The sequence below is a fragment of the Nerophis ophidion genome, linkage group LG06, assembly GCF_033978795.1.
Source record: "Nerophis ophidion isolate RoL-2023_Sa linkage group LG06, RoL_Noph_v1.0, whole genome shotgun sequence".
Lineage (NCBI taxonomy): Eukaryota > Metazoa > Chordata > Actinopteri > Syngnathiformes > Syngnathidae > Nerophis > Nerophis ophidion.
In genome coordinates this window covers 64,613,112-64,852,413 of record NC_084616.1, presented here as the reverse complement: position 1 = coordinate 64,852,413, position 239,302 = coordinate 64,613,112, and the positions used below count along the sequence as shown (strand labels likewise).

At 40.5% G+C, this 239,302-nt stretch overlaps 3 protein-coding genes across 5 annotated transcripts; 1 reads left to right on the top strand and 2 right to left on the bottom strand.

The window, feature by feature from the left end:
* The first annotated feature begins 4,771 nt into the window (after positions 1-4,771).
* LOC133555106 (glycerol-3-phosphate dehydrogenase [NAD(+)], cytoplasmic) lies at positions 4,772-14,916 on the top strand. The gene is made up of 8 exons (XM_061904593.1): positions 4,772-4,940; positions 6,720-6,897; positions 9,228-9,368; positions 9,432-9,570; positions 12,574-12,686; positions 12,801-13,037; positions 13,109-13,215; positions 13,309-14,916. The coding sequence occupies exons 1-8, from the start codon at positions 4,897-4,899 to the stop codon at positions 13,403-13,405; spliced, it is 1,056 nt and encodes a 351-aa protein (XP_061760577.1). The 5' UTR covers positions 4,772-4,896; the 3' UTR covers positions 13,406-14,916.
* g6pd (glucose-6-phosphate dehydrogenase) lies at positions 14,353-29,932 on the bottom strand. 2 transcript variants are annotated; one of them, XM_061904591.1, is made up of 13 exons: positions 29,890-29,932; positions 21,887-22,008; positions 19,669-19,706; positions 19,465-19,573; positions 19,150-19,367; positions 18,825-18,983; positions 17,812-17,937; positions 17,553-17,646; positions 17,284-17,470; positions 16,974-17,209; positions 16,818-16,894; positions 15,271-15,363; positions 14,353-15,191 (listed from the first exon to the last, which is right to left on the bottom strand). In XM_061904591.1, the coding sequence occupies exons 1-13, from the start codon at positions 29,909-29,911 to the stop codon at positions 15,101-15,103; spliced, it is 1,572 nt and encodes a 523-aa protein (XP_061760575.1). In that variant the 5' UTR covers positions 29,912-29,932; the 3' UTR covers positions 14,353-15,100. The 2 variants fall into 2 exon arrangements, with proteins under 2 accessions (XP_061760575.1, XP_061760576.1); XM_061904592.1 differs by lacking the exon at positions 29,890-29,932 and adding an exon at positions 29,706-29,871.
* A 27,949-nt stretch (positions 29,933-57,881) lies between these two features.
* On the bottom strand, positions 57,882-230,279 carry LOC133555104 (adenylate cyclase type 6-like). Of its 2 annotated transcripts, none has more exons than XM_061904589.1 (23): positions 230,050-230,279; positions 166,388-166,605; positions 165,373-166,309; positions 105,206-105,355; positions 104,665-104,786; positions 98,580-98,691; positions 96,070-96,197; positions 95,832-95,990; positions 95,610-95,751; positions 88,247-88,375; positions 88,120-88,148; positions 87,909-88,056; positions 87,727-87,824; positions 74,790-74,994; positions 74,551-74,709; positions 66,675-66,850; positions 64,881-64,907; positions 64,762-64,791; positions 64,555-64,687; positions 62,491-62,754; positions 62,201-62,405; positions 62,003-62,127; positions 57,882-58,138 (listed from the first exon to the last, which is right to left on the bottom strand). In XM_061904589.1, the coding sequence occupies exons 2-23, from the start codon at positions 166,405-166,407 to the stop codon at positions 58,010-58,012; spliced, it is 3,627 nt and encodes a 1,208-aa protein (XP_061760573.1). In that variant the 5' UTR covers positions 166,408-166,605; positions 230,050-230,279; the 3' UTR covers positions 57,882-58,009. The 2 variants fall into 2 exon arrangements, with proteins under 2 accessions (XP_061760573.1, XP_061760574.1); XM_061904590.1 differs by lacking the exon at positions 230,050-230,279 and adding an exon at positions 176,899-177,230.
* Between the last annotated feature and the right edge of the window lie 9,023 nt (positions 230,280-239,302).

Sequence of the window (239,302 nt, the reverse complement as noted above, 5' to 3'; positions counted from 1 at the left end):
AGCCAAATATTTTAAAATGTATTTCCGTGAGAGCCATATAAGATTTTTAACACTGAATACAACTAAATGTCTGCATTTTTAAGTAAGACCAACATTTATAGAGTATATGTCACGAACTCGCATGGCAGCAGTAGTAGCGACCCATAGATGCAGGAACCAGGAGAGCGAGGCGCAGGTAAGATGCTTTTAATATCACCAACAGAGGAGAATGAAGCAGTCTTGCATGTACAGTTGTAAACAATAGTCAATCTTTGAGCCCTGAGGAACGCGCAAGATAAGCATAAATAGAAACATGCTGATTGGCAGCAGTTGAGGGGAAAAAAACACAGCGCTCAGTGGAACAAACAGGAAATGGAAACAAAATAAAAGCACTGATGGGAAGTAAATACGAAACAAAGTAGCAAAAACAGAAATGAAGTGAAAAATCTTCACATAATAAGTCTCTTATTCTTTTAATAACATTTTTATTCGGAAGCTCACCGATGATAAATAAAATCCTTCTTACTATTAATTGCTTCTTGAACAGGTGCGGTAGAAAACAGATTGATGGATTAAAATGTATGAGAATGTTTTATATTTCGAATGTAATTTTTAACACTGCGATTACCAGCGGAATTATTCATTACTTATCGTGTTAAGCAATGTCAGGTAAGATTTATCTGAGAACCAGATGCAGTCATCAAAAGAGCCACATCTGGCTCGAGAGCCATGGGTTCCCTACCCCTGCGATTGAATATACATTTAATAATAGCTGACGCTAACTATTCAAATCATTAACCACTTACATTGTTACATCATTACGCTTAAAATACAAATTTAGCACCCTCTAGACCAGTGGTTCTTAACCAGGGTTCGGTGAGTCGGCCTCAGGGGTTTGGCGGAGGTCAAAACACACCCGGCTCATTGTGTAAATACAAACTTCTCCCTATCAGCGTATTATGGATACCTCTAAACAATGTTCCCTCTAATGTTCCATCTGATTTACAGGTGTGTAATTAGCTTTGACTTCATGCACTGTGTTGGTTTTGTTCTTTGGACAAGGTGATGTTCATGCACGGTTAATTTTGTGCACCAGTAAAAAAAACATAACTTTGTGTTGAATTTGGAAAAAAAAAAAAAAAATCACTAAAGAAGGGTTTCGGTGAATGCACATATGAAACTAGTGGGGTTCGGTCGCTCCAACAAGGTTAAGAACCACTGCTCTAGACGTCTGTGTAAATGTTGTAAAGTGCCCTTTTACAGGGAAACTGCGCTTTTAAAAAAAAGGGCATATTGTTCACAATCATGAAGTAAGACATGAAGACGGAGGTCTTTTCTAATTCATTCTAACTTGTAAAAAAACATAAATATAAGTGCGCTTACAATGGACTCAATGAGAGGTCCTCTACTCCGCCCATAAAGCCCTCTAAATAACTATCAAAAAAACGGCAACAATACCCCATTTACGTTTTGTGACTTGAATATTAACCAACTATTAGTAATATTGGTATTACAAGCACTAACGCAGACAAAACATTTATATTGGCCCTGTGATCACAGAGACATAACTAGCATGTGCTGCTATATCGATGTCATCAGTTGGTAAGCTGATTTCTCGCCTCGGAGCTTGTGAAAGTTAATTCTAGATCATAAATAATGCATCTCATCTTGATAGAAGGATGAGGACATTATCTGAAAAGTTGGTCAACTTTAGCATCCTAATTAGTATATATTTGTACCATGAATTGATTAACGTGGACCCCGACTTAAACAAATTGAAAAACTTATTCGGGTGTTACCATTTATTGGTCAATTGTACGGAATATGTACTGAACTGTGCAATATACTAATTAAAGTATCAATCAATCAAAAAAAAGTTATTTGAAAGTAGGGCTGGGCGATATATCGATATATACGATATATCGCGGGTTTGTCTCTGTGCGATATAGAAAATGACTATATCGTAATATTCGAGTATACGTTCTCACGCAGGACTTTAAGCTGCGGGCGTACACTTCAGGCTCTCCTCGCTCTTTCCTGTGTCTCCTCGCAGACAAGCAGGCGCACATTCTTACATACGTCACAAACTGTCACGTCACACGTCACTTACACGCCCTCGCAGGGCAGAGAGCTAGCGGCGTGGCTAATGTTAGCTGCTAACGTAGCCGTACGAGAGAAAGATGCTGCGGATCTGCTAACAAATGAAGGAAGACTTAATTCCCAAGAAAAACAGGAGGGTTTCCATCGTCTGGCGGTGGTTTGGCTTCAAGTGGGAATATGTCGAACAGACAACCGTAATTTGTCAAGTGTGGGGGGAAAGCGTTGCTCGAAAAAGTAGCATTACTGCTAATATGTAGCATCGTTTGTAAAGTCACTCGCTAGAAAATGAAGAGAATTTCATATCCGTAGTAACATACCACATAGTGAAGGATGAATACTATTTGATTTCCTATCATGCAGCTCATTTTTATTTGACACTTAAAATTTCTCTGACAATCTTGCAATTTATGTTTTGGAAATGACTTGAATGTTTGTGCCATTGCTTAATAACATTAATAAATACACTTTTGGTCAACTGACTTAGTTGTGATTTCCCTCTCTGCATGAAAGCTTTAAAGGCCTACTGAAACCCACTACTACCCACCACACAGTCTGATAGTTTATATATCAATGATGAAATATTAACATTGCAACACATACCAATACAGCCTTGTTAGTTTACTAAATTACAATTTTAAATTTCCCGGGAGTTTCTTCTTGAAAACGTTGCGTAATGATGACTTGTACGCGTGACGTCACGGGCTGTTATGAAATATGAGTGCTGCATACACACACACAGCTAAAAGTCGTCTGCTTTAACGGCATAATTACACAGTATTTTGTATTGCTGAATCTTTTGCAATTTGTTCAATTAATATTGGAGAAGTCACAGTGGAAAGATGGAGTTAGGAAGCTTTAGCCTTTAGCCACACAAACACACAGTGATTCCTTGTTTAAAATTCCTGGGGGTGAAACTTTTCTATGGATCAGAGCGCGGTCAAGCCAACATGGATCCCGACCAAATGTCAACCAGCAGGTTTCGGTGAGAAAATTGTGGTTGAAAAGTCAGTTCTTACCGGAGAAAAGCTGAGCTTGTGCCGTCCTTAGCTGCCGTCGACTCCCCTGAGACACTGCGCGTCAACACACCCGTGGAGACACCCTTCCGACTATCAGGTACTATTTAACTCACTAAAACACTAGCAACACAATAGAAAGATAAGGGATTTCCCAGAATTATCCTAGCAAATGTCTCCAAAAACATCGGAATCCGTCCCAATGCAATCGCGTTTTTTGTTTTTTTTAACTTATTTTTTCTTGTCCATCGCTATCAATATCCTCAAACACAAATCTTTTATCCTCGCTGAAATTAATGGGGGAATTGTCGTTTTCTCGGTCCGAATAGCACTTTTTGTTGGAGGCTCCCATTAAAAATAATGTGAATATGTGAAGAGCCCCCACACGTGTGACGTCATCGTCTGCGACTTCCGGTAGAGCAGGGGTAGGGAACCTATGGCTCTAGAGCCAGATGTGGCTCTTTTGATGACTGCATCTGGCTCTCAGATAAATCTTAGCTGACATTGCTTAACACGATAAGTAATGAATAACTTGTTCAAAATATAAAACATTCTCATGCATTTTAATCCATCCATCCGGTTTCTACCGCACCTGTTCAAGAAGTCGCATTAATGGTAAGAAGTATTTTATTTATTGTTGTTTAGCTTCAGAATAACAATGTTATTAAAAAAGAACAAGAGACTTATTATACTCTGGTCTTACTTAAAAATGCACGCATTTAGTTGTATTCAGTCTTAAAAAAACTATTATATGGCTCTCCCGGAAATACTTTAAAAAATATTTGGCTTGTAGGGGGGCTTCACGGTGGCAGAGGGGTTAGTGCGTCTGCCTCACAATACGAAGGTCCTGCAGTCCTGGGTTCAAATCCAGGCTCGGGATCTTTCTGTGTGGAGTTTGCATGTTCTCCCCATGAATGCGTGGGTTCCCTCCGGGTACTCCGGCTTCCTCCCACTTCCAAAGACATGCACCTGGGGATAGGTTGATTGGCAACACTAAATTGGCCCTAATGTGTGAATGTGAGTGTGAATGTTGTCTATTTGTGTTGGTCCTGCGATGAGGTGGCGACTTGTCCAGGGTGTACCCCGCCTTCCGCCCGATTGTAGCTGAGATAGGCGCCAGCGCTCCCCGCAACCCCGAACGTGAATAAGCGGCAGAAAATGGATGGATGGATGGCTTGTATGGCTCTCTCAGCCAAAAATGGTTCCCGACCCCTGCGATCGAGGCAGGGCTTTTCTCTTAGCACCGAAAGTTGCAAACTTTATCGTGGATGTTCTCTACTAAATCCTTTCAGCAAAAATATGGCAATATGGCGAAATGATCAAGCATGACACATAGAATGGACCTGCTATCCCCGTTTAAATAAGAAAATCTCATTTCAGTAGGCTTTTAAAAGTATCATATATTAATGCAGTATGAGAAGAATGTTTTAATGTATACACATAGACTCATCATACTGCTGTGATTATATGCATCAAGTGTTCATTCAAGGCCAAGGCAAAATATCTTAATATATATCGTATATTGCGATACAGCCCTATTTGAAAGAGACAAAATAGCGCATTGCAATACGATAAGAGAAGCAGAAGTTGTTCTGGTAAATTGATATGCAAGAGAGAGTCCGAGTAACTTTAGTCCCACTAACCTCATGTCAGCAGGATGAATGAGTGACCAGGCTGACGATGGGCGGGCTGCAGTCTCCCATCATGCAGGCCAATAACAGGACGGAGTTGCTTGGCAGGCAGCTGCTGGACTGTTGCGTAAGCTGACTGCAAGTCCACTCACTTATCGATTTGTCTCCTCACGATGGCAGCTGCGAAGAAAGTGTGCATCATCGGATCTGGAAATTGGTAAGTAGTGTCTGTGCTATAAATGCGACAACGTGGCGAGAAAGGAGCTGTTGGACGGAGCTAACTTATAATGTGTGCAGCATTGCTAGGTCGGCTAGCATCTTAGCATCGCAGAGAAAACGGCTAGCTTACCAACTGCTTTTTTTTTTATTTGTTTTCGCGCTATGTTTGTTGCCTTTGCTTTGCTAGGCAAGCTTTATTAATATTATTTACTATATAATATGCGTTGGTGAAAAAAGACATGTTTTTCATTTCTCATACTATAAACGTGAACAGTGCCGTTATTCGCCTTCGGTGGTTTGACGGCGCCTCTTTAATTACTTTTCGTAGTCTTTCTAAATTTGATAGTTGACGTGCCAAACTATGTCAGTACGTCATAGTCTTCTTGTATGTTATTATATGTTGACATTTGCCACAATTTGCCGGTAAATATTAACTCTTACTCAGATACTTGGACCGGAAGACGTGATATTTTACATCAGGACATCCGGTTTTCAAATTAAAAGGACAATATGTAGGGCAACTATCACTGTAGTTTATAGCAGTGGTCCCCAACCACCGGGCCGTGGCCCGATTGGTACCGGGCCGCAGAAGAATTTTTTATTAATTTTTATTTAAAAAAAAAAGTTTTTATTTTTTTTATTTATTAAATCAACATAAAAAACACAATATAAACTTACAATTAGTGCACCAACCACAAAAACCTCCCTTTTTCATGATAAAAACCTCCCTTTTTCATGACAAAGAAAAAAAAAAAGGACACCCCCCCTCCCCCCTACCCGGGCCGCGGGACAAATTATTAAGCGTTGACCGGTCCGCGGATACAAAAAAGTTGGGGACCACTGGTTTATAGGGGTGTGGGGAAAAATCGATTTGAATACGATTCGCGATTCTCACGTTGTGCAATTCAGAATCGATTCTCATTTATAAAAAATCTATTTAAATTTTTTTTTTTTTTTATCAATCCAACAAACCACTACACAGCAATAGCATAACAATGCAATCCAATTCCAAAACCAAACCTGACCCAGCAACACACAGAACTGCAGTAAAAAGAGAGAAGACACAAACACGACACAAAACAAACCAAAAGTAGTGAAACAAAAATGAATATTATCAACAACAGTATCAACATTAGTTATAATTTCAGCATAGCAGTGATTAAAAATCCCTCATTGATATTATCATTAGACATTTATAAAAATAAAAATAAAAAATAATAATATTGTCACAGTGGCTTACACTTGCATCGCATCGCATAAGCTTGACAACACACTGTGTCCAACGTTTTCACAAAGATAAAATAAGTCTTATTTTTGGTTCGTTTAATACTTGAAACAAAGTTATATTATTGCAATCAGTTGATAAAACATTGTCCTTTACAATTATAGAAAACTTTTTTTTTTTTTAACTACTACTTTGCTAGCATGTCAGCAGACTGGGGTAGATCCTGCTGAAATCCTATGTATTGAATGAATACAGAATCGTTATGAATCGGAAAAATATCGTTTTTTAAATCGAGAATCGCGTTGAATCGAAAAAAATCGATATATAATCCAATCGCGACCCCAAGAATCGATATTGAATCGAATCGTGGGACACCCAAAGATTCACAGCCCTATGTGTATATATATATATATATATATATAACATCATTATAAATTGTATGACTTTTTAACACTTCAAACAAAATACCATGTGTGATTCTTTTTACAGCAAGTGTGTCTAATCTAGCACATTGTTATATTCAAACACTAATTACAACTATTAACAACACAGGGGCTCTGCCATTGCCAAGATAGTGGGTTCCAATGCCGCTCACAATTCCAAATTTGACAACAAAGTAAAAATGTGGGTGTTTGAGGAGATGGTGAACGGGCGCAAACTGACTGAAATAATCAACAGTGACCATGAGAATGTCAAGTACCTTCCCGGACACAAACTACCTGCAAATGTGGTAAGAACATGTTGCTTTCTCACACCTCACCTCAGCTGTTCAGACTCCGTTTGTCAATTAGCCCTTTCTGCTTGAGCATGACAGCTTTTTGCTTTTTACTTTTTACCTGCATATTTTCCTTTATGTGCAAAGTTGTCTGTTGCATGTGTTAAAAGGGAACTGTACTTTTTTGGAATGTTGCTTATCATTTACAATACTTATGTAAGAGAAGAAGTCGTGTTTCTCTTTTTTTTGCATTTTAAATATTAAGTGCAATCAAGTGTCCGCTTATAAGGGAGCCGAAGGGAGTCCCTCTCTTCTGCCTATAAAGTTCTTAAAATACATCCAAACATCTCCATTAGGGTTTTATATACATGATGTAAGTATATATATATATAAGTAAATGATAAATGGGTTGTACTTGTATAGCGCTGTTCTACCTTCAAGGTACTCAAAGCGCTTTGACACTACTTCCAAATTTACCCATTCTCACACACTGATGGAGGGAGCTGCCATGCAAGGCGCTAACCAGCACCCATCAGGAGCAAGGGTGAAGTGTCTTGCTCAGGACACAACGGACGTGACGAGGTTGGTACTAGGTGGGGATTGAACCAGGAACCCTCGGGTTGCGCACAGCCACCCCTCCACGCCGAGCCAACAAAGATAATAAAACATCACTTACTGTACATTGTCTGCTGTCAAGTATGAGCATTTATGATAACATTTATTATTTACGAATTCTGATAATTTTAAGCATACGCGGCTCATTAATTTCAAAAACACTTCGCAACATTCTCTTTTTTCCCCGCTGCATCCCTGATTACGAGCCAACAAAGATAATAAAACATCACTTACTGTACATTGTCTGCTGTCATTTGGATGCCAACAGCTGGGATGTTCATAGATTCCTATTTAGATGCAAAATGTCTATAATCCTCACAAAGAAACGGGTGGGGGTGGAGAACAAGTGTCTTTTTGTGTCATCCTCGCCAGTTTTGAGTCTTACATGGCTGTCAAAGTGTACCGACTTGTCGGAATACCTACTCAGACGTCTCATATCCAGGTGAGATGCATGATTTATGATCTAGAATAAACTTACAGGGCGCAAGGAAGCGAGAAAGCAGCAGACCACTCGATGATGTAAACTTAGGCACACAGGACGTGTTCACGGCGCCGCTATGAATAGTTTGTCTGCGTAAGCGCTTGTAATACTTGGTCAATATGCAAATCACGAAATGTAAATGGATTAATACAACTGTGCAATGTCTGCTTTCATTAGGATGCTGACTGATAGTTTCGCTATATCCCCATTTTAGATGAGAATTACTGTTCATAATCCTCACAAAGAAAAGGGGGGTGGGAACAAGTGTCTTTTCGTGTCGTCCTCGCCAGTTGCGGGTCTTGCATGGCTGTCAAAGTGTACCGACTTCTCGGAATACCTACTCAGACGTCTCATATCCAGGTGAGATGCATGATTTATGATCTAGAATAAACTTACAGGGCGCAAGGAAGCGAGAAAGCAGCAGACCACTCGATGATGTAAACTTAGGCACACAGGAAGTAATCACGGCGCCACTATGAATAGTTTGTCTGCGTTAGCGCTTGTAATAATTGGTTAATATTCAAATCACGAAATGTAAATGGATTAATACAACTGTGCAATATCTGCTGTCATTAGGATGCTGACTGATAGTTTTGCTATATCCCCATTTTAGATGAAAATTACTGTTCATAATCCTCACAAAGAAAAGGGGGGTGGAACCAAGAATCTTTTCGTGTCGTTCTCGCCATTGCCAGGTTTAAATGGCCTGTAAAAGTGTACAAACATGTCAGATTACATTATCATCCTTCTTCTATCCAGGTGAGATGCATGATATATGATTTACAAAAAAGTTTGACGAGCTAAGGAAGCAAGGAAAAAGCTTACAACTCAATGTAAACATAGGCACACAGGCTAATGATCACGGTGCTGCTATAAATAGTTTGTGCATTAGCGCGTATAATATCACTAATACTTGGTTAATATTCAAGACACAAAATGTAAAAGGAGTATTGTTGGCGCTTTTTGGATGTTTTTTATTGGGTTTTAAGGGTTAAATAGAGGACCTCCCATTGGTTCTGCTGTAATCTGATTTTTAATCAGAGAGAGAATGCATTAAAAAAACACATCCGTCGTCACGTCTTTCTTTATGATTGTGAACGATAGGCAACGTTCAGTTCCCCTTTAATGAATATTGCTTTGAACTTCTTCTTTTGTTGTTGGATGAGGTGTTAAACTGTCAAGAAGAAAGGTAGCAGTGCTTTTGGATCTTGATAAAGGAATAATAAACCTTGTCATAATTTCTCCCCAGCTGGCCGTACCAGACCTGGTAGAAGCATCCAGTGATGCAGACATTCTGGTGTTTGTCATCCCACACCAGTTTATTGGCAGAGTGTGTGACACCATGAAGGGAAAAATAAAGAAGGATGCGCTGGGGATTTCCCTTATCAAGGTTGGAATTGCATTGGGATATTTATTATTTTCTGTTAACTTTTTCCCCCCGATGTGTTAACAGGGTGTTGACGAGGGCCCTGATGGCCTCAAACTCATTTCTGATGTGATCCAAGAGAAGCTGGGCATTGCTATGAGTGTGCTGATGGGAGCAAACATTGCCAATGAAGTTGCTGATGAAAAATTTTGTGAGACCACCATTGGTTAGTCGTAATTTTGTGCATTTTCTCAAATTAATGTGATAAATGTAGCCCTATTGGGCTACCAGATAATATATTGTAGCTATCAGCACTGGTCTGTATGTCACAAATACACCATTACCGTTCAGTGACACTCTTAGGGCTCTTGTAGTCCATTTGAATTACGTTTAAAATCGCTTTTAGGATCAATCGGGAGGAGCTCAGGGTAAAGCCGCTGCTCCTCCAGATTGAGTGGAGCCAGATGAGGTAGTTCGAACATCTGGTCAGGACACAGTGAACACATTAGAGCAGGGGTCCTCACATTTCTGCAGGCGAGCTACTTTTCAATAGACCAAGTCGAGGAGATCTACCGCATTCATATTTATAATTTATATTTATTTATGCCAGGGCCCCCCGCGACCCCAAAAGGGAATAAGCAGTAGGAAATGGATGGATGGATGGATGAAAGGGACATTTTTGTTAACAAGTTGATGTTTAATGATAATACAAGCATGTTTACCACATATAGATTCCTTTCTTTCATGAAGACAAGGATATAAGTTGGTGTATTACCTGATTCTGATGACTTGCATTGATTGGAATCAGTCAGTGGTGCAGCCAACGTCATCTCACAAGATCCTCGAATGCCGAGATTGTCAAACAACTGACGAAAGTGAAGTCTTGGTGAAGATTCATGATTGCTCATTTTTATGTATATTTTGGTAATGCCTGGCTTGAGATCGACTGACACACCCTAAGCGATCGACCGGTAGCCCGCGATCGACGTAATGCCCACCCCTGCATTAGAGACTATGGGCCTGATTCACTAAAGGATTGCGTGTACTAAAATGCGTGCAACCCAAGTAGCACAAGCAAAGCTGATCTACTCAACATGTGCAAAGTGGGCAGAATAAGGCGCACAATCCGTTTTGCGTCTTTATTCATTTCCAAAATACATGCTAATTATCAAAACACCCACAATGTTGTGAGGATAAGATGCAAATATAATTATTACATGCTATATGACTATCAACTCACACATTGTTTTGCAAGCACTATATTGCGTTTTATTTAGCATTTTTCAAGACATGCAAAATTGTTCCACACACAACAGCAGCTTCAGCGCTGCACAGACGAGAATCCTCCATCCTACATGTGTCAACATTTTGGACGGTCAGAAATAAAAATTAAACAAATTGTCTATTCCAGTGTTTTTTAATGTAGGAGTCCATTGTTGGGCCGCAGCGCCCCCTAGAGGGCCACCCAAAAAAACTTTCTAAGCTGTGGTCCATAGATGTCTCAGTGGTACTTGCTCAGCTGTAATACACTTTTCTACCACTTGTGGCAGTTATAACCATATCCATTTCCTACCGCTTGTCCACCTTGGGGTCGCAGGAATTGCTGGAGCCTATCCCAGCTGCCCTCGGGCAAAACACCCTGGATAAGTCGCCACCTCATTTAAACAGAGTGCAAAAAATATGGCTTAAGTGTTGAAACTGTATTTCCATTTGCACTTAAATTGCATAGACAGTTTAGTTAAACATATTTACTGTTAATTTAGTTGCTACAAGCACAACATCATTGTATGTACCAAATATTTATTTTTAATCAGTTATGTATAAGTTCCATCTAATACCGTATATTTGGTTAGCACTTATTTTTCCAATCAGCCTTCTAATCAAGTTATGGTTTGAGTTTATTCCAAATTTGCATACAGTCACAGTATGATAAATCATATTTCTAGTTTTCATCACGTCAGAAAAGGAGTAGAAAGAAATGGAGCTCATTTAATACAACCCATTTTCTATTGCATAGCAGTTACGAACACATTTGTTCACTTCCTGTTCTTAATTTGTAACACAATTCAAATCCATAGGTAATAATGTCAAATAGTTAAATTGTAAACCACATTGATAAGATAATCAAACATTTCTATAAAGTTTAAAATGGTTAAATATTCTTATTTTGTACTTTACAAACTGAGTTTGAACAGTTTTTAAACTAGATCATATTAGTAATTTGTATTAAACAAACAAGGAGATGATAAACAAAATTAATTTTTTCCAAAAATAGTAGTTATCCTTGTCTGTTACCAGGTCTGCCATGATGAAGTTGTTTTAGAGGGCTTTGAAGGCTATAACGGCGACTCCCATTAGCCACATCTTCCAAGCCTTTCTTTAAAATCATTATGATTGTGAACTATAGGCAAATTCCAGGAAAAAGTACAGCTCCCCTTTTAAAGGCTTATTCAAACAAATTCAATTGATGCATTTTGGTGTCATTTAATATTTTTTAAATGGAAGTTTTTTACACATTCTAATACATTCTATTTCTTGTATGAAAAAAAAATGTCAAGTGTGCATTTTTTTGGGCATATTGAGCGGAGTAAGTAAAGCCTCTCTCCAATGAGCACACCTTTGGCGGTAAAAACATATCTAATAAAAATTGTGTCAATGTAGATGCTGCTAAAATGCTTCTAATATCCCTATAAAGTGGTACATGTCTGCTCCATGTTAAAAAAGATAGAAATATGCCAAAGTTAGGATAGAGCCTGATAAAAAATTAGTGAAGTGATTTAAGTTTTGAAAGTAGAAAAAATTGACATCAGTTTCAAACCTGTTTTTTTTATATATTTATGGCAAATAAAAAAATAACACAAAATATGCAAAATTTTCCACCAAATATTTTAAGCACAATATTTTATGTGAAGTAAATTTAACCTTAAAAATGTCAATTTAATAACATTATTTTATAAGCAATTTTTATTTTTTGTTTTCTTGCTTGTTTAGGTTCCCAAGAATCTTGCTTCCTCTCTATGGGGTGAATGTTAATACTGCATTCTTAGTTTTATATGTAAAATTCAACATAAGACAGTTTTCTTATTTAAAACCACAATATAGTAAATTTTCAGATTCACAGTTTGGGATTATAACTGTCTGAAGTTGATTAAAACAAAAATAAAAACATTAAAAAAAGATCTTCATTGAGTATGTTTTGCCTGTCTTAAGATATTTTTTATTCTTGCAGGATGCAAGAATAAAAACCACGGGGCTCTTTTAAAAGAACTCATGCAAACCAACAACTTCCGTGTAACTGTAGTGGAAGAGCATGACGTGGTGGAAATCTGTGGCGCTTTAAAGGTAAACAGAGGTTTAGAGTGAAAATGTTGTTGGTCATTTGACTTTGGGTTCTTGTGTTTTTTGTGACATTTTAAGAGTGCATTTAAATAAAGTGAACGTACCTTTTCTTCTCAGAACATTGTTGCCGTGGGGGCAGGTTTCTGTGATGGTCTGGGTTTCGGCGATAACACAAAAGCAGCAGTGATCCGGTTAGGTTTGATGGAGATGATCGCGTTTGCTCGCATTTTCTGCACAGCCGGACCAGTGTCCTCTGCAACCTTTCTGGAAAGCTGTGGCGTGGCTGATCTCATTACAACCTGCTACGGCGGCCGCAATCGCAAAGTAGCTGAAGCCTTTGTAAAGACAGGAAAGGTGAGAAGGAGGTTTGACGAAGTTTGTATCTTGCAGTTCTTGAGGTGTCGTTATCTTGTTTCTTGTGGCAGTCTATTGAGGAATTGGAGAAAGAGATGCTGAATGGTCAGAAGCTGCAAGGACCAGCGACTGCAGCTGAAGTCTATCTCATCCTCAAGCACAAAGACTTGGTTGACAAGTAAGTCAAGCTACAATGCACAACATATCTTAAGGTAACAAAAGGCACCAGTCATGTCATTTTCAACTCACTACAAACTGCATGTTCCTCTAGGTTCCCACTGTTCAATGCTGTGTATCACATTTGCTACAAGGCCCACCCAGTCACAGAGTTTATCAGCTGCTTGCAGAACCATCCAGAGCACATGTAAAACACAAAAAAACTGACCAAGTGCCTTCTACATGGAGAACGTTACCGCCTGTCATCCGTTACTCAGCAGCAGCCGACTAGTCACTCCACGGCTGTCATGCATTAGCGAGTGAGTGACTCCACGGAGATATTGCACGACTTTTGTGATTTTAGTCAACCACTTTGTCCTTAACTGTGTAAAGTGCGTCTTCATTTCATTTCATCATGCTGACTGACACTTGAAGGATCTGTTGTCTTTTTAAATTCCTCAATATTCACATGGCGTTCAAGCTAAACTTAAATGCAAAATGCATTACATAACACGATAATTTAATTTTAACCTCAAGGAGATGCAGCCTGTTTTAGTTATGCTGAGATTGCCCTTCACATGTTAATAGTCAAATGTTAGTGGGCCAACAAAACATGCATTCAAACTTTATGGACAAGCTCTAACTCAGCCTTCAATGGTGGAAAAAATATTTGTAATCTATTCTAATATTGTTGTCTATTACCAAATAATTTTGGATCAAAATGTAATATCCTGTTTGTCTTTGTAAGCTTTTAGTGTCTTAAATAACTTCCTGTCTGTACTGTATACCACTCATGCACGCAGAAATATTGACAAATGCAAGTGCCTTAGTATGCACGGTTGCTACATACAGTAAGTTTTGGCTTCTGCGTTTTGACAGACCAAAGACTTGCTTCTAAAATCTCCGTCCATTTATGAATATGACCGCCTAACAGCTTGTGTGTTGAAATGTTATGTCAACAGTTGTCTGTGAATAAACTGCCATCTAAGTTGAACAACTGCACCCAAGTGTGGAAATACTTCAAACACATCTGAAGAGGAAATTATTTTGGAATCATTTATTGTAGAACCAAAATAGATGTTTGAAGCCTTTTGGGGATTCATGTGGTTCACTTGCAAGATTGATGCTGATTAATATAATAATTTTCTGGTACCATAAATTATACGTAAGTAGTTTATTACATGGTAGTATTACTAGCATTACATGTGGATAACAGTAGTAAACAATTGGTCGTTACAAAAAGACATTCAGTGGTAACATGTCTCGACCTGATGTCTTTTTTATGTCCCAGATATGGAATGAACTTTAACTTGAATAAACCTGTAAAATGTCAACAAAAAGGGAATGAGTCAGAGGGAGGAAACTAAAAAAAAGTCTTGGTTTTTTTAATCCTTGAGGACACTTAAGATTATTACAATACAAATGCTGAAACTGGCTGTCTTAAACTTAAGTGTTTATTTACAACAGCTACAATGTGCTTGGTCCCAGGCAGAAAAGGCAAGAAACAATACAAGTTCCACTAGAATAAATTGTAGTCAAAGCATTATAGTATTAGAATTATAATGGTAATGTTTGCTTGTGTACAACTGATAACTGATAAATGAGCTTGACAACTGATAAATGAGCGTGTAGAAGCTCATGAAAATGTAAAAAAAAAAAAAAAGCTTGATTTGCTTTGCTCAATTAAACTGACTGGGCCTCACAAATTAATAAATTATAAAAAGGTCATCCAAATACATGGTTCAATCAACTCGTGTCCGCTTGGTTTATTTCAACACCTGAGCATCTGATGTAACTCATAAAAATAACTTCTTTACCTGAGTAGATCACTACTGGGACATTGCTTATCCAGCGGCACCCCACAAACTATCCTACCTACCTGTATTCCTCCCTCCACTCACTACAACTCAAAGTTTATTGGGGTTGACCCATTTGTAAGTGCCTGCATAGCGGAATCCAACTCTCTTTACAAGCTCGTCAGCTTCTGCTGGGCCCCGACTAGAAAAAGAAGCAAAAAAAAACAAAAAATCTGTTCAGATCCAGATGTCGGGTACGAAAGTCAAACACTGTAACCTACCTTCCATATTTGTACGGAATAGGCTTTGGCTTCTCTTTGTCTATTTGGTGAAGTAGAGGTGTGAATATCCTCCAGGCCTCTTTCAGTTCATCACTGTAGATACATTACATTATTACCAATAAAAAAGTGAGCATTTAAAATGAATTCAAGTGGAAAAAGAGACAATGCTGTAGTCATGGTGCCATCTTCTGGCGAAATATACTAACTCTTGTGTCTAAACAAGGGGTCATAATTTTTTAAAACACAAATGGTGGTTCTTCAATTTTCGGTCAAAATTTAACATAGATTATGTTTTACAGACCGTTTTGTGAGGTCTCTTCATGTAAATAAGACCGTGTTGTGTGCAGTCTTATTCAAGTGCTTCCACTTTGCATCTTCTCCCCGTCAGCCATGTTGTAGGTTTTTGCGCTTTGATATAGGGCAGGGCGATATTGCCTTATTTTAATAACGCGATATTTTTAGGCCATATCGCAATGTACGATATATTTCTCGGTATTTTGCCTTAGCCTTGAATGAACGCTGGATACATATAATCACAGCAGTATGGTGATTCTATGTGTTTACATTAAAACATTTTTGTTCATACTGCACTAATATATGCTACTTTTAAACTTTCATGCAGAGAAGGAAATCACAACTAAGTCAATTTACCAAAACTATTTATTAGCTGGTGACTTTACAAATGATGCTACATATTAGCAGTAATGCTACTTTTGGTATCAACGCTTGTGCCCCACACTTGACAAATTAAAGTTGTCTATTCGACATATTCCCGCTTGAAGCCGAACCACCACCAGACGGACCTCGTGCTGTTTTTCTTGGGAATTAATTCTTCCTTCATTTGTTACAAGATTCGCACCTTCTGTCTCTCGCAACAACCCGCTAGCATCACAGCTAACGTTAGCCACGCAACTACCTCTCTGCTGGGCGAGGGCGTGTACGTATGTGACGTATGACGTGACAGTATGTGACGTATGGAAGAATGTGCGCCTGCTTGTCTGTGAGAAGGAGACGCAGGAAAGAGCGAGGAGAGCCTGTAGTGTAATGCCCGCAGCAAAAAACAACTGCGTGAGACTGTACTCGAATATTACGGTAGACATTTTCTATATCGCACAGAGAAAAACACGCGATTTATATCGTATATCGCCCAGCTCTACTTTGATATGAAATCTGACAGATATAAGTTAGAACTATACACTACTTTGTATTAGAAATGGAAACAGCAGAGGATTAATGTGCATGTACAAGCCAGTCTACTCCACAACAAAAGGATGAAGAAAAAGGAGCCAATTTTACTAGCGCAAAGTCCTTTGAGGTAAATCTCTACCATGTAAGGAGATATCTGATGGCTTCACACTTGGGAAAATTCCAAATGGCTCGTTTGGAGGAAAAATTAAGGAAGGCAAGATTGTTTAATTAAATTCTCTACTATGTCTCCATGGTTTGATTTCAAATTTTAAGGCCTTATGCAAATTCTAAATACACAAACAAGTACCAACAGGTGAGAAAAGATGGTTTTGCATAATAGGTCCTCTTTAAAAACAGACCTGCGTACAAAGTGCATCTGGCTTCCACAGAAGACATCCAAAATGAGACGCTCGTAAGCATCTGGGAGCTTCACATCCTGAAAATAAAATGGGACATTATGGTTTGAACGAAAAGTATTTTTTCGATAACGCGTAATGAAATAATTCAACGCATGCCTTATATCTGCTCTTGTAGGTGAGGTCCAGCTCAGTCTCCTCAGGGCAGAAGTACACACCAGGCTTCTTGCTCATCATCTTGGCATAGACTGCTTCATTAGGTTGCACACGGACCACCAGCTCATTGCGGTGACACTGATTTCCAAATATGTCCCCTGGGACATCTGTGAATTGCAGCCGCACCTCAGCCTTTCTCTCATTTAGAGCTTTTCCGCAGCGGAGGATGAAAGGAACGCCTGGGGAAATGGGGTTTATTCCAAATTAAATTAGAAGCTGTAGTTAGTGGTTGTGTAGGGCAACACAACTTTACCATCCCAGCGCTCATTGTGCACATAAAGCACAGCAGTGGCAAATGTGGCCTGAGTAGATCCTTCAGGAACCGTGGCATCATCAAGATAACCCAATTTGGCATCTCCTTCCCCCTCTTGGTCTCCCACATACTGGCCCAGCACCACATCTGACATTAACACTGGATTGATACATTTCAGCACTTTGACCTTTTAAGAAGAAATTGATTGTATGGTTAAAAACTAGAATTAGAACAAATGGTGAAATTTGTGCTGGAAAAAAATATTTTACCTTTTCATCCCTGACATCATCCGAGCTAGTGGAGGCTGGTTTCTCCATTGCAACCAGACACAGCAACTGGAGCAAATGGTTCTGCATGACGTCTCTATCATGGCAAAGAGAACAGGAGTTCAGGAGTAAGCAGTCTAACATGGGATCATAATAGTCATGATGAGAACTAATTATGTAGTTTAATCAAATATTTCCATCATCAGTGAATAGTCAACAGAACAAGTAATACAATAGGCTCTTTTTATACATAGGCTCTCACCGGATGATTCCAAAGTCATCAAAGTAGCCTCCTCTTCCCTGAGTGCCAAATGGTTCTTTAAATGTGAGAACCACACATGCCACACTGTCCCGGTTCCAGATTGGTCCAAAGATGCGGTTTCCAAACCTGCAACGGACATCACATGAGTGGTTCAGAAGCAGGAAGCAAAAAAAGCTCAGCTGTTCATGACAACAAGCATCTTTTGTTGAATGGCCTCTTTGGGGTATGTATGACATGGACAGGGAATTACAGTATCTAAACCACGAGCCAGTGAAAGAGAAGTCTTTCATTTATTGTCGCACGCATGGGTTCACAGTTACGGGTGAGCTAGAGCCTATCCCAACTGAGGCCAAAAGGGCTTTTCACCCAAAATCTGTATTCTTATGTTGGTGCTTATGTCATTATTGTGTATGTACATTGAGCTTCATATGTCTATGGGAAATCTCATTCATCCAGGTCATTGTATATCAGGGCATTTAATAGCAACTGGATTGTTCAGTTTGTTTTTAGCTTTATAATGGTACAAACCTAACCAAATCGGGATTTAATAACTTGTATTGATACAAACACAGATGGTTTGGTACAACTTCCTGACTTTATAGGTTACATACAGGATCAGGAGTGTCAAACTTGTTATTGTTGAGAGCCACATTGCAGTAATGCCTGCTTGTAACAGTCAATATGACATAAAATGTAAAACTGCCTCATATTATTACACAATACATTTGATGATAGATAACTTGCTTTGAAATCGTAATTATACAATCAATTGTTTTTGACAACCAAAATAATGCTTGACATATCTTGCATGATTAGATAAAATGATGCTGTGTGATACACACCTGTGCCCACAACCTGGTCAGATGAAAGGCAAAATGTTTAATACAAAATATCTGAACAGTCTTTCTGGAATTGATTTAAATGACCTTGATGAATAAAAATATTCACAGGCATTTTAATGACTTTTTTTTTTTTTTAATGTATGCATAAAAAAAACATTTCAAACATTTTACCTGAGCACCATAAGATTCTGCACCATTTCTTTGCCAAGGTAGTGATCAATACGATAAATCTGATCTTCAGTGAAGAGGGAAGAGAGGTGAGCAGACAGCTCCTCAGAGCTCTGAAGGTCTCGTCCAAATGGCTTCTCTACAATTATTCTGGTCCAGCCTCTAGAAAGAACAGATGAGATTATGAACAGATTATTACACCATACTATATGCAAGGAACACATCATGCAGCAAAATATGAAGGTAGCCACTCTGTCTCCTTGTTTACATGCAATTCAGTCATATAAAAGGGACACTGCAAGAACTGAGGAATGAAGTGTGCACTGACTTTTCACTCATGCAGTGGTTCCTTAAGTTCTTGGTAACACTGTGATAGACCGTGGGCGGCAGAGCCAGATAGAAGAGACGGTTTGCCTTAGATCCTTCGGGCAGAGTCAGAATGTGTTTATTGAGGTTGGAGAAGGAATCCCCGTCTGCGTAATTTCCACTTATGTACGAGTTCCTGCTGAAGAAGACAGACAACCGATCTGCTTCAGTGTCTGTCACCTAAACCAGGAGATGAGAACAAGCGCAATAAAAAACTACAGAAAAATAGAATCGTTTTTAACAAAAACAAATTGTACATTTGCTTGCTCTAAAATACCTTGAGATATGGCATGCAGGAAGTCCTGATAGCATCAACAGTCAGGTTGGACCGAGCAAAGCCAACAAAAAACGTGTTCTCTGGGAGGAGGCCGTCTCTGAACAGCCACCTGAAAGAGAAGTCAAAACATCTACTGTAGGTAGGAGGTCCATAGTGCAATAGTTTGACTAGTGAGGACCCTTCTTAGGTTGCAGGTTTATTTACCATAGAGTTGGGTAGATTTTCTTCTTGGCCAGATCTCCCTACAGGTCCATACACAAGTAGAATTTAAAATGCAATATATCAATCAATAAATCAATGTTTATTTATATAGCCCTAAATCACAAGTGTCTCAAAGGGCTGCACAAACCACAACGACATCCTTGGTAGAGCCCACATAAGGGCAAGGAAAAACTCACCCCAGTGGGACGTCAGTGACAGTGACAGTTCTATGTAACATGATTAACATCACCCTGCTTCTATTTCATTGTGCAGGCACGTGTGATTACTTCTTCAAAAACAATGATGCAAAATAGAGAAAGTTTTGAAAATGTTTTTGATTCTTAAAGGGAAACTGCTGAAGATGGACAAAATAATAGCACGTAACAATTTAGCAATAACCTACTAAGTGTGACATTTCCATTGTTAAAACTATAGCATGTCTAACTAATACAAATAATCACAAATACAGTACAACAAGCCATAACATTAGATACAGTGCACCTGCTCAATTGTATTGGATGATATTTAATACACGATCTGTATTACTTAAAAAAAAAATGTATAATGCTGACTTTTGACTGAATCATAATTTTTGGTCCACCTAATTTTACAAGTGCTTAGGTTTTCAGCAATGTATCATGCTCTGGCATGAAAAGTAATTTGTGGGAAAGAAACAAAAAACAAACCAGATATTCAAACAAACTTGGAAATCTAACTTCATTATTTCAGGCTTTTTTGATGGAATTATTTAACGGAAAACATATGTATTTCTAAAAATTAAGTTTGAAACTAGCTGGAAGGAAATGTCGGAAAGCATGCTTAACTTGTGTGACACGGCCCCTCTATCAGCCAGTGCACCAGCGTGAAAGAGAAATGCTGACAGCCAATGACATGGCAACAAAAGAACTCACCCAAGTGCAAACAGAGCAAGAGAAAAAACATACTGACATCCCCAAGGAGGAAATAAATACATACTAATGTTTGTAATGTGGAAACTGAAAAGGAAATTGCTTTCTTAAAATTAGTGGAAGGTTTTCCTACATACTCAAGTTTACTATATACAGCGTCATCCATCCATCTATTTTCTACCGCATGTCCCTTTTTGGGGTTACAGGGGGTGCTGGAGCCTATCTCAGCAGCATTCAGGCGGAAGGCGGGGTGCACCCTAGACAGTTAACTGGCGGCCCTCACAAAGACTTTTTACTGGTTAGCAAACAAGCAGCAAAATGGAGATTCCTCTTTAATCCAGCAGGTGGCACTTATACTAGTAAAGCTTGACTTTTTATCCATATTATCAAAGAGTTTAGTAAAAAAAAGTGTCTCCATTGGAAATATATTTGAGGCATCGAAAGGATCACCATGACAAACCTTAAATTGCTGCTTTTGAAACATTCACTGGCTGCGCAGTAATTGTTTGCAGAAGCTTGGTGAAATAATTTTCAACATTTCCTGAAATAAGGTCATGTGCAATTATTGCAATATTTTTGAATAGTGACAACACACTATACAGGCTTTGTCAAAAGCCTGTATAAAGGTTTCAAACTCACTCGGCACAAAGTTAAACATCTCCACAATTTGTGCTTGCATCACTGAGCATGCAAAATTATTTATTTGTTTCAATTAGGAGTTCAGGACATTTGATGCAAAATAAGAAGAACAAAAAAAATCGTAATGGGCCATCCTCACACATAAAACTGTTGACAAATCTGCGAATTTGATTTACAATGCTTAGTTGTGAACATTGCAGGGTTCGCTGTACTGTAAATTGCTTTCCTCCAGCTACCTGATATTTTTTCCAAAAGTCGTTTGTCAAAAGGCAGTGAAATGCACAACTACTATTTAGCTCTTACAGAATATGGTGACAGGCAGACCAATGGACAGTGATCTAGATATGTTGGCACATTCAAAGAGGATTACGGTGATATTGATGAATGGGATAATTTTGGTTCATATTTTTTCTATTTGAAGGCAGATTAAGTACATAATATTGATATTACCAGTAGCATGCAGCTTTAAAAGCAAAGGCTTTTTGAAAAAAAAAAACGGTACAGATTTTTACCTTAATTTACATCTTTTAATTTAGACTCTATAGTATTTTTCTTTGCTCCTATTTCATTGGAGACTACTCTGACAAAGCTGCTGTTTTTTGTGATGGATGGCATCCTAATCTCTTCATGGGCTGCAGTCTCTTTACAGTCCCCCCCCCCCCCCGAGTTCTCACCGAAGCTCCCATGATGATAAATATGTGTGTGTCGGATTGCCGGAACTCTTGATCATCATGCAGATCCTTCCTCAGCTCCCCAAACACCTCCGACCGTGATAGGGGAATGGTGCTCATTTTTTCTAAATGAAAAAAGCAGACAAAGCCATATATGAACATAAAATCCTGTTGCACAACTTAATAAATCAAACAGGACAAAAGCTGTCAAAAAAGACGGCAATGTAGGAAATATGTATGTTTACACAATTAAGCTAATACTTCTGAAACACACACTTCCTCAATGCAAATGTTTGGTTTAATAACAAACAATATAGGTGTAGTTTATGATCAACTTTTGTGCGTGACGACATACCCAAAACATGCATGTCCAGTATTTAGAGACTATACATTGTCCATATATGGTACTATAATTATGAACGTGTGAATGGTTGTGTGTCTGTACAGTCGTGCTCAAAAGTTTACATAAACTTGTAAAGAACATAATGTCATGGCTGTCTTGAGTTTCCAATAATTTCTATGAAAAAGGAGGATTACCTCCACATTCTTCAGGACAACCTAAAATCCATCAGCCCGGAGGTTGGGTCTTGGGCACAGTTGGGTGTTCCAACGGGACAATGACCCCAAACACACATCAAAATAGAATAGAAAAGAAAGTACTTTATTGATCCCTGGGGGAAATTTAGCACCACAGTTCGCTCACAATAAACAATAAACACTTGTTTTTTTTACAAGTGAATAATATAAATACAGTATTGTACAGCACTGGTGAATGAATGATAGGTGGTGGTCGGAGGGGCCGTAGGCGCAAACTGGCAGCCATGCTTCCATCAGTCTACCCCAGGGCAGCTGTGGCTACTGATGTAGCTTACCACCACCAGGTATGAATGAATGTTGAGTTCCCACTTCTCTGTGAGCGCTTTGAGTGTCTAGAAAAGCGCGATATAAATCTAAGTTATTATTATTATTCACATGTGAATAATATAAATACAGTCTATTATACATTCAAGTACAGTCAAAAGTGGTAAAGGAATAGCTCAATCAGGCTAGAATTAATGGCCTTCCCAAAGTCCTGACTGAAGAAACAAGTCCATGTCAGAAAACCAATAAATTTAGCTGAACTGCACCAATTTTGTCAAGAAGAGTGGTCAAAAATTCAACCAGAAGCTTGCGGATGACTACCAAAAGCGCCTTATTGCAGTGAAACTTGTCAAGGGACATGTAACCAAATATTAACATTGCCGTATGTATACTTTTGACCCAGCAGGTTTGGTCACATTTTCAGTAGACCCATAATAAATTCATAAAAGAACCAAACATCATGAATGTTTTTTGTGAAAAAAAATGTGTTCCAATCATCCATCCATTTCCTACCGCTTATTCCCTTCGGGGTCGCTGGAGCCTATCTCAGCTACAATCGGGCAGAAGGCGGTGTACATCCTGGACAAGTAGCCACCTCATCGCAGGGCCAACACAGATAGACAGACAACATTCACACTCACATTCACACACTAGGGCCAATTTAGTGTTGCCAATCAACCTATCCCCAGGTGCATGTCTTTGGTGGTGGAAGGAAGCCGGAGTACCCGAAGGGAACCAACGCATTCACGGGGAGGACACGCTCCAATCACTCCATCACAAAAAAATAACAGTTGTAGAAATTATTGGAAACTGAAGACAGCCATGACATGTTCTTTAGAAGCACATTCACGACTGTATGTGCCCTACATAGGCTTAGTCAACTGCGATAGGCCCCAGCCCATTCATGAGCCACATAAAAAAACAAGCGGTATACAAAACAATTATGCCAAAGAATGTACGCTCACAATTAGGGCTGGGCGATATATCGATATACATGATATATCGCGGGTTTGTCTCTGTGCGATGTAGAAAATGACTATATCGTGATATTCGAGTCTACGTTCTCACGCAGTTGCTTTTAGCTGCAGGCTCTTCTCACTCTTTCCTGTCTCTCCTTCTCACAGAGAGCAAGCGCACCTTCTTACATACGTCACATACTGTCACGTCATACGTCACATACGTATACGCCCTCGCGGAGCAGAAACGTAGCAGCATGAGTAACGTTAGCTGTGATGCTAGCAGAGCTGTGCGAGTGGTAATACGAGAGAAAGAAGGTGCGAATGAAGGACGAATTAATCCCCAAGAAAAACAGCAGGGAGTCCATCGTCTGGCGGTGGTTTGGCTTCAAGTGGGAATATGTCGAACAGACAACCGTAATAAGTCAAGCATGCGGCACAAGCGTTGCTATAAAATGTAGCATTACTGCTAATATGTAGCATCATTTGAAAAGTCACCTGCTACAGAATGAAGAGTGCTTACTTCGAATGTCAACATCTCCATTCGGTGCCACACACCCACACCATCAAAATGCCGAGGCAAACATTTCCACATCAACATCGTATGAAAAAAATATAATTTAATAACGTCTGTAGTAACCTACCACGTAGCGAAGGACGAACAATTTTTTATTTCCTATTATGAAGCTAATTTTTTTTTGACACTTAAAATGTCTCTGACAATCTTGCACATTCTGTTTTGGAAATGACATGAACGTTTGTGCCATTGCTTAAAAGGCCTACTGAATTGAGATGTTCCTTTTTAAACGGGGTTAGCAGGTCCATTCTATGTGTCATACTTGATCATTTCGCAATATTGCCATATTTTTGCCGAAACGATTGAGTAGAGAACATCGCTAACAGTAAAGCCCTGCCTTTACCGGAAGTCGCAGACGATGACGTCACCCGTTAATGGCTCCTCAGATCCTCACATTGTTTTTAATGGGAGCCTCCAACAAAAACAGCTATTCGGACCGAGAAAACGACAATTTCCCCATTAATTTGAGCGAGGATGAAAGATTTGTGTTTGAGGATATTGATAGCGACGGACTAGAAAAAAAAAAAAAAAAACGCGATTGCATTGGGACGGATTCAGATGTTTCCTTGTTTAAAATTCCCGGAGGTGAAGCTTTACTATGGATCAGAGCGGTCAAGCGAACATGGTTCCCGACCACTTGTCAACCGGCAGGTTTCGGTGAGAAAATTGTGGTAAAAAGTCGCCTCTTACCGGTGATCAGCTGAGCTTGCGCCGTCCATGCATCTGCCGTCGACTTCCCTCAGAGACTGGCGTCAAGACACCCGTGGACACACCCCTCCGACTATCAGGTACTATTTAATCTCACTAAAACACTAGCCACACAATAGAAAGATAAGGGATTTCCCAGAATTATCCCAGTAAATGTGTCTAAAAACATCTGAATCCGTCCCAATGCAATCGCCTTTACGCTATCAATATCATCATCGACAAATCTTTCATCCCTGCTCAAATTTGGGGAAATTGTCGTTTTCTCAGTCCGAATAGCTCTTGCTGCTGGAGGCTCCCATTATAAACAATGTGAGGACGTGAGGAGACCTCACCCTTGTGACGTCATCGTCTGCGACTTCCGGTAAAGGCAAGGCTTTTTTTATTAGCGACCAAAAGTTGCGAACTTTATCGTCGATGTTCTCTACAAAATCCTTTCAGCAAAAATATGGCAATATCGCGAAATGATCAAGTATGACACATAGAATGGACCTGCTGTCATTTCAGTAGGCCTTTAATGTAGAGACATAGCATCATCATACTGCTGTGATTGTATGCATTAAGTGTTCATTCAGGGCTAAGGCAAAATATCGAGATATTAAAAAATATCGCGATACAGCCTAAAAATATCGAGATATTAAAAAAAAAACATATCGCCCAGCCCTAATCACAATCACTTCCCTATTAAAGATGAGAAGTAAATATGTGGAAACAGTTGCTAAACAAGACGTATTTCAGCCAGTGCAATTCCACAGCATTGACTACAATAATTTTTTTAAAGAATTACCGTATTTCCTTGAATTGCCCCCAGGCATATAGTATACGCCTGCCTTGAATTACTGCCGGGTCAAACTCACTTCGCATAATAATTAGCGCATGCTTAGTATTACCGCCTGGTCAAACTCGTGACGTCACGAGTGACACTTCCCCTGTCATCATTTTCAAAATGGAGGAGGCTGATTTCAATACCGGTAATTTCAAGTCGCATAAAGGGAAGAAGATTAGGGGATATTCAGTAGGATTTAAAGTCCAAGCTATTGAATACCGGTATGCTAAAAAGAACAGTGAGCAGTATCCTTACATCACACACAAATTTTTACTGCATGCCTTTGGTAAGCGACCGGAATGAGAATCAGCACCTCCAAGTCCGAGTCCATGGTTCACGCCCGGAAAAGAGTGGAATGCTATCTCCGGGTTGGGGAGGAGTTCAAGTACCTAGGAGTCTTGTTCACGAGTGAGGGAAGAGTGGATCGTGAGATCGACAGGCGGATCGGTGCGGTGTCTTCAGTAATGCGGACGTTGTACCAATCCGTTGTGGTGAAGAAGGAGCTGAGCCGGAAGGCAAAGCTCTCAATTTACCGGTCAATCTACGTTCCCATCTTCACCTATGGTCATGAGCTTTGGGTCATTACTGAAAGGATAAGATCACGGGTACAAGCGGCCGAAATGAGTTTCCTCCGATGGGTGGGGGGGCTCTCCCTTAGAGATAGGGTGAGAAGCTCTGCCATCCGGGAGGAGCTCAAAGTAAAGCCGCTGCTCCTCCACATCAAGAGGAGCCAGATGACGTGGTTTGGGCATCTGGTCAGGATGCCACCCGAACACCTCCCTAGGGAGGTGTTTAGGGCACGTCCAACCGGTAGGAGGCCACGGGGAAGACCCAGGACACGTTGGGAAAACTATGTCTCCCGGCTGGCCTGGGAACGCCTCGGGATCCCCCGGGAAGAGCTGGACGAAGTGGCTGGGGAGAGGGAAGTCTGGGTTTCCCTGCTTAGGCTGCTGCCCCCGTGACCCGACCTCGGATAAGCGGAAGAAGATGAATGGATGGCCTTTGGTAAGTGCGGGAGTGAGAAGACGTTTTAAAATAATTAGCGCATGCTTACTTTTACCGCATGCCTTTGGTAAGCGCAGGAGTGAGAAGATGTTTTAAATTAATTAGCGCCCCAGCGGCAATTCAAGGAAATACGGTATGTAATTTAGGGCTCCTCAAACAAAACATGTACAGTGGGGCAAAAAAATATTTATTCAGCCACCGATTGTGCAAGTTCTCCCACTTAAAATGATGACAGAGGTCTGTAATTTTCATCATAGGTACACTTCAACTGTGAGAGACAGAATGTGAAAAAAAATCCAGGAATTCACATTGTAGGAATTTTAAAGAGTTTATTTGTAAGTTATGGTGGAAAATAAGTATTTGGTCAACTATTCAAAGCTCTCACTGATGGAAGGAGGTTTTGGCTCAAAATCTCACGATACATGGCCCCATTCATTCTTTCCTTAACACGGATCAATGGTCCTGTGCCCTTAGCAGAAAAACAGCCCACAAGCTTCACAGTAGGTGTGGTGTTCTTGGGATGCAACTCAGTATTCTTCTTCCTCCAAACACGACAAGTTGAGTTTATAGCAAAATGGATACATGGATGATACAGCAGAGGATTGGGAGAATGTCATGTGGTCAGATTAAACCAAAATAGAAGTTTTTGGTATAAACTCAACTCGTCGTGTTTGGAGGAAGAAGAATCATGCTTTGGGGCTGTTTTACTGCTAAGGCAGGGGTAGGGAACCTATGGCTCGCGAGCAAGATGTGGCTCTTTTGATGACTGCATCTGGCTCTCGGATAAATCTGAGCTGACATTGGTCAACATGATGATAAGTAATGAATAATTCCACTTGTAATAAGTGTTAAAAATAATGTTCAAATACATAAAACATTCTCATGCATTTTTAGTCCATCCATCTATTTACTACCACACCTGTTCAAGAAGTTGCGTTAAGAAGTTATTATTTATTATTGGTTAGCGTGGGGCTTCTTCAGACCACAAAGCACCGACATGAGAGCCCGTTTCAGGGTTACACTATTGTTTTATTTTTCAATAAGTCTCTCAGTTGATTTCCAGCAATTGTATTTTTGTCTTTCGTTCTCGCTCTGGCTCCAGCCTCAACCCCATCTCTCCACCTGGCTGCTGCTTATAACAGAGCGACAGGTGATTAGATAACAAGGCTCAGGTGGGCCATCTACGCAGCTCTCGCTGATTTCGAGGCCGGTCCTGGCACACCTCAGTTCGCTGTAGGCCCGCGGGCCACGCCCCCTCCACAGTTAGCTTCAGAATAACAATGTTATTACAAAGAATAAGAGACCTATTATACTCTAGAAATGTTGGTCTTACTTACCACAGTAGAAGCATTTAAGTCTCACCTTAAAACTCATTTGTAAACTCTAGCCTTTAAATAGACTCCCTTTTTAGACCAATTGATCTGCCGTTTCTTTTCTTTTTCTCCTATGTCCCACTCTCCCTTGTAGAGGGGGTCCGGTCCGATCCGGTGGCCATGTACTGCTCGCCTGTGTATCGGCTGGGGACATATCTGCGCTGCTGATCCGCTTCGCTTGGGATGGTTTCCTGCTGGCTCCGCTGTGAACGGGACTCTCGCTGCTGTGTTGGATCCGCTTTGGACTGGACTCTCGCGACTGTGTTGGATCCATTATGGATTGAACTTTCACAGTATTATGTTAGACCCGCTCGACATCCATTGCTTTCCTCCTCTCCAAGGTTCTCATAGTCATCATTGTCACCGACGTCCCACTGGGTCATTATTGTCACCGATGTCCCACTGGGTGTGAGTTTTCCTTGCCCTTATGTGGGCCTACCGAGGATGTCGTAGTGGTTTGTGCAGCACTTTGAGACACTAGTGATTTAGGGCTATATAAGTAAACATTAATTTATTGATTGATACTTAAAAATGCACGCGTTTAGTTGTGTCCAGTAAGAAAAAAATATTATATGGCTCTTACGGAAATACATTTTAAAATATTTAACACTAAATTGGCCCTAGTGTGTGAATGTGAGTGTGAATGTTGTCTATCTGTGTTGGCCCTGCGATGAGGTGGCGACTTGTCCAGGGTGTACCCCGCCTTCCGCCCGATTGTAGCTGAGATAGGCGCCAGCGCCCCCCGCGACCCCGTAAGGGACAAGCGGTAGAAAATGGATGGATGGATGGATAGCTTTTTGGCTCTCTCAGCCAAAAAGGTTCCCGACACCTGTGCTAAGGGGACAGGACGATTGATCCGTGTTAAGGAAAGAATGAACGGGGCCAGATTTTGAGCCAAAACCTCCTTCCATCAGTGAGAGCTTTGCATGGTTGACCATACACTTATTTTCCACCATAATTTACGAATAAATTCTTTAAAATTCCTACAATGTGAAATCCTGGATTTTTTTTTTTTTTACATTCTGTCTCTCTCAGTTGAAGTGTACCTATGATGAAAATTACAGACCTCTTATCATTTTAAGTGGGAGAACTTGCACAATCGCTGGCTGACTAAATACTTTTTTGCCCCACTGGGGTCAGACGTTCACTACGAGTTACGGAAATAGCCTGCGACAAAACTATAATTATATTAGTGAAATCCTCCACTAAATCCCCTATTTAGCAGCGGGGCTCACACGTTCCGCCAAACTGTGCACCTTAACACAACTTGGCGCGAATCGTGAAAAGCTAGCCTCTGAACCGATGTCCAGACTGAAACCGTCCGTGTAGTTAGTTAGTGGCGTGAAAAGCGTGTGTGGAATAAAGAAAAAGCGCGCTGTCATCATCAGCGCTTAGCTGCACGTGCTGTTATGACAACAGCCGCTTCCTCGTCCGAGCTAGCAAACAGCGCCTAGCTTAGCCACACGCTAATTAGAGTCGAACAGCAATTTTTTTACAAAAAAGAGCACTTCTTACTCACCCGTTTACCAGAGGACACGCCGGCTGTTAAAACGTGTACAACAACAACAAGGGGGCACTTTCTAGGGGAAAATACGCAAGAGAAACTCCACCGAGCCGAGGCGGTGCGAGCTCGGGGAGACAACTTCCTTGTTGCGGTGACAGCGCGACAATGTGAGATTTTATTGGAGAGGAGAGAAACTCACCAGCACTCGCCCGACTTCCCATCGCAGCGGGGTGTGACGTCACCACCGCGCCAGGGGGCGGAGCTCCACTCAACTCCTCCCTTCACCTCCTTGCCTCGCGCTGCGGTGATTGGTTGATTGATTGATAGATACTTTTATCAGTAGATTGCACAGTTCAGTACAGATTCAATACAATTGACCACTAAATGGTAACACCCGAAAAAGTTCTTCAACCTGTTTAAAGGGGAAGATTATCATAATTTCAGAAGGGTTAAAACCAATAAAAATCAGTTCCCAGTGGCTTTTTTTATTTTTTGAAGTTTTTTTCAAAATTTTACCCATCCCGGAATATCCCTACTGAAATGAGATGTTCTTAATTAAACGGGGATAGAAGGTCCATTCTATGTGTCATACTTGATCATCTTGGGGATGGCGTGGCGCAGTGGAAGAGTGGCCGTGCGCAACCCGAGGGTCACTGGTTCAAATCCCACCTAGTACCAACCTCGTCACGTCTGTTGTGTCCTGACCAAGACACTTCACCCTTGCTCCTGATGGGTGCTGGTTGGCGCCTTGCATGGCAGCTCCCTCCATCAGTGTGTGAATGTGTGTGTGAATGGGTAAAAGCGCTTTGAGTACCTTGAAGGTAGAAAAGCGCTATACAAGTACAACCCATTTATTTATTATTTATTCATCATTTCGCGATATTGCCTTATTTTTGCTGAAAGGATTTAGTAGAGAATATCCACGATAAAGTTCACGACTTTTGGTGCTGATAAAAAAAAGCCTTGACTTTACCGGAAGTCGCAGACGCTGACGTCGCAAGTGTGAGGGCTCCTCACATATTCACATTGATTTTAATGGGAGCCTTCTACAAAAAGTGCTATTCGGACCGAGAAAACGACAATTTCCCCAATTATTTGAGCGAAGATGAAAGATTCGTGTTTGAGGAAATTGATAGCGACGGACTAGAAAAAAAAAAGAATGAGTTAAAAAAAACGCGATTGCCTTGGGACGGATTCTGATGTTTTTAAACACATTTACTAGGATAATTCTGGGAAATCCCTTAGCTTTCTATTGTGTTGCTAGTGTTTTAGTGAGTTTAATATTACCTGATAGTCGGAAGGGTGTCTCCACGGGTGTCTTGGTGCCAAAGTGTTAGGGAAGTCGACGGCAGCTTCATGGACGGGCCAAGCTCAGCTTTTCTCCGGTAAGAAGCGACTTTTTAACCACAATTTTCTCACCGAAACCTGCTGATTGACATTTGGTCTGGATTCATGTTCGCTTGGCCGCGCTCTGATCCATAGTAAATTTTCACCTTCGGGAATTTTAAACAAGGAATCACCGTGTGTTTGTGTGGCTAAAGGCTAAAGCTTCCCAACTCCATCTTTCTACTGTGACTTCTCTAATATTAATTGAACAAATTGCAAAAGATTCAGCAACACAGATGTCCAAAATACTGTGCAATTATGCCGTTAAAGCAGACGTCTTTTAGCTGTGTGTGTGCGCAGCGCTCTTACTTCCTAAAAACGCATGACGTCTTGCGTACACGTCATCATTACACAACATTTTCAAGACGAAACTCCCGGGAAATTTGAAATTGTAATTTAGTAAACTAAAAAATCCGTATTGGCATGTGTTGCAATGTTAATATTTCATCATTGATATATAAACTATCAGACTGCGTGGTGGGTAGTAGTGGGTTTCAGTAGGCCTTTGAAGTGCCTGATTTTCGCTATCTGCGAAGCCAACGTCCGTTTTCCTGTGATGTCATCCAGTGATGCCTATACAAACAACATGGCGGATAACACAGCAAGATATAGCGACATTAGCTCGGATTAAGACTCGGATTTCAGCGGTTTAAGCGATTCAACAGATTACGCATGTATTGAAACGGATGGTTGGAGTATGGAGGCAGATAGCGAAAATGAAATTGAAGAAGAAACTGAAGCTATTGAGCGAATAGCTATTGACGCTATTCGGCCATGTCTGCCTTGGCATCGCCGGTAAAATGTGCAGACCAAACGATCAAATCTTTCGCATTGACACTGGAGCAACTTAAATCCGTCGATTGGTAAGTGTTTGTTTGGCATTAAATTTGGGAAACGCTGGATGCAAATACAGCTACAAATGTACATACAGCTAGCTTAAATAGCATGTTAGTATCGATTAGCTTGCAGTCATGCCGCGACCAAATATGTCTGATTAGCACATAAGTCAATAACATCAACAAAACTCACCTTTGTGATTTCGTTGACTTTATCGTTGGAAATGCATCTGCTTTGAATGTCGCAGGGTATCCATTTATCCCTGTGCCATGTCTGTCGTAGCATCGCCGGTAAAATGTGCAGAACAAAAGAGGGACTTTCGCATCGCTTGACACTGGAGCAACTGAAATCAGTCAATTCGTAAGTGTTTGTTTGGCATTAAATGTGGGTGGAGGTAAAAGCTGGATGCAAATATAGCTACAAATGAGGCATAACGATGCAATATGTACATACAGCTAGCCTAAATAGCATGTTAGCATCGATTAGCATGCCGTGCTAATCGATGCACCTTCTACGTAAATCAACTTGAATCCGTCCATTATCATGTTGTTACACCCTCCGACAACATACCGACGAGGCATGATGTCTCCAAGGTACCGGAAAACAGTCGAAAAAACGGAAAATAACTGAGCTGATTTGACTCGTTTGTAATGTGTTTGAGAAAAATGGCGTTGACTACCTAGGTGACGTCACGTTTTGACGTCATCGCTCCGAGAGCAAATAATAGAAAGGCGTTTAATTCGCCAAAATTCACCCATTTAGAGTTCAGAAACGGTTAAAAAAATAGATGGTCTTTTTTCTGCAACATCAAGGTATACATTGACGCTTACATGGGTCTGGTGATAATGTTCCCCTTTAAATGCCTACTGAAATGAGATTTTCTTATTTAAACGGGCATAGCAGGTCCATTCTATGTGTCATACTTGATCATTTCGCGATATTGCTATATTTTTGCTGAAAGGATTTAGTAGAGAACAACGACGATAAAGTTCGCAACTTTTGGTGCTGATAAAAAAAGCCTCGCCTTTACCGGAAGTCGCAGACGATGACGTCACAAGGGAGAGGGCTCCTCACGACCTCAAATTGTTTTTAATGGGAGCTGTCACGCCCAAATTTCTTCCCCCCTACAAAAACCCTGAGCCAGCCCTGTGAAGGAAATTTGTGAGGAACATGACAAGTGGACAGGTAGGTATTGCACAACAATGGCAAATGACATAAACTCAGAAATTAAAAACATAGTTACTTTATTTACGTATATGTTTTGTTTATGGGCATACCGTATTTCCTTGAATTGCCACCAGGGCACTAATTAATTTAAAACCTCTTCTAGGGCTGGGCGATATTGGCTTTTATTAATATCGCGATATTTTTATGCCATCCATCCATCCATTTTCTACCGCTTATTCCCCTTTGGGGTCGCGGGGGGCTCTGGCGCCTATCTCAGCTACAATTGGATGGAAGGCGGGGTACACTCTGGACAAGTCGCCACCTCATCGCAGGGCCAACACAGATAGACAGACAACATTCACACTCACATTCACACACTATGGCCAATTTAGTGTTGCCAATCAACCTATCCCCAGGTGCATGTCTTTGGAAGTGGGAGGAAGCCGGAGTACCCAGAGGGAACCCACGCAGTCACGGGGAGGATATTTTTATGCCATATTGCGATATACAATATATATTACGATATTTGGCCTTGGCCTTGAATGAACACCTGATGCATATAATCACAGCAGGATGATGATTCTATGAGTCGACATTAAAACATTCTTCTTCATACTGCATTAATATATGCTACTTTTAAACTTTCATGCAGAGAGGGAAATCACAACTAAGTCATTTGACCAAAACTGTATTTATTAAATACTCTTCATTCTCTCACGGGTGACTTTTTAAATGAAAGAACAAATTAATAGTGTTGCTACCTTTTTGTAGTAACACTTCTGCTGCATACTTTTCATATTGCTGTTGTCTGCTGAATATCTTCCCGCTTGAAGCCAAACCACTACCAGATGATGGATCCCCTGCTCTTTATTTTGGGCATTTATTGTTCTTCTTCCATTTGTGATCAGTTTCGCACCTTGACTCTCTTGTATTGTCACAAGCTCTGCACCGCTCGACCTGCCTCAGCTAATGTTAACCATGCTGCTACCTCTCTGGTCGGCGAGAGCGTATGACGCTAGACGCGCGACAGTATGTGACGCATGTAAGAAGGCGGGCTTGTTTTCCGTCTCTGCGAGAATGAGAGATGAGAAGGAGTGAGAAACGCCTGTTGTGTAATGCCTGCAGCTAAAAGCAACTCGACCTTGTTAGCCATGCTGCTACCTCTCTGGTTGGTGAGAGCATATGACGCTAGACGCTTGACAGTATGTGACGTATGTAACAAGGCGGGCTTGTTTTATGTCTCTGTGAGAAGGAGACAAGAAGGAGACGAGAAGGAGACGAGAAGGTGTGAGAAACGGCAGTAGTGTAATGCCCGCAGCTAAAAGCAACTGTGTGAGAACATATAATCGACTATTACGATATAGTCATTTTCTAATGTATCGTTTGTATCGATATATCACCCAGCCCTAACCTCTTCTCACTCCTGCACTTTCAAAAGGCATGCGGTAAAGGTAAGCATGCGCTAATTATTTTAAAACCTCTTCTCACTCCGGCACTTACCAAAGGAATGCAGTAGAAATTTGAGTGTGACGTAAGGATACCATCATGAAAAGAACATTTGATAAAAAAAAACGTTATTATGGTCTTACCTTTACTTATAAATGAAGTCCATGCCAGCTCCTTCTGATCAAAAGCAATCGATAACTTGTTTATAGAAGTCTTACTTATCTTTCTTCAGTTTTAAAAGTCTCTCTGTCTCGATGGAGATCTTCCTTTATTACCTCCTGCTCTGATTGAAAGTCCAGTTTAGAAAACTGCTATCAAGTACAACTCCCCCTCCCGTTCTGCTCCGTGGGTGATCTCTTTATCCCACCGCTGCCACCATGAAGTGTTATTATATAAATAATACACTGGGTATTTAGGACTGGAACATGCTTTATTTCAGCCCATTTGTTTACATAGCCAGTATAGGAGTGTTACATCCTAAAGGGTCCGTCGTGCAACCGCCGCGTCATATCCGTCCCAGCACATATCAAGTCACTCATTGTCATTTCTTCTGCAGCCAAGTAGTCGCGAGAAGGATCACTAGCGCCCTCTACCACCAGGAGCCGGGAGTCCTTTAATGACTCATATTTGACACACACAGCTACGATTTATTTATAAAACATAGCTGCTTACTGTTCTATTTAGCATACCGGTATTCAATAGCTTGGACCTTAAATCCTACTGAATAGCTCTTGATCTTCTTCCCTTTATGCGATTTCAAATTACAGGTTTTGAAATCAGCCTCCTCCATTTTGAAAATGATGACAGGGGAAGTGACACTCGTGACGTCACGAGTTTGACCCGGCGGTAATTCAAGGCAGGCGCATACTAAATGCCCTGCGGCAATTCAAGGAAATATGGTATACTTGGATTTTCTATTGATTTGCATACTTGCCAACTTTGAGACCTCCTAATTCGGGAGATTTGGTGGTAGCGGAGATGTATATTGCAGAGTCCCGGAAGAGTTAGTGCTGCAAGGGGTTCTGGGTATTTGTTCTAGGGCAGGGGTGGGCATTACGTTGATCGCGATCGACTGGTCGATCTCGGAGGGTGTGTCAGTCGATCTCAAGCCAGGCATTAAAAAATATACATAAGAATGAGCAATCATCAATCATACCAAGACTTCACTTTCGTCAGTTGTTTGACATTCTCGGCACCCGAAGATCTTGTGAGATGATGCTGGCTGCTGCGAGCTCATATTTAAGAAAAAAATCACTAACAGGGCGGACGCAGAGAAACACTTTTTATTTCTAGAGACTCCGTACCTACTGTCAAAACTCTAAAGACCGACTGCACAGTTCCTGTCTTCACCATAAAAGACCTGTTTCATCCTGCCTGTGCTAACAAAATAAGAGTCTCAGAAAGCTAGCGTGCACAAGCTAGCAAGCTACGGAGTTTGATGCCAATGTATTTCTCCCCCGCCCTCAGCGACTGCTTTCTCACCTGCTTGCCCACCCGCACACTCACTGACGTCACTCACCTGCTGCCAGACATTAAAGGGCCACACACATATGCTACTCTCATAACAAAGTGTTTAAAAACGAGTATGCAAGTTGGACAAATGAGATGCCAAATCCAACCACTTTCATGTGGTATTGGACAGAAAGGAGGACTTTTTTTTTCCTCCATTTGAAAATGCGGACGTTATCAGCACCACTGTCTAATTCCAATCAATGCAAGTCATCAGAATCAAATACACCAACTTATATTCTTGTCTTCATGAAAGAAAGGAATCTATGTGTGTTAAACATGCTTGTATTATCATTAAACACCATTAACTTGTTAACAAAAATGTCTCTTTCATAAATAAATAAATATAAATTATAAATAGGAATGAGGTAGATCTCCTCGACTTGGTCAATTGAAAAGTAGCTCGCCTGCAGAAAAAGTGTGAGCGCCCCTGTTCTAGGGGATGGCGTGGCGTGGTTGGTAGAGTGGCCGTGCCAGCAAACTTAGGGTTCCTGGTTAAATCCCCATCTTCTACCGTAGTCACATCCGTTGTGTCCTTGAGCAAGACACCTCACCCTTGCTCCTGATGGGTCCTGGTTAGCGCCTTGCATGGCAGCTCCCGCCATCAGTCTCTGAATGGGAAAAAAGTGGCACGGTGAAACAGAGTTATGCATGTGCTTCACAATACGGAGGTCCTGAGTAGTCCTGGGTTCAATCCCGGGCTCGGGATCTTTCTGTGTGGAGTTTGCATATTCTCCCCGTGACTGCATGGGTTCCCTCCGGGTACTCGGGCTTCCTCCCACTTCCAAAGACTTGCACCTGGGGATAGGTTGATTGGCAACACTGAATGGTCCCTAGTGTGTGAATGTGAGTGTGAATGTTGTCTGTCTATCTGTGTTGGCCCTGCGATGAGGTGGCGACTTGTCCAGGGTGTACGCCGCCTTCTGCCCGATTGTAGCTTAGATAGGCATCAGCGCCCTCCTCGTCCCCAAAGGGAATAAGCAGTAGAAAATGAATGGATAAGTACTCTCTGTAGTGAGAGGAGAACCTTGCAGAAGGACAACCATCTCTGCAGCAAACCAATCAGTCATTTATGGTAGAGTGGCCGGACAGAAGCTGTATCTTAGTAACATGTTTTGCAAAATGCACCTGAAATACTCTCAGACTATGAGAAACAACATCTTCTGATCTGATGAGACAAAGATCGAACTTTTTGGCATGAATGCCAGGCATCATGTTTTGAGGATCCCAGGCACCAAGCAGAATCAGAATCAGAAGTTTTTTATTGCCATTGTTTGAGAAAAGGTTCACAAAGTAGGAATTTTACTTGGTGCGATCGTGCAACATAAAACACATATAACACAGAATAGAATAACATGAGCTGTAACTGATCTTCAGATGTTATTGTTCTTGTGCCCGATGGCTGAGGGGTAAAACTGTTCAGGTGGCGGGAGGTGTGGGTCTCAAGCCTGAGGGGAGAGGGGAGAACAGTTTGTGTCCAGGGTGATAATAGTTCAGCTGTGATCCGACACACTACGGTGAAGCATGCATAGTGGTGGCAGCATCCTGCTGTGGGGATGTTTTCAGCGGCAGAGACTAGTCAAGTTAAAGGGAAAGATGAACGCAGCAATGTACAGAGACATCCTTAATACAAAAACAACAACACTTCCAATCCAACCTGGACAAAGCTTGAGAGTTGCTGCAAAAAAGAATGGGCAAAGAAGAATGGGCGAAACTGCCCAGAGATAAGTGTGGCAAGCTTGTGGCATCATAGTCTAAAAACATGAGGCTGTAATTTCTGCCAAAGGTGCTTCAAAAAAATATTGAGCAAAAGCTGATAAAATAATAATAATAATAATACATTTGACGCCAAAGGGAATAAGCAGTAGCGAATGTATGAATGGATAATAAATTTACACACAAAAAAAAAACTTTACACATTGTCATGATGGGGACTTGTTTGTAGAATGTTGAGGACAAAAATGAATTAATTCCATTTTGGAATAAGGTAGTAACATAACATTTGGAAAAAGTGAAGAATGGTGAAGACTTTTCCGATATTGTAGGTGCAGGAAAATTCTTTATAACATGGGCTATTTACCCACTTTGGTAATTGTACCCCGCCTTCCGCCCGATTGTAGCTGAGATAGGCGCCAGCACCCCCCGCGACCCCGAAAGGGAATAAGCGGTAGAAACTGGATGGATGGATGGATGGTAATTTTTAGCACGCGATAACCATTCCTGGGTCTAAATTGACTGTCAAAGTGAGCCAACTTCTCAGTTTATGTCCACATTTTTCCACTATCCGAGTGGGAGGCATGATTTATAATCTAGAATTAACCTTCAGGTCAGAGGCAAGAGAGCAGATACTGAGCTGATGATGTCAATACAGCAGTAGAAGGATCAATGCACTGCTAAATGTATGTCCTGGACATTAACACTTAGAATAACAAAATCTCTTATATTTGGCTAATATTTACTGTAGGTCTCAAAATGTAAATGCAGAATAGTTGGTTGTTTTTAGATGTTTTTTGGTGGTTTTAGTGGGCGGAATAGACGCAGTGACGTCATGGCTCCCATCTGGTCTATTATAAACGGAATTTTATTGGCCTTTATTTACAAGTTAGAATGCATAAAAAAAAAAAAAGACGTGTTTTATTGTGTCTCATTAGGATTGGGACTTATGGGAAAAATTTAAAAAAAGTGCAGTTCCCCCTTCAGGGTAAAGGATCATCTTGTAAGGACTTGGAACAAGGATTGGACCCAGATGCAGAGAGGAAGTTTCAAACAAGGCTTTTATTTTGAAATGACTTTTAACCTCCAGAGCAAAAAGTATTTTGCATAAAATAATTAACAAAAAAATCCGCGGAAATAATTCCGGAAAAAGGTCATTAAAAAATCACTCCAAAAAATAGGAGGAACAATCAACAAAAGAATGAACTTACAATAAAGTCGTATCTACTATAAAATAACATAAAGCGCTCCAACAGGAGGAAAAAACAAAAAGGCTATACATATATACACACACATATATATATACATATATATATATATATATATATATAGATATACACACACACACATATATATATATATATATATATATACACATATATACACACACACCTATATATATATATATATATATATATATATATATATATATATATATATATATATATATATACATATATATTAGGGACGGCGTGGAGCAGTGGAAGAGTGGCCGTGCGCAACCCAAGGGTCTCTGGTTCAATCCCCACCTAGTACCAACCTCGTCACGTCCGTTGTGTCCTGAGCAAGACACTTCACCCTGGCTCCTGATGGGTGCTGGTTAGCGCCTTGCATGGCAGCTCCCTCCATCAGTGTGTGAATGTGTGTGTGAATGGGTAAAATGTGGAAGTAGTATCAAAGCGCTTTGAGGAACGTTGAAGGTAGAAAAGCGCTATACAAGTGCAACCCATTTACCATTTTAAATATACACTAAATACGGATAAACAAAAAAATCACTCAATCTTATCGGAAAAAAAGGAATTTAGAAAATAACACAAAAACTCACCAATTAGGTTGGACGAAGGATAACAAAGGGCGCTCGAGGGAGGAAGATGGTAAGCTCAAAATGACAGCAATTGATTTCTCGAACCAAAGAAGAAAACCAGGAATAAAGCAAGACAAGGGTATTGACACGGACATGGGCACGGACGCTACTAAGACACGTAAGCCTGAGACGATCTGGCACAGAACAAGGGGAGGCATGAGCTTAAATAGAACATGAAGATAATGGGAAACAGGTGGAAACAATCAAGGGTCAGGGATGACGTCAGACTGGTGACACAAGAGGAAGGGCCCGTGATCTGAAACAAGAGGGATTGCTTTTCAAAGTAAAACATGTAAATCACAAGACAGAAAAACCAAGACAAGACATCTGCTTTTAGAATAAATTGCATGATTCATTTTTTTGCAATTAATCACATGAGTTAACTTGGGTTTTTTTTGTCTGCCCTCATTTTTTATATTTATGACGTAACTAATGTTAGTTAAAAACGCAATTTGTGCAACATGCAAAAGTAACAAAAACCATAAAGTAACTAATGGAAAAAATACTGACTCAGTCTCGGTCAGGTAAAGTTGATAATAAAATTGAACCGAGCGCTAAGTAGAACTTCCTGGAGCTCTGTCTGCTAATAGGATTTTCCAAAATCTACTAAGCAGCTTTTCGTAGAACTTTTGATGCAGACACGAGGGAATTATTAAGTTAAAGTTAAAGTACAAATGATTGTCACACACACACTAGGTGTGGTGAAATTTATCCTCTACATTTGACCCAGCCCCTTGTTCACCCCCTGAGAGGTGAGGGGAGCAGTGAGCAGCAGCGGTGGCTGCGCCCGGAATCATTTTTGGTGATTCAACCCCCAATTCCAACAAAACATTATGCGTTCATTTTAGGTGGTGATCCGTTTAGATAACCACCAGTGTTCTTAACCTTTAATAAGGTCAAGATGAATACATTAATTGGATGATTCGTTTGATTACATTTGTGTAACACAATCAACACATGTACAGGACCGTCTCAGAATATTGTGATATTGTGATAAAGTCCTTTATTTTCTGTAATGCAACTAAACACATGAAAATGTCATACATTTTGGATTCATTACACATCAACTGAAATATTGCAAGCCTTTTATTAATTTTAACATTGCTGATTATGGCATAAAGTTTAAGAAAACTCCAAAATCCTATCTCAAAACTTTAAAATATTCCCTCAGACAAAGTAAAAAAAAAAAAAAAAAAAATTATAACAGCAAAACAAAATCAAACATTTGAAAATGTCAATCTTCAACCATTGCTGACTTTGGGAACTTCACACTATATTTTAAGCAACTTGGATTTTGCTCCTCTCAAGCCTTCCTCCAGACTCTAGCGCCTTGACTTCCAAATGAAATAAAAAAACTGACTTTCGTCTGAAAACAGGACTCTGGACCATTCTGCTACTGTCCAGTGCTTCTTTTCCATAGTCCAAGTCAGACGTTGTCTTGATTTCAAGAGTGGCTTGACCATGGGAATACTACTATTGTAGCTGTATCTGTTGAAAAGCTCTATGGAGATGATGATTTCATTTTCCAGCATGATCTAGCACCTTCCCACAGTGCCAAAACCAGCAGTAACTGGTGTACTGACCATGGCATTACTGTCCACGATTGGCCTACCAACTCCCCTTACCTGAACCTCATAGAGAATCTGTGGGGTATTGTGAAGAAGAGGCTGAAAGACACTAGACCCAATAATGCAAATGAGCTAAAGGCCGCCATTGAAGCATCCTGGGCATCCATAACACCTCAGCAATGCCACAGGCTGATTGCCTCCATGTTACGCCGCATTGGTGCAGTAATCCGTGCAAAAAGGATTCCCAACCAAGTACTGAGTGCATTAATTGACATTTTCAAATGTTTCATTTTGTTTTACTGTTATAAATCTTTTTTTACAGACAGAATGTGGGAAAAAAAATCCAGGAATTCACATCGTAGGAATTTTAAATAATTTATTTGGAAATTAAGGTGGAAAATAAGTATTTGGTCAACCATTCAAAGCTCTCACTGATGGAAGGAGGTTTTGGCTCAAAATCTCACGATACATGGCCCCATTCATTCTTTTCTTAACACGGATCAATCGTCCTGTCCCCTTAGCAGAAAAACAGCCCCAAAGCATGATATTTCCACCCCCATGCTTCACAGTAGGTGTGGTGTTCTTGGGATGCAACTCAGTATTCTTCTTCCTCCAAACACGACAAATTGAGTTTATACCATAAAGTTCTATTTTGCTTTCATCTGACCACATGACATTCTCCCAATCCTCTGCTGTATCATCCATGTATCCATTTTGGTATAAACTCAACTCGTCGTGTTTGGAGGAAGAAGAATACTGAGTTGCATCCCAAGAACACCATACCTACTGTGAAGCATGGGGGTGGAAACATCATGCTTTGGGGCTGTTTTTCTGCTAAAGGGACAGGACGATTGATCCGTGTTAAGGAAAGAATGAATGGGGCCATGTATCGTGAGATTTTGAGCCAAAACTTCCTTCCATCAGTGAGTGCTTTGAATGGTTGACCAAATACTTATTTTCCACCATAATTTGCAAACAAATTCTTTAAAATTCCTACAATGTGAATTCCTGGATTCTTTTTTTTTCACATTCTGTCTCTCACAGTTGAAGTGTACCTATGATGAAAATTACAGACCTTTGTCATCATTTTAAGTGGGAGAACTTGCACAATCGGTGGCTGACTAAATACTTCTTTGCCCTACTGTGTATATATATATATAATATTCAGTTTTTTTGAGATAGGATTTTTGAGTTTTCTTAAGCTGTATGCCATAATCAGCAATATTGAAATGATAAAATGTTTGCAATATTTCAGTTGATGTGTAATGAATCCAAAATGTATGACATTTTCATGTTTTTAGTTTCATTACAGAAAATCAATCAATCAATCAATCAATCAATGTTTATTTATATAGCCCCAAATCAGAAATGTCTCAAAGGACTGCACAAATCATTACGACTACAACATCCTCAGAAGAACCCACAAAAGGGCAAGGAAAACTCACACCCAGTGGGCAGGGAGAATTCACATCCAGTGGGACGCCAGTGACAATGCTGACTATGAGAAACCTTGGAGAGGACCTCAGATGTGGGCAACCCCCCCCCATCTAGGGGACCGAAAGCAATGGATGTCGAGCGGGTCTAACATGATACTGTGAAAGTTCAATCCATAGTGGCTCCAAGACAGCCGCGAGAGTTCAGTTCAAGCGGATCCAACACAGCAGCGAGAGTCCCGTCCACAGGAGACCATCTCAAGCGGAGGCGGATCAGCAGCGTAGAGATGTCCCCAACCGATACAGGCGAGCGGTCCATCCTGGGTCCCGACGAGCGGTCCATCCTGGGTCTCGACTCTGGACAGCCAGTACTTCATCCATGGTCATCGGACCGGACCCCCTCCACAAGGGAGGGGGGGACATAGGAGAAAGAAAAGAAGCGGCAGATCAACTGGTTTAAAAAGGAGGTCTATTTAAAGGCTAGAGTATACAGATGAATTTTAAGGTGAGACTTAAATGCTTCTACTGAGGTAGCATCTCGAACTGTTACCGGGAGGGCATTCCAGAGTACTGGAGCCCGAACGGAAAACGCTCTATAGCCCGCAGACTTTTTTGGGGGCTCTAGGAATCACTAATAAGCCGGAGTCTTTTGAACGCAGATTTCTTGCCGGGACATATGGTACAATACAATCGGCAAGATAGGCTGGAGCTAGACCGTGAAGTATTTTATACGTAAATAGTAAAACCTTAAAGTCACATCTTAAGTGCAAAATAAAGGACTTTATCACAGTATTCAAATTTTCTGAGAGAGTCCTGTGAGAGTCCAGCAATTCCGCACACAGCACGGACATGCTTTCACAATTTGACATGGATGGCTCCAATTTGAATTAGGGGAATAAAATGAACAAATGTATCCCTGTATTAAAAATCTAACGCCGGATTTGCTTTTTAGCCTCCAGCAAGTGGCCATCACATGCATGGTGAGCCTGTAACCCACAGTATTATTCTGATGTTTATTCCTTTTGGAAACTGCAGAACAAGCTTGACAAGAAACTGAAGAGGAAATGGAGTGTTTCCTCATAGACTGTGTTGTAACACCAGAAGTTGAGTTAATGAAGTTGACTGTTGCTGTTGTTCAATGTGAAATCAAATCATCAACATCTCCTTCATGTAGAAAATGTAGTTGCACCATTTAATCACAATACTGATATGACATCATTGTTTAGGATCAAAGCCCATTATGACTATTAGCCTACGGTATATTAAGACATGTGTGTCTGCAGAAACGTTTACAATAAAAGTCACTTCTGTGAGTGGTGGATTAGCACATTGAGGCGGACGTTTAAGAAGAGGAGGTGTGTGTCTTCACTTCTGTGTGTTCAAATACAAAACCCCAAAACCAGTTGGACATGTTGTGTAATTCGGAAATAAAAACAGAATACAATGATTTGCAAATCCTTTTCAACGTATATTCAATAGAATAGACTGCAAAGACAAGATATTTAATGTTTGAAAAGAGAAACTATTTTTTTTTTTGCAACTAATCCTTAACTTAGAATTTAATGGCAGCAACACATTGCAAAAAAGTTGGCACAGGGGCATTTTTACCACTGTGTTGCATGGCCTTTCCTTTTAACGGCACTCAGTAAACCTTTGGGAGGCTGAGGAGACCAGTTTTTAATTTTTTTTCAGGTGGAATTCTTTCCCGTTCTTGCTTGATGTACAGCTTAAGTTGTTCAACAGTGTGGGTTCTCCTTTGTCGTATTTTTACGCTTCATAATGCACCACACATTTTTAATGGGAGACAGGTCTGGACTACAGGCAGGTCAGTCTAGTACCCGCACTCAAATGCAGAGGACAAATTTCACCACACCTAGCGTGTGTGGCAATCATTGGTACTTTAACTTAACTCTTTTTCTACGAAGCCACGCTGTTGTAGCACCTGCAGAATGTGGCTTGGCATTGTCTTGGTGAAATAAGCATGGGCGTCCATGAAAAAGACAGGTATGTTTGGATGACAACATATGTTGATCCAAAACCTGTATGGACCTTCCAGCATTAATGGTGCCTTCACAGATGTGTAAGTTACCCATGCTTTGGGCACTAATACACCCGCATACCATCACAGATGCTGGCTTTAGAGTTTTGCGCCTATAACAGTCCGGATGGTAGTTTTCCTCTTTGGTCTGGAGGACACAACGTCCACAGTTATCAAAAACAATAATCATTATTTATTATTATTATTTTCATTCTTGCTTGATGTACAGCTTAAGTTGTTCAACAGTCTTCTAGTCTTCATAACGCGCCACACATTTTCAATGGGAGACAGGTCTGGACTACAGGCAGGCCAGTCTAGTAGCTGCACTAATTTATTTTGAAGCCACGCTGTTGTAACACGTGGCTTGCCATTGTCTTGTCGAAATAAGCAGGGGCGTCCATGATAACATTGTGTAGATGGCAACATATGTTGCTCCAAAACCTGTATGTACCTTTCAGCATTAATGGTGCCTTCACAGATGTGTAAGTTATTCATGCCTTGGGCACTAATACACCCCCATACCATCACAGATGCTGGCTTTTGAACAATCCGGATGGTTCTCTTCCTCTTTGTTCCTGAGGACACGACGTCCACAGTTTCCAAAACCAATTTGAAATATGGACTCGTCAGACCAAAGAACACTTTCCACTTTCCATCAGTCCATCTTAGATGAGCTCGGGTGCAGCGAAGCCGGCTGCGTTTTTGGGTGTTGTTGATAAATGGCTTTCGCTTTACATAGTAGAGTTTTAACTTGCACTTACAGATGTAGTGACAAATTGTGGTTACTGACAGCGGCTTTCTGAAGTGTTCCTGAGCCGGTGTGGTGATATCCTTTGCACACTGATGTCGGTTTTGATGCAGTACTGCCTGAGGGATTTAAGGTCACGGGCATTTAATGTTGGTTTTCAGCCTCGCTGTTTACGTGAAGTTATTTCACCAGATTCTCTGAACCTTTTGATGATACTACAGACTGTAGATGGTGAAATCCCTAAAATCCTTGCAATAGCTGGTTGAGAAATGTTGTTCTTAAACAATTTGCTCACACATTTGTTGACAAAGTGGTGACCATCGCCCCTTCCGTGTTTGTGAATGACTGAGCATTTCATGGAAACAGCTTTTATACACAATCATGGCACCCACCTGTTCCCAATGAGCCTGTTCACCTATGGGAATTTACAAATCAGTGTTTGATGAGCCTTCCTCAACTTTCTCAGTCTTTTTTGCCACGTGTGCCATCTTTTTTTAAACATGTTGCAGGCATCAAATTCTAAATGAGCTAATATTTGCAAAAAATAACAACGTTTCTCAGTTTGAACGTTAACTATCTTGTCTCGCAGTCTATTCAGTGGAATATAGGTTAAAGAAGATTTGCAAATCATTGTACCGGTATTCTGTTTTTATTTGTCATCTACACAACGTGCCAACTTCTCTGGTTTTGGGTTTTGTAGTTTGTCACGTCCTTGCTGCCACACCGGTAAAACAGGTTGAGAAAATGCGCGCGCGCGCACGCACACACACACACACACACACACACACACACACACACACACACACACACACACACACGTCATTGCTTTTTGCGTTGCCTTTCCCCAAAACGTGCATAGTCTTTCCCTTTACTTCCTGTGCACAACCCAGCAATACTATTTAGTCATTTCCTGTTAATAAACACATTTGACCTCCATTTTGCCTGCTGTCAAAATAAGTATTTAACTTGCTCCAATGTTTATGTACGCAGCCCCCAGTGGAAAAAGTACTAAAGTCATCACTCGTTTATCACTATTAAATGGTTTCGGGCCTAATTGTGGTGAATGAATTTCCACTGAGTACAGGAATGATCAATTATATAAATCAAATATTTTCCTGGATGGAGCATACATTTTTTTTACATTTTAAATACGGTTTTCAACATTATAAGAGCCCTCTATACATGAAATGACACTTACATAGTCACCTTCACAATCATTTATTCCAATATTGTCACACTGCCTGAGGCTGGGCTAATCAGTGGCAAAGTATGCTCTGATTGGTTGAATTATTTTAGCAATTTTGGTGCTTAAAAATGCTTATTTTAGGCTAAAAATAGGTAAGCATATGCCTCTAAAAAATAATCTTTGATAGAGCAAATCTGCAAACTTGGAAGAGCGATAGTCGAGGGACGACTGTATATACACCACTGATATAGTTACTGTTGAAAGTAAATAAATAAATAAAAAATGCTTATTTTACATTTGACAAACAATTGTACAAAGCAATCGAAGATACACAATGTTGATTCACATTTAAAAAAAATACACAGAAAGGGCGTTTAGGAAGGTCATTGTCAAGTCAGCCTGCATGCCAAATACTGCAGGTGGATAATGCTGCCACCTGCAGGAATAATTGGAACGTGCATTCAAATTCTACTTGAAATATTGATGTCTCGTGAATATTTTTTGTTGCTAACAGTGCACGTTTTGCGTTAATGAGCACATGTAAAATGTCAAATAATGAAATGTTATTATGATGTTGTATATTTGATGGTTGTGTGATGGGTGATGAGCCAAGATGACGCCAACGAAGAATCGTTGAACAAAAAGCTTTATTTGTTTCAGCAGGCCTCAGACTGGAACTGCAGCTCCCAGGAGAAAGAGTACGGGCCTGATTACTTTTCCGTTGTCCTCTTGGACTACTGTCCTTAAATACCTTTTACACTCTTCGTGACTCTAGCCTTGGAACCGGCCCGTCTGGACGAAGCCCAATTTGTTGCTTGGCCAGTAAACCTATTTCCTCTGATGGGTGAGATTCGGGTGACCTCCGACACCTATACTCTACTCCTACTGATGGGGGCTTCCTACCAGATGTTGCTTATGTCTTTAAACTTCCTCTCAAAATCCAAACCTGCATTCCTGTAGGATTCCAATTTCCTAGGGGTAAGATCCACCACTCTCTGGAGAGCTAGTGATGGACATGTGCACTTTTGAAGCTATCTAAGGACATATTTCCTTAGTAGAATAGTCCTCTAAAGGATTCTGCGACCAAATACAAACACATGCTAGTTCTTCTTCCTCGAAACACGACAAGTTGAGTTTATACCAAAAGGGATACATGGATGATACAGCAGAGGATTGGGAGAATGTCATGTGGTCAGATGAAAGCAAAATAGAACTTTTTGGTATAAACTCAACTCGACGTGTTTGGAGGAAGAAGAATACTGAGTTGCATCCCAAGAACACAATACCTACTGTGAAGCATGGGGGTAGAAACATCATGCTTTGGGGCTGTTTTTCTGCTAAGGGGACAGGACGATTGATCCCTGTTAAGGAAAGAATGAATGGGGCCATGTATCGTGAGATTTTGAGCCAAAACCTCCTTCCATCAGTGAGAGCTTTGAATGGTTGACCAAATACTTATTTTCCACCATAATTTACGAATGAATTCTTTAAAATTCCGACAATGTGAATTCCCGGATTTTTTTTTCACATTCTGTCTCTCACAGTTGAAGTGTACCTATGATGAAAATTACAGACCTTTGTCATCATTTTAAGTGGGAGAACTTGCACAATCGGTGGCTGACTAAATACTTTTTTGCCCCACTGTATGAACAAATATTGTTAGGTAATACAAAGTTAAGTGTTGTCAGTCAAAACAACTTTGCAAAATCAGAGTCTCTGAGTCAGTTTCCTGTCTCTTTCTGTAAGACTGCCAACTATATCGTTGTTTTACATAATACATTTGTCCTAAAAAAAAAAGCGGTAGAAAATGGATGGAATGCATTTGTCCTATATTTCTGACATTAAGCTTTTGACATGCACGTCATTGATGTTAGGTAAACATTCCTGCCACATCATCAATCAATCAATCAATCAATGTTTACTTATATAGCCCTAAAACACTCGTGTCTCAAAGGGCTGCACAAACCACTACGACATCCTCGGTAGGCCCACATAAGGGCAAGGAAAACTCACACCCAGTGGGACGTCGGTGACAATGATGACTATGAGAACCTTGGAGAGGAGGAAAGCAATGGATGTCGAGCGGGTCTAACATGATACTGTGAAAGTTCAATCCATAATGGATCCAACACAGTCGCGAGAGTCCAGTCCAAAGCGGATCCAACACAGCAACGAGAGACCCGTTCACAGCGGAGCCAGCAGGAAACCATCCCAAGCGGAGGCTTGGGATCAGCAGCGCAGAGATGTCCCCAGCCGATACACAAAATGTGATGTCCTTGGCCCCTTCAAATACACTTTTAGGTCATTCTGCAGTGATCCAGACATTGGAAATGTGCCAAGCCCAGATAAATGGAGATTAAATCATGCAATTGACTTACTGTCATAACCCCTTACGGCACAGGTGCCCAACTAAAGGCTCTGGGGCCAGATATGTGGTCTACCAAGCCAGGAAATAATGTGTGCCAATCAAATATTTCATTATTCTTATGTGTTCCTCCTTGCCATTTTTGACAGATGTATCTACTGCATACAATGACATATCATCCGATCATGCAACACATATAAACATACTAATTGTTGCATTACTATTATATACTGTATTACAAAAACGTTTTTAATTCAAATGTATTTCTGGGCAGGCCAAAAGTCTGGACATACCTTCTCATTCACAACACAACCGACGGTCCCAAACCCATTCATAAATCAAGAAATTCCACTAATCAACCGTAATAAGTCACACCTGTGAAGTTAAACCCGTTTCAGGTGACTACCTCTTGAAGCTCATGGAAAGAATGCCAAGAGTGTGCAAAAGCCTTATTCAGAGCAAAGGGTGGCTATTTTGAAGAAACTAGAATACAAAACATGTTTTCAGTCATTTCCTTTTTTTTTTGTTAAGTACATAACTCCACGTGTGTTCATTCATAGTTTCGAATCCTTCAGTGACAATCTACAATGTAAATACCGCTTTTTTCGGAGTATAAGTCGCTCCGGAGTATAAGCTGCACCTGCCGAAAATGCGTAATAAAGAAGGAAAAAAAAACATATATAAGTCGCACTGGAGTATAAGTCGCATTTTTTGGGGGAAATGTATTTGATAAAATCCAACACCAAGAATAGACATTTGAAAGGCAATTTAAAATAAATAAAGAATAGTGAACAACAGGCTGAATAAGTGTACGTTATATGACGCATAAATAACCAACTGAGAAGGTGCCTGGTATGTAAACGTAACATATTATGGTAAGAGTCATTTATATATAAATATATACATTGTATATATTCGCAGATATGTTATATTTTACATTGCTATACCTAGTCTATTTATACCTGCACTGTCCTTTCCATCCTTACACTTTCCATCATTGTAACTAAGCTACTGTGTTGAACAATTTCCCTTGTGGATCATTAAAGTTTGTTTAAGTCTAAGTCTAAGTCTATAACATATAGAACAGGGGTGCCCATTACGTCGATCGCGAGCTACCAGTCGACCGCGGGGGGTGTGTCAGTCGATCTCCAGCCAGGCTTTAAAAAAAAAAATAGACCTAAAAATTTGTGATCATCAATCTTCACCAAGACGTCACTTAAATGACATTCACGGTACCGGAGGGTCTTGTGAGATGACGCTGGCTGCTGCAAGATCATTATTATTAAAAATGACCGAGAGGAAGGCGAGAAACACTTTTTATTTCAACAGACTCTCGCGCCGTACCTTCCGTCAAAACTCTAAAGGCCGACTGCACATTTCATATCTTCACAATAAAAGCCCTGCTTCATGCTGCCTGCGCTAACTAAATACAGAGTCTCGGAAAAACTGGCGTGCACAACCGATCCCTCAGAAAGCTTTCCGAGACTCTTATTTTGTTAGCGCAGGCAGCATGAAGCAGGGCTTTTATTGTGAAGATAGGAAATGTGCAGTCGGCCTTTAGAGTTTTGACGGAAGGGACGGCGCGAAAGTCTGTTGAAATAAAGAGTGTTTCTCGCCTTCCTCTCTGTCATTTTTTCATAATAATGAACTGGCAGCAGCCAGCGTCATCTCACAAGACCCTCGGGTGCCGTGAATGTCAATCAAGCAAGCTACGGAATTTGCCGCCAATGTTTTTCTTGTAAAGTGTATGGAAGCTGGATGAATTAGATGCCAAAAACCAACCACTTTCATGTGGTATCGTACAGAAAGGACAACTTTTTTTCTCCTCCATTTGAAAATGTGGGCGTTATCATCATTACTGTCAGATTCCAATCAATGCAAGTCATCAGAATCAGGTAATACACCAACTTATATTCTTGTCTTCGTGAAAGAAAGACAACTATATGTGTTACACATGCTTGTATTATCATTAAACACATTTAACTTGTTTCCAAAAATGTCTCTTTCATAAATATAAATGGTATATATAAATGAGGTAGATCCCCTCGAGTTGGTCAATTGAAAAGTAGCTCGCCTGCAGAAAAAGTGTGGGCACCCCTGATATAGAAGATGCCATACGTTTGTATACCAAACAATCTGTCACTCCTAATCGAAAAATTCCATGAAATCTTATACGTCTAGTCTCTTATGTGAATGAGCTAAATAATATTATTTGATATTTTACGGTAATGTGTTAATAAATTCACACATAAGTCGCTCCCGAGTATAAGTCGCAACCCCGGCCAAACAATGAAAAAAAACTGCGACTTATAGTCCGAAAAATACGGTAGTCATGAAAACAAGAAAATGCATTGAATGTCCAAAGTTTTGGCCTGTACTGTGTATGTATGTGTATATATACATATATATATACTGCAATGAGGTGGCGACTTAGTCCAGGGTGTACACCGCCTTCCGCCCGATTGTAGCTTTGATTGATTGATTGATACTTTTATTAGTAGATTGCACAGTACAGTACATATTCCGTACAATTGACCACTAAATGGTAACACCCGAATAAGTTTTTCAACTTAAGTCGGGGTCCACGTTAATCAATTCATGGTAATCAATTTATGGCTGAGATAGGCTCCAGTGCCCCCGCGACCCCGAAGTGAATAAGCGGTAGAAAATGTATTTATATATATATATATATATATATATATATATATATATGTGTGTGTGTGTGGGGAAAATCACAAGACTACTTCATCTCTACAGAACAGTTTCATGAGGGGTTCCCTCAATCATCAGGAGATTTCCTGATGATTGAGGGAACCCCTCATGAAACAGTTCTGTGGAGATAAAGTAGTCTTGTGATTTTTCCCACACATACATATTGCGCTCTACCATGGTATCGAGCACTATTCTCTGGATAATCCAATTAAGACATATCTATATATCTATATATATATATACATATATATATATATATATATACACACACAGTATATATATATGTATATATATATATATATATATGTATATAGTTGCGTACTATTGAATGACAAGGTTTGTCTTTTCTGTGAATATTTAACACAGGATTCTCAGGGCATTCAATCGATCGCAACTAGACTGCTCAGTTTATCTTTGAAGACGTTTCATCCAAGCAGGCCTCATCAGTTCATGCTCAAATTCTTAGATTGGTCTCGTCCAGTAATTCTCCAACTGTAGTATGCGTAAGCTCCATCTAGTGCTACGCCAAATAATCACTTGATTAAAGTACAGTGTGCTATTGTACAGTGTTCTATTCACAGGGTTACTGTTCAAACTGTCTGTTGCAGCGGTCAAATATATGAAATTTAATTGTTAAACTCCCTTTGTTGTTTGTGCACCTTGTGAGTTATTTTCATCACCATGGTTACTTGATTTTCACCTGCCGTGCACGCACACCTGTTACTCATCAGAGACTCTATTTAAGCCTATCTTTGTTCTCACTCGTTCTGCCTTCATTGCGTTTGCTGCATGCAACCTCTTCACGTGAGTTTCCTGCCTAGTCTCGAGTTTTTTGTCAAGTGTTTTGACTACGTAAGTTTTCCGTGCTAAGTGTTTTAGCCTTAGCTTCTACGTGCGACCGGCACGCATCCGCTTTTGTTTGTCGTATGATTTTTTTGAGTTACTGTAAACAAATAATTGCCTACCTCACGCCTTGGTCCGGAGCCGTCCGTTCTGCATTCCGGGAGAACTCTGGAATGCCCTCCCGGTAACAGTTTGAGATGCTACCGCAGTAGAAGCATTTAAGTCTCACCTTAAAACTCTTTCGCCTTTAAATAGACCTCCTTTTAGACCAGTTGATCTGCCGCTTCTTTTCTTTTTCTCCTCTGTCCCCCCCTCCCTTGTGGAGAGGGTCCGGTCCGATGACCATGGATGAAGTACTGGCTGTCCAGAGTCCAGACCCAGGATGGACAGCTCGTCGGGACCCAGGATGGACCGCTCGCCTGTGTTTCGGTTGGGGACATCTCTACGCTGCTGATCCGCCTCCGCTCGGGATGGTTTCCTGTGGACGGGACTCTCGCTGCTGTCTTGGATCCGCTTTGAACTGAACTCTCACGGCTGTGTTGGAGCCACTATGGATTGAACTTTCACAGTATCATGTTAGACCCGCTCGACATCCATTGCTTTCGGTCCCCTAGAGGGGGGGGGGGGGGTCCTTTCCAAGGTTTCTCATAGTCATCATTGTCACTGGCGTCCCACTGGGTGTGAGTTTTCCTTGCCCTTATGTGGGTTCTTCCGAGGATGTCATAGTCGTAGTGGTTTGTACAGTCCTTTGAGACATTTGTGATTTATAGCCATATAAATAAACATTGATTAATTGATTGAACAATCCCGCATAAAGATGCGACCCCCACGTGACAGGAGGATAAATATTTGGGACTTTGGCACCAGCATCTCGACTAGGTCTGACCAACTAGGTCTATGAGTATGAACTGATGAAGACTACTTGGATGAGAAGCTAAAAGTCTTCTCAGACAAACTGAACAGTTCAGTTCAGTTGAAAGTGCGATCGATTGAATGCTCTAAGACAGGGGTGCCCATAACATCGATCGCGATCGACTGGTCGATCTCGGAGCGTGTGTCAGTCGATCTCAAGCCAGGCATTAAAAAATAGACATAAAAATGAACAATCATCAATCATACCAAGACTTCACTTTCGTCAGTTGTGACATTCTCGGCACCCGAGGATCTTGTGAGATGATGCTGGCTGCTGCAAGCTCATATTTAAGAAAAAAACCACTAACAGGGCGGACGCAGAGAAACACTTTTTATTTCTAGAGACTCCGTACCTACTGTCAAAACTCTAAAGACCGACTGCACAGTTCCTGTCTTCACCATAAAATACCTGTTTCATCCTGCCTGTGCTAACAAAATAAGAGTCTCAGAAAGCTAGCGTGCACAAGCTAGCAAGCTACGGAGTTTGATGCCAATGTATTTCTCCCCCGCCCTCAGCGACCGCTTTCTCACTTGCTTGCCCACCCGCACACTCACTGACGTCACTCACCTGCTGCCAGACATTAAAGGGCCACACACATATGCTACTCTCATAACAAAGTGTTTAAAAACGAGTATGCAAGTTGGACAAATGAGATGCCAAATCCAACCACTTTCATGTGGTATTGGACAGAAAGGAGGACTTTTTTTTTCCTCCATTTGAAAATGCGGACGTTATCAGCACCACTGTCTAATTCCAATCAATGCAAGTCATCAGAATCAAATACACCAACTTATATTCTTGTCTTCATGAAAGAAAGGAATCTATGTGTGTTAAACATGCTTGTATTATCATTAAACACCATTAACTTGTTAACAAAAATGTCTCTTTCATAAATAAATAAATATAAATTATAAATAGGAATGAGGTAGATCTCCTCGACTTGGTCAATTGAAAAGTAGCTCGCCTGCAGAAAAAGTGTGAGCGCCCCTGCTCTAAGATGAGTGAGGACATCCACAGACACGTTTAACACAAGATAAATGGAAAAATAAACCGTGTTAATATGTACATTTTTGCAGCAGAAATAGAACACAGACAAGGATACTAGTCAGCCATCAATCTTTTTTTTAATTTTCGTTCTTCAAAGGGAAATTTTCTTTTTCTTTTTGTCATAGTCCTCAGCGCTTCTTCTCCTTTTTGCACTCGGAGCAAATACAAATGAAACAAAAACAAATACGGAAGGATTCATCAGGCCTGAGAAAAAATACTGTTTCAGTAGTTTGGAGGCAACCTTACTCTCCTGCTTTCCCTAAACATCTCAAGAGTTAACAATGAACACAAGTCCATGGGCAGCCAATGGAAATAGAATACATATAATGCACATTTTATAAAGGTGTCCATTCTATAAAGGAATCCCTCTTCATCTGTCACAGTTCATGTGATCTCCATTATATTGCTGTCCTCTGGTGCTTCTGCCACACCTGAGAGCAAACGTCAACACGAAGCAAGGACCAGTGAGCTGGCTTTGGTACGAACGTGATCAAGTGTTTGTCGCCGTCCAGTGTGGCAAAAGAGTCGAGTCGGTGCTTTAGTTTATGGCAAAAAAATGCGGACGAGATGAAATTGTTGACAAGCCCTTATTCCTTTCTTTCCTTCAGCTTAGTCCAGAGAGGGCCAACAGGCACAGTTCCTGTATTGTGTTGATATTTACTTAAGGCAACCAAACTCAGTCATCAGCGCAAATCTTTTGGAAAAAAATAAAACAAGAACTGAGGAAACGATTGTGAAAACTATATGTGCACCTTTCTCCTACCCTAGCTCTCAGCCACTCACCACATAGTGGTTTAATATCAGGAAACGTGACATCGCCGAAAAGCCTGACTGAGATTTACAATACTGCAGGAGTGTCGTAACTTAAAAAAGCACAGTGAATACTTCAAATGTATGTTTATTCCTATGCTTATGAGAGCGTTCACCTTCCGGCAGCGAAGTTATTATTGGCTGTGCACGATCGCGACAATATTATATTGTACAATAAGGACTGAACAGCAGACTTCATTAGCTGTGGTCCATCTGTCAGTACCAGTGAGCCTTCGCTTAACAAGAAAAGCGTGCTGGTCTTTGATCCTTTTGCACTGGAACGGACTCATCATAATAAGCATTATAATTAATCATAATAATAACACCAACATTAAGAATATACAAATGATGGATGCAGAAGTGGTAAAAAAAATACCCTTACGTTAAAAGAAAAAAAAAAAAAGAAAACCACAATCAGACATGCTTCAAAGCGGTTATGCTTAGCAAGAAAGCAGTTCGGCTGAAGAATTATAACCTCACAGTGAAAATAGTTATGCCCCTTCAGGATTACAAAGCACAGTATTCAGTCAAAACAAATATATATATATATATATATATATATATATATATATATATATATATATATATATATATATATATATGTATGTGTGTATATATATATATACACATTTGATATTTCATCTCTTCATCTCGTTCTTCTTCATAGAAGAATTAGGCTTTGCGATATCACTGCGCTGAAATCCAAAATCCCCTCTTCCCTAAACTTTCAAACTAAGTTCCTTCTATTTGCACCAAAAAAATACTTCTCTGAAAGGGGAAAGCAGTTGACATACTGTTACGGCTTCAACCAGTAAAGAATCAACCAATGTGTTGTCTTGAGCCCAACTGGAGCTACGTGTACTCCTCAGTGAATACAAATACAAAGCTCGATTTCAAATATAGCCTTCATCAAAACATCCGTAGTCGTCTTTAGTCATCTAAAAGTTGAGGACACTATCATAATCTAAAGTTAATGCTGCCACAGTGACAGACAAAAATAAATATATATATATATATATATTTATATATATATTTTTTACATATCTTATGAAAACAATGAAGCAGTCTTTACTGCCAGCAGCCGGGCAAGAAGACAGACGCTTTAGGCCTTAAAAACAGGCGGCGATCATTGCTGAGAACATATCACACATGTCTTGCCTTGCTTTTAGTATTTAGTCTTTGGTCAATATAGTCCTCATTTTATATATATATATATATATGTGTGTATATATATCTATATATATATACAGTGGGGCAAAAAAGTATTTAGTCAGCCACCGATTGTGCAAGTTCTCCCACTTAAAATGATGAGAGTGGTCTGTAATTTTCATCATAGGTACATTTCAACTGTGAGAGACAGAATGTGAAAAAAAATCCAGGAATTCACATTGTAGGAATTTTAAAGAATTTATTCGTAAATTATGGTGGAAAATAAGTATTTGGTAAACCATTCAAAGCTCTCACTGATGGAAGGAGGTTTTGGCTCAAAATCTCACGATACATGGCCCCATTCATTCTTTCCTTAACAGGGATCAATCGTCCTGTCCCCTTAGCAGAAAAACAGCCCCAAAGCATGATGTTTCCACCCCCATGCTTCACAGTAGGTATGGTGTTCTTGGGATGCAACTCAGTATTCTTCTTCCTCCAAACACGACGAGTTGAGTTTATACCAAAAAGTTCTATTCTGGTTTCATCTGACCACATGACATTCTCCCAATCCTCTGCTGTATCATCTATGTATCCATTTTGGTATAAACTCAACTCGTCATGTTTGGACAAAGAAGAATACTGAGTTGCATCCCAAGAACACCACACCTACTGTGAAGCATGGGGGTGGAAACATCATGCTTTGGGGCTGTTTTTCTGCTAAGGGGACAGGATGATTGATTCGTGTTAAGGAAAGAATGAATGGGGCCATGTATCGTAAGATTTTGAGCCAAAACCTCCTTCCATCAGTGAGAGCTTTGAATGGTTGACCAAATACTTATTTTCCACCATAATTTACAAATAAATTCTTTAAAATTCCTACAATGTGAATTCCTGGATTTTTTTTCACATTCTGTCACTCACAGTTGAAGTGTACCTATGATGAAAAATACAGACCTCTGTCATCATTTTAAGTGGGAGAACCTGCACAATTGGTGGCTGACTAAATACTTTTTTGCCTCATTGTATATATATTTATATATATATATATATATATATATATATATATATTGTATATATATATTCATGACACATGTGTAACACACTGGATATTTGTGCACATACTTATTAATGTCGTCACACTTAAAGTACCTTTTGCACATCCAAATAAATGATCTGGAAAAAAAATACCAGTACCTGTTCTCAATTCATGTAAAACAAAAACTAAGAATACCAAAGGAAAAGAAGGTAGCCTTATGTACAGCATTACATCTTCTTTTGACACAGGCTAAAAGGCGTTGATTTAAATAAACAGACTTTGCATCTTTCAAGAAGCCTGAGAGGGAGGCTAAATGTGAGAAAAACAGCTGTCCTTTTCACTTGCACCAAAATGGCTGTCAAATGAGAACATTTTCCTCACTTCAGGAACATAGTTCCTTTGAAAATATTAAACTTTCCCCTCACTTCCTTGCTCGGGATTCAAGTGATGGCGTTTATAGTTTTTTTTTTTTTTTTCTGCCATCTGCTCACCCCGTGAGTCTTCACTCAGTGGATGTCCCTGCAGGGGCCCCTGCTCTTGCCATGGCTGCTAACTGTTCGGCGGTCCGTCATTCAGGAAGTAGGTTGTCATTTCGCCTTTACCTTTGACCTTGACAACCCCGCGACACTCCAACACGTACCCTTTGTTTGCCAGCACCTGGTGGAGGTCTGTCGTCACCTGAGGGAAAGCAATGATACAGGTAGCTGAAATAAACTCACTTACAAATTGACAATGAAAACTAATAAAACCGACAAAAGGGCGCTATAAGATTCTGTATAGCAATATAAAAGTAGCTAGACCTGCACAAAGACCGGCCACCAGATTTTAATGCCTTTTAAATAAAGATGGTGACAAGTGCATGCACTTAAGACCTAGATTATTGCACATTTTTATTGCACTAAAAAAAATAAAATCCTTATGAAAACAAACAGTTCTTGTCCTACCAGTAGTTTCAAAGGAATACGTACTAATGTCATATTAACATCATTATGTTTTTCAAAATTATATTTATATATAAAGGGAAATCTAGAACCTGCACTGCAAAAACTGAAATCTAAGTAAGATGAAATATCTCAAATAAGGGTGATATATGCTTATTTTCTGTCTGATAATATAATTCTTCTCACTAAGCAGATTTTATGTTAGAGTCTTTTACTTGTTTTAAGGGTTTTGGTCCTAAATGATCTCAGTAAGATATTACAGCTTGTTGCTGAGATTTTATGACCTATATTGAGTAAAACATGCTTGAAACTAGAATATCAAGTGTTGCTAAGCTGTGTCATCAGTATAAAACTACTTTTTCAAAGTGATCAATTCTTATTTCAAGCATGAACAAAAAAATCATGACTTTGACACAATTGTGTCTCATAATTAAAACAGATGGCAGCCAAATGGACTTTGCTGTTTTATTTTCAATGAAACAATAGAACATACGTACTCATATAGTAGTACAGTTGTTATTAGTGAGAATATACTTATTTTAAGGTATTTTTGGGTTCATTGAGGTTAGCTAATTTTACATGTTTTGGAAGTTCTTGACAAGCCAATTTTTCTTGTTCTATTGGCAGATAATTTGCTTCGTTCAAATAAAATACCCCTCATTTTTGTATTTTTTATTCTTGTTTTGAACACTGACTTTTTGCAGTCCATGATAACTGCAATTTTCTTAGACTTTTGAATATTATTTGCACGTATGCATTTGTTTAATTGTCCTAGGTGTATTGCAACTGTCACAAGTATAAAACTACTTTTTTAAAGTAATAATTTTTTTAAGGATGACAAAAAAAATCATGATGCCGAAAGGATATCATTACGTCAAGATAATAGGACTACTTATGTCAAGATAATGGCATTTACTTAATTTAAGAATATTTTTTAACATATTGAGCAAAAAGGTCTAATTTTTTTTCTACCAAGAAAAGTGCACTTGTTATTAGTGAGAATATACTTATTTTAAGGTATTGTTGGGTTCATTGAAGTAAGCTAATTTTACTTGTTTTGGAAAGTCTTGACTAGCCGAAATTTCTTGTTCTATTGGCAGATATTTTTGCTTAGTTCAAGTAAAATACCCCTCATTTTTTTTTTTTCCCCTTGTTTTTGAACACAGACTTTTTGCAGTGTGGGGGATGTCATGTTTGTTCCATATGGCATCGTAATGGCGTGAGGTTTGCACTTAGGGCCCTATTCCCCTGTTGGCACTTAAGTGTTTTGTTTACACGTTTGAAATCAGTCGTATTCTGTTATCCAGCCTGTGGGCATGCCCACCACGCACAAGTGAGGTAAAAGTGCTTAAATAGGTGGTCCTTTTTTTTTTTACTAAGTAGTTAAGTAAATTATGTTTATATAGCGCTTTTTCTCTCGAGACTCAAAGCGCTTTACATAGTGAAACCCATTATCTAAATCTTTAAGCTTCCTTATGAACCAGTGTGGGTGGCACTGGAAGCAGGTGGGTAATGTGCACTACCTAAGGCAATTTACCAGCTTTATAGCTTACCAAAGATACCAAAAATATTTTGCCATATACTATATAGCTTACCAAAGATACCAACAATATTTCGCCGTATACTATATAGCTTACCAAAGATACACAAAATAATTTGACATATTTTTGAGCGTGTAATCTTCTATATTCTCAAAGAAACATCAACGTTTTGGTCTTGCTTGCTGGCATCCTTTATGGAACAACAGGCATCAACCTGCAGTCCACACATATCTCTTATGTGTGCCTGCCATCTACTCGTCACACTTATACTTACACCATGTAGTATAAAATAAAATGGTTTCATGGTCAGTAAGCACAAGCACAATTATTACATACATAAGGCGCACCAGGTTATAAGGCACACTGTCGATTTGTGAGAAAATCGATTTTAGGTGCGCTTTGTTGTCCGAAAAAGATCCATCCATCCATCCATCATCTTCCGCTTATCCGAGGTCGGGTCGCGGGGGCAGCAGCCTAAGCAGGGAAGGCCAGACTTCCCTCTCCTCAGCTACTTCGTCTAGCTCTTCCCGGGGGATCCCGAGGTGTTCCCATGCCAGCCGGGAGACATAGTCTTCCCAACATGTCCTGGGTCTTCCCCGTGGCCTTCTACCGGTTGGACGTGCCCTAAACACCTCCCTCGGGAGGTGTTCGGGTGGCATCCTGACCAGATGCCCGAGCCACCTCAACTGGCTCCTCTCGATGTGGAGGAGCAGCGGCTTTACTTTGAGCTCCTCCCGGATGGCAGAGCTTCTCACCCTATCTCTGAGGGAGAGCCCCGCCACACGGCGGAGAAATCTAATTTTGGCCGCTTGTACCCGTGATCTTGTCCTTTCGGTCATGACCCAAAGCTCATGACCATAGGTGAGGATGGGAACGTAGATCGACCGGTAAATTGATATCTTTGCCTTCCGGCTCAGCTCCTTCACCACAACGGATCGGTACAATGTCCGCATTACTGAAGACGCCGCACCGATCCGCCTGTCGATCTCACGATCCACTCTTCCCCCACTCATGAACAAGACTCCTAGGTACTTGAACTCCTCCAGTTGGGGCAGGGTCTCTTCCCCAACCCGGAGATGGCACTCCACCATTTTCCAGGGAAGAACCATGGACTCGGACTTGGAGGTGGTGATTCTCATTCCGGTAGCTTCACACTCGGCTGCGAACCGATCAAGTGAGAGCTGAAGATCCCGGCCAGATGAAGCCATCAGGACCACATCATCTGCAAAAAGCAGAAACCTAATCCCGCGGCCAACAAACCGGAACCCCTCAACACCTTAACTGCGTGTAGAAATTCTGTCCATAAAAGTTATGAACAGAATCGGTGGAGTCCAACCCTCACTGGAAACGTGTCCGACTTATTGCCAGCAATGCGGACCAAACTCTGACACTGATCATACAGGCAGCGGATCGCCACAATAAGACAGTCGGATACCCCATACTCTCTGAGCACTCCCCACAAGACTTCCCGAGGGACACGGTCGAATGCTTTCTCCAAGTCCACAAAGCACATGTAGACTGGTTGGGCAAACTCCCATGCACCTTCAAGAACCCTGCCGAGAGTATAGAGCTGGTCCACAGTTCCACAACCAGGACGAAAACCACACTGTTCCTCCTGAATCCGAGGTTCGACTATCTGGCGAAGCCTCCTCTCCAGTACACCTGAATAAACCGTACCGGGAAAGCTGAGAAGTGTGATACCACGGTAGTTGGAACACACCCTCCAGTTCCCCTTCTTAAAGAGAGGGACCAACACCCCGGTCTGCCAATCCAGAGGTACCGCCCCCGGACTTATACTCCAGTGCGACTTATATAGGTTGTTTTCCCTTCTTTATTATGCATTTTCGGCAAGTGCGACTTATACTCCGGAGCGGCTTATACTACGGAAAAATACGGTACAGAAATAAAATGGTTTCATGGTCAGTAAGCACAAGCACAAATATTACATACATAAGGCGCACCAGGTTATAAGGCACACTGTCGATTTGTGAGGAAATAGATTTTAGGTGCGCTTTGTTGTCCGGAAAATATGTTATTCTTATTGTTATGCTTCAACCTACCTGTATGCAGTCTGGTACACCTGTGCTGTCCATACGACTGGCCACATTAACTGTGTTTCCCCAAATGTCATACTGAGGCTTCCGGGCCCCAATGACCCCTGCGACCACTGGTCCAATGTTCAGGCCTAAACATTGAAGACAAAAGATTTTATCATTTTGCGTTTATTGCTAGTAATAAAAACATTGTAGTCCTATTACCAATCTTCATCTGGAAATTGTTGAAGGAATGCTCATTGATGTATTTCATCTGCTCCCTCAGTCTCATGGCATAGTCGGCCAACGCAGTAATGTGGGAGCGTCCCTCCTTGTCATAGGTGGAGTCATTGAGTCCTGAGGCGGCCATGTAAGTGGAGCCAATGGTCTTGATCTTCTCCAGCTGCCTGTACTTATCCTCGCTAATGATCTGACAATAAACAACAATAAAAACAATAAAGGTGGTGACACCTTCTATTCTTCTGGACATCTCAGTCTTGAAACTATTCCTATACCTCATCAAAGTCAGCGATTATCTCATTGAGCAGCCGCAGACACTCCACACCCTCATTGTTGGCCTCCAGTTCCACATAGAACTCTGAGAAATTACTGATGGAAGCAAACATAACCGCCACACACTCGCAGGACTGGTAGTACAGCTCATCATTACGTCGCTCACGTGCCAGGAAGTGAGCAGCGACATCTTTAGGCAGAATGTTATGGAGGAGGCGACGATTGTAGGCTTGTAGTTCCTCCATTTCCTCCTTTTCTTCAGTGGCCTGAGTGAGAGTTCTCCATTAGTTACACTATGTTTGATTGATTGATTGATTGAGACGTTTATTAATAGAATGCACAGTACAGTACATATTCCATAAAATTGACTACTAAATGGGAAAACCCAAATAAGTTTTTCAACTTGTTTAAGTCGGCATCCACGTTAATCAATTCATGGTAAATAAATGATAAATGGGTTGTACTTGTATAGCGCTTTTCTACCTTCAAGGTACTCAAAGCGCTTTGACACTACTTCCACATTTACCCATTCACACACACATTCACACACTGATAGAGGGAGCTGCCAGGCAAAGGCGCTAACCAGCACCCATCAGGAGCAAGGGTGAAGTGTCTTGTTCAGGACACAACGGACGTGACTAGGTGGGGATTGAAACAGGGACTCGGGTTGCGCACGGACACTCTCCCAACTGCGCCACCTAAAATACTTATGTTTTACCCAATTAGTTATGTTTCCCTCATCACAGCTGCTTAAGTTAATTCCAATCTTGCCAACGTGCTTTAGTCAAAATATCAAGTTAAGTCAAAAGCCTCGCCATTCAATCAGTGTAAAATTTTGGTAAAATATAAAATACTTTTTGGGAAAAATTACATTCATTTTTAAAATAACGCAGCTGTTTATTTACACAAATATTCACGGACTTGCTTCACTTTCCACATACTTTAGTATTAATATAATACAAGTTCTCCTCATTATGCAGTAAAAACCGCATTTTGTAGTTATCTGCAGCATTTTGTAGTAATATTCTTGAACGCATTTTGTACAAAACCCAAAACCAGTGAAGTTGGCTCGTTGTATACAGTGGGACGAAAAAGTATTTAGTCAGCCACCGATTGTGCAAGTTCTCCAACTTAAAATGATGACATAGGTCTGTAATTTTCATCATAGGTACACTTCAACTGTGAGAGGCAGAATGTGAAAAAAAATCCAGGAATTCCCATTGTAGGAATTTTAAAGAATTTATTTGTAAACTATGGTGGAAAATAAGAATTTGGTCAACCATTCAAAGCTCTCACTGATGGAAGGAGGTTTTGGCTCAATTGTCCTGTTCCCTTAGCAGAAAAACAGCCCCAAAGCATGATGTTTCCACCCCCATGCTTCACAGTAGGTATGGTGTACTTGGGATGCAACTCAGTATTGTTCTTCCTCCAAACACGACGAGTTGAGTTCATACCTAAAAGTTCTATTTTGGTTTCATCTGACTACATGACATTCTCCCAATCTTCTGCTGTATCATCCATGTATCCATTTTGGTATAAACTCAACTCGTCGTGTTTGGAGGAAGAAGAATACTGAGTTGCATCCCAAGAACACCAAACCTACTGTGAAGCATGGGGATGGAAACATCATGCTTTGGGGGACAGGACGATTGATCCGTGATAAGGAAAGAATGAATGGGGCCATGTATCGTGAGATTTTGAGCCAAAACCTCCTTCCATCAGTGAGAGCTTTGAATGGTTGACCAAATACTTATTTTCCACCATAATTTAGAAATAAATTATTTAAAATTCCTACAATATGAATTCCTGGATTTTTTTTCACATTCAGTCTCTCACATTTGAAGTGTACCTATGATGAAAATTACAGACCTCTGTCATCATTTTAAGTGGGAGAACTTGCACAATCGGTGGCTGACTAAATACTTTTTCGCCCCACTGTACATACTACTATTATGACAGTTTCCAGTTTTGTGGAGCAAATGACATGTCAGGTAAGTGCAATGAGCCATTGTGGCTGTATGTCATGCTGGGATTACAATGTCGCCCTCTAGTGGACGTATTGATACCTGTAATTTCCACAGGAAGTCCAGGCGTGCAGTCGATTCGACCTGCTGGGCGTGCAGGTACAGCGCCAGCACAAAGACTGTGAGGATCACTGGGGTCATGACCCTCAGGGACACTTTGGTCACAACAAATGGGCTGCAAAAAGGCAAACAGACTGCTTACAAAGGCTGAAAGTTAAAAAACATAAGGAGGAAATGTAGAAATCTTACCACTGGCTTGTAGTTTCATTGAAACTAGACCTAATTTATAAACATAAGACAAGAAAAATAATTATTGCAATAAAATAAAATAATAGTGAATTGATCAGTATTACAATTTTAACACTTACCACTGTATACTTGTTTCATTGAGATCACTACAATGAAAATAGAAGAAATTTTAAACAACATAAAACAAACCAATACTAAGTTATATTTTCAAAAAGTTCGGGTCCAGGAAAGTATGATAGAAAATGTTAAGGTGATGCTAATAGAACCACATAGGACAAGGGATGGGTATCCAATCTGGTACTTTTATGGCACTGACCGAATCCAGCCAGCACTATTGGGCCCCGATTCACGTAAAAAGCATATTACGGTACCTGGGTTGCGCGTGACATCACACCCGGTGGCAAACTAAGCCAGCTCCACACAATCTGACACTTGGCGATACCTCCAGCAGCACTCAGAGCGGACTCAGCCAAACTACCTCTAGGTAATGTTGCAATTTTTAATGCCACAAAGCAATTGATTCAAAAAACGCTCCAACCTAAGTTAAGTAAGCCTATATTTTTTTCAAAGAAAGCTGGATGCTAATATAAAAAGTTAAAGTACCAATGATTGTCACACACATACTAGATGTGGTGAAATTATTCTCTGCATTTGACCCATCACCCTTGATCACCCCCTGGGAGGTGAGGGGAGCAGTGGGCAGCAGCAGTGCCGCGCCCGGGAATCATTTATGGTGATTTAACCCCCAATTCCAACCCTTAATGCTAAGTGCCAAGCAGGGAGGTAATGGGTCCCATTTTTATAGTCTTTGGTATGACTCGGCCGGGATTTGAACTCACGACCTACCGATCTCAGGGCGGACACTCTAACCACATACACTAGGTTTGCTATTGACATGCTACTGATTAGCTTTATTTTACAAGGCGGTTTCAAGACCTCCAAGTTTGTTAATGAAAACTACAACTACAATGCACAATAAAAATCACAAAACTGGAGCGTGAAAATTAAAATACTTATATTATTAACCCTTTTTAGGGGACATCAAAAGACTAGATTTAGCAAGGACTGAACTGACAAGTCAACACACCATAAACTGTACACCACTACTGTCTAAAGTTTTTGACTCACAACTGTAATTGCCTTTTAAATGCTGAACTTAAAAATTTGACTCATATAGGTAATAATAAAACAATATACCTTATTTCCTTGAATTGCCGCAGGGCATATAGTATGCGCCTGCCTTGAATTACTGCCGGGTCAAACTCGCTTCCCAAAATAATTAGCACATGCTCAGACCTAGCGCCTGGTCAAACTTGTGACGTCACGAGTGACACTTCCCCTGTCATCATTTTGAAAATGGAGGAGGCTGATTTCAATCCCGGTAATTTGAAATCGCATAAAGGGAAGAGGATTAAGAGCTATTCAGTAGGATTTAAGGTCCAAACTTACATCACACACAAATTATTACTGCATACCTTTGGTAAGTGCCGGAGTGAGAAGAGGTTTGAAAATAATTAGCGCATGCTTACTTATACCGCATGCCTTTGGTAAACGCAGGAGTGAGAAGAGGTTTTAAATTAATTAGCGCCCCGGCAGCAATTCAAGCAAATACGGTACACCTGGCCAGCACTTATCATAATCAGCTCATTTTTAAATGTTGCAATAAATTATATTTTTTAAATCAAAAAACAATGATCTTTTATTAACACACACAAAAGTACCAAACATTTGCACCGTTGAGGACTGGTATATATTCCCACGCAACAAGAATGAGTACTGTATCGTTTCAAATGTGAACGGTACCTATACCTGCGTAGTAGCATGTCAAAAATGGGTATTGTTTGATGAAAGGGTAATCTATTGAGGGTCAATGGTGAGAGTGTATCCTCTACTTTTCATTGTGTCGCACTCACATGGCATTAGAGGTGACAAAGAGGTCTGCATTGTCGAACAGTGCTACTTGTGGCCACTCGACCAGCAGCAGGAAGGTGAACTGGATGAGCAGCATCAGGGCCAACTTCCCAATGCTGCTGATCTGCAGGAACACTGAGCAAGCCAGCAGCGTCAGCAGCACGCTGTAGCTGAAGTACTGCCACAAAACAGGAGAGCATCATCAACAATGCAAATATCATATTAGCCAAAGTGGTTCATGGAAGGCACACGATGGGAGTTAATTTGTATCTTTATTACCAGAGCTATTGTTGGAGACTGAATTAACGGAACTTAATTTAATGCCTTGGAATTTAGTGAACTATTTTTTGTGAATTTATTTGAATATAATGTGTGATCAAAATGTGTGTGTTACAAAAAAAAAGTGCCTTAAAATTTAAAAAAAAATTTGATTCATGATTCCGATAAATTACGACTGAAGCATATCATTTTTTTCAGAACCAGCCAAAGAGATGTCAAGTTTGCAGTCCAAAGATACCAGTCTTACCAAGCAAAACAGCTGTTTAGGCACACTCGGCCGGATTTTCCGACAGGCAAACGAGGCGGCTTTTTAGGGCGGCATTTGTTCAAGTGGGCTATGCGTACACTGAACCCCATCGGTCCATCCATCCATCAATTTTCTACAGCTTGTCCTTCTCGGGGTCACGGCCGTGACTGGAACCTATCCCAGCTATTCGGGTGAAAGGCGGTGTACACCCTGGACCTCATCACAGGACCAACAAATATAGACAACATTCACACTCACATTCACACACTAGGGACAATTTAGTGTTGCCAATTAACCTATCCCCAGGTGCATGTCTTTGGAGGTGGGAGGAAGCTGGAGTACCCGGAAGGAACCCATGCAGTCACGGAGAGAATATACAAACTCCACATAGAAACACCTCGAGTCTTGGGATTATTGGGGGGCACACGCACTAACCCCTGTTCCACCGCACTGGCCGCACACTGAACTCCATTGTAAAAATGTGTTTCTACATCAGTTGCTTGTTCTATTTTATTTTATGCTTAAATCTAGCATGTTCACATTGGTTAAATCTGTAGTTATCCATCCATCCATTTTCTACCGCTTATTCCCTTTCGGGGTCGCTGGCGCCTATCTCAGCTACAATCAAGCGGAAGGCGGCGTACACCCTGGACAAGTCGCCACCTCATCGCAGGGCCAACACAGATAGACAGACAACATTCGCACTCACATTCACACATTAGGGCCAATTTAGTGTTGCTAGTCAACCTATCCCCAGGTGCATGTTTTTGGAAGTGGGAGGAAGCCGGAGTACCCAGAGGGAACCCACGCATTCACGGGGAGAACATGCAAACTCCACACGGAAAGATCCCGAGCCTGGGATTGAACCCAAGACTACAGGACCTTCGTATTGTGAGGCAGACGGACTAACCCCTCTTCCACCGTGAAGCCCGTCTGTAGTTATGTTAACTTTAATTGTGCTATTATTGTGTCATTTTTTTGACAATTCTTTTGATTATGTTATAATTCTAATATTTGAATGATGATACATGAATGATGAATGTATTGTGGCAGTTGCGGATTTTGCCAATGTCGCGATTTGAGGAAACACTGCATTACTTTTCTAAACATGTCTTTGATAGATAGATAGATAGATAGATAGATAGATAGATAGATAGATAGATAGATAGATAGATAGATAGATAGATAGATAGATGGATAGTACTTTATTGATTCCTTCAGGAAAATTTAAATTCCAGCAGCAGTGTACAGAGTTGAGATCAATTTAAAAAAAGTAAAAAGTAAATAATGGGGGTTTAAATGGAAACAAAATAGAGAAATATCACACTAAGAATAAAAATAAAAAGCAACAATGGGAATAAAAATATAACAGTAAAATAAGAATATAACAAGAGAAACTAGGCAGTAGTGACCATGTTATGAAAACTTATTGCACTGTTATTGTTTTGCATATGGCGAACTGCCAACATGAGAATGTTAAACAGCAAATGCTTAAAAGTTTAATGGCTTTGTAAAAACACTGAGACAAAGTCTAGGTTCATAGTGAACCAATTTTTTCTTCAGAATTTCCAAATAATTTGAAGTGTTTTGCCAAAAAGGTTAGTTGTAATATGTACATTTTAATAATGTGCGTGGGGATAGATTTTCCTCCAAGCGGCCTCTGAGCTAAAATGAGTTTGACACCACTGATCTAGATGCAATCAGTACATATTTACAGCCACGGAGCCATGGAGAGGCTGCTACAGAGGAGGAGGTGATACTGTGTTCACTTGAACCCTCGCCGTGAAGAAACATGTATGTTTTTTTCAGTTAATTTATCAATAAATCTAACATAAATGTGATACTTGTATCACATTAGAAAAAAGTACTTTTGAGTACTTTAAAGTTACAATGCATGGATAGATGACATTCGTGCCGTTTTGTGTTTGACACTACAGACAGCAAGCAGCAGCATATTTGCTGTTGAGAGACGGACTCAACATGTCCGTCCAGGGGAGTGTTTATTTGTAACAGACTGTCGTAACAATTATTTTAATTAACATATATGCTCAACGGTAATGCATCTAAATCAGTGGTTCTTAACCTTGTTGGAGGTACCGAACCCCACCAGTTGCGAATGCGCATTAAATAAACCCTTCTTTAGCGAAAAAAAAAAAAAGAAGACATTTTCAAATTCAAGACAAAGTTATATGTTTTTTTTACTGGTGCACAAAATGAACCGTGCATGAACATCACCTTGTTCAAAGAACAAAACCAACACAGAGCATGAACTCACAACAAATTACACACCTGTAAATTTGTCATGTTCTGTGGTCACGTTTTGTTTAGGTTTAAGACTCTTTTTAGTTCCTGTTTACGCTCCATTGTTTTGTCACCATGTTGACCGATTAGTTCATCTGTACTCATTTGGATTCACGCACCTGATTTGTTTAGGACTCACGCACCTGTGTTTATCATGTCACTATTATTTAAGCTTATAGTTGCCAGGCAGTTGTTGTTGCGCCATGCTCTGTTCACTCTGGTTATGTATCGCTCTGCTCATTTCCTTAACAAGGTAGTTTTGTTTATTCATGTCACGTTTAGAGAGTCTTTTTTGTTTCATATCCACAGTTTTGCCTTTGTGGTAGTTTTTATTTTTTAGCCAAGTTTTTTCTCCGCCTTGTGCGTGCCTTTAGTGTGCACTTTTTTTATAGATAAATTAAAATATGTCTTTACCTTCACGCAATGTCCAGTCAACTTCCTTTGCATTCCGGGAAAACAAACCACACCATAGCCCCCGTTCTGACAAAATTAGTGGGGCTTCTGCGGTTGCCGTATACATAATACGCAGATAGGGAGAACATTCTATACACATGATGAGTCGGGTGTGTCCTGACCTCCGCGGCGGAGGCTCCACCGAACCCCTGAGACCAACTCATCGAACCCCTAGGGTTCGATCGAACCTAGTTTAAGAACCACTGATCTAAATCAACATCGGACTAATTTTGGCCATGATCATTTCAAAATCGACTTGTTCAGGGTGTACTCTACCTTCTGCCCGAATGCCCGTGACCTCAAGAGGGACAAGCAGTAGAAAATGAATGGATGGAGGTCATTTTTAAATGATCTCAAGGCATTCTGGCCTATTCATCAGAAATAGTTGTCTTATTTTGGCTGCATTAAAAAAAGTGCTAGTATTTTAATGCTAATTACAGCATGCTGCAAGACAAAATAATGGATATTAGCTTGCATGCTCATACTAAAGTAGCTTTTGAGTGCTGATGTATGGACTTTTAGCAAAAGACAAGTATAGTTACAATAACTCTATTACTGGAATAGGAAGTAAGAGATTATGCTGCATAATGGATTACGCTGTACATACTACAGTATATACTTTGATATATAATTACGGTATATCATTATATAAAGTTAAAGTACCAATGATTGTCACACACATACTAGGTGTGGTGAAATTTGTCCTCTGCATTTGACCAATCCCCTTGATCACCCCCTGGGAAGTGAGGGGAGCAGTGGGCAGCAGTGGGCAGCAGTGGGCAGCAGCGGTGCCGCGCCCGGGAATCATTTATGGTGATTGAACCCCCAATTCCAACCCTTAATGCTGAGTGCCAAGCAGGGAGGCAATTGGTCCCATTTTTATAGTCTTTGGTATGACTCAGCTGGGGTTTGAACTCAAAACCTACCGAGCTCAGGGCGGACACTCTACCCACTAGGCCACTGAGTAGGTTATGTACTGGTATATACTAGGTATATACTAAGTATATACTGTATACTCATTATATTTATATGGCACAATGAACATTCAAAACAGAGTTAAAATTGAAAACATTGGTCTTGTAATTTAACTAAGACAATACATAAATATTTCAAAGATCTTCTGTAATTGTGTTTAATCTTCTTACAGGATAATGAAGCAGTAGCAGCAGATTCAATGTTACAATCCAAAACCTTGAAGACACATCCCAAGCTTCAACAGATACCTGTGAATCTATCAAAGCTTCCCCTATTGATCCTGCTGACTGCCCCACACTGTTTGACTATTACGCTAAGAACTGAATTACATAGCCGAGGACCTTATAAGGTAAACCCATCCTCTCTAAAAGAGAGGATGGAAGAAGTTTCCATCAGCATGACGTCCAGAGACCTTTAGTGAAAAGAGAGAAAATTATAAGCACTTGGCTCATGTTTTACTCCAATCTTACCCCCGTGCCCCCCACCCCATTTTCGGGGGTGGGGGGCACCAAATGACCTGTACACACTACTGCAGACCATCCAATCTGATGTATGTGCTGGAATCCTTTTTAGGAACACTATAAAACATGGGTTTGCTGTGCATTATTGAATATAATTCCTAACCCCAAAAGGGACAAGCGGTAGAAATGGATGATTGATGGCTGGATGGAAGGATAAAAGCTAATCACACGATGAAACAAAAATTAACAGAATAATGACTGATAAAATACTAAAATGTAATGACCACCTCAAAAAGTGGAATGGAATGTTCCAGTTTTTCACTGAATAAGAAACCTAGAATGTACATAATATAAAGCCTGTGGGCCGGAGAGTGACCATCCATCCATCCATTTCCTACCGCTTATTCCCGATTGTAGCTGAGATAGGCACCAGTGCCCTCCGCGACAAGCGGTAAACAATAGATGGATGGGTGGATTTACAATATTAACTCTGAACAATAAAACCCAAAATATTAAAGGGCTACTGAAACCCACTACTACCGACCACACAGTCTGATAGTTTATACATCAATGATGAAATATTAACATTGCAACACATGCCAATACAGCCGGTTTAGTTTACTAAATTGCAATTTTAAATTTCCCGCGGAATTTCTTGTTGAAAACGTCTCGGACGCGTGACGTCACGGACAGTCAGGACATATTAGTGCAGCAACATGTCCGGCTAAAAGTCGTCTCTTTTCATTGCGCAATTAAACAGTATTCTGGACATCTGTGTTGCTGAATCTTTTGCAATTTGTTCAATTAATAATGGAGAAGTCAAAGTAGAAAGATGGAGTTGGGAAGCTTTAGCAACACAAAGACACGGTGATTCCTTGTTTAAAAATCCCGGAGGTGAAGCTTTACTATGGATCAGAGCGGTCAAGCGAACATGGTTCCCGACCACTCGTCAACCAGCAGGTTTCCGTGAGAAAACTGTGGTAAAAAGTCGCTTGAGCTTGCGCCGTCCATGCAGCTGACGTCGACTTCCCTCAGAGACTGACGTCAAGACACCGTGGACACACCCTTACGACTATCAGGTACTATTTAATCTCACTAAAACACTAGCAACACAATAGAAAGATAAGGGATTTCCCAGAATTATCCTAGTAAATGTGTCTAAAAACATCTGAGTCCGTCCCAATGCAATCGCCTTTTTTTTTTTTTAACTTTATTTTTTCTAGTCCTTCGCTTTTAATATTATCAACCACGAATCGTTCTTCCTCGCTCAAATTAATGGGGAAATTGTCGTTTTTTCGGTCCGAATAGTTCTTGTTGCTGAAGGCTCCCATTATAAACAATGTGAGGACGTGAGGAGCCCTCACACTTGTGACGTCATCGTCTGTGACTTCCGGTAGAGGCAAGGCTTTTTTATTAGCGACCAAAAGTTGTGAACTTTATCGTGGATGTTCCCTACTAAATCCTTTCAGCAAAAATATGGCAATATCGCAAAATGATCAAGTATGACACAGAGAATGGACCTGCTATCCCCGTTTCAATAAGAAAATCCCATTTCAATAGGCTTTTAAGAACATATGAACGCAACTTTTTACCTTCCACGGTACATCCTTGAGCAACATATTTTACAATCAAACAATACACAACTCAAATGCAACCAACATGGTACAAACACTCACATATCTGATACAATATGACTTTTCTGCGGAACTGTGTTGTAAAAATGTGCTTCCGCGTCTGTCCGTGGCTGCTCTGTAAACAAATCCGGCCCACTCTTCTGTGACTTCTCTGCATGGGGCAGCTATGACGGAGCCCCTATGATTACCGTAATAATCAGTATTTCACTCAAAAGCGCAAATTCCAATCATTGAAATAAAATACTTCCTACAGTTCAAGACTTAACGATAATTTAAAAAACTGTACTACACTACCTATTGCCGAATACAGTTGGGTTGGTAAAGGTTTAAAACATTTTTGGGGGGAAACGTGGGTGGATAGAAAAGCTTAAACGGGCCACATTATGCGCAGTGCTGCTGTAGTGTGTAGTGCTGCATAAACTGCCTCTTTGCTGCTTCGCAAGACCAGTGTCATGTGACTGCAAACAAGACACATTTTTAGTTTGTTGTGAAACACCATTGATTGCTTCAGTCTTGATTCTTGAGAATGAATCCACACATATTTCATTGAAATGAATCTTAAAACACTGTATCTTAAACTGAAATTTGAAACACAATCCAATCCAATCCACTTTATTTATATAGCACATTTAAACAATAACGTTTCCAAAGTGCTGCACAGCCATGTTAAAAACAATTGTAAAAAAAATAAAAAAAATAAATAAAATACAATTAAAAAAGAGTATATATCTACATATTATGCTCCACCAATGACTGAATGAAAACAAAAAATAAATAAATATAAAACCAATAAAAACAATATAAAAACAAATATGATTAAAAACTATTTTAAAGGGTAAAATCAATTAAAACAGTAAAATAGAAATCAAAGTGTATAAAAAACACAGAGGAAAACAGAGAACAGAGGACCACACAACTCACGTAGTGTTAAAAGCCAAAGAATAAAAGTGGGTCTTAAGACGAGGCTTAAAACACTCCACTGTGGAAGCAGTTTGAACATGGAGCGGCAGAGTGTTCCAGAGCTTAGGGCCGACCACAGAGAAGGCCCTGTCTCCCCTAGTCTTAAGTCTGGTCTTGGGCACCACGAGCTGGAACTGGCTCTCGGACCTCAGAGCGCGCGCAGGAATGTAAATTTGGATAAGGTCCGAGATATATTGAGGTGCCAGTCCATGTAAAGATTTAAAAACAAACAGCAATGTTTTAAAATCAATTCCAAAATGAACAGGGAGCCAGTGCAGACTCTGAAGAATTGGGGTTATATGCTGGCGTTTCCTGGCCCCTGTTAAAAGTCGTGCTGCCGCGTTCTGGACTAACTGCAACCGGGAGAGAGCTTTTTGGCTAATGCCAGCATAATACACAATTTGTATTCATTGAAATTGTCAGCGTAATTTGATGTAAAAGATTCCTTTCACAAAATTCAAACGCAAAAAAATAAGTTACAAAAATTCAGTGTCAAACAAACCTTTGGTAATAAAGACACAAATGAACCTCCGTAATCCATAAACCATGGACTCGCCACTTAACTCACCTCAGGAAAGGGACAAGAGGGACCTTCACTGGGACACATTTCTAGACCCCCTTCAACGGACACATTCAAGCTGCGGATCAAGCATGGCGTCACCAAGGCGGCGGACGTGTTGGACTTCTCCGCGACGCACTCCGGTAAGCTCTTGGTGTCACAGGCAAACTACGACCACGACAAGCATACAAATTATTCATCCTGGTATTTGTTCGTAAAGAGGAGGGTTACTTTTGTTTGGATCTTACCATGTTTACAAAGGCAGAGATGAAGACAAGGATAATAGTGAACACTCCGACAAGAGTGCTGTTGGTGCGAGACTGGACAATCTTCTTTGAAACGGTCTGCATTGCAGCTGGAAAGAGCTTGATGCAAGAGTATATGGCACAGATGAAAAGGATGTTGGCCAGGATGATGAAGATGCTGATGTAAATTCCCAGCATGACTGGAGTGCTGCAATAAAGATAGTTAGACAAACATTAAGACGGATTATTCTGCTTTTAGTTCAAACAACACACATAATGTTCTTTACTGGAAACTGTGGAGAGGACCAGGCATCCATCATAGGTGTAGAGCAGGGGTCCCCAAACTATGGCCAGATATATATATATATATATATATGTATATATATATATATATATATATATATATATATATATATATATATATGTGTATATATATATATATATATATATATATACTGTAAATATATATATATATATATATATATATATACTGTAAATATATATATATATATATATATATATATATATATACACACACACACACAGTGGGGCAAAAAAGTATTTAGTCAGCCACCGATTGTGCAAGTTCTCCCACTTAAAATGATGACAGAGGTATGTAATTTTCATCATAGGTACACTTCAACTGTGGGAGACAGAATGCGAAAATTGTAGGAATTTTAAAGAATTTATTTGTAAATTATGGTGGAAAATAAGTATTTGGTCAACCATTCAAAGCTCTCACTGATGGAAGGAGGTTTTGGCTCAAAATCTCACGATACATGGCTCCATTCATTCTTTCGTTAACATGGTTAATCGTCCTGTCCCCTTAGCAGAAAAACAGCCCCAAAGCATGATGTTTCCATCCCCATGCTTCACAGTAGGTGTGGTGTTCTTGGAATACAACTCAGTATTCTTCTTCCTCCAAACACGACGAGTTGAGTTTATACCAAAAAGTTCTATTTTGGTTTCATCTGACCACATGACATTCTCCCAATCCTCTGCTGTATCATCCATGTGCTCTCTGGCAAACATTAGACGGACCTGGACATGCACTGGCTCAAGCAGGGGGACACGTCTGGCACTGCAGGATTTGATTCCCTGTCGGCGTAGTGTGTTACTGATGGTAACCTTTGTTACTTTGGTCCCAGCTCTCTGGAGGTCATTCACCAGGTCCCCCCGTGTAGTTCTGGGATTTTTGCTCACCGTTCTCATGATCATTTTGACCCTACGGGATGAGCTCTTGCGTGGAGCTCCAGATCGAGGGAGATTATCAGTGGTCTTGTATGTCTTCCATTTTCTAATAATTGCTCCCACAGTTGATTTTTTCACACCAAGCTGCTTGCCTATTGTAGATTCACTTTTTCCAGTCTGGTGCAGGTCTACAATTATTTTCCTGGTGTCCTTCGACAGCTCTTTGGTCTTGGCCATAGTGGAGTTTGGAGTCTGACTGTTTGAGGCTGTGGACAGGTGTCTTTTATACAGATAACGAGTTCAAACAAGTGTCATTAATACAGGTAACGAGTGGAGGACTGAAGAGCTTCTTAAAGAAGAAGTTACAGGTCTGTGAGAGCCAGAGATCTTCCTTGTTTGAAGTGACCAAATACTTATTTTCGACCATAATTTACAAATACATTCTTTAAAGTTCCTACAATGTGAATTACTGGATTTTTTTTTCACATTCTGTCTCTCACAATTGAAGTGTACCTATGATGAAAATTACAGACCTTCGTCATCATTTTAAGTGGGAGACCTTCCACAATCGGTGGCTGACTAAATACTTTTTTGCCCCACTGTATATTTTATCGTGAAAACCACATGACTGCAAAGGGTTAGTAGTTAATCTTGGACTGCTTTTGTATGTGTCCACACACTTCCTATGACTACCTGAACAGCAGACGTTTTACTCTAGTAAATATATTTAGTAATTGAAAAAAAATAGAGACCTTTTAAAAATATATATGTATAGTCTGTTAAACCACGAATAGTAACGTAAGCAAGCCTGTGGTGTTCTTGTTGTATATTTTTGTTTGAAAAATTTTATTTTGAGCGAATATCAAATAGCCTTTTTAATTAACAAGATTCAATCAGAGTGAAGCTGATAATTTTAGAAAATACAAAACAATATTTGTTGGATTTACTGTGTAAAATCTTTAAATGACCCCCATGGGATTCAAACCTCTCCCATCATTCTGCAATCAACACAACTGACGCTGATGAGACTCCTGCCTTCATAAGCTAGCGCGTCCCGCGTCCCAGTGCCACAACGTAGCTACTTGTACATGTACAGTAAGTCTCTCGCTTCCTTGCTCATGTGCTTCCTCTCTCTTTGTGTTTACCCTCTGGTGTTCTCAATATTTCTTGTCCCGTGTCGTCATCCAGCAGCCCTTCGTCATCCCCTGGTTTTTAGATGTGTGCCTCGTCTCCCTGGATCCCATCTGGACTCTCTGCTGCCTTCCTACATCAGGTGTGCTCAATGTGTCTTGTCCTGTGTCGTCATCTAGCAGCCCTTCGTCATCCCCTGGTTTTTAGCGGTTTGCCTCGTCTCCCTGGATCCCTTCTGGAATCTCTGCTGCCTTCCTGGATCTCGACCTCACGCCTGACCCCAGACAACAACGCCTTGTTCCAGGCCCTGACCTCCTGCCTGTCCCTGGACCTCCGAGCCTGCTTTGCCATTTCTGGACTTTCGCACCGATCTCTACACGCACCTTCAACACCACCTGGTAACACTCCTCATATAATCGCTACACATAGTCACACCGTATACATTTGGATTAATCACACACTTCATTTATATATTTCAATAAACACGCTGCAAGCGAACGACGTTCCTACCTCCGTGCCGTCTCGTTCTCCTACTGTACTGTGACACAGGTTAACATAAGTTTAATTTTACCTTGTGTCATGACTCAGTCAATCAACAGGGGGCTTGTCTAAATGAAATTAAACAATGGATGTCCAGTAACTTTTCGCATCTTAACGCTAAGAAAAAGGAAAAGCTGATTATCGGTCCTGCTAGACACCAGCACTTATTTAATAATACTACCTTAACATTTAACAACCAAACAATTATACAAAGTGACTCGGTAAAGAATCTGGGTATTATCTTCAACCCAACTCTCTCCATTGAGTCCACATTAAGAATGTTACTAAAACAGCCTTCTGTAATCTCCGTAATATCGCTAGAATTCTTCCCCTTTTGTCCACCATCGATGCTGAAATCATTATTTGTGTGTTCGTTACGTCTCAGCTCGATGACTGATAATTTTCGGGTCTCCCCATGCCTAGCATTAAAAGATTACAGTTGGAACAAAATGCGGCTGCTAGACTTTTGACAGGAACAAGAAAGTTTGATCATATTACGCCTATACTGGCTCACCTGCACTGGATTCCTGTGCACTTAAGATGCAAATACAAGGTTTTACTACTTACGTATAAAATACTAAACGGTGGAGCATGCCGGATTACCCCTAAATCAATAGCGTTGGGAGAAAAGCCTTACTGTAATCAGATAACATTTTTCTGTAATACAGTAGTATGATGCATTACTGTTGATAGTGTCAGGAATCACAATATATCCACCACACCAAAAACATCTTGTTACTTGCAAAACTTTCCCTAGGAGGACCTAGACACAAATCAAACACACATTTTCCAGGCTTGCTTACAACATGTGACATAAACAAGAAGATATTGAGCAGACGACACGACAACGTCTAAAGTGCTGCCAACACTACATTCAATCTCTCAAAGCACCTGCGACGCCAACACGCTGATATGAAGTTAACGGCTGAGCCATGGTCCCTGAGGCTATTATTTTGCATGTAATCCAAAAGTAATGTAAATAGTAGTGTAGCTACTTAGCCATAACTATGTAAACTAAGGCGTTACTTTAAAAACTAAGTAGGTTGGAATGTGTAGTGTATTACTTTTGTTGAGTGACAACTACAACAATGTCTAAAGCAGTGGTTCTTAACTTGGGTTCGATCGAACCCTAGGAGTTCGGTGAGTCGGCCTCAGGGGTTCGGCAGAGGTCAAAACACACCCGACTCATCGTTTTAATAAAAACTTCTCCCTATCGGCGTATTACGGATGCGGCAACAGCAGAAGTCACACTGATTTGCAGGTGTGTACATTGTTGTGGGTTTATGCAGTCTAGTGTGAGTTTAGTGTCGTTTTTTTTCTTTGAACAAGGTGATGTTCATGCACGGTTCATTTTGTGTACCACTAAAAAAACATGGTAACACTTTAGTATGGGGGAAATATTCACCATTAATTATTGTTGCTTATTAAATTGCAAATTAGTAACATATTGGCTCTTAACTAGTCATTATTAAGTACTTATTAATGCCTTATTCGGCATAGCTTCAATATAACCCTAAACCTCTAACCCTGGCCCTAATCCTAACCCTAACCAAATAACTCTAAATTAAGTCTTTGTTACTTCGAATATGTTCCCGTAGTGTCCAAAAACCTCTAAATTAAGTCTTTGTTACTTAGAATATGTTGTCCATACTAAAGTGTTACCAAAAACACATAACTTTGTCTTGAATTTAAAAAAAAAACATTTTATTTGTCACTAAGAAGGGTTCGGTGAATGCGCATATGAAACTAATGGGGTTCGGTACCTCCAACAAGGTTGAGAGCCACTGGTCTAAAGATTATGAAATGTTAAGAAGGAAGGCGTCTGTGTATGCAAGCGCTCTTCTAATGACCATATTTGGGCATGATGCTTTTATGACCTCTTTGGTCATGCAAACACCACTCCATCTTTTGTTATATGTTTCTCAAAAAAAAATGTGTTGATGAAATATGTAGTCAATGAATACAATGCCGGTTGCTGTTGTGGGATGGGGTAAAAGTAGGCTATACCATACAGCAGTACGCATACCCCTGGGGGTACTTGCAGGTATGCCAAGAGGTACGTAGGATTTTTTTTTAAATATTCGAAAAAATAGCAACAATGCAAAAATCATTTATAAATATATGTATTGAATAATACTTCAACAAAATATGAATGTAAGTTCATAAACTGTGAAAAGAACTGCAACAATGCAATATTCAGTGTTGACAGCTACATTTTTTTTCACAAATATTGATGTTAAAGATTTCTTTTATTGTGAAGAAATGCTTAGAATCAACCACGAATGAGAAAAGCTTAATCTAAAATAATAAATATCCTTAGAAGGCTGTTAGATTCTCTTCTTTATAGATTTACACTTTACTAATGTCATTAACGTGAATATAGGGTTGTACACACATGTGTACTAAAAATGTGTGCACTGGGAAGGGGCGATGTGGTCTAAAATCCAAATATTGCAGCCTCCTGCAATAATGATATATATCATGGTATATTATTTGGTATGTAAATGATTGAGTCTTTTAATAATCATTTACTTACTCATATTTATGTATTTGGGGCTTCACGGTGGCAGAGGTGTTAGTGCGTCTACCTCACAATACGAAGGTCCTGATCTTTCTGTGCGGAGTTTGCATGTCCTCCCTGTGAATGCGTGGGTTCCCTCCGGGTACTCCGGTTTCCTCCCACTTCCAAAGATATGCACCTGGGATAGGTTGATTGGCAATACTAAATTGGCCCTAGTGTGTGAATGTGAGTGTGAATGTTATCTGTCTATCTGTGTTGGCCCTGCGATGAGGTGGCGACTTGTCCAGGGTGTATGCCGCCTTCCGCCCAATTGTAGCTGAGATAGGCACCAGCGACCCCCGCGACCACAAAGGGAATGAGCGGTATTTGCCTTTTTAATTCACTTTTGTGTTACTGCTTGAATAAAAAAATATATGCAATGATACAAAAAGGAGTAGGATTAAATAAGGTCTGCTTCCTCCTTTCCTTTTCAGGAATGCTGCTGGAAATGTAATGTATCATATTTCACTTGTATGCATGTTTGAAATAAACAAACACCTTAACCCCAATAAACTATTTCAAACTGGGTTACAAAGGCTCCGAATTTGCCTGCTGCAGTTACATAGTGCATAATTTCTATTTAAAAATCCATTTATCCATTCATTTCTACCGCTTCTCTGGGTCTTGGTTGGACTGGTGCCTATCCCACCTGCAATCGGGCGGAAGGAAGGGTAAAGCCTGGACAATTCACCACCTCATCGCAGAGCCGACATAGAAAGACAAAACAACATTCGCACACTTGGGTCATATTCAATGTCAGCCTATCCCCAGGTGCATTTTTTATTTTTCAAAACTACTATTACTCTACTTGCTAATTAACGGTTAATATTTGGTTACTTTCTGGTGTAACATGTTTTTATTTACACTTCTGTTAAAATGTAATAAGCACTTATTCTTCTGTTGTTTGGATACCTTACATTAGTTTTAAGCGATACTACAATTCAAAGTATCGATCCAATACCAAGTAGTTACAGTGGCAGTATTGGTTATACCAATGCTGATACTGAGCCTTCAAATATTCATGATCATTGAATGATTATAATTTCCAATTATAATCAGACAACACATGATGACTGTGTAACAATATCAATTAAATATTCAAATTATTTCCTAGAGGCACCCCAACGACCCCGAGAGAGACAAGTGCTAGAAAATGCATGGATGGATGGATGAAGTATTGGCTCTGATTTAACCCTTTGATTTCTGCACTTATTTCCTGAGTTTAGAAACAATAACAGAAACGATAAAAGCTTTGTAAATCATTAAACATATCTTTGTTTGTAGTCAAAAGATCTATCATAGCGGTTAAAATTCCTCGTCCGCCAGTGATGATATTTGTAGAATATAACAGTTGATTTGCCGCCTTGGAAGTGAGGATTGCTGACATTAAAGTGACTTAAGATTGCGCTGTGGAGTGATATCAGCTGATAGTTTGCTCGCGAGGACTTTACATTACATTGAGAACACGTTTGTTTGCTAGTCTCTGCAAGATTTTTGGGACACAGCTAGAATGTATTTAATTTTTACGATATAACGACAGTATTTAAAGCTTTATTGTCGGCCAAATGTACAAACCCCGTTTCCATATGAGTTGGGAAATTGTGTTAGATGTAAATATAAACGGAATACAATGATTTGCAAATCAATTTCACCCCATATTCAGTTGAATATGCTACAAAGACAACATATTTGATGTTCAAACTGATAAACATTTTTTTTTTTGCAAATTATTATTAACTTTAGAATTTGATGCCAGCAACCCGTGACAAAGAAGATGGGAAAGGTGGCAATAAATACTGATAAAGTTGAGGAATGCTTATCAAACACTTATATGGAACATCCCACAGGTGTGCAGGCTAATTGGGAACAGGTGGGTGCCATGATTGGGTATAAAAGCAGCTTCCATGAAATGCTAAGTAATTCAAAAACAAGGATGGGGCGAGGTACACCAATTTGTAAGCAAATTGTCGAACAGTTTTAGAAGAACATTTTTCAACGAGCTATTGCAAAGAATTTACGGCTTTTACCATCTACGGTCCGTAAAATCATCAAAAGGTTCAGAGAATCTGGAGAAATCACTGCACGTAAGCGATGATATTACGGACCTTTGATCCCTCAGGCAGCACTGCATCAAAAACCGACATCAGAGTGTGAAGGATATCATCACATGAGCTCAGGAACACTTCATAAAACCACTTTCAGTAACTACAGTTGGTTGCTACATCTGTAAGTGCAAGTTAAAACTCTGCTGTGCAAAGCAAGACCCATTCATGAACAACACCAAGGAACGCCGCTGGCTTCGCTGGGCCCGAGCTCATCTAAGATGGACTGATGCAAAGTTGAAAAATGTTCCGTGGTCTGACGAGTCCATATTTCAAATTATATTTGGAAACTGTGAACGTAGTGTCTTTCGGAACAAAGAGGAAAATAACCATCCGGATTGTTATAGGCGCAAAGTTCAAAAGCCAGCATCTGTAATGGTATGAGGGTGCATTAGTGCCCAAGGCATGGGTAACTTACACACCTGTGAAGGCACAATTAATGCTGAAAGGTCCATAAAGGTTTTGTAGCAACAGAAATACCGGACAATTCCACAAACTTTATGGCTGGCTCACATCGTGGTCACTCCGTGATCACGTACGACCGCCAGACACTTCTGGGTGTGGACATATCGGGCCGTTTTGGACTGATAGACGCGTGCGTGCTAAACATGCTAACTAGCATGGGAATACGTCGGCGGCTACATCCAGCAGCCTGTGAAGCAGGGGAGTCTAGTAGCAGCGGGGGCCGTCTACAGAGCAGACGCCAGCGGTGTGATCGGAAACGCGGATACCGAGCGGGGCTAAAAACAAAGCAGAAGGCTAATCCCCACAGATCACCACTTCCCTCCATCCCGAAGACGGATTTAGATGGAAAATGCGAGACTACTGGTCTGGGTAAGGAGTCAGTTAAATTAGAACAATTTTTTTCTGCTTTGAGTGTTTAAGAGTTGGACATGTGTTTTACTGAGGTGGCTAACTATGATGCGTGCAGTTTATCAAAGCAACAAACAAACAATCGGAAAATCCCCGTTACTGAGGTGGCTAACTATGATGCGTGCAGTTTATCAAAGCAACAAACAAACAATCGGAAAATCCCCGTTACTGAGGTGGCTAACCATGATGCGTGCAGTTTATCAAAGCAACAAACAAACAATCGGAAAATCCCCGTTACTGAGGTGGCTAACCATGATGTGTGCAGTTTATCAAAGCAACAAACAAACAAACGGAAAATTCCTGTCGTATCAATTCCTAGATATGGTCGTAACTATACTAAATGCACTGGGCATAATAAACACAACATTATTAATATTGCTACTACGGATAATTTGATCAAAAACTCTCTAAAACAGCCCACTACCTATAATATAGGTTTTTTAAACATAAGATCATTGTCTCCTAAAACGTTGTTAGTTAATGATATTATCAGAGACAACAATCTTAACGTCATCGGTCTCAGCGAAACCTGGCTTAAACCAAACTACTTTTTTGCGCTAAATGAGGCATGTCCTCCTAACTTTACACATGCGCATATTACCCGTCCGCTCAAAAGGGGTGGGGGGGTCGCACTAATATACAACGAAAACTTTAACCTTAGTCCTAACATAAATAATAAATATAAATCGTTTGAGGTGCTTACTATGAGGTCTGTCACACCGCTCCCTCTACACCTGGCTGTTATCTACCGCCCCCCAGGGCCCTATTCGGACTTTATCAATGAATTCTCAGAGTTCGTTGCTGATCTAGTGACACACGCCGATAATATAATCATAATGGAGGACTTTAATATCCATATGAATACCCCATCGGACCCACCGTGCGTAGCGCTCCAGACTGTAATTGATAGCTGTGGTCTCACACAAATAATAAATGAACCCACGCATCGCAACGGTAATAGACCTAGTGCTTGTCAGGGGCATCACCGTTTCCAAAGTTACGATACTCCCATATACTAAAGTATTGTCCGATCATTACCTTATAAAATTCGAGGTTCAGACGCATGTTCGTCAAACTAATAATAATAATAACTGCTATAGCAGTCGCAACATTAATACAGCCACAACGACAACTCTTGCTGACCTACTGCCCTCGGTAATGGCACCATTCCCAAAGTATGTGGGCTCTATTGATAACCTCACTAACAACTTTAACGACGCCCTGCGCGAAACCATTGATAACATAGCACCGCTAAAGTTAAAAAAGGCTCCAAAAAAGCGCACCCCGTGGTTTACAGAAGAAACTAGAGCTCAGAAATTATTATGTAGAAAGCTGGAACGCAAATGGCGCACGACTAAACTTGAGGTGCACCATCAAGCATGGAGTGATGGTTTAATAACTTATAAACGCATGCTTACCTTAGCTAAAGCTAAATATTACTCAAATCTCATCCACCGTAGTAAAAACGATCCTAAATTTTTGTTTAGTACGGTAGCATCACTAACCCAACAAGGGACTCCTTCCAGTAGCTCAACCCACTCAGCTGATGACTTTATGCAATTCTTTAGTAAGAAAATTGAAGTCATTAGAAAGGAGATTAAAGACAATGCGTCCCAGCTACAACGGGGTTCTATTAACACTGACACGATTGTATATACGGCGGATACTGCCCTCCAAAATAGTTTCTCTCGTTTTGAGGAAATAACATTAGAGGAATTGTTACAACGTGTAAATGGAATAAAACAGACAACATGTTTACTTGACCCTATTCCTGGGAAACTGATCAAGGAGCTCTTTGTATTATTAGGTCCATCAGTGCTAAATATTATAAACTTATCACTCTCCTCGGGCACTGTTCCCCTAGCATTCAAAAAAGCGGTTATTCATCCTCTTCTTAAAAGACCTAACCTCGATCCTGACCTCATGGTAAATTACCGACCGGTGTCTCACCTTCCCTTTATTTCAAAAATCCTTGAAAAAATTGTTGCGGAGCAGTTAAATGAACACTTAGCGTCCAACAATCTATGTGAAACCTTTCAATCCGGTTTCAGGGCAAATCACTCCACGGAGACAGCCCTCGCAAAAATGACAAATGATCTATTGCTAACGATGGATTCTGATGCGTCATCTATGTTGCTGCTCCTCGATCTTAGCGCTGCTTTCGATACCGTCGATCATAATATTTTATTAGAACGTATCAAAACACGAATTGGTATGTCAGACTTAGCCCTGTCTTGGTTTAACTCTTATCTTACTGATAGGATGCAGTGTGTCTCCCATAACAATGTGACCTCGGACTACGTTAAGGTAACGTGTGGAGTTCCCCAGGGTTCGGTCCTTGGCCCTGCACTCTTCAGCATCTACATGCTGCCGCTAGGTGACATCATACGCAAATACGGTATTAGCTTTCACTGTTATGCTGATGACACCCAACTCTACATGCCCCTAAAGCTGACCAACACGCCGGATTGTAGTCAGCTGGAGGCGTGTCTTAATGAAATTAAACAATGGATGTCCGCTAACTTTTTGCAACTCAACGCCAAAAAAACGGAAATGCTGATTATCGGTCCTGCTAGACACCGAACTCTATTTAATAATACAACTCTAACATTTGACAACCAAACAATTATACAAGGCGACACGGTAAAGAATCTGGGTATTATCTTCGACCCAACTCTCTCCTTTGAGGCACACATTAAAAGCGTTACTAAAACGGCCTTCTTTCATCTCCGTAACATCGCTAAAATTCGCTCCATTCTGTCCACTAAAGACGCTGAGATCATTATCCATGCGTTTGTTACGTCTCGCCTCGACTACTGTAACGTATTATTTTCGGGTCTCCCCATGTCTAGCATTAAAAGATTACAGTTGGTACAAAATGCGGCTGCTAGACTTTTGACAAGAACAAGAAAGTTTGATCACATTACGCCTGTACTGGCTCACCTGCACTGGCTTCCTGTGCACTTAAGATGTGACTTTAAGGTTTTACTACTTACGTATAAAATACTACACGGTCCAGCTCCATCCTATCTTGCCAATTGTATTGTACCATATGTCCCGGCAAGAAATCTGCGTTCAAAGGACTCCGGCTTATTAGTGATTCCCAAAGCCCAAAAAAAGTCTGCGGGCTATAGAGCATTTTCCGTTCGGGCTCCAGTACTCTGGAATACCCTCCCGGTAACAGTTCGCGATGCCACCTCAGTAGAAGCATTTAAGTCTCACCTTAAAACTCATTTGTATACTCTAGCCTTTAAATAGACTCCCTTTTTAGACCAGTTGATCTGCCGTTTCTTTTCTTTTTCTTCTATGTCCCACTCTCCCGTGTGGAGGGGGTCCGGTCCGATCCGGTGGCCATGTACTGCTCGCCTGTGTATCGGCTGGGGACATCTCTGCGCTGCTGGTCCGCCTCCGCTTGGGATGGTTTCCTGCTGGCTCCGCTGTGAACGGGACTCTCGCTGCTGTGTCTTGGATCCTCTTTGGACTGGACTCTCGCAACTGTGTTGTATCCATTGTGGATTGAACTTTCACAGTATCATGTTAGACCCGCTCGACATCCATTGCTTTCCTCCTCTCTAAGGTTCTCATAGTCATCATTGTCACCGACGTCCCACTGGGTCATTATTGTCACCAATGTCCCACTGGGTGTGAGTTTTCCTTGCCCTTATGTGGGCCTACCGAGGATGTCGTGGTGGTCTGTGCAGCCCTTTGAGACACTAGTGATTTAGGGCTATATAAGTAAACATTGATTGATTGATTGATATGTTGTCATCCAAGCAACGTTATCATGTATGTCCCTGCACTATTTCAGCAAGACAATGCCAAGCCATGTGTTACAACAGCGTGGTTTCCTGGTAAAAGAGTGCGGGTACTTTCCTGGCCCGCCTGCAGTCCAGACCTGTCTCCCATCGAAAATGTGTGGCGCATTATGAAGCGTAAAATAAGACAGCGGAGATCCCGGACTGTTGAACCACTAAAGCTCTACATAAATCAAGAATGAGAAAGAATTCCACTTTCAAAGCTTCAACAATTAGTTTCCTCAGTTCCTAAACGTTTTTTGAGTGTTGTTAAAAGAAAAGGTGATGTAACACAGTGGTGAACATGCCCTTTCCCAACTACTTTGGCACGTGTTGCAGCCATGAAATTGTAAATTAATTATTATTTGCAAAAAAATAAAATAAAGTTTGAGTTTGAACATCAAATATCTTGTCTTTGTTCATTCAATTGAATATGAGTTGAAAAGGATTTGCAAATCATTGTATTCCGTTTATATTTACATCCAACACAATTTCCCAACTCATACGGAAACGGGGTTTGTATATCATTCATAATGTATATCGTTTATAATGTGAAACCCTAGTGTGCACTAAAATCAAGAAATTGCAGAGTATAGTTTTAATTACAGCTAGTCTCTTGGCCTCTATTCCTGCTAGTCCTTTTGAATCCCAGGAGATTAAACATAGGTGCTAAATATCAGTACAGTCTTTTTTCAGAATGAGCCATTTGGCATACAGTACATAGTGGAGGATGTATGTCAGCTACTCACTGTGGAAAGATGACAATCTGTATGAAGGATATGAAGCAAAAAACTAGTAGAGTGCAAGCAACATAGCCTCCAAAACGATCATCCACTTTCTTGGAATACTGTAAAAGTGAACAAACAGAGTTATATTGGAGGGTGTGAGTATAAATGAGTGGGAAGTGATAATCAAAATAAAAGTGTCAAACCTTCTTCTCCAAGCCTGACGTCTGGAAGGTAAGCAGAAACTTTTTAACATGGTCTTTTCTTAGCTGGTCAATGCTGCGAGCATCGATGGCTCGTCCTAAGAATTCATCTACTTCATCCTCTGGGTTTATAGTTTCCTGAACGCCCCGGCTGAAAAAAAGAACATGAATTATAATCTTAGCAGTTTACACTTCTACTGTATATGACACTTACTTGTCTTTACTGGAGGTTTCATCAATGCCCTGAAGAAGACAGAGAACATCGCTCAAAAAACAACAACTTTCCAAAAGCATAGACAAGCATTGTCTATGCTAAAGTCAGCCGTTAGTGGAAAACTCACCATTTGTCTGAAGACTTTGGAGTCTTTTGTCCTAGCGAAAGTTCTGTCAGGGACCCAGCGTGGCATCAGTCCCTCATTGGAGTTGGCTCTGGTCCGCTGCATCTTCGCCATCATCGCCTTTTCTTCCTTCTGCTCACAGAGGGAAAACATAATGGCTTAACCAACTGTTCCCAAGCAGAGAAAACTGCAAGTGGCAAACGGCAGTGGAAGAGTAATTTTGCTATTTCTTATTTTACTCTAGCCATACGGGATCATTGGTTCAAGATCTAAAATACTTGGACATCGGCAAGGGAAGACTTACAATTAGGCAAACGCTGTCTACTAAAAAACGAGAACGTTTTTTTTTTTTTAATCTAAAACAATTATTTATTGGTCTTAATTTGTGCGCTTCAAAATATAGTAAAGGAAAATATGATGATTTTGGTAAGAGCGGAAAATTTGAGCATTTATGTACACGTACGAGAAAGTCTGCAACACAACAAGAGGATAGCCTGTTCCGCAGATTTCCCTGATCGTCAGGGAAACCTGCAAACTATGCTTGGAGGGATGATAAAGCCTCTTGTGTTTTTTCCTGACCTAACATATATTCCGCTCTACTCCGGTATTGAGCACTGTATAACGGCTGAACCACAGAAACCTCGACTATACAGTATATATATATATATATATATATATATATATATATATATATATATATCTTATAGATGGTTTGATTTCAAACTTTCAAGACTTATAAGTATGCCAAATACAAAAAAACTGGTGGAATAGGTTTCCTTTGCCGATCAGCTGCATTTAAGCCATACAATGCAAAGCGTCGGGCGCAGTGGTGTAAAGCACGTCGCCACTGGACTCTAGAGCAGTGGAGTGGCCTTCTCTGGTGTGATGGAGGTTGCCAGGAGAACGGTACATTTTGGACTGCATTGTGCCGAGTGTGAAATTTGGTGGAGGAGTAATTATGGTGTGTTTTTGTTTTTTTTCAGGGGTTGGGCTTGGCCCCTTAGTTCCAGTGAAAGGAACTTTGAATACTCCAGGATACCAAAGCATTTTGGACAATTCCAAGCTCCCAATCTTGTGGGAACAGTTTGGAGCGGGCACTTCAAGTTCATACGTGAGTCAAGGCAGGTTGCCACATTCTTTTGGCAATATATTGTATGAGTCAGTCTGCCCCACAACAGGAGGATAGCAAAATAAATAAGGAACTTATTGACTACACCTAATAGTATCGTCATTTATCTTTAGAAAAATGACAATTATGAAATTTATATCTTGAAGTCGTCACCACAATTTTTTTGTAGACACAATCAAAAAAAAAACTTGACAAACATTATATAGTCACCCGGTCACAACATTAGGACCTGTATACTCTCCGATCAGAGTGGATAAAAAAGCTACTTTTAGCATCTGTGCCACTGCATGTCGCACGATAGTGTTGTTATGCACATGCCTAAGTTAGATACAAATAATACTTCATCTTAGGTCTGGGCGATATATAGATATATACGATATATCGCGGGTTTGTCTCTGTGCGATATAGAAAATGACTATATCGTAATATTCGAGTATACGTTCTCACGCAGTTGCTTTTAGCTGCGGTCATAACACTTCAGGCTCTTCTCACTCTTTCCTGTCTTTCCTTCTCACAGACAAGCAGGGGCACATTCTTACATACGTCACATACTTATACGCCCTCACGGAGCACAGAGGTAGCAGACTGGGCTACGTTAGCTACTAACGTAGCCGTACGAGAGAATGAAGGTGCGGATCTGGTAACAAATGAAGGAAGACTTAATTCCCAATAAAAACAGCAGGTTTTCCATCGTCTGGTGGTGGTTCGGCTTCAAGTGGGAATATGTCGAACAGACAACCGTAATTTGTCAAGTGTGGGGCAATAGCGTTACTATAAAAAGTAGCATTACTGCTAATATGTAGCATCATTTGAAAAGTCACTCGCTAGAGAATGAAGAGAATTTCATAACCGTAGTAACATACCACATAGTGAAGGACGAATACTATTTGATTTCCTAATATGCAGCTCATTTTTATTTGACACTTAAAATTTCTCTGACAATCTTGCACTTTCTGTTTTGGAAATGACTTGAATGTTTATGCCATTGCTTAATAACTGTTTAATAAATACACTTTTGGTCAATTGACTTAGTTGTGATTTCCCTCTCTGCATGAACGTTTAAAAGTAGCATATATGAATGCAGTATGAAGAAGAATGTTTTAATGTCGACAGATAGAATCATCAAACTGCTGTGATTATATGCATCAAGTGTTCATTCAAGGCCAAGGCAAAATATCGTAATATATATCGTATATCGCCATATGGCCTAAAAATATTGCGATATTAACAAAAGGCAATATCGCCCAGCCCTACTTCATCCTACCTTTTTTCTGTCTTCTCATAGCCTGAAGCAGAGAGGGAGGAGCATGAAAGCCCACCAAATGATAAAGTATTGTAACCGAGGGTCTAGTAACAACAGTCTGTGGGTCTGATCTTTTTAAGGTCTGCAAGTATTAACACGTGCAAATTTGATAGCACACAAAAAGTGATCTATTAATCTTTTGCGCAGACGATTGGGTCTCTTAAGTAAGCAAAACAAGGAGCGCAATCCATTTAGCACGTCTGTCTTAATGAATATGCAGAATATGTGCTGATCCTCAGAACACACAAAAATAGTAGGAGAAAATCTAAATGTTATTAATTAGCATACGCAGTGTGATTTATCGGGACACTTAAACAGTTTGGAAACCATGGTATTATCATTGACAACCATGAGAAACAGTATTGGTCTAATGACTGATCCTTGAGGTAGTCCACAACTAATATCATGTAAGGCAGACTTCCAAATGTTAACTTCCACGAACTGTTTTCTGTCCTTCAGGTAACTTTTGACCCACTCATGAGCCACTGCTCTTGTTCCATATTTGTACAGTTCTGTCCAATAATAACTTATGAACGAGCGTATCAAACGCTTTCTGAAGAAAATCCTTACTAAATATGTTTTCTTAATATTGTTGTCTATCTAATGGAGTTGAAATTTATTCTACCATATCAATTATTGCTGTTGCTGCGGTATAGGGACAAAACACATATTTGTCTGGCAATTGACTATAGTATTCTTTTTTATGTTTTCTCATAAAACATATCTATTTGTTTTTATATTTTCTGAGTCATTTGTCCTTCATTTAAAAAAATGTTCTATACAAATTTTTTTTTTCTTGCACGCACTTTTTTTTAATGCCATTTGTCATTCAAGGTTTGTTCATCACATTTTTTTCTGCCATTGCCTCTAGTTTAGATTTTATTTACAGTTCTTCATACAGATGAATCAACTTTTTCATTAAGTTGCATGCATTATTCACATCATCTTTGTACACATCATCCCATTTTTGTTTATTTAAGTCTTCTCTCAAAGCGTTCAAGGCTTCTATTCATTTATTTCTTATAAAAATCTCTGGTGGTTGTTGCACTACAGTAATACATTGGTTCTCATAAACACAAAATACAGGAAGATGATCACTCACATCCTTCATCAAAATAAAATAATATTCTTTCATCATTCCTTGTGTTAGTAAAAATGTTGTCAATAACAGTTGCATTGTGTGTAGTAATTATTGTTGGTTTTGTTATCATAGGAAACAATCCTGTACTCTTCATGGTGTTCTTTGACCTATCAGTCACACACTTCCAGCTTTCACAATAATAGCGCTACGCATCATTCCCGGTGCATATGCGCAAATAAAATATTGTGATCGCTGTGAACGGGACTCTCGCTGCTGTGTTGGATCCGCTTTGGACTGGACTCTCGCGGCTGTGTTGGATCCATTATGGATTGAACTTTCACAGTATCATGTTAGACCCGCTCGACATCCATTGCTTTCGTCCTCTCCAAGGTTCTCATAGTCATCATTGTCACCAAGGTCCCACTGGGTCATCATTGTCACCGACGTCCCACTGGGTCATCATTGTCACCGACGTCCCACTGGGTCATCATTGTCACCGACGTCCCACTGGGTGTGAGTTTCCCTTTCCCTTATGTGGGCCTACCGAGGATGTCGTAGTGGTTTGTGTTGTGGTTTGTGCAGCCCTTTGAGACACTAGTGATTTAGGGCTATATAAGTAAACATTGATTGATTGATTGATTGATCTCCAAAAATGGCTTACACTTTATTAAATGTTGATTAATGTTCTTAACTTCCTATCAATTACAATGAACATGTTGAGATCACTCGCCAACTTTAATGTTGATGTTGATTTTTTGGAGAGCCCCAATGACTTGGTTTGCCTCGGGACCCCATGTGACTAAATACACCCCTAGACATAAAACCACATGCCCACATATGCGGTCCTGTCCAAGGTTTCTCATAGTCATGATTGTTACGGTCACCGACGTCCCACTGGGGTGAGTTTTTCCTTGCCCTTATGTGGGATCTACCAAGGATGTCGTTGTAGTTTGTGCAGCCCTTTGAGACACTTGTGATTTAGGGCTATATAAATAAACATTGATTGATTGATTGATTGATTGATTGATTGATTGATTGATTGATAGTGAAACAAAAATGAATATTATCAACAACAGTATCAATAATGGTTATATTTTCAGCATAGTAGTGATTAAAAATCCCTCATTGACATTATCATTAGACATTTATAAAAATAACGAACAATAGTGTCACAGTGGCTTACACTTGCATCGCATCCACATCCATCTCATAAGCTTGACAACACACTGTGTCCAATATTGTCACAAAGATAAAATAAGTCATATTTTTGGTTCGTTTAATAGCTAAAACAAATTTAAATTATTGCAATCAGTTGATAAAATATTGTCCTTTACAATTATAAACGCTTTTTACAAAAATCTACTATTCAGCAGACTGGGGTAGATCCTGCTGAAATCCTATGTATTGAATACATAGATATTCCTTTTAAATCGAGAAAAAATCGTTTTTGAATCGAGAATCGTGTTGAATTAAAAAGAAATCGATTTTGAATCAAATCGTGAACTCAAGAATCGATATTGAATCGAATCGTGGGACACCCAAAGATTCGCAGCCCTAGTATCTTCAATGTAATGTCCCAAATGTCCATCTTCTTACTGGCTTTATTTGACTAATTGGCTTAGTATAAAGACAAGAGCGTTTTCTCTAAAGGTTAAAAAAAGGCCTGGTAGGGATCTGTAATTGCCAACTATTGTCTGATAACATTGAGGCAAGTAGCAATATATGCAAACAGTGGTGTAGGCTGTAACAATAACAGGGCGGCAGATGACAATGAATGCAAAGGCCTTTAGTTAACTTGTGGTTCGACATTTAATTTTGATGAGTGCTTCAGTTAATCTACACAATAAAGTGTGTAGTACATAGAGGATGATGTAAGTCAGGGGTCACCAACCTTTTTGAAACCAAGAGTTACTTCTTGGGTACTGATTAATGCGAAGGGCTACCAGTTTGATACACACTTAAATAAATTGCCACAAATAGCCAATTTGCTCAATTTACCTTTTAATAAATAAATCTTTATATATATATATATATATATATATATATATATATACATTTTTACGACGGAATGACAGACAGAAATACCTTTAATTTATATATATATATATATATATATATATATATATATATATATAAAATTAAAGGTATTTCTTTAATTTATATATATATATATATATATATATATATATATATATATATATATATATATATAAATTAAAGGTATTTCTGTCTGTCATTCCGTCGTAAAAATGTTTTCCTTTTACGCAAGGTGTTTTGTAGAGAATACATGATGAAAAAAACACTTAATTGAACGGTTTAAAAGAGGAAAAAAAAGGAAAAAAATTTAAATTACATTTTGAAACAGTTTATCTTCAATTTCGACTCTTTAAAATTCAAAATTCAACCCAAAAAAAGAAGACAAAAACTAGCTAATTCGAATCTTTTTGAAAAAAATTTAAAAATAATTTATGGAACATCATTATTAATTTTTCCTGCTAAAGAATAATTTTAGAATTTTGATGACATATTTTAAGTAGGTTCAAAATCCAATCTGCATTTTGTTAGAATATATAACAAATTGGACCAAGCTATATTTCTAACAAAGACAAATCATTATTTATTCTAAATTTTCCAGAACAAAAATTTTAAAAGAAATTCAAAAGACTGAAATAAGATTTAAAAATTTGATTCTACAGATGTTCTAGATTTGCCAGAATATTTTTTTTTAAATTCTAATCATAATGGTTTGAAGAAATATTTCACAAATATTCTTCGTCGAAAAAACAGAAGCTAAAATGAAGAATTAAATTAAAATGTATTTATTATTATTTACAATAAAAAAACTAATTTACTTGAACATTGATTTAAATTGTCAGGAAAGAAGAGGAAGGAATTTAAAAGGTAAAAAGGTATTTGTGTTAAAAAATCCTAAAATCATTTTTAAGGTTGTATTTTTTCTCTAAAATTGTCTTTCTGAAAGTTATAAGAAGCAAAGTAAAAAAATAAATGAATTTATTTAAACAAGTGAAGACCAAGTCTTTAAAATATTTTCTTGGATTTTCAAATTCTATTTGAGTTTTGTCTATCTTATAATTAAAAATGTCGCGCAAAGCGAGACCAGCCTGCTAGTAAATAAATACAATTAAAAAAAATAGAGGTAGCTCACTGGTAAGTGCTGCTATTTGAGCTATTTTTAGAACAGGCCAGCGGGCGACTCATCTGGTCCTTACGGGCTACCTGGTGCCCGCGGGCACCGCGTTGGTGACCCATGATGTAAGATGACCACACTGTTTTATGTTATTATTCTGGGGGGCGGGAAGATAAAATAAATAGCAAATGTGAAAATATCACAAAACTTGTCCGCCTGTAAACGAGCAGGATCCTCACGAGTTCATGGGAAATTATGTGTGATGTTGCAAATAAATGATAAATGGGTTGTACTTGTATGGCGCTTTTCTACCTTCAAGGTACTCAAAGCGCTTTGACACTACTTCCACATTTACCCATTCACACACACACATTCACACACTGATGGAGGGAGCTGCCATGCAAGGCGCCAACCAGCACCCATTAGGAGCAAGGGTGAAGTGTCTTGCTCAGGACACAACGGACGTGACGAGGTTGGTTCTAGGTGGGATTTGAACCAATGAACCTCGGGTTGTGCACGGCCACTCTCCCACTGCGCCACGCCATCAATAAACAGCAGGACTTTCAATGGCAACAAAAATGTATCATTGCCTTTTCAAATTAAGTTCATTTCAAGCCTCGCCATAAACCGCATTGCATCATTTGTTGACCATGCATGACTTTTTATTTCATTCTTATTGAACTGTGTTTGCTTTAGTTCACTGACCCGCTTTTGGCTACATCCGAGGACCAAGAAGGTTTCAATGCTGTTATCCTTCAGATAGACATTTCTCTCCCCTCCAAAGCCAGGCTCCACTTCGTAGTCGCCATTGAGATACTGCAGAGTGGCCTTAGTGATGTGGATCCGCCTGGAGTGGAAAAATAATTCTATTACGCAGCAGAACTTGTGTTGTATTGCTTTTGGAAGGAAGCACTTTATTCTCCACACCCTGCTTTGCCTCCTGCCTCCATGTGATTGGCCAGTGTGACATCGTTAGACCAGACGTCAAACTGCCACTTCCTGAGTCCTAGGACCCCGCAGTGCACACGCCCACTGTGGATGCCAACGCGCATGTTGACATTGACACCTGTCACTTCACGCACTAGCCTGCAGACATAAAACCGTGATGGGTTCATGCTTTGTTCTCAAGCATTGACAAAAACCACACGCTATAAATTGTACTTACGAAATGGCCTCGATCATGTCCACGCCCATTTCCACACAGCAGTGGGCGTGGTCAGCTCGGGGTTCAGGTAGTCCAGACACACAGTAGTAACAATCACCCAAAATTTTAATACGTAGACAATGGTTCTCCTGCCGAAGAGAGGAAACATGTTATAAACTCATTCTAAGTGATTTTCAAACTAATAGTACGCGGACTGCATCTATTGGTACGCCGAAAAATAAAGTTAAAGTTAAAGTTAAAGTACCAATGATTGTCACACACACTCTTGGTGTGGCAAAATTATTCTCTGCATTTGACCAATCACCCTTGATCACCCCCTGGGAGGTGAGGGGAGCAGTGAGCAACAGCGTTGGCCGTGCTTGGGAATCATTTTGGTGATTTAACCCCCAATTCCAACCCTTGATGCTGAGTGCCAAGTAGGAAAGGAATGAGTCCCAGTTTTATAGTCTTTGGTATGACTCGGCCGGGATTTGAACTCGGGGCGGACACTCTAACCACTACGCCACCGAGTAGGTAAATAGCTTAGTTACATAATCAAACAGTGTTACTGTTCAAACTGCGTGTAATCTTACAGTGGCTAAATAGTAATTATACTCGTTACATGAAATCTCTGCCTTGTTTTTAGTTCAATTACTGTATTTTAATGTTGGTCATTATGGTGGTACTTGGATAGCCAAATGTACTTGATGAAAAAAACTTTGAGAACCACTGTTCTAAGCCGGGGCTTCACGGTGGAAGAGGGGTTAGTGCGTCTGCCTCACAATACGAAGGTCCTGCAGTCCTGGGTTCAAATCCAGGCTCGGGATCTTTCTGTGTGGAGTTTGCATGTTCTCCCCGTGAATGCGTGGGTTCCCTCCGGGTACTCCGGTTTCCTCCCACTTCCAAAGACATGCACCTGGGGATAGGTTGATTGGCAACACTAAATTGGCCCTAGTGTGTGAATGTGAGTGTGAAGTTGTCTGTGTTGGCCCTGCGATGAGGTGGCGACTTGTCCAGGGTGTACTCCGCCCTCCGCCTGATTGTAGCTGAGATAGGCGCCAGCACCCCCCGCGACCCCAAAAGGGAATAAGCGGTAGAAAATGGATGGATGGATGTTCTAAGCGTACCTTAGCAACTTCTTTTCTGCATCTGCATACAGTTGGTGCAATGAAAAATATGATTGTCTTAGCTTCAAAAACTTTTTTTAAAGCTCACATAGAAAGTTTCTTGCACCAGTGCTAATTTTGACAGCAAAATTTGATTTAGTTTTAGTCATAGTCTTTTGATTAAAATGTATTTTAGTTGTATTCATAATTTAGTTATTTAAATTGTTTTAGTTTTAGTCTAGTTTTAGTTGACGAAATATCATAAGATTATAGTCGACAAAAACTACAGTAGATTTAGTCGACTAAAGGGTAACATGTAAACTTTCCCTTCAATTTCTGAAAGTCAAAGCGGAAAAATCACCGATACAAGTCGTATTTTGATGAAAATCATGTCTCAAATGTAGTATTTCACGAGTAAGCCGTGTAGTAAACGGGATAACGTCGAGTGAGTTGTATGTTGTGGGAAATGCTTACCTGTGTGTGGATTTCGGGGTGATTCGACTGTAAATGTCGCTTCAAGTATGTTATGTTTTTCCCCGTAATCCTCGCGCTGTATTTCTTACACTTCGTCTTGTTATCTTTGACGTCAAATATAAAATGTCCCCATGTCCTCTCTCCTCTTCCTCCCCGGCGTTTACATGATGACTTCTGGAGCGCATTCCCGGGTCAGTCTCAAACGCAAACTACGTTTACGTAACTTCCTTACCACGTCGCTCTGATTGGTTCTCTTCCCAACTCCTCCCGCCTTTTCCTAACGAAATGAGTTCCAATTGGACCTCGTCTCTGGCAGACATTTTCGTCTCGTTTTTATTCGTTGACGAATATGTCAATCCACTCGTCATCGTCTTAGTCCACGTAAATTATTTTTTATTTAGTTATTGTCTCGTTTTAGTCAGAAAAAAAAAGGTTGTTGACGATAACTATGACGAAAAGTTTTCGTCAACAAAATTAACACCGTCTTGCACCTTTACAGCTACTTCCCCAACAGATTAATTGACAAAAACATAATGTGAGGGCTTCACGGTGGCAGAGGGGTTAGTGCGTCTGCCTCACAATACGAAGGTCCTGCAGTCTTGGGTTCAAATCCAGGCTCGGGATCTTTCTGTGTGGAGTTTGCATGTTCTCCCCGTGAATGCGTGGGTACCCTCCGGGTACTCCGGCTTCCTCCCACTTCCAAAGACATGCACCTGGGGATAGGTTGATTGGCAACACTAAATTGGCCCTAGTGTGTGAATGTGAGTGTGAATGTTGTCTGTCTATCTGTGTTGGCCCTGCGATGAGGTGGCGACTTGTCCAGGCTGTACCCCGCCTTCCGCCCGATTGTAGCTGAGATAGGCGCCAGCGCCCCCCGCGACCCCGAAAGGGAATAAGCGGTAGAAATGGATGGATGGATGGATGGATAATGTGAGAAGTTCCAGTCATTACCGAGGCCAGCTTGTCAAAACGGGCAAACAGTTCGTTGAGTGTCATGACCAGTTCTTGAGCCGTGCACTGGGAGGCCAAGCTGGTAAAACCCTCAATGTCGGCAAACAGAATACTGAAAAGGACACAAAAAGGAGTGTTATTGTTGATGATGGTCTCCAACATGTGAAGTAATCCACCTAATACGACATTTTAAAAAAGTAACATAGGTTCCTTTTTCACTGCAGATCGTGATTACTCAATTCAGACTTGGACCATTTTCTGCTATTGTCAAGTGGTCTATATTTGGTTCTGTATATAATGTCAATTCTTGTATTTGCTTGTACCATCTAAAGCAGTGGTTCTCAAATGGGGGTACTCGTACCCCTGGGGGTACTTGAAGGTATGCCAAGGGGTACATGAGAATTTTTTTTAAATATTCTAAAAATAGCAACAATTCAAAAATCCTTCATAAATATATTCATTGAATAATACTTCAACAAAATATGAATGTAAACTATGAAAAAAAATTCAACAATGCAATATTCAGTGTTGACAGCTAGATTTTTTGTGGACATGTTCCATAAATATTGATAAAGATACATTTTTTTGTGAAGAAATGTTTAGAATTAAGTTCATTAATCCTGATGGATCTCTATTACAATCCCCAAAGAGGGCACTTTAAGTTGATGATTACTTCTATGTGTAGAAATCTTTATTTATAATTGAATCACTATTTTTCAACAAGTTTTTAGTTATTTGTATATCTTTTTTCCAAATAGTTCAAGAAAGACCACTACAAATGAACAATATTTTGCTCTGTTATACAATTTAATAAATCAGAAAATGATGAGATAGTGCTGTATTTTACTTCTTTATCTCTTTTTTTCAACCAAAAATGCTTTGCTCTGATTAGGGGGTACTTGAATTAAAAAAATGTTCACAGGGGGTACATCACTGAAAAAAGGTTGAGAACAACTGATCTAAAGGCTGCGCCATTACCTAACATCATAGCGGTGCGATGTGGCTGAAACATGTTATATTTCACTCAATCTTGAAAAAAAAAAGTTTTTCAATAAAATAAGCCATTTTTATTCAATGCCATTTATCTTAAAGACAAATTCAAACCCTGAAAATTCCTTTCCAAATATGGACAAGGTCATAAAGGCTTTTTGATGCCTGTGTTCGCGCGGTTTTGCAGTCAGGCTATGTCGTGACATCACAGTGAGGTGGACGGACATATTTGGACATTATGTCAAGCTCTCAGCCTATGAAGTAACACAAAAAAGGTAGAATAAAGGAATATTTGTATTTAATTGTGAATGTTGTCTGTCTATCTGTGTTGGCCCTGCGATGAGGTGCCGACTTGTCCAGTGTGTACACCGCTTTCCGCCCGAATGCAGCTGGGATAGGCTCCAGCACGCCCAAGTGGGACACACGGTGAAAAATGGATGGATGTGGCATGTGCATCATACCACTGACAGGCAACATGCAGTGACTTTCATTTATTTTTTTTTATTTACAGTTGGGCAAAAAAGTATTTAGTCAGTCACCGATTGTGCAAGTTCTCCCACTTAAAATGATGAGAGAGGTCTGTAATTTTCATCATAGGTACACTTCAACTGTGAGAGACAGAATGTGAAACAAAAATCCAAGAATTCACGTTTTAGGAATTTTAAAGAATTTATTTGTAAATTATGGTGGAAAATAAGTATTTGGTCAACCATTCAAAGCTCTCATTGATGGATGGAGATTTTGGCTCAAAATCTCACGATACATGGCCCCATTCATTCTTTCCTTAACATGGATCAGTCGTCCTGTCCCCTTAGCAGAAAAACAGCCCCAAAGCATGATGTTGCCACCCCCATGCTTCACAGAAGGTATGGTGTTCTTGGGATGCAACTCAGTATTCTTTTTCCTCCAAACACGACGAGTTGAGTTTATACCAAAATGGATACATGGATGATACAGCAGAGGATTGGGAGAATGTCATGTGGTCAGATGAAACCAAAATAGAACTTTTTGGTATAAAACCTCCTTCCATCAGTGAGAGCTTTGACTGGTTGACCAAATACTTCCTTTCCACCATAATTAACAAATAAATTATTTAAAATTCCTACAATGAGAATTCCTAGATTTTTTTCCCATTCTGTCTCTCACAGTTGAAGTGTACCTATGATGAAAACTACAGACCTCTCTCATCATTTTAAGTGGGAGAACTTGCACAATCGGTGACTAACTAAATACTTTTTTGCCCAACTGTAAATAAAAAAAAAATAATCACGGATCAATCGTCCTGTCCCCCAAAGCATGATGTTTCCATCCCCATGCTTCACAGTAGGTATGGTGTTCTTGGGATGCAACTCAGTATTGTTCTTCCTCCAAACACGACGAGTTGAGTTTATACCAAAATGGATACATGGATGATACAGCAGAAGATTGGGAGAATGTCATGTAGTCAGATGAAACCAAAATAGAACTTTTAGGTATGAACTCAACTCGTCGTGTTTGGAGGAAGAACAATACTGAGTTGCATCCCAAGAACACCATACCTACTGTGAAGCATGGGGGTGGAAACATCATGCTTTGGGGCTGTTTTTCTGCTAAGGGAACAGGACAATTGAGCCAAAACCTCCTTCCATCAGTGAGAGCTTTGAATGGTTGACCAAATTCTTATTTTCCACCATAATTTACAAATAAATTCTTTAAAATTCCTACAATGGAAATTCCTGGATTTTTTTTTCACATTCTGTCTCTCACAGTTGAAGTGTACCTATGAGGAAAATTACAGACTTCTGTCATCATTTTAAGTGGGAGAACTTGCACAATCGGTGGCTGACTAAATATTTCTTTGCCCCACTGTATCTCCTTCATTGATGTGCATCTTTGATCGATAGACAATTATACCTCAATTATACAATTACATACCAATGCTCCAGAAGGAGGAGGATGAAGAAAAATCGTATATTTTCCTGCCCCCTTCAACACAATACGTAGTCTTACTTAATGGATATCATATAAACCAACAAATACACCCAAATATAATGAAAACAAGCAAAAAAACAGAAGTGCAAAACTTCATGAAGTATAAACCGAACAAAAAAAGTAACATACACCCCAGTGGATGATACAAAACAAATACAAGGCTATAAAAAAATAATTAAAATAATAAATATAAGGCAAAATGTAAACACTTATGGCTGTCCATATGATCTTACTGTTCTGTCTTTATATATGTTTGTCAATTGGAATATATTCGTATATTCCAAATTGAAAAAAATATGTTTTAAAGTTGTCATTGAATATTGCTGTTTGAAATGGCCTTTTCTTCTATGCTCTGTATTCTCAGAAGTGATGACAAACACATTTTTTGTAAATTTGCTGGTAATGTTTTACTTTTAGCCTTAAACATGACACATAATGTCTGTAGCTTTACTAGCGCCTGAAGTTTCAATAAATCAGAATTAATAAATAATGTGATAGTGTGTTCTAAGTAATCTACTTTATGAATAATCTTTATAGCTCTTTTCTGTAGTTGATACAATGCCTTTATGTTGCTCTTATATGTGTTCCCCCACACTTCCACACAGTAGCTGATATATGGCAATATAAGTGCACAATACAATATACACATTGTCCTATAATCTAACACATATTTTACCTTGTTTAATATAAAAATACTCTCGGACATCTTATTCCGTACATGTGCAATATGAGATTTCCATGTCAGACCGTCATCCAGTATCACTCTTAAAAATCTAAGTTCAGAAACCCTTTCAATATCAATTCCATCTATTGACAGTTTGATCGTTTCCTCCCTTTTCCTCTTACAAAAAGTCATAAACTCGTTTTTTTTTACATTTAATGATAATTCATTTACATCAAACTATCTCTTAAGTTTAAAAATGTCCTGTTCAATAATGTTTGATAACGCTTTTGAGTCATGTCCCGAACTATAAAAGTTGGTATCGCCCGCAAATAATACAAATTTCAATGACTTTGATACCTCCCATATATCATTAATACATAAAATAAACAAATTTGATGGTGCTCTTAGCAGCATTTTTATGCAGAATATGCATCGATCAGCAAGTCTGCAGGTGTAGCTAAGGTTGTGACCAGGTGAATCTATATCATGTTTATGAAGTTTGATGGTTTCAACAAAAACAGCGATGATGACTTCAAGATGGATATTTGTACATTTTAAAAAGATACATTTTGACACTTTAGGGGAGAGTGGCATGTGGCTTAATTGCAATCTGAGAACGCCTCCACAAAAAAACATCTTGAAGACAACTCAAAAAACGTGTTAAAGGCCTACTGAAATGAGATTTTCTTATTTAAACGGGGAAAAATAAATGGTTGTACTTGTATAGCGCTTTTCTACATTGAAGTTACTCAAAGGGCTTTGACACTACTTCCACATTTACCCATTCACACACACATTCACACACTGATGGAGGGAGCTGCCATGCAAGGCGCTAACCAGCACCCATCAGGAGCAAGGGTGAAGTGTCTTGCTCAGGACACAACGGACGTGACGAGGTTGGTACTCGGTGGGGATTGAACCAGGGACCCTCGGGTTGCGCACGGCCACTCTCCCCACTGCGCCACGCCGTCCATTCTATGTGTCATACTTGATCATTTTGCGATATTGCCATATTTTTGCTGAAAGGGTTTAGTAGAAAACATCGACGATAAAGTTCGCAACTTTTGGTCGCTGATAAAAAAAAGCCTTGCCTTTACCGGAAGTCGCAGACGATGACGTCACAAGGGTGAGGGCTCCTCACTTCCTCACATTGTTTATAACGGGAGCCTCCTGCAGCAAGAGCTATTCGGACCGAGAAAACGACAATTTCCCCATTAATTTGAGCGGGGATGGAAGATTCGTGGATGATGATATTGATAGCGAAGGACTAGAAAAAAAAAAAAGAAAAAAAAGGCGATTGCATTGGGACGGATTCAGATGTTTTTAGACATATGTACTAGGATACTTCTGGGAAATTCTTTATCTTTCTATTGTGTTGCTAGTGTTTTAGTGAGATTAAATAGTACCTGATAGTCAGAGGGGTGTGTCCACGGGTGTCTTGAGGCCAGTGTCTGAGGGAAGTCGACGGCAGCTGTATAGACAGCGCAAGCTAAGCTGGTATCCGGTGAGAGGCGACTTTTTACCACAATTTTCTCACCGAAACCTGCCGGTTGACAAGTGGTCGGGATCCATGTTCGCTTGACCGCTCTGATCCATAGTAAAGTTTCACTTCCGGGAATTTTAAACAAGGAAACACCGTGTGTTTGTGTGGCTAAAGGCTAAAGCTTCCCACCTCCATCTTTCTACTTAGACTTCTCCATTATTAATCGAACAAATTGCAAAAGATTCAGCAACACAGATGTCAAGAATACTGTTTAATTGCGCGATGAAAAGAGACGACTTTCAGCTGGAAACGGTGCTGCACTAATATGTCCCCTGCAACGCGAGACGTTACGCGCACGCGTCATCATTCCGCAACAAGAAACTCCGCGGGAAATTTAAAATTGTAATTTAGTAAACTAAACCGGCCGTATTGGCATGTGTTGCAATGTTAATATTTCATCATTGATATATAAACTATAAGACTGCGTGGTCGGTAGTAGTGGGTTTCAGTAGGCCTTCAAAAAAGTGACTGTGGTGCAAAAGGAAGGTTTTTAAAAGTAGATTTAAATCGTCAACATATAAAGACAGGGACCGGAATAGTTTCGATGCGACACATCCAATCAATGCGCAAAACAAACCTCAAATTCGAGAATGAAGAATCTGTGTCATTGAGGCAGCCACTCTTTGCACAGTTCTGTAATTGAATGTGTTCTGAGGTTCTTCCTCTTTAGGGAAGATCTTTTCTTGGCTGTTGGTGATTAAGTGGTCCCTCACGTGTGTTAATTAGGTTCCAGTCTGCCAAACCACTCCACCCTCTGTCTAACTGTATGCAGGCAACTATGTGTTGTGTGTGTGTGTGTGTGTGTGTGCGTGTAGATGTAGTTGTGGTGTGACACCGTTGTGTATCAATCATATTTCATAACAAAATTGCATAAAACTACAGCAGAATTCCTTCACCCACAGTGTGTACAGACTGACCTGACATTGTCATGTTTCTGGATATAGATCTTATGGAACATCATGTCTTCCTTCTTGGCATTGATTTCAGCCTTCATCTCCATGGCAACATGCCTTGGCAGCACCGAGAGCAACAGACGTTCCTGGGAAACACACAAGAATTTAAACAAAATGCAGATTGTTCGACAAGCTGCCTACCAATTACCTGTGGGTGTGTTACATATTGGACACTAATTACAAAGCTTCTATCTCTCATGGACACATGCTACATCCTGGTTCTTCTACATGCATCCTTTTCATGGCGAGCATAAATTGTAGATGTTCTGCACATATACCGTATTTCCTTGAATTGCCGCCGGGTTTATAGTATGCGCCTGCCTAGAATTACTGCCGGGTCAAACTTGTTTCGCAAAATAATTCCACAAAATCCTATCTTCCTGAAATTTTTGACATGGCTGCCAACTGGCATGCACCCTGAGTTGCACAGACGTGCGACGGACAGTTCATCGCTGCTTGGAGCTTTTTTTTTTTGTTTTGTTTGTTTTTATGTGCCTGACCCTACCTGTTGCTGATTCTCCCTCTGCAGATGTAGTCTGGCCTGGATGTATCCTCTGGTTTCCTGGAAGGCTTGTCTCTGAGAAACCTCAGCAGGGTAGTGGGTGCAGATTCCAATGATGTTGGTGCACAGGAAAATAAGGACATTTGCACTCACCTATAGAAAGAGAGAAAACAGTGCGTGATGGAGGGAAAATAGATCATAGCAAATCCTATTTGATGCCAGAATAAACATCAGGATCTAAGGATAACATGTAGAAGGGAAGTTGCGCTACAAAGGGGAACTGCACTTATTTTAGAATTTGAAATCATTCACAATCATTATGAAAGACATGACGACGGATTTCTTTTTTTTTAATGCATTATAAATATTAAATAAATGTAAATAATACAGCTGAACCCACAATAGAAGCTCCAGTATTTCACCCTTTGAAATCCAATGAACAACCATTGAAAAACTGCCAACAAAACTCCATTTACATTTTGTGACTTGAATATTAACAAAGTATTAGTGATATTGTTATTGTAAGCGCTAACACAGGCAAACTATTTTTATCCGCGCCATGATAACTATACCGAGTGTCCCTAAGATTACATCGAGTGGTCTGCTGCTTCCTCGCTTCCTTGCGCCCTGGAAGTTTATCGTAGATTATAAATCATTCATCTCACCTATGGATGTCCCGATCCAGGTTTTTGCACTTCCGATCCGATGCCGATATTGTTTTTGCACTTCCGAACCGATACCGATACTGGCCGATACTGGTCTATCCGAGCATGTATTAAAGTTTAAAGTTATTTAGCCTACTTAGTTGTCAGATTCATGTTGAAAAGGGTCTGAGTACTCTTGATAAACACTAGCCAGCTGAATTAGGTGACTTTGAATAATACACAATGGTTGGTATTCAAGGATAAACACAAAATAGAAAAAATTATACATGACAAACAGAAATGGCATCATTAAACAGTAAAAAAGTGAACAGTGTAAAGTGCAAATAATGCTGTAAACATTATTTTAAAAAAAAAACACAAACAACCTGAGTTGGATAACATTTCTATAACTCAACATCTATACTTGCTCTTAAACAAGTGTACACTTAAAAAAAATAAAAAATAAAAAAACTATCCACACACTCCTTTCAATTGTTTGGCCCAGTCAGGGGGGCAAACAATTGAAGTCCAAGCATAATGAGGAGATACTTTCTAACGAAGACGAGCACTTCAAGATGCTCAGGTGTCAGCCTGCTCCTGTGTTCATCAATGATGAGTGCGAAAAAGCCTCTCACTCTCAAGAGTCATTAAAATGTCTTACAACTTTAACACCACGCTTGACTTTATTGTGGCATGTTTTGCACTCCACCTCTTCATCTTTTTCGTTTTTTAGGGTAAAATAATCCCACACAGCTGACTTTTCTGCCGTAACTTTTAATTCACATGGCCGTCTTAACGGTTAGAACACAGACCTGTGGATGTGTCGAATGTGTGCTGGAAAATGCGGAACGGAGCGTAGGAAGCAGCAGAAGAGTGGAATGTATTATTTAAATGGCTGCGTTGAAAAACACGGACCGGATTATATAAAAAAACCTGGATCTGGATCGGCATTTCCCCATGTCTTGCATTTTTTGGCAAATATCGGCGGCGATCTGTTCCAAATATCGGATCGGTACAACCCTAATCTCACCTGGACAGAAGAACTCTGAGTAAGTATTCCGACAAGTTGGTACACTTTGACAGCCATTTAGGACCCGAAAATGGTCAGAATGACCAAAAAAGACCCTTGCCTGGTGTTTAGTGTTTGTTTTTAAGGGCTGTGTTGGCGGAATTGCGTGGCTTTTGATCAAATCTATTGAACATTTAGAATGTAAAAAAAAAAACACATCCATATTTCATAATGATTGTGGACAATGGGCAAAATTCCCCAAAAGAGCTGTTCCCCTTTAAAAATGGATTACTTGTAGTTCTTTTTAGGCTAACTTGACAAAAGATTTTTGTGTAAACTGCCTTTGTGATGAGTAACACCATTTACAGCAAGAGTCAGTCCAGGAAAAGGTTTTGACCCTGCATTCACACATACTCATGTATCAATGTTTCCAGTTGTTATGTTTGTGATTTTGTATTTTTACAAATTTTTTTAACAGTCATCCTAACCATTTTTTTGTGTTTCAACTGTTTTTTTTTTCTGTTTGTAGACTTTTCTGAGCCTGATGAGGGGGCGGAGGCAGTAATCACACCTGAAGCGGATCAGGGTAGTAGGGCTTCTTAAGCAGTGTGCTGCTTTTGTTTCTATTATCTGATCGCCCTGTCATTGTGCTCTCGGTCTCACAAGTATTATCTAATATATTGTTACTCTTGGCTTCTTAACCTCCTTGACTCTGTTTTTGCTTCTAGTCTTTTGTTGTATACTTTTATCTGGCTTCACACCGTGTCTTTTGTGACAGTGTTGTTTCGCTTTTGTTTTAGACTATTTACTGTTTATTCCCATCTTATTTTCCTCAGTTGTGTTTTGTATTTTTTCGCTTCACTTTCTGGAGATACTTTTTTGTTAATTTGCCTTGTCTGCTGCTGTGGAATAAACGATCATATTTTATGCAACCTATCTTCCTTGCATCTGAGGTTCTTGCCTCTGAGGAACCTTATTGACTTTGTGTACTTGGGACAGGCCACATTGAATAAGTAAAATAAGAAGATGAATGAAAAAACAGCCAACAAAACAGTCATACCGGCATGGTATATCTAAAACAACTGAAAAAAGGGTTTTATTGTTTAAAACATAATGGACGCAGACACAATTGTCAAATGTATTCCTGAAGTGTGACCTGGATATAAACTTCCCAGAGAGGAGCAACTTGTACCAAATATTAATAAGACCACTAGACTAGATCAGGTCTACAGTTGAAAGTGCAAACGGGAATTTCTTATCTCCTGTTTGCATGACAGCCCATCTCACACTTATGCTGTGAAAAAAGGTTTCACACTGACATCTCCTGGGTAGAAAAGGAAACGCACAAAGGCCAACAGCATGACACAAACACCAAAAAATAACACACTCATCCATCCACCCATCCATTTTCTACCGCTTGTTGCCTTTTAGTCCAACCACCTCCAAAAGTAGCTTACATTTTCTAATTGTTTATTTCACTGTTTGTAATGCCCTAGACCATTGGTGTCAAACTCTGGCCCGCGGGCCAAATTTGGCCCGCCCTTTAATTTAATTTGGCCCTTGAGGCAATATCAAATTAACATTACAGCTGGCCCGCCGGTAACAGCACATTCACCGCTAATACTCATACTTGCCAACCCTCCCGATTTTCCCGGGAGACACCCCAAGTTTAGTGCCCTTCCTGAAAATCTCCCTTTAGCGTCCTCTACTGCATGCCGTCATGTCCTCTTTTCCTCCATATAAACAGCGTGCTGTCCAAGTCACATAATATATGCGGCTTTCACACACACATACTTGGTCAACAGCCATACAGGTCACACTGAGGGTGGCCGTATAAACAACTTTAACAATGTTACAAATATGCGCCACACTGTGAACCCACACCAAACAAGAATGACAAAACACATTTCGGGAGAACACCCGCACCGTAACAAAACATAAACACAACAGAACTAATTCTTGCAGCACTAATTCTTTCGGAACGCTACAATATACACCCCCCGCTACCACCAACCCCCCCCCCCCACCTAATTTTTATATTATTTTCAAATTTATTAGCCTGTGGAAAAAGTTGATATTTACCTCAGAAGGCTGCAAATAGAAAAGAGGCATTAATTTTTAATATTTACATTTTATTTAATATACCACTGATGTTTTTTCATTTGTTTTTTGAAAGTTGATTTTGCACTATTACGTTATATAAGCTCTGCCTGTTCCATAGGAGGAAGCCCGAGTACCCGGAGGGAACCCACGCATTCACGGGGAGAACATGCAAACTCCATACAGAAAGATCCCGAGCCCGGGATTGAACTCAGGATTACTCAGGACCTTTGTATTGTGAGGCAGATGCACTAACCCCTGGTCCACCGTGCTGCCCTATTTAAACCTTGCTTGTTCAATACTCATTGAAAAACTTGTTTGGGTCCCTATTAAAAGGTTAATTTGTTCAACCTTGCCCCGCGGCTTTGTTCAGTTTTAAATTTTGGCCCACTCTGTATTTGAGTTTGACACCCCTGCCCTAGACATAGAGGTGTAACGGTACACAAAAATTTCGGTTCGGTACGTACCTCGGTTCAGAGGTCACGGTTCGGTTCATTTCCGGTACAGTAAGAAAACAACAAAATATACATTTTTTGATTATTCATTTAACAAATTTGCTAAATCTATCACCAAAAATATTTTTTTCTAAGTGGAATATTTGATTTGAAGTAATCGGAAACTTGGATAGGTCAATTATTCATAATAACATTGATTTTGATTCAATATTATGTTTTGAGCAATGACAGCATGAAAGAAAAAAAAAACAGCTTTGTTTTATTAGTCAACGTTGCAACTTTTTCTAAATTACATTGTGCCTTCAAGCTTTTTTTATTTCACTTTTGTTTATTTTAATAGTATTTTTAGAATGTGCCGTGGGCCTTTAAAACATTAGCTGTGGGCCGCAAATGGCCTCCGGGGCACACTTTTGACACCCCTGCTATGGATAATAAAAAATAAAATCTGATAAATCTATGGATAAAAAGCAGAGCCTGGCGACGCATGCACTTTTTTTTTGTTTTTGACCTCTTTTTAACCCTGAACGTACATTGAAAATACACGTAAGCCTAACTTAAAATGCCGGATATTCGAGGCATTTAAGAAACTCCACCTGGACAGCTCCGCAAAAGAGGACATATGCCGTGAAAAGAGGTGGTGTGGTCAGTCTATCATAGCCCAGTCGTTGCTAGCATTCCGTGTTTTGTTGTTTTTCTGATTGATTGAAACTTTTATTAGTAGATTGCACAGTACAGTACACATTCCGTACAATTGACCACTAAATGGTAACACCCAAATAAGTTTTTCAACTGAAAAAAATAACTCATAAGATTTACTTGAAAAAAATTATTGTAAGTATTTGCACGCAAATGATTTAAGTAAAATTTAATGCTGCAATATCAAGTAACACTCACTTGCCAGTATCAAGTAAATTCTACTTACCGTATAAAACAGTTGTGAAGATATTAAGTAACAGTTACTTAATTACATCCAAGTTTTAAGTTATATTTATTTAAACAAATTAAGTAAAGTCTACTTGTTTTTCATCGGCAGGAATAACATTTTACTTAAAATTTTAAGTACATTTTATATACCGTATTTCCTCGAATAGCCGCCGGGGCGCTAATTAATTTAAAACATCTTCTCATTCCTGCGCTTATCAATGGCATGCAGTATAAAATAGAGTGTGATAAAAAAAAAAAAATTAATAAAAAAATATTGTGCGGCCGCGGCCCGGTGGTTGGGGACCACTGCTCTACAACATGTCATCACACCCACTATTACATCAAGCTGTCTGCGTGCCAGAAGGAAACATGCATTTCACTGCTTCTCACATGAGATTGCAATGCACACTTGGTCAACAGCCATACTTTTTACACTGATGGTTGTGATATAAACAACTTTAACATTCTTATTAATATGCGCCACACTCTGTGAACCCACACCAAACACATTTCTGGAGAACATCGACTCTGTAACACATTATAAACGCAAGATAAGAATTACCCATAATGCCACCTTGCAGTGCTCTGTGAAGTGATCCTAGCGGCCAGAGCCTGTTGTGCTGTGCGCATGAGTCGTCATGCATGCGTTTCAAAACACTAGATTTTCAGAGTAAAGTTTATGTAATATTTTTAGGTTTATGTACATACAACTATTAAACATTTAAATAGTATGAGGAAACATAAGTAAAACTTACTCTTCCCCCATAATTCATGTTAAAAATGTTTCATTTTACTTAAGAAACTCTAGTTCTAACTGAATGTTAAAAATACTAGGTATAAATTATGACAGTTACTCTAATAGAGTTTCAGCACCAAAATGTCACTTTTTTCAGTGCACGTAAATCAATTAATGGTGCCTCGGTGTGCATTGTTTACACAACGTGCGGTGCGCTACTTAATATGTCCGTGTGGTTCGGTACACCTCTGAACCGAACTGAAACCCCCGTACCGAAACGGTTCAATACAAATACATGTACCGTTACACCCCTACCTAGACGTGTTTAGAGGATAAGTAAATTCACGGTTCGCACCATTTAAAGGATCCTGGTACCTCCTAGCATAACGAAAAGATTAAAATCAATTTTAAATACAATTTATTTTGTTTTGAAATGCTTGTTTTGCGGAATAGTGTAGTCAAAATACAAACAATAAATAACTTCAGTCTTTAGCTACACTCATTTTCACCCATTAAAAACACTATATTAAAACATGCCAAGGTGTAAATGATTTTAGTATTATAAATTTTAATATTAACGTGACTCGACTGATAGAGCAGCCGTGCCAGCAACTTGAGGTTTCCAGGTTTGAGCCCCGCTTCCGCCGTCCTAGTCACTGCCGTTGTGTCCTTGGGCAAGAAACCTTAGCCAGCTGCCCCCAGTGCCAGCCAGTCTGGCTTAAAAGTATCTTAGAAATAAAAATAATAGGCAATTTTCCCTCCAATTTTTCATGTGTGAGCAAACGCCGAAACTCCTTGAGCATTCAGTGGTGCACATGTAAGCGACGGCAGACGTGCACACTGTTATGCGCTTATCTTTTTATTCGTTTTTGTGCGCGGCCTATATTTGCCGTGCGCAGAGGACGCGTGAGCAGTGTGCAATTGCACAGGCGTGTACCTTAGAGCAGTGGTTCTCAAATGGAGGTACGCGTACCCCTGGGGGTACTTGAAGGTATGCCAAGGGGTACGTGAGATTTTTTTTAAAAAAATATTGTAAAAATAGCAAGAATTCAAAAATCCTTTATAAATATGTTTATTAAATAATACTTCAACAAAATATGAATGTAAGTTCATAAACTGTGAAAAGAAATGCAACAATGCAATATTCAGTGTTGACAGCTAGATTTTTTGTGGACATGTTCCATAAATTTTGATGTTAAAGATTTCTTTTTTTGTGAAGAAATGTTTAGAATTAAGTTCAGGAATCCAGATGGATCTCTATTACAATCCCCAAGAGGGCACTTTTAGTTATGATTACTTCTATGTGTAGAAATCTTTATAATCATATTACTTGTTTATTTTTCAACAAGTCTTTAGTTATTTTTATCTTTTTTCTAAATAGTTCAAGAAAGACTACTACAATTTACAATTTAATAAATCAGAAACTGATGACATAGTGCTGTATTTTACTTCTTTATCTCTTTTTTTCAACTAAAAATGCTTTGCTCTGATTAGGGGTTACTTGAATTAAAAAAATGTTCACAGGGGGTACATCACTGAAAAAAGGTTGAGAACCACTGCCTTAGAGGGAACGTTGATAATAGGTTTCACTATATATAAAGTGCTTTGAGTCTCTAGAGCAGTGTTTTTCAACCACATTTTTTGCATTGAAAAAATCGAGAGTCACACCACCAGCAGACATCATTAAAAAACGAAACTCAGTTGACAGTAAAAAGTTGTTATCTCAAAGTAGGTGTACTGTCACCACCTGTCACATCACCCCCTGACTTATTTGAAGTTTATTGTTCCTATTTTATTGGCTTTTTCTCTTTTTTTTGGTATTTTCCTGTAGCAGTTTCATGTCTTCCTTAGACCGATACTTCCCGCATCTACTTTGTTTTAGCAATCAAGAAGATTTTTGTTGTGTTCATCCTTCTTTGCGAGGACATTGTTGATTGTCATGTTATGTTCGGATGTACTTTGTGGACACCGTCTCTGCTTCACAGTAAGTCGTTGCTGTTGTCCAGCATTCTGTTTTTTGTTTACTTTGTAGCCAGTTCAGTTTTGGTTTTAGTTTTGTTCTGCATAGCTTTCCCTAAGCGTCAATTACTTTTCCTAGGGGCACTCAGTGTTTGTTTATTTTTGGTTTAAGCATTAGACTCAATTTTACCTTCACACTGCCTCCCGCTGTTTCCGACATCTACTACGCAATTAGCACCGGCTGCCACTTACTGATATGGAAGAGTGTTACACGGTTACTCTGCCGAGCACTAGACAGCACAGACACTCAACAACAACACATAATTTGCAGACTATAATTACTGTTTTGCAAAAAATATTTTTAACCCAAATAGGTGAAATTAGATAATCTCCCACGGCACACCAGACTGTATCTCGCGGTACACTAGTGCCGTGGTTCTCGAATGGGGGTACTCGTACTCCTGGGGGTACTTGAAGGTATGCCAAGGGGTACTTGAGATTTTTTCTAAATATTCTAAAAATAGCAACAATTCAAAAATCCTTTATAAATGTATTTATTATTGAATGATACTTCAACAAAATATGAATGTAAGTTCATAAACTATGAAAAGAAATGCAACAATGCAATATTCAGTGTTGACAGCTAGACTTTTTTGTGAACATGTTCCATAAATATTGATGTTAAAGATTTATTTTTTGTGAAGAAATGTATACATTTCTGTTCATGAATCCAGATGGATCTCTATTAAAATCCCCAAAGAGGGCACTTTAAGTTGATGATTACTTCTATGTGTAGAAATATTTATTTATAATTGAATCACTTGTTTATTTTTCAACAATTTTCTGGTTATTTTAAAATATTTTTTTCCAAATAGTTCAAGAAAGACCAATACAAATGAGCAAATTTTGCACAGTTATAAGGGAAGTGAAGTGAATTATATTTATATAGCGCTTTTCTCTAGTGACTCAAAGCGCTTTACATAGTGAAACCCAATATCTATGTTACATTTAAACCAGTGTGGGGGGCACTGGGAGCAGGTGGGTAAAGTGTCTTGCTCAAGGACACAACGGCAGCGACTAGGATGGCGGAAGTGGGGATCGAACCTGCAACCCTCAAATTGCTGGTACGACCACTCAACCAACCGAGCTATACCGCCCACTTATACAATTTAATAAATCAGAAACTGATAACATAGTGCTGTATTTTACTTCTTTATCTCTTTTTTTCAACCAAAAATGCTTTGCTCTGATTAGGGGGTACTTGAATTAAAAAAATGTTCACAGGGGGTACATCACTGAAAAAAGGTTGAGAACCACCGCACTAGTGTGCCGCAGCACAGTGGTTGAAAAACACTGCTGTAGAGAAAAGCGCTATACAAATAAAATTCACGAAACAATTTGTGAAATAAACTTATGACAGGTCCGGTTTACTCTTAATTTCAGTTTAAAAGGGGGAAAAAAATTATCCAAACGATGAAACAGGAAGGATCCAAAGACAAACTGCAGGGAACAAAGGTGGAAAAAGAGAAAACATGAGTTGAAAAGGAAATAAAATAGATCATAATGTGAAAGACAGATATCCAGGAAAGGAAGAAAAGGAAACAGGCAAGGAGCGGGATGAGGAAGGAAATAGAAAAGAGAAGAGTGTGAATGAGTGATATCTGCTGAGGACAGAATTAGGCCGCAGTGACATGAGGCAGATGGCTCCTAGCACTCAGTTCTGTTTACATTTCACTTACTATTCAAGCAAAAAGCCAACAGGAGACCAAAAGGGCGGCATGGTGTTTATCTGTAGGTAAGATGATCTAAAAGTGTGCAGACTTTTATGCTTTTCTCCCTTCCATATATAAAGAGCTGCTTCATGTGATGAGATTCACACCACATGCTTATCACACACTCCATGTGCCTGAGCACACAAGCGCCTGCTAATTGCTTGCTTTTCTCAAGAGGGTAAGGCCTTGTGGCTCTGCAGTGTACACAGGAAGCTCCTGTATTTACGCAACAGCGCGCCACCTCTTAAGGACCTTAGCAGAATTCACCTGCTACTTGGTCTTTGAAACCAGTGCATGACCTAAACACTTGCTCATGTCCTCTGTGCTTATTTTGTTACCAGCGCTGTTTTTTTTAATCATTTAATATTATCTTCATGCATACAGTAATGAAGTGCTCTTTTAGCTCGCCCGCTCTCTCACTCACACCGGCAAAAATAACCAGGAATTGAACATATGACATAGTTCCCCGTCGAGAAAGCAGACGTTATTATACTGGGTGTAGGCGGCCAGCCAGCTGACGAGTCAGGACGGGACCACGGCCTAATCCCTCCATATCAAAATGGCATTATGTAAGAAAAACTCTCATCTCAACAGCACATACAACATACAAGCAATATAGATGAAATTGTATTTTTTCTAAAAAAAAAAAAAAAAAAGCCTTAATCAGCTTTGAGAGGATATGCAGGCTTAATCAATAAATGTTCAAATCATAAACAGCAGCGAAAAAAAATAAAAGAAACAGCATTTAATTGAGTCGACCTACATGTAAAATATCTATCTGTACAGGATAGGTTTTTTTAGATAAAAAAAAGTTAAATCATTAAAGGCCTACTGAAACCCACTACTACCCACCACGCAGAAGGATGAATACTATTTGATATCTCTGACAATCTTGCAATATATGTTTTGGAAATGACTTGAATGTTTATGCCATTGCTTAATAACTTTAATAAATATACTTTTGGTCAACTGACTTAGTTGTGATTTCCCTCTCTGCATTAAAGTTTAAAAGCCTACTGAAACCCACTACTACCCACCACGTAGTCTGATAGTTTATACATCAATGATGAAATATTAACATTGCAACACATGCCAATACGGCCTTTTTAGTTTACTAAATTGCAATTTTGAATTCCCCGGGAGTTTCTTCTTGAAAACGTCGCGGAATGATGACGTGTACGCGTGAGCGCTGCACACACACACAGCTAAAAGTCGTCTGCTTTAACCGCATAATTACAAAGTATTTTGTAGATCTGTGTTGCTGAATCTTTTGCAATGTGTTCAATTAATATTGGTGAAGTCAAAGTAGAAAGATGGAGTTGGGAAGCTTTAGCCTTTAGCCACACAAACACACGGTGATTCCTTGTTTAAAATTCCCGGGGGTGAAACTTTACTATGGATCAGAGCGGTCAAGCGAACATGGATCACGACCAAATGTCAACCAGCAGTTTTCGGTGAGAAAATTGTGGTAAAAAGTCGGCACTTATCGGAGATCAGCTGAGCTTGCGCCGTCCATAAAGCTGCCGTCGACTAACCTGAGAAACTGGCGTCAAGACACCTGTGGAAACACCCTTCCGACTATCAGGTACTATTTAACTCACTAAAACACTAGCAACACAATAGAAAGATAAGGGATTTCCCATAATTATCCTAGTAAATGTGTCTAAAAATATCTGAATCCGTCCCAATGCAATCCCGTTTTTTGTTTTTTTTCCTAGTCCGTCGCTATCAATATCCTCAAACATGAATCTTTCATCCTCGCTCAAATTAATGGGGAAATTGTCGTTTTCTCGGTCCGAATAGCTCTTTTCGTTAAAAACAATGTGAGGATGTGAGGAGCCATCAACGGGTGACGTCATCATCTGCGACTTCCGGTAAAGGCTGGGCTTTTCTGTTTGCGACCAAAAGTTGCGAACTTTATCGTGGATGTTCTCTACTAAATCCTTTCAGCAAAAATATGGCAATATCACGAAATTATCAAGTATGACACATAGAATGAACCTGCTATCCCTGTTTAAACAAGAAAATCTAATTTCAGTAGGCTTTTAAAGGCCTACTGAAACCCACTACAACCAACCACACAGTCTGATAGTTTATATATCAATGATGAAATATTAACATTGCAACACATGACAATAAGGCTAGGTTAGTTTACTAAATTGCAACTTTAAATTTCGCGCCGAAATGTCCTGTTGGAACGTCTCGGTATGGTGACGCGTGTGCGTGACGTTACGGATTGTAAAGGGCCTTTTGTTCCAGCATCCCATCCCAGCTATTAAGTCGTCTGTTTTCATCGCAAAATTCCACAGTATTCTGGACATCTGTGTTGCTGAATCTTTTGCAATTTGTTCAACGAACAATGGAGACATCAAAGATGAAAGCTATAGGTGGGAAGCGGTGTATTGCGGCCGGCTTTAGCAACACAAACACAGCCGGTGTTTCATTGTTTACATTCCCGAAAGATGACAGTCAAGCTTTACTATGGAACAGAGATGTCAAGCGAACACGGTTGGATTGTATTGTATTATGTGTAGTAATAAAAAGCATTTTACCATTCTGTATTCTGAAGGCGATCTGTGTCGTGTGCTACTCCAGCATCAATATCCGCAACGTCCTCCTGACCGTCACCGTCAGCGTCGGGTTCAAACCGGTATGGCTCTATCCCTTGTTGCGGTTGGGCCTGGCCGAGTGGTCCTGCCAACCCCACGGCTGCCACGGCGCCTCTCACAGCATCTTCCCTATCTGAATCGCTCCCACTGCCCTCTTGTCCTTTTTTTTTTTTTTTTTTTTTTTTCAGTCCTTCACTCTCACTTTCCTCATCCACAAATCTTTCATCCTCGCTCAAATTAATGGGGAAATCGTCACTTTCTCGGTTCAAATCGCTCTAGTTGCTGGTGGCCATGATTTTAAACAATGTTCAGATGTGATGAGCTCCACAAACCGTGACGTCACGCGCATATCGTCTGCTACTTCCGGTAAAGGCAAGGCTTTTTTATCAGCACCAAAAGTTGCGAACTTTAACGTCGATGTTCTCTACTAAATCATTTCAGCAAAAAAATGGCAATATTGCCAAATGATGAAGTATGACACATAGAATGGACCTGCTATCCCCGTTTAAATAAGAAAATCGCATTTACGTAGGCTTTTAAAATCATTGAGTAAAATCATTTGCATTCTGCAAATGTGTTAAAAAAAACTAAAATAAAATAAAAATCACATGTACATAAGTATTCACAGCCTTTGCTCAATACTTTGTAGATGCACCTTTGGCAGAAATTACAGCCTCAAGCAGGGCCGTAACTAGGATTTGACAATTACAGAGGTCAAAAATGGTGATCTAGGAGAAGCTTTGAAAGGCTGAAATCAAAAGTGGACTGTTACAAAATCATGCTGATTGTCAAAGATGTTAGATAATATAATATAATAGGTCTACCTCAAAAAAATGTTAGCATAATGTACATAACAAACAATTTCAATAACATTAAAATATTAATTTAAAAACTGTACCAAAATTCTTGCCATGGCTGGGTTTCGAACCCAAGACCTTGTGGAAGAAGAAGAAGAAGTGGTGGTGGAAGAAAAAGAAGAAGAAGAAGTGCTGATGGAAGAAGAAGAAGAAGAAGTGGTGGTGGAAGAAGTGAAATAAAAAGACAAAGACAAGGAGGAAGACAAAGACAAAGAGGAAGACAGAGAAGAAAAACAAGGGAAAAATGAAGAGAAGACCGGGGGCACAGGTGGCAGTCTTCATTTCCCACCCCTTCAAAAAGGGAATGGAGGAGTTGGCTTAGCCCGTCAGAGTTCCGGCTTGCGTTTGGCGATGGAGGTGTGTGAAGAGGCGGGGCTGGCGGTCCGACGGCGGGGCAGGGCACACCGGAGCCCGGCCCAAGATGGAGGCGTGGACGGCGAGCGGCGAGGCGGGGCGTGCCATGAGCGACGCCGCAATCGAGATCAGGTGCAGGGGTCGCGCACCTGTACACTATTAGTGAATCTCCTCTCGCTGTATAAGAGGGCATCAGCAGCACGAGAGGGAGGAGTGGAACGAGAGGAGCGAGAGACACGAGAGCCAGAAGACGCAGCGCATGCAACGCGGAAGAGAGCAAGAGCGAGAGGCAGACGACGCGGGCGACTGGAAAGTAAACACAAAAAGATTTTCTTTATTGAAAAATAAAGAAGTCTACACCTGCTCGAGTGAATGTCCTTCCTTGGTGGTCCTGGGACCCCACGCGACGGCGTGAGACTGTCACAGACTACTAGTTACCGCTGAAAATAACGGCGTTACAGTAACGTGTTACTTTGTAACGCGTTAGTCCCAACACTGCTGATGACTGACAATCTACACACACATAATTTTATACTATTTGACTCCGAGCAAAGTTTAACTAAATGTGCAGGTTTGGGAGTAATACGAATACTGTACATGGGGGGAAAAAAAATTATTTATCATTTTTTGTGTGCATAACAACTAAAATAACCAAATAGGATGAATAGATGTTGTCTTTAATAGAAAAATATTACCTGATTAACTTAACAGAATAAAAATAAACATCTTTCTTCAACAGTACTCAGTCTTACTTGACTTAAAACCGAATAAATTCAGCGTGCAACCCAATCATGGAACATGGCTTCTTTCATCACTGTGAGAACTACTTTGAAAACACTCAGGTGAGATAGTTCTGTGTTTTTAATATAACTGGCAACATTTCAATTGTGCTTTATTTATAAAGCAGATCTCCACTCAAACAGTGTCCTTGTTGTTTTCATGCTATTTTGTCTTAATATGTCATTAAGCGTGGGGCTTCACGGTGGCAGAGGGGTTAGTGCGTCTGCCTCACAATGCGAAGGTCCTGCAGTCCTGGGTTCAATTCCAGGCTGAGGATCTTTCTGTGTGGAGTTTGCATGTTCTCCCCGTGAATGCGTGGGTTCCCTCCGGGTACTCCGGCTTCCTCCCACTTCCAAAGACATGCACCTGGGGATAGGTTGATTGGCAACACTAAATTGGCCCTAGTGTGTGAATGTGAGTGTGAATGTTTTCTGTCTATCTGTGTTGGCCCTGCGATGAGGTGGCGACTTGTCCAGGCTGCACCCCGCCTTCCGCCCGATTGTAGCTGAGATAGGCGCTAGCGCCCCCCGCGACCCCGAAAGGGAATAAGCGGTAGAAAATGGATGGATGGATGGATGGATGGATGTCATTAAGCAAAAATTCAGAATTGAACACTTATTGAATATTAAGAGTTGAAGCAAAAATCATTTGATCCTTTAATGAGTTACTATATTACCAGGTACCTGTTAAGACTCCTGCCGTGTTACTATCATAAAGCTGGACAAGTTATGATTTTGTTCAACAACTTAAATACACAACTATTGTTTTGAGCACAACATTATTAGACTAACACCAAGTGAAAATGTTGCTGTGGTAAAAATGTCACATTTGGAATTAGATTACAGAAACTACGCAGTTAATACTGGCTATCAATCTTCCGCCACACTGAGGAAAAGTGACCGCAGCCAAGGCCAAAAAAGGCCGACAAGCAACAATGAGTTTGACAGGTGACAGAACAGTCACGCTGTAATCCATTATCTTAGCCTGTAGCATTGTAGACTGTCTTGAAGCTGCTCTCCTTTGAAATAATCCACCGATCTTTCACAGACTATTTAAAATTTTCACAGTAATAAAAATAAGGGCCAAATAGTGTCCCTTGACAGCTCAATATGGAATGCATACTTTTTAGGGGTGTGCATCTCTATGGAAGTAGAATTGTCTCACATCAACTTATATATATCAATATGATACTAATACATATGCATTAGAGATGCGCGGTTTGGGTCGGGCGGGTGAAATGACGAAAAAATAGATTTTAAATAGATTTGGGCAGGTGGCGGATGAACCATTTGGAAATATATGATATACATGGCTCAGAGATCGGTAACTTTTACCGTTCAAAGAGCCATTTTGGACCCGTGTCATAAAGCGAAGAAGACATTAGTTGACGTAAACATTCTCAAGAATGTCTGCCGACAGTTACTCAGTTAATAAGTATTAGGGCGTGCTATGAAGCCTTTGTCTTTGACACCTTCTACAACTTGTACAATTTACTTGCAAGCTCTGCAACATGTTGTGTGTGGCTTCCACTGACACACGCACACGACTGCAAGGCATACTAGGTGATACAGAGTACACTAATGGTTGTGATATAAACAATTTTAACACTCTTAATAATATGCGCCACGCTCTGAAGCCACACCAAACAAGAATGACAAACACATTTCGGGAGAACATCCTCACAGTAACACAACATAAACGCAACACAACAAATACCCAGAATCCTTTGCATCAATGACACTCCCTGACTATATTTTACACCCCACGAGTTGAGTTTATACCAAAATGGATACATGGATGATACAGCAGAGGATTGGGAGAATGTCATGTGGTCAGATGAAACCAAAATAGAACTTTTTGTTATAAACTCAACTTGTCGTGTTTGGAGGAAGAAGAATACTGAGTTGCATCCCAAGAACACCACACCTACTGTGAAGCATGGGTGTGGAAACATCATGCTTTGGGGCTGTTTTTCTGCTAAGGGAACAGGACGATTGATCCGTGTTAAGGAAAGAATGAATGGGGCCATGTATCGTGAGATTTTGAGCCAAAACCTCCTTCCATCAGTGAGAGCTTTGAATGCTTGACCAAATACTTATTTTCCACCATCATTTAAAAAGAAATTCTTTAAAAATTCCTACAGTGTGAATTCCTGGATTTTTTTTCACATTTTGTCTCTCACAGTTGAAGTGTACCTATGATGAAAATTACAGACCTCTGTCATCATTTTAAGTGGGAGAACTTGCACAATCGGTGGCTGACTAATTACTTTTTTGCTCCACTGCATATATATATATCCATCCATCAATCCATTTTTCTACCACTGTCCCTTTCGGTGTTGCTGGGGGTGCTAGAGCTTATCTCAGCTACATTTGGGTGTGTGGCGGGGTACACCCTGTACAAGTCGCCACATCATCGCAGGGCCAACACAGATAGACAGGCAACATTCACACTCACATTCACACACTAGGGCATGTGTGTGTGTATATATATATATATATATATATACATCTTGCTTTGGGGCGTTTTTTCTGCTAAGGGGACAGGCGATTGATCCGTGTTAAGGAAAGAATGAATGGGGCCATGTACCGTGAAGTAAATGCGTCATCCCATAGCTTGTGTTTGTAAATTGTTTTTTAATTTTTTTTTATAATATAGCGTTATATTTTTATAATATAGCGTTAACAAAACGTCTGTATTAATCATGACCCCGGAAGTAAATGGGGGGTAAGGTTTTTGTAGGGGGGAAGAAATTTGGCGTGACAGGGCCATGTTTCGTGAGATTTTGATCCAAAACCTTCTTCCATCAGTGAGAGCTTTGAATGGTTGACCAAATACTTATTTACCACCATCATTTACAAATAAATTCCGACAATGTGAATTCCTGGATTTTTTGTTCCCATTCTGTCTCTCACAGTTGAAGTGTACCTATGATGAAAATGACAGACATCTGTCATCATTTTAAGTGGGAGAACTTGCACAATCGGTGGCTGACTAAATACTTTTTTGTCCCACTGTATATCCAGCAAGTACTACAATAGGTACTCTCGCTGAAAAAAACAATATTGTATTTGGCTAAAACTTCACACTCATTCGCATCACATTCTTCACACTCATTCCCTTTTGACTGAAGTGTTTATGAAACATTCAGATGACAAAGTACATTGACGTTGCAGGATGTGCACTTTGAGTGTAGTAAAAAAAATTCCAGCTGGGGGCTTTACTCCTTGCCTTCTAATGCATCCGCAGGGATAAATCAGTCACATAGCTTATCTTAAAGAGACCTGCTTTACGTCTTTAAGGAAGTCCGTTTAAAAGTTGATTTGCTGGACTATATTCATGAAATTTAGCTGCATAGCAGGGCCAGCTGTCATTAAAGGCTTCTCATAAGTGAGGGGGCTGTGATGCTAATTTGAAATGCAACTCTCTCCATCTCTCTCTCCCAGTCCCTGCATGTGTGTCTTTCTCAGTCCTGAGAAAGGTTCTGCACAGTGTTGGCCTGAAACTCACACCCAGAAAACTGTGAATTATGGAAGAGACGGCACAGCTTTCACTTAGCAACTATCACCCAGATTCCACAGCTTTCCTCTAAAGACCCTGCCGCCCTCCCCCCCCACCTGTGTTTTGGGCGAGTGCCGCACATGCACTGTTCAAGGAGAAAGGGGCAGGTGACTCGCATAGGCTGATTACAGCAGCATTCCACAGTGGGAACATACTGCATTCTTAGGAATGTTCTGACTGATTCACCAGGTGGTTGAAAATAGTTGTGACGTACAGCAGGCAACCAGTCATTAGTGTAGTAAAGTGGAAGGTGCTTTTTTTTTTCTATTTCCCTTTTTTCATTGCCGTAACATCATTGTCAATACAATTTATTTTTCAAATAATAGTAAAAATAACTACTATAAATTTTCAGCTTAACAACATAGTTCCTGTGGGGGGGTCCACTTTTAAACGTTTACTTTTGACGTACCCAATAAGTTTCCCTGCAGTATATAATGCAGGGGTAGGGAACCTATGGCTCTAGAGCCAGATGTGGCTCTTTTGATGACTGCATCTGGCTCTCAGATGAATCTTAGCTGACATTGCTTAACACGATAAGTAATGAATAATTCCACTTGTAATCAATGTTAAAAATCCATCCATCCATCCATCCATCATCTTCCGCTTATCCGAGGTCGGGTCGCGGGGGCAACAGCCTAAGCAGGGAAACCCAGACTTCCCTCTCCCCAGCCACTTCGTCTAGCTCTTCCCGGGGGATCCCGAGGCGTTCCCAGGCCAGCCGGGAGACATAGTCTTCCCAACGAGTCCTGGGTCTTCTCCGTGGCCTCCTACCGGTTGGACGTGCCCTAAACACCTCCCTAGGGAGGTGTTCGGGTGGCATCCTGACCAGATGCCCAAACCACCTCATCTGGCTCCTCTCGATGTGAAGGAGCAGCGGCTTTACTTTGAGTTTCTCCCGGATGGCAGAGCTTCTCACCCTATCTCTAAGGGAGAGCCCCGCCACACGGCGGAGGAAACTCATTTCGGCCGCTTGTACCCGTGATCTTATCCTTTCGGTCATGACCCAAAGCTCATGACCATAGGTGAGGATGGGAATGTAGATCGACCGGTAAATTGAGAGCTTTGCCTTCCGGCTCAGCTCCTTCTTCACCACAACGGATCGGTACAACGTCCGCATTACTGAAGACGCCGCACCGATCCGCCTGTCGATCTCACGATCCACTCTTCCCTCACTCGTGAACAAGACTCCTAGGTACTTGAACTCCTCCACTTGGGGCAGGGTCTCCTCCCCAACCCGGAGATGGCATTCCACCCTTTTCCGGGCGAGAACCATGGACTCGGACTTGGAGGTGCTGATTCTCATTCCGGTCGCTTCACACTTGGCTGCGTACCGATCCAGCGAGAGCTGAAGATCCCGGTCAGATGAAGCCATCAGGACCACATCATCTGCAAAAAGCAGAGACCTAATCCTGCGGTTACCAAACCGGAACCCCTCAACGCCTTGACTGCGCCTAGAAATTCTGTCCATAAAAGTTATGAACAGAATCGGTGACAAAGGACAGCCTTGGCGGAGTCCAACCCTCACTGGAAATGTGTTCGACTTACTGCCAGCAATGCGGACCAAGCTCTGACACTGATCGTACAGGGAACGGACCGCCACAATAAGACAGTCCGATACCCCATACTCTCTCAAAATTAAAAACATTCTCATGCGTTTTAATCCATCAATCCAAGAAGTAGCATTAATGGTAAGAAGTTTTTTTTATGTATTATTAGTTAGCTTCAGAATAACAATGTTATTAAAAATAATAAGAAAATTATTATACTCTAAAAATGTTAGTCTTACTTAAAAATGCACACATTTAGTTGTATTCATTGCTAAAAAATATTGGTAACACTTTAGTATGGGGAACACATTCTAAGTAACAAAGACTTAATCAGACACAAGGGGAACATATAAGGGTTAGGGTTACTAATAGGCAATAAATCTGAGGTAATTGAGGGAAGACTCTTAATTAATGACTTACTGCTTGTATAATAAAGCCATGCAGAATAAGGCCTTAATAAGTACTTAATAATGAGTATTTAATAGCCAATATGTTACTAATTTGCATGTTAATAAGCAACTAATTAATGGTGACTATGTTCTCCATACTAAAGTGTTACCAAAATATTATGTGGCTCTCATGGAAATACATTTTAAATATTTGGCTTTCATGGCTCTCTCAGCCAAAAAGGTTCCCGACCACTGATATAATGTATTATCATTACATTTTGTGCAGCATTGTACGAATTTTCGCACTTTTTAGATCTGTATGGTCGTCCGCCACCTTGCATAAAATAAATAACCATTCAAAACTCTAAATTAGCGGTGGGCGATATTGGCTTTTTTTAATATCGCAATATTTTAAGGCCATATCGTGATATACGATACATATTACGATATTTTGCCTTGGCTTTGATGCATATAATCACGGCAGTATGATGATTCTATCCGTCTACATTAAAACATTCTTCTTCATACTGCATTCATATATGCTACTTTTAAATTTTCATGCAGAGAGGGAAATCACAACTAAATCAATTGACCAAAAGTGTATTTATGAAATAAATATAAATAAATGGGTTGTACTTGTATAGCGCTTTTCTACCTTCAAGGTACTCAAAGCACTTTGACACTACTTCCACATTTACCCATTCACACACACATTCACACACTGATGGAGGGAGCTGCCATGCAAGGCGCCAACCAGCACCCATCAGGAGCAAGGGTGAAGTGTCTTGCTCAGGACACAACGGACGTGACAAGGTTGGTACTAAAGTTCCTAAGCAATGCCACAAACATTCAAGTCATTTCCAAATCATAAAGTGCAAGATTGTCAGAGACATTTATGTGGTATGTTACGGTTATGAAATTCTCTTCATTCTCTAGCGAGTGACTTTTCAAATAATGCTACATATTAGCAGTAATGCTACTTTTTATAGCAACGCTTTTCCCCCCCACACTTGACAAATTACGGTTGTCTGTTCGACATATTCCCACTTGAAGCCAAACCACCGCCAGACGATGGAAACCCTGCTGTTTTTATCGGAAATTAAGTCTTTCTTCATTTGTTACCAGATCCGCACCTTCTTTCTCTCGTACGGCTACGTTAGCAGCTAACGTAGCCCAGTATGCTACCTCTCTGCTCTGCGAGGGCGTATACATATGTGATGTATGTAAGAATGTGCGCTTGCTGTCTGTGAGAAGGAAAGACAGAAATAAGTGAGAGGAGCCCGCAGCTAAAAGCAACTGCGTGAGAACGTATACTCGAATATTACGATAGTCATTTTCTATATCGCACGGAGACAAAACCGCAATATATCGTATATATCGATAAATCGCCCAGCCCTACTCCAAATGCACAAAGTCTAACCAAAGAATATGGTATAAACTGTAATTGATTGTTCGCCCAAATCTTATTAATGACAGCCACCACCTTAAACCACAGTATTTACACGTACATTAGAATATATTTTTTAAAAGCTTCAGCAGTGAAACTCTTATATCCTACAGTATGGATTCCCTACACGTGGAGTGAAATATTTAAAGAATGTAATTGTATGCAGTAGCTTGCTGGGGCAGCGGCCTGAGAGTGATGGACGCAAACAGACTGGACAAGCTGGTAGAGAAGGCCAGTAACGTGGCGGTGGTGTCAGAGAGGAAAAGTCTAGCAAAACTCCTAGCCATTATGGACAACACCTCTCACCCACTACACTCGGACCTTGCGGAGAGAATGAGCACGTTCAGTGGAAGGCTCAGACTCCCAAAATGCAACACGAACGACACAGGAGGTCCTTCATACCGACAGCCATCAGACTGTATAATGCATATGTTCCTTGACTGCACTTAAATGTAGAATATATGTAGAATATATTTATATTATTCATATATTATATATATATATGTCATATATTATTTATTATTATTATTGTTTATTGTGAGCGAACTGTGGTGCTGAATTTTCCCCTATTCTAATCTATTGTTGATTTCTAAATATGTTCAAATTTTAGCTCACAGCAAATATAAAAAACAAATTCAGTATTTAATACATTTTTCTATAAATTGTAAAATCGTTGTTCTAATGATTTGTTTTTGTGCATTAATTTATTGATGGTGTATAAGCTCCCAAAAAATCAGGAATTGATGCATCATTGAGAACCTGATTGTTTTTTTTATCTGTATAAATAACCAGTGTATGAGTTGCTGACCCCCTCATTCTGCATACAATCACCTGATTATCAAAATATTTTATTTACTGTAAATACGTTAGATTTACTAACTCGAGTTTGAACAAGACTGCTCAGTCTGTGTGAATCTCAAAACAGAAAAAAAGTGCAATTTATATACTCTGATGTATATTTTTAAAGACTTAAAGGGGAACTGCACTTTTTTGGACTTTTGCCTTTTGTTCACAACCATTTTTTTATCCCAACACGTAAAAATCGGCTCGTTGTTGGTGGCTTGCAATGCAGCTAATGGGAGCAATCAATTCTACCTCTAAATGCATTCCTGTGTAATAACCAAGCTGTCGTGACATTGTTATTGTTACAGTGAACACTTAGGAACTCTTTTCTAGTGTACTAACACATTGGTATGCTACGGTATTAGCTGTAAGAGCTAACTACGGCATGAGATAAACTCGCTTCCACGTCAGCCCGAAACGCGTTTGAATTTGTAATGAATAACACAATACAATATGACAACAATCTGTACAGACTGAAAACAATTAACAATTATATTACAGTATCTGTAAAGTATTAGCCCACATTTCATGTTTTGTTTGTACACAGCCAGCCACGCAGCATATGTACAGGGGATAAGCATGCCATTTATGTCGAAATAGATTGTCTCCAAATTCCACATTTGCAGATTTGTGTCACGGCGACCTCAATCTCTCGGCTTCTGTCTGCTCCAACGTTTCACCCTCTTCTCAGTGCTCGCTTTTATAAACAGTAGTTCATCCTCCATTCATTAGGCTTCAAAAATATAAGGTTGCGAATCCTCATTTGTCCAAAAATAGTCATCTTTATATTCCATTACCAAGTCTGCCATGATTAGAACACACTTGTGTTTGAATCTAGAAGTAGGCACACAAGTTGTTGCTGGAAGTCAGACGTGAGCTGCTTTGGAAATGGCAATCAATGCATGGAAGAATTTAATTCCAGCAATGATTTAAATTACAAAAATACAGTAAACATTGTATATATTACATATTGTTATGAATGTGTCCCTTAAAACATTATATGTATAAGACTTGCACTGTGTATAACAAACTTTGGAGGGTTTTGAAGTTTTTTAGAAGGATTTGACGGTTACAACAGTGACTCCCGTTACATTGTGAAAAAAAATCCAGAAAAAGTGCATTTCACCTTTAAAAGCGTCATATCATGATTTGTTTTCTACAAACCCCGTTTCCACATGAGTTGGGAAATTGTGTTAGATGTAAATATAAACGGAATACAATGATTTGCAAATCTTTTTCAACCCGTATTCAATTGAATGCACTGCAGAGACGAGATATTTGTTGTTCAAACTCATAAAATTTCTTTTTTTTGCAAATAATAATTAACTTAGAATTTCATGGCTGCAAAATGTGCCAAAGTAGTTGGGAAAGGGCATGTTCACCACTGTGTTAAACCACCTTTTCTTTTAACAACACTCAATAAACGTTTGGGAACTGAGAAAACTAATTGTTGAAGCTTTGAAAGTGGAATTCTTTCACATTCTTGTTTTATGTAGAGCTTCAGTCGTTCAACAGTCCGGGGTCTCCGCTGTCGTATTTTACGCTTCATAATGCGCCACACATTTTCAATGGGAGACAGATCTGGAATGCAGGCGGGCCAGGAAAGTACCCACACTCTTTTACTACAAAGCCACGCTGTCGTAACACGTGGCTTGGCATTGTCTTGCTGAAATAAACGGGGGCGGCCATGATAACGTTGCTTGGATGAAAATATATGTTGCTCCAAAACCTGTATGGACCTTTCAGCCTTATTGGTGCCTTCACAGATGTGTAAGTTACCCATGCCTTGGGCACTAATACACCCCCATACCATCACAGATGCTGGCTTTTGAACTTTGCGCCTATAACAATCTGGATGGTTATTTTCCTCTTTGTTCCGGAGGACACCACGTCCACAGTTTCCAAATATAATGTGAAATGTGGACACGTCAGACCAAAGAACACTTTTCCACTTTGCATCAGTCCATCTTAGATGATCTCGGGCCCAGCAAAGCTGGCGGTGATTCTAGGTATTGTTGATAAATGGGTTTTGCTTTGCATAGTAGAGTTTTAACTTGCACTTACAGATGTAGCAACCAACTGTAGTTACTGACAGTGGTTTTATGAAGTGTTCCTGAGCCCACGTGGTGATATCCTTTACACACTGATGTCGGTTTTTGATGCAGTACCGCCTGAGGGATCAAAGGTCCGTAATATCATTGCTTACGTGCAGTGATTTCCCCAGATTCTCTAAACCTTTTGATGATTTTACGGACCACAGATGGTAAAATCCCTAAATTCATTGCAATAACTCGTTGAGAAATGTTCTAAATGTGTTTGCCAATTTGCTTACAAAGTGGTGATCCTCACCCCATCCTTGTTTGTGAATTTCTTAGCATTTTATGGAAGCTGCTTTTATACGCAATCATGGCACCCACCTGTTCCCAATTAGCATGCAAACCTGTGGGATGTTCCAAATGAGGGTTTGATGAGCATCCCTAACTTTGTCAGTATTTATTACCACCTTTCCCAACTTCTTTGTCATGTGTTGCTGGCATTAAATTCTAAAGTTAATGATTATTTGCAAACAAAAACATGTTTATCAGTTTAACATCAAATATGTTGTCTTTGTAGCATATTCAACTGAATATGAGTTGAAAATGATTTGCAAATCATTGTATTCCGTTTATATTCACATCTAACACAATTTCCCAACTCAAATGGAAACGGGGTTTGTTAAAACACTTCCTTGTGCTCTACATAACATGTAATGGTGGTTCTTTGGTAAAAAAAATTTGCAAAGATTTTGTTTTAGAAACATCCCAAATGACATAGCGAGATCAGCGGCTCACAGTGTTTTGTTGCCGGCACTAAGGAAGGTGAAGATGAGCGAGAGGAACGAAGCCCGTCTGACATGCAGGTTGGAAATAGAGGGTGGCTACGGTTAAACTTCTACTGAGTCCGTGACTTTCTAATGCTAGACTCTGGCAAGTGTGTGTTTCTAGTGCTAGACTCTGGTAAGTGTATGTTCACAATAAAAGGCTTTACTATCTATATCATGTTGTGAGTTGTAAACAATGGAGTAGGGCTGGACAAATGACAACATTTTGATTTCGATCTCATGATTATGAAAATACAATAATGCAAAAAACCGTGTGTGCAAATTTATGCATATCAAAAATACACAAAAACAAGTACTAAAAGGTAAGAAAAGATATTGCCTTTGACACAGTAGCATTCAAAACTGTTTTAATTTGTTTGGTTTGATGCTTGGTTTATTGCATTAAATTGTGGAATCCTTTGTGTTGATATACAGACCAGAGTTGTACCTTTTCAATTCTTTTGAAATTCATGATCCCCAAAAAGCCAAATTATCCACTGGGATTGCACGATAAAAGCCTTTTAAGAAAGAAATGATATACACTTTACGATAGAGATTTTAATTGTAGTCCTATCACAATAATTTCATGTTGACGCCTGAGCCGCATCCTGCAAAATTTCACCTTAAAAGATGCAAAGTCAGTTTGCTTTAGAAATTCCCATCCATCCATTTTCTACCGCTTGTCCCTTTTAAGGTTGCGGGGGGCGCTGGAGCCTATCTCAGCTGCATTCGGGCGGAAGGCAGGGTACACCCTGGACAAGTCGCCACCTCATCACAGGGCCAACACAGACAGACAGACAACATTCACACTCACATTCACACACTAGGGCCAATCAACCGATTCCCAGGTGCATGTCTTTGGAAGTGGGAGGAAGCCGGAGTACCCGGAGGGAACCCACGCAGTCACGGGGAGAACATGCAAACTCCACATAGAAAGATCCCGAGCCCAGGATTAAACTCAGGACTACTCAGGACCTTTGTATTGTGAGCCACATGCACTAACCCCCATGTTCCACCGTGATGCCCACTTTAGAAATAGAAATATATTTTAATACATTTGAATTGAATGACAAAAAACGTATTTTTTCATTCAAATTACATTTTAAAATACAAAAAAAAGAATTTTAAAATAAAGTGTTATTTTTCAGTGCTGATGAGAAATAATTCGAGCTAAAAAACTAACGTAACAAGCTCGACTACCTTACACCCTAATTTACTAACTATAAGTCGCTATTTTTTCCCAAGTTTTAACTCCGCTTTATACAATGCTGCTGCTAATTTATGGATTTTTTGGGGTTAATGGGCATCATGTCACGCCTGTAAATCTGATTTTATGTTTGATCATGTTTTGTTTTGTTTTCTGTACTCTTGTTCCGTTTTTTCACTTCCTGGTTTGTTTTGTTACCATTGCTAATCATTAGTTTCCACCTGTTTCTCCTAGTCACGCCCCGATCTTCAGCCTCTCACACCCGTTTGTAGTTACCACGGCCACTATTTATGTCACTTGCTTTCTGTTTATCGTTCTGGGATTTTTGCATTCTGCTTCATGCCTGGATTTCTCGTTCAAACCTTCACGCCTTGCCACGCTGCTAAACTTTTGGACCACGCCACGTAAGATCCGTGTATTTTTTCGCCTAAGTGCAAGTTTTTGGTTCATTGAGTATCTTTGTTAGCATCTTTTGTTTATTTATAGATAGCCATGCCTTTGTGCTGTTTTTGTTAAAGTTTTAGTACAGATTATTAGCCACCACCGAGCGCGTTCTTTGTTTTGCCTTTTTGTATTTTAGTAATAAATAAAATGTACGTACATTCATGCCTAACTCGTCCCACATTATCCTTGCATCGAGGAAGCACAAACAACCCCAGTTCCGGCATGACACATCATATGCTGCAAATGAATTAAACCTTGTAAAATCAGACTAATGAAATTGCCACGATGGACTAAGTTGTTCACAATAAATCAAGCGCAATCACACATTTATTCAGTCAGTCATGAATTGATTAACGTGGACCCTGACTTAAACAAGTTGAAAAACTTATTCGTGTGTTACCATTTAGTGGTCAATTGTACTGAATGTACTAAACTGTGCAATCTACTAATAAAAGTATCAATCAATCAATCAATCAATCAAAGCCATTTAGTGCATTAAGGACTCACCCTTATCATGAAGAAGAAATGCACACAAAGCAGCCCCAAAGCCGAAAACAATTGACCAATGTCATCGAAAAAGCAAACAGCTGCCCACGGAACGGAAATCCACCACGACTAACGGGCCCCTATAGGCCGGAACGCCACACGCCCAAGAAGACGACTTCAGCGGTTTCGGTGTGCAGGAGGAGGAGAATAATAAAGACCGCGCTCATTAACATTACCAATAGGCTACTGTATACCGTGTTACAGAAACTGTATTTTGGTAAATTTGTGAACGAACAAAAGCGCCTGAGTAAATAAAGTATTTAAAGTGTCAATGTGTACACCTGCACTGTAGACTTGTGTGGTAATTCTATTGTACAAAATAGATGTCCAAAAATTAGATGGGTGCAGCTAATATTTAGATTCACTTAATAGCCTTTCTAATTAAAACAAAGAAGAGTACCAAGCTTTCTCTGGGGGTGCTTCAGCAGACAACCCATTTAACGACTGAAATAATTCAACTATCTGGAGCTGCCACAGAAAAATGAGTTATGGTTTAATTTTGATAAAGCAAAAACAAATTAGCTGGAGATAAAAGTGCAGGAAAGGAACACAATTCTGACTTTGTTGCAAGAGCCTTTGATAGATGTGATATTTGGGTCAGAGTCCATGTGCCTGTAAGAAGCATCTGAAACACTTTAGAACATGTGTTGAATCAGGCTTTACGCTCCACGCTCCATCCAGGACCGAGCAGGTTTCACCTTATCTTTACTCAAAAGGTGGCTTTAAAAAAAAAAAAAGATATATACGTTTTATTTCATTTATACGATTCCACGCCTACTCCCGTGCACACTTGCGCTCAGTGTCACGTTAGCTTGTGTTAGAGAGAATGTGCGCCGTGCCAAGTATCTGCTTGGTTTGTGTACTCAGCCTGGGCCTCGTGTCTACACACTGCCTTATCACAAATGACCACAACCACACTTGATAACAAGTCAGGCCCCACTTACCCGCTGACTTCGCAGTTATAAGGACGTTCTGTGCCTGCTTCAGCTGCAAAGAGTTACAAAAATGCATGCAAGGCAAATTTCCAGAATGACACACGAAACTGTTTTCAAAATATATAATCTAAAGCCAATGTACAGTTTTTCTGATTGTCCAGGACTTAATCATTTTAGTGTTTTATTCAGTAGAAGGAGAACAAATAATTTCCCTCATTTTTTAAATGCGCTTCTATAAAAGCGTTAAACTTTGCAATTTCTAAAATACACAAATAGGAGTGGTACATGGATGCATTCATTATCACAATAGAATAGTATTATAGCCAGAGCATACAAAACATGTTGACCTATGACATGGCATGTGCACACATAGGGCCCTATGGGTGCTTGAGCCCCGGCCCTTTTTTGCCTCGTCTTAAAAAGTGCCCTCTGCCTGTGTGTGTGGTTTTTTTCTTTTTCTTTTTTCTTTAAACAACATTAATAAATTCCTGTTAGGGATGTAGAAAAAAAAAAACAGCGGTACAAAAACTCCACGTTTTCTTGTAACACCGAGTTGTTTGAGCCTGCGTTTCCGCCAGAGAGAGAGAGAGAGAGAGGGAGAGAGAGCCAACTGCAGCCTGAGGAGCGTGACAGTGGAGCAACTTGAACCTGTGAGTTATGGTCTAGTCGCCGTCCACTTATTCAGCATCTAATATGGGTAATATTTTAGAAAAACTCAGTATTATTCTATTATTCAATGTGTCAGCTTCTGTTTTTGCCGGATGTCGGAGCACGGCGCATCAATTGAGAACGGCACATCTATTCCGCACAGAGCAGAGCGGATCGTGCGGGACAGGAAATAGTGTACAAACTACAAAATACAAAATAAAACACCGGGTTAATTTTCGAAATAAAATGCACTGTGTTTACGGCGGCTCACATTTCTCTCACAGTAGAGGTTTAGATATAAAGTTGTATTTCGCTTAAGTTGTTTAGTCTGAGCATTAAGTGAGAAAGACCATAAGTTACAACTTGATGGTGTTTTCATCAAGCTAAGGGAAGAAGGACAGATATTCACATTGAAGTTTTTTCCATTTGGGTATTTATTTTAATTTTTTTTTCGAAGTTCATGTTGCACTGTTCAATGTTCAATAATAAAGTGCTTATCTTTAACAATAAATAGCCTAATGATAAAGCAGGGTTTTTTTTGCTTTTCATGTCTTCCAAGCCTATGATAATGTGAATTAACTCATTATAACAATAATTTGTTAACGCAAAAGAAATGGAAATCACTTTTACCTACAAAGGACACACAGCTAAGTAGTTAGCTTCCTATTAGCAAATTTAATTTTACATTAATTTCCATATTGTGTAAAAGACCAAAAAAAAAATGTCCTGCCCTTTTCTGACTTTGAGCCCCTGCCCCTCTATAATCATGTGCACGTCCCTGCCGTTGACCTACTCAATACGCTTTTTTTTTATCTAGTGAGAACCCTCCAGATATGAAATAATACACAAGTTTGAGTAATTTAGCCTGAGGCTGAGCCAATCAGTGACCACGATACTGAACAGCACACTCCAATAGGTTTGGTGTTATCTAGTGGCCAATACTAAAGTTAAAAGTTAAAGTACCACTGATAGTCACACACACAATAGAATTGGGGGAATTACCCTCTGCATTTAAACACATCCCTTTGTTCCACCACCTGGGAGGTGAGGGGAGCAGTGAGCAGCAGCAGTGGCCGCGCTCGGGAATCATCCTATTATTGTGGTGTCAATATTTTTTTGGTTTAACTTAGCTATTTTTAAGCTTAAAAATTCTCAAATTTGGCCAATATTGTATAGAATATGTTTGAAAAAACACAATTGTGTTAGGCCATAAACTGTGGCCAGGGATGACTGTTATCAGTAATGTGCAAAAGTATTAACCCACTTTAACATTTCAATAAAATCTCAATTGTAAATGTGTATAACGGCAAAATCATGTAAAAACCCTGTTTCCATATGAGTTGGGAAATTGTGTTAGACGTAAATATAAATGGAATAAAATGATTTGTCAAATCATTTTCAACACATATTCAATAGAATGCACTACAAAGACAAGATATTTGATGTTCAAACTCTTAAACTTAATTTTTTTTTTGCAACTAATAATTAACTTACACGTGCCAAAGTAGTTGGGAAATGTTCACCACTGTGTTACATCACCTTTACTTTTAACAACACTCAAACGTTTGGGAACTGAGGAAACTAATTGTTGAAGCTTTGAAAGTGGAATTCTTTCCCATTCTTGTTTTATGTAGAGCTTCAGTCGTTCAACAGTCTGGGGTCTCCGCTGTCGGATTTTACGCTTCATAATGCGCCACACATTTTCGATGGGAGACAGGTCTGAACTGCAGGCGGGACAGGAAAGTACCTGCACTCTTTTTTTACAAAGTCACGCTATTGTAGCATGAGCTGAATGTGGTTTGGCATTGTCTTGCTGAAATAAGCAGGGGTGTCCATGAAAAAGACGGCGCTTATATGGCAGCATATGTTGTTCCAAAACCTGTATGTACCTTTCAGCATTGATTGTGTCTTCACAGATGTGTAAGTTACCCATGCCTTGGGCATTAATACACCCCCATACCATCACAGATGCTGGCTTTTGAACTTTGCGTCGATAACAGTCTGGATGGTTCGCTTCCCCTTTGGTCTGGATGACACGATGTCGAATATTTCCAAAAACTATTTGAAATGTGGACTCGTCAGACCACAGAACGCTTTTCCACTTTGCATCAGTACATCTTAGATGATCTCGGGCCCAGAGAAGCCAGCGGCGTTTCTGGATTTGTTGATAAATGGCTTTCGCTTTGCATAGTAGAGATTTAACTTGAACTTACAGATGTAATGACGAACTGCATTTAGTGACCGTGGTTTTCTGAAGTGTTCCTGAACCCATGTGGTGATATCCTTTAGAGATTGATGTCGGATTTTGATACAGTGCCGTCTGAGGGATCGAAGGTCACGGTCATTGAATGTTGATTTGTGGCCATGCCGCTTACGTGGAGTGATTTCTCCACATTCTCTGAACCTTTTGAAGATATTATGGACCGTATATTTTGAAATCCCTACATTTCTTGCAATTGCACTTTGACAAACGTTCTTAAACTGCTTGACTATTTGCTCACGCAGTTGTGGACAAAGGGGTGTACCTCGCCCCGTTCTTTCTTGTGAAAGAGTGAGCATTTTTTGGGAAGCTGTTTTTATACCCAATCATGGCACCCACCTGTTCCCAATTAGCCTGCACACCTGTGGGATGTTCCAAATAACTGTTTGAAGAGCATTCCTCAACTTTATCAGCATCAAATTCTAAAGTTAATGATTATTTGCACAAAAAAAAAGTGTTAATCAGTTTGAACATCAAATATGTTGTCTTTGTAGCACATTCAACTGAATATGGGTTTAAAATGATTTGCAAATCATTGTATTCCGTTTATATTTACATCTAAAACAATTTCCCAACTCATATGGGTTTGTAATATGATTATCAAATAACAGTCATTTTTACCTGGACTGTTAGAACTCTGCTAACAAAAATGTAAAAAAAAGTATCTGCCTGTGTGTGTGTGTAGTGCAGTGGTTCTCAAATAGGGGTACGCGTACCCCTGCGGTTTGAAGGTATGTCAAGGGGTACTTGAGATTTTTTTTACATATTCTAAAAATTCCGGTTTGGTAACCGCAGGATTAGGTCTCTGCTTTTTGCAGATGATGTAGTCCTGATGGCTCCATCTGACCGGGATCTTCAGCTCTCACTGGATCGGTTCGCAGCCGAGTGTGAAGCGACCGGAATGAGAATCAGCACCACCAAGTCCGAGTCCATGGTTCTCGCCCGGAAAAGGGTGGAATGCCATCGCTGGGATGGGGAGGAGACCCTGCCCCAAGTAGAGGAGTTCAAGTACCTAGGAGTCTTGTTCACGAGTGAGGGAAGAGTGGATCGTGAGATCGACAGGCGGATCGGTGCGGCGTCTTCAGTAATGCGGACGTTGTACCGATCCGTTGTGGTGAAGAAGGAGCTGAGCCAGAAGGCAAAGCTCTCAATTTACCGGTCGATCTACGTTCCCATCCTCACCTATGGTCATGAGCTTTGGGTCATGACCGAAAGGATAAGATCACGGGTACAAGCGGCCGAAATGGGTTTCCTCCGCCGTGTGGCGGGGCTCTCCCTTAGAGATAGGGTGAGGAGCTCTGCCATCCGGGAGGAACTCAAAGTAAAGCCGCTGCTCCTTCACATCGAGAGGAGCCAGATGAGGTGGTTCGGGCATCTGGTCAGGATGCCAACCGAACGCCTCCCTAGGGAGGTGTTTAGTGCACATCCAACCGGTAGGAGGCCACGGGGAAGACCTAGGACACGTTGGGAAGACTATGTCTCCCGGCTGGCATGGGAACGCCTCGGGATCCCCCGGGAAGAGCTAGACGAAGTGGCTGGGGAGAGGGAAGTCTGGGCTTCCCTGCTTAGGCTGTTGCCCCCGCGACCCGACCTCGGATAAGCGGAAGATGATGGATGGATGGATGGATGGATTCTAAAAATAGCAACAATTCAAAAATCCTTTATAAATACATTTATTGAATAATACTTCAACAAAATATGAATGTAGGTTCATAAACTGTGAAAAATAAATATACAATATTCAGTGTTGACAGCTAGATTTCTTGTGGACATGTTCCATAAATACTGATGTTAAAGATTTTTTTTTTTGTGGAGAAATATTTAGAATTAAGTTCATGAATCCAGATGGATCTCTATTACAATCCCCACTGAAAAATGGTTGAGAACCATTAGTGGAGTGTGTGCGTGCGTGTGTGCGTTAAAGTCCCTATGATTGTCATACACACACACTAGGTATGGTGAAATTTGTCCTCTGCATTTGACCCATCCCCATGTTCACCCCCTGAAGAGGGGAGCAGTGAGCAGCAGCGTGCGCTGTGCTCAGGGTACCTGTGGTGAATTAACCCCGAATTCCAAACCTTGATCCGGAGTGCCAAACATTTTATAGTCTTTGGTATGACTCACAACCTTCTAGTATCAGGGCGGACACTCTAACCACAGGGCCACTAATTCTACGAAATTGTGTGTGTTTGTGTGTGTTTGTGTGTGTGTGTGTGCCTGCGTGCGTGCGTGCGTGTGAGTGTGTGTGTGTGTGTGTGTGTGTGTGTGTTTTGTATATTAGTTTTAGTAGTGAGCAGGCCACTTCCTGTTTCAGGCAGTCAGGATATACAGTACCATGTAATTATGGGAAGTGGTTAGTTTCACGAATGACAGGCCGGATTTACAATACTGAACATAAATCTAATCCAATTTTCTTACGTCATCGCACTGACTGATGAATATGGTAAATATGGTACTAAGGAGATATACAGAGTACAAAACATAAGTGTTGATAGCAACCAGTTGAGTAATGCTCAGGTTACAAGCAGCTTTCAGTTAAACATCATTTAACATTTTACTGTTTGGGTTTTTTGTATTCTTTGCTTCCGTTACCCGTAATTGACTAGGTAAGGGTATCGTGGCGCAGTTGGGAGAGTGGACGTGCCAGCAACCTGAGGGTTCCTGGTTCAATCCCCACCTTCTACCAACCTCCTCACGTCCGTTGTTTCCTTGAGCAAGACACTTCACCCTTGCTCCTGATGGGTCGTGGTTAGGGCCTTGAATGGCAGCTCCCGCCATCAGTGTGTGAATGTGGAAATAGTGTCAAAGCGCTATGTGTACCTGGAAATTAGAAAAGTGCTATACAAGTTTAACCCATTTACATTATACGTGGGCACAAATGAGTGTCTTTTCATGTCTTTCTCGCCAACTCTGGGTCTAAATTGAATGTCAAAGTTGACCATCTTCTTGGTCTATGGCTACAACCTTCTACTATATCAATCAATCAATGTTTACTTATATAGCCCTAAATCACTAGTGTCTCAAAGGGCTGCACAAACCACTACGACATCCTCGGTAGGCCCACAAATGAGAGGCATTATTAAGAAACCAGAATCAACTTTTACCAACTCAAAGGTGATGACACAGCTCACTGGGTCAGTATCTCTAAAGCTGCATAGGCTATGTACCTATCTATGATCACAGCGACGCTAAAAGTAGTTCCTCTGTATTAGCCTTTATTAGTAGATTGCTCATACTTGGTTAAAGGCCTACTGAAACCCACTACTACCGACCACGCAGTCTGATAGTTTATATATCAATGATGAAATATGAACATTGCAACACATGCCAATACGGCCTTTTTAGTTTACTAAATTACAATTTTAAATTTCCCACAGAGTTTCTTGTTGAAAACGTCGCGGAATGATGACGCGTGCGCGTGATGTCAAGGACAGTAGAGGACACATTAGCGCGCCACCATTTGCGGCTAAAAGTCGTCTCTTTTCATCGCAGTATTCTGGACATCTGTGTTGCTGAATCTTTTGCAACTTGTTGAATTAATATTGGAGAAGTCAAAGTAGAAAGATGGAGGTGGGAAGCTTTAGCCTTTAGCTTCAGAAACACGGTGTTTCCTTGTTTAAAATTCCCAGAGGTGAAGCTTTACTATGGATTAGAGCGGTCAAGCGAACATGGTTCCCGACCACTTGTCAACGGCAGGTTTCGGTGAGAAAATTGTGGTAAAAAGTCGCCTCTTACCGGAGATCAGCTGAGTTTGTGCCGTCCATGCAGCTGCCGTCGACTTCCCTCAGAGAGTGGCGTCAAGACACCCGTGGACACACCCCTCCGACTATCAGGTACTATTTAATCTCACTAAAACACTAGCAACACAATAGAAAGATAAGGGATTTCCCAGAATTATCCTAGTAAACGTGTCTAAAAATATCTGAATCTGTCCCTATGCAATCGCCTTTTTTTTTTTTTATGTTATTTATTTTTTGTAATTTTTTTATAGTCCTTCGCTATCATCATCCACAAATCTTTCATCCTCACTCAAATAAATGGGGAAATTGTCGTTTTCTCAGTCCCAATAGCTCTTGCTGCTGGAGGCTCCCTTAATAAACAACGTGAGGATGTGAGGAGCCCTCACCCTTGTGACGTCATCGTCAGCGACTTCTGGTAAAGGCAAGGCTTTTTTTTATTAGCGACCACAAGTTGCAAACTTTATCGTCTACTAAATCTTTTCAGCAAAAATATGGCAATATCGCGAAATGATCAAGTATGACACAGAGAATGGACCTGCTATCCACGTTTAAATAAGAAAATCTCATTTCAGTAGGCCTTTAATATCGAGGTCACAACATGTAAATGGAGTATTATTGACGGTATTAGGATTTTTTTAGAAGGCTTTATGTTTTTTTAGCGACGTCACACTTGTCGTATATTACATATCAGAATGCAATAAAAAATAAAGACATTTGTGCTATTTTCTTAAATAGGGATTGTGAATAATTGGCAAAATAAAAAGTGCAGTTTCCCTTCGAGGACATGCTATCACAAAAAGACTGAATGCAAGTATTAAATAAATACAAGTAATAAAAAGTTAAAGAGAATTTCTCCCCATGGAGTAGTCCTGGGCGGTATATCGGTTCTACTGATATATTCAAGTATTTTGTTGCAATTGATTAAAAAAAAAATGTAAAAACTTTTTTTTTCTCCTCTAGCTACAGCATAGTTTTTGGCCCTAAGGAGCTTCCGTACCTTGGGCAGTCCCCTTACTTCCTTAGCAGCACATGTGGCCAAACATATCTAATGGTAACGCAAACCAGAGCGAGATTTTTGAAAGAGAAGTGTTGTCAGTACTTTAGTCTTGCAGAAACAACCGTGCAGCAAGTGACGGCAAGCTGAAAAGTTTGTTTCCAAAAGGCAGCAGCACAACAAACTTATTCCACCATCTGAAACCAAAGCCCCCAGCAGAGTGGAGGAAATACAACCCTTTACAAAGCAAACAAGACCACCACAAAAAAAAATGGCTAAAAATCACCTTACTATGGTGGAATCATTTAAAGCAGGTGTGTATGATGATGTCATGTATGATGAGAAAGATGCACAATACACAGAGCGATTAATAATGCATTTGCTCTGCACACCATAAAGATGTGTGATTGAAAAAGGCTGCATTTACTGTATCTACAAACCCTGTTTCCATATGAGTTGGAAATTGTTTTAGATGTAAATATAAACAGAATACAATGATTTGCAAATTCTTTCCAAGCCATATTCAGTTGAATATGCTACAAAGACAACATGTTTGATTTTCAAACTGATAAACATTTTTTTTTTGCAAATAATCATAAACTTTAGAATTTGATGCCAGCAACACGTGGCAAAGAAGTTGGGAAAGGTGGCAATAAATACTGATAAAGTTGAGGAATGCTCATGTAACACTTATTTGAAACATCCCACAGGTGTGCAGGCTAATTGGGAACAGGTGGATGCCATGATTGGATATAAAAACAGCTTCCCAAAAAATGTTCAGTCTTTCACAAGAAAGGATGGGGCGAGGTACACCCCTTTGTCCACAACTGCGTGAGCAAATTTTCAAACAGTTTAAGAACAACGTTTCTCAAAGTGCAATTGCAAGACATTTAGGGATTTCAACATCTATGGTCGATAACATCATCAAAAGGTTCGGAGAATGTGGAGAAGTCACTCCACGTAAGCGGCATGGCCAGAAACCAATATTGAATGACCGTGAGCTTCGATCCCTCAGACGGCACTGTATCAAAATCCGACATCAATCTCTAAAGGATATCACCACATGGGCTCAGGAACACTTCAGAAAACCACCATTAATAAATACAGTTTGTCGGTACTTCTGTAAGTTCAAGTTAAAGCTCTACTATGCAAAGCGAAAGCCATTTATCAACAACATCCAGAAACGCCGCCGGCTTCTCTGGGCCGAGATCATCTAAGATAGACTGATGCAAAGTGGAAAAGTGTTCTGTGGTCTGACGGGTCCACATTTCAAATTGTTTTTGTAAATATTCGACATCGTGTCATCCGGCCAAAGGGGAAGCGAACCATCCAGACTGTTATCGACGCAAAGTTCAAAAGCCAGCATCTGTGATGGTATGGGGGTGCATTAGTGCCCAAGGCATGGGTAACTTACACATCTGTGAAGGCACCATTAAGGCTAAAAAGGTACATACAGGTTTTGGAACAACATATGCTGCCATCTAATCACCGTCTTTTTCATAGTCGCCCCTGCTTTTTTCAGCAAGACAATGCCAAGCCATATTCAGAACGTGGCTTCGTAAAAAAAGAGTGTGGGTACTTTTTTGGCCCGCCTGCAGTCCCCCATCGAAAATGCGTGGCATATTATGAAGCGTAAAATACGACAGCGGAGACCCCGGACTGTTGAACGACTGAAGCTCTGCATAAAACAAGAATGGGAAAGAATTCCACTTTCAAAGCTTAAACATTTAGTTTCCTCAGTTCCCAAACATTTATTGAGTGTTGTTAAAAGAAAAGGTGATGTAACACAGTGGTGAACATGCCCTTTCCCAACTACTTTGGGATGTGTTGCAGCCATGAAATTTCAAGTTAATTATTATTTGCGGGAAAATAAAAAATAAAGTTTATGAGTTTGAACATCAAATATCTTGTCTTTGTACTGCATTCAATTGAATATGGGTTGAAAAGGATTTGCAAATCATTGTATTCCTTTTATATTTACATCCAACGAAATTTCCCAACTCATGGAAACGGGGTTTGTACTTACTGAAACAAACTATTATCCTCTTAATGTTTCACTTCATTATTTATTTGGATACTATGTATACTACTACATTTTTATGTACAGAAGTATTTTATTAAAGACAGAAGTTTTAAGTTTGCACTTCATTGATCTCAATGTTGGAGATTATTTGCATGCAATAGCTGATGGATGCTACATTTCTGTTAACATTTGTGTTAACAGAAGTATTCTATTCGAGCAGAAATATTACTTTCCAAGGGGAGCTCTTAATGCAATTATATGAAAATGATTCCATAAAAAGTACAATTTATATCTTGTATACTTGCCAACCTTCCCGGATTTTCCGGGAGACTCCTGAAATTCAGCGCCTCTCCCGAAAACCTTTTGGAAGAAATTTTCTCCCGGAAATCTCCCGAAATTCACGTCCCCTCCAGCTCCATGCGGACATGAGTGGGGACAGCCTGTTTTCACGTCCGCTTTCCTGTTATATAAACAACTTTCCTGCCCAATCACATTACAACACCTACGGATTTTTAATAAAAAACTGCACACACAAGGAGAAGCACGTGGAAGTTACAGCCATGGTGACGCCGTCTGTAATAGAGTGATTCTATGTTGTCTGTTGCCATCTCCTGGTGAATGTTGTCTATAGCGTTATGGGGTTGCTTTTTAATTGGCCAACGATTTACGTGGTGATGTGCACCTGACGGCAAGTGACTCCCGCCAGTACGCAAATGGCAGAACAAAGGTTACTCAAATAGTGAAAGGTAAGTGTTGTTGTTGTTTTTTTAATAACCAGCAAGCACAGTACAGTTATTAGAACAACTGTGTTTTTATTACTGTGTATTTGATAGGTGCTGTCTGAAATTCAACTATTTCTTTTATTTATATATATAATAAAATAAATGTATATAGTTAGAATTCATTGAAAGTCAAATATTTCATACATATGTATATATTTATATTTATATATGAAATATATATGAAATACTTGAGTTGGTGAATTATACTCGTCCTCTCTTAACCACGCCCCCCACCTCCCGAAATCGGAGGTGTCAAGGTTGGCAAGTATGATATCTGGTCTAAAAAGAACAACATTATACAAATTTGAATTTTGCCTAGGGTAGGATACAGTGTAATTTCAAACTAACAGTTTTTGATTAAATTAAAAAAGAAATGGGGATATTATTTTTAGTCCATGTGCAGCCCTAACATGGAGCATTCAATTAACATTTCCTTATTCCTTCATTCTATGTTTGTCTGTACTGTATTTATGCTGGGGGGTCCTCACAGTGTCAAAGTCCTCACCACGCATTTCTCTTGGCAACCAAGCCGGTGTGACTTCTGTGGGGAGAGTGTGACTACTAAATTGTTCCGTCACTGGACAAAAGCCAACGTGCTTTCATTCTTAAGAATAGCGAAACCTTCAGGAAAACAGTAAAAGTTGAGAAAAATAAAATCTTTTTTTTTTTTTTAAATTGGTTTCAGAAAATAGAGGTGTTTGATGGCGTCGTTGGGGATCAACTCAAAGCCAGAGGGAAAATGTCTAACTTTAGAGCGTAAACCACAGCCATAAATATGCTTGATGACACATTTCAATTTTGATGGCAACATAAAAAATAAGAAGCCTATCGTCTCCAGTAAAAAAAAAAAAAAAGTTGTTCTATTTTACAGCTTTGTACAGCACTGAGTCAAAAAAAAAAAACATGCCCAGTCATGACAAGCCCAGCAGATAGAAAGCTTCTCCAAACCAGACAACATCCTGTGTACGCCTCTCTTTACCCTTGACAACCACCACTCATATGACCCATGTTTAATTATGGACCGTCTCAATACGGACAACAGAGGATGGGGGGGGTCAGAGGGATTATGGCCTAGCAGCAGGCAAGCGGTAGCGTGTCAACCAAGCTCAGAGCCCTTTGTCATACATCGTTGGCCCTTCTGATTCTCTGAGGACGTAAATAGCACCAATCCATTGTGATAGTTTCTCCGTTGTTTTTTAGTACGGAGTTTACACTGGAAGTGACAGTTACCTAATTGTAAAGCAGCAAAATGAACTGTGTCTTTGCTACTTGAGTCATACCTGTTTCCATGGCAACCGCTGGACCAACTGAGCACAAGCACAGAGGGAGACACTTAGCAATGCTGTTTATTCCCCATGATTCTTAGAAGTAAGAGAGAGAAGAGAGTGAAAGAATGGATGTGAACTAGTTATGGGATCAGCAGTTATTTGGACTGTACTGAATCACTAGAATCAGTTCCTTAAATTGATTCGTTCAAAAAATGTGTTCACCGAATCGCTTCTGCAGCAGCAGTTCTGTGTGCAGGTCGGCGAATCATGAGTCAGTCAGCAACAGCTTCCCCAGCGGCAGATCTCGGTATGTGTCAGTTCGCCCTCAGCACCCAATGAACGAGTGACTGAACGAGAGCCTCAATGTGACGTCATCCTCGGTGACACAGTCAGTTCTCTGTGTCAGTAGGTTCCCGAATCGCGAGTCCTAATTCTGAATGAGCGATTGAGTGCAGCGCGAACGTGATTCACGTCCTCAGCGACAACCAGTCAGTTCTTGTAGGTTCGTGAAGCGAGCCTGAATCACTCAGCTACAGTTCTGTGGGCCAGAGGGCGACAGACGTGAATCGCCCTTCTGCAAAAATAAATATTAAATTAACCAACCCTTAACAAATGCCCACATGAAAATTAAATGTTCTGTAGCAAAGAAAATGTAAATTTAAATATGCAAACAAAAAGAAAATAAATCCCTTCAAAATAAAACAAATAAATTAAGAGCCAGAAATGCCAACATAAAAACTAAATGTTCTGTAGCCTATGTTTAAAAATGTGACAAAGAAAATATCAACTTAAATGTGCAAACAAAAAGAAAATAAATTGGCTACCTTAAGTAAAACAAAACAAATATTAAGGGCCTACTGAAACCCACTACTACCCACCACGCAGTCTGATAGTTTATATATCAATGATGAAATATTAACATTGCAACACATGCCAATACGGCCTTTTTAGTTTACTGAATTACAATTTTAAATTTCCCGGGAGTTTTGTCTTCAAAACGTCGTGTAATGATGACGTGTACGCAAGACGTCACGGGTTTTTAGGAAGTATGAGCACTGCACACACACACAGCTAAAAGTTGTCTGCTTTAACGGCATAATTATACAGTATTTTGGACATCTCTCCCGTCCAAAGGCAAAACCTAGTAACTCACTTCTAGCTGATTTTGAGAAAACAAAAGGAAAACCAATCTATCTTGATGCTGTCTTACAAAGATCTACAAAGTCATCAAACGTATAGATGTTTTCTTGAGCTTTCATTTTCTTGCCGATTGAGCCATGGATTGAATCTGCTCTCATGAACGTGTGCCCTTTCTCCAGATATTTGATCACAATCTCGGGTGGGCCCCATTCTGCGTTTGCACATTGGGCAAGAGCCGTGTACAGCGTCCAGTTTTTATTTTGACCTCCACAGTTATCTGCCCAAAAGAGTATGCAAGGGGAAGAATCAAGAACAATACATTTAATGAAGGTGCTTGCAACGTCCTGGGCCAATCTTCCAAATATCCCCTCGTGCCATAATATCACATAATCAGGTTGACCGTCGGCCCCCATTCGTGCAAATGTCTCATTAAAGACAATAAGGCGACTGACAAAGAAGCTTCGATTTGTCCCTTAAGATACTAGGTTTTTCTGTTGTATCTACGTGGTTATGTGGTAGTTGCTAGGTCCTGCCATGCGCGTAACAGCGTACTTACGGAACAGATTACAATATCGCATACACTAATGTAAAGCATATCACCTAGGAACTCCAAAATTATTATCAGCTCAGTTTTGACCAAAATTGAGTTACTGGGTTTTGCCTTTGGACGGGAGATCTGTGTTGCTGAAACTTTTGCAATTTGTTCAATTAATATTGGAGAAGTCACAGTAGAAAGATGGAGGTGGGAAGCTTTAGCCTTTAGCCACACAAACACACCATGATTCCTTGTTTAAAATTCCTGGAGGTGAAACTTTCCTATGGATCAGAGCGCGGTCAAGCCAACATGGATCCCTACCAAATGTCAACCAGCAGGTTTCGGTGAGAAAATTGTGGTTAAAAAGTCAGTTGTTACCGGAGAAAAGCTGAGCTAGGGCCGTCCATAGCTGCCGTCAACTCCCCTGAGACACTGCGCGTCAAGACACCTGTGGAGACACCCTTCCGACTATCAGGTACTATTTAACTCACTAAAACACTAGCAACACAATAGAAAGATAAGGGATTTCCCAGAATTATCCTAGTAAATGTGTCGAAAAACATCGGAAACCATCCCAATGCAATCGTGTTTTTTTTTTTTCTAGTCCGTCGCTATCAATATCCTCAAACACGAATCTTTCATCCTCGCTCAAATTAATGGTGAAATTGTCGTTTTCTCGGTCCGAATAGCACTTTTTGTTGGAGGCTCCCATTAAAAACAATGTGAATATGTGAGGAGCCATCAAACATGTGACGTCATCGTCTGCGACTTCCGGTAGAGGCAGGGCTTTTCTCTTAGCACCGAAAGTTGCAAACTTTATCGTGGATGTTCTCTACTAAATCCTTTCAGCAAAAATATGGCAATATCGCAAAATGATCAAGTACGACACATAAAATGGACCTGCTATCCCCGTTTGAATAAGAAAATCTCATTTCAGTAGGCCTTTAAACCAAGTGCCAGAAATGCCAACATAAAAACTAAAATTTCTGTAGCTTACATTTAAAAATATAAAAATCTATTTAAACATACAATAAAAAAATGTATGTGTTGAGATAATGGGGACGCGTGTGTGTGTTTGTTTTCATGGGGCTTGAGTCAACATTAGCCGTTAGCTTGGAGAATGAATGGAGAACGGATGCCAATGGCATGAAACATATCCCCGCGACGGGAGGAGAATAACTCGCGGCATTGGGGCAAGCAGAGCAGAGAGCGAGAACGTTGTCATTCACTGAGTGATTCATGTCGTTAATCCGCGGTGAACGAATCGTTCGCTCAGTCCCTCCCCCCGCCCCCATGATGAGTAGCTGGCTGCGTCGTCCGCCGACGTCGAGGGTTCAGTGAGTCACAGAATGCGCCAGTTCCACTCATACCGGCATGGTCGCGGCGGTGCTCAACTGAACTGAGAAAGGAACGAATCATTTCATGAAGTGATTCGGTTCACTACGTTCACTCCAAAGATTCGTTTGAACGAATCGTTCGCGAACGACACAACACTAATGTGAATTTCTAGTGCTCCTATTGGCCCAATGGCTGGTGACTTTTGCATGCAAGAAAATGTGTTAGGCAACTATAAATGTGTGTAACTAAAAATCTACTGTTAGGCGAGGAATTGAGGGTGCTGCGTGTGTGTGTGTGTGTGTGTGTGTGTGTGTGCGTGTGTGTGAAGGAGAGGCACCCATTGTAGTTGTGAGCTAAGTGTACATGTGACAGGTCTCCTTGTTAAAAGGCTGCAACCACATTAGGCACACAAATTATTTATCAAGGAGCCGGTGGAAGGATTGAGTGGGGAGAATATCGGATTCTCCCGCGATTGCAGCCGCTTCACTTATTTTATAGCGGCAGCTTTGTACAGGTGATCACAGATTGACACTTGCCCCGCTGGGATGTGAGTCTTCCCATCTTGATGCATTATGCATGGGGCTGGGCGATATAGGCTTTTATTGATATCGAGATATTTTTTATGCCATATTGCGATATACGATATACATTACAATATTTTGCCTTGGCCTTGAATGAACACTTATAATCACAGCAGTATGATGATTCTATGTGTCTATATTAAAACATTCTTCTTCATACTGCATTAATATATGCTCATTTTAAACTTTCATGCAGAGAAGGAAATCACAACTAAGTTAATTGACCAAAACTGTATTAATTAAATACTCTTCATTCTCTCAAGGGTTACTTTTTAAATGAGAGAACAAATTAGTAGTGTTGCTACCTTTTTGTAGTAACACTTCTGCTGCATACTTTGCATATTGCTGTTGTCTGCTGAATATCTTCCCGCTTGAAGCCAAACCACCAGATGATGAATCCCCTGCTCTTTATTGTTCTTCCTCCATTTGTGATCAGTTTCGTACCTTCTTTCTCTAGTATTGTCGCCAGCTTCGCTCTGCTTGTACGACGACCTCGCAGCTAATGTTAACCATGCTGCTACCTCTCTGGTTGGCGAGAGCGTATGACGCTAGACGCGCAACAGTATGTGACGTATGTAAGAAGGCAGACTTGTTTTCCGTCTCTGTGAGAAGGAGACAAAAGAAGGAGTGAGAAACACCTGTTGTGTAATGCCCTCAGCTAAAAGCAACTGCGTGAGAACATATAATCGAATATTACGATAGTCATTTTCTATACCGCACAGAAACAAACCTGCGATATATCGTTTGTATCGATATATCGCCCAGCCCTAATTATGCACACAGCATGAATGCTCCAGCACCGCAATTGTCCGTGCAGCTGACAACAGCTGATGGGATCGCTTCGGTGTGATGTTTAGTCTGATTAAAATGCATTTCCACTATCAAATCCTGGAGACTAACGAAAAGTACGGAAAGAACCTGGTGGAGATATTTTTTTCTCTTACAACATTTAGAACCTACATAATTACTTATAGTGCAACTATTTTAAAGCACTTCTCTTAGATTTTGAATAAAACACATTATTAATACTTTGCAGGATGTTAAAGGCCTACTGAAATGAGATTTTCTTATTTAAACGGGGATAGCAGGTCCATTCTATGTGTCATACTTGATCATTTCGCGATATTGCCATATTTTTGCTGAAAGGATTTAGTAGAGAACATTGACGATAAAGTTGGCCTTTTTGTGCTGATAAAAAAAGCCTTGCCTTTACCGGAAGTCGCAGACGATGACGTCACAAGGGTGAGGGCTCCTCACGTCCTCACATTGTTTTTAATTGGAGCCTCCAGCAGCAAGAGCTGTTCGGACCGAGCAAACGACAATTTCCCCATTAATTTGAGCGAGGATGAAAGATTTGTGGATGATGATATTAATAGCGAAGGACTAGAAAAATTAATAAAATAATAATAAAATAAAATAAAAGCGAAGGCTCTGGGCGGCGGCAGTGTGAGCGTTTCAGATGTAATTAGACACATTTACTAGGATAATTCTGGAAGATCCCTTATCTGCTTATTGTTTTAATAGTGTTTTAGTGAGATTGTAAAGACATACCTTTAGGTCGGATGGCTCCGGTGGACACGCAGTGTCTCAGAGAGGAGTGCAGGAGCCAAGCTCACAGCTGCCTCTTAAACAGCTACTGCAGGAGGACGAATAATCCAATGATGTCTCCGGTAAGATATATATCACAATTTTCCCATCCAAAAACATGCTGGTTGATGTAGAGAAACATGTTAGCTTGACCGCTCTGTGTTAAAAACAAAGAAACACCGGCTGTGTCTCAGTGCTGAAGACAGCTGCAACACACTGCTTTCCACCAACAGCATTGTTCTTTATAGTCTCCATTATTAATTGAACAAATTGCAAAAGATTCAGCAACACAGATGTCCCAATTACTGTGTAGTTATGCGATGAAAAGAGACGACTTTTAGCTGAGCTAATATTTCCTGACAGTCCGTGACGTCACGCGCACGCGTCATAATCCCGCAACGTTTTCAACAAGAAACTCCGCAGGAAATTTAAAATTGCAATTTAGTCAACTAAACCGGCCGTATTGGCATGTGTTGCGATGTTAATATTTCATCATTGATATATAAACTATCAGACTGCGTGGTCGGTAGTAGTGGGTTTCAGTAGGCCTTTAACTAGCACAGGTAAAAATCGTAGAGTGATTTGTCAAATATTGGAAAATCATCTAAATAAATAATACAGGACATAACTTAAGTGTGGAGGAATGGAAATAGGTGAATACAAAATACAATTTTGACAGGCCAGTGAAAAGCTAATTTGTTCATATTTCTTAGAAGATCGAACAGTTAAGACACAGTTCAACAGTTCCACCACTAATTAGTTGATGAAAAAAAACACAAACACTGAGCAGCAAGTCTTATTCAGAATCTTTCCAGAACTTTCTAAATCATTGTTGCTATACCCGTCCAAGACAAGAAGATCAACGACTACCACACATCAAACAATGGCCTTATAATTTTCTCTCTGGAAAACAAATCCCAACTTTCTAACAATGGTGAGTCAGCATTTATTTTGGTGAGATTTTAATTGGATTTGGTGTTTAGCTTTGATTTATACAAGTGCTGTTTAAATTTATTTTATTTTTTTTATCAGATTAATAACACACTTGAATCCATCCATCCATCCATTTTTCTACCGCTTAAATGTGGACTATTTAAATTACTTACAAAAAGAGCCCAATATTTGGACACAAGTGCAATTTTATTGTCATAATGTGTCATGTCTTTTTGATCATGTCTTGTTTGGCTACGTTCTGTTGACCTTTGGACTCTTTACGTTCCTGTTTTTTTTCACTCCCTTGTTTTGTTGCCATGACTACCAATCTGTTCACCTGTCCTCACGACTCACATACCTGATTCATTTGAACGCACGCACCTGTTTTCAATCACCACATCACTATTTAAGCCTGGCCTTTTCTGTTGGTCGGCCTGGCGTCATTGTGTTCGTTCCATGCTCTGTTCTTGTTTCATGCCAAAGTCCATGCTGCTAATGTCAAGCCACAGTAAGGTTTTTTTTGTTTCATGTCCAAAGTTTAGTCTTAGTGTTAGTTTTGTTTCCTTCGTCAAGTTTTGCTTCCGCCTTGTGCGCCTTTTTGTTTGTACGATCTTCTGTACTTCAACAGAAGAACTGTTGAAGTACAAGTACAGTGTCTGATACTATTGACACTGTCTGATACCATTGAACAGAGGTAGGATCAAATAAAGTTAAGTTAAAGTTAAAGTACCAATGATTGTCACACACTAGGTGTGGTGAAATGTGTCCTCTGCATTTGACCCATCCCCCTGTTTATCCCCTGGGAAGTGAGGGGAGCAGTGGGGAGCAGTGGGCAGCAGCGGTGCCGCGTCCGGGAATCATTTATGGTGATTTAACCCACAATTCCAACCCTTGATGCTGAGTGCCAAGCAGGGAGGTAATGGGTACCATTTTTTTATAGTCTTTGGTATGACTCGGCGGGGGTTTGAACTAACAACCTACCAATCTTAGTAGGTGGCCTAGAGGCCTAGTGCAGTGGTTCTCAACCTTTTTTCAGTGATGTACCCCCTGTGAACATGTTTTTGATTCAAGTACCCCCTAATCAGAGCAAAGCATTTTTGGTTGATTAAAAAGAGACAAAGAAGTAAAATACAGCACTATGTCATCAGTTTCTAATTTATTAAATTGTATAACAGTGCAAAATATTGCTCATTTGTAGTGGTCTTTCTTGAACTATTTGGAAAAAAGGATACAAAAATAGCTAAAAACCTGTTGAAAAATAAACAAGTGATTCAATTATAAATAAAGATTTCTACACATAGAAGTAATCATTAACTTAAAGTGCCCTCTTTGGGGATTGTAATAGAGATCCATATGGATTCATGAACTTAATTCTAAACATTTCTTCACAAAAAAAGAAATATTTAACATCAATATTTATGGAACATGTCCACAAAAATTCTAGCTGTCAACACTGAATACTGCATTGTAGTCTTTTTGTTCATAGTTTATGAACTTACAATCATATTTTGTTGAAGTATTATTCAATAAATATATATATAAAGGATTTTTGAATTGTTTATTTAAAAAAAAAAAAACTCACGTACCCCTTGGCATACCTTCAAGTACCCCCATGGGTACGCGAATTCTATTTGAGAACCACTGCCCTAGTGGATAAGCTCTGCTTCTTCCTTCTCCTTTAGAATTTGTCAAACTTCAACGTAATTGTTTTCTTGTGCTATAAATGGATTCAAATAATTTCTAATGTACCACTGTCCAGCCACGTTTATATAAAGGTGTGTGTGTTTTTTAAGTGTGCGGGTGTGTATGTGACATTTATTAATCCAGTTCACATGATAACAAAAAAGCGCTATTATTAGACTTTCTCACTTTTTTCATTCACTCGTTTCAGGCCACCAACGAATATTATATACCCATGAGCAGGGGTGGGCATTACGTCGATCGCGATCGACTGGTCGATCTCGGAGGTTGTGTCAGTCGATCTCAAGCTAGGCATTAAAAAATATACATAAAAATGAGCAATCATCAATCATACCAAGACTTCACTTTCGTCAGTTGTTTGACATTCTCGGCACCCGAGGATCTTGTGAGATGACGCTGGCTGCTGCGAGCTCATATTTAAGAAAAAAATCACTAACAGGGCGGACGCAGAGAAACACATTTTGTTTCTAGAGACTCCGTACCTACTGTCAAAACTCTAAAGACCGACTGCACAGTTCCTGTCTTCACCATAAAAGACCTGTTTCATCCTGCCTGTGCTAACAAAATAAGAGTCTCGGAAAGCTAGCGTGCACAAGCCAGCAAGCTACGGAGTTTGATGCCAATGTATTTCTCCCCCGCCCTCAGCGACCACTTTCTCACTTGCTTGCCCACCCGCACACTCACTGACGTCACTCACCTGCTGCCAGACATTAAAGGGCCACATACACATATGCTACTCTCATAACAAAGTGTTTAAAAACGAGTATGCAAGTTGGACAAATGAGATGCCAAATCCAACCACTTTCATGTGGTATTGGCCAGAAAGGAGGACTTTTTTTTTCCTCCATTTGAAAATGCGGACGTTATCAGCACCACTGTCTAATTCCAATCAATGCAAGTCATCAGAATCAAATACACCAACTTATATTCTTGTCTTCATGAAAGAAAGGAATCTATGTGTGTTAAACATGCTTGTATTATCATTAAACACCATTAACTTTTTTTTTTTTTTTTTTTTTTTTTTTTCCTTCCATCACCCCACCCCCCACCCCCCTCTTTGTTTACCTTTATCTCATCTTTTTTTTGTAAGGGGCGCTGGAAGCCGGCAGACCCGTCAGCGATCCTGTTCTGTCTCCCTGTAATGTTTGTCTAAACTTGAATGGGATTGTGCTGAAAATTTTAATTTTCCTGAAGGAACTCTCTTGACAGAATAAATAAAGTACTATCTAATCTAATCTAATCTAATCTAATCTAACTTGTTAACAAAAATGTCTCTTTCATAAATAAATAAATATAAATTATAAATAGGAATGAGGTAGATCTCCTCGACTTGGTCAATTGAAAAGTAGCTCACCTGCAGAAAAAGTGTGAGCGCCCCTGCCCATGAGTATCAACATTAGAAAGTCAGAAAAGATCAAATTTCTCATAACACCTCTTTATGCTATGACTTTTTTGCCTTTTGATTATGTGAACTAACTTAACGTAGCAACAGAACCGGTCATTAAAACAACCTTTCTATCTCACTGAAAAGCACTTGTTTTATCTGTAACAAGCGGAAATGAGGATCCACACTTTATCCACACCCATCAACACCAACAGAAACCCAGAAGGGTTAATGAGTTATCGGAGAAAGAGGAAATACTTGCCCACAAGTGAGAAGCTGTGATTAATGACACTGTAAAACTGTGCTTTGTGGTGCACAGGCGGCCTTAGGAATACAGACAGCATCACTGGGCCACAGTTTTATCTCACACCATTCATCCTCTTAAATAAGGCAAACATTGTTGGAGTGGATGATGGATTGCACTATGGTATATCGTGTGCTTGATGGTAAAGACTACAGAGGTACCCTCAACACCCACCATAAGAAAGACTTCCCTTCATTTAATGGATGCAACAAAGTTACCCAGGATAGGAGTCATTTGAACTGCCCTTTTTCCAATAGAAGGGCAGATCAGAACGTGATTACCCACCATATTGTGCCCCCCCCCCCCCTTAGCCTCGCCGCCTTGGCCACAAAGCACAAAGCGGCTCTTGTGTGTCAGCACAGAGGGCAGAGTGATCCTGCGTTATATCACGCCACTGTCCCACAGTCACACAGCGCGCACACTGACAAGCACAGAGCCATCCAGCCGAGGCTCACCTTCAGCGAGCCCTCAGGTCCTTGGCATGACGCACAATCAACACAACTGTACGACAAGAGCCACACAGCCGCACAACATGTCGGTGGGCAGATGTGAAGTGGTGACAAAAACCATGTCTGCTCACGCCATATTAGCTCCTTGTAAATATGATACACATCTTAAAGTACCGGTAGAGTGGAAAGAAAAGGTTGCCTCTAAATTGAAGTTATTATCATATACTTCTGATTTATGACATCAAAAGACCTCCTAAGTTTGCAGATAAATAGATATGATCAAAATAGCATCCATCTCACGGAGATTCCTGAGCCATTTTGAGAGATAATGACGCCCGAATGCAGCTGAGATAGGCTCCAGCGCCCCCCGCCACCCTGAAAGGGAGAAGCGGTAGAAAACGGATGGATGGATGAGGAAGCCAGTCACTTGATCGCGTGAAGTCGCACTACAAACCAAAGATCCCTTTCCCATCAAAGACTGATGATTCAGTATAGGGCTGGGTGATATGGCCTTTTTTTAATATCTCGATATTTTTAGGCCATATCGCGATACACGATATATATCTCAATATTTTGCCTTGGCCTTGAATTAACATTTAATACAGGGGCCGGGAACCTTTTAGGCTGAGAGAGCCATGAAAGCCAAATATTTTAAAATGTATTTCTGTGAGAGCCATATAATATTTTTTAACACTGAATATAACTAAATGCGTGCATTTTTAAGTAAGACCAACAGTTTTAGAGTATAATATGTCTCTTATTCTTTGTAATAACATTGTTATTCTGAAGCTAACCAATAATAAATAAAATACTTCTTAATGCGACTTCTTGAACTGATGGGGTAGAAAACGGATGGATAGATCAAAATGCAAGAGAATGTTTTATATTTTCAACGTTGTTTTTAACACGCACCAAGAATTGATTTACGTGGACCCCAACTTAAACAAGTTGAAAAACGTATTCGGGTGTTACCATTTAGTGGTCAATTGTACGGAATATGTACTGTACTGTACAATCTACTAATAATAAATAAATAAATGAGTTGTACTTGTATAGCGCGTTTCTACCTTCAAGGTAATCAAAGCCCTTTGACACTACTTCCACATTTACCCATTCACACACACATTCACACACTGATGGAGGGAGCTGCCATGCAAGGCACTAACCAGCACCCATCAGGAGCAAGGGTGAAGTGTCTTGCTCAGGACACAACGGGCGTGACGAGGTTGGTACTAGGCGGGGATTGAACCAGGGACCCTCGGGTTGCGCACGGCCACTCTTCCACTGTCCCACGCCGTCCCGTTTAGGCAGCAAAATTAGTGCCTTTAAGGTTTATTGGCGCTCTGCACTTCTCCCTACGTCCGTGTACACAGCGGCGTTTTAAACAGTCATACATTTTCCTTTTTGAAACAGATACCGATAATTTCCAATATTACATTTTAAAGCATTTATCGGCCGATAATATCGGCAAGCTGATATTATCGGACATCTGTACTAATTATAATCAATAGTACCAAAATAATAGACAACAAACAGTATATCCATTCATACAATATATTTAATTTGTTTTCATGTAAAAAAATCTCAATTTTTTACGGTGTGGTGGCTTTTATTTTGCCGTGGCGGTGGGCCACAAACTAGTAGATGTAAGCGAAACCCTGGTAAAAATTGCAATATTTTTGTCTAATAAATCCAGCTCAAAATCTTAAAAGCAGCAGCAAAATGACAACATAAGAAGGAGCCTGACGTACATGTGGAGTCTGATGTCTCGACAGTTGTCTACCAACCACAGCAAGGCTTTTTAGGTTAAAGTTAAAGTTAAGTTAAAGTACCAATGATTGTCACACACACACTAGGTGTGGTGAAATTAGTCCTTTTGGATTTGACTCATCCCCTTGTTGACTCCCTGGGAGGGGAGAGGAGCAGTGGGCAGCAGCGGTGCCGCGCCCGGGAATCATTTTTGGTGATTTAACCCCCAATTCCAACCCTTGATGCGGAGTGACAAGCAGGGAGGTAATGTGTCCCATTTTTATAGTCTTTGGTATGACTCAGCCGGGGTTTGAACTCACAACCTACCGATCTCACTAGGCCGCTGAGTAGTAGTTCTTACTTACTTTACTTAATAAAAGTTTCAATCAATCAATCAAAACTGTGATTACCAACGGAATTATTTATTACTTATCATGTTAAGCAATGTCAGCTAAGATTTATCTGAGAGCCAGATGCAGTCATCAAAAGAGCCACATTTGGCTCGAGAGCCATAGGTTCCCTACCCCTGACTTAATACATATAATCACAGCAGTATGATGATTCTATGTGTCTACATTAAAACATTCTTGTTCATACTGCATTAATATATGCTCATTTTAAACTTTCATGCAGAGAAGGAAATCACAACTAAGTCATTTTACCGTAACTGTATTTATTTAACAGTTATTAAGCAGTGGCATAAACGTTCAAGTCATTTCCAAAATAAAAAGTGCAATATTGTCAGAGACATTTTAAGTGTCAAATAAAAATGAGCTGCATAATAGGAAATCTAATAGTGTTCGTCCTTCGCTAAGTGGTATGTTACAACGGACGTTATTAAATTCTGTTGTTGAGTATTTTTTTCATACGGTGTTGATCTGAAAATGTTTGCCTCGGCATTTTGATGGTGTGGGCGTGTGGCACCGAACGGAGATGTTGACATGCGGAGTTTCAATCACCCTTTATTCTCTAGCAGGTGACTTTTCAAATGATGCTACATATTAGCAGTAATGCTACTTTTTGTAGCAACGTTTTTGGGCCAAAATTGACAAATTACGGTTGTCTGTTCGACATATATCTTTCTCTCGTATCACCACTCGCACGGCTCCTCTAGCATCACAGCTAACGTTACCCATGCTTCTACCTCTCTGCTCCACGAGGGTGTATACGTATGTGACGTATGACGTGACAGTATGTGACGTGTGTAGGCAGGTGCGCTTGTCTGTGAGAAGGAGAGACAGGAAAAAGCGAGAAGAACCTGCAGTGTAATGCCAGCAGCTAAAAGCAACCGCGTGAGAACGTAAAGTCAAATATCACGATATAGTCATTTTCTATATCGCACAGAGACAAACCCGCGATATATCATGTATATCAATATGTCGCCCAGTCCTAATTCAGTACTTTTTTTTTTTGAGCCCGAACACAAAGAGGATGAGCAAAAAGTTTTAGAACGCCGATTGCAACCCGGATGCAGCTTTATTGCAGCATTCGCAAAATTGCTAGCCGCTAAACATATAAACTAACTATATTAAACCATAATGAAACAAAGTTACTGTAATATTTCCACTCTCGCTGGGATGTCAACCGACGGGACAGTCACATAACTCCATTTGGATGAAATTTGAATCACAATCCTCACGAAGAGTTAAACAATAAAAAGTTGCACCAAAATGCGTCTTTCTCACCACCTCGGAAAGTCAACCAGCCTGTCTGTCCATGGCCATGTTTGTCTACTGCTACTAGGTGAGAGACATATGTATTATAATCTAGAATTTACTTTTAGCAAGTTTGAGACAAACAAAAGCAGCCGCCAGCTTAGTGTGCCAACAATAGCAGCGTAAGCTAGCCTTAACTCATTGCTATCAGTGCGCCGCTAAAATAGTATGTCTGCATTGGCAATCAAAACCACAATACCATCATATTTGGTTAATTTTCAAGTCATTTCATGTAAATGGAGTATTATTGGCGGTTTCTGGATGTTTTTAGAGGGTATAATGAGCGCAACAAGGGACCCTCAAACTTTCGACTCAGTTGTATGCTATTTATTTATGATTCTTAATGCATAAAATAAGCCAAGCACATGTGTTCCTGACTTACATACGGATTGGGATTGATAAAACAGCAAATCTCTTTCAAATGTTTGCATATTTCCAGTACGACTGATCTGATAATATGGTCAGGGTACGGAAGTGTTACTCCAGTGACGTAATGTTCGGAGCAATATACTCAAAATGGTTGTCTAAAATTGTGGCATTTTGTGACATTTTATACAGTATTTTCGTATACTTTTCAAATTGTTTATACAATTGGATATGTTTTTATAGATACTGGGTGTGAGTTTTCCTTGCCCTTTTTTCGGTTCTTCCGAGGATGTTGTAGTCGTAATGATTTGTGAAGTCCTTTGAGACATTTGTGATTTGGGGCTATATAAATAAACATTGATTGATTGATTGATTGATTGATTGATACAATGAAACAAAAACAAGCATATAAAGTCAATTATACAGACTGGACAAGCTGGTAGAGAGTGGTGGGAGTGGAGCTAGACTATCTGCCGGTGGTGTCAGAGAGGAGAAGTCTAGCAACACTCCTAGCCATTATGGACAACACCTCCCACCCACTACACTCGGACCTTACGGAGAGAATGATCACGTTCAGTGGAAGGCTCAGACTACGAAAATGTAACACCGAACGACACAGGAGGTCCTTCATACCGACAGCCATCAGACTGTACAGTTGTGATCAAAATTATTCAACCCCCACACAATTTTGGTGTTTTAGCAAGTTGGACATTTATTCCGTATTTTGTTTACAGTCATATCAAATAAAGATGTGTCAAATATACAAATGCAACGTAAATTGTAACACTGTATTTTACAAAATACCAAAAAAGGACATTTTTCTTAATATCTCATTGACAAAATGATTCAACCCCCAAGTTACATGCATCTTTAGTACTTAGTAGAACACCCTTTGGCAGTAATTACATCCTTCAAATGTGACACATAACAGGACACAAGCTTCTTGCAAACATCTACAAGTATTTTAGCCCATTCCTCTTGGGCAAAGGCCTCCAGTTCATTCATATTCTTGGGCTTGCATGCTGCAACTGCCTTCTTCAAGTCCCACCACAGGTTTTCTATAGGATTTAGGTCTGGGGACTGTGAAGGCCACTCCAGAGTCTTCCAGCCCTTCTTCTGCAAGCACTCTGATGTTGATTTGGAGGTATGCTTGGGATCATTGTCCTGTTGGAAGGTCCAACGTCTCCCAAGCCTCAGCTTCGTCGCTGACTTCATGACATTTGCAACTACTATATCCTGCTAGGAAATAGAATTTATAATGTTTTGAACGCGCTGGAGATTCCCGGTACCTGAGGCAGAGAAACAGCCCGAGAGCATGATTGACCCCCCACCATGCTTAACAGTAGGCAAGGTGTTCTTCTCTTTGAAAGCTTCAATTTTTCTCCTCCAGACATAACGTTGATTCATAGGCCCAAAGAGTTCCACTTTTGTCTCATTACTCCATAGAACAGTTTCCCAAAACCTTTGGGGTTTGTCCAGATGATTTTTGGCATACTGGAGTGTATTTTTCTTGTGCCTGGTAGTCAGAAGTGGGGTGCGCCTGGGAGTTCTGGCATGGAAGCCTTCATCTCGTAGTGCGCGCCTTATTGTCTGGGACGACACCTGCGTTCCCCCCTCTGCAATGTCCTGTTGTAGTTCCACAGCTGTTACCCGGGGGTTTTTCACCACTGTACGCTTCAAATACCGGACAGCATCCTCTTTCTACCACGCCCAGGTGGTGTTTCCACTGTGCCTTTAGCTTTAAACTTTCGAATTATGCTCCCAACTGTGTCTCTTGGAATGTGTAATGTCTTTGCTATTTTCTTATATCCATATCCTTTTTTATGAAGAGAAATTACCTCCTCTCTTGACTTCTTTGACCACTCCCTGGACTTCACCATGTTGCAAATACACCATTGACCATCTACAAGAAGCTGAGCGTCACAGTCTATTTCAATCAGTTTAATTGTTGCTCGTTATGGGTCTAATCACATCTACAGGTGTTTTCAACACCTGATTGAAAAGACCTTATTCAAATTCTGTTCTTAAGAGTTATGATCTTCAAGGGGTTGAATAATTTTGTCAATGAGATATTAAGAGAAATGACACTTTGGTATGTTACAAAATATAATGTTGTAATTCAAGTTGCATTCGTCTATTTAATGCATCTTTATTTGATATGACTATAAACAAAATACGGAATAAATGTCCAACTTGCTAAAACACCAAAATTGTGTGGGGGTTGAATAATTTAGATCGCAACTGTATAATGCATTTGTTCCTTGACTGCACTTAAATGTAGAATATATGTAGAATATATGTAGAATATATGTAGAATATATTCATATTATTCATATATTATATATTATGTATATGATATATGTCATATATTATTTATTATTATTATTGTTTATTGTGAGTGAACTGTGGCACAGAATTTCCCCCAGGGATCAATAAAGTACTTTCTATTCTATTAAAATGTTTCACAAATGCGACTGTAAAAATCTAATTTGTTTAGTTCATCAAATGGCACTCCTCAAAATAAGGCATACTGATTCACTGTTGCCATCAAAAAAAAAAACACTGAGACAAAATGTGCCCTGTTTCTTACATCATTTAATTTACTCATCATATATGTGACTTCCTGGAAAATCCTTGTGACTGTACTTAGCAAGTACTATATAGTACATTCTTATGGTTTAAAGGGCACACAATTATATTGTTCTACTTCCATTCTAGATGTGCTCAACAGTTGTTGTAAAGGCAAAACACACAAAGACAAGCAGACAGACACACAGAAACACACTGTGCTCCACACTCCTGACATCAAACTGACAGATTTTAGTGACTGTCTGGTGAACACGGTAGAGCACATAGTAGTCAAAAAGCCAGATAGTTTTTAGCTGCTTGTCACTTCTGAAAGTGTTGAAAAAAGTCTGACACTTCAGGTCAGGAGTCTGTAACAAACTAATGATTTATTATAAATGATGTTATTCTTGAAACAAAAAAATGGTTATAATCTGATAGTTACATTATTAACAAAGTTGCAGCGTTGCCTGATCATTTAAAAAGTAACACAAATCCATCCATCCATCCATTTTCTACCGCTTATTCCCTTTCGGGGCCACGGGGGGCGCTGGTGCTTATCACAGCTACAATCGGGCGGAAGGCGGGGTACACCCTGGACAAGTCGCTACCTCATCGCAGGGCCAACACAGATAGACAGACAACATTCACACTCACATTCACACACTAGGGCCAATTTAGTGTTGCCAATCAACCTATCCCCAGGTGCATGTCTTTGGAAGTGGGAGGAAGCCGGAGTACCTGGAGGGAACCCACGAATTCACGGGGAGAACATGCAAACTCCACACAGAAAGATCTCGAGCCTGGATTTGAACCCAGGACTGCAGGACCTTCGTATTGTGAGGCAGACGCACTAACCCCTCTGCCACCGTGAAGCCCGTAACACAAATCATTGATATAAAATATAAAAGAGAACATTATCCATAGGGATGGGCATTATATCAGTCAATCTATATTTTATATTATTATTGGGGGTGTTCATCTCTACCTGAAATAGTGATCCGATAAAAATCTCAATGCATGGCTTACAATATGTACAGCAATACATTGTGTATAGCTGATTTACTACAACAAAAAACTATTTTTACATGATTACAGAAGCACATATCATTGTTTACATCCAGAGCAGCCATCTTTGAAACAAACTCGGTGCCCTTCCAGTTGAAATTTCAACTCGGAACTCAGAAATTCAGACTTACCAATACAAATGGAACGCACCAAAAGAACAGACACTCTGTAAAAAATGGACCGCCTGAGAGGAAAAGCTCTCAACAGCACCGTTTGTACGCTGAGGAACTTAGAGTGATACGCACTTTCATGTCTCCACACATTCAAAACAGTTTCTAGATTTGTCAACAGTCGCTTTTGATAGAGAAAGTCACTAAGAGGACTTGGAAACATATTATATTTAGCGAGAAAGTCACCAAGTTGACAACACTGCGCTGAGGTGTGTGTGAGAGAAAAAAAAGACGCAAAGACCCGCTTTAGGTTGCTTCTGATTGGTTTACACTGTGCGGTGCCTCCCGTGGTTGGCTAGACCAGTGGTTCTCAACCTTTATTCAGTGATGTACCCCCTGTGAACATTTTTTTAATTCAAGTACCCCCTAATCAGAGCAAAGCATTTTTGGTTGAAAAAAAAGCGATAAAGAAGTAAAATACAGCACTATGTCATCAGTTTCTGATTTATTAAATTGTATAATGGTGTAAAATATTGCTCATTTGTAGTGGTCTTTCTTGAACTATTTGGAAAAAAATATATAAAAATAATTAAAAAGGGGGCTTCACGGTGGCAGAGGGGTTAGTGCGTCTGCCTCACAATACGAAGGTCCTGCAGTCCTGGGTTCAAATCCAGGCTCGGGATCTTTCTGTGTGGAGTTTGCATGTTCTCCCCGTGAATGCGTGGGTTCCCTCCGGGTACTCCGGCTTCCTCCCACTTCCAAAGACATGCACCTGGGGATAGGTTGATTGGCAACACTAAATTGGCCCTAGTGTGTGAATGTGAGTGTGAATGTTGTCTGTCTATCTGTGTTGGCCCTGCGATGAGGTGGCGACTTGTCCAGGGTGTACCCCGCCTTCCGCCCGATTGTAGCTGAGATAGGCGCCAGCGCCCCCCGCGACCCCGAAAGGGAATAAGCGGTAGGAAATGGATGGATGGATGGATGGATAATTAAAAACTTGTTGAATAATAAACAAGTGATTCAATAATAAATAAAGATTTCTACACATAGAAGTAATCATCAACTTAAAGTGCCCTCTTTGGGGATTGTAATAGAGATCCATCTGGATTCATCAACTTCATTCTAAACATTTCTTCACAAAAAAAGAAATCTTTAACATCAATATTTATGGAACATGTCCACAAAAAAATCTAGCTGTCATCACTGAATATTGCATTGTTGCATTTCTTTTCACAGTTTATGAACTTACATTCATATTTTCTTGAAGTATTACTCAATAAATATATTTATAAAGGATTTTTGAATTGTAGTTTTTTTTAGAGTATTTAAAAAAAAATCTCACGTACCCCTTGGCATACTTTCAAGTACCCCCAGGGCTACGCGTGCCCCCATTTGAGAACCACTGGGCTAGTTGTAGGCACAATTTATGGTTTGGTCTGTCCTTGGTTGTTTCGGTATGTCAATCAGAATTACTGTCTGCCATGTTGCTCTGTTGATGTCAGACACAAGCAACAGCGCTGGTATTACGTCATCATAGAAGTCTCGCAAGATTACAGTGGCCATATTTTGTAACATATCTACAATCAACCGATTCGTGACTTTCAAAGACAGACATCGAGCAAACCATAGTACATATGGATCGATCCAGAGGCTCGCCAAACGATGTATTCATATCTCTAAAGTACCGGGTTATACAGAGTACACTGATGGTTGTGATATAAACAACTTTAACACTTACTAATATGCGCCACGCTGTGAAGCCACACCCAACAAGATTAACAAACACATTTCGGGAGAACATCCTCACAGTAACACAACATAAACGCAACACGACAAATACCCATAATCCTTTGTATCCGTGGCAAATCCTGAATATATTTTACACCCCCGCGCTCCTAACCCCGCCCACCTTACCGACGCACGGGGGGCGTGGGGGGGATGGGGGGTTTGCTGCTAGCGGGGTGTATAAAATAGTCAGGAATTGTCATGAATACTAAGGATTATGGGTATTTCTTGTGTTGCGTTTATGTTGTGTTACTGTGAGGATGTTCTCCCGAAATGTGTTTGTCGTTCTTAATTGCTGTGACTTCACAGCGTGGCACATATTACTAAGAGTGTTAAAATTGTTTATATCACAACCATTAGTGTACTCTGTGTCACCCAGTATGCCTTGCAGTTGTGTGCGTGTTGCTGCGGAAGCCACACACAACATGATGCTAGACTGACAAGCAGATCGTACATGTTGTAGTAGGCGACAAAGCCAATGGCTTCATAGCACGCCCTAATACTCATTATCTGGGTGACTACCACAGTCATTCAGGAGAATAATAGCGTCTCTTATTGTCTTCTTCGCTTTGTGACACGGGTCTTAAATGGCACTTTGAATGGCAAAGGATACCGATCACAGAACCATCCATATCAAATATTTCCGGGATGGTTCAACCGCCACCCGCCCGTATCTAATTAAAATCTATTTTTTCGTCATGTCAACCGCCTGACCCGCGGTTTATCCGCGGATGAGACCGCAAACCGTGCATCTCTAGAGGTCAACGTCCCAAATACTGTATGACACATCATGTTCTCCTTTAGGCTACAAATGACTTGAGACTGCTTCAACAGTGCCTCTGCTGGTTGCAGCTAAATAGTGCACCACATTTAGCCTCAAATGATTCAAGATAATATATCTTTAACAAACAATTTTCCGCAATCCCAACTTTTTTTCACTCCAGTCTGCTCTGAGGTATCACTTCAAAATGTACTCCTGGATTTGACTAAATCAGGACTATATAAGAACTCATTAAACATCTATACCCAAGGCAAAATACCTGAAAGGCTTTCCAAATACGGAACTGATATTGTACTTTCCAATCTGTTTACTATTTCTGTCAGTTCAAGTTAACCTTGCTGAGCAAAGTGTGCAGAGTAAGCAGCCAGTGGTTAAGCTTCTCTTACCTGTTTCCAAAGGAACTCGTCCTCCTGGTTGATCTGCCAGGTGGTGACCACGTGTATGATGGACAGCACTGCTCCGCTTAACACGGCCGCCCTCATCCTTACGGGCAGGAGGGTGTAGATGATGTATATGAAAAACACGGACCACCAGATGCCCTCCGAAGCGCTCCGAGGAGCCACCATGAGCACCCCGAACACTTGGACTGACAGCAAAACACCGATGACCAGGTAGCTGACCATCCACATGTAGTCCTGATGGAAGCCGTTGCGGTTGCAGACTACCATAAGAGCCATGAAGAGCGCCATTGCCACCGATAATGCAGATGAATAGGCCACGTGAGGGGGGGCGTGGACACAGTGGAAGGTCAACATGATGCCGCACACAATCACAAGTACCCCCATCAGCATGGTCAAGGAGCTCTGGTTGAGCCTGAAAAAGTATCGCTGGTATAGGCGCTCCAGCTTGCGGGACTGGAACTTTTTCGATTGGAATACCCGCACCACCCTGAGCCAGCAATCCGCAGCGGTCACCACCCCGCCACCGTTGGTGCTGTTTTCGCCCATGTCGCCATTTCCACCGTTACACCCACCTTTTCTGCCCTTCAACTCCCCGTCCTCAAAGTCCAAGTCCACTGATTTCAGCCCCACCCCTTCCCTGTGAGGCCCGGATCTTTTGCCGTAGTGGTCCTCCTGCCAGCCGCATCGGGCACCAAAGTTACTCCCACCTCCCATGGCCCCTGCCACGACTCCACGGTGGTGCTGGTGGAGGGGGGCTCCAGATGGGGGGTCCATGGCATCTGGGTCCCGCAGGCAGCTCATGTAACGTGGGTTGCACAAAGATGAGCCTCCCCTCCGTTTGGACTTCTTGCCATTGCGTTCCCCCCACGCAGTCTTACGGTCATCCACTCTGGCGACTAGGAAACCACTGAACCAGGACATTCTGTGTTAACACAGGCACACAAGCAGGTCACACACATATCTATGAAATACAGTCTTCCCAGATCAGTTCTGTATGTACCTGTTGGGGTTCTGGTACATGTCCCCGCCCTTTCCCTTGCAGCTGGCTCACTCATTTATCAACTTGGACAAAGTTTTGAAAGAGCGAGGGGTTTCTTGGTAGCCACACCGCAGGGGGGTGACTGGATGGAGTCAAAATCCTGTGTCAAGTCAATGTGCAAAAGCTTCTGAGACGGCAGGTCTCTTCTGTCAGGCTCGTCGCCGCCGATTTTGCTGGGTCTAGATGAAAAAGTCACACAAACAAGAAAAGATGGACACTTTAACACTTTCAATTGTGCCCTATTATACAAAATTTATGTTTAACTGATGTTATAACATGAGTACAGTGGGGCAAAAAAGTATTTAGTCAGCCACCGATTGTGCAAGTTCTTCCACTTAAAATGATGACAGAGGTCTGTAATTTTCATCATAGGTACACTTCAACTGTGAGAGACAGAATGTGAAAAAAAAAATCCAGGAATTCCCATTGTAGGAATTTTAAATAATTTATTTGTAAATTATGGTGGAAAATAAGTATTTGGTCAACCATTCAAAGCTCTCACTGATGGAAGGAGGGTTTGGCTCAAAATCTCACGATACATGGCCCCATTCATTCTTTCCTTAACACGGATCAATCGTCCTGTCCCCTTAGCAGAAAAACAGCCCCAAAGCATGATGTTTCCACCCCCATGCTTCACAGTAGGTGTGGTGTTCTTGGGCTGCAACTCAGTATTCTTCTTCCTCCAAACACGACGAGTTGAGTTTACACCAAAATGGATACATGGATGATACAGCAGAGGATTGGGAGAATGTCATGTGGTCAGATGAAACCGAAATAGAACTTTTTGGTATAAACTCAACTTGTCGTGTTTGGAGGAAGAAGAATACTGAGTTGCATCCCAAGAACACCATACCTACTGTGAAGCATGGGGGTGGAAACATCATGCCTTGGGGCTGTTTTTCTGCTAAGGGGACAGGACGATTGATCCGTGTAAAGGAAAGAATGAATGGGGCCATGTATCGTGAGATTTTGAGACAAAACCTCCTTCCGTCAGTGAGAGCTTTGAATGGTTGACCAAATACTTATTTTCAACCTTAAATACAAATAAATTCTTTAAAATTCCTACAAAGTGAATTCCTAGATTTTTTTTTCACATTCTGTCTCTCACAGTTGAAGTGTACCTATGATGAAAATTACAGACCTCTGTCATCATTTTAAGTAGAGGAACTTGCGCAATCGGTGGGAGACTAAATACTTTTTTGCCCCACTGTATGTTTCTCCCACTTTTCTGTTCCACTTTTTAAAAAAAATTGTCTACATTTAAAACATTTCTTTGTGGGCTGCATTACATGTAATGTCTGTGCTTTTGGTTAAAAAAAAAAAAAAATGACAGATTGTTTTCCAGACGATCTTCAAGATGATTTCTGACTGTGTCTTTAGAATGCGCCGTTTTTTGAGCGGTCTTAAATTACGTGTTACAGCCCTCCTCCAGCCCAAGCCCCCTTTGACAATGTCTTACCCTGTCAGCCATGTTGTAGTTTTTAGTGTTTCCACATGGATTTTCCTGACAGACATAAGTTAAAACTATACGTTATGTTTTATTAGAAACGGCAACAGGATTTTAGCATGCGTGTGCATGTACGAACTAGTCTGCCCCACAAAAAGAAAAAGAAGGAACTTACTGACTACAACTTTAGACGACCACTGGCGGACTCAAATTTGGGTACATCTGATTAGTTAGTTCAGTTCATCGATTTTTATAGCACATTTAAAAAAATACACCAGTTGGCCAAAGTGCCGATGAGGTGTTCAGGGCACGTCCAACCGGTAGGGGGCCACGGGGAAGACCCAGGACACGCTGGAAGACTACGTCTCCCAGCTGGCCTGGGAAGAACTAGAAGAAGTGGTTGGAGAGAGGAAAGTCTGGCCTTCCCTGCTTAGGCTGCCGCCCCCGCGACCCGACCTCGGATAAGCGGAAGAAGATGGATGGATGGCCAAAGTGCTGTACAGAATTTTACAAAAATAGTGCCACAGTGTCACATTTACATTGTAAGACAAAAGGATGAGAACAATAGAAAATACACCTCAACAAAAGTGCAGAATATATCACCTTAAAAAAACTAAAATGTGATTAAAAATAAATATCCATCCATCCATCCATCTTCTTCCGCTTATCCGAGGTCGGGTCGCGGGGGCAGCAGCCTAAGCAGGGAAGCCCAGACTTCCCTCTCCCCAGCCACTTCGTCCAGCTCTTCCCGGGGGATCCCGAGGCGTTCCCAGGCCAGCCGGGAGACATAGTCTTCCCAACGTGTCCTGGGTCTTCCCCGTGGCCTCCTACCGGTTGGACGTGCCCTAAACACCTCCCTCGGGAGGCGTTCGGGTGGCATCCTGACCAGATGCCCAAACCACCTCATCTGGCTCCTCTCGATGTGGAGGAGCAGCGGCTTTACTTTGAGTTCCTCCCGGATGGCAGAGCTTCTCACCCTATCTCTAAGGGAGAGCCCCGCCACACGGCGGCGGAAACTCATTTCGGCCGCTTGTACCCATGATCTTATCCTTTCGGTCATGACCCAAAGCTCATGACCATAGGTGAGGATGGGAACGTAGATCGACCGGTAAATTGAGAGCTTTGCCTTCCGGCTCAGCTCCTTCTTCACCACAACGGATAAATAAATAAATAAATACACAAAAATGTATAAAGCAAGAAATAACACGACCAGGATATCCTGCCTAACCGGATTTGACACCAGGCAATAAAAATATTTTTGTAGCCTAGATTTAAATTGGCTCAGAGACTGGGAGGATCTAGTAGATATTGTAAGGGTGTTCCACAGTCTAGGTAGGCACTTTCGCTGAAAAGGCTCTAACTCCTCTGATTCTGAGCTTAGTTTTAGGGACAGCCAGGAGGAGCTGGTCTGAAGACCTCAGGGTCCTGCTGGGAGAATCATGCTGTAGCCGCTCCATAAAATAGGGCGGGGCAACTTTGTGCAAGCATTTAAAAACAATAAGGTAACATTTTCAAATGAACTATAAAAGTAACCGGGAGCCAATGAAGAGAGGCCAGTTCAGGAGTGATGTGCTCCCTTTGCTTAGCTTTGTTTAAAAGACAAGCAGCAGCATTCTGCATGCGCTGCAGCCACTGGAGAGAGCCCTGATCCAGGCCTGCATACAAAAATGACAGTAATCCAGGTGTGACGTCACAGATGACTGCAGCAATTTTGACAGTGTTGAATCAACACCTAGGGATTTATTTTCTAAACTTTTGTGTGGTCCTTTTAGGTCCACACCAAATTGTGTCAAATAACACGTTTAAAAGTGTAAAGGGTGAACACTAGTGTAAGTGATGGTAACAACACCATGAATCGTTAAAATGAAACACCAGTTTTGTGATATTTATGGTGTGCAGTGTGAAAAGAACAACACGTGTAGTGTATTTGATAACACCTCATAGAGTTATGGTAAATGGGTTACACTTGTATAGCGCTTTTCTACCTTCAAGGTACTCAAAGGGCTTTGACACTTTTTCCACATTCACACATTCGCACACACATTCACACACTGAGGCACGCCAGCTGCAATGCAAGGCCCTAACCAAGATCCATCAGGAACAAGGCTGAAGTGTCTTGCTCAAGGACACAAGAGACGTGAGTAAGATGGCAGAGGCCAGGGATCGAACCAGGAACCCTCAAGTTGCTGGAATGGCCACTCAACCAACCAAGCATGCCGTCCCGAGTTGAAATAACTAATTCATAATTTCACACAACACTAAAAGTTAAAATGTAAACAAAACAAAAACAAAAAAATATATATATGTATGTGTGGGAAAAATCACAGGACTACTTCATCTCAACAGAACTGTTTCATGAGGGGTTCCTTCAATCTTCAGGAGATTTAAAAAAAAAATTTTTTAAAATCGCCTGACGATTGAGGGAACCCCTCATGAAACAGTTCTGTAGAGATGAAGTAGTCTTGTGATTTTTCCCACACATGCATATTGCACTCTACCACGGTATTGAGCACAATTCTCCGGATAATCCAATTAAGACATACATATATATATATATATATATATATATATATATATATATATATATATATATATATATATATATATGGATGTCCACTAACTTTTTGCAACTCAACGCCAAAAAAACGGAAATGCTGATTATCGGTCCTGCTAGATACCAACCTCTATTTAATAATACAACTTTAACATTTGACAACCAAACAATTAAACAAGGCGACTCGGTAAAGAATCTGGGTATTATCTTCGACCCAACTCTCTCCTTTGAGTCACACATTAAAAGCGTTACTAAAACGGCCTTCTTTCATCTTCGTAATATTGCTCAAATTCGCTCCATGTTGTCCACTAATGACGCCGAGATCATTATCAATCAATCAATCAATGTTTACTTATATAGCCCTAAATCACTAGTGTCTCAAAGGGCTGCACAAACCACTACGACATCCTCGGTAGGCCCCACATAAGGGCAAGGAAAACTCACACCCAGTGGGACATCGGTGACAATAATGACCCAGTGGGACGTCGGTGACAATGATGACTATGAGAACCTTGGAGAGGAGGAAAGCAATGGATGTCGAGCGGGTCTAACATGATACTGTGAAAGTTCAATCCATAATGGATCCAACACAGTCGCGAGAGTCCAGTCCAAAGTGGATCCAACACAGCATTATCCATGCGTTTGTTACGTCTCGTCTCGATTACTGTGACGTATTATTTTCGGGTCTCCCCATGTCAAGCATTAAAAGATTACAGTTGGTACAAAATGCTGCTGCTAGACTTTTGACAAGAACAAGAAAGTTTGATCATATTACGCCTGTACTGGCTCACCTGCACTGGCTTCCTGTGCACTTAAGATGTGACTTTAAGGTTTTACTACTTACGTATAAAATACTACACGGTCTAGCTCCATCCTATCTTGCCGATAGTATTGTACCATATGTCCCGGCAAGAAATCTGTGTTCAAAAGACTCCGGTTTATTAGTGATTCCTAAAGCCCCAAAAAGAGTCTGCGGGCTATAGAGCGTTTTCCGTTCGGGCTCCAGTACTCTGGAATGCCCTCCCGGTAACAGTTCGAGATGCTACATCAGTAGAAGCATTTAAGTCTCACCTTAAAACTCATTTGTATAATCTAGCCTTTAAATAGACCTCCTTTTTATACCAGTTGATCTGCCGCTTCTTTTCTTTTTCTCCTCTGTCCCCCCCTCCCTTGTGGAGGGGGTCCGGTCCGATGACCATGGATGAAACACTGGCTGTCCAGAGTCAGGACCCAGGATGGACCGCTCGCCTGTGTAACGGTTGGGGACATCTCTGCGCTGCTGATCCGCCTCCGCTTGGGATGGTTTCCTGCTGGCTCCACTTTGGACGGGACTCTTGCTACTATATTAGATCCACTTTGGACTGGACTCTCACGGTTTTGTTAGATCCACTATGGATTGGACTTTCACAATATCATGGTAGACCCGCTCGACATCTATTGCTATTGGTCCCCTGGGGGGGTTGCCCACATATGCGGTCCTCTCCAAGGTTTCTCATAGTCATCATTGTCACTGTCACCGACGTCCCACTGGTGTGAGTTTTCCTTGCCCTTATGTGGGCCTTACCGAGGATGTCGTTGTGGTTTGTGCAGCCCTTTGAGACACTGGTGATTTAGGGCTATATAAATAAACATTGATTGATTGATCAATTGATGGATATACAGTGGGGCAAAAAAGTATTTAGTCAGCCAACGATTGTGCAAGTTCTCCCACTTAAAATGATGACAAAGGTCTGTAATTTTCATCATAGGTACACTTCAACTGTGAGAGACAGAATGTGAAAAAAAATCCATGAATTCACATTGTAGGAATTTTAAAGAATTTATTTGTAAATTATGGTGGAAAATAAGTATTTGGTCAACCATTCAAAGCTCTCACTGATGGAAGGAGGTTTTGGCTCAAAATCTCACAATACATGGCCCCATTCATTCTTTCCTTAACACGGATCAATCGTCCAGTCCCCATAGCAGAAAAACAGTCCCAAAGCATGATGTTTCCACCCCCATGCGTCACAGTAGGTCTGGTGTTCTTGGGATGCAACTCAGTATTCTTTTTCCTCCAAATACGACGTGTTTAGTTTATACCAAAAAGTTATATTTTTGTTTCATCTGACCACATGACATTCTCCCAATCCTCTGCTGTATCCTCCATGTATCCATTTTGGTATAAACTCAACTCCTCGTGTTTGGAGGAAGAAGAATACTGTGTTGCATCCCAAGAACACCATACCTACTGTGAAACAACATTCTCTGGAGCCTTATATAAAAAAGGGAACTTTGAGATTGGTCTAAAAATTTATAAAATATTGGGGTCAAGGTTATTCTTTTTGATAAGTGGTTGGACCACAGCGTGTGTCAAGGAGGTTGGAAAATATCCACATATCAGGAAATAATTTACATGAGATGGCGACTTGTCCAGGGTGTACGCCGCCTTCCACCGGAATGCAGCTGAGATATGCTCCAGCAACCCCCGAATGGGACAAGTGGTAGAAAATGGATGGATGGATGGACAATACAAGGCTCAATCAAGGTAAAAACATTTTTAAAAGGCCGACATGGGATAATGTCCAGTGGGCATGCAGGAGGTTTTACCGGTTAAACTATATTTGTAAAGTCGAGGAGGGACTCTAGCTGAAAACCCTCCAAGGGAGTAAGACATGTTTCCACTGAGACTACACTAGCAGGAAGGTCCACTCTAATCAAAGATATTTTTATCCGTCAAAAATGTCGAAAAATTGTTCGCAGAAAGTAGAAGGCACCACCCTGTTGGAGTTCAGTGGATAAATAAAGTAGTCCAAAGTGTTCAATAGCACCTGTGGTTTGTGGCTATTCTTAGACACAAGATTAGAAAGGTAAGTGCTTTTTGCTGCTCTGACTGCCCTTTCATATTCTACAAGACTGTTTCTTAAAGGCCTACTGAAACCCACTACTACCGACCATGCAGTCTGATAGTTTATATATCAATGATGAAATATTAACATTGCAACACATGCCAATACGGCTGGTTTAGTTTACTAAATTACAATTCATTTTAAATTTCCCGCGAAGTTTCTTGTTGAAAACGTCGCGGAATGATGTGCGTGTGACGTCACGGACTATCAGGAAGTATTAGTGCAGCTTTATTTGTGGCTAAAAGTCGTCTCTTTTCATCGCGCTATTAAACAGTATTCTGGACATCTGTGTTGCTGAATCTTTTGCAATTGGTTCAGTTAATATTGGAGAAGTCAAAGTAGAAAGATGGAGTTGGGAAGCTTTAGCCTTTAGCCACACAAACACACAGTGATTCCTTGTTTAAAATTCACGGAGGTGAAGCTTTACTATGGATCAGAGCGATCAAGCGAACATGGATCACAACTACATGTCAACCGGCAGGTTTCGGTGAGAAAATTGTGGTAAAAAGTCGCCTCTTACCGGATATCAGCTGATCTTGCGCCGTCCATGCAGCTGCCGTCGACTTCCCTCAGAGACTGGCGTCAAGACACCCGTGGACACACCCCTCCGACTATCAGGTACTATTTAACTCACTAAAACACTAGCAACACAATAGAAAGATAAGGGATTTCCCAGAATTATCCTAGTAAATGTGTCTAAAAACACCGGAATCCGTCCCAATGCAATCGCCTTTTTTTTACTTTATTTATTTTTTTTTTAGTCCTTCGCTATCAATATCATCATCCAGAAATCTTTCATCCTCGCTCAAATTAATGGGGAAATTGTCGTTTTCTTGGTCCGAACAGGTCTTGCTGCTGGAGGCTCCCATTAAAAACAATGTGAGGACGTGAGGAGCCCTCACCCTTGTGACGTCATCGTCTGCGACTTCCGGTAAAGGCAAGGCTTTTTTTATCTGCACCAAAATTTGTGAACTTTATCTTCGATGTTCTCTACTAAATCCTTTCAGCAAAAATATGGCAATATCGCGAAATGATCAAGTATGACACATAGAATGGACCTGCTATGCCCGTTTAAATAAGAAAATCTCATTTCAGTAGGACTTTAATATTTGTAGAGAGACTCAAAGGTCGTCTTTTTTTCCACTTCCGCTCAGCGCGTCTACAAGCACGTCTGAGCTGGCGGGTGGTCTCGGTCAGCCGCGCTGCGTCATTGGCTTAGTGCGTGTCTGTTTGAATGGGGCCACTGCGTCCATGACCTCCGTGCAGTTGTTATTATAATAAGCGAGCAGTTCATCTGGGGTTGAGTTAAGCAAATCACAATGAGATAAGATCCCAGATGAGGCGATGGATTCAGAAAAGGATGATGCAGTTTGCAGGTTAATTGTGCTGTATCCGGCACTCCAAGACGCACGGCGTAGCCTGGCTTTGTAACGCAAAACAATACAGCAAAGTGATCGGAGAAATGTTTTTCAACTATTTCAACTTCAGACTAGGGTGTTACAGTATACCGATACTAATAAAGTATTGCGGTACTAATCAATTGAATTTGGTTCTATACCACTACCCTCATCTGAATGTCGCTGTGTGGCGGGGACTACAGAGCCGATGCGCATGTTGTGTATCAAAACACACACACACAAAGTGCAATAAAAGCAGTAACATCGTGGTGGGGAAGAATTGCAAAAAACAACAATTTTACTGGTTAATAAAGAGGGTGCGTGCGTGAAGCGCAATATGGAGGTATTTGGGTTTCAAAACTAACAATAAAGGTGACGCTTTAAAGGCCTACTGAAATTATATTTTCTTATTTAAACGGGGATAGCAGGTCCATTCTATGTGTCATACTTGATCATTTCGCGATATTGCCATATTTTTGCTGAAAGGATTTAGTAGAGAACATCCACGATAAAGTTCGCAACTTTCGGTGTTAACAGAAAAGCCCTGCCTCTACCGGAAGTCGCAGACGATGACGTCACACGTCTGGGGGCTCCTCACATATTCACATTGATTTTAATGGGAGCCTCCAACAAAAAGAGCTATTCGGACCGAGAAAACGACAACTTCCCCCATTAATTTGAGCGAGGATGAAAGACTCGTGTTTGAGGATATTGATAGCGACGGACTAGAAAAAAAAAAAGATTAAAAAAAAAAAAAGAGTTAAATAAAAAACGCGATTGCATTGGGACAGATTCCGATGTTTTTGGAGACATTTACTAGGATAATTCAGGGAAATCCCTTATCTCTCTATTGTGTTGCTAGTGTTTTAGTGAGTTAAATAGTGCCTGATAGTCAGAAGGGTGTCTCCACGGGTGTGTTGACGCGCAGTGTCTCAGGGAAGTCGACAGCAGCTATGGACGGCACAAGCTCAGCTTCTCTCCGGTAAGAACTGACTTTTTGACCACAATTTTCTCTACAAAACCTGCTGCTTGACATTTGGTCGGGATCCATGTTGGCTTGACCGCGCTCTGATCCATAGGAAAGTTTCACCTCCAGGAATTTTAAACAAGGAATCATGGTGTGTTTGTGTGGTTAAAGGCTAAAGCTTCCCAACTCCATCTTTCTACTGTGACTTCTCCAATATTAATTGAACAAATTGCAAAAGATTCAGCAACACAGATGTCCAAAATACTGTATAATTATGCCGTTAAAGCAGACGACATTTAGCTGTGTGTGTGCGCAGCGCTCATATTTCCTTAAAACCCGTGACGTCTTGCGTACACGTCATCATTACACGGCGTTTTCAAGACGAAACACCCGGGAAATGTAAAATTGTAATTTAGTAAACTAAAAAGGCCGTATTGGTATGTGTTACAATGTTAATATTTCATCATTGATATATAAACTATCAGACTGCGTGGTGGGTAGTAGTGGGTTTCAGTAGGCCTTTAAACAGCTGCAAGTGCTGTTTTACATCTTTCCTGCTTGTCGGTTCCCACAATGTGGTCAAAGAGCGAAGGGCAGACGTTCCCCTCCAGGGCAAATGTTTTTGTCGGAAGTAACATCCTTCACTTTACCCGGCAATGGGTCTGTAAAGATCCGCTCTTTGGTCGGAATGACGAGGCCGTCGACTAGTTACAACTTGGTCACTTTATTTATAATTTCCACAAGCACAACCGGACATACACCATGCTATTAAAGGCCTACTGAAACCCACTACTACCCACCATGCAGTCTGATAGTTTATATATCAATGATGAAATATTAACATTGCAACATGCGCCAATACGGCCTTTTTAGTATACTAAATTGCAATTTTCAATTTCCCGCGAGTTTCTTCTTGAAAACGTTGCGGAATGATGATGCGTACGCGTGACGTCACAGACTGTAAGGAAATATTAGCGCTGCACCAAACACAGCTAAAAGTCGTCTCTGTTCATGGCGTAATTACACAGTATTTTGGACATCTGTGTTGCTGAATTTTCTGCAATTTGTTGATTTTATAATGGAGACTATAAAGAACAAGGCTGTTGGTGGAAAGCGGTGTATTGCAGCTATCTTTAGCACCGAGACACAGCCGGCGAACATGTTTTCTCTACGTCAACCAGCATATTTTTGGATGCGGAAATTGTGATATATATCTTACCGGAGACATCAATGGATTATTCGTCGTCCTGCAGCAGCTGCCATTTTAAAAAAGGCAGCTGTGAGCTTGGCTCCTCGGCTTCTCTCTGAGACACTTCGTGTTCACCGCAGCCATCCGACCTCGAGGTATGCCTTTACAATCTTTAAAATCTCACTAAAACACTATTAAAACAATAAGCAGATAAGGGATCTTCCAGAATTATCTTAGTAAATGTGTCTAACTACATCTGAATCACTCACAATGCAATCACCTTTTTTTGTTTTTTTTACTTTATTTATTTTTTTCTAGTCCTTCGCTATTAATATCCTCGGCCACGAATCTTTCATACTCGCTCAAATTAATGGGGAAATTGTCGTTTTCTCGGTCCGAATAGGTCTTCCTGTTGGAGGCTCCCATTATAAACAATGTGAGGATGTGAGGAGCCCTCACACAGGTGACGTCATCGTCCGCAACTTCCGGTACAGGCAAGGCTTTTTTATTAGCGACCAAAAGTTGCGAACTTTATCGTGGATGTTCTCTACTAAATCCTTTCAGCAAAAATATGGCAATATCTCGAAATGATCAAGTATGACACATAGAATGGACATGCTATCCCCGTTTAAATAAGAAAATCTCATTTCAGTAGGCCTTTAACACTCTTGCACATGCTACCGCTACCTCTCCTTACTTGCTCATGTCACTCACCCCACATACTGCCATTTAAAGGAACACACACACATATGGAACTCTCACAACAGCTGCTTTAAAAAACGCCTCCCCTAATGTTGCGATTAGTATTGCAACCTTTGCTTCAAACTTACGTAAACATTTAAATAATGAACATTCAGATCTGCACAAGGAGTTATAAAGAGTGACAGGTAATGATGTAATTGTTACACCTTTCCTGTTGTTCGGCTCAGGTGCAGACCGTAGTCGAGGAGCACAGAGGAGACCTTCCTTCCAGGGCGGATGTTTTGTCGGGGGTAACACCTTTCACTTTACTCGGCGAAGGGCCTGCTAAGCTACGCTTTCCGGTCAGAACTCAAGCTCGTCAATTCCTAACAATCTGGTTGCTTTATTATTAGTTTTGCAGGACCCGTTCATACCTCTGCTGCGCAATGCAAGCGCTACCTCTCTCTCTTTACTCGCCCACTCAGTAACTGACGTCACTCAGCCAACATGTTGACATTCTTGCAAACATACATACACTACTCTCATAAGTTAACTAGCTCCTCTGTTGTGCACATGTAGATACATAACATGTAGATACATAACATGTAGATACATAACATGTAGATACGTAGACGCGCACACAGCTGCTTGGCTTGCTGCCAATTATTAGCGGAGTTAGGGCCGCCCAATTAGCGTCAACCAATGCAAGTGAAATTACAACATTTTGTAACAAATTCCTACAAATTGTGTTTTGTCTTTAATACATTCGTTTTACCTGCTACATTGCTTATCTGTGTACATTTATCCATAGTTAGTTTTTTAGTAGTTATTAATAATTGTATTTTTCCTCAAAAAACACAGACAAGGAGGGGCAACCATAAATCATGAATCATTTATTGTCAGTAAAACTTTATGTTCTATTCTAACCTAATCCAGTGTTGGCGTTAACTCACTTTTTGTATCTTTTTACTCATTGAAATAAAAAAGGACGCGTAATTGCGGGAGTTTTTTAATTTCATTTTTTACCAACCCTGCATTCTCTAGGTAAGGTATCTGGTTTGCTATTTTTTATTTTATTTATTTATTTATATTTCTATCAATTATCGCTTTCCGGTGGTGTTTTGTTTTGTTTATATTTGCCGGTGTCGTGCGAAATTTGGTATCCCTGAAATATTTTGTGTACCTGCCGAAGGACCGCGCATGGGGGCGGAGCTCTGTGCCATGTTTAGACAGCGGCAGCACTTTAATGTTATTAGGGAGGTCAATGATACAACATTCCTACAATCATGTCAAAAATGTTAAAAAATGTTGCTGGTGTAAGATGTGATATTCCAACCCGAATAAATGCTTTAATCATCCGTACATGATGTGTTGTACTTGTATTCATGGGGACGGCGTGGCACAGGGTGAGAGTGGCCGTGCGCAACCCGAGGGTCCCTGGTTCAATCCCCGCCTAGTATCAACCTCGTCACGTCTGTTGTGTCCTGAGCAAGACACTTCACCCTTGCTCCAGATGGGTGCTGGTTAGCGCCTTGCATGGCAGCTCCCTCCATCAGTGTGTGAATGTGTGTGTGAATGGGTAAATGTGGAAGTAGTGTCAAAGCGCTTTGAGTACCTTGAAGGTAGAAAAGCGCTATACAAGTACAACCCATATTCACATCGCTGCTTCTCTATTGTGTACGTTTCAATGGCACCCCGTGGAAGACTTCCCACTTGAGCAGCCTCGAGACGACACTCTGCGCTCGGCCTGGGACCAAGTGATAGTAATTGATGGTTAGCTAGTGCGCCCAGGAATAGCGCGGGTATTCCCTCACTTTGCATTAATCAGGGACAGATTGTACAGAGTGAGTCGTGACACTCAAAGAGGAGAGGAAATCACACAGTTGTTGGTGCCAAAACGCCGTCGGACACATGGGGTGTGATAAAACACTCCACTGGGTAATGGTCCGTTTTTCTTGGCCAGGCATTTCCTGACGGAAATCTCCTGAAGGAATCAACAAAGTACTATCTATCTATCTATCTATCTATCCGGGAAAACTTGCCTAGACTGCCAGCTGGTCAAACCAGCGGCCACCCCCAGGGCGCCTTTGCGCCCATTACCACTCACGGAGGTCCCGTTTCAGTTGATTGGCATGGCATGGACCTCGTCGGACCATTTCACCCGAGCACACGTGGATATCATTTTGCGCTAGTCCGGGTACGGCATGGCGCGGTTGGGAGAGTGGCCGTGCCAGCAACCTGAGGGTTCCTGGTTCAATCCCCACCTTCTACCAACCTCGTCACGTCCGTTGTGTCCTTGAACAAGACACTTCACCCTTGCTTCTGATGGATGGTGGTTAGGGCCTTGCATGGCAGCTCCCGCCAACAGAGTGTAAATGTGTGTGTGTATGGGTGAATGTGGTAATAGTGTAAAAGCGCTTTGAGTACCTTGAAGGTAGAAAAGTGTTATACAAGTATAACCCATTTACCATTTCCTGGTGGATTACGCAAATCACTATCCCTAAGCAGTGCCGCTGCGGTCCATCTCTGCAAAGAATGTAGCCCTAGCACTGTTTCAGGTCATCTCCCGAGTCGGAATCCCGAAAGAGATTCTGACTGACTAGGACACATGCTTTATGTCACGCACGATAAAGGAGCTGTACAGATTATTGGGGATGAAAATCCATTCGGACCAGCGTCTACTACTCGCAAACCGACGGTTTGGTGGAGCGGCTGAATAGGACATTAAAATCCATGATCCGTAAGTTTGTGCACGAGGACAAACCAAATTGGCATAAATGGTTGGATTCCCTGTTATTTGCAGTGTGGGAGGTTACCCAGGCCTCCATTGGGTTTTTCCCCCTTTGAATTATTGTACGGCAGGAAGCCGTGCAGAGTTTTTTTCCCTCATTAAATAAAATCGGTAGGGAGGTCCAAGCCCCAGCAAAAACGAAATACAATACGTTATGGACCTGAGACCAAAACTCCACACGTTGGGTCACCTATCACGTAAGAATTTGCTCTGCGCCCAGGAACGTCAGCAGCGCCTGTATAACAGGGGGACGCAGCTAAGAAATTTTTCACCGGGAGAATAAGTGCTTGTATTACTCCCAACATCCAGCTGTAAATTACTCGCCAAGTGGCAAGGACCCTTTGTGGTCACACGACGAGTGAATGATGTGGATTATGAGGTCCGGCGTTCGGACCGGGCCGGAGACACCCAAATTTACCATCTCAACCTCCTGAAAGCATGGAAGAAGGCGGAGCCTGTTTCCATGGTGACGGGTGTCGAGGAGGGGGAGGAGTTCGGGCAGCAGGTCCCGCGTTCCGTCCAGGCCTCCCTCCTGCGGGAAGGGAGTGTGTATGGCCGGCTTCGAAGCCCAGCTGACAGGTGAGTAGATTGCCCAGCTGGCACTAATCATCTCATCACCTGTCGCCTTTATCAGCAGCGTCCGAGGCCAGGAGAGGAGGCGTATTAGAGGAGAAAAAAACCCACACAAAGAGAAGGAGGCTGCTGGCGACACAGCCCTGAACGACACAAAATATAACAATAAAAGACTTGTTCAACCTTGTATCCCAAAGCTCACAAAGGTTCAGTTGGTCTCAGGAGAACCCACCACGCAGGAGATGTTTTAAAATTCCTGAAGGAACTCTCCTGAAGGAATAAATAAGGTATTATCTATCTATTTATGTTTACATCTTGTATGAAGTCTTTATCAAATTTTGTTGAGGGGTACAAAATCAGGATATTTCGTCTGTCCATTTTCTACAGCTTGTCCCTTTTGGGATTGTGGGGGGTGCTGGCGCCTATCCCAGCTGTATTTGGGCGGACAGTGGTGTACACCCTGGACAAGTATTATTGAGCTTTATAATAAATGTCTTAAGCTCGAAGCTAGAAAAATAATCTGTCGGTACCTGCTGGCAGATGAAGCTGGATTTGTGGTACGTGGCGTGCTGAAAAATACCCACTCTTGAGGTAAAAGTTGTGAAAAGGCAGTAAACTCACCGGCTGGGAGCTACGTCTCTGTGAGCGACATATAATGGAGTAATAAAAAGTCATTCAGAAGGAATGTCTTGTTCGCTTGTGATCCAGAATTCAGCAGGCCGAGACAGTGTCAGAATGTCATTGTCATCCCCCGCAGAATGTCTGTCATCCCCTGGGGGGAGCTCCGGCACAGAACCCGCAGGAATCCAAAATCCAAACCGCAGAGTCTGCTCTGACGTCTTTGGAGTGGCGTCTCTAGCGGCTAGTGACCGAGGCCGGGGTACAACCGCGCTGGGACAACGGGTTGAATCCTTCGCAATCCAACTCCAGAAGTAGATTTGCCGTAAGCTTTGACTTTCATAAAGAATCTTCCATGATTACCGCACTTCATGGGCCGCTTTCTTTGTATGACAGCAGGTAAGTGCAACAGGTAAGCCGGGACTGACGCGAGATTTGGCGAGGGTTTTGACATTTGGTTCCCAACACTGATATTTAAAAAACACTGTTGTGTTTTGCTTAGATCAAATAGTGTCTGTAGGCCGTAAGGTGAACCCCTTTTTCCTTTCACCTCGTTCCCATGTCTGGCACTAAATAATTTTTGGTTCTTAAAAAAGATATTTTGGTTTTCAATGAGAAAAAAAAAAGTTCTCCACTGACATGCAGGCAAATTTTTTAAATTAGTGTTTAAAGTCGGGACTATTTCTTGCTTGGCGTAACAATATGTTCGTCTTAAGAGGTGACGTTAGTGTCACGTGCCTCACATTCAGAGGTGGGTAGAGTAGCCAGAAATTGTACTCAAGTAAGAGTACAGTTACTTTAGAGATGTATTACTCAAGTAAAAGTAAGGAGTAGTCACCCAAATATTTACTTGAGTAAAAGTAAAAAGTATGTTGTGAAAAAACTACAAGTACTGAGTAACTGATGAGTAACCTGATTAGGCAAAAAATAATGCACAAAAACATAAAAATAGCAATGAACAAATTCAGAGCCAGTAATATCTCTTAAGCAAATAAAACAATATTACATATTAAATAATAGTACATTAAAATAAAATGAAAAAGATTGCACATTGAGCCACAATAACTTAACAGCACCATAGCCTCAGTAGGAATTCATTGATTTGATTGATTGATTAAAACATGTATTAGTAGATGGCACAGTACAGTACATATTCTGTACAATTGACCACTAAATGGTAACACCCCAATAAGTTTTTCAACATTTATCAATTACTTAGTAAATGACCAAGTGGAGGTGATCTACCTCATATATACATACACACACATCATATACATACACACACATATCATACATACACACACAAATCATTTATACACACACATATCACATATATATATACACATAGATATGTGTATATATATATATATATATAAAATATATATATATATACACATTTATATATACAGTATATAATTTATATTTATTTATTTTGCCGTTTTTTTTCACATGTTGAAGGTGTTTTAATGAATATACATGCATGTTTAACATATAGATTCCTATCTTTCATGAAGACAAGAATATAAGTTGATGTATTACCTGATTCTGATGACTTGCAATGATTGGAATCAGACGTTCACGTTTTCAAATGGAGGAGAAAAAAAGTTTCTCTTTTCTGTCTAATACCACATGAAACTCGTTGGTTTTTGCATCTTATCTGTCCAGCTTCCATATTCGTTTTTATACACTTTACAAGAAATACATTGGCGGCAAACTCCGTGGCTTGCTAGCTTGTTTGCGCTGGCTTTCGGAGACTCTTATTTTGTTAGCGCAGGCGCGATGGAGCGGCACTTTTATTGTGAAGACAGGAACTGTGCGATCAGTCTTTAGGCTTTTGACGGGAAGTACGGTTGAAATAAAAAGTGTCTTTTTTCCTTTACACTTTTGATTGATTGATTAAAACTTTTATTAGTAGATTGCACAGTACAGTACATATTCCGTACAATTGACCACTAAATGGTAACAACCGAATAACTTTTTTAACTTGTTTAAGTCGGGTCATGTGACCGCCTGGCTTTGTTTGATTGGTCCAACGTCACCAGTGACTGCATGTGATTGGTGAAACGCAGGCATGCGTGGATTCTACTTTGAAGCTCTCTCATTAACCAAAACAAACATTAATAGATCGATAAAAAAAAGTAGCGAGTAGCGAGCTGAATGTAGATAAATGGAACGGAGTAAAAGTAGCGTTTCTTCTCTATAAATATACTCAAGTAAAAGTAAAAGTATGTTGCATAAAAACTACTCGTAGAAGTACAATTTATCCTAAACGTTACTCAAGTAAATGTAACGGAGTAAATGTAGCGCGTTACTACCCACCTCTGCTCACATTCGACCAATCGAGTAGCCACGCAGATTCAAGATGATGATGTCAACAACGTTTGGTGGCTAAAACACCTTAAAAAAGTTTGAAAAAAGAAAAACTAAATATGCTACATACATGTTACGTCTGTTAGGAATGAAGAGGTGAATGATTTCACAAGCAGAATGTGGGATACTTACAGGAATTGTTTAAAATGGTGGCTTTGCTGTGATGGCGAGACTCATAAAGTAGCCGAGACATTTAAATCCTGTATCGATGTTGAATTTAAAGATATTCCTGATGACGCTGGGCTTCCCCCGACTTGTTACTGGCAGTTCATTGATAAGAAGCGTTTGGATTCTGCCGAAAAACTGGCCAAACGGTTGGATGTGGGTCAAGATGAGTTTGTGGCATCGGACAACGCATCGGACTCGACAAGTGGCATTTCAAAGAAAAAACTAAGATCAAAGACAGGCCTGCTTATCAGTTCTGCTGGCCCTGTGCTCCCTGCCATTTGTATCATTTGCAAGAAAACGAATGAGAGAATTACCGTGGGAGGCAACCGGCAGAAGGACCATCTTTCACAGGCAGAAACGCTTTCAGCAGGTAAACACACACTCTACACCAGGGGTCGGCAACCTTTACCACTCAAAGAGCCACTTTCACCCGTTTCACAAAAAAAAAGAAGACAATGGGAGCCACAAAACTCTTTTGAAATTTAAAAGCCTACTGAAATGAGATTTTCTTATTCAAACGGGGATAGCAGGTCCATTCTAGGTGTCATACTTAATCGTTTCGCGATATTGCCATTTTTTTGCTGAAAAAAACTTTATCGACGATAAAGTTCGCAACTTTTGGTCGCTGGAAGAAAAGGCTTGCCTTTACCGAAAGTCGCAGACGATGACATGACCCGCTGAGGGCTGCTCACATCCTCACATTGTTTTTAATGGGAGCCTCCAACAAAAACAGCTATTCGGACTGAGAAAATGACACTTTCTCCATTAATTTGAGGATACTGATAGCGGCGGACTAGAAAAAAAAAAAAAAAAAAAAAATCCAGTTAAAAAAAAAACACGATTGCATTGGGACGGATTCAGATGTTTTTAGACACATTTACTAGGATAATTTCTATTGTGTTGCTAGTGTTTTAGAGAGTTTAACAGTACCTGATAGTCGGAAGGGTCTGTCCACGGGTGTCTTGAGGCCAGTGTCTGATGGAAGTCGACGGCTGCTGTATGGACGGCACAAGCAAAGCTGATCTCCGGTAAGTGGCAACTTTTTACCACATTTTTCTCACTGAAACCTGCTGGTGGACAAGTGGTTGGGATCCATGTTCGCTTGACCGCTCTGATCCAGAGGAAAGCTTCACCTCCGGGAATTTTAAACAAGGAATCACCGTGTGTTTGTGTGGCTAGAGGCTAAAGCTTCCCAACTGCATCTTTCTACTTTGACTACTCCATTATTAATTGAACAAATTGCAAAAGATTCAGCAACACAGATGTCCAAAATACTGTGTAATTATGCGGTTAAAGCAGACGACTTTTAGCTGTGTGTGTGCGTACCGCTCATACTTCCTTACAGTCCGTGACGTCACGCGTACACCTCATCATTCCGCGACGTTTTCACCAAGAAACTCCCAGGAAATTTAAAATTGCAATTTAGTAAACTAAAAAGGCCGTATTGGCATGTGTTGCAATGTTTAATTTCATCCAGGACAGCTCGAAGGGGAAGGGGTATGATGCCTGCACCTCAACTCCATCCCCGCAGCCACGCCCTCAATAGAGCCGCCCCCCCATGCGGCCTCTCAATACGGTCAGTGTGACCTGCCACCCGGACTCCCTGGAGATCCTGATCCGAGCTGACCCGTTCGGCGTGGGGGCGCCTGTCGATAGCTTTGAGCTTTTTTTTTTTTTTTTGCTTTGTGCTATGTGTTTACCAGGGGTCTTAGACACGCGGCCCGCACCTTGATAAGAAAATTTAATGTTATTGCGACCCACGAGTTTTAAATAATTGCCGCTTGACAGCATTATGCTTGTCAACCCTCCCAAATTTTTCGGAAGGATAACGGATTATCAATGCAACCATTCTCTCGATTGTCTGCTGACGGTCACTCAGATAACAAAAATAAGAGCGAGATATGAAGCCACCGCCTTTGACACCTTCTACTACATTTACAAACAGCTTGCCAGCTTAGTAACATGTTATATGTGGCTCCTGCAGATACACATACTCGACTGCAAGGAATAGTTGTTCAACAGCCATACCTTTTACACTGAAGGTTGTGATATAAACAACTTTAACACTCTTACTAATATGCGACACACTGTGAACCAGACCAAACAAAAATGACAAACACATTTCGGGAGAACATCCTCACAGTAACACAACATAAGCAGAACAGAACATATACCCACAATCACATGCAACCCTGACTCTTCCTGGCTATATTATACACCATGCTAGCACCAAACCCCCCCGTGCTTCGGTTGAGGTGGTGGTGTATAATATACCCAGGAATAGTAAGGGTTGCATGGGATTGTGGGTATTTGTTCCGTTCTGTTTATGTTGTTTTACTGTGAGGATGTTCTCCCGAAATGTGTTTGTCATTCTTGTTTGGTGTGGGTTCACAGTGTGGCGCATATTAGTAAGAGTGTTAAAGTTTTTTATATCACAACCTTCAGTGTAACCTGTGTGGCTATTGAGTAAGTATGCCTTGCAATCTCATATGTGTGAGGACAGAAGTGGCGAAAAGAATGCGTCCGGCCGGCAGGCAGCTAGCATGGTGTAAAAGCGGGCGCGATGACATGTCGCAGAGGATGTTAAAAGTAAAGCCATCACGACACGCCCTCAATATTGTTGCCCAAGCAAAAATCGGAGAGTATGCTGTCCGGGAGAGGCACCAAAATCTGGAAACCTCCCGAAAGAATCAGGGGGGTCAGCGATTATGCAGCTGAGCCACATCAGAGTGGCCAAAGAGCCGCATGCGCCTCCGGAGCCGCGGGTTGCCGACCCCTGCTCCACACGTAGCACTTACACACATACAAACCATTTATCCATCCATTTCCTACCGCTTATTCCCTTCGGGGGCGCTGGAGCCTATCTCAGCTAAATCGGGCAGAAGGCGGGGTACACCTTTGACAAGACGCCCAACCAGGGGCGGTTCTAGGCATGGTTATATGAGGGGGCAGTCAGAAATGTGAAAGGGGCATCATGTGTACACATCATGGTCCAGCATTTTTTTTCTGTGCTTATAGTAACGATGCTTTCTTCATTGAAAAGGGTCTTTAGCTGTGTCCAACCCCAACCTGGAGTAGTGGATTGCACTTTGTCAGGCCTCTACCTTCAGACCTGTCCAACTTGGGTGTCCCACCTGAAGACTAAGCTCCTGCTGGTATAGCTCTTACGGCCACTGAGGCACGCAAACCCCCTGACCACAATAAGGTGGCAATCCCTCAGGGGGGGAAACATTAACAGCGCTGCCATATTTCCGCCAGGGGAAACAGTAGCAGGCGTCTCGCACCACAGAATACTCTAGACATGGTCGTGTGCGGTACCAGGCAGGATTGAATGATCTTAATGTTGTACCAAATGCACGCTTTGGGTACCCACCCAATATTGGCTGAGATGGTGCATTGCCATTTAAGTCACTGGGTAGCTGAGCAGGCTGCTTTGGGGGAGCGCTTGTTGGGGGGACGGAGGGAGCTGGTGCAGGAGAAACAGTGCTTGCTGGTGCTAAAGGTGCAGTATTGCTAGCTGCTGTCCCTGATGTACTAGCAGTAGCATCATTGCTACTACTACATGCAGGAGCAGGGCTAGACTTTTTAAATGCTCTGAAAAACCGATGCATTACAGAGCATTAACTTTCTCTTTGTGAGCTGCTGGAAGCTGAAGCAGAAAATAAGTAAGCTTGAACAACAACAGAAAAAACCCGCTGTGCAGTACAGGACAACAGTACAGGACTAAAGCCTGGGGCGGGGCTTTACATAGCGGTCTGTCAGACACAGGTCACTTGTCTTCAGTTTGTCACATGCAGTGGACGTGGGCACTCATCTGGGCACAAAATTAATTCACTCCAATGTATGTGTGTTGCCCACTTGCTTGTAAATTGATGAAAACGGCAGTGTTTTTGTTTTTAGGTGTCTTGGTCATATCAAATGAAACTTATAATTTGTTTATTACAAAATGTAGATTGAAACATTAAAGGTTGACTATGTAGAATTACAACAAAAACAACAGAAAAAGAATTCCAACAGTCGATTGCCAGACCGTTGCTAAGTAAAACGGGCCGCTGCTAGGGACTCCGCTCTGAACAGAGGACAGCAGAGGAGGACTGCTAAGCAGGATATATACCTTATGTTTCATTTTTACCCTCATTAACAGCATCATAAATGACTTGTAGCTTGTTACAGGGACAGTGGAGGCTCTCTGCCTACCAAACCACTGCTGCTCAGAGCCTCCGCTGTCACTGCTCTCGTCAAGTTGTAAAAAAAAATTAAATAAAGGAACTCCGTAGCACCGAAAGTCCGCGACGATAAACGTGTTTATGACAGATAAGACTACACATATACACCCATCCTAACAAGTATATGATAAATGTAGACAACTTTTCCTTTTCTTTTACTTTCATACTGCAACGGTGATTGGATGTTTACTGAAGGCTGAGGGGTGTGTGCGGGTGTGTGTCTGCTGCGCAGCCTGTGGAATGGTGAATACACGCATATCGTGTGTGTCCCTTTTTCGGCGGATTTTTCCGCTAGTGCAGATAATTTTGTCAACTTGTAATGTAGTAATTTTGTGAGTTTATTAAAATTTGCTTTCTCAAATTTTGATTTGAGGGGGCAAGACATTTATTTAAGGGGGCTCTGCCCCCTCTTGCCCCTGCGTAGAGCCGGCCATGCGCCCAACACAGATAGACAACATTCACACTCACATTCACACACTAGGGCCCATTTAGTGTTGCCAATCAACTTATTCCCAGGTGCATGTCTTTGGAAGTGGGAGGAAGCCGGAGTCACGGGGAGAACATGCAAACGCCACACAGAAAGATCCTGAGCCCGGGATTGAACTCCGGACTACTCATGACCTTGGTATTGTGAGGCAGACGCACTAACCCCTCTATCACCGTGCTGCCCCTTTAATCATCTTATTTTTAGGCAAGTTGATGAACGCTGCCAGGATAAAGCAAGACAGTAGCATTCTCTTGTATATTGAAGACAGAGACTGTGTGGCCATGCAGGTGCGGTACCACAAGTCCTGTTCTTACAGTACACCAGGTTCATGACAAAGTCTGATGTAGCAGTTACTGGAACCGCAGATGAAGAAGCGTGAGTTATTAAAATGCATTATCAGTTATATACACACTATGAAATTACAATTCATAATGCAGCTGAGAAAGGCTCCGGCACCCCCCGCGATCCTGAACGGGACAAGCGGTAGAAAATGGATGGATGGATTATAGATGCATGACGGATACAGTGTCAATAATTTTGAAATTAATATAGAATAAATAAATTTTGCATGATATTACATTTGTTTTAGATGCACTTGTAAAGGCTGTTTGTATGTAGCTACAATCTTGGCTGCATACCTTTTGGCACATATTAAATGTGTGTGCGTGTGTGTGTGCGTGCGTGCGTTAGAGATGCGCGGTTTGCGTTCTCATCCGCGTAGTCCGCGGATAAACCGCGGGTCGGGCGGTTGACATGACGAAAAAATAGATTTTAATTAGATTCGGGCGGGTGGCGGTTGAACCATCCGGAAATATTTGATATTCATGGTTCTGGGATCGGTATTCTTTGCCATTCAAACAGCCATTTAAGACCCGTGTCATATAGCGAAGAAGTCAATAGGAGACGCTATTATTCTCTTGAACGACTGCCGGCAGTCACCCAGATAATGAGTATTAGGACGTGCTATAAAGCCATTGGCTTTGTCGCCTACTACAACATGTACGACCTGCTTGTCAAACCAGCATCATGTTGTGTGTGGCTTGCGCAGCAACCCGCACACGACTGCAAGGCATACTGGGTGATACAGAGTACACTAATGGTTGTGATATAAACTATTTTAACACTCTTAGTAATATGCGCCACGCTGTGAAGCCACACCAATTAAGAACAACAAACACATTTTGGGAGAACGTCCTCACAGTAACACAACATAAACGCAACACAACAAATACCCAGAATCCTTTGTAGTCACGACACTTCCCGACTATTTTATACACCCCCCCGTGCGTCGGTAAGGTGGGCGGGGTTGGGGGTGCGGGCGTGTAAAATATATTCAGGAAATGTCATGGATACAAAGGATTATGGGTATTTGTTGTGTTGCGTTTATGTTGTGTTACTGTGAGGATGTTCTCCCGAAATGTGTTTGTCAATCTTGTATTGTGTGGCTTCACAGTGCGGCGCATATTAGTAAGTGTTAAAGTTGTTTATATCACAACCATCAGTGTACTCTGTATCACCCAGTCTGCCTTTCAATCTTGTACTTGTGGAAGCAGCACACAACATGTTGCCGGACCTACAATCGGTTCGTACATATTGTTGAAGGTGTCTAAGGCAATGGCTTCACAGCACGCCCATTTTCTTGTCATCAGGCTGAACGCTATTGGGTTGTCTCGAGAACGTTAGCGGCTCCGATTGACTTCATTACTTTGTGAAACAGGTTTATATAGCTCTGTGAGTGGTAAAGGCGGCCGACCTCTGATATATTTCAGCGGGCGGTTGGCGGGCGGGTACGGTCCTGATAAAATGTTGGTTCGGGTGGATGACGACTCTCGTGATGCGGTTGCGGTTGATATAATTGCCTATCTCTAGCGTGCGTGCGTTGCGTGCGTGCGTGTGTTTCTTTTTCTTTCCAGAAGTCAACCAACCTTTGATGCCAGCTACAACATATTCTGCGAGAGGATCATCTGCCAAAGAATCAGAATCAGACAGACATACTTTATTACTCCCAGAGGGGAAATTTAAATTTTCAGCACAATCCCATTCAAGATCAGACAAACATTACAGGGAGACAGAACAGGATCGCTGACGGGTCTGCCAACTTCCGGCGCCCCTTACAAAAAAAAAAAAAATGGTGAGATACAGGTAAACAAGTGTGGGAGATAATTGTTAATCAGGAGGTGCTGAGAATAATGCAGCTACGACGAATGGTATTAAATACGATGCAAGAACATGAAGATTGTGGTTCTTCAAACTACAGGTAACAACAAAAGCTTTTTTTGGCAGCGATGTAAAACACTTTTATGCTGGAAAATATCAAAATAATAATAAATATATAGCTCGGTTGGTAGAGTGGCCGTGCCAGCAACTTGAGGGTTGCAGGTTCGATTCCCGCTTCAGCCATCCTAGTCACTGCCGTTGTGTCCTTGGGCAAGACACTTTACCCACCTGCTCCCAGTGCCACCCACACTGGTTTAAATGTAACTTAGATATTGGGTGTCAATATGTAAAGCGCTTTGAGTCACTTGAGAAAAGCGCTATATAAATATAATTCACTTCACAATTCACAAATAATTTGAAAAAAGGCTTTGATAATATATTTAAACTACTAATACTTTTCAATATGAATATATCTTTATTCACACCTTTGTGCTCCTCTTTCTTTCCCTGTGTTCTTATGATGCAGGCAGGATAAATTAATGAAAAGACTGACTCGGGACTTTTCCCAACTGGTGTTTTTCTTCATGGGGCATAGTTGTCAGTCTAGACCAGGGGCCGTGGGCCGGATCAGGCCCGCCAACAGGTTTTAACCGGCCCGCCTGATGAGTTTGCCAAGTATTAAAATGAGTTGCTTTTTTTTTTTTTTTAATGAAAGAAACTGCTGTTCTGCATGTGTCCACTGGATGTCACAATAGCAATTCTGTTAGGACCAGCAAGAGGTACAAAGTAAAGCATGGAAATTTAAAACAAGCCGTTTTCTGTCTTCCGCTTCAAACACATCTTTATTTGGCACCCTTACTCCCCAATAATGTCTTTGTGTGGGTTTTAAGAATAGACGGTAGTATCTTGTGTACTCGGATAATCAACTTTTATCTTGAAAATAATTTTTTGTCTTGAAAGTCAACTTTTACCTTGAAAATCCTTTTTTCTCTTGAAAATCAACTTTTACCATTGCAAGATGCCTCGTTTTAGTCCTTTTTCCATAATAATAACATTAACAATAATAAGAGATGGATGAAACTCTTTTCTATACACCTAAAACGCTTCGGAATATCAGAACCATTAGAGGCGGTGAAATAAGGTGATCTACCAACGGGTTGTAGGATTACCGCCACGACAGGCGCCAACTAAGGTATGAAAATATAGTGAGAAAATGTAACCCTTTTGAATAGTTTTTACCTCCGATTCTCACAGTTTGTTGAGTTAACTCTGGATTTATATGTGGACATGACAAAGGAGGTGTTTGATACCTCAAAGAGTTTACATGTTGTGTTTTTTGTTCAATCCCAGAAAGACTGCGACTTAAAGTTTAATCCTGGTTTTGTAGATAAACTGAGACCACGTCTAAACTCATTGTGTTTTGGAAACTGTACCAATTCCCTTAGAATTTTCAACAAACTTGAAGTGTTTTTCTCAGAGGATTATTTGTGATTTGTAGGTGTTCACAATAAGCTTATTCTATTTTTGGCCAAAGTAAACAACCTGGAGTTGTCTTTATTTTGGAGTTATCATGCCATGATTTTACCACTTGGGAATGGATTTTCCTCCATGCGGCCCCTGAGCTAAAATGAGTTTGACACCCCTGGTCTAGACACCAGCCTTGCCCAACTACAACTACTAAAGTGCAGAGACAAAATCCTGGTTGGATTCTCGAAGAAGACTCCTACAATACTCGTGTGGGACAATATTGACTTTGAGGAGTCAGGTCTTGGAACTACTCACCATACGAATGGCGTACCTGTCTGCATTTACACATCTGGGAAGCAATTTTGAATTGGACCAGTCAACATTTGATGTGCTGAGGAAATATGTGTGCCACCTGTATGGCCAATCATTTGCAGAAAATGTCAACGCTGCAAGGTAGAGCATTCTGCATGGCATCATCAGCTTTGCCAGAACTCTCAATGTCCCCTACAAGTGACACCCTGTACCAACACTCCAAAAAGGCAAACTACCAGGCTGCAATAATGAGATTATCTCAAAGGTATAATGTCTGCTCCTTCACCCTCATGGATGGCACATTGAGGATGGATGGTTAATAGTTACATGGATGACTACAAATCCTGCCCCTGATAATGTGTTAAAGCTGCAAGCACAACAAATGTGAGACAGGAAGATGTTCCTGCATGTCTGCAAGACTGTCCTGTACTGATTTGTGACGCTGCCAAAATTGTGCCAATATTTCCATGGAAACAGAGGATAAAAGCACTTGGGAAGATGATAGTGATAGCTAAGAGATGAACATAGTCTCCCTCGTTCAGGATACGCAAAGTCACACTTAATCAGTTAGTTCTCAAATAAAAATTTGAGTTTTTGTCACATTTGAGAAAAATCCCTCAGAGTATTTTACTATTTCTTTTTGTTTTAGTTACTTAAGTTAAATACTTTTAAAATAGAATGTGAGGTTACAGTGCACTTGACCTTAAAGGCCTACTGAAATGAGATGTTCTTATTTAAACGGGGATTGCAGGTCAATTCTATGTGTCATACTTGATCATTTCGCGATATTGCCATATTTTTGCTGAAAGGATTTAGTAGAGAACATCGATGATAAAGTTTTCAACTTTCGGTGCTAAGAGAAAAGCCCTGCCTCTACCGGAAGTCGCAGATGATGACGTCGCAAGTGTGGGAGCTCCTCACATATTCACTTTGTTTACAATGGGAGCCTCTAACAAAAATTGCTATTTGGACCAAGAAAACAACGATTTCCCCATTAATTTGAGCGAGGATGAAAGATTTGTGTTTGAGGATATTGATAACGACGGACTAGAAAAAAAAAAAAAAAGTTACAAAAAAAAACGCGTTTGCATTGGGACGGATTCTGATGTTTTTAGACACATTTACTAGGATAATTCTGGGAAATCCCTTATCTTTCTATTGTGTTGCTAGTGTTTTAGTTAGTTAAATAGTACCTGATAGTCGGAGGTGTACGTCCACGGGTGTGTTGACGCACAGTGTCTCAGGGGAGTCGACGGCAGCTATGGACGGGGCAAGCTCAGCTTTTCTCCGGTAAGAAGCAACTTTTTAACCACAATTTTCTCAACGAAACCTGCTGGTTGACATTTGGTCTGGAGTCACGTTCGCTTGACCGCGCTGTGATCCATAGTAAATTTTCACCTCCGGGAATTTTAAACAAGGAATCACCATGTGTTTGTGTGGCTAAAGGCTAAAGCTTCCCAACTACATCTTTCTACTGTGACTTCTTCAATAGTTATTGAACAAATTGCAAAAGATTCAGCAACACAATGTCCAAAATACTGTGTAATTATTCCATTAAAGCAGACGACATTTAGCTGTGTGTGTGCGTAGCGCTCATACTTCCTAAAAACCCGTGACGTCTTGCGTACACGTCATCATTACACAACGTTTTCAAGAGGAAAAACTCCCGGGAAATTTAAAATTGCAATTTAGTAAACTAAAATGGCCGTATTGGCATGTGTTGCAATGTTAATATTTCATCATTGATATATAAACTATCAGACTGCGTGGTGGGTAGTAGTGGGTTTCAGTAGGCCTTTAAAAAAATATAATAATCATAGTTTGAGCCAAATTTGAGGAAAATCTATCAAAGAATTCTTGAGCTATGGCTTAAACAATGTGCTAAGTTAAGACAAAATAACAAAAAATATTTATTAAAAAAAATACCCAAGACCTGCTGTGACATCGACACATTGTCACGTTCATGTAAATATTGTTTTATACCATATTGTGTACAGATTCTAAACTGTAATGCAGTTTTTGTTGTATTTCCATTTTTCGGCATTATTCGATATTTTGATTGTTGTCAGCCATTTTTGGCCAAAGTGTTCTTTATTTTATTTTATTTTTTACTTCCTCTTATAACAGTGTCTACTAAAATTTTTAATGTATAAAACATTATTGTTAAGCAAAATGTGCCATGTTAATGTTCAATTGTACAGGTTGCTATTCACTTACTTTGAAGTGTTTTTTTCAATCGTTTTGTATGTTTCATGGTTTAAATTCAAATTAAAGTATACCAATGCTAAAATACTTGTCTCAAATGTTAGGTATATGTATTAATGTCAATTTGTTAGAGAGGTTATGTTTCTAGAATGAATGTAAACACATTTGCAAGAAAAAACAACTAAATAAGATTTTCATTTTTTTTGTATTTCCTATTTTGATACATTTATGGCTCTAAAAAAAAACTGCCAGGATATTTTGCGGAGAACTTTTAGAGGCCTACTGAAATTTGATTTTATTATTTAAACGGGGATATCAGGTCCATTCTGTGTGTCATACTTGATCATACTTGATCTACCATGAATTGATTAACGTGGACCCCGACTTAAACAAGTTGAAAAACGTATTCAGGTGTTACCATTTAGTGGTCAATTGTACGGAATATGTACTGAACTGTGCAATCTGCTAATAAAAAAAAAAAATCATTTCGCGATATTGCCATATTTTTGCTGAAAGGATTTAGTAGAGAACATCGACGATAAAGTTCGCAACTTTTGGTTGCTAATAAAAAAGCCTTGCCTTTACCAGAAGTCGCAGACGATGTGTGCGTGACATCACGGGTTGTAGGGCTCCTCACATCCTCACATTGTTTACAATCATGGCCACCAGCAGTAAGAGCAATTCGGACCGAGAAAGCGACCATTTCCCCATTAATTTGAGCGAGGATGAAAGATTCGTGGTTGAGGATATTGATAGTGAAGGACTACAAAAAACAAACAAACAAAAGTTAAAAAAAAAAAACAGGCGAGGGCAAGTGAGAACGATTCAGATGTTTTTAGACACATTTACTAGGATAATTCTGGAAAATCCCTTAACTGCTATTGTGTTGCTAGTGTTTTAGTGAGATTAAATAGTACCTGAAGTTGGAGGGGTGTGGCCACGGGTGTCTTGACGCCAGAGTCTCTGAGGGAAGTCACGCAGCTGCATGGACGGCGCAAGCTCCGCTGATATCCGGTAAGAGGCGACTTTATACCACAATTTTCTCACTGAAAACTGCCGGTAGACATGTAGTCAGGATCCATGTTCGCTTGACCGCTCTGATCCATAGTAAAGCTTCACCTCCGGGAATTTTAAACAACGAAACACCAACTGTGTTTGTGTGGCTAAAGGCTAAAGCTTCGCACCTCCATCTTTCTACTTTGACTTCTCCATTATTAATTGAACAAATTGCAAAATATTCAGCAACACAGATGTCCAGAATACTGTGCAATTATGCGATTAAAGCAGACTACATATAGCTTGGATCGGGCTGGAAAATAATGTCCGCTACAACCCGAGACGTCAACACAACATTTCGCAGGAAATTTAAAATTGTAATTTAGTTAACTAAAAAAAACGTATTGGCATGTGTTGCAATGTTAATATTTCAATATTGATTGATAAACTAGCAGACTGCGTGGTTGGTAGTAGTGGGTTTCAGTAGGCCTTTAACCTAATGTCCACAATGGCATTGTCTATGCAAAAATGCAAAAAATGAGTAGTGCCTAGACGTGGGAACGAAAATCTCTTTCTAGCCACTTTTTCCTGTTTCATCTTATGGCCTACTGGCGGTCATACACAATTAGAACAGAGATATCTTGGCATAAAGCACCAACTAAAACTATAGTTAGCATTAATCTGAGCCATCTTGTCTACGATTTCTTTTACCAGGAAAAAATCCAGGTAACATAGATATCAAGATGGGCAGGTGAAAATGCACAAAAAACAAACCATGTGCTGTGCAAAGCAAACAAGGACATGACTTGAAGCATCCTGACTGGCAGCCAGGGACATGTATGTCCTTATTTTCAATGAGGGACAGGTGAGGAAACCTGACCAGACCAGAGGAGTGGTAGTAAATAGAGGAAAACTGGAAGTGGAATGAAAAATAGGAGAGCTGTACAGTATACATCCATCCAGTTTCAACCGCTTGTCCCTCTCAGGGTCGCGGGTTGTGCTGGAGCCTATCCCAGCTGCATTTGGGCGGAAGGTGTGGTACACCCTGGACAAATTGCTACCTCATCACAGGGCCAACGCAGATAGCCAGACAACATTCACACTCACATTCACACACTAGGTACAATTTAGTGTTGCCAATCAACCTATCATACCATATCATATCTTACCATGAATTGATTAACGTGGACCCCGACTTAAACAAGTTGAAAAACTTATTTGGGTGTTACCATTTAGTGGTCAATTGTACGGAATATGTACTGAACTGTGCAATCTACTAATAAACGTATCAATCAATCAATCAATCCCCAGGTGCATGTCTTTGGAACCCAGAGTTCTTGGACAGAACCCACGCAGTCACGGGGAGAACATGCAAACTATACACAGAAAGACCCCAAGCCCGGGATTGAACCCAGGACCTTCTTATTGTGAGGCACAGTAAATAATACAAAATACTAAAAAACTAATGACAACTGTCATGTCAGATCATGACAATAGCTAGGATAATGATACATGTTGCTAAGGTTTATTTTGTCTCCCACTCCTTAATGTTTGTATCTGATACTTATTGCGTCAGACAAATGTAGCGTTACTGTGTTTATGTAAAAAGTAGATAAAAGTCCTCAATTAAATGAAACATCTTTATTTTAACTTTGTAAATGTAGTCATATGGAGTCATTATTTTTCTTTCTATTAAGAAAGTGTGATGTAGAGATCACAATGCAGGCGATGACATGTTTATGTAAGTGTATTGGATGTACGAGTGACCCCCGTGGACCCAATAACCCCTGACACACATGCACAAATATAACTTCAATATATAATCCTCTAAGGAAATACACAGCATTTATTGATAGCTAAATAATAACAGATCCAATTTCTATTGATAACCAGATAAGTATTTTTGGTCAGATATTCTGACGGAACTGATATTAAAGTTAAAGTTAAAGTACCAATGATTGTCACACACATACTAGATGTGGCGAAATTATTCTCTGCATTTAACCCATCACCCTTGATCACCCCCTGGTAGGTGAGTGGAGCAGTCTGGGAATCATTTATGGTGATTTAACCCCCAATTCCAACCCTTAATGCTGAGTGCCAAGCAGGGAGGTAATAGGTCCCATTTTTATAGTCTTTGGTATGCATGACTGGGCCGGGATTTGAACTCACGACTTACCGATCTCAAGGTGGACACTCTAACCACTAGGCCACTGACTAGGTAGAGTAATCAATGCAGATAAATGCCACGAAACAACAGGACTCTTGTCAAGATGTATATCGTAGTAGTAGGAAAATACTCACCATGGAAAAGCTACATTTGAAGGCCCTGAAGCACATCCTTCAAATCTCAAGAAGCTCCAGTGAGCCAATACAACCCTGTGACTGAGAACAGCATCTGTATTAATGTCATGCTGACCCAGGATCACCTTCTCTAGAGCGTGAAAATGTGGCTCAGCCAGGACACATTCTACTTTTTTAGATGTTTCCTTGACGGCGTGCACGTTTACCATCAATTTGTATTTACCGCAGTGGCTTAAAAGTGAAAACTACACTCCACAACTTCATAACATTTTTCTTTCAAGTTATATCACACGTTGTTTCTTTTGGAATCATCATCATCTTTTAAGTTCTGTATTATGTGAAACAACAAAAGCTTTGTGTTCTAACGTGTAATTTGTCAAGTAGTGTCTTGCTCTACATCTAAAATGCAAATCAAATTATTTCTATTTGGGGGACTCTATTGACTTTGGACACACGATAAAAAAGAGGATGTCAAAAATCCACTTAGATAACTATTGAGACATTAGTTAGAAAGCTGCATAGCCAGGTCAGATTGACATTATCATAATTTAGTTTGTGCTACAGGAGTGCACAGCTCGTCAGCTCGTGCAGCCCCGGACAACGACACTACCATCCTCATGTTTGACTGTAGGCAAGACAATTATCTTACTTGCTCATCTTGTACTACGACTCATTCTACTGACTACTCACTCTTACTCATTTGTGCTACCAGCTATTTCGACAATATTGGCTGTGTTGAGTAGGAATGAAACAATATTGTAAATATTGAGGTATTTCGGTTTCAAAAAGCTGGCAAAAATGCTGTGGTATGTGACGGTATCAAACGAGTACTCCCTTCAATGTATTTGTTTCTGGCGCTTTTAAATGAGCAGGTCTGAGTAAAGTAAAGCCTCTATTTCCTCAGGAGGCTAGGATCCTTCAACGTCTGTACAAAGATGTTGAAGATGTTCTACGAGTCGGTGGTGGTGGGTGCCTTCTTGTACGCCGTGGCTTGCTGGGGCAGCGGGCTGAGAGCGAGGGACGCAAACAGACTGGACAAGTTGGTAGAGAAGGCCAGTGACGTGGTGGGAGTGGAGGTGAACTCTCTGGCGGTGGTGTCATAGAGGAGAAGTCCTACCCATTATGGACAACACCTCCCTCCCACTACACTCGGACCTTGCGGAGAGAATGAGCACGTTCAGTGGAAGGCTCAGACTCCCGAAATGCAACACAGAACGACACAGGAGGTCCTTCATATTGACAGCCATCAGACTGTATAATGCATATGTTCCTTGACTGCACTTAAATGTAGAATATACGTACAATATATTTATACTATTCGTATATTATATGTATAATATATGTTATATACTGTATTATTTATTATTATTATTATTGTCTATTGTGAGCGAACTGTGGTGCTGAATTTTCCCCAGGGATCAATAAAGTACTTTCTATTTGATTTTATTCTATAAACAACCTCATAATCCTTTGCGCAGTGCCGGCGAGCAAAGCTGAGAACCTCCTGCAAAGGGGAACTGCACTTTTTTGTAGAAAATTCATATCATACATAATGCTTACGTAAGAAAGCAACACGTTTTTTCATATTTGTATGCATTCTAAATATTAAATAAATGCGATCAAAACCTGTGGGAGTCGCTCTATTTTGCCTATAAAGCCCTTAAAAAAGCCAAACACCTCCATTAAGATTTTATGTACATGCAATAAGTATGAATGTAATGTATTAATTGGCATATTCATAATAACATGTAATAGTCGCATTAATTTCAAAAACAAATCACAATGGGTTTTTTTTCAATAACATGACTGTTTACTACACACTGCATGCTTCATGAGAGCCATCTGACTTAATAAAACATCATTTACCTAGTGCAGTGGTTCTTAACCTGGGTTCGATCGAAGCCTAGGGGTTCGGTCAGTCGGCCTCAGGGGTTTGGCGGAGGTCAAAACACACCGAAATCATTGTGTAAATACAAACTTCTCCCTATCGGCGTATTACGGGTATGGCAACAGCTGACTGATTTGCAGGTGTGTAATTTGTTTTGAGTTGTTTTTTGTTGTTTGAATAAGGTGATGTTCATGCACGGTTCATTTTGTGCATCAGTAAAAAAAAACATTGTAACACATTAGTATGGGAAACATATTCACCATTAATTAGTTGTTTATTAACATGCAAATTAGTAACATATTGGCTCTTAACTAGTCATTATTAATTACTTAATAATGCCTTATTCGGCATTATAACCCTACACCTCTAACCCTAACCAAACAACTCTAAATTAGGTCTTTATTACTTAGAATATGTTCCCATAGTGTCCAAATAACTCTAAATTAAGAATTTCTTACTTAGAATAAGTTCCCCCATACTGAAGTGTTACCAAAAACATAACTTTGTCTTAAATTTGAAAAACAAAACTTTTTATTTTTCACTAAAGAAGGGTTCGGTAAATGCGCTCTAGAAACTAGTGGGGTTTGGTACCTCCAACAAGGTTAAGAACCACTGACCTAGTGTGTGTGTGACTATCAGTGGTACTTTAACGTAAACTTTAACCTACAATGTCTGCTGTCATTAGTTTTTACATGTTATAGTCCCATTTAGATGAAAAATCACTCATAATCGTTGCGAAGAAAAGGGGGGTGGAACCACGCATCTTTTTGTATCGTTCTTGACTTTTCCCGATCTAAATTGGCAGTCAAAGTGTACCAACTTGTCGAATTACATCCTCATCCTTCTACTATCCCGGTGATGATTTTATGATCTACAATAAACTTCCAAAAGCAGGGAAACGAGGAAGCAGCTGATCAGTCCAGCATGTAAACATTGGATCACACGCTATTGATCACGGCTACGCTAAAATTTGTTTGTGTGTGTTGGCGCTTATAATAACAAATATACTATTACTGGGTTAATATTCAAGACAAAAAATGCAAATGGAGTATTGTTGGTGGTTTTCGGATGTTTTTTATTGGGTTTTACAAAGTTTTGTTGTACAAACCCCGTTTCCATAAGAGTTGGGAAATTGTGTTAGATGTAAATATAAACGCAATACAATGATTTGCAAATAATTTTCAACCCGTATTCAGTTGAATATGCTACAAAGACAACATATTTGATGTTCAAACTGATAAACATTTTTTTTTGCAAATAATCTTTTTATTTTATTTGATGCCAGCAACACGTGACAAAGAAGTTGGGAAAGGTGGCAATAAACACTGATAACGTTGAGGAATGCTCATCAAACACTTATTTGCAACATCCCACAGGTGTGCAGGCTAATTGGGAACAGGTGGGTGCCATGATTGGGTATAAAAGTAGCTTCCATGAAATGCTAAGTAACTCACAAACAAGGATGGGGTGAGGGTCACCACTTTGTAAGCACATTGTCTAACAGTTTTAGAACAACATTTCTCAACGAGCTATTGCCAGGAATTTATGGATTTTACCATCCACGGTCCGTAAAATCATCAAAAAGTTCAGAGAATCTGGAGAAATCACTGCACGTAAGCGATGATATTACGGACCTTTGAACCCTCAGGCGGTACTGATTCAAAAACCGACATCAGTGTGTAAAGGATATCACCACATGGGCTCAGGAACACTTCATAAAACCACTGTCAGTAACTAAAGTTGGTTGCTACTTCTGTAAGTGCAAGTTAAAACGCTACTCTGCAAAGCCAAACCCATTTATCAACAACATCCTAAAACGCCGTCGGCTTCGCTGGGCCCGAGCTCATCTAAGATGGACTGATGCAAAATGGAAAAGTGATATGTGGTCTGACGAGTCCACATTTCAAATTATATTTGGAAACAGAGGACGTGGTGTCCTCCAGAACAAAGAGGAAAATAACCATTCGGATTGTTATAGGCGCAAAGTTCATAAAGCCAGCATCTGTGATGGTATGGGGGTGTATTAGTGCCCAAGGCATGGGTAACTTACACATCTGTGAAGGCACCATTAATGCTGAAAGGTCCATACAGGTTTTGAAGCAACATATGTTGTCATCCAAGCAACATTATAATGGACGCCCCTGCTTATTTCAGCAAGACAATGCCCAGCCACATGTTACAACAGCGGAGACCCCAGAGTGTTGAACGACTGAAGATCGACATAAAACAAGAATGGGAAAGAATTCCACTTTCAACGCTTCAATAATTAGTTTCCTCAGTTCCCAAACTTTAATTGAGTGTTGTTAAAAGAAAAGGTGATATAAGACAGTGGTGAACATGCCCTTTCCCAACTACTTTGGCACGTGTTGCAGCCATAAAATTCTAAGTTAATTATTATTGGCCAAAAAAAATAAACTTTATGAGTTTGAACATCAACTTTGTTGTCTTTGTAGTGCATTCAACTGAATATGGTTTGAAAAGGATTTGCAAATCATTGTATTCCGTTTATGTTTACATCTAACACAATTTCCCAACTCATATGGAAACGGGGTTTGTATTTGTGCAATTACAATAAAGACCTACCTGCCTACCTTATGGGCGGAAGAGAGGACCTCCCATTGGCTGACTTTTATTTAAGTTTATTTACGCGTTAGAATGCATTAAAAAAACACCCGTCATCATGTCTTATATAATGAGTATGAATGATAGGAAAAATTCCCCCCCAAAAAGTGCAGCTCCCCTTTAAATCAAAAGTATGGACACATTGCTTTCGGTCCCCTAGAGGGGGGGGGGGTTGCCCACATTCGAGGTCCTCTCCAAGGTTTCTCATATTCAGCATTGTCACTGGCGTCCCACTGAGTGTGAGTTTTCATTGCCCTTATGTGGGTTCTTCCGAGGATGTTGTAGTCGTAATGGTTTGTACGGTCCTTTGAGACATTTGTGATTTAGGGCGATATAAATAAACATTGATTGATTGATTTTGGTATTACGACAAACACAATAACAATAGAGGAGAAAACATGTTGGAGTGTCTCATCGGTCTGATGACTGAGCAGACAAGCAGTTATATTCTTTTGGCATAAACCTCTAAGGAAGTTAAATGTTCAAAAACAGAAACTGAACATTATTGTTTTACACTTGTTAAACTGGATGTTTACATTGTCAGTTTAAAGACACGACCAACTAAAGTTACTGGAAACAGTTTATGTTCCTACAACATTCTTTGCACTTAAAAATATTTGTTGGTAGTAATACATCTGATCAAAAAATTGGAGTATTATGTGTGTGTTTAAGTGTGTTTATCATTACAATTCTGCCGACTTATTTCACACACAATGGTATTTTAACTAAGCCTTTGTTTTTTCTGACAATATCGTGACAATATCGTACCATGACATTTTAAAATCCTTACATCCCTAATGGGCTTCACGGTGGCAGAAGGGTTAGTGCGCCTGCCTCACAATACGAAGGTCCCGCAGTCCTGGGTTCAAATCCAGGCTCGGGATCTTTCTGTGTGGAGTTTGCATGTTCTCCCCGTGAATGCGTGGGTTCCCTCCGGGTACTCCGGCTTCCTCCCACCTCCAAAGACATGCACCTGGGGATAGGTTGATTGGCGACACTAAATTGGCCCTAGTGTGTGAATGTGAGTGTGAATGTTGTCTGTCTATCTGTGTTGGCCCTGCGATGAGTTGGCGACTTGTCCAGGGTGTACCCCGCCTTCCGCCCGATTGTAGCTGAGATAGACCCCAAAAAAGGGAATAAGCGGTAGAAAATGGATGGGATGGACATCCCTAATGTTCAGTCATTTTCAGTGGCTATCTCATTGTTGCTGAGTTCATTCGAATCTGAGCCAGGAAGTGTGTCTAGTAACTACACACATTATCTTGTTCCATCCATCCATCCATTTTCTACCGTTTATTCCCTTTCGGGGTCGCGGGGGGCGCTGGCGCCTATCCCAGCTTCAATCGGGCGGAATGCGGGGTACACCCTGGACAAGTCGCCACCTCATCGCAGGGCCAACACAGATAGACAGACAACATTCACACTCACATTCACACACTAGGGCCTATTTAGTGTTGCCAATCAACCTATCCCCAGGTGCATGTCTTTGGAGGTGGGAGGAAGCCGGAGTACCCGGAGGGAACCCACGCATTCACGGGGAGAACATGCAAACTCCACACAGAAAGATCCCGAGCCTGGATTTGAACCCAGGACTGCAGGAACTTCGTATTGTGAGGCAGACGCACTAACCCCTCTTCCACCGTGAAGCCACATTATCTTGTTAAATTGGTTTAATTAAAGTGAAAGTTAATTCTTCGTTTGTACATATATGTAACTGTCAATGTTGTAAAAGGTATTTGCACAACTAATTAACGTTAGCGTTAAAGAGGAGCGCGTCTCTGTAAAAACTGAACAGGCACGCCAAACGCGCCTCTCAGAGCGAAACGGTGCTTTAGTTTATGACTTTACAACGCAGATACAAATGACATTCATGTTTTTCTGTAATGATGACAATGAATACTCACGCGGACGATTGACTAGTTGATGGTGATGGCAAGAATGCTTTTCAAATTGTCGTTCATAGGCGTTGTGCTGCTATGATAGGCCATCTCCGCTCGACACAGTGTGCATACAACAACATTATTAGGCCGTTTATTGAAACACTCCCACTCTTTTGACGACTTTTGGCGTGCTTTTTTCCCCTCGCTCGCATCGTCTGCTTTGCGCTCCGCCATGACGGTAGTGTGACGTAAATATGCGACGCACAAAAACGGCGTTGACGTATTTACGTCATCGATGACGTCAACGCGTGGTTTCAGCCTTAAAACGTACACGTGTGCACTCATACATATAAAAACAATGCCATCATAAGGCTACTGTGCTAAACTGTGCTAGCACTGTCAGTAAAACGAGTGTGGGGCTGGGCAATAAGGACCTTCAATCAATCAATGTTTATTTATATAGCCCTCAATCACCAGTGTCTCAAAGGGCTGCACAAACCACAACGACATCCTTAACTCATAACCTGTCATAGTTAGGCCCATAAACTAGCCCATACATGAAAGTATCCATCAACGTAATTAAATATCTCCATCATGCTTTGATATGAAATTTTCGGGACTAATGGGGATCCGAAACAAAAAGTATGAAAAGTAAGTTTTGTATAATAGGATCCTAACTTCAGGGGTGTTTCGAGATAATAAAAAAGAAAAAGTCTGGAAAATAATATAATAACAGTCTCATGTAATCTCCAATATTTTTAAAATATTAAAAAACATTTAGCTTTGCTCAATTTTTCAACTAACAAAAACACAAACGGACAAAATGTGAAATAAAGTTCTCCGGTTTAAGATTACATGTTTAAACATCAGCGGCAACATAAAAATAATTTAACATTAAATATGTTGTTTTTATACAGTAGGTAAACGTTATTATAGGACATACATACACAGATTTAAGCCCGGAACACCAACCTGCCAACCGCCTATGATGCTGTGTGACAGGCTGTGGTCTGAAAATTACTTTTGAAAAGTAATTAATTATAGTTCCTTGTTACTTTACCGAAACATGGACGGAATTACTAACAGAAATACTCTATATAAATGTAATTAATTAAAAACCCCGTTTCCATATGAGTTGGGAAATTGTGTTGGATGTAAATATAAACGGAATACAATGATTGGCAAATAATTTTCAACCCATATTCAGTTGAATATGCTACAAAGACAACATATTTGATGTTCAAACTGATAAACATTTTTTTTTTTTGCAAATAATCATTAACTTTAGAATTTGATGCCAGCAACACATGACAAAGTAGTTGGGAAAGGTGGCAATAAATACTGATACATTTGAGAAATGCTCATCAAACACTTATATGGAACATCCCACAGTTGTGCAGGCTAATTGGGAACAGTTTGGTGCCATGATTTGGTATAAAAGTAGCTTCCAGGAAATGCTAAGTAATTCACAAACAATGATGGGGTGAGGGTCACCACTTTGTAAGCAAATTGTCGAACAGATTTAGAACAACATTTCTCAACGAGTTATTGCAAGGAATTTAGGGATTTTACCATCTACGGTCCATAAAATCATCAAAAAGTTCAGAGAATCTGGAGAAATCACTGCACGTAAGCGATGATATTACGGACTTTTGTTCCCTCAGGCGGTACTGCATCAAAAACCGACATCAGTGTGTAAAAAATATCACCACATGGGCTCAGGAACACTTTGTGAAACCACCGTCAGTGACTACAGTTGGTCGCTACATCTGTAAGTGCAAGTTAAAACTTTACTATGCAAAGCAAAACCTATTTATCAACAATATCCTGAAACGCCGCCGGCTTGGCTGGGCCCGAGCCCACCTAAGATGGACTGATGCAAATTGGAAAGGTGTTCTGTGGTCTGACGAGTCCACATTTTAAATTATATTTGGAAACAGAGGATGTGGTGTCCTCCACAACAAAGAGAAAAAGAACTATTCGGATTGTTATAGGCGCAAAGTTAAAAAGCCAGCATCTGTGATGGTATGGGGGTGTATTAGTGCCCAAGGCATGGGTAACTTACAAATCTCTGAAGGCACAATTAATGCTGAAAGGTCCATACAGGTTTTGGAGCAACATATGTTGTCATCCAAGCAACGTTATCATGGACGCCCCTGCTTATTTCAGCAAGACAAGTGTTACAACAGCCTGGCTTCGTAAAAAAAGAGTGTGGGTACTTTCAATCAATGTTTATTTATATAGCCCCAAATCACAAATGTCTCAAAGGACTGCACAAATCATTACGACTACAACATCCTCGGAAGAACCCACAAAAGGGCAAGGAAAACTCACACCCAGTGGGCAGGGAGAATTCACATTCAGTGGGACGCCAGCGACAATGCTGACTATGAGAAACCTTGGAGAGGACCTCAGATGTGGGCAACCCCCCCCCCCTCTAGGGGACCGAAAGCAATGGATGTCGAGCGGGTCCAACATGATACTGTGAAAGTTCAATCCATAGTGGCTCCAAGACAGCAGCGAGAGTCCCGTCCACAGGAAACCATCTGAAGCGGATCAGCAGCGTAGAGATGTCCCCAACCGATACAGGCGAGCGGTCCATCCTGGGTCCCGACGAGCGGTCCATCCTGGGTCTCGACTCTGGACAGTCAGTACTTCATCCATGGTCATCGGACCGGACCCCCTCCACAAGGGAGGGGGGGACATAGGAGAAAGAAAAGAAGCGGCAGATCAACTGGTCTAAAAAGGAGGTCTATTTAAAGGCTAGAGTATACAAATGAGTTTTAAGATGAGACTTAAATGCTTCTACTGAGGTAGCATCTCGAACTGTTACCGGGAGGGCATTCCAGAGTACTGGAGCCCGAACGGAAAACGCTCTATAGCCCGCAGACTTTTTTTGAGCTCTAGGAATCACTAATAAGCCGGAGTCTTTTGAACGCAGATTTCTTGCCGGGACATACGGTACAATACAATCGGCAAGATAGGCTGGAGCTAGACCGTGTAGTATTTTATACGTAAGTAATAAAACCTTAAAGTCACATCTTAAGTGCACAGGAAGCCAGTGCAGGTGAGCCAGTACAGGCGTAATATGATCAAACTTTCTTGTTCTTGTCAAAAGTCTAGCAGCCGCATTTTGTACCAACTGTAATCTTTTAATGCTAGACATGGGGAGACCCGAAAATAATACGTTACAGTAATCGAGACGAGACGTAACAAACGCATGGATAATGATCTCGGCGTCTTTAGTGGACAAAATGGAGCGAATTTTAGCGATATTACGGAGATGAAAGAAGGCCGTTTTAGTAACGCTTTTAATGTGTGACTCAAAGGAGAGAGTTGGGTCGAAGATAATACCCAGATTTTTTACAGAGTCACCTTGTTTTATTATTTGGTTGTCAAATGTTAAAGTTGTATTATTAAATAGAGGTCGGTGTCTAGCAGGACCGATAATCAGCATTTCCGTTTTTTTGGCATTAAGTTGCAAAAAGTTAGCGGACATCCATTGTTTAATTTCATTAAGACACGCTTCCAACTGACTACAGTCCGGCATGTTGGTCAGCTTTAGGGGCATGTAGAGTTGGGTGTCATCAGCATAACAGTGAAAGCTAATACCGTATTTGCGTATGACGTCACCTAGCGGCAGCATGTAGATGCTGAAGAGTACAGGGCCAAGGACCGAACCCTGGGGAACTCCACACGTTACCTTAACATAGTCCGAGGTCACACTGTTATAGGAGACGCACTGCATCCTATCAGTAAGATAAGAGTTAAACCATGACAGGGCTGAGTCCGACATACCAATTCGTATTTTGATACGCTCTAATAAAATATTATGATCGACGGTATCGAAAGCAGCGCTAAGATCGAGGAGCAGCAACATAGATGACGCATCAGAGTCCATCGTTAGCAATAGATCATTAGTCAATTTTGCGAGGGCTGTCTCAGTCGAGTGATTTGCCCTGAAACCGGATTGAAAGGTTTCACATAGATTGTTAAACGCTAAGTGCTCATTTAGCTGCTCCGCAACAATTTTTTCGAGGATTTTCGAAATAAAGGGAAGGTGAGACACCGGTCGGTAGTTTACCATGAGGTCAGGATCGAGGTTAGGTCTTTTAAGGAGAGGATGAATAACCGCTTTTTTGAATGCAACGGGAACAGTGCCCGAGGAAAGTGATAAGTTTATAATATTTAGCACTGATGGACCTAATAATACAAAAAGCTCCTTGATAAGTTTCCCAGGAAGTGGGTCAAGTAAACATGTTGTTTGTTTTATTCCATTTACACGTTGTAACAATCCTTCTAATGTTATTTCATCAAAACGAGAGAAACTATTTTGGATATTTGCAGTATCCGCCGTATATACAATCGTATCTGTGTTACTATAACCCCGTTGTAGCTGGGACGCATTGTCTTTAATCTCCTTTCTAATAAGTTCAATTTTCTTATTAAAGAACTTCATAAAGTCATCTGCCGAATGGGTGGAGCTACTGGAAGGAGTCCCTTGTTGGGTTAGCGATGCTACAGTACTAAACAAAAATTTTGGATCGTTTTTATTAATGCGGATGAGATTTGAGTAATAATTAGTTTTAGCTAAGGTAAGCATGCGTTTATAAGTTATTAAACTATCACTCCATGCTTGATGGTGCACCTCAAGTTTAGTCGTGCGCCATTTGCGTTCCAGCTTTCTACATAATAATTTCTGAGCTCTAGTTTCTTCAGTAAACCATGGCGTACGCCTATTTGGAGCCTTTTTTAACTTCAGCGGTGCTATACTATCAATGGTTTCGCGCAGGGCGTTGTTAAAGTTGTTAGTGAGGTTATCAATAGAGCCCACATACTTTGGGAACGGTGCCATTACCGAGGGCAGTAGGTCCGCAAGAGTCGTCGTTGTGGCAGCATTAATGTTGCGGCTGCTATAGCAGTTATTATTCTTATTAGCTTGCCGAACATGAGTCTGAACTTCGAATTTTATAAGGTAATGATCGGACATTACTTTAGTATACGGGAGTATCATAACTTTGGAGACGGTGATACCTCTGACAAGCACTAGGTCTATCGTATTGCCGCTGCGATGCGTCGGTTCATTTATTATTTGTGTAAGACCACAGCTATCAATTATAGTCTGGAGCGCCACGCACGGTGGGTCCAATGGGGTATTCATATGGATATTAAAGTCCCCCATTATAATTATATTATCGGCGTGCGTCACTAGATCAGCAACAAACTCTGAGAATTCACTAATAAAGTCCGAATAGGGCCCTGGGGGGCGGTAGATAACGGCCAGGCACAGAGGCAGAGGTGTGGCAGACTTCATAGAAAGCACCTCAAACGATTTATATTTATTATTTAAGTTAGGACTAAAGTTAAAGTTTTCGTTGTATATTAGTGCGACACCCCCTCCCCTTTTGAGGTGACGGGCAATATGCGCATTCGTATAGTTAGGAGGGGATGCCTCATTTATCGCAAAAAACTCGTCTGGTTTAAGCCAGGTTTCGCTAAGACCGATGACGTTAAGGTTGTTGTCTCTAATGACCTCATTGACTAATAACGTTTTGGGAGACAAAGATCTGATGTTTAGAAAGCCCATATTATAGGTAGTGGGCTGTTTTAAGGAGTTGTTGATGAAATTATCCGTCGTAGCAATATTAATAATGTTACGTTTATTATGCGCAGTGTACTTAAAATAATTACGACCATATCTAGGAATTGATATGACGGGAATTTTCAGATTGTCTACTTGGCGCAGTCCAGACCTGTCTCCCATCGAAAATGTGTGGCGCATTATTAAGCGTAAAATACGACAGCGGAGACCCCGGACTGTTGAACGACTGAAGCTCTACATAAAACAAGAATGGGAAAGAATTCCACTTTCAAAGCTTCGGCAATTAGTTCCCTCAGTTCCCAAACCTTTATTGAGTGTTGTTAAAAGAAAATGTGATGTAACACAGTGGCGAACATGCCCTTTCCCAACTACTTTGGCACGTGTTGCAGCCATGAAATTCTAAGTTAATTATTATTTGCAAAAAAAATAATGTTTATGAGTTTGAAAAACAAATATATTGTCTTTGTAGTAAATTCAATTGAATATGGGTTGAAAAGGATTTGCAAATCATTGTATTCCGTTTATATTTACATCTAACACAATTTCCCAACTCATATGGAAACGGAGTTTGTACTAGCAAAAGTAATTATTGCGTTACTTTGAAAAAAAAAAATCAAATATCTGGCTTAATAAAGTTGAGAATAAAGTTGTCATATGAGAGCATTGTGCGTGTGTGCGTGCGTGCATGTGTGTGCCTTTTAAAAGGTGGTGCCTGTTACCTACTGACGTGAGATGTCAGGGAGTCCAGCTTAAGATGTTTTTGTTACCTTAGCAGGCTAGCAGAAGCAGTTTATCAGCTCTGACGACAGCTCTTTTGAATATTTTACTGGTTTGTGTTACCTCTACTTAATAAATAGATTGACTGTGCTTCCATGGCTGTATTTTCTTGTTAACAAAGAAAAAGAGTTATTATTTGGATGGAATGTTTGTCACTTTAATCATTGATTTGTTATTCAATATTCCTTTAACCTCTGTAGTTAGTAGCGCACAGTTTGTTTGTCTGTGTCAAGTTTTAAGGTGGTGAAAACATGTTTTTTACTGACCAGTTCCTCCTACTAACATCTTCTTCATTCCATATTGGGTAGGCTCAGTCAGCCTGAGTGTGTAAACTAGGAGGAGCGGGGCACCTTCTGTGCATGGCACAGGAGGAACGGACACACACACACACACACAGCTCTCAGCGTGAACAGAGTGATCAGTACTTCTGCGTCAATCACTTGTCTATTTGGTTATGGTTATGAGTTTATTTCAAACATTCTATACAGGGGGAAAAACATTTTCCTCTAGTTGTATGAAATTTGGATGAATTTCTTTTAGGAGCAAAATTTGATGAAAGGTTTGAAATTCATGTCTGCACATGTGCCACAGCTTTTTTTTTGCCAAGTCTCACAGGCTCTTTTTAGTCGCATTTACGAGTAAATTTGTCACACCTGTACTAATGACAACTTAGTTATATGTTAACTTGTGTTCGCCTTGCTGCAAGTCTGGGGGCTGGATTATAGCTTCCCCATGGTCTTATGTCACAGTTTACAGTATGTCACGTCATTACATACATTTATGTTGTAGCCTATTACGTGCCTGTTTTCAGCTCACCTGTGACTCTAATGAGCTCATGCGGTGAGGGAAAAAAAAAGGATAGATGGACATAAACCTGCGAAAATGCATTGAGAAAAGGCAAAGATTGACAATCTAACAAAGATGCAATAACTTGAAAAAAGACGATTCAGCGAGCTACAATTTTATTTTTAAATAATTCCAGTTTAACGATTATTATGGTTTGGACTCCCTAAGTGGAGAAAACTACTATAGTATATATATTTTTTAGTTAATTCAGCTATTTCAATGCTTGATTAAGGGCAAAAATGTCATACAATATGCTTTGAAAATTGATTTAAAAAACAAAATGTGATGTGCCTGTAGAAGACTAATTTTGACAAAATTCTCCACTGTTTTTGCAGACTTCGGTACGAGAAAGTTTAATACAAAACAAATGGCATATTAAAAAAATATGAATAAAGAATTCTAACCAAAATCCTTCCAAATAATTATTTAAATTAAAATTATCAGCGTTTTGCACACAGTTTTGTATGCTTAATACTGCAGTGAACTGTCAATTATGTGTAGGGTTGGAGTTTGTCATGTCCGACTGTTTCTGTGGCCATGGACGCGCCAGAGACTCTGCCGGATGTGTATGTTGGCACGAGTGCGAGAGGATGGTTGCGTGTGGAGAAAAAAAGAGACCGTTCTTTTTTTAGCTGTTTTGCTTTGCTGTAGTTGCTGAAGACAGTAGTAAGTTTTGCAATAAAGCGATTGTTAATCACCAACCTACATCCTTCTTAACGTCACGGTAGATGTTACAATAAGGCCAACTTCCAACCAATTTCCAGGTGCTGCGGTTGTGCCCCTAAACAAGATTTTGTTTGTGGCCCCCTTTCGGTCTTTAACATCACTCATGTAATACACTGGGAGTTATGTAGCCGTCCGCAGCCTCATGAGTACCGCTCTTTGAAGTTTGCTGTTTGTAAAGGTAAATAAGTGGGTGTTATTTCATGTCTAGCAGGATTTCTAAATGTTGAAAAAATATTCAAAAAGTCACAAACATTTTTTTTTTCCATTTATAATTAATAATTCCTACTTAGTGTATTACTTCTGGCGACCACAAGTAGATTTGGATGTCAAAGTGTATGCGTAAAACACATTTTAAAAATGCAGTACGTTTATCATTAGATATTAAGAAATAATGTACAAACCCCATTTCCATATGAGTTGGAAAATTGTGTCATATATAAATATAAACAGAATACAATGATTTGCAAATCTTTTTCAATCCATATTCAATTGAATGCAGTACAAAGACAAGATATTTGATGTTCAAACTCATAAACTTTATTTTTTTTTGCAAATAATAATTAACCTAGAATTCCATGGCTGCAACACGTGCCAAAGTAATTGGGAAAGGGCATGTTCACCACTGTGTTACATCACCTTTTCTTTAAACAACACTCAATAAACGTTTGGGAACTGAGGAAAGTAATTGTTAAAGCTTTGAAAGTGGAATTCTTTCCTATGTTTGCTTTATGTAGAGCTTCAGTCGTTCAACAGTCCGGGGTCGCCGCTGTCAAATTTTACGCTTCATAATGCATCACACATTTTCGATGGGAGACAGGTCTGGACTGCAGGCGGGCCAGGAAAGATCCTGCACTCCTTTTTTTTACAAACCCACACTGTTTTAAAACATGCTGAATGTGGCTTGGCATTGTCTTGCTGAAATAAGCAGTCGCGTCCATGAAAAAGACGGCGTTTAGATGGCAGCATAAACCTGTTTGTACCTTTCAGCATTAATGGTGCCTTCACAGATTTGTAAGTTACCCATGCCTTGGGCACTAATGCACCCCCATACCATCACAGATGCTGGCTTTGAACTTTGCGTCGATAACAGTCTGGATGGTTCACTTCCCCTTTGGTCCGGATGACACGATGTGGAATATTTCCAAAAACAATTTGACATGTGGACTCGTCAGACCACAGAACACTTTTCCACTATGCATCAGTCCATCTTAGAGGATCTCGGGCCCAGCAAAGCCGGCGGCATTTCTGGATGTTGTTGATGAATGGCTTTCGCTTTGCATAGTAGAGCTTTAACTTGCACTTATAGATGTAGCGACGAACTGTATTTAGTGACAGTAGTTTTCTGAAATGTTCCTGAGCCCATGTGGTGATATCCTTTAGAGATTGATGGCTGTTTTTGATACAGTGCCGTCTGAGGGATCGAAGGTCACGGTCATTCAATGTTGGTTTCCGGCCATGCCGATTACGTGGAGTGATTTCTCCAGATTCTCTGAACCTTTTGATGATATTATGGACCGTAGATGTTGAAATCCCTAAATTTCCTGCAAATGCACTTTGAGAGAGTTGTTCTTAAACTGTTTGAAAATTTGCTCACGCAGTTGTTGACAAAGTGGTGTACCTCGCCCCATCCTTTCTTGTGAAAGAGTGAGCATTTTTTGGGAAGCTGTTTTTATACTCAATCATGGCACCCACCTGTTCCCAATTAGCCTGCACACCTGTGTGATGTTCCAAATAAGTGTTTGATGAGCATTCCTCAACTTTAACAGTATTTATTGCCACCTTTCCCGACTTCTTTGTCACGTGTTGCTGGCATCAAATTCTAGAGTTAATGATTATTTGCAAAAAAAAAAAGTTTATCAGTTTGAACATCAAATATGTTGTCTTTGTAGCATATTCAACTGAATATGGGTTGAAAATGATTTACAAATCATTGTATTCCGTTTATATTTACATCCAACCACAATTTCCCAACTCATATGGAAACGGGGTTTGTAAATGGGTGTGTGGTGCGCTGAACTCCACGTTGATTTCGATGTACAAAAAAAAAATGTACTTGGAAAAATACGCGCGCACACTCTATGACATTTGATTTCTTTGTACATTTTCACCGTTTATTAGTAAGAAATTCCCTTTTGTCTTAAAGGGGAACTGCACATTTTTGGAAATTTTGCCAATCGTTCACAATCATGAGAGACAACACAGGTCTTTTTTTTTAAGATTTTAAAAATGGTTAAAAAAAAATGCTTGCTAGATGCGATTAATAGGAGTCACCGTTGTAGCCTTCAAAATCCTCTAAAACAACTTTAAAACCCTCCATCAACGCTATAGATATACAATGCAAATCTATATAAATGATGTAGTAACAGACACGATCAGAACAATATGTAATATGTACAATATTTGCCGTATTTTGGTCATTATATGCACAGCCGGAACTAATTCTTTGGCGCATTTATTACCGTTTCCATAGCAACCCACATCCCTCTTCCTAAAACAAATGTGTTTCGACTCCCGGAATCCAACGTCAGTGTGTTTTCTAATCATGGCAGACTTGGTAATAGACAACAAAGACGAATATTTTGGGATAAATGAGGATGCACAACCTTATCTTTTTGAAAACAAATATACGGAGACTGAACTGCTGCTTATCGAGGCGAGCACAAAGAAGATGTTGAAACGTTGGAGCAGGCAAAGGCCGAGAGAGTGTGACATGATCAAGCTGGAAATCTGAAACTTTGGATGGATGATATGGATTAATGACCCAAATCAACTGAAAACATCCCCGGCCAGCTGCACCAAACAGACAACTGTCCATCGAATAAGTCACTGTACTAATGATCATGATGCTGTACAAACCCCGTTTCCATAGGAGTTGGGAAATTGTGTTACATGTAAATATACACGGAATACAATGATTTGCAAATTATTTTCAACCCATATTCAGTTGAATATGCTACAAAGACAACATATTTGATGTTCAAACTGATAAACATTTTTTTTTTTTTTTGCAAATAATCATTAACTTTAGAATTTGATGCCAGCAACACATGACAAAGAAGTTGGGAATCTGGCAGTAAATACTGATAAAGTTGAGGAATGCTCATCAAATACTTACATGGAACATCCCACAAATGTGTAGGCTCATTGGGAACAGGTGGGTGCCATGATTGGGTATAGGAGCAGCTTCCAGGAAATGCTAAGTAATTCACAAACAAGGATGGGGTGAGGGTCACCACTTTGTGAGCAAATTGTGGAAGAGTTTTAGAACAACATTTCTCAACGAGTTATTGCAAGGAATTTTGGGATTTTACCATCTTCGGTCCGTAAAATCATCAAAAAGTTCAGAGAATCTGGAGAAATCACTGCACGTAAGCGATGATATTACGGACTTTTGATCCCTCAGACGGTACTGCATCAAAAACCGACATCAGTGTGTAAAGGATATCACCACATGGGCTCAGGAACACTTCATAAAACCGTTGTCAGTAACTACAGTTGGTCGCTACATCTGTAAGTGCAAGTTAAAACTCTACTATGTAAAGCCAAACCAATTTATTAACAATATCCTGAAACGCCGCCGGCTTGGCTGGGCCCGAGCTCACCTAAGGTGGACTGATGCAAAGTGGAAAAGTGTTCTGTGGTCTGACGAGTCCACATTATATTTGGAAACAGAGGACGTGGTGTCCTCCACAACAAAGAGGAAAATAACCATTTGGATTGTTATAGGCGCAAAGTTCAAAAGCCAGCATCTGTAATGGTATGGGGGTGTATTAGTGCCCAAGGCATGGATAACTTACACATCTGTGAAGGCACCATTAATGCTGAAAGGTCCATTAAGGTTTTGGAGCAACATATGTTGTCATCCAAGCAACGTTATCATGGATGCCCCTGCTTATATCAGCAAGACAAGTGTTACAACAGCCTGGTTTGGTAAAAAAAGAGTGCGGTACTTTCCTGGCCCTTCTGCAGTCCACACCTGTCTCCCATCGAAAATGTGTGGCGCAATATTAAGCGTAAAATACGACAGCGGAGACCCCGGACTGTTGAACGACTGAAGCTCTACATAAAACAAGAATAGGAAAGAATTCCACTTTCAAAGGCTTCAACAATTTACTTTCCTCAGTTCCCAAACGTTTATTGAGTGTTGTTAAAAAGAAAACATGATGTAACACAGTGGTGAACATGCCCTTTCCCAACTACTTTGGCACGTGTTGTAGCCATGAAATTCGAAGTTAATTATTATTTGCAAAAAAAAAAGTTTATGAGTTTGAACATCAAATATCTTGTCTTAGTAGTGCATTCAACTGAATATGGATTGAAAAGGATTTGCAAATCATTGTATTCCGTTTATATTTACATCTAACACAATTTCCCAACTCATATGGAAATGGTCATCATTTTCAGTTAGTACAAATTGGTGTTTCATCGCAGTGTTGTGTATTATTAACTAGCTTAACTCTATCGGTAGATAGCTTTTACCGCTAATACCGTAGCTCGAAGATGTATTAGTACGCTAAAAAAGAGTTCCTTAGTGTTTGCTCTTACATTAGAATGGCTTGGTTATTATACAGGTTGCGGAACATAAATGAAGTACTGTTGACTTTTTTTTAAATGCATTTTAAAATGATTTAGAGGTAGAATGGATTGCCCCCATTAGCAGCTTTGCCACCAAAAATTTGCCGATTTCTTTATGTTAGAATGAAAAAAACCAACAAAAAAAAACTTTTGTTTTCTTGTCTCTCATAAGGATAGTAAATGAGAGGCAAAATTCCCAAAAAAGTGCAGTTCCCCTTTCATACATGAGGCCCGTACAGAGAAAGCTCCAGGGGGCTGGACTTTTACCTTCGCTATTAGTTTTATTTTATATATTATGTAGTACCAGTACAGTAGACATTTGATTTGGTACAATTTACTTTGAGTTTTACATCGGTTATTATTATTACCGTTTACCATCACATCCCTGTTTTTTTGTTGAGAACGACCAAATCATAAGTGACAAGAACATGATTGCTGACGGCTTCAATATGTATTTTGTTAATATTGAGCCTAAGCTGGCAAAAAAAATCCCAATTAATGATGAACAGCCAATGGAATTTATTGAAAAAAATCCTATTCGATGTTCCTTACTCCAACTGTCGAAAAGGGAGTCTTAGAGGTTATTCAAGAACAAAAAGCAGGCAAGAACAAAACATCACGTGACATCTATGACCTCGACATGAGGACGGTCCAGAACGTAGCGGAAGAAATCATCAAACCATTCACACACATCTGCAATTTATCTTTTCGACTTGGAAAATTTCCTTCACAAATGAAACTCTAAAAAGTCATCCCCATCTACACATCTGGAGGCAAACACCATTTTACAAATTACAGGCCCGTCTCCCTCCTGCCACAGTTTTCAAAAATATTGGAAAAAATTATTTGATTATATACTTCGTGGCTTCATTGAAAAGCACAAATTATTTTCCTATTGTCAATATGGGTTCCAACAAAATAGGTCAACTTCATTAGCTCTAATTGATTTAATAGAGAACATTACTAATGGTATGGAGAACAAGAAATTTGTTATAGGAATTTTTATTGACCTTCATAAGGCTTTTGATACCATTGACCACCAGATTTTGGTAAATAAACTGGAAAACTATGGGATAAGGGGATTGGCAAGGAAATGGCTGGAGAGATACTTAAATGAGAGACAGCAGATTGTTCAGATGGACCAACATCAATCTACACTCATGAACAAAACCTGTGGAGTCACCCAGGGGTCGATACTGGGACCAACACTATTCATAGTATATATCAACGAAATATGTCAAGTATCAACACTGCTGAAATTCATCCTCTTTGCTGATGATACAACAATCACATGTCCAGGTGATGACGTGAAGCAACTTCTGACTTCTGTAACTGAGGAGATGATAAAGTTAAAAACTTGGTTTAATACAAACAAATTGTCCCTGAATTTAAAGAAGACCACAATAATGCTCTTTAGCAATAGCAAAAGTAATATACCGGTCAGGATTGTTATTGATGATACACTAATAGAACATGATCAACAAAATTCTATCTTAGGAGTGGTAATAGATGAAAATATCTCATGGAAGCCTCCTATAGGTTACCCTAAGACAAAAGTTGCTAAATGTGTTGGACTGAAGAGGAGATCATGTCATTTATTGAACACCAATGCTTGGCTGTTATTGTATTATTCATTTATTATGTCATATTTAAACTATTGTGTTGAAGTCTGGGGAAATTGTTATAAATCACATCTATAGCCTTTAGTCACTCTGCAGAAAAAGGCCATTAGGATTGTGTCCAATGTTCACTACAGACATCAGTCAAATCCACCATTTATGGACTTAAAGCAACTTAAACTGAACGATGTCATCAACTATAAAAGTGCTTAAATTATGTTTAGGGCCTCCCAAAACTCTCTACCATCCAAAATATAGAACATATTCCATGATAGAGATGATCATCATAGTTACAGTTTAAGAGGAAACAACAAATTATATTTGCCTAAATGTAGAACAACTTTAAAAACATATTCTAGCATGATTAAATTTAAAACACTGTTTAAAAAAAAATGTACTGAAGAAGCCATGGAAAGAGAGTGATGCCTTCAGCACAGAGCGATGGGAGAGAGGTGTATGGTCAGAGAGTGTGTTGGCCCGTGTGTGTGTGTGTGTGTGTGTGTGTGTGTGTGTGTGTGTGTGTGTTTTGTCTCATAGTAAAGGTGGTACTATTGTATTGTTAGTGTACAGGAGTTTTTCTTGTTTTTGTTTATAGAGTATTGTTCTTGTATTATATTGTTTATGTTAAATGTGGAATGAGTGAGAGGGGTTAGGATATTATAAGCATCTGCTTCATCCAACCCCTTTTCAAGCCTTGCATAAATACCTCTGCCAAAATGTAAAAAAAAAAAAAAAAAACTGTGTTTAGTTGTACTGTGCAGGTTTGAAATAAATATTTCAATTTCAATTCAGAGTGGTCCAAGCTCCCCTATACAACAGGAAAACTATGTTGTTGCCGCAATATGTTTGTCTCCAAAGTTTAAAATTGAACTTGGGGGTCGATATGGTGTCATTCAAGAGCCGGATTCGGATCCTCTTGTCACGATCCGCCTCCCGGATCTGACATAGTTTTAGTTCTTGAGTCCTTTTGTGTGTTTTGATTATTTTTGGACTCTTCCGATCCCTTTGTTTGAGCACTTCCTTGTTTGTTCAGTTACCATGGTTCCTCACTTGTTCAACATGCCATGCCTTTTACGCACACCTGTGGTAATTTTTTGTTTCTGTATTTAAATGGGTTAAATAAATGGGTTGTACTTGTATAGCGCTTTTCTACCTTCAAGGTACTCAAAGCGCTTTGACACTACTTCCACATTTACCCATTCACACACACATTCACACACTGATGGAGGGAGCTGCCATGCAAGGCGCCAACCAGAACCCATCAGGAGCAAGGGTGAAGTGTCTTGCTCAGGACACAACGGACGTGACGAGGTTGGTACTAGGTGGGAATTGAACCAGGGACGCTCGGGTTGCGCACGGCCACTCTCCCCACTGCGCCACGCCGTCCTATTTAAACCTGCCTCCTCCCTTTGTTCGGTCTTGGTCCGTACTGTCACATTTGGAACGCATAGTGATGCGCGCAGGTGTCACCCCAAGATGCAGTGGGACCAGACAAGCAGGATTGCAGGTAGGAGCTGGTTTAATATACAAAAAGGTAAAATAACACTGGTACAAAAGCAAAGTAAAGGCTTGCCGGAGCGCACGAGAAGCTAATGCTAAACTAGCATCAAGTTTAAAGTGTCCAAAGTAGCACGTGCTGAGGGCACGGAAGCTAAGACGTAACTTAGCAAACAAACAAGGACTTAGAGAAACCAAACGTGAAAGTTGCCTGTAGCAAACCACGAACCAAGACCGAACAAAGGGAGGAGGCAGGTTTGAATACAGAAACAAACAATTACCACAGGTGTGCGTGAAGGGCATGGCAGGTGAAACAAATGAGGAACCATGGTAACTGAACAAACAAGGAAGTGCTCAAACAAAGGGATCGGAAGAGTCCAAAAATAATCAAAACACACAAAAGGACTCAAGAACTAAAAATATGTCAGGTCCGGGAGGCGGATCGTGACACCTCGTCCATCTGTTGAATACCGGTTAGCGTTCCCCCCTACATGCAACTGATTGTGGCACATCGCCACAACAGAATAAAAGCCGCCACACTTTAAAAATGTGTTTTTTTTTGTGTGAAAACAAACTTAAGAAAATCATGAAATAAATGACTTAAATGTGACTATATATTGTATATAGACAGTGATGTGAATACGTTTTCAGGGTAGTGAGTACCCTGGAACCCACCTGTGGGAAGTTGAGTGGGTCTCTGGGAAATTCAATGGGTCCCAAATTGGGCTGGGCGTAATAAATGATAAATGGGTTGTACTTGTATAGCGCTTTTCTACCTTCAAGGTACTCAAAACGCTTTGACATTACTTCCACATTTACCCATTCACACACACATTCACACACTGACGGAGGGAGCTGCCATGCAAGGCGCCAACCAGCACCCATCAGTAGCAAGGGTGAAGTGTCTTGCTCAGGACACAACGGACGTGACGAGGTTAGTACTAGGTGGGAATTGAACCAGGGACCCTCGGGTCTTTTAATAATCTCTCGATATTTTTAGGCCATGTCACGATAAAGAATATATATCTGGATATTTTGCCTGAGCCTTGAATGAACTTGATGCATATAATCACAGCAGTTGTCACAGTTCAATTAGCAGTGGAACAGAGGAACCCAAGGATGCAGATGGAATTGAGAGTAAATTGTTCTTTACTTCACAAAAAGGAAAGTAAATACAACAATAACCCGAAACTTGAATGTAACCAAAAGCGACGGTGCGAAAAAGGATAACACAAAAAGGCACCGTGATAAAAAGAACTAAAGCTAAACTACAAACTAACTAAAACTAGGGTCGAAGTATCAATACGTGCAAACTACGAGGTACATACCACGCTGGATGGCACAGGGAATAGTCAAGCAGGTATGAGGCAAAAATACAAGGAGTCTAGGAGTCTTCATCCAAACAGTCAAGGAGTGGAATAGCCGAGTGCCATCCAGCTGGCCAGGTGCTGCTAAAATAGTGCTGGTGAAACTAGATACAGCTGTGCACGTCTTGCAGCTCCGCCCACAGGAAACACAGGAACTCTGAGGAAGACCAAACGTAAGAGACAGGTCTGCTGCACCAACAAGGGAAACTGAGCTTACTAACCACAAGATGGCAGCAGGTGGTGACAGCAGTATAATGATTCTGTGTGTCTACATTAAAACATTCTTGTTCATACTTCATTAATTTATGCTTATTTTAAACTTTCATGTAGAGAGGAAAATCACAACTAAGTCAATTTACCAAAACTGTTTTTATTAAACAGTTATTAAGCAGTGGCACAAACGTTCATGTCATTTCCAAAACAGAAAGTGCAAGATTGGCAGAGACATTTTAAAACAAGCTATGAGTGCACTTTTGTGCATGATGTCACTAAGTGACATTTCAAAACAACACTAAATTAAAGTGCACTTTTTGTACAGAACACCACTAGAATAGTTTAAACAAATGAAGTGAACTTTTGTGCATGATGTCAAACAAGATATTTCAATAACTGTGAAATAAAAATGGGCTGCATAATAGAAAATCAAATAGTGGATGTACTTCACTATGTGGTAGGTTCCTGCGGACGTTATCTCCTTCTGTTGTTGACTATTTTTTTCATACGGTGTTGATATGGAAATAGTTGCTTCGGCATTTTGTTGGTGTGGCACCGGAGATATTGACATGCGGAGTAAGCAGGTAGTAGGTAACTTTTTAAATTATGTTACATTAGCACTAGTGCTACTTTTTTTAGCAACGCTTTTGCCGCATGATTGTTTAACATCTTCCCGCTTGAAGGCAAACCAAAGCCGTGCTGTTTTTCTTGGGAATCAATGATTCTTTCATTTGTTACCAGATTGGCACCTTCTCTCTCTCGTATTACCACCTGCACAGCACCACTAGCATCACAGCTAACGTTACCATGTCGCTACTTCTCTGCTCCGCAGGAGTGTGTGACGTTGCACATGTGACGTATGTAGGAAGGTGCGCTTGTTTTAAGTCTCTGTAAGAAGGAGAGACAAGACAGACTGGGAAACGCATGCAGTGTAATGCCCGCAGCTAAAAGCAACTGTGTAAGAATGTATACTCAAATATCACGTTATAGTCATTTTCTATATCGCACAGAGACAAACCCAAAATATATTCAGTATATCGATATATCGCCCAACCCTAATCCCAACTCCCCAGTTCAAAATGTTTTTTTAATTCTTTACAAGAAATCTGTGCTGACAAGTTAGTTATTTTTTGTAGCTGCTAAATTAGCATGTCGCAATACTTAGTACAAGAGATCACGTCTGCAATGACATGGAAAAATGACCGCCACACAACGAGCGGCACCACTGGTCTATACGGCGTTGAGTGGGTTCGACAAGTTGTGAGTTCATATATTTTATTTCTTTATTTTTTCACGTTTAATGTGTTTTGCAATTTTAATTTTGACAGTACCACATAAGATAAGTGGGTTTATTGATTTTTAAATGGGCCAGAAAAAAAACACTTGGTAAACTGTTGATGTGGTCAATGCACAGTAAATGTGTTTCTGTATAGTATTTCTCCAGCAATGGCCATGTGGTGACATCAATGATGGTATTTTGAGAGGTACATCACTGAAGGCCTAGGTGGGAAACGCACGGACCGCCACTGAAATATATTAATATAAACGGAATACAATGATTTGCAAATCATTTTCAACCCATATTCAGTTGAATATGCTACAAACACAACATATTTGATGTTCAAACTGATAAATATTTTTTTTTTTGCAAATAATCATTAACTTTAGTATTTGATGCCAGCAACACGTGCCAAAGAAGTTGGGAAAGGTGCCAATAAATACTGATAAAGTTGAGGAATGCTCATCAAACACTTATTCGGAACATCCCACAGGTGTGCAGGCTAATTGGGAACAGGTGGGTGCCATGATTGGGTATAAAAACAGCTTCCCAAAAAATGCTCAGTCTTTCACAAGAAAGGATGGGGCGAGGTACACGCCTATGTCCACAACTGCGTGAGCAAATAGTCAAACAGTTTAAGAACAACGTTTCTCAAAGTGCAATTGCAAGACACTTATGGATTTCAACATCTACGGTCCATAATATAGTCCAAAAGTTCAGAGAATCTGGAGAAATTACTCCACGTAAACGGCATGGCCGGAACCCAACATTGAATGACCGTGACCTTCGATCCCTCAGACAGCACTGTATCAAAAACCGACATCAATCTCTAAAGGATATCACCACATGGGCTCAGGAACACTTCAGAAAACCACTGCCACTAAATACAGTCCGTCGCTACATCTGTAAATGCAAGTTAAAGCTCTGCTATGCAAAGCGAAAGCCATTTATCAACAACATCCAGAAACGCCGCTGGCTTCTCTGGGGCCGAGATCTTCTAAGATGGACTGATGCAAAGTGGAAAAGTGTTCTGTGGTCTTACGAGTCCACATTTCAAATTGTTTTTGGAAATATTCTACATTGTGTCGTCCAGACCAAAGGGGAAGCGAACCATCCAGACTGTTATCGATGCAAAGTTCAAAAGCCAGTATCATTCTGTGATGGTATGGGGGTGCATTAGTGCCCAAAGAATGGGTAACTTTCACATCTGTGAAGGCACCATTAATGCTGAAAGGTACATACAGGTTTTGGAACAACATATGCTGCCATCTAAGCGGCGTCTTTTCCATGGACGCCCATGCTTATTTTAGCAAGAAAATGCCAAGCCACATTCAGCACGTGTTACAACAGCATGGCTTCATAAAAAAAGAGTGCGGATACTTTCCTGGCCCGCCTGCAGTCCAGACCTGTCTCCCATTGAAAATGTGTTGCACATTATGAAGTGTAAAATAAGACAACAGAGTCCCCGGACTGTTGAACGACTGAAGCTCTACATAAAACAAGAATGGGTAAGAATTCCACTTTCAAAGCTTCAACAATTAGTTTCCTCAGTTCCCAAACGTTTATTGAGTGTTGGTAAAAGAAAAGGCGATGTAACACAGTGGTGAACATGCCCTTTCCCAACTACTTTGGCCCGTGTTGCAGCCATGAAATTCTAAGTTAATTATTATTAGCAAAAAAATAAATAAAGTTTATGAGTTTGAACATTAAATATATTGTTTTTGTAGTGCTTTCAATTGAATATGGGTTGAAAAAGAATTGCAAATCATTGTATTCCGTTTATATTTACATCTAACACAATTTCCCAACTCATATGAAAACGGGGTTTGTATATATACATACAGGTATAAATATGTACAGTATACACATAAAAAAAAATTCAAATGTTTTCCTTGAACTGCAAGTCATTAATTTGCTCAAAACTTGGTGACAGTAAGTATGGTAAGAAATAAGTGCACATTTTGAAAGTTTCTACAATAACATAGCAAACTATTTACAGGTGTACAGTATTTCAATAGATAATGTAATAAAGATGTGCATAAACAACATTAAATAGTGCACCTTTTACATCAACATTTACTCTTCCTTAGTTTGACCAGTTGTTTGAACAAATGTAAGACATTTTTTATTTTGTTGCCGCAGTTGTCAACAAAGAATGTGCCTCTCGATTCCTTTGTTAATGTCAGTCCCTTCTGCAGGACTTCATCTAATTACAAACCCTCAGTTACACAAACGAGCTTATTTACTTTTTCAGGTGACAGCACTGAGCTATTTTTTATACAAACTAGTTTGAACAACGTTACTTGGCAATAATAACGACATCTTGCAGCACTTGGTTTTCACAGATGTCCTTTGTGTGGTGGCTGTCCGTTACGAAAATACGTTGTTTGGTTTATCTGTTGTAAATGCAGATAAACTCAGCCAGCATAGTTGGTTGTGTTCTGTTTGCTGTCCAGGTAGCATTCATGTTAGCAACAACATTCTCACGTTCATGTTTTGCTATAAGATGTTATTTGAAACATGATGTGACCCGATGATAAAAAACGTTTGTCGCTGCAAGACTAATCACCTCAGTTTTATCTAAAGTTCTGTCAGAGTTTGTTTTAAAGGTGCAGAGCACATCGCTCTAACAATCATCACATTGGCATGTGACGTGATCACTGCCTGTCCAACGTGTATGCCTTCCGGCGGTTAAAACAAACATTGTGATTCATCTTCATTCATTTATAGTCAAGCGATATATATTTTTTAATAATCACATACGTAAACGAGTTAATGTCGACACCTCTAATATACATATAATAATAATTTACATGTATAAGTTTCTCCAACGCTGCCACAGAAAGACGTGTTTTATGCCACTCCTTCTTTGTCTCGTTTTGTACACCAAACTTTTTATGCTGTGCTAGAATCCACAAAGGAATTGATTAACGTGGACCCCGACTTAAACAAGTTGAAAAACTTATTCGGGTGTTACCATTTAGTGGTCAATTGTACGGAATATGTACTGTACTGTGCAATCTACTAATAAAAGTATCAATCAATCAATCAAAAGCTTTGTTGATGTTATTGACTTGTTGAGTGCTATCCATCCATTTTCTACCGCTTGTCCCTTTTGGAGTCGCGGCGTGTGGCAGGAGCCTATCTGAGCTGCATTCGGGCGGATGGCGGCGTACACCCTGGACAAGTCGCCACCTTAACGCAGGGCCAACACAGATAAACTACATTCACACTCACATTCACACACTAGGGCCAATTTAGTGTTGCCAATCAACCTATCCCCAGGTGCATGTCTTTGGAGGTGGGTCAGGCATATTTTGGTCACTGCAAGCTAATCGATGCTGACATGCTATTTAGGCTAGGTGTATGTACTCATTGCATCATTATGCCTCGTTTGTAGGTATATTTAAATTCCTTTACTTATTTCCTCCGTGTATTTCATTTGTTTTCCATGGTTCATGACACATTATCTGTATGTAATATTGGCTGCATGTCCGATATTTGTTTGTATGCCATGTTGTTCCAGACCACAGCAAACGTTACCCATTTTGCAAAGATTGTAATAAATCCAGTAGAAGAAGACAGCCTGTCGTTGGACACACACATTAATACCTTTGGCCATTCTAAGACAGTCATTTCCAGGAGTTAACTCACCCTCTGAGACATTTTACTCATGTCTTCCAATGTTGTAAAAATGTGTAGAAAATATATCATATTTCAGCATTTCTGTCAACGAAGATTTGCATCGACCTGCAACACAGTTATTTTGATAGTAGTCTAATGTAGCTAATTAGACTACTATCAGCCTTCAGTATAACACTTATATCCATCCATCGATTTTGTACCGCTTGTCCCTTTCAGGGTCGCGGGGATTGCATGAGTATTTTAATTTTCTGCGGCTCCAGACAGATTACTTTTTTGTATTTGGGGTACAATTTGTGGTCTCTTTCAACATTTTGGGTTGCCGACCCCTGGTATAGTGTAACCTGTGTTACATTTTACAATAAGCAGCTACAAATGAAAAACAGAGCAAAATGATACAAGAACACTTTCAATATACTAATACAGTGGTTCTTAACCTGGGTTCGATCGAACCCTAGGGGTTCGGTGAGTCGGCCTCAGGGGTACGACGGAGCCTCCGCCACGGAAGTATAGACACATACGAATTATCGTGTAAATAAAAACTTCTCCCTATCGGCGTATTATGGATACCCCCAAAAAATGTTCCATCTAATTTTCCATCTGATTTGCAGGTTTTTTGATTGATTGATTGAAACTTTTACTAGCAGATTGCAAAGGAAGAGAATACATTATATGAAACAGTACAGTTTACACAGTACAGTACATATTCTGTACAATTGACCACTAAATGGTAACACCCAAATAGGTTTTTCAACTTGTTTAAGTCGGGGTCCACGTTAATCAATTCATGGTAATATGAGTAAGGTGTGTAATTTGTTGTGAAATCATGCACCATGTTGGTTTTGTTTTGTGAACAAGGTGATGTTCATTCACGGTTCATTTTATTCACCAATAAAAAAAAACATACCTTTTTCTTGAATTTGAAATAAAAAAACATTTTATTTTTCATTAAGGAAGGGTTCGGTGAATGCGCATATGAAACTGGTGGGGTTCGGTACCTCCAACAAGGTTAAGAACCACTGTACTAATAACTAATATCTGATGATATTCATCCAAACAACAATATTAAGAGAGTGCCATGAAAGCGCTGCCTTTAACGCCCTCTAAAACATGCACAAACAGCTTACCAACCCAGTTACACATTGTATTAACACAACAGTACAAATACCCAAAATCCCATGCATCCCTAACTATTCCTGGCTACATTATACACCCCCGTGCGTCGGTTATTCAGCTGAGCCACATCAGAGCGACCAAAGAGCCGCATGCGGCTCCGGAGCCGCGGGTTGCCGACCCCTAATCTAGCCCATCTGTGCCCGCCATCTTCAAGACCTCTTCCTAAAGTGTGTCGGCATATAAAATTTTTTTTTTTTAAAACCTGTCTCAGCACCTGATTCCAGATGATGCTACCAGGCATGCAGACCTCCCGCCGCCTCACCGGGGAAGCTAACTGTGTTGATGAAGCAAAAATAGCATTTTCCTTCTCTATCTTGGCTGCCTGCACCTTCTCTGGTCCAAGACCCCCTCTTGCTCCTCCTCCTCCTACTGCAGTGGTTCTTAACCTTGTTGGAGGTACCGAACCCCACCAGTTTCATATGCGCATTCACCGAACCCTTCTTTAGTGAAAAATAAAATGCTTTTTTTATTTCAAATTCAAGAAAAACTTATGTTTTTCTTATTGGTGCACAAAATGAACCGTGCATGAACATCACCTTGTTCACAGAACAAAACCAACACGGTGCCTGATTTCACAACAAATTACACACCGTACACACATTACCATGAATTGATTAATGTGGACCCCGACTTAAACAAGTTGAAAAACCTATTTGGGTGTTACCATTTAGTGGTCAATTGTACAGAATATGTACTGCACTGTGTAAACTGTACTGTTTCATATAATGTATTGTCTTCCTTTGCAATCTGCTAGTAAAAGTTTCAATCAATCAAAAAACCTGCAAATCAGATTGAAAATTAGATGGAACATTGTTTGGGGGTATCCATAATACGCCGACAGGGAGAAGTTTTTATTCACACGATACTTCGGATGTGTCTATACTTCCGTGGCGGAGGCTCCGTCGAACCCCTGAGGCCGACTCACCGAACCCAGGTTAAGAACCACAGTCCTACTGTAAGCAGATCGACCAGATTCAAGGAGACACCCCTCCACCCCCCTTTTACACATACACACAAACACATCTCCTTCCTACCACCTTCACAGCCTTGTCCCTCCTCTCCTCTCCCTTGCACAAGGTCGACCGGCGTGGACCAACTCTGGGCGGGCTCGGTGTGTGCCGTGGAGGAGGAGGAGGCCGGGCGTGCGTGCGTGTGTGTATGTGTGTGTCTATTCCTACAGTGGCCATTTTAACCGGACAGCCGCTACATTGGCGCTAAAAGCCCCGGCAAAAACAAAGTCATTTATCAAGCCACCTCAGATGTCATCCAGGATGCAAAAAGAATCAGGCATGCTGCAGGACAAATGCAGGTTGCACTTATGTTGTACTAAAATGCGGATGCTGTGTAAGGAGGAGAGGACACCGCGCAGGCCATGCGTGCGTGCGTGTGTGTGTGTGTGTGTGTGTGTGTGTGTGTGTGTGTGTGTGTGTGTGTGTGTGTGTGTGTGTGTGTGTGTGTGTGTGTGTGTGCGTGCGTGTGTGTGTGTGTGTGGGACCGCAATCAAACAGCGTAGGCTCCTTGTTACGTAACACTAACAGCCTGGCCTATGTGACTACCATAGTCCAATGCACACAACAGTACACCTTCTCCTATATTCCAATTGATTAGCATCCTGGCCGCCATTTATTGACATGGCTATATGCATTCCTCAGCATCATTCAGGTGATGCAATTCAGTCATGATTAAAGCTGCACCGGGAAGGACATATGTGTTATTAACAAGCATACAATATTGTATCCCTGGTTAACTGTCATCAATGGTGGTGCAGCCCCAACATATGAGCACATACACACACATAGGTATGTGTATGTACAGCCTGTGTGTGTATGTATTTGTAGTATATACACATATGGCCAGTGTGTGTGTGTGTGTGTGTGTGTGTGTATGTGTGTGTTGTTGTTGTTATAGCCTCCAGTGGAAGACATGCACTGGTCGTGTCTCCTCTGCCACCAAACAGCAGCAGCAGCAGAATGGCGGCCTCAAGCAAGAGAGGCCAGCTCTGTCATTCGGTCCACTTGGACGGAGAACAACATCATGTGGGACGCGTGACAGGACGACATGTATCAAATATGTCGGCCCGTCCGCCCCTTGAGGAGAGAGACGAGCGGCGGACTCACCGTGATCATCTCCTCATCCCGCCGGCCGACACGACCGCAGCGGACGAGGCGTTCCGGCGAAGTCGTCGGTGTGAGCTTCCAGGGTGGACGACCATTGGCGGGCTAGTTGTCCGAGGATGGTGCCGCTGAAGTGGTCACTCGGTGCTTCTCCTCCTCTGGTCTTCTCGCTCCACTCCCTTGCATCTCCTCCCCCTGACCCTCTCGGGCTCCAAGCACCGCTGTCAAGAAGAGGCAGGACAACTCATGTCACACTTCCGGCTGTTGCTTTCAAAATAAAAGCCCCACGACAAGCAGTGGCGGGTGAACTGAACTCTCCTGCCCCCCAAAGCAGTGGTCCCCAACCTTTTTGTATCCGCGGACCGGTCAACGCTTAATAATTTGTCCCGCGGTCGGGGGGGCGGGGGGAATCCTTTTTTTATTTTTTTTCTTTGTCATGAAAAAGGGAGGTTTTTGTGGTTGGTGCACTAATTGTAAGTGTATATTGTGTTTTTTATCCATCCTTCCATCCATTTCCCACCGCTTATTCCCTTTTGGGGTCGCGGGGGGTGCTGGCGCCTATCTCAGCTACAATCGGGCGGAAGGTGGCGTACACCCTGGACAAGTTGCCACCTCATCACAGGGCCAACACAGATAGACAGACAACATTCACACTCACATTCAAACACTAGGGCCAAATTTAGTGTTGCCAAACAACCTATCCCCAGGTGCATGTCTTTGGAGGTGGGAGGAAGCCGGAGTACCCGGAGGGAACCCACGCATTCACGGGGAGAACATGCAAACTCCACACAGAAAGTTCCCGAGCCTGGATTTGAACCCAGGACTGCAGGAACTTCGGATTGTGAGGCAGACGCACTAACCCCTCTTCCACCGTGAAGCCCCATTGTGTTTTTTATTTTGATTTAATTAGATTTAATTAAAAAAAAAATTGGGGGGGGGAGGGGTTTAAATAAACATGAATAAAAAAATATTCTGCGGCCCGGTACCCCGCAGAATAATTTTTTATTCATTTTTATTTAAAAAATAGAAATTAAATAAAATTTAAAAATTGCGGCCCGGTGGTTGGGGACCACTGCCCCAAAGTACACAAGTGGCAAATAGTTTAAAAAAATGACATATTTGCTAAGGATCCCTAAAAATCACCAAGCACACTTGTCATAGAGCTATTCATAATCACTAGCATTGTACCTCATATTTTTTAAACTGTTATTTATTTTTTTTCCATTTTTTGGTATTGTATTTTATAAGTGTTATATGTCTTCTCAATTGCTTCTCTATCATATTATAAACCGAGAATTAGGGACGGCGTGGAAAAGTGGAAGAGTGGACGTGTGCAACCCGAGGGTTCCTGGTTCAATCCCCACCTAGTACCAACCTCGTCACGTCCATTGTGTCCTGAGCAAGACACTTCACCCTTGCTCCTGATGGGTGCTGGTTAGGGCCTTGCATGGCAGCTCCCTCCATCAGTGTGTGAATGTGTGTGTGAATGGGTGAATGTGGAAGTAGTGTCAAAGCGCTTTGAGTACCTTGAAGGTAGAAAAGCGCTATACAAGTACAACCCATTTAGCATTTATCATAATTGTGTTGGAGTTGGAGTCGCTCTATTTGATTGATTGATTGATTGATTGTTTGATTATCCGCTTATCCGAGGCCGGGCTCGGGATCTTTCTGTGTGGAGTTTGCATGTTCTCCCCGTGAATGTGTGGGTTCCCTCCGGGTACTCCGGCTTCCTCCCACCTCCAAAGACATGCACCTGGGGATAGGTTGATTGGCAACAGTAAATTGGCTCTAGTGTGTGAATGTGAGTGTGAATGTTGTCTGTCTATCTGTGTTGGCCCTGCGATGAGGTGGCGACTTGTCCAGGGTGTACCCCGCCTTTCGCCCGATTGTAGCTGAGATCCCTCCACAACCCCAAAGGGAATAAGCGGTAGAAAATGGATGATAGATTGATTGATTGATTGATTGATTGATGTATATATATCTTTTTCCGCTTATCCGAGGTCGTGTCGCGGGGGCAGCAGCCTAAACAGGGAAGCCCAAACTTCCCTCTCCCCAACCACTTCGTCCAGCTCTTCCCGGGGGATCCCGAGGTGTTCCCAGGCCAGTCGGGAGACATAGTCTTCCCAAGGGTCTTCCCTATGGCCTCCTACAGGTTGGACGTGCCCTAAACACCTCCCTAGGGAGGCGTTCGGGTGGCATCTTAACCAGATGCCCGAACAACCTCATCTGGCTCCTCTCCATGTGGAGGAGCAGCAGCTTTACTTTGAGTTCCCCCCTGATGGCAGAGCTCCTCACCCTATCTCTAAGGGAGAGCCCCGCCACACGGCGGAGGAAACTTATTTCGGCCGCTTGTACCCGTGATCTTATCCTTTCGGTCATAACCCAAAACTCATGACCATAGGTCAGAATGGGAACGTATGACGCTCCTTCTTCACCACAACGGATCGATACAGCGTCCGCTTGACTGAAGACGCCGCACCGATCCAGCTGTCGATCTCACGATCCACTCTTCCCTCACTCGTGAAAAAGACTCAGAGGTACTTGAACTTCTCCACTTGAGGCAGGGTCTCCTCCCCAACTCGAAGATGGCACTCCACCCTTTTCCGGGCGAGAACCATGGACTCGGACTTGGAGGTGCTGATTCTCATCCCAGTCGCTTCACACTCGGCTGTAAACCGACCCAGTGAGAGATGAAGCCATCAGGACCACGTCTGCAAAAAGCAGAGACCTAATCCTGCAGCCACCAAACCAGATCCCTTCAACGCCTTGACTGCACCTAGAAATTCTGTCCATAAAAGTTATGAACAGAATCGGTGACAAAGGGCAGCCTTGACGGAGTCAAACCCTCACTGGAAACATGTCCGACTTACTGCCGGCAATGCGGACCAAGCTCTGCCATATGTACATTTATACACAGTGCATATCCAGCCATCCATTTTCTACCGCTTGTCCCTTTTAGGGTCGCAGGGGGTGCCGGAGCCTATCTCAGTTGCATTCGGGTACACCCTGGACAAGTCGCCACCTCATCGCAGGGCCAACACAGACAGACAGACAACATTCACACTCACATTCACACACTAGGGACCATTTAGTGTTGCCAATCAACCTATCCCCAGGTGCATGTCTTTGTTGGAGGTGGGAGGAAGCCGGAGTACCCGGAGGGAACCTAAGCAGTCACAGGGAGAACATGCAAACACATACCACATACATATATATATATATATAATATATATATATATATATATATATATATATATATATATATATATATATAGTTAAAGTCCCAATGATTGTCACACACACACTAAGTGTGGTTAAATTTGTCCTCTGCATTCGACCCATCCCCATGTTCACCCCCTGGGAGGTGAGGGGAGCAGTGAGCAGCAGCGTGCGCCGCGCCCGGGAATATGTTTTGGTGATTTAACCCCCCAATCGCAATCTGTGATGCTAAATGCCAAGCAGGGAGGCAATGGGTCCCATTTTTTGTAGTATTTGGTATGACTCAGCCGGGGTTTGAACTCACAACCTCACAGTCTCAGGGCGGACAACGACGCCTGTGAAGTGAAAACCATTTCAGGTGACTACCTCTTAAAGCTCATCGAGAGAATGCCAAGAGTGTGCAAAACAGTAATCAGAGCATAGGACGGTAATTTTGAAGAAACTGGAATATAAAACTTGTTTTCACTTATTTCACCTTTTTTCGTTAAGTACATAACTCCACATGTGTTCATTAGTAGTTTTGATGCCTTCAGTGACAATCTACAATGTAAATAGTCATGAAAATAAAGAAAAGACATTGGATGAGAGGGTGTGTCCAAACTTTTGGCCTGTACTGTACATACATATATACTGTACATACATAAAAACAGAGTCTCGGAAAGCTGGCGTGCACAAGTGATGTGCACGCCAGCTTTCCGAGACCCTTATTTTGTTAGCGCAGGCAGCATGAAAGAGGGCTTTTATTGTGAAGATAGGAAATGTGCAGTCGGCCTTTAGAGTTTTGACGGAACGGACGGCGCGAAAGTCTGTTGAAATAAAAAGTGTTTCTCGCCTTCCTCTCTGTCATTTTTTCATAATAATGAACTTGCAGCAGCCAGCGTCATCTCACAAGACCCTCGGGTGCCGTGAATGTCAATCAAGCAAGCTACGGAATTTGCCGCCAATGTTTTTCTTGTAAAGTGTATGGAAGCTGGATGAATTAGATGCCAAAAACCGGCGTTATCATCATTACTGTCTGATTCCAATCAATGCAAGTCATCAGAATCAGGTAATACACCAACTTATATTCTTGTCTTTGTGAAAGAAAGACATCTATATGTGTTACACATGCTTGTATTATCATTAAACACATTTAACTTGTTTACAAAAATGTCTCTTTCATAAATAAATAAATATAAAAGATATATATAAATGAGGTGGATCCCTTCGAGTTGGTCAATTGAAAAGTAGCTCGCCTGCAGAAAAAGTGTGGGCACCCCTGCTATAGAGCATGGGTGTCAAACCCGCCGTGTAATTTCATTTTGGCCCTTGAGGCAATATCAAATTAACATTACAGCTGGCCCGCCAGGATTATACAGCGGCAGTACCGCTGTAACACGGCATTCACCGCTTATACTCATACTTGCCAACCCTCCTGATTTTCCCGGGAGACTCCCGAAGTTCATTGCCCCTCCCGAAAATCTCCCGGGGCAACCATTCTCCCGAATTTGGAGTCGTGCCTTAAAGGCACTGCCTTTAGCGTTCTCCACAACCTGTCGTTACGTCCGCTTTTCCTCTATACATACAGCGTGCCGGCCAAGTCACATAATATATGCGGCTTGTACACACACACACACACACACACACACACACACGTGAATGCAAGGCATATTTGATCAACAGCCATACAGGTCACACTGAGGGCGGCCGTATAAGCAATTTTAACACTGTTACAAAAATGCGCCACACTGTGAAGCCACACCGAACAAGAATGACAAACACAATTCGGGAGAACAACCGCACCGAAACACGACATGAACACAACAGAAAAAATACCCAGAACGCCTTGCAGCACTAACTCTTCCGGGACGCTACAATATCCACCCGCGCTACCACCAAACCCCGCCACCCCCCAACCCTGACCACCTCATTATTTTATTTTCAAATTTATTAGCTAGTGGAAAAAGTTAATGTTGATATTTACACCAGAAGGCTGCAACTAGGAAAGAGGCATTACATTTTTTATTTAAATTTTATTTCTGTGATGTTTTTTCGTTCTTTTTTTGAAAGTTGGTTTTGCACTATTAGGTTATATAAGCGTTGTTTAAGCAAATCAGTGTAACAAACTGAGCAATAATTAACGTTTTATTCATTCACTTTCTCTTGCTACTTCAAGGCTTGAATGTTTGTTTCATTCCTTATTGTTATTTTACTTTCAAATTTATTATTGGCCTGTGGAAAAAGTTTATTTTGATATTTACCTCAGAAGGCTGCAAATAGAAGAGAGGCATTCTATTATTATTTATATTTTATTTGATATGCCATTGATATTTTTTAAATATTGTTATCATTATTTGAAACTCAATTTTGCATGTCACTATAAAGTTATATAAGCCTTGCTTGTTTGGGTCCCTATTAAAAGGTTAATTTGTTCAACCTCGGCCCGCGGCTTTGTTCAGTTTAAAATTTTGGCCCACTCAGTATTTGAGTTTGACACCCCTGCTATAGACTCTAAACTAAAGCTGTTTTTTCCACAAAATATAACCAGCCTCTGCTGTTTTAGGGACCTTCCTACTCATACATTCATGTATACTCATGCATTATATCTTTATTCCCATTGTTGCTTTTTATTATTATTCTTATTGTAATATTTTCAATTTTGTTTTACATTTATACCCCCCATTATTTAATTTGTACTTTCAAATTGATCTGAACTCTGGACACTGCTGCTGGAATTTTAATTTTCCTGAAGGAACTCTCCTGAAGGAATCAATAAAGTACTATCCATCTATCTATCTATCTATCTATCTATCCATCCATTCATCCATCCATCCATGTTTACTTTGATATTTTGCCTTAAAAACAGTTGATCTTGCCTCCATTGGTTTCCTGTTTTCAGTTAAACATCAAATTAGGAATTGTAGTATTTATTTATTTTTTTTTACACATTGGACCACACTTAACCATAAAATAAGAAAAGAGAAAGTGACTTAGTCTTACTGTAAAATGTACACATTTGTGTTCATACTTTTTACCCTATTTCATGTCTTACCTGTTTACTCTTTGCTGCTATCACTGTCCTGTGGACTGTAAATGGTGTTAATGCTATTGTAACCTTAATTTCCCTAAGGGCCCACACAGTGGATGAAATAAAGTCCATCTAATATAATTTCTCATCTAGTCTAATGAACCTTTCTTGTAATTTAGAATGCACACTTAAAATGTGCAATTAACAAACCTGTGTATAACTCTAACAAATAACACATTTAAATGTAGTCAAATACCTACTGTCAATGCAGGTAAGGCCACAGGCAGTTACTGTTTGCTATTTACAATACAGTACATTTGACCACATGATGACAGTGTTAGCTTACCTTCTTACCAATTCTGCAACAAAACATCCTCTCATACTCTGATTAATTGATGATTAGCTTCTTAGGTGTTGTCATGTTTCATTGCCCCCATCCTTTAGCTTTGAAAGTGAGTGCGATTCCTTTCTTCCTGCAACGAAAGCACATACAAACAAGCAACAAACGTAATTAAAGTTAAAGTAGCAATGATTGTCTCACACTCACGAGGTGTGGCGAAATTATTCTCTGCATTTGACCCATCACACTTGATCACCCCCTGGGTGGTGAGGGGAGCAGTGAGCATCAGGGGGGGCCGCGCCCGGGAATCAATTTTGGTGATTTAACCCCCAATTCTAACCCTTTATGCTGCGTGTCAAGCAGGGAGGTAATGGGTCCCATTTTTATAGTCTTTGGTATGACTCGGCCGGGATTTGAACTCACGACCTACCGATCTCAGGGCGAACACTAACCACTACGCCACTGTGCTGACACAATTTACACAAAATCATGAAGAATACAATTGATTGCAAGCCTGGTGTTACATGATCAATTTACACCAGGGGTAGGGAACCTATGGCTCTAGAACCAGATGTGGCTCTTTTGATGACTGCAGCTGGCTCTCGGATTAATCTTATCTTACATTGCTTAACACAATAAGTAATGAATAATTACACCGGTAATCAGTGTTAAAAATAACGTTCAAAATGTAAAAAAATTCTCATGCATTTTTATCCCTTCATCGGTTTTCTACCTTTTTTGAGCCAAGGCACATTTTTTGTGTTTAAAAAATCCGGAGGCACACCACCAGCAGAAATGTATTAAAAACGAAACTCAGTTGACAGTAAAAAGTCGTTGTCACAATTGTTGGATACGACTTTAAACCATAACCAAGCATGCATCAATATAGCTCTTCTCTCAAAGTAGGTGTACTGTCACCACCTGTCACATCACGCCGTGAATTATTTTGAGTTGTTTGCTGTTTTCTTGTGTGTAGTGTTTTAGTTCTTGTCTTGTGCTCCTATTTTGGTTGCTTGTTCTCTTTTTGGGGTATTTTCCTGTAGCAGTTTCATGTCTTCCTTTGAACGCTACTTCCCGCATCTACTTTGTTTTAGCAATCAAGAATATTTCAGTTGTTTTTATCCTTCTTTGTGGGGACATTGTCGATTGTCATGTCATGTTGGGATGTACATTGTCTTTGCTCTACAGTAAGTCTTTGCTGTCGTCCAGCATTCTGTTTTTTTTGTTTACTTTGTAGCCAGTTCATTTTTAGTTTTGCTCTGCATAGCCTTCCCTAAGCTTTAATGCCTTTTCTTAGGGGCACTCACTTTTTGTTTATTTATGTTTTAAGCATTAGACACCTTCTTTTTTACCTGCACCCTGCCTCCCGCTGTTTCCGACATCTACAAAGCAATTAGCTCTAGACAGCACCGACCACTCAACAACACCACATCATTTTCAGACTGTAATTACTGGTTTGCAAAAAATATTTTTAACCCATACAGGTGAAAATAGATAACCTCCCACGGCACACCAGACTGTCTCTCACGGCACAGTGGTTGAAAAAGACTGTTCTACCGCACCTGTTCAAGAAGTCAAGAATGGTAAGAAGTATTTTATTCATCATTAGTTAGCATCAGAAAAAAAATGTTATTGAAAAGAATAACATACGTGTTATATCCTAATGATGGTTTTACATAAAAATGCACACATTTAGTTGTATTCAGTGTTTAAAAAACATTATATGGCTCGAAACAGAAATACATTTTAAAATATTTGGCTTCCATGGCTCTCTCAGCCAAAAAGGTTCCCGACCCCTGATTTACTCCATACAGACTCATACTGTAAGCAGTTTGAAGTCTACTCTTGTCACAAAAGTTGTGTGGCTGCAACATCATCACACTCCTGAAAGTGTACTTATTTTTGATTAAATCAGCCTTTTGGTGAGGTGAATATGTAAGGTGTTGGTATCCGGTCGTACTTCTGAAAATATGGCAAAACACTGATATATATATATATATATATATATATATATATATATATATATATATATATACAGTTATGGAGCCAAAACACTGCCAGTCAGATTTGGTATCAGAAAAAAATGACATTGCAAAAATGGTAAATGGGTTATACTTGCATAGCGCTTTTCTACCTTCAAGTTACTCAAAGCGCTTTAACACTATTTCCACATTCACTCATTCACACACTGATGGAGGGAGCTGCAATGAAAGGCCCTAACCAGGACCCATCAGGAGCAAGGGTGAAGTGTCTTGCTCAGGGAGACAAGAGACATGACTACGATGGTAGAAACTAGGCATCAAACCGAGTTGCTGACATGCCTTTGGTTGTATCGGCAACAAATAGATACAAACACCTTTTCCATATGAGTTGGGAAATTATGTTAGATGTAAATATAAACGGAATAAAATGATTTGCAAATCACTTTCAACCCATATTCAGTTGAATATGCTACAAAGACAACATATTTAATGTTCAAACTGATAAAAAACTTTTTTTTTGCAAATAATCATTAACTTTAGAGTTTGATGCCAGCAACACGTGACAAAGAAGTTGGGAAAGGTGGTAATGAATACTGATAAAGTTGAGAAATTCTCATCAAACACTTATTTGGAACATCCCATGGGTGTGCAGGCTAATTGGGAACAGGTGGGTGCCATGATTGGGTATAAAAGCAGCTTCCATGAAAT

Bases quoted from the DNA above. Each gene is read 5' to 3' on its own strand.
- LOC133555106 (XM_061904593.1), top strand. From the start codon at position 4,897: ATGGCAGCTGCGAAGAAAGTGTGCATCATCGGATCTGGAAATTG. The intron at 12,687-12,800 runs GTAAACAGAGGT...TTTTCTTCTCAG, and splicing joins AAATCTGTGGCGCTTTAAAG to AACATTGTTGCCGTGGGGGC. The intron at 13,038-13,108 runs GTGAGAAGGAGG...TTCTTGTGGCAG, and splicing joins CCTTTGTAAAGACAGGAAAG to TCTATTGAGGAATTGGAGAA.
- g6pd (XM_061904591.1), bottom strand. From the start codon at position 29,911: ATGGGAAGTCGGGCGAGTGCTG. The intron at 17,471-17,552 runs GTAAAATATTTT...TCTTCTTAAAAG, and splicing joins ATGATGTCAGGGATGAAAAG to GTCAAAGTGCTGAAATGTAT. The intron at 15,364-16,817 runs GTCTGTTTTTAA...ATGTATCTACAG, and splicing joins CAGATGCACTTTGTACGCAG to TGATGAACTGAAAGAGGCCT.
- LOC133555104 (XM_061904589.1), bottom strand. From the start codon at position 166,407: ATGTACCAGAACCCCAACAG. The intron at 95,752-95,831 runs GTGTGGAGAATA...TTTCCACTCCAG, and splicing joins GAGGCAGGAGGCAAAGCAGG to GCGGATCCACATCACTAAGG. The intron at 64,688-64,761 runs GTAAGATTTCTA...GCCTTTTTGCAG, and splicing joins AATGAAACTACAAGCCAGTG to CCCATTTGTTGTGACCAAAG.